The sequence below is a fragment of the Mobula birostris genome, chromosome 14, assembly GCF_030028105.1.
Source record: "Mobula birostris isolate sMobBir1 chromosome 14, sMobBir1.hap1, whole genome shotgun sequence".
Taxonomy (NCBI): Eukaryota; Metazoa; Chordata; class Chondrichthyes; order Myliobatiformes; family Myliobatidae; genus Mobula; species Mobula birostris.
The window spans coordinates 81,183,556-81,471,913 of NC_092383.1; the positions used below are offsets into that span (position 1 = coordinate 81,183,556).

The 288,358-nt window shown below is 43.1% G+C and overlaps 3 protein-coding genes and 1 long non-coding RNA gene across 9 annotated transcripts; 3 read left to right on the plus strand and 1 right to left on the minus strand.

Moving 5' to 3' along the window:
- Positions 1-17,535: 17,535 nt before the first annotated feature.
- LOC140210014 (lamina-associated polypeptide 2, isoforms beta/delta/epsilon/gamma-like) lies at positions 17,536-49,030 on the plus strand. The gene is made up of 7 exons (XM_072278744.1): positions 17,536-17,791; positions 30,034-30,154; positions 31,091-31,216; positions 38,753-38,788; positions 40,372-40,436; positions 44,870-44,928; positions 45,079-49,030. The coding sequence occupies exons 1-7, from the start codon at positions 17,567-17,569 to the stop codon at positions 45,407-45,409; spliced, it is 963 nt and encodes a 320-aa protein (XP_072134845.1). The 5' UTR covers positions 17,536-17,566; the 3' UTR covers positions 45,410-49,030.
- A 24,400-nt stretch (positions 49,031-73,430) lies between these two features.
- klhdc8a (kelch domain containing 8A) lies at positions 73,431-167,019 on the plus strand. 5 transcript variants are annotated; one of them, XM_072278760.1, is made up of 7 exons: positions 73,431-74,125; positions 89,276-89,391; positions 105,625-106,149; positions 109,554-109,718; positions 110,438-110,653; positions 113,062-113,163; positions 166,941-167,019. In XM_072278760.1, exons 3-7 carry the CDS (start codon positions 105,753-105,755, stop codon positions 167,009-167,011), a joined length of 951 nt encoding a protein of 316 aa, XP_072134861.1. In that variant the 5' UTR covers positions 73,431-74,125; positions 89,276-89,391; positions 105,625-105,752; the 3' UTR covers positions 167,012-167,019. The 5 variants fall into 5 exon arrangements, with proteins under 5 accessions (XP_072134861.1, XP_072134860.1, XP_072134858.1 ...); XM_072278759.1 differs by lacking the exon at positions 166,941-167,019 and adding an exon at positions 126,466-130,526; XM_072278757.1 differs by lacking the exon at positions 166,941-167,019 and adding an exon at positions 120,147-122,169 and having other exon boundaries at positions 73,431-74,182.
- On the minus strand, positions 149,201-175,791 carry LOC140210020 (uncharacterized). 2 transcript variants are annotated; one of them, XR_011889130.1, is made up of 4 exons: positions 175,642-175,791; positions 168,782-168,949; positions 162,903-163,217; positions 149,201-150,704 (listed from the first exon to the last, which is right to left on the minus strand). It is a non-coding gene; the product is annotated as an uncharacterized lncRNA (long non-coding RNA). The 2 variants fall into 2 exon arrangements; XR_011889131.1 differs by having other exon boundaries at positions 168,744-168,949.
- Positions 175,324-224,206, plus strand: nuak2 (NUAK family, SNF1-like kinase, 2). The gene is made up of 7 exons (XM_072278755.1): positions 175,324-176,450; positions 198,800-198,920; positions 206,302-206,453; positions 211,783-211,848; positions 215,916-216,035; positions 217,438-217,570; positions 220,201-224,206. Exons 1-7 carry the CDS (start codon positions 176,214-176,216, stop codon positions 221,298-221,300), a joined length of 1,929 nt encoding a protein of 642 aa, XP_072134856.1. The 5' UTR covers positions 175,324-176,213; the 3' UTR covers positions 221,301-224,206.
- The last annotated feature ends 64,152 nt before the right edge of the window (positions 224,207-288,358 follow it).

A 288,358-nucleotide genomic window follows, 5' to 3' on the forward strand; every position in this document is an offset into this window, starting at 1 on the left:
CAAGGATAATTAGGGATGGGCATTAAATTCCGGTCTTGCCATTGATGACAAAATCCTGAAAATGAATAAATATAAAGATTTTATTCTGCCTCAATCTTCAATATGTTTGAATAAGCTTTTATAGATATGTAAAAAGGAAAAGACTGGTAAAGGCAAATATAGGTCCCCTACAGACAGAAACAGGTGAATTGATTATGGGGAGCAAGGACATGGCAGACCAATTGAATGATTACTTTGGTTCTGTCTTCACTAAGGAAGGACATAAATAATCTTCCAGAAATAGTAGGGGACAGAGGGTCCAGTGAGATGGAGGAACTGAGCGAAATACATGTTAGTAGGGAAGTGGTGTTAGGTAAATTGAAGGGATTGAAGACAGATAAATCCCCAAGGCCAGATGGCCTGCATCCTACAGTGCTTAAGGAAGTAGCCCAAGAAATAGTGGATGCATTAGTGATAATTTTTCAAATTCCTGAGGATTGGAGGGTGGTTAATGTAACCCCACTTTTTAAAAAAGGAGGGAGAGAGAAACCGGGGAATTATAGACCGGTTAGCCTAACGTCGGTGGTGGGGAAACTGCTGGAGTCAGTTATCAAAGATGTGATAACAGCACATTTGGAAGGCGGTGAAATCATCGGACAAAGTCAGCATGGATTTGTGAAAGGAATATCATGTCTGACGAATCTCATAGAATTTTTTGGGATGTAACTAGTAGAGTGGATAGGGGAGAACCAGTGGATGTGGTATATTTGGATTTTCAAAAGGCTTTTGACAAGGTCCCACACAGGAGATTAATGTGCAAACTTAAAGCACACGGTATTGGGGGTAAGGTATTGATGTGGATGGAGAATTGGTTAGCAGACAGGAAGCAAAGAGTGGGAATAAACGGGACCTTTTCAGAATGGCAGGCGGTGACTAGTGGGGTACCGCAAGGCTCAGTGCTGGGACCCCAGTTGTTTACAATATATATTAATGACTTGGATGAGGGAATTGAATGCAGCATCTCCAAGTTTGCGGATGACATGAAGCTGGGTGGCAGTGTTAGCTGTGAGGAGGACGCTAAGAGGATGCAGAGTGACTTGGATAGGTTGGGTGAGTGGGCAAATTCATGGCAGATGCAATTTAATGTGGATAAATGTGAAGTTATCCACTTTGCTGGCAAAAATAGGAAAACAGATTATTATCTGAATGGTGGCCGATTAGGAAAAGGGGAGGTGCAACAAGACCTGGGTGTCATTATACACCAGTCATTGAAAGTGGGCATGCAGGTACAGCAGGCGGTGAAAAAGGCAAATGGTATGCTGGCATTTATAGCGAGAGCATTCAAGTACAGGAGCAGGGAGGTACTACTGCAGTTGTACAAGGCCTTGGTGAGACCACACCTGGAGTATTGTGTGCAGTTTTGGTCCCCTAATCTGAGGAAAGACATCCTTGCCATAGAGGGAGTACAAAGAAGGTTCACCAGATTGATTCCTGGGATGGCAGGATTTTCAAATGAAGAAAGACTGGATGAACTGGGCTTGTACTCATTGGAATTTAGAAGATTGAGGGGGGATCTGATTGAAACGTATAAAATCCTAAAGGGATTGGACAGGCTAGATGCAGGAAGATTGTTCCCGATGTTGGGGAAGTCCAGAATGAGGGGTCACAGTTTGAGGATAAAGGGGAAGCCTTTTAGGACCGAGATTAGGAAAAACTTCTTCACACAGAGAGTGGTGAATCTGTGGAATTCTCTGCCACAGGAAACAGTTGAGGCCAGTTCATTGGCTATATTTAAGATGGAGTTAGATATGGCCCTTGTGGCTACAGGGATCAGGGGGTATGGAGGGAAGGCTGGGGCGGGGTTCTGAGTTGGATGATCAGCCATGATCATAATAAATGGCAGTACAGGCTCGAAGGGCCGAATGTCCTACTCCTGCACCTATTTTCTATGTTTCTATGTAACCCATCCATGAAATTCTTTGGATATTTTCTCTGTTGACAGTCAAAAACTGCAGATGCTGTAAACCTGATGATAAAATATTGTAAACACTCAGCAGGTCAGCCAACATTAATGAAAAGAAAAACATCAATGTTTTAAGTTGAATCTACCCTCATGGAGGGAGTAATAGAAGGAAGAGTTTGCAGATATAGATTGAATTAGCAGGGCAGACAAAAAAATACTGTACCTCATTGAATAAAAGATGAGAGAATTATACCAAACCATAAGGCCAAATAAGACCCTGAAGAATGTATTAGAGGCATTATAAATAAATTGCAACCCACTTAAAATGAAACAATTGAATCTTATAATTTCTTTACATGCAGTAGGACTTGGGAGAATTCCTTGATACAATCTTAGCATCTTTAAACAAATAAGGAGATCAAAGATAATTTATAGATCTGAAGGTTTGTTGGAAATTGAAATGTGGTGAAATCCAGGTGTTTAACTGGAGGGGGTTAACTCTCACATGAGGCAGAATCTCGATTACAAAAAAAATTACACAGAAATGCCAAGGTGCAGACATCATAGTCCAGATTAGATGTCGGGTAGCATCCGTGGAAAAGATTGGTCGATGTTTCGGGCCGGAACCCTTCGTCAGGACTGAAGAGGGAAGGGGCAGAAGCCCTATAAAGAAGGTGGAGGGAGGGTGGGAAGGAGAAGGCTGAAAAACCAGTAAGGGGAAAGATAAAGGGGTGGGGGAAGGGAGGCAGGGAGGTGATAGGCAGGAAAGGTGAAGATAGAATAGGGGAAAACACAATGGGTGTTTCTATGGCAGAGTGACATAGAGTAACTTCCAGTAATTCCCTCCCCCTCCCTTCCCCTATCCCTATGTCACTCTGCCCCCTCCCCCAGCTGCCTATCACCTCCCTCATGGTTCCACCTCCTTCTACTACCCATTGTGTTTTCCCCTATTCCTTCTTCACCTTTCCTGCCTATCACCTCCCTGCCTCCCCTCCCCCACCCCTTTATCTTTCCCCTTACTGGTTTTTCACCTGGAACCCTCCAGCCTTCTCCTTCCCACCCTCCCCCCACCTTCCTTATAGGGCCTCTGCCCCTTCCCTCTACAGTCCTGACAAAGGGTTCCGGCCCGGACCGTCAACCGATCTTTTCCATGGATGCTGCCCGACCCGCGTGTTGTGAGTGTTGCTTTGACCCCAGTATCTGCAGATTATTTTGTGTTTACCAGGTTAGATGTGTTGGATGCCAACAGAATGAAGTACAACAAGACAAAAGAGAGTAAGGAGAAAGTACTACCCAAGGTGCTTAGATATTCTACTGTGGACAGTAAACATCAATTGCAGAGGAAAAAATGTGCTACATATAATATGCAATGTGGATTGGAAAATCGTTTTTAAAAATGGTGCACAGAAGGACATTAAAAAATTTATGGCAGATGAGATGAGCCATGCAAGCAGATTTGGGGTAATTGTTTGAAACCAATATGGCTACAGGCAATCCCCAAATAATAAATGGGTTCCATTTTTACAGACGTCTATAAAAGTACCTTTTGTCCACTAGTCAGAAAATACACTAACCACTCGATATAGTAACCATACCTCCTCAGTATTGTATTGAATGGCATCATAAACTATAAGACTGATAAGAAAGAACAACTACTAAAAGTGAAAAAAGAGAAAAAAAACTAGTTCTGAGACTTGTAGGAATAAATGTATATAATTATGGCAGACTTCTTAATTTAATCATATTATGGGAGCTTGTTCGCATGCAGGCATCGATAAGTCAAGTGTTCATAAGCCAGTAACAGCTCATAATGCCAAACAAGGCAAGTTCATGAATGAATACCCATTTAATGTAACCACTGTGCAAAGACAAATTTAACTAATATCTATTGTAGCCCTAAACCATGCTACGAAACTTGAAGCACTGCATCTGAAATTGATGAGTTATATGCCTTTGATGTACATCTAAACCATACTGAAGCCTGCTAGACTTTAATGAAGGTTATGAACACCAAGAAACAAGAGATGTGACGTGTAATGGATCAGAACATGTCATATTGGTATTGGTTTATTATTGTCACGTACAAAGATACAGTCAAAAGCTTGTTTTGTATTCTGTTTATATAGATCAAATCATTATACAGTGCAGTGAGACAGAGTAAGATAAGACAATAACAATGCAGAATAAGGTATAAAATCTACTGAAACGTGCAGTGCAATACTTGGAAATAATACAATTTGACAGACGAGTCAGATATACATATACAATGAGAGGATCATGAAGACTAACGTAAGTAATATTTTCAGCTGCCAAATTGGCAAATAAATATGTAGTTATTTATCATTGTAACTAGAAAGTAAATAACATCAAATCCTAGTTGAGAGGAAGCACACTCAAGCATACCAGCTTCTTAAAAGAATCTTTAAGCTAAGATAGAGAGACTGACTAAAGCTAAGTAGGTTGCTCCTATGGAGACTCTAACCTCTGTACACCATGTCTTTTGGAATCAAAACAGAACAAGAGAAATTTCAGAAAAGATTGTATTCTGTATTGCCAGGTCTCGGTAGAATGTGACAAATTGTTTTTTGGGAAAGTAAAAAGTGGAAAAGGTATAATTAGACCGTGAATGAATGCCAAGAGCCCAGGATGGATCCTTGGAGATGTTGACATTCAAGAACTTAAAGCTGCTCACCCTTTCCACCACTGGTCCTTCAATGAAGACTGGTGCTGTCCCAACTTCCCCTTCTTGAAATCCACAATCAATTCCCTGGTCTTACTTACATTTTATGCATCAGTTAGCAATTAGTCTCTTGTTGTAATAATGCTTATTATGGAAGCTAACCAAATCTGTGAAGACCATAGTAAGATTGGATGTCCTAATAAGCTTTTTATTTTAATAAAGTATCCTTATTAGCTTGAATTAACTTTTCCAATTACATCAAATGAAACAGAAAAACATGATATAACACACTGCCTGAGACGGTGGTGAAAGTGGATACTCTCACAACATTGAAAAAGTATCTAGATGAGCACTTGAATTACCAAACCATAGAAGGCTACGGGCCAAGTGCTGGTAAAAGGATTAATGCAGAAAAGCAATTAATAGTAAAGGGGCATGTTTCTGTACGCTATGACTCTACCCTGGAATCTCAGATATGGCCTGAAGATGTGGAATGGTGCAAGTAGTCAGTATTTGGATGGGAGACCACTTGGAAAATGCAAGTAGATTTGATGCATGGGAAAACAAATGATCCAACCAGTAAAATAAATTTAAGGCTCTCATTCATATTGCATACACCAAACAAGCAGAATAGGAAGAGTAAATTCCCATGGCTGTAAATTATTGCACATGGACCAAAGGGAAGTCAATGAGGTACAGCAGCCATCCTCCATGTTCTGTAGTTACAGTATATGAAGACACAGGAGATTGCAGATGCTGTAAGCTGGAGCAACACACAGGAGGGACTCAGAGAGTCAGGCAACATTTATGGAGGGAAATGGACAAGTGTGTAACAATAGTATATGGCACTTCATGGCAAGTGGGAGGTTGTTGTGTTATGGCATTTAAATAAAATTGTATTTCCAAAGAACTAACAATACATCTATGTATTTCAGGGATGTAGGCTAAACACAGACAAATGGGATTAGTTTGATTAGGCATCTTTGATGTCATGGATGAGTTTAGCCAAATGGCTTGTTTCTATACTGTTTAATTCTATAAATCTAGATACAAACTAATTTTTGACAACACATCATGGAACTCTCCACAAATATATCTCTCTGCATATGCTCTCCAAGTGGCTGAATTTTACAGAAAAGTACTTTCTGCTTTTAGTCACAAAATAAAAGCATTGGTCATTCAGCTGGCTGATGTCAACAAGACATTTCCATGTGCAAATTCACTACCATTTGTGTGTATAAAGTAACAGAGCAGTCCATGTGACAGATTTTGAGCTGATTTATGGACTCCTGGGCCACTTGCCAATTCTACAGTCCAAAAGAATCTATCTTCTATACTCACATGGAACATAACAGACCACAACCCCTGTTTGTGTATATGAAGACGCTGCTCTTCCAAGTTCTGGTTGCACTTCAGTGTCACAATCCTGATTTTTGGGCATTCAATGCAGAAGGAATGGCAGGTTAGAGTGGGTAGGTCAGAGCTCCTCCTTGTTCAAGCCTTGCCAAGTGTTGCCATTCACAAGTCCAGGCAAGCCATCAAGTAGACTATTCATTGCCTATCCCTCTTCCAAGATACATATATTATTGGAGTCTGCAGTAAACGCAGTATAATTGAAGGCCTTCCTGTGGGCATCATAGGGACTAGAGTGCACCCTGAACAAGGATCACGTTATAATCTAAAATTGTTGTAAGCATTGCAAATAGGTAAATAAAGTTGAGACCCAAGAAAATGCAGATGATGGAACAAAAAACAAACTAAAGGAGGAACTCAATAGCACAAACCCGAGGAAATCTGCAGATGCTGGAAATTCAAGCCACACACATCAAAGTTGCTGGTGAACGCAGCAGGCCAGGCAACATCTCTAGGAAGAGGTACAGTCGACGTTTCGGGCTGAGAACCTTCGTCAGGACTAACTGAAGGAAGAGTTAGTAAGAGATTTGAAAGTGGGAGGGGGAGGGGGAGATCCAAAATGATAGAAGACAGGAGGGGGAGGGATGGAGCCAAGAGCTGGACAGGTGATTGGCAAAGGGGATATGAGAGGATCATGGGACAGGAGACCCAGGGAGAAAGAAAAGGGGGAGGGGGGAAACCCAGAGAATGGGCAAGGGGTATAGTCAGAGGGAGAAAAAGGAGAGAGAGAAAGAATGTGTGTATATAAATAACGGATGGGGTACGAGGGAGAGGTGGGGCATTAGCGGAAGTTAGAGAAGTCGATGTTCATGCCATCAGGTTGGAGGCTACCCAGACGGAATATAAGATGTTGTTCCTCCAACCTGAGTGTGGCTTCATCTTTACAGTAGAGGAGGCCATGGATAGACATATCAGAATGGGAATGTGACTCAATAGGTCCGGCAGAATCCATACAGGGAAATGGGGAAATGGACTGCTGGCATTTCAGGTGATGAGCCTTCATCTGGGCTGAAAGAGTTTTTCCAAATTTCCCTTTAGCTCCAAGTAAATAAAGCTCTCCTATCTATAAATCGCAGCAGGCCAGGCAGCATCTGTAGGAAGAGGTGCAGTCGACGTTTCAGGCCGAGACCCTTCGTCAGGACTAACTGAAGGAAGAGTGAGTAAGGGATTTGAAAGTTTCAAATCCCTTACTCACTCCTCCTTCAGTCAGTCCTGACGAAGGGTCTCGGCCTGAAACGTCGACTGCACCTCTTCCTACAGATGCTGCCTGGCCTGCTGCGTTCACCAGCAACTTTGATGTGTGTTGCTTGAATTTCCAGCATCTGCAGAATTCCTGTTGTTTGAATCTATAAATCGGTTGTGTTTAAACTCATAAATTATTTACTTTAACGTTGTAAATGAACGCTAATTGATAATTTGTTAAGTAATATAGTAACATTACTGTGATTTTGACTTGAACACTTGTTTATATCGTTTACATATTTTTAATTAAGTAGTTTTTAAATAATAAAAAGTACAATTCATAAGTAACTAATTGGTTATTTATATAGAACACCAAATAACAAGAGACTCCACGGCCAGAGTGACTCATTCTAAGGTGATGAAAGCGTTCAAATTTACAATTACAAGAAAGGTAAATACACCATATTAGTAACAGTGAGCAAATGAAATTTAATATCCTAACTCGCCCTCTCATAGAAAGCGCAGATTATTTTTTTTTAAAAACCTAGCTTTCAGCAAAAAAATTCAACGTACAATACAACTCGCAACCAGCGACGATTCAACACATTTTTCGAACACAATAGTTAAAATTTCTCAGAAACAGACAAAGCAAAACAACAAGCAATTAAGAGAAGTGAAACCCCACCTACGAACACCAAGCCGACATCAAAATCGCGCTCAAACTGAGCGATGCCACTTGAATTCTGAGGGTGTCTACGAAATTAATCCCTCGCTAGTTTTAAACCCATTTGAACTGGCCCTCTTTAGAATGATTTAAAACTTTAATAAGGACGTAAAGGTCTGCAATAGGAAAGAAATCAGACATAGCGGTGCCAGAATTTGTTCATATGATGGAGTTTATACGGTGGAAGCTCCCCTCTCTTCGGAGTGATAATTGCCGGTTGTCCAGTTTTTGTCGGTTTTAAATGGCAGATGACTAAAGCCTAGGGGAAGTTTATAAAGTTTCGAAGTACTGAGGGAAAGAAAAGTCTTTCAGTGTTCAGGTTAGTCGTTATTTTAAATACTTTCAATTGTAGTTTTTTTTTAATCGTAAGGCCTGTGTTATGTCTTCTGTTATTGGCATTTAAGAAAGTTTTAACTCTTCCTTCGGTTTAGCCAACAATCGGCTGGAAAAATGCGAAGGGTTGAGCAACAGCAGGGCGGGGGAAGGGATTGTTAACTCGGCCTGATGCAGGGTTTCGAATGTCTACAGTTCTTTTCCTCCCCTCAGATGCTGCTCGGCCCGCTGAGTTTCGCTGGCGGATGGTTGCGCCATGTTCAGTCTCTTCATTTCGGTTTAGCACTTCTTAAAAAAAAATAATACAGAACGGTCAAATTGAGTTTTATTTTCATGTACGGTGAGGTATGGGTCTAATGAAAAATTTACAACAGCATTACAGACACGTGGATTCAGGAAACACAGCTAACATAAATTATTGCTGGAGAATGGGGAAAAAAAAGTAGGATTACATTTTTAAAATTTTGCCTTACATTGGATAACAATTAACAGCCACCCTATTTTTTTTACTTAAAGTAAATTGCCCTTAAAATAAATTATCATTTCATCTAATACAGGCGATTACTTTATTTGATGAGGTAAAGTGTTAATATCCAGTTAGCTATAGGTGTATTAAGATTAGTGGATTATTGTAAAGCAATAGAATCATTCGCATTCATCTCCTTCTTACCCAATTCCCCATAAGTTGCTTATCCTTGCATCCTTATCAAATTGCATCTTTGGAAACTCTAACATTACCTTTTAGGAAAGTTTCAGGTCTACATCTAGAGAAAGATTTCTTGCATCTTCTGACCATCACTTTAAATCAGGGTCTCCTGTTTATTTCCTTCTATAAATATGGTTTGATTTGCTGAGTTCCTCCAACTTTTTGTGTGTGTTGTTCTAGGCATTTGTGCAATATTCTGCTCATTTACAAACCACACTATGCATATTAATTTTGAAAAGGAAGTTATTGGAATTTTGTTTTTTAGAAGAAAAAATCTATATATTTGAATTTTGGTTGTTCTGGTGAAATGTTGCCAACCTGAAATGTTAACGCTATCAAAAGAAATTGCCAGAGCTGCTGCATTTTTGCCACACTTTCTGGGTTTTTGGCCTAGCAGTAATTTGTTCAAGTTTATTGTCAACTGACTATAGGTTATATACAACCAAACAGAACAACATTCCTCAGGACCACTGTGTGCTCACAAGACCTATATCACACATAGCACATAAAACAAAATATTAATACAAATTAATAAAATATAATTCAGTGTATGTAATGTGTATCACAGGTAAACAGTAAACAATATAGTAAACAGCTTTGTTTCGAAAGTCTTCCATTTAGTTGCATTGCCTATTACTGGAAAACTATTTACATAAATAGAACTGAAGAAGTGTTTTGAACTCCAGGTTGCAGCCTCCACGCACAAATCTTCCTGGATTTTCCCCCCAGTGTAGTTTTCCCTTTCAGTAATTTTAGTGTTCTTTTGCTGACCTGCAAAGGCTTGTGATTCAGAGCAATTTTCATTTCCCTTGTAATGCAAATTTAAAATGTAATAATTTTAGGTTAAACTATGCTCTGGAATTTATTATACTCGTATATGACATTATATACAATGTGATTGGTATTTTCTAAGCAATACATTGATGCAAATCAAGTCAGGAGTTTCCTTCCAGCCCTGATGGAGGGTCTCAGCCCAGTGTCGATTGTTGAATTTATTTTTATATATGCTGCCTGACATGCTGACTTCCTCCAGCATTTTGTGTGTGTTGCTCTGATTTCCAGCATCTGCAGAATCTCTTGTGTTTAAGGTTTATAAACCAGACAGCATTGCTGAAGGGTTTCAGCACAAAAAATCAACTCCATTTTTTTTTCCCCTAGATGCTGCCTGGCCTGCTGAGTCCCCCAGTATTTTGTGTGTGTTGCTTGGATTTTCAGCATCTGCAGATTTTCTCTTATTTTTAACATTGTTGTGAATTTTAGCTTCCTCTAGCTTTCTTTTAAAATATTAACAAGTTTCTTGATGTAATATATTTCTGAATGTTTTTTCAAGTAGTTGGGGTTTTTCTAGGCTTTCTAGATAAATGCACTTTCCTTGGGACATACTAAATAAAGATCAATGAAAGGGGAAAAAAATCACTGGTTCTAATGTGCAAAATTTAGTTTGCCTGAATCACTTTAGTGGTATTTTTCAACTCATTTTAGAGAGTCTATTTTGTATTTGCAGTGGCTGCAGGAGTGGTACCCGGTGTGGTTTTCTGCTGCTCTAGCTCATCCACTTCATGGTTCGCCGTGTTTTCAGAGATGTTCTTCTACACACCACTGTTGTAATGTGTGGTTATTTGAGTTACTGTCAGCCTGAACCAGTCTGGCCATTCTCCTCTGGCTTATCTCATTAAGAGGGATTTTTCACCCACAGAAATGCTGCTCACTGGATTTTTTTTTATTTGGTTTTTCACACCATTCTCTGTAAGCTGTAGGGACTGTTGCACATGAAAATCCCAGGTGAGCAGCAGTTTCATAAATACTGAAACCTACCCTTCTAGCACCAACATTCATCCCATGGTCATTTGAATCACTTTTCTTCCCAGTTTTAATCTTTGGCCTGAACAATACTGGACCTCTTGACCATGTCTGCATGTGTCTATGCATTAAGTTCCTCTTCATGATTGGCTGATTACTAGATATTTGCATTAATGAGAAGGTGCACCTAAAAAGTGGCCACTAAGTGTATGTCAATGGAGTGTGCAGTAGGATTGGCACATGTTCAAAAGACCTTCCAAAACATTAAATTACCCATTCAAACTATGATCTGGCTTGCTTTTAATGTAGCCCTTTCGTTGTCCTGTTGATGGGCCATTTCAGGAACATGAGCACCTTAGAATTTCCTTTCTGATGTTAACATTAATGATTATGTACTCCTGCCTTGTTAAGTTTTTTTGCATAGGTTTACAACATTGTGCTTTAACAACTATTATGCTGCTTTGTATCATACTGTATTTGGGATAAAACTAGAATTTAGTACATTTACATTGGCTTATATTTTTGGAAATAAAGCACTAAATATTTGAAAACGCAAACACAAGGAAATCTGCAGATGCTGGAATTTCAAGCAACACACATAAAAGTTGCTGGTGAAGGCAGCAGGCCAAGCAGCATCTCTAGGAAGAGGTACAGTTGACGTTTCAGGCCGAGACCCTTCGTCAGGACTAACTGAAGGAAGAGCTCGTAAGAGATTTGAGAGGGGGAGGGGAAGATCCAAAATGATAGGAGAAGACAGGAGGGGGAGGGATGGAGCCAAGAGCTGGCCAGTTGATTGCAAAAGGGATATGAGAGGATCATGGGACAGGAGGCCTAGGGAATATTTGAAGTCTGAAATAAAAACGCAAATGCCAGAAATACTGAAGTCAGAATATGCCTGTTTAAGGATCATTCAGAACTGAAAATGTTTTGGTTGACAGAATCCTGATGATGAAGAAGGGTACTGTTTTGATAGAGCACCTGCAACCTAAAATATTGCCATTGTTTCTGTTCCTATAGATATTGTCTGACCTGGTGGATCTTTTCAGAATTTAATGTTTTTAATTTCACTTTTGGAATATTGCAGAGGAGGACAATAAACCTGTTTATTGGGGGTTTCATTAGAGCTGCAGTTGATAAGAAATTTAATTAACTGAAAGATTCCTTGCCCATTTTGATATTAATCATTAAACAATATTTAAACTAGATTGGATATTTTTTGCAGATTTTATTTTTTTAAATGTGATGTAAAACACCACATGCTGCTGTCTTAAATAGATTTTAGTTTTAGTGTTTTCATTAAGTATTAACTATTTCCCCAAGGAACTTTATTGTATATAATACTGTATATTATAACTGAGGTGAGTGGCAAATGCAAAACCAGTTCTCTTGTATTGCTTTGGTGAATGATTTAACAATAAATTTGGGCTCAACCTCTTAAATGTGCACATGTGTGATCATCATCATACAAGATCATTGTGCAGCCTGATTCCTGAGTTTGGATTGACTTTGGTTTGAGGATGGGAAACAGCTGTTTCCCCAGGGCCATAAGACTACTGAACTCCCTGCCACCAACCAGGCCTCATCACACATGAAATGCCAGTGGCGTTATACTGTTCACTTGTGTTGTAAACACACCTTAGTATGTGTTAATTTATTTGTGGTAATGTTACTTTGTGTTAGTTGCATGGTATGTGCTTGTGATATTAAACTTGATTCTGATTCTGAGTATATGTACTGTTGTGCAATTTGATCCAGAGGAACACTGTTTAGTGGTATGCATGTGTACAGTTGAATGACAATAAACTTGAATATTAGTTCAATAAATTCCCAATTAGATTAGCTCCAATCCAGCAGGAAGCTCATTGGAAGTGAGGCGCAGCATTACGGTGAGAAAAGTTGGAAAGAGTTAAAGATACAGCTTTGCTTGGTGCCAATCTGGGCTGTTGTGGATCCTTTTGTTAGGACCATGACATCACCTCTACTTAGGAGTTTACGAAGATGTCATGCCAAATCTAAGACTTTGACAAACTTCTGTGAATGTGTGATGGCAAGTATATTGATTGGCTGCGTCACAGCTCGGAATGGAAACACCAATGCCCTTCAATGGAAGGTCCTACAAAAATGTAGTGGCTACAGCCCAGTCCATCACAGGTAAAGCCCTCCCCAGCATTGAGCACATCCACACAATGCATTGTCACAGGAAAGCAACATCCATCATTAGGGATGCCCACCAGCCAGGTCACGCTGTCTTCTTGCTGCTGCCATTGGGAAGAAAGTGCAGGAGCCTCAGGACTCAAACCACCTGGTTTAGGAACAGTGACTACACCTCAGCCTTCAGGCTCTTGAACCAGTCGGGATACCTTCGCTCAATTTCATTTGCCCCATCACTGAAATGTTCCCACAACCTATGGACTCTTTCAAGAACTCTTCATCTCATGTTCTTGATATTTATTGCTTATTTATTATTTTTTTTCTTTTTATGTTTGCACAGTTTGTTTTTAGCACACTGCTTGAACAGTCAAATTGGTGCAGTCTTTCATTGATTCTATTATTGTTATTATTCTATTATGGATTTGTTGAGTATGCCATTGCCTGATAATGGAAAATCCTATTTAAAAAGTTGAGAATACAACCTTGTCCATCATAGGTAAAGTCTTCCACACCATTGAGCGCATCAACACGAAAATGTATCTCAAGGTTGTATATGGTGAGATATTCACCATATGGAGTACATTCAGCCAGAGACTCATTCCTCCGAGACGCAGCACAGAGCGTCATAGGAAGTCATTCCTTCCTGTAGCCATCAAACTTTACAACTCCTCCCTTGGAGGGTCAGGCACCCTGAGCCGATAGGCTGGTCCTGAACTTATTTCATAATTTACTGGCATAATTTACATATTACTATTTAACTATTTATGGTTCTATTACTATTTATTATTTATGGTGCAACTGTAACGAAAACCAGGTTCCCCCGGGATCAATAAAGTATGACTATGACGATGACTATATGTACTTCGATAATAAATTTACTTTGAACTTTGAACTATATTCTATCATGAAACTAGTTTAAGATGGCGATGCAGTTGTGTGAGAATGTTCCATATTTTCTCTACTGTGGCATTATCAAAATATAATTGGAAAATACCATGCAGAGTGGTTTGTGTTGCTCTTTCTATTTGAGTCCGGGGAAGGTTATATTCAGTGTCCCTCTAGACAGATGGAAGGAATCCACTTTGTAATTTTAGTAGCAACTTTTTGGTCACCTGGAGAAGGTAGCTGAGGATTTTATGAATTATATACCCCCATGGCAGACAGCGAAGAGATCCGCTTTGTAATTACCACAGTTGGATTTGTTTCCTTTGTTAAAGATGGTGATGATTATAATGTTGCTGAGATCCAGTGGCTTGTCTTCTTCCTCTCTGACATAGGAGATGAGATTGTGAATTTGAAATTGAAATTTCTCAGTGGCAGACTTTATAACATCAGCTGCAATACTGTTTATGCCTGAGGTCATTGTTTTTAGTTCTGATCTGGTCTTGTGGACTTCAAGTTTTCCCTGGCATAGAACATTATTTTCTGATTATAGGGATCATAATGAATCCCTGGAAACTGAGCCACTTCCATAGCACTGAGTTGGTTCCTGAGAAGGAAGATTTTGGTAATGAAATTCACCATTCCCCGCAGTACACTAGTGAACCTTTGACCATCTAAAGATAAATGTTGGAAGATGAACTCTAATCCCAGCATAAACCTCATCAATCTCCTGTACTTTCTGAGAGAAGCTTGAATCAATGAGAAAACATGTTGAACATGAAATCACCAATTTCCAAATCACCCCTCTGACCATCCTGATAAGCACTTAGTGCCTCATTTGCAGAAGGGCCAGGAGTTACCATGTTGGCCTCCTTGGTCACCTAGAATGCAAGTGATCTAAAAAGGGAATCAACACCTTCACATTTTGGTGTTCTCTGGATGTGAAAGTCCTTATCACAGGTAAAAGATGGTAATTTATTGATTCTGAGAATGAAAGGGTTAATGTTTGAGGAGCAATTGATGGCTCTGGGCCTGCACTTGCTGGGGGGGGGGGCGGGGGGGAAGAGAATCTCCATGAAACCTATCAAATACTGAAAGGCATAGGTAAGAGTGGATGTGGAGGGAATGTTTCCTTTAGTGGGGGAGTCTAGCACCAGAGGGGACAGCTTCATTATAGAGGGATGTCCCTTTAGAACAAAGATGAGTAATTTCTTTAGCCAGAAGATAGTGAATCTGTGGAATTCATTGCTACAGGCGGTGGAAGCCAAGTCATTGGGCATATTTAAATTGGAGGTTAATAGGCTGTAGATTAGGGTATCAAGGGTTATATGGAAAAGGCAGGAAAAGGAGTTGAGAGGGATAATAGATCATCCATAATGGAATGGCAGAGCAGATTTGATGGGCCAAATGGCCTGATTCTGCTCCTATGTCTTATAGTCTTAATAGGATATTCCTGACCAATTTATCAGTATCCAGTTACATGTCTGAGGAGATCATGACAAATCTAATAGGTTTCTTCAAAGAATTAACCAAGAAGGAAATGAATGAGAGCAAGTTTGACTTTAGCAAGGCCTTTGACAAGGATCTGAATAGAAGGTTAATCAGGAAGATTAGAATTCCAAGTGATCCAGACAGAGTTGGCTAACTGGAAGCATAACTGGCTTGATGTAAGATAGCAGAGGGTAATAGCAAAAGGTTGTTTTTTGGACTGGAGGCCTGTGCCATAGAGATTGGTGCTGGGACCTTTGTTACTTATTATTTATATTTCAAAAAATTGGATGAGAATGTATAAGGTGTGGTTAGTAGATTTGCAGATGATACTACAATAGATGATTTTGGAGAGACAGTGAAGAAAGTTACCAAAAATTTCAGGGGAATCCTGATAAGTTTGGTCAGTGGACAGGCAAATAATCCATATATAAGTGATGTTATATTTTGGGAAGACAAACCAGGGCAAGGCTTGTACAGTGAGTGGTAGCACCCTGGGAAGTGTGTGGACTGAGGGATGTAGAAGTGCATGTACACAGTTCACTGAAGAAAGTAGCTGGGAGTGAAGGTGTTTCTCACATTGGCCTTCAACAATTAAGGCATTGCCTGTAAGAGGCTGTACCTTGGAGTATTGTCTATATGTTTGATTACCCCGTTTTAGTTGCGTACATATTGCAACACAGTACAGACTTTTCAGCCCTCAGTGTTGTGCCAATCTAACCTATCCAGGATCAATCTAACCCTTCCCTCCACATAGGCACACAGCTGAAAGAAGAATTAAGTACTATCTGAGCCTCTTAAGTGCTCTAATGCAGGGGTCGGCAACCTTTTTGCCTCTGTGGACCGGATCGGGTATTAATGAGCAGACGGTGGGCCAGATAAATGCCATAAAAAAACTTGAAATATAGGAATTATCCATTTAAATACATCTAGTTATGTTTGGACTCAAATTAATGAATAACGTATGCTAGAAAATCATTTGTGCTTAAGGTTGGGTACCCCTACTCTAATGTATTTGTCCCTACCACCACCCATGGTGATGCATACCATTGCTCTACCACTTTCTGCTGAGTTTTTAAAAAAAATCTTATCAACTCTCTTCCCCCCCCCCCCATAATACACTTTCCTCATAACACCTTAAAAGTTATGCCCCCTTGTATTAGCCACTTCCACTCTAGGGAAAAGTCTCAACTCAACTCCAGGTTGAACTCCATCTGCTGTTTCTCAGAACACCTCTGTATCCTGCCAATCCCATTGTAAACTACTACAGCCTTCTACACAATCCACAGCACGTACAAGCTCCATGTCATCTACAAACTTAACCCACCCTTCCACTTCTTTGTCCCAGTCCTTTATAAAAATCACAAACAGCAGAGGTCCCAGGACAGATCCCTGCAGAACACTGGCTCTCCATCCTCCCAGTAGAATACTTTTCTTCTGCTACTATTCTCTGCTTTCTGTGGGCAAGCTCATTCTGAATCCAAAAAGGCATCATGAAGGTGGAAAGAGTGCAGATTTATGAAAATGTTGCCAGAACTCTGGTCCCAGTTGTATGGAGATATTGGTTAGGTTTTTAATTCCCCGGAATGAAGAGACTGGGGCGGGGGGCTTAGACGTGTGTAAAATTGTAGATGGGGTGAAGGCACAGCCCTTTTCCCAGGGAAGGGTAACCCAAAACCGGGAAACCTGAGGGGCAAATTTTTTACAGTGGGTGGTGCACATATGGAACCAGCTGTCAGAGAATATGCTTGAGGCAGGTGCAGTAACGACACTTAAAAGCCATTTGAGGGACATGGATCAAACGCGTGCAAGTGGAACTAGCTGAGGTCGACGCCTTGGTCGGCATCGACCAGTTGGGCCGAAGGGCCCGTTTAAGTGCTGTACTGTATTTCTCTAGGACTATGTTGATATCGTAGCTGCAGCGATTAAATCATCCAAACTGTAATACAGTATCATGTCGATGCTTTCTCGTCGCCTAACCATTTGGTCTCTGAATCCTTGCATACATGTTGGTGAGAAATTTTGGAGAGAATGTAGCTATTTGTATAACACAAGTGCTAAGGTCGTGCGATTTGAGACTTGGCGTCGAACGGGTTAATAAGAGATTGACCAATGAGTTTCTTGTTTTAATCGCGTCCAATCAGTCGAACTTGTTTTCATATCGTTTGTATTTCACACATGCGTGTGTGCCGAGGGATATTTTAATGCTGTTTCTTTGGTTAGTGTCTAACCTTAATTCAATAATAAAAGAACTATTTGGCGCCTATGTTGAATATGTCGGATACTTGGGAAAATCGGGATCCGAATCAGTTAACTAAAGGCAGACTGAAGAGTGAATTAATTGCTCATAACGTACCTTTACCGCGAAGGGAGCAGAAGAAAGAGGTTTACGTTCAGCTCTATTTAAAACACATTACTTCTAAGAATAAGTCAGAATTGAGGGCGGATTTTTCCAGCGACGAGGAGGATTCTTCAGAAGTTAAAAGCACCGTGAGTTTAGGGAAATCGGTGTCTGTATGTTTCCGTATTTGAATGTGGCGATAGTTGACAGTATTTTTCAGTTGGATTATGAGGTTGACTTTTTCTTCTAGATTATGGTTGCATTTGCTAATAGTTGTGTGCATTTTTTGATCCAGTAAAATATTGTTTTTGTATTGGTTCCCGGTATATCTTCTGTTCTTTGTATAGTTCAATACTGGCATAATTTGGTTTCTATTCAGTCACCCGGCTTTTCAAATTCCCCGCACAAATGCGTTCATAAATGTTTATTTCGAAGTAAGATTTTTTATATAAAGCAAGAGAACACTTGTTGGGAAACATTGCAGTATATTTGAAATCATTAATCGAGTGTCCTGAACTGACAAAGCTTCATTGACATTAAAACTACAAAATGGCCGTTACTACGCGAAGCAGATTAGAGAGGGAGATTTTTTTTAACCTGCTGTTGTGATTACATCGGCAGTTTCCCGCAATTAATCGTATTACTTTCTATATATATATTATGCACACACACACCTACCACTGATGACGAATCTGGTGGCTTTTATTTTTGAAGGTATGTGATCTTATTTGATCAAACTTGTGTATTTCGCTATTAACCAACAAACATGATGGTTAATAACAACGAAAAATGCTGGAAACAGGCTAGGCAGCACCTGTGAAAAGATCTGAATTGAGGTTATCTCAGTTTCTTATTTGCCTGATTTGCCGAGTGTATCCAGCGTTTTATGTTTTTGTATCACTTTTCCAAGATTTGGTTTCTTTAATAAACATTTTCATCTAGTGTGTCTCTGTCTCTCTCTCCCCCTCCCCCCTTTGTTCCCGCAAAAAAAAAACCCTTCTCTCCCTACACCCACAATGTGGTATCCCAATAATTAACTTTCAAATGGAAACTGAAAAATAACTTTGGATGCAAGAAGTCAGAACTGAAAATGAAAAAAATGCTCACTGTCAGGCTGCATCTCTGAACAGAGAAATAGAATTAATATTTTGGGTCGGTGACCTGCAATCATAAAATTTTAATGCCATTTGTACTACACTTTGCAATGCCACCACATTCTTGTAGCATGGGAGCCAGAACTGCAAACAAGAACACCCCAAACAATGTTTTGCATAACTGCAACATGACACCCCAATTCCTGCAAGTTCTGTTCCTTAATCACTGATTATGCTTCTTTAAAAAGAACTCTCATGGTTTGCTATATGTCATATCCAGATTTGGTGGGTCTGGATGTGGAGAATAGGCAGAAGGAGGGGTTTTGGAATGGACTCATAGAACATTACAGCATAGAAACAGACCCTATGACCTATCTGGTCCATGCCAGCCTGGTCTTCTGCCTAATCCCATCTACCTGCACCCAGACCGTAGCCTTCATACATCTCTGATTTATTTACCTATACAAACTTTCCTTGAATGTTGCAATTGAACCTGCATCTACCATGTCCTCTGGCAGCTCATTCCACACTCACCACCCTCAGCTTCCCCTTAAATATTTCACCTTTCACCCTAACCTATGACCTTTAGTATTAGTCTCACCCAGCTTGGGGGGGAAAGCCTGCATGCATTCACCCTTCTAATTTTGTATGCTTCTATAAAATCTCCCTCTTTCCCTTACGCTCCAGTAAATAAAGTTCTAGGATAACTCAGGTCCTCACGCCCTGGCAACATCCTTGTAAATTTTGCCTGTACTCTTTCAAGCTTATTGATGTATTTCCTGTAAGGAGCTGCCCAGAAATGCACACCGTACTCCAAATTCAGCCTCACCTGCATTTTATACAGCATCAATATAACATCTCAACTCCTGTATGCAGTGCTCTGATTTATGAAGGGAAATGTGCCAAAAGCTCTCATTACAACCATGTCTACCTGTGATGCCACTTTCAAGGAATTATGGATCTGTATTCCCAGGTCCCTGGTATTCTACTGCGTGCCCTACCATTGACTGTAGCCCTGGCTTGTCCTCAAGTGCAATACCTCACAATTGTCTACATTGAATTCCATCTGCTGTTTTTCAACCCATTTTCCCAGCTTGTCCTAATCACTCTGCATCATTCAATAGCCTTCCTTGCTGTCCACTACGCCCCAATCTTGGTATCATCAGTAGTGATCCATTTTTACCACATTATCTAGATCATTAATATAGATGATAACCGACATTGGACCCATCACCAATCCCTGCGGCCTGACAGACCCACATCTATCTACTGCCACTGTAGCTTCTGTTAAGCTAATGTTGAATCCAGTCGACTACTTCATGCTGAATGGCAAGCAACTTAGCCTTCCGGACCAGCCTCCCATGTGGGACTTTGTCAAAGCCTTGCTGAAGTCCGTGTAGACAACGTCCACTTCCTCTCCTTCATCAGCCTTCTTGGTAACTTCCTTGATAGGCATGACCTGCCATGCACAAAGTCACATCAGAAGTAGCATTGCAGGGATTCTTAAAAATGCAGTGGATTAGATTTTAGCCACGTTTCTTGGAAAATCTAATCACGATAGCAGAAGAATAAGTTAACACTCAGAAGTTTGGTAAATATATATGGTGCAAGATTCATTTAAAATGACTTCAGCCAGTGCTATTAGTTTCGCTTCCTCAACACTGATTTCAGGCCTGGCATTAAAGTTGAAGTGGACTATTTGCTCTTTTCAAAGTTCAAAGTAAATTTATTAAGATACATACTGGTCACCATATACAACCTTGTGATTCATTTTCTTGCAAGCATACACGGTAAATCCAAGAAACACAATAGAATCAATGAAAGACTGCACCCAACAGGATGGACAAACAACCAATATGCAAAGGAGAGCAAACTACAGAAATTCAAAGGAAATAAAAGAAATAATTAACAAATAAGGATAAATATTAAGAATATGAGATGATGAGTCCTTAAAAGTGAAAACATAGGTTGTGGGCACTGTTCACAACCTATGTTACTCCCACTGGTTCATGAGCCTGGTGGTTGAGAGGGAATAACTGTTTTTAAACCTGATGGTGTGGTTCTTAAGGCTCCTGCCCCTTCTTGATGCAGCAGTGAGAAGAGAGTATGGCCCGGCTGGTGGGGGTCTTAGATCGATGTGTGACAGTGCTCTGTGTAGGTGTGTTTATTGGAGAGGACTTTACAAACAACTTGCGTACATTGAACGCTGGGAAAAATAGCACTAGACCAGCCAGTTCACTCATGATGTTAGAGGAACTTAGCAGGTCGGGCAGCATCCGTGGAAACGAACCGTCAACGTTTCGGGCCAGGACCCTTCGTCAGGACAAAACTGTTTATTTCCATGGATGCTGCCCGACCTGTTGAGTTCCTCCAGTGTGTTGCTTTGACCCCAGCATCTGCAGAGTATTTTGTGATTACACTCATAATGTTAGACTGATTTTGAAGCTGATTTATACTAAATGGCCTCCATGTTTATCGCTTGGGTCCACTTTTGCAATCTAGCCCCTCTGGTTTCCATTTGCCTTTTGTCATATTCACCATTATCAAAGTGCCTTAATTGCAGCTGCTGCCCACTTCCTTTTAAGCATTACAGCTGATCAGAATATCGATCTATTCCCGTTTGAGAATGTCCCAATGCTAACCTTTAATTCATTGTTCTTTCTCTCTATTTCAGAATTCAAAACATGTTTCTAGGTTTAGGTACGTTTATTTGCTTGTGTAAGAAATATCTTCCAAAAGAACAATGAGCATGTGAAATACACAACCCCAGAAGGGTATGCTGGGCATGACTTTTTAAAGAAATAATACAGTACTGAAATACAGTTCTTTCATATCTTTCAGGATGGGTGAATTTTGATGAATAGCCTTGTTCCTGTTTGCTGTATTTGTATTTATTTCGAGGGCTAGGTATGGATGGATTAGCTCAATGTTATATTTCAAGTTAGCTTTATAGTAAAGATAAGTTTATGTACAAGTTTTTTAAAAAGATTTGTTTCTTAAATTTTCTCTTATTTCAGTCTCACTTCTGTTTTCACATTTTGGCTTCTTTCGACCTTTTGTAATTATGCTGGAAACACTGGCTAATTGGAATATAGTAAATTGGGAATTCAAACTGTTCCTTACTGTTACAACACACACAAAATACTGGAGGAACTCAGCAGGCCGGGCAGCATCTATGCAAAAGAGTACGTGCAAAGTTTCAGGTCGAGAGCCTGGCCTGCTGAGATCCTCCAGCATTTTGTGTGTGTTTCGTGGATTTACAGCCCTGTAGATTTTCTGTTGTTTGCTACAGGGTGTGATCACCATCTGTACTATCAGGGGAATTCCATTAATCTAATGCACAGTTCACCAGTTCCAAAACAAAAAATCAATAGAAGGGTTGATTATTTTGGCTTTCACTTTTTTTTTTAAATTGTGTTAGAAATGTGAATTAATGATTTTATTTTTCCAAATCTATATTCAAGGAAGATCTTGGGTTCAAACTCTAGTTTGCAATGAATTAGTTGATAGCATCATAATTGTTTACAATTCCTGATTTACTAAATGATTGCTAAAGGGCATGCAAATATGTAGTTTGTAGTTAAGACAGAATTTGATTTGGCTGTGGTTTACTAATTCACAAAAAAAAACCTAAAATTTCCAAGATGAATGCTGATTGCTTGAGAAACCCAGTGCAAGTAACAGTATTTTACCATACAGTAAATGGAGAAGAAAGAATAGGAACTTCTGTTTATAGAAATTATCTGGTTCAGCTGCGTGTTCTGGCTGAATATTCTTGATGGCAATACTCTTAGTAATTGTGCAATTCTGATCCTGCTAGCTCTCTGTTTTGTTTGTAGCATGATGTGATTTAACTTGGTTGTGTAATTGTCACATATTCCAAAGTACAGTGAAAAGCTGCTTGCATGCCATTCACGTAGATCACTTCATTACAACAGTGCATTGAGGTAGTATAAGAGAAAAGAATAACAAAATGCACATTGAGTTGTTACAGTTACAGAAGCTTCATTGGCATCCCAACATATTGCTGAAATAAGCGATTATTTCAATAGTATAAGAACAAGTTATTAGTTAAATTATTAACTTTGCCTTTGGGCTATGGGTTGGGAGGCGGAGCAAAGAAGTCTGTATTTCCAGTCGTTATTATAGTGATCAGTGCTGAAAACAATACAGGCCCACAATCTCTTATCGGAAATCCTTGGGGCCAGTTGCATTTCGGAATGAAGGATTTTCCGGATTTCAGAATCCCTCCTTATTGGTTCCGGGACCCCTTCGGATACCAAAAAACATGTATGCTCAAGTCCCTTATTTAACCTTTGTCAGTGTGGTGGACCTTAGGACCCAGCGGAGCTCTGGACCTATGCACATCCTCCCGTATACTTTAAATCATCTCTAGATTACTTATAATACCATGTAAATAGTTATACTGTATTGTTTAGGGAATAATGACAAGAAAAAAAAACATTCAATGAAACATAAAAATATACAGCTTCAAACGAACCAAATCAAACACATGATAAATTACTTATTGGAATAAATGTAGAATGTCACTGTCACTATAAAACTTGTCTTTGTTTCTGTAAATCATATACAGTGGTAGTTCCGACACCATATTCTTCAGTAAGATGCCGCACAGACACACCAATAGATCCACTTTCTGCGTTATTGATAATGATAGATGCTTCCTTCTCTTTTTTTTCTCATTGTTACCCATAGGGGTATCTGCAGCTCTTTTTGACATTTTCACAGTGAAATTAAACACACAGTCAACAGTGAACACAAAATATCAGCGAATAGCAGATGCACGTGTAACCAGTGCATAACCAGTATGAGCACTGAGCTACAACTGACATCTGGCAGCCTCTGCTAGTGTTGCCACGTCACACCTGAGTGACGCCAGCTGTTGGTGAACAAGACTTCAGTTTTCGGAGCTTTTTGGATTTCAGAATTTTGGGTTAGGGATTGTGAACCTGTACAACTGAATCAAAATCAGAGTCTGGTTTAATATCACTGGCATATCTCATGAAATTTGTTGTTTTGCGGCAGCATTACAATGCAATATATAATGGGGGGAAAAATGAATTACTGTGTGTATGTATGTATATATGTGTGTATATGTGTGTGTGTGTGTGTATATATATATATATATATATATATATATATACACACATACACATTAAAAAAAAGTAGTAAAGTAATGTTCATTGGTTCACTGTCCGTTGCAAAAATCGGAATGACAGAGGGGAAGAAGCTGTTGCTGAATTGTTGAGTGTGTACCTTCAGGCTTCTGTACCTCATTCCTGTAGTAAAAATGAGAACGGCATGTACTGGGTGATGGGATGGGGGGGTCCTGGATACTACGGAGGCTAGTGCCCACAATGGAGCTAAGTTTACAATTCTCTTCAGTTTATTTCAATCCTGTGCAGTAGCCCCTCCCCTCCCATACCAAGCAATGATCTAGCCAGTTAGAATGCTCTCCACTGTACATCTGTAGAAATTGGCAAGTGTTTTAGATGACATACCAAATCTCCTCAAACTCCTAATGAATTACAGCCGTTGTGAATTAACCCTGCTTTTATAACTGGATTGATATGTTGGGACCAGGTTAGATCCTCAGAAATATTGATACACCTATTGAAATTGCTCATTCTTTCCACCTCTAATCCCTCTGAGAACTGGTGTGTGTGTTCTCTTGTCTTGCTCCTTCTGAAATCCGCAGTCATTCCTTTGGTTTTATTAACATTGAGTGCTGCGACACTACTCAACTGACCGGTGTGTCTCGCTCCTGTACACCTTCTCATCACCATCTGAAATTCTGCCAGTGATACTGTGTTGCCAGCAAATTTATAGATGGCATTTAAGCTGTGCGAGGCCACAGTCATAGTTGTAGAGAGAGTAAAGCAGTGGGCTAAGCACACATCCCTCAGGTGCACCAGCGTTGATTGTCGGTGAGGTAGAGATGTTAAAGACCACAATCTGTACGGATTGGAAATCGCTCTTGTGATAGCCCTTCATAAGTCGTTACTGGTTTTCTTGTACACCAGACTTGAATGCCATAGATCTAGCCCTCAGCAGACTACAAACTTCCTAGCTCACCAAAAGCTATTAATTAGAGTATGTACAGTAATTTGTCAGAAACTACAGTTAATCAAGTACAGTTAGCAATGTACTTGGCTGTCAAGCCTCTTATATTTTGTAGCTCTGTGTTCGAGATAAATTATGAATAGTGTGGAGATTAGACCTAGAGTTTCACTGGTAGTTCTTCCAGAATTATGTTTGGCATTAATGAAGTTTTTATGATCTACTAGTTTTTAATCAGCTTTATTGATGCAACAATACTTTGTTTTTGCAGATTTATTTTATTTCTTGAATTCAAATTTCCAGCTTCCTTGTTGGGAGTTAAATAAATCTTTCCAGATTACTGGCCCAGTAAATTAGTACCCATTTCTCTAATTTGTATTATGACATTAGGATACTCCAAACCAATTTCTATCCATTGCAACAAACAAAATTTAGAAGGAGCTGAGCAAGTCGGGTAGTATCTATGGAAATGAATAAACATGATCGCCTTTGCAGTGATTTGCTCTGCTAATATGATGAACTGAACAGTGAGGCTTTGGGCCCACTCTGGGGATTTGGATTTAAGGACTCAATATGATTCAGAATGCTGCTGTTGTTGCTGCTTACTTTGCATGATTTATTTCCCCCCTCCCCTTCTTTGTGCATGTTGGGGGTTGGTCTTTTTTTTTAACTGGGCTCTTTTGAGTTTCTTGCTTTGTGACTGCCTAGAAGCAAACAAATCTCAAGGTTGTATAATTCATACGGTCTTTGATAATAAATGTACTTTGAAAACTTGCATCGCCTGTATCATATGACATGGTACGTATACTACTAAATTATTAGGATTGTCAGAGGTTACAGCACAACATTGATAGAATGCAGAACTGGGCATATGGAGTTCAACCCAGACAAGTGTGAAGTGGTTCATTTCAGTAGGTCAAATTTGAAGACAGAATATAATATTAATGGTAAGACTCTCGGGTGTGTGGAGGATCAGCAAGATCTTGGGCTCCATGTCCATAGGACATTCAAAGATGCTGCTCAGGTTGACAGTGTTGTTAAGAAGGTATATGGTGTGTTGGCCCTCATCAACCGTGGGATGCGTTCAAGAATGTTGCTGCTATGTAAGACTTTAGATAGACCCCACTTGGAGTACTGTATTCCATTCTGGTCACCTGACTACAGGAAGGATGTGGATACTATAGAGAGAGTGCAGAGGAGGTTTACAAGGATGTTGCCTGGATTGGAGAGCATGCCTTGTGAATATAGGTTGAGTGAACTTGGCCTTTTTTCCTTGGAGTGTTGGAGGATGAGGGGTGTCCTGATAGAGGTGTATAAGATGATAGGCATTGATTGTGTGGATAGCCAGAGGCTTTTTCCCAGAGCTGAAAAAGCTAACACAAGGGGGCATAATTTTAAGGTGCTTGGAAATAGGTACAAGGTGGATGTCAGGGGTAAGTTTTTCACACAGTGGTGGATGCGTGGAATGCACTGCCAGTGAAGGTGGTAGAGGCAGATAAAAGAGGGTCTTTTAGCAGGCAGGTGCATGGAGCTTAGAAAAATAGAGGGCTATGCAGTAGAGAAATTCTAGGCAGTTTCTAGAGTAGGTTACATGGTCGGCATAACATTGTGGGCTGAAGGGTCTGTAATGTGCTGTAGATTTCGATGTTTTTATGATGGTGAGGAATGTCTAAATAGTCTCTGCATTAACTCAGTAACAAGTGCATAAATTTTTTCTGATTGTGCTCACCCTGTAAGTAATGGATTTCCCCCTCCTGACATGTTCTGCCTCACCTTTGCTTTCTTCCTTTTTATCCTGTCCAACTCATTGCACAGCTCTTTCCAGTTTTCATTATTCTACTCCTAGTTTAGGATAAGACCATAGCAAATACCACAACTGTACTTGAGAACTAGGGCAATAAGCAAGGTTTAGAATTCTGGGTATCCATTGAATCTTGTCTGTAGCCTTGGAATGAAACTAGACTATATTGTGATCATTGTATTAAAAAAAAAAAAAAAAAATTCTCAATTACAGGCAGTTTTGCCTTTGAGTTTATCTCCTGAACAGCATTTGGTGGTAAGGCTGAATCCAAACCCATTTCACATTCCAATGCAGCAGAATAACTTCAGGCATTTACTTTTGACCTGATTCAAACATTGTGCAATGTGACATGCCATTATTTTCACTTTGAATTAAATAAAGCAGGTTTTTCACTTTTATGCAGTGCTTAGCTTGTATGGTGTTTCAAAATTCATCTTCATTGCAGTTGAATTCTTCAGGAAAGAAACTGGATAAGAAGCTATTAGGACAAAAAAAATGGTTTCTTCCACATTCCAAGGATATCTCCATGATGCGCTTGGCCTGTATACACCATTGCCTACTATGAACAAATGTTTACCCCCTTGCACATGTCAGTGGTATCCTAACACCTATTTCATAAGTTACCCCATAAGCTTTGTGACTGAACACTATATTTAATCTTTTAATCTGTTCATAAAGTGGACATAGCGAGAACATATTAACTCCTTGCAGATGGTGTAGGAGCTTTAGTTGGGCCACATTTGGAATACCATGTGCAGATGTAATTGCCATACTGCTACAAAGATATGAAGGCTTTGAAAATGCTACACTAGAGATCACTGAGATGTTGACTGGATTAGAGAGTAAACCATAAGGAAAAGCTGGACAAACACGGTTTCTCAGGCATGTTTGTGACTGGAGAGCAACCTGATAGAAGTTTATAAAATTGAGAGACATTGATAGGTTAGAAGTTTTTTTTTCACATAGCTATGTCAAGTGCTAAAGGGTGTAGGTTTAAGGTGGCAGGGAGGTCTAATTATAGTGGCAAATGCCTGGGAGGTGTTAGGGTAGTAGAAAAAGATACGATAGCAATGATTAAGAGGCATCTATACATATATACAAACAAGGGGTAGAGGGATACAGATCATGTGTACATAGCAACATTGTCAATGTAGACATGAATGGCTGAAGGACCTGTTTCTGTACAATATCATTCTGTAATAATAGCAATGTTGTACTCTTTTTTTTGATATCAAAATTATATTGAATGATTACTTTTCATCAGTGAAGAAGTTTCCTTGGGTGAAGCAAACTTAACATAACAATATTGAGTAACATAATGACAGTAATGAGTAGCAAGCACGCAGTGCCAGATGGTTTTGGCTCTCTTGTTGGCAGGGGCGTTGTACATGTCCTAAGTTCTCTTAATTTAATCGTTCCTTTTGATAGGGAGTTTGTGCAATTATCCTAATTAAGAGAGGTGAGAGAGGAACATTGGGGAAATCATAGACTAGTTAAGCTAACAGGGAAGTTACTCGTGTGTATAATTAACATACAGTTAAATTTTCCAGTTGATCAGAGAGAATCTGCAATCATTGTAAAAAGGTCACGTCTAAGAAACAATTGTTTTGATTTTTCTTTGAAGGGGTGTTAAATGCAGATTAGTGGGATGTCTGTGGATATTGATTATGGAATTCTTGATGTGATAAAGCCCACTTGAAGAAACTCATTGTGGAATTGAGCATGTTATTGGTCAGGAAATCAGCAAGGAAGTAACAGGTGATGGTGATAATTGACCTGTCAAACTTGTATCATGCCCTGCAAGAATTTTTTTTTTTTTTTTGGGGGGGATTGGATCTCAACTTGTATTTTATAAAATACTTCAGATTGCGACATTTCATTTCCGGTTACTCCCCAGAATTGGAATGGGATCATATTTTACAGAAATGTTGAGTATATTTGACAAACTGATTTTGGTGTGAGTAACTTTGCAATGATTCACCTCGGATCAAGAAAAAAGCACTATCTAAATCTTCATGCTGAGAGTAGTGGAGGCCTAAAGAACCTGAAGATGGGTGTACTTCATGAGAAGAAACTGATATAACAAATGAGGATTTAAAAATGTTCGAGTTTGTCATTCAACCATATACATGTATACCTCCAAATAAGACAAGACAACGTTCCTCTGTACTAAGGTGCTCAGCACAGTACATATAACTCACATAACACATAAAGTAATATTACCACAAATAATAAGGGGCCAAATACAAGTTAAAACATGAAAAGTATACCACTACTGGTGTTTCATACGTGGAGATCTGGGTGGTGGCAGGGAGTTCAATAGTCTTGCGGCCTGGGGGAAGAAGCTGTTTCCCATTCTAACATTTCTTGTCCTCCTGCTACAGTACCTCCTACCTGATGATATGGAGTCAAAAAGGTTGTTGGACAGATGGGAAGGATCACTGAATGCTGAGGGCCTTGTGTATGCAATGTTCCTGAAAAATATCTCTCTAATGGGTGGAAGAGAGAGTCCTATGATCTTCTCAGTACTCCTTGCAGTCTTTTGTAGGGACTTGTGGACAATGCCATTTCAATTGAAATGCCAGCCTTTATCGAGAGGACTGAGTACCTCATGTTCCAGCTAAAGAAATCTTTGGTTAGACTACAGCTGTAAAATTGAATAGTTCTACAGCTCAGGAAGGATTTTTTGGCCCTGGAGAAAGGCTCTGAGGGCTAAATGGTAAACTTCAAGCTATGTGCAATTTTAAAGTTTTGATCCTTTGACAGACTACTGGAGGCAACAGTCCAAAAGAGTTTTTTCTCATTTAAATAAACCTTCCATGTAGAGGTGGGTGACAAGGTAATTGTTCTGGTTTTGCAGCAACAGTTGGTTAGCACTTTAGTTTTTTCCATCCACTTCTTTTCCTAGGTATTAAGCAAAATGGGCATTCTAGTATGATAATCTAAAGCATGAAACTAGATATAAGGTTGCAGATAACAGGTGTGTAAATGAGATATTGTATATACTTAAAGCAGGTCATCTTTTTCATCCCTATAAGTGAGCCTAATCTGATTTCCATCACTCTTATGATTTAATTTCTATCTCCCTGAATCTGTTCCTCATACAAGAATGGTCTAGTGAAAATATTTTTAATGTAATATCTTCATTATTGAGTAGAATGCAAGTAAGTGGAATACTGTGTGTTTTTATTTAATTAATTTTTTGCATCAGCGGTCATTTCATGATAACCAAGATGATTGTGCCACTGATTTATGTAACTTACAAAAAGTTCTTTTGTATGTAAGGTGGCTCTTATTTCAAATCATGATGACAAAAAGGTTTCATTCTGGGTTATTTAAAGACTTTAAATTACATCAGCCTTTGCAAGTAATATTAAACTCTCTATTTGTCCTTTGCGTTTTCCTTTTAACAAAGGAACTTTCCAAATTGACGAAGAGTACAGGTAACTATACGAATATGAATGTCATGCAACTGAGCGATGAAGACTTGAAAGAGCAACTTGTGAAATATGGAGTTACACCTGGTCCAATTGTGGGTAAGCATAAAATTGAAAATCTTTTCTTCTCAACACATCCATCTTCTCCATTTAGATGCAGGGTTAACTCATTGTATAATAAAACTATGATAATTCAGCAAGCTGAGGATTTTGGTGTTACTACAGGCAGATTTTCCAGCTGCTTGAATATTGCTCCTATTAACACACTGACACACCTATGTTTTGCATTGAGTGTTACACAGCATCATAATAAATTTTCTACTGAGCCACACAAGTTTAAAGGGATTGTGGAGAATGGGGCCCTGATGATCTGAAGGGAGCAGGGAATCGGGACCCAGTGAATTTAAAGGCAGTATGAAAAAAAAAATATTAGCTGAATGCCAAAGCATCAAGAATTCTGATTAAATTGGGCAGCAGATTGTTGGAATTTTATTATACTTCTTGCCTGTACCCTGTATGTTCACAATGATTTGTCCTTCAAATGCTTGTTAATTTCTTCTAGTTTTGTCATTTCTAACATCAATCATTCCTTTTGTGTACATCTTAGGCTTTGGTATTTCACCCCCACCCCCACCACGTTACCAACACTTGGACCTTCCATTTCACTACTTATTCAGTGCTCCTGCCTAAAACCCACTTGATTAAGTATTAGTCGCTTACCCAAATTCTTTTTCTTCAAATTTGTAAAATTTGTCTAATTACATCTCTGTAGCTCACCTTTAGAATGTTTTATTATATTGGAAATCTATGTAAATGCAAATTGTTACTGTTTTTTGTGAGTGAATATTTCAATTCAGAAAAAGTAAAATTTAATCCTATACTTCCCAGGTTAATGAAAAGGCAATCAAAATCAACTAGTTTGTTACTTCCTTTCAACTTTCACTTATTTACTACCAGATACTGAACTAGGTATTTTCTTGAACAGTCGTTCTACAGAGTTTATCTGTATTCATTGCCTTTTCTATCTCCATGTAGCATCTACTAGGACAGTTTATGAGAGGAAGCTCGTGAAGTTGATGGGACAGCGTTCAGCTGTGCCCCCACCCAAGCAAAATGGAACTGGTGATATTGACCAATACTCAGATAGTGAAGAGGAAGAAGGTAAATCATCTTTACTTTTACTGGCAATCAATAGTTTCTGCATTTCCTGTTTACAGTACTCAGTGGGTCTTGAAGCATCACTGGAGGGGTATGGTCAGCCTATCTTCATTGTAATTAAACTTAAATGCTTTATGTTCCTTCCTTTCCATGGATGCTTCCCAGATTGCTAGATTGTGTATTTCTGCCACTTTCTGGTTATATTTTAGTTTTGATCTCCTCTGTGAGCTCTCAGTTGGGAAAACCAGACAAAGTTAATAAGTCTGGCAATGTACAGCAGATCAAGCAGCATCTAAGATGGAAAGGTTAGTAAACATTGTTTTCTAATTTGACTCTTCAGTATCGCTGTTAAAAGCAGAATCTGTGCCTTGCTCATTGAATACCTTGTTACCCTTACCTGCTACAGCAGGTAAAATTAATCCAAAGTCAAAATAATTGCTGCCAGCCTGTGACCCCAGACGTAGTTGTTATTCATGCATGATTTGCCCTCAGCTCCAATGAAATGATTGCAACAAAAGTTGAATTCCTCATTTTGATCCCTTATTAGCAATTAGCAAACATACAATCTTGAATTGAAATTAAGTGGTCAGGAAAGATGTGACCTCCACTGGCCCCAAGCTACAGTATAGAAACATAGAAAATAGGTGCAGGAGTAGGCCATTCGGCCCTTCGAGCCTGCACCGCCACTGGGGATGATCATGGCTGATCATCCAACTCAGAACCCTGTACGTGCCCTCTCTTCATACCCCCCGATCCCTTTAGCCACAAGGGCCATATCTAACTCCCTCTTAAATATAGCCAATGAACTGGCCTCAACTGTTTCCTGTGGCAGAGAATTCCACAGATTCACCACTCTCTGTGTGAAGAAGTTTTTCCTCATCTCGGTCCTAAAAGGCTTCCCCTTTATCCTCAAACTGTGACCCCTCGTTCTGGACTTCCCCAACATCGGGAACAATCTTCCTGCATCTAGCCTGTCCAATCCCTTTACAATTTTATACGTTTCAATAAGATCCCCCCTCAATCTTCTAAATTCCAGAGAGTATAAGCCTAGTCGATGCACTCTTTCATCATATGAAAGTCCTGCCATCGCAGGAATCAATCTGGTGAACCTTCTTTGTACTCCCTCTATGGCAAGGATGTCTTTCCTCAGATTAGGGGACCAAAACTGCACACGATACTCCAGGTGTGGTCTCACCAAGGCCTTGTACAACTGCAGTAGTACCTCCCTGCTCCTGTACCCGAATCCTCTTGCTATGAATACCAGCATACCATTTGCCTTTTTCACCGCCTACTGTACCTGCATGCCCACTTTCAATGACTGGTGTATAATGACACCCAGGTCTCGTTGCACCTCCCCTTTTCCTAATCGGCCACCATTCAGATAATAATGTTTTCCTGTTCTTGCCACCAAAGTGGATAACCTCACATTTATCCACATTAAATTGCATCTGCCATGAATTTTCCCACTCACCTAACATATCCAAGTCACCCTGCATCCTCCTCACAGCTAACACTGCTGCCCAGCTTCATGTCATCTGCAAACTTGGAGATGCTGCATTTAATTCCCTCGTCTAAGTCATTACTGTATATTGTAAACAACTGGGGTCCCAGCACTGAGCCTTGCGGTACCCCACTAGTTACTGCCTGCCATTCTGAAAAGGTCCCCGTTTATTCCCACTCTTTGCTTCCTGTCTGCCAACCAATTCTCTATCCACATCAATACCTTACCCTCAATACCGTGTGCTTTAAGTTTGCACACTAATCTCCTGTGTGGGACCTTGTCAAAAGCCTTTAGAAAATCCAAATATACCACATCCACTGGTTGTCCCTCATCCACTCTACTAGTTACACCCTGAAAAAATTCTGAGATTCGCCAGACATGATTTTCCTTTCAGAAATCCATGCTGACTTTGTCCGATGATTTCACCGCTTTCCAAATGTGCTGTTATCACATCTTTGATAACTGACTCCAGCAGTTTCCCCACCACCAATGTCAGGCTTACCAGTCTATAATTCCCCGGTTTCTCTCTCCTTCCTTTTTTAAAAAGTGGGGTTACATTAGCCACCCTCCAATCCTCAGGAACTAATCCAGAATCTAAAGAGTTTTGAAAAATTATCACTAATGCATCCACTATTTCTTGGGCTACTTCCTTGAGCACTCTGGGATGCAGACCATTTGGCCCTAGGGATCTATCTGCCTTTAATCCCATCAATTTACCTAACACCACTTCCCTACTAACATTTATTTCCCTCAGTTTCTCCATATGCCATGACATATGCAAGAATACAAAACTTATTCCCTTTGTTCTTACTACACCCTCACTAATGTGACTGGTTACCACAATACACTTAAGTGCACAGCACAGAATGCATAGCTCCTACACCTGCACTTGGTGGCAAACCTTGTCCTTTAACTCCTGCTGAAGACGCAGATCACCTTTCAAGTATATCAGTAAAATTGATGTTTGTTACACAGTGCAGCGTGGTGGTCTATAATTCAATAACTCGTTCTTAGGGATGTTGTTCCTTTGCGTTACTGCTGTCATGTTGCTCTTAAGTTTTTTAAAGCATTATACACTTGGCCACTTTATTGGGTACAGGAAAGGAACCTAGTTATGGCCTGCTACTGTAGCCCATCCATGTCAAGGTTTCATGTGTTATGCGAACAGAGATGCTTTTCTGCATGCTTGTTGTTTTGAGTTACTGTCAGCTTGAACGCCTTGGCCATTTTCCTCTGACCTCTCTCATCTGCAGTGCATTTTCGTCCACAGTACTGCTGCTCACTGGATGTTTTTTTTTGTTTTTCACACCATTCTCTTCACGTTCCAGAGACTGTTATGCATGAAAGTCACAGGAGATCAGAAGTTTCTGAATTACCCCCTCTGGCACCAACGATCATTCCACAGTCAAAGTCAGTTAGATCATGTTTCTTCCCCATTCTGAACAACTGAACCTCTTGACCATATCTGCATGTTTTGCTGTATTGAGTTTCTACCACATGATTGGCTGATTAGATATTTGCATTAATAAGCAGGCGTATCTAATAAAGTGGTCACTGAGTGTATACTGGGCATTTTCAAGGCAGCTTGTAAATGTTGCTACCATGCTGAATTAGTTGTGTTTTCTTGGAGGCTAAGCCGCAAGTAGCACTCTCCTCTGTAATGCCCTGAGGTGTCAGCTTGGATTCTTTAATGTAGTTGGAACCCATAATATTCAGACTAGGTCAAGAGCTCTCCTAATAAGGGAGAATTGATGTACAGCTACTTTAATGATTGTATACAGGTTTGTGAAACTGCAGTACTGTAACCTTCCTAATAATCTTTAGGAATAGCAATAAATAGTGGAATTGTCAGAAAAACTCAAATTCCATAAAATGAATTGTTTTTATTTCAAAGGGAATTCTTCAGTCCTCTACTGTAGGGGTTGACGAAACACGTATGTGAAAGGCTAGAGTGCCCAGTTTAAATTACAAAGTGATAGAAAGTTAGGCAAGCAAATACTATGTAATATGGTCAACTCCAGTAATTTAAAAAAATTGCTTACATAAGTGATTGATGATAAACTTGAACTCCAGTTTCTGTAACAGGTTTGAATTTGTAACGCATATGATGGCTCACACTAAACATTTTTGATGTTTGTAAATTTGAGTTTAGAGGTAGCCTCTGCCCATTTTGGAATTTGTTCCCCTAATTCAAATTTAAAGTAAAAACACAATAAATCAGTAATGTGTCCATGAGGCATCTCAGTAAACCCATTTTCCATGAAGTTTGTTAATTTAATAGAAATATTTATTTTTTATTGAATTTTCTTCTCACTGTTTCTACATTGTTAAACAACTTAATCCAGTACTGGGAATAAATTTCTTGCTTATCATCTTAAAGTCTGGATCTACTAAAGTTACTGTCATGTACTATCCAGTGATTTTTGGACCCTTGAAACTCTTTGAACTCAACCAGACTTTGCATTACTTTGTCATATTAAATTTAAGTGGGAGCTTTGGATCATAAGTTCATGTAATTGAGCATCATCTGTGATGAAGAAACAAATTGTCAATGTTTTCACGTGAAACTCTGGCTCTAGATTGTTTGTTGCTTCAGATACTATTATTTGCATCTTTGTGTTAAATCTGATTCGCCCAACCCATTTTTTTTAAATAGCATTGACTGCTAGTTACGCAAAATCTCAATTTTAAGGCACTTAATCTTGTTTATGAATATCTCCATGACTATATCCCTCCCTCTCTTTATAATCCCCTTCAGCCCTGCAGCACCTTCAAGGTATATAGACTCTTGATCATTACTGAATATAATTCTCTGCCTTTTTATTATTTGAGGTCCCTAAGGGCCAACCTCTAGCATTCTTTTCTCAAATATTGTTTTTAATTTCACAATATTAGATACTCCTCAGTCTAGTTCTGACTAAGCTGCTGCATCTGTCATGGTATTTCCTTTTGTTTCAGTTAAATGATAATGATCCTATAAAGTGCCTTGGGATGATTTATGTTAAAGGTGCTTTATAAACATAATTTGTATATATTGGTTATATGAAGCGCTGCTTTATTTGGAAATGTATTTTATAGTTGTTTTAATAAGCAAAGTGATGATTAACTGCTGTCCATACCAAAGTCTGTGGATTAAAATTTGGGTTTACCTTCCTTATTTGTATCCCACCTAGAGGGAATCCTGTTGTGCAAATATTCATTGTGGATTGTTGTATAATACGATAAAATTTGTGCAGAGTAACTTTGGTGTTTCAAGGGTATATTTACTGTCAGAAATGTATACAATATACATCCTGAAATGCTTTTTCTTCGCAAACATCCACGAAAACAGAGGAGTGCTCCCGAAGAATGAATTAAATGTTAGAACCCCAAACTCCCCCAGTTAGTCCCCCTCCACGCATAAACAGCAGCAAAGCAACGATTCCCCCTCCCCCACCAGTAGCAAAAAAAAAAGCATTGGCACCCACCCCCGAGCACTCAAGCATGTAGCAAAGCAACAGCAAAAACACAGTCTTGCAGTGCCCCAAAGACTACTGGTTCACCCTGTATTTCACGTACCACAGGTGCTCTCTCTCCCCTATAAGGGAGAAAGAGATGTCTCCGTTTCACATAGTCTAGAGTAATGCAGATGTTTCTATAAGAAGAAAAAAAAGAGAGAATTATCACCCAAGATGAGGAACAATGGATGAATCATAAATGTGAAAAAGGCGAATGGTATGCTGGCATTTATAGCGAGAGGATTTGAGAACAGGAGCAGGGAGGTACTACTGCAGTTGTACAAGGCCTTGGTGAGACCACACCTGGAGTATTGTGTGCAGTTTTGGTCCCCTAATCTGAGGAAAGACATCCTTGCCATAGAGGGAGTACAGAGAAGGTTCACCAGATTGATTCCTGGGATGGCAGGACTTTCATATGAAGAAAGAATGGATGAACTAGGCTTGTACTCATTGGAATTTAGAAGATTGAGGGGGGATCTGATTGAAACGTATAAGATCCTAAAGGGATTGGACAGGCTAGATGCAGGAAGATTGTTCCCGATGTTGGGGAAGTCCAGAATGAGGGGTCACAGTTTGAGGACAGAGGGGAAGCCTTTTAGGACTGAGATTAGGAAAAACTTCTTCACACAGAGAGTGGTGAATCTGTGGAATTCTCTGCCACAGGAAACAGTTGAGGCCAGTTCATTGGCTATATTTAAGAGGGAGTTAGATATGGCCCTTGTGGCTATGGGGGTCAGGGGGTATGGAGGGAAGGCTGGGGCGGTGTTCTGAGTTGGATGATCAGCCATGATCATAATAAATGACGGTGCAGGCTCGAAGGGCCAAATGGCCTACTCCTGCACCTATTTTCTATGTTTCTATGTTTCTATGAATCTGCTCTACCAGGTAATCTCTGCAGCCTAAAGTTTGTAATCTGCCAGTTTCATTGCCGATCAATTGGACTCTGATAACTTACACTTGTTAATTTTTATACGGATATTGATTCAATAGAAACTTTGAGCACTTGTTTGCAAATATTATTTGCATATATAAGTACCAATCATAATATATTTCAGGTGCTAATAACCATAAAAATCTAAGCATTGAAGGCCAATAATACCTGTGAATTGGTAAAACGGATGACGTGAACAAAAGCTGTGTAAAGGGTCACTAGGTTCTCAAGGCCGTGTTCAGCTTGGGTAACTATACAGTGTCTGCACATCTTAATCCTTGCAATACATATACAGTGTGCTGGAGGAGCTTCAGCAGGTCAGGCAGCACCATGTTTTTATTCTTAATTAAGTAGACTATTGTAAAGCTGCTGAGGTTTAATTAAAAGCACAAAAGTAGACTTTGAGCCCAAGAGTAACAGCAAAAGACCTACAGAAATCTCTAGAACTTGCTAAAGTCTGTTCATGTGTCCACTATAAGAAAAACACTGAGCATGAATGGTGTTCCATAGAGGAAACCACTGCTCTCCAAATAAAACATTGCTGTACATCTCAAATTTGCAAAGCCCATCTGGATGCTCCACACTGCTTCTGGGACAGTGTTCTGTGGACGGACAAGACAAAAGTTGAACTTTTTGACAGAAATGCACACTGCTATGTTTGGAGAAAACAGGGCACTGCACACCAACACCAAAACCTCAACCCAACTATGAAGCATGGTGGAAGGAGCATCATGGTTTGGGGCTGTTTTGCTGCCTCAGGGCCTGGACAGCTTGTAACTGTTGATGGAACAATTCAAAATTGTATTAATACATTTACAGGAGAATGTCGGGGTAGTGCAGAGTCACCTGAAGCTTATTAGAAGTCGGATGATGCAACAAGTTAATGATCCAAAATACAAGAGTAAACCAACAACAGAATGGTTTAAAAAGAAGAAAACTTAATGTTTTGGAATGGCCAAGTTAGAGTCCAGACCCTAACACAATTGAGATGCTGGGGCATGACCTGAAGAGGGCTGTTCATGCAAGTTATCCCAGAAATATTGATAAACTAAAACAGTTTTGTAGAAGGGAATGGTCTAAAATTCCTCCTTGTGCAAATCTGATCTGCAGCTACAGGAAACGTTTGGTGGATGTTACTGCTGCTAAAGGACTTTTACTAATTATCAAATACAAGGGTTTACATACTTTTTCCAACCTGGACTGTGAAACAATGTGTTCAATAAAGACATGAAAAGTACAGTTGTTTCTGTGTTATTAGATTAGGCAGATTGGGTTTTTCTATTATTGTGACTTGGATGAAGATCAGACCACATTTTATGAGTAACTAATGCAGAAAACTAGGTAATTACAAAGGGTTCACAAACATTTTCTTGCAACTGTATATTGTAGTAAGAATAAGGGGGTTCCATGCAGCTCTGGAATTGAGAGTCTAACTGGAACAAGGTAATCAGAATTATGAATACATTAATAAAATTAAAGCAGGGGAGAGGTGAATGAATTGATTGAAGGGACAGAATTGAAAAGCAGATGTAAATATTGGTATGATTCAGCCTAGCAACATGTTTGAATAAAATTGTACATTTTACAGAATTATAATATTTCTATTGCAGATTTTCCTCCTGAGAGCTCCACACAGAGCAAAATTGGTAAGTTGTAGCTAGACATTATGCTTGGGCAGGTCAAAGATATTTTGTTGCCTGAATGTTATTGCCAATTTAAAAGCCAGCTATTCTGCTAACTTTGGCAGATTACCCCTTAATTTAAAAAAAAAAAATGTGGAGATGAGCATGAACAATTGAGGTCCGAGGAAAGTATTCTGCACAGTATATTTCAGGTATCAACACCCACGTCCCCAAAAGAGAATTGTGTGGGGGTGGGAGAGAATAAAATTGCACTCTTCTGCTGTTGTATTTAAAAAGCTGTTTTCGTACTCTAGGCTATGCACAGAGTATAAGAAAAGCTTAGTGTATGGAGAGCCCCAGAACAGCAAATAATTGATGTTTATTATACTATTTGATGTAAAAAGCTGGCTAAACTTTTTGTTCTAGGTTTTGAAATTAAGAGATTATGAATTTCTTTGGCTTCTTTTTCTGGAGAATAATGCAAATTTAGACCCTAATTTTGATAAATGCAGTAAATTTTATTTACCTAGGTATTATTTCAAAAATTGGTATTTTACAATGAGATTCATTTTGGCAGTGCTTCAAGTAATTGAGGTGATGTACTATCAAGTTGTACTTAATATCCAATACCACCTAATTGCTGCCAACTTTATATGCAGCTGCTTCATGTCATCATCATAGTGTCAGTATGATCATAATGTATGGCTAAGTATCTTAGCATGCAACTATTCCCTTCTTGAGTCTACTTTTCATTGTTTTTTTGTTTTCAAACTTTTTTTAAAATGTGAGGTAACTTTTTCTCTAGTTACCTAAAAGAAGACACTAAAATTGTTCCCTTAATGTTATGAATTGGTGTATTAGTGTCACATACTGAGATTGTGAAAAGCTTGCCTTATTGTTTGTACAAATCAAATTATTGCACAGTGCATTAAAGTAGAACATGATAAAACAATAACAATGCAAAAAAAAAGTGCAGCAGGTGCAGTGCAGGTAAACAATAAAGTGCAAGATTATAGTGAAGTAGATGGCAGTCAAGACTCCATCTTATTTTTCTAGGGAACCATTTAATAGTCTTGAGTATTCTTTGATCCTAGGCTTCAAAATGCAGCCTTTTGTTTACTTCTGTTTATACTTTCAGAACAGGTGCATTAGAAGTGACTTCATAAGTACAGTGTAAGCGCTTCTTTCATTGAAAAGTAAGATTAAAATTCAGAAATTCAGAGCTTCTTTCCAACTGTGATAAGACTGCTGAACGGATCCTGACCTGGATCTGGGCCGGACCCTCCAAATATCCGGACCTGCATCTCGGGTTTTTTTTTTTTGCACTACCTTACTTTCCCTTTTCTATTTTCTATTTATGATTTATAATTTAAATTTTTAATATTTACTATCAATTTGTAATCCAGGGAGCACAAAGCGCAGAATCAAATATCGCTGTGATGATTGTACGCTCTAGTATCAATTGTTTGGCAACAATAAGTTGAAGTAAATTCAGAATAGTGTAGTTGGTACAGTATGATTTCCCAGTTACGTTCTGCTTTTATTCAAATTTTAAGGTGTGCTTTAGATTTATTAATGTATCTATTTATTAATGTATCTATCTTTAGGTACTTCATATCACATGCACAGTACATCAAAAGTCACTGATACAAGCAAATCAAGACAAATAAAGGTAATTATGTTAGTGGTTCAATAATGTTACTTGTGATCATCTCTTACAATGAATGCTTTCTACTCTGTTGTCTCTTTAAGTTTCTAAAACTGACCATTTACATGAAGGAAGCATGTGAATGGAAAAGTACTTTTTGCAAACTTCTGAAATGTGTGTATTCTTTTCCTCTGTTGCAAATACACCTTGGTTTTGATTGCTTACCTATATTATTTAAAATGTCATATGCTTTTTCACAAACCTTTTTTTAACAATTTGAATTGCAACATGATTATTGTCCAAAGTGAAGGGACAAATTTTAGGATGAAGAGAAAGTAGCAAGTAGAAGTTACCCAGTTGAACCATGGGTAAAGAAGTTGTGTTCAACAAAAGCTTGGGCTGGAATCACTCACTATAATTTACTTAAATGATCTGGATCAAAAATATGATTTGCCTTAAGAGGCAAACAGCAAGTCAATACTGAGAGTTATGTCAAAATACAAAAAATAATACAGAAATTGTGTGTATTTGGCAACTTAAAATTTGAAATGAACAGAAGATGATGTATTTTGGGATTTTTTTTTTTAAAAGAAGCTCCATACAACACTGGAAGTGAATCTAAATGGAGCAAAGGAATTTGCGTTACAAGTGCAACAATAATATTATGGAGGGTTATTAAGAGAATGGAAATAGAAATCATGAGTTAATTGCAGATTTGAAAAATAGAAGTTATGAAAAGTATTGTGATTCAACATTGCACTACCTTTGAACGTTCTAATTTCTGTTCAGATAGGATATAAAGACATGAGTAGGAGGAGATTTGCATGGAAGATGCCAGAGCTGAATGGCTTAACTAGCCAAGGCATTTTATTTCTAGAGAAGAGGAGTTTGAAGCAATACAAGCTCAAGCGAAGATAATGCTAATGATTGTGGGAGGAACCCAGAATAGAGATTATTACTATACAGTAGTCACTAAGTTCAACTGTGTGCTAAAAAGAAATTTAACACTGCTTTGTTAAGAAATATTCTAAATTCAAAATATTGGGATTCGTTAGAGCATTAGACATTTAGAAACAAAATGGATCTTACGATGGATATGTGCTCTATTTATGGCTAGGCATGACCCATTTAGGGCTGTAGTGGCTCAGAAGCTAGCAATACTAAACTCTCTCCATTGCTGTATAGAGGATGGAAGCAAGGGGATCTGAAGGCCATACAAGACTGTTGAGTCACGAAGGAAACTAATCTAAGGATGGAGCTATGAAAACAGGAGAATATCTGCTGGTCCTGCAAAATGCAGTTGGTATTACCAACTATTAGTGAAATATTTTAATGAAAGGAGGAAAATAAGAACTATAAATATTTGCTGCAAACTCACCTTGAGAGAACCTCTGAGTGGCTGAGATCATCTTCCTTATATATCAATACAGTATTTGTTTGCTTTCACATGAGTGGACATTGTGGCAGAATAAGGATTATTTTAAACTGGGACTGTAGGTTGGTGATTAAAGAAAATGTCAGGAGCAAGGTTAGAAAAGGCTTTTCTGCCTAGAAGGGGGCAGAAAATTTTGAGTTTCTTTCCTGTTGGCTTGGTTGCCTCTGGAAATGACCACTAGGTACTAGTATATGTTATGGCTCTTGTGTTGACAAGCAAAGGAAGTTCCTAGCTATATTCAGTATCCACAGGGCAAGTAACTGACAGTTTATAAATAGCCCATTCCCTATTAATCAACATCAGAATGAATGTTAAGCTCTTACCACATTCTCGTTATATTATTCATCTTTGAAAAAATTCACTGCAATTTATGTAATATGCTATCCTTAAAAGTAACAGCATATTTAATATTTTAATTACTAATCTTTAAAGGGCAACATTTAATATGGAGGACTACTTATCAGTTAATATAAGTACTGTAAATTCTGGTGTATAAGCTGGACCCCCCCCCCCATTTTCAAAGTTAAGTGTTACTTTTGTATAAGTCGACCCCTTTTGTAGAGATTTTTAACTTAACCAGAAAAGATCACAAGATCTCACATGCCGGTACTCAGCTTCGCCAGATCCAGAACCTGGAAATTTTGTGAACCGGTACCTGCTAAGAAAATAGGCCTACACATTGTAGAGTGTTATAAGCGTATTCTTATTAAATAAGTCAGGGAGGGAAGTTTTGGATTAGGTTCCCAATGTAAAGAATCCTCTGAAAATGTAATATAATCCCCATGAAACCATTTAGCGCCCATCGTAATCTCATTAAAACATAACACGGGGTGGCGGGATCAGTATGTGTACTCAGTATTGAGTTTGCGACCATCATGTACAAAAGATTAAAACGAATGCGATATGATGCTGGCTTCAAGCTGAAGGTTGTTGATTTTGCTAAAGGACAAATAATTTGCAGCTGCTAAGAAGTTTAGTGTAAATGAGAAACAAGTGAGAGAGTGAAGAAAGGCAGAGGACATGCTGAGGGAAATGCCAAAGATGAAATGTGCAAGGCGCGGGAAAACATGCCAGAGGCCAGAACCGTAAGAAAAAGTTTTAGAGTGAGTGAGTTACCAGCGATCGTCTGGATACATTGTTACCAGAGAAATGATTGGAGTGAGGTCAGCGAAATTTCAAAGCACACGAAGTTGGTGCACCCGATTTATGAATAGACGTAATCTTATGTTGAGACAAAAAACAAAGATTGCTCAGAAGTTGCCGAGTGACCTTGGGAATAAGATTACAGCCTTCCAATCGTTTGTAATCAAGCATCGAAAGGCACATTCTTAAGTGCTCTCACTGATTGGTAACATGGACGAGACACCAATGTCCTTTGATTTTGTTGGCAACTGCACTGTCAATCAGAAGGGGGAGAAAACAGTCCTCGTCAAAACATCTGGACACAAGAAGCAACATTTTACTGTCATGTTAACGTGTATGGCTGATGGGACCAAACTACCACTGATGTTTTTTAAAAGAGAAAAACATTCCCAAAGAAAGAAAAATTCCTGCAGGATGTTGTTGTTGTTTACGTTCAAGAACGTGGCTGGATGGATGAAGCGGGTTGCTTGAGGTGGCTCAAAGAGGTGTGGCGTCGATGTCCCAAAGGTTTCAGGAAGGAAAAGTCTGGAACATGTTCAAAGCGCACTTGTCGGGTGAGACAAAAGCAGCATTGCAAGCTGAAAATACGGACATTGCAGTCATCCCCGGTGGTTTAACGTCCGTGCTCCAGCCACTAGATGTGAGTTTAAACAAACCATTCAAAGAATTCATGCGCTGAAGAATGGGATGCAATTTTCGGAGAGTCAGATAATGAAGAGTGAGAGTTTCAAACTCTGAACATTTGACAACAACGGTGTGTACAAGTAAATTGAGAAACAGAATGTGTTTTGTAGATCTTTTTCTTGTGTAGATTTCATAAGCATTTGTATCTTTTTGTGTATCTGACTCAAAAACAGCCAATAAATACGACCTGTCTTCCATGTATTTGTTTTTCCAAAGTTGACACCCTCTGTATAAGCTGACCCCCTAAACTTAGAACCAAAATATAGAGCCAAATTCTCGGCTTATACACCGTAATTTACGGTAGTTGAAAGTTAATTGAAAGTAGCAAACATTGAATATGCTTGCATTTGTTGCAGATGGCTATCAAATCCTTCTCTTGACAATGGTTAGTGATCTGCAATTTAGTAATTATTAGTTCTCTGGTCTAAATAAATGAACTTGCAAGCACAGGTTTATTTAGCACACAGATGAATCTGTGTTAGTCATCAAATTTGTTGTAAACATGCACTCCTTTTTGTGAACAGCATGATCAGAGTATGCAGAAACAGAATTTGGCTGGAATGCTAATTAGATTCTGCCTTTAGGCTAATAAAGAGCTGAAAATCTTTAGCTTCACTTCCAAATACTAGTTGTCATTCAGTGTCCAGTACTCATAAATGTCAGCTTGATTTATAAAGCTGTTGTATTCCCCTAATAGAATAGGTTATACATACTGAAGATTTGGCATAGATTTGTTTATCATTGGTTTGTGGCACTACAATAGGCTGCACCTTAAGAAGAGAAACTTGTCTAAAGAAGTGTACAGCAGGATAAGCTTGTTCTGAAACTTTACATGTGTATCTGATAAAGTTGAGCCTCTGGAATGTTGTCTTTCTACGTGGAATCATTTTCTTTTGTCCTATGCGAGATGCTGTCAATTTTATTAATAATGAGTGATTTTAACTGAATCATTTGTATGTTTTTATTAAAGCTGTTTCTGCAGTGTTGGCTTAAGTGTACATTTGGAGAAAGTTTTACAAATGGAATTCTTGATTTTGCATTCATTTGGTGTAACGTGGTATTACTGGTTTGTAAATTTCGGAATAGAAGCTTATATTTTTTTTGCAATTTCAGCCAAGGCTGTTGTGTCCACATGTTAAAAAGAAATAAGACTATTAAATTGATACTTAAAAATAATTTATTCTTTCATGCAAAGGAAGCAGATGTGTTGACTCCAATGTTTCCGGATGAAATGAGCACTCCAGCAGGAATCAGGTAAGAGACTCATCAGCCTAATTATCCCAATACCTATTAAATTTAAAATGATGGCTGTTGGGGAACAGATTGGGCATAGGTGGTGAGTGAACAGAGTACTAGAAATAACTCCAGTAATGAAGTTAGGTATTCTCTTGTTTCTATGCACAGTGCAATGCGGCGCCGACCAATCAAAGGAGCAGCAGGTCGACCAATTCAATATAATTTTGATGATCTGGTGACGCGGGCTGCAATGAGAAGCACCTACAAGGAGAAAAGCAACTACTCAGGTGCAAGTGAGAACACCCCAGTGCAGCGCCTTGTGCCAATGTGGCTGCGGATCCTCTTGTTCATCGTTGTGTTGCTAATCCTTTTTCTCGTCTATCAAGCGATGGAAAGTAATCAGGAGAATCCTTTTGCATCTTTCCTGGAGCAAGCTAGCAACCAAGTATCTCAGCCAGATCATGGGGATGCTAAATCAACATCAAACAGTGAAGCATGAAGAATATGGAGCAGATGTACGTGGAGAATGGCATTAGTCTCTGAATTAGGCGGTTTAAAGTAGTGAAGTCTTTTTGAGCTTTGCTGCTTTAAAAGTAACTGAGGGCCCTACCATGTTAACCAGTACATTAAGTGCCCGTACGTTTGTACAAAAAGCCTCAAATACAGGCCCCTGCACTCAGTCACCCCACAGGCCCATTTCCCTTTGTTAAACAATGATGAAGCAATTGAATTTGTAATGGGTGGAAACAGAAGGCTTGACTAATGTGCTCAAACTAAATTTGAGAAAGAAATGACTAGATGAATTTAATGTGTTCTGTAGTGCCTGCCTGGTCATCTAGTTAATGTGACACTAAAGTTATTGAAGTACCCAGGTGATGGGTTAAGTTACAATGTCAGTACTCTCCTCTAAGGTAGAAATATTAGTTTTATGTTTATCAAGTTCATTGTTAAACGATTCCTTTCAAATTATAATATCCAATCTGCCATTTATTTGCATCCACTGACTTCCTGTTTTGGTCATTCTGTGGGGTTTCTTTGGACAGGAAAATCTGAAGTTAGAATGTTTTTATTTTGAATATTGCATGTGTATCATTGCTGGCATGACACAAGAATGGCAATTCTATTTGTAGCTTTGTACCAGCTTGTGTATTCTTAAGGCAAAGTAATTTTTTTTATATAAGTGGGTTAAGTTATCGAAACTTCATGCTCTTTCAGAGATTTATTAAATTTATGTATGTGAATCTCTTAACAGGGATATTAAAGCTGTTTGTTCAGACAGACCTTGACCGCTAATACATTTATAAATATCAAAACCATTGCAATTTTAATTTAACTCTTAACAACTAGTTTATTGCATGGTTTAATTGAAAATTATTAGTCAAGTGTATATATTTTTACATGTCTTTCATTTATTAACCATTTAACATTGTAGAAGCAGTTTGTCCATTTTAGCAGTTCCTTTTTACACACACAATACTAAAATCCCAGTTCAGGATGTGCTTTTATTTTACAAGCTTTCGGCCTCTTTTGCTTGACTTATCAGTTGATGAACAGAATATTCTGTCTATCTCTTGAGCTGTTGATCTCTATTTTTGTAACTTTCTGGAATAAACATAACAAACTACTTTTATCCTTATAGCATCAGGATTAATTAATGTTAATGTAGGTGACTGAAAATAAGAAATAAGCAAAAGATGTTACTAAATACTTTAACTTAAGCACTGTAGCAGGTCAGTGAGAAAATAATTGTCGCCTGTCTATTTGTACCCCTTTCCAAAAATGGCTATATAGTAATAGATACTTGAATATATATAGTAGAAATTCACAGCACAATACAAGACCATTCAACCAGTTCTCACCAATGTTTCCATTAAACTTCCAGTTAAGGTGTGCCAGGACACTGGAAAAAATGAACATTCACCACCTTTATCCTTAGCCGATTTTTAGAAACTCCACTTGTTTTAAAGAGAGAGTTGTTGTTTATTTTGAAAGCATATGATTATATACAAATTCTGTGTTATGGGTTTAATTACAGCACTTTGCTTTCAGTTAAAATCTGAAGCTATATCAAAGTTCAAATCAGATCTCAATTTGGACAGTCTTGTAGAGAAGGTAGTTTCCAGTATGAGACTTCTACCTTTCCTGTAAGAGTTCCCCTTCTGGGAAACTGTGTAAGATCCCAGAATCTTTAAACTCCTATAGTTTAATATCCTAATATTAATGGATAAGGCATTAGTTAGCCTGATGTCTTGAGCTTTTGTTCTTCAGAGAGTTATGCATTGCCAAGTAGCATGAATGTTGAGGGCACTGGGTTTAAGAGGTATTTTTGTTTGGGGTTTCTAGTCATGGTACACAGTCATATGCAGCATAGGGATGTAAGGTTTACCAGAACTGATCTCTCTCTCCAAAGTATTCATGTACATTTTGCCTTGTATAAATTTTCATGATCTCATTAACACATACTGGTTCTTTGCATGTCTGTGCAAAATGTGAAATTAAGAACAATACACTTCCATTTTTGAAGACTGTTTGATATTAGTAAACCAAGATACAGCACTCATTGGGGCTTCCTGCTTTAGTTTTTAAAATTCCTGTTTTTCTGGGTTTCCTTCCCGCCAAATAACTTTTTGCTAATATTGACGAACAACTTTTATCCACAAGTTAAGCTGATATTTTACCAGCTTGAAAATAAATTTAACATTCATGACTGCATGTGCATCTTGTGTAAAGTGGTCGAACTTCATATTTCCAAATTATCATTCCAAGTATTTAAAAATTGATTTAAAAATTAACTAAAACCTGCCCTTTTTAGGAAGTGCTTTTAGAACAACAATTTTGAAAGGTTTCTTTGTTTTTCAAAAAAATATTTAATTTCCCCTCAATGAGACAACTATTATAACTCATGTTAATGATGCATGGTATAAATAATGCACATTGAACTTTGGATACAGCTTTATATGCTAGAGGCATGGCAACTTTATTGTTAATCCTAAAATCTTCTTGTTATCCTTTTGTGATTTGCGTGAATTTGTTTTCTTTACAGTATGTATTGAATACTAAATTTTTAATTATAAAATAGTTTTAACTATGGCTTATTTAGATTTTGTAGCCAATTCAGAAAGAAAGTACTAGTTGACTGCTGGAAACAAGATCCTTTGAAGTTGGCTTTTTTAAGTTGCCCAGATCAATTTTAATTCATGGTGAGCTGTCATAATATTTTACGTTTTATGTGGGAAAATGAGGAAAAAACATTTAGAATCCTCAACAGTATTAAATCTCAGTAAGAATAAGGGTAGTCTATTTTGTGTTTCTAAAGGGGTAATCTACCAATTTCATATACATTCAGTCTTAAAAACACTTCACATCTGTGAGTTTTAATTCATTGAACCATTGGAGCAGAAACTTTACAATCTGCATACAGATTGTTCTCAAATGTAAGGTAGAGACGTTGTACTCTGCTTTCATCTACAATGCTGTGGCATTACTGACCTGCAAAATCTCCAAATTTTTAAGTGCTTACAGAGAATTTGTACCTAAGTTTGCAGGTGTATCCAAGAATGAACTATATCCTGTTGGAGATTAACAATTGATATTTTTCAGGTTTGGAAACTGTTATTTTCACTGACATGGACAGCACTAGTTTGAAAAATGGGGATTTAAGTACTTAACAATGGGTGGGGAATTCCTGTTACATAATGTGCCTTTGGATATTTTGAATTCATCATGTTGATGCGTGCAACGTTCATCCATGTTTGAAATGTTACCAAACACAACTTTTTTCTGATGTTACTTTCTAGAATTGTTGCTAGTTTCAGATTAATTTTGACTGGCTTATGAACAGTACCATGGATAAACTTGTAGAGAGCTGCAAATGTAATCAGGATTGGGTCTGTTTTACTAAACTTCAGACCATAAGTAGGATCTGTAAAATAGCAACTTGTTTCATCTGTTTGGCTAGCAGGTTACATTTCAAATGATTTGCACTGCTTTCATATGATGGTATTTCTTTCTAAAATGCGCTGTTGGAAACTTTTTAAATGTAACACCAGCTCTGTTCTGAATGTGCCTTATTAAAGTTTCTTATCCAAATTTAAATAAAAATTTGTATATTTAAATTGCATCTTCACTCTGTGTGGTTGGGTGTATGATCTCGTGTCTTAGACAGGGGTAGAGCATTCATACATAAATCAACATTTAATTCTTAACTTCACACCAGTATTCATATTCAATAGAATATGCTCTCCCATGCATAACTCCTCAATATACCAAAATAAGATATAATTTCTTGCTCTCCATTTATTTTGATTACAAGCCCTTTGGCCCTCAATGTTTTGCTGAACTAGCTAAATTAGTAATCAAATGCCCAATTAAACTAAGCCTGTATGTGCATTGTTCTCTATCATTTCATTACCTATCTAATTTCATTTGCCTATCTAAGAGCTTCTTGAACATATTTTGCATTTTCCTCCAAAACCACCCAGGCAGTGCATTTTAGACACCCACTGCCGTCTATGTTAATATCTTTTTTTTTTTTAAATTGCCCACAGTTCCTTATGAACTTGCCCTCATCACTGTAAACACATGCCTTCAGGCATTTTGACCCTGTGGAGAGAATACTGGCTGTCTATTTTATCTATGCCTTTCATAATCTTAAACCAACTATCAGATCTCCCCTCAGCCTCTGCTGCTGCAGAAAAAGCAACCTAAGTTTGCCCAACCTTTCCTTATGGCACGTCCCCTGTTACCCAGAAAATGTTCTGCACCCTCTCCAAAGCCTCTTTATAATGGGTCGACCAAAACTGAATTTAATATGCCATATGTGGTCTAACTAGAGTTTTATAAAGCTCCAACATAGCTTCCCAACTCTTGAACTCAATTCCTTGACTAATAAAGGCCAACCCGCCATACGCTGCCTTTATCACCCATCTGTGCAGCCACTTGAGAGCTGAAGAGACTCCCACCACCCCCTGCCATTCTTCATTCTTGAATCACAACCAACATCTGTTCTTTCTAACAGTACTTTACCTGCTGGGGCCCTGAACAATTTGAAAATATTTTTTAATTACAGATTCCTCATATTAACATTTTTTAACTCTTAATACACTTGTAATCTATTAATTCTTGTCAACTTGCCACCAAATTTTGTTGTTACATATTTATGCTTTGTTAACCTTTCCAGCATTCTATCTTCCTAAAAACTTTGCCTTTTTGGATACTTCCTTACTATTTTCACCCAGCTCCTGCACCTGCCCCAGCACCCCACCATCAATGCTCTCTTAACATTCTAGTTCTGGTGAATTATTTTTCCCCTTTCCATTTTGCAGCCTAACCCCTTGACTTTTTTAACATTTCCCTTTTTCCAGATTTCTAGTATCTATAAAATTCTACTGTGTATCATGGACTTACAAAATTGTACATGCTTCTCTACAAAATATTAGTAGTGCAGGCAGCTAATCTGTTCACTGGATCTTTGTGAATTTTTTTTCAACTTTTGTAGATATCCTTTTTCTGAGATGCCTCTCATTTCTCAAGATTGAAATATGGAACAAATGCCAGTGGCATAATGTTATTTTGCCCAAGGAGTCTCTTTTTAAAGGTATGAGCTTGCATTGAATTTGACTGCAGAGCACTGTCCAAATTTGTACTATAGTATTATTTGTACACTGATAATGTTTAGAAAATATGTCAATGAGGTGCACTTGAAAATGCTTTTGACTGAAGTGTAATTATGACCATAATGTTGCTACCTTTTTTCACAACACCCCTCCCCCCTTTGCTGTTGAGACATAGGTATCGTGTTCTCACCTTGACCAATCCACTCCCTGGAATCCAAAGGTAAAATTGGTGAACTTTCTAGTTCTTATGATTCAAGAGCCACACTGACTACCCAGGGAATCAAGGAGCAATGGAGAATAAAACCTGCACACACCTGGTATTCATGATTGCTTTATGATTATGCAATATCTAATATCTGACAAGAAATAGCTCTATATCTAACAATGGCAAGTGTTTACCGTTTCAGAGGCAATATTTTTTCATCCAATAAGAAAAGATGGGGGGAGGGGAGGAGAAGATGGCGGTGCGACGCAGCATGTGCGGCCGCTCCGAAATGATATCGGTATTTGTTAAGTAGGTACCATGCACAATCCTGATTTGATGGAGACAGACGTGAGAAGCACGGAGGAACATCCGGAGAAACTTATGAAATGCCCGCTTTGCTGCCACTGCTACTGTGCGATCGAGGATCTCCGGAGAGGAATGCCCCAAATCCTCGGCTTTGCCTATTGCCTGTTGCTGGGGCTAGAGTCGAAGCGCTCGGCAGATATGGTGCACGGTGTCGGAGGGCTGGTTGGAGGCTCGAAGTTTTTGGACGGACTCGAGTCGGCTGTGGTTGGGTGCTTCCAGGGTGCTGCATCAGCAAGTTTGCGGCACTGGAGGTTCATGGCAGGGAGAGTTTTTCTTCCTTCTACTGTCTGCGTGACATGATGGGACTTTTGAGAGAATTTGAGACTTTTTTTGTCGTGTCCATGGTCTTCTTTGTCAAATTACGGTATTGCTTTGCACTGTTGTAACTACTATGTTATAATTATGTGGTTTTTGTCAGTTTTTCAGTCTTGGTTTGTCTTGTGTTTCTGTGATATCATACTGGAGGAACATTGTATCATTTCTTAATGCATGCGTTACTAAATGACAATAAAAGAGGACCGCATGCCCTCATAATATAATCTAATCCAAATATCATTTGCTCTAGAATTGCCTTGCATGCTGGAACAAGGAAGATGTGGAAGTATTTCTTATGAACAGTGGTTGTTTGGAGACCTGCACATTCAGTGTGTACCATTTTTTTTGGCATGTATATCCTCATTTCAGAATCGTTTGGGTTTCCCTGAGATCAGAACTGTATTTGGTGTAGGGTTAAACAAAGGAATGAAAAATTGCATGCTACAGTGTAGGCGATTGCTAGCATTTAAAATCCTGTTTAAGGTGCTTTAAAATTGTATTTGCTTGCAGCCTAGGAAAGGCTCCATTTTGTACTTAGTACATTAGTTGGCATGTCACTTACAGCTGCAGTGATGCTGCACCTGAAATATTGTGTGCATTTCTGGTGTAAGTAAGCTAGAGAGGGTGCAGAAGAGATTTGCAAGGAAGTTGTTAGGATTGGAAAGCTTGAGTTGTGAGGAAAACTGGATGGGCTGGGACCGTTTTCCCGGGAATAAAGGAGCCTGTGAGGCATGGTGGTTAGTGTAATGCATTACAGTGCTAGCAACCAGAGTTTAGGGGGTTTGTACATTCTCCCCATGACCACATGGGTTTCCTGGCTTCCTCCCACATTACAAAGATGCACAGGTTAGTAGGTAATGGGTCACGTGGCTGTAATTGGACAGCATGGGCTTGGGCTGGAAGGTCCTATAATCGTATTATATCGCTAAATAAAAATGTGACCTTAAGAATGCTTTCATAAAATCATGAAGGGTGTAAACAAGTGGCTATTTGGTCCAATTCTGAAAGAGAACAACCAAAATTTATGAAGTTAAGAGAAACATTTAAGTACATTTCAAGCTTGTGAGCACTTAGGATGTGGAGTGAAGTTTCCAGTGAAGGGACCTAAAAATTTTAAATTAAATTAAACCAATTTTACTATAAGTATTTATAATTTGGTCTATGGGTTAATATATGCAATTAATAACTGTAATTGTACAATGAAGAGCCAGTAATTTTTTGCAAAAAATAATAACTTCTGAGCTGTAACCTCAAGCATTCTGGCTTAGATTAATCAAACTAGTAAGTGGTTTAAGACTACTTTGTCAGCCCGAAGCAAGTTAAATTGGTTCATTCAATGATTACCATAGGGATTTGTCTCGAAGAGAACTCATGCCACTATAAATAGTAAAGCTCACAGTGGTGATGCACTTACTGCAACTTTAATGACCATATTATCCCAGATTTTGCCATCTGTATTAGTTTTAATACTGGCATTTTTGTGGGTGCTGATCAGTAACTTTTAGTGTGGCTTCAGTGGGAACCAAGTTTGTCAGGACTGGGAAGGAAATATTACAGCTTAAAAAGGGCATGTTTAAGTTCAAAAATTTATTTCACTAGGAATCTCTTCACTTAGAATGAAAGAGGGGACTAAATTATCAGGGAAATTATTAAAGCAATATTCAAATTTACTGTATAGATATGTATTCAAAGAAGATAAAATGCAAAGGTAAGTGGGTCTATAAAAATGAGAACTTTTTTGGGACAGGAAAAGACCAGTCATATTTATCCGTAACTAATTTTAAAACACTGTCCTTCACAATTGATACAGAGACTGCACCACATTAGTGATGCTTAATTACTATACTTTCCACATGCACTCAAGTGAAACAGATTCTTCGTCTTATTAAATGAACTGAATAATGTGGTAAAATTGTTTCAATGCACAAGAGCTGTTATTTGCCACATCCCAAATGCAGGTTCCGATCTGGATGACCAGGATATGGTACTTCAGTGCAAGAGATATTGTCAGCATTCAGATATGCTCTCCTTATTTGAGCTGCAAAATGCTGTTTTAACTTTAAAATAGTAGTAAGATCAAGGGTGCAGTGAGATTAGTGGTTGGCCTGTATTTGGAAAAGACATTCAGTGATGGTGTAATGATTTTGATCTCTTTTGGGTATAGAACATAGAACAGTACAGCACAGAACAAGCCCTGTGGCCCACAATGGCTGGGACTGTTTTTTCCTGGAGTGAAGGAGGCGGAGAGGCACGGTAATGTGGTGGTTAATATGACACTCTACAGCCGTAGTGGTCAGAGTTCATCTCCCATCACTGTCTGTGAGGAGTTTGTATGTTCTCCCTGTGGCCACATGGGCTTCCTCTCACATTCCAAAGATGCGTGGGTTAGTAGGTGAATTAGTCACATGGGTGAAATTGGACAGCACAAGCTTGCTGGGCCAGAAGCGTCTGTAACCGTGCTACATCACTAAATAAATAAATTAAACAATGTTGTGCCAACCTTTTAACCTACTCTTAAGAACAATCCAACTCTTACCTCCCACATAGTGTTCCATTTTTTCTATCATCCATGGTTAATTGGTCTTTGTAAATTGTCCCATGATTAGGTTAGGGTTTATGGGGTTGCTGGGGTGGTGTAGCTCCAAGGGCTGGAAGGGCCTATCAAAGTCTCTTAAATGTTGTTGATGTATCTGACTCCACCATCACCCCGGCAGAGCATTCCACACACACCCAACACTCTGTGTAAAATACCTAGCTCTGCATCTCCCTATACTTTCCTCCAATCACCTTAAAATCACCCCCCCCCACATTTTATAATACAAAATATACACTTAGTGACCACTTTATTAGGTTCACATGTCCACCTTATTAATGCAAATATCTAATCAGCCAATCACGCACCAGCAACTCAAAGCATAAAAGCATGCAGACATGATTGAGAGGTTCAGTTGTTGTTTAGACCAAACATCAGAATGAGGAAGAAATGTCACCTAAGTGACTTTGACCACTGAATAATTGCTGGTGCAAGACTGGGTGGTTTGAGTATCTCAGAAACTGCAGTCTCCTGGGATTTTCTCTAAGGTTTATAGAGAGTGGTATGAAAAACAGAAAACATTCAGTGAGAGGCAGTTCTGTGGGTGAAAATGCATTGTTAATGAGACAGAGGAGAATGACCAGACTGGTTCAAGCTGATAGGAAGGCAACAATAACTCAAAACAACCACACATTATAACAGCAGTGTGCAGGAGAGCTTCTCCGAAGCACAATGTATTGAGCCTTGAGGTGGATGGGCTACAGCAGCAGAAGTCCACACTGGGTTGTATTCCTGTGCCTAATAATGTGGCCACTGAATATAGCTCTTCATTATATCCCTCATATATCCGCCTCTATCTGCACCCCTGGCAGGGTATTCTATGCACCTACCTCTCTTGGTGTAAAATACCTCTAGTGTCACCTTATATTTCCCTCCAATCACCTTAAAATTATAGCCCCTGCTTGAAAATGCAAAATATATGTTTTGCATTTTAAAACTAGTATTGCTACACAATGGAAGGAGGCCATTTAGACTGCTTTCTGAAATTGCAACCCATTCACAGTTTCAGTGGTGATGCAATTTGTTTCTTGAAGTATACAATTTCATATCAAAAGCAGTAATTGATTCTGCTTGCATCTTAGACAGGGTGTGTTGCTATACATGCAAATTGCTGGAAGAACTCAGCAAGTCAGGCACCATCTATGGAGGGAAATGAATAGCTGACATTTTGGACTGAGGCATTTCATCAGTACTGGAAAGGAAGATGCCTGATCTGCTCTGCCCTTCATTGCTGCTTGCCCTGCTCAGTTCTTTCAGAATTTCATGTGTGGGTTGCAGTAAGATAACAAGAACTTCAATTGTGAGATAAGACAGGGCAGATGCTAGAAATTTGAAATAAACCACAACACTAAACATTACTCATGGCATCCATGGAGAGACAAAAAAAGAGAATGCTTTGTCTTGTTGATTTTTTTTTGATGGGGATACATAAGAGAAAGATGAGTTGTTGATTGCAACACCTAGGCCAGAAGAGCATAAAATTATTCGTCAAGACAATGATTGTTTCTTGAGTTTATTCTTAGGCCTCAGTTAAACAAATCAAGCAGTAAAGACAGAGATCAGTGTGGGAGGTAGAATCAAAGCTGGAGGCTCAGGATCACCCTTGCATTCCAAACAAAGCTGTTCTGCAGAGTGGCCTGTCTACCTGCATTTAAGTTCTCCAGTAAAGAGGAGACCACATTGTAACTACCAAGTGCAATACAGTGAACTGGAAGACATCATTACTGTTTCATCTTGAGGGAGTTTCTGGATCTGTGGTCCCTAGGAAAGGAAGAAGGCAAAGGGGTAGTTTTTTTCAAATCACCTACCATTGCATTGGTAGCAGTCAAAGGAGCAGTGGATAGTGGTGAAAGTGGAGGAGTTGTAGGGGGAACTTAACCTTTTGAATGTGAAAGCAGAAGATTAGATTATTAGATTGTGAGGACACGCAGTCCTCCTTTATTGTCATTCAGTAATGCATGCATTAAGAAATGATACAATTTGTTCCTCCAGAATGATATCACAGAAACAAGACAAACCAAGACTAAAAAAACTGACAAAAACCGCATAATTATAACGTATAGTTGCAACAGTGCAAAGCAACACTGTAATTTGATAGAAGAACAGATCATGGGCACGGTAAAAAAAAAATCTCGAAGTCTCTCAAAAGTCCCATCATCTCACGCAGACGGTAGAAGGAAGAAAAACTCTCTTCTTGCCATGAGCTTCCAGTGCCGCAAACTTGCCGATGCAGCACACTGGAAGCACCCCGAGCACAGCTGACTCTTGAGTCCTTCCGAAAACTTCGAGCTTCTGACCAGCCCTCCGACACCGAGCACCATCTCTGCTGAGCGCTTCGACCCCGGCCCCGGCAACAGGCAATGGGCAAAGCCGAGGATTTGAGGCCTTCCCGTCCGGAGGTTCTCGATGGCACAGTGGCAGCGAAGCAGGAATTTCAGAAGTTTCTCCAGATGTTCCTCTGTGCTTCTCATGTCTGTATCCATCAAATCAGGATTGTGCACGGCATCCTACTTCACAAATACAATATCACAAACACAGATGAAATTATATCTGATGGTTGTATTGTGTTTGAAAGTGGCAGAAGTTATTAAGCATGGTCTGTTAAACGTGAAGGTTACTGGGGTGATTTTCAGGAAAGGAGACAAAGCAAATTCCAACACCTTAAATCTCTGTTCTATGACTCTTGTCCCTTCTTCCAGCTGAAAATGTTACCTTATTCTCTGTGAAGACTTTATCGAATTAACACCCACCTTTCTCAGCAATTAAGGAGAAGAATCCACAGATTTTCTGACTGATCCATATATCTGAAGTCCCTCATTCTTGGAACATTCCATTAAATCTTTTCTCTGCTCTGTGGGGTACTTGCCAGTTCCCTATATCTTTGAAAAAGCTGTATGCCAACCAGAGAACAGCAAGGCTCCAACAGCAGAGGGCATCCATGCTGACATTATAATCTGGGCAGAGATAAATAACCACCATAGATTCACACCTCGCTTACTGTGCCTGTGAAGGGTAGAATGTGCCAGGTGTCCTCAGAGATGTAATCGTGATTATCTGTGGGTTGGGAGAAATATCCAGCTGGGATACATCAGGGAGGTGTTACTGCCCGTTACGTCGCTGATTAACAACCTTGACTGGTAAAACAAAATTGTTCTGGAAACAGCAATGAAGAATCCTTCAGGGAGATAATCTGATGAATATCACAGGGTTGATCATCATGGGAGTGTTCTTTAACCATTTTCCCTCAATAGCTAAAGAACTTTGTTATTGAGAAACATGTACTAAGATTCAATGAAAAGCTTATGTTCTGTATGCATCTTGGATCATGCCATGCATAATTACATCGAGGTAGTAAAAAAGGAAGCAACATACTTCCTTAGGTACCGGGGGGTAATACATCAATCTGAGACCCTTCATCTGAACAGAGAAGTAGAGACAACTGGATAGTTTTCAGTAGTGGAGAAAGTAGGAAAGGATAAGTAGAACAAAGGGAAAATCTCTGATAGGTTCAAGTTTGAAAGTTCAAAATAAATTTACTATCAAAGTACATGTATGTCACCATATACAATACTGAGCTTTGTTTTCTTGCGGGTACATTAGCCAAATGAGCTGATTGCCTGGATTAAAATTGCTCAGCAGCTTTGATAGCGGCCAAACACCTGTTCAATGGTTCAGGGCAGTGGATTCTCATCCAGGAACTTAATCATTGTACTATGTTATGTTATCGAATTATGCTGTTAGGAGCTGCTGCCTGATTTGAATATTTTGTTTATATAAGTTTGTTCTTTAGCCATTGGCATTTGTTACACTTTTTATTACCTCTCATTTGAATAAAAATACACAAAAGGGAGAAAATAAATGTTCTAAGTACCTTATCTCTTTGCATTCAGAGTCTCTTCCTAATTTTCAATGCAGTTTTCAGTAAAGAAATTGGGGCCCTCATTGGTGTACGGAAAATGTTAAATTATGCATGCTCTGACTCAAAGGTGATTACCCATAAAATCCTTATTTGCAATTTAAATCAGGCAATGCTAGTTAGTGTAACATACTTTTAACTTTATTCTAGTATTTGAAGAAGCTTTTTAGATGGTGATTGTGCAGATCACTGCTATTACAGTAAGTCAGAACCCCTGCTGTGTAATTGGATGGTGCACTTTAAAACAAGAGCAGGTGCTGAACAAACAAAGCTGATGCAGACAGGCTCTGTGACATTACATCTTGAACAATGGGAAGCCCATGATTTTTATTTAACTCACTTTCAGGACACAAAACTTGTTGTTATAAATGTTCTTGAACTTTTAATAAATTCATTCTTGTGTTTCAGCTGTCAATGCCATTAATTGATATTTATTGTGATGCTATATATGAATTAATATTGAAAAATTAAAAGTAGGCAATTTTGTACTCAAGCATGCTTCTCGGCAGATCCTTTGTTCCTATAATATATTTCCATTCTGTGTCCATACCCCTTAATACCTTTTGTGTCCAGAACACTTTCCACTCCCTCCTTAAGTATATATTCATTGACCACTTTATTAGATACCTCCTGTACCTAATAAAGTGGCCACTGGATGTATGCTCGTAGTCTTCTGCTGCTGTAGCCCATCCAATTAAAGGATCTATGTTTTGTATTCAGAGATGCTCTTCTACACACCGCTGTTGTCACACATGGTTATCTGAGTTACTGTCGCCTTCCTGACAGTTTGAACCATTCTGGCCATTCTCATTAATCATACATTTACACCCACAGAGCTGCCGCTCACTGGATTTTTTTTTTGTTTTTTTGCACTAGTCTGTAAATGGTAGAGACTGTTGTACATGAAAATCCAAGGAGATTAGCAGTTTCTGAGATAAATCAAACCACCCCATCTGGCACCAACTATTATTCCACAGTCAAAGTCACTTATATCACATATCTTCACCATTCTGACGTTTGGTCTGAATAACAACTGAACATCTTGACCACAGAACATAGGACACAGAAAACCTACAGCACATTACAGGCCCTTCAGCCCACATTGTTGTGCTGACCTTGTAACCTACTCTAGAAGCTGCCTAGAATTTCCCTGCCACATAGCCCTCTATTTTTCTAAGCTCCATTTACCTATCTAAGAGTCTCTTAAAAGATTCTTAGATAGACTGTCTTCATGCTTTAATGCATTGAGTTACTGCCACATGACTGGCTGATTAGATATTTGCAGTAAAGAGCAGGTGGACAGGAGTACCCAAAAAAATGGGCACTGACTGTAGTAAGGAACTTGGCCTCCACTGCATTCTGTGTGAGAGAAGTTCATAAGTTCATTGCCCTTTCAGTGAAAACTTTTCTCCTCATCCTGCTCTTAAACATTTTACCTGCATCTTGAACTGTGAGCTGTCGATCCAAACACCCCAGCCAAGGAAATCGTCCTCCCTGCATCGAGTCTGTCGACCCCTGTCAGAATTTTGAATGTTTCAATGAGATCTTCACTCATTGTTTTAAGTTCTAGTGAACAAAAATCTAGTCGATTTGTTCTCTGCTAATCGAACAGACCTGCCTCTGTATATATCAGTCTGGTGAACCATCTCTGCATTCCTTCCAAGTCAAATGTGATTGTAATGTTCACAACAAAAAATAATAAATTTTGATTTAATCTAAAATAAATATATTGGAGTATTTTGTTAAAATGGGAATAAAATCACAAACTGATTGTACCTTAGCTATCAGGCACAGCAAGATAATCAGTTGCAATGACTTTTCAACCCACACCATTAACTCTGTAGTCCCACTGGAATCTTTCCATGCCCTCCCAAATTTTCATCTTTGCACAAACCCTTGAGACACCATTGCATTATTGAAGGAAATAAAGTTAGCTTCTACCTATAAATTCATGACCCCAAGCTCCATCTCACCATCTCTCACTCTCTTTGTCTGATGAAAAATCTCTCGAAAATAGTGAGCACAGTAACAACATAAGACATTAAAAGTTTGTATAGTAATCATGAACAAATTTATGACTGGGGTAAATCTCAGTCGCAAGAGATTCTTTAGGTGCTGGAAATCCAGAGTAACACACACACACACACACACACACACACACACACACAAAAAATACTGGAGGAACTCAGCAGACCAGGCAACACCTATGGAAATGAATAAACAGTCGACATTTTGGGCCAAGACCCTTCATCGGGACTGGAAAGGAAGGGGGAGGATGCCAGAATAAGAATGTGGGGGGAGGGGAAGGGAGACAAGCCAGAAGGTGATAGGTGAAGCCAGGTGATAAGGGAAGGAGGATGAAGTAACAATCTGGGAAGTGATAGATGGAAAAGGAAAAGGGCTGGAGAAGAAGGAATCTGATCGGAGAGGAAAGTGAACCATGGGAGAAAGGGAGGAGGTGCATTAGGTGATAAGCGGGAGAGAAGTAAAGGTAAAAGGCTAGAGTGGGGAACAGAAGAGGGAAGGGGGAGAGGAGAAAATAAATTACTGGAATTTGGAGAAATGGATGTTCATGCTTTCAAGTTGGAGGCTTCCCAGATGGAATATGAGCTATTGCTCCTCCAACCTGAGAGTGGCTTCATTGTGCTGGAACAGGAGGCCATGGATCCACAAGTCAGACCAGAAATGGGGATAGGAATTGAAATGATTAGCCACTGGGAAATTCCACAGATAGATCGAAGATGCTTAACAAAGCGGTCTCCCAATTCATGTCATATCTCACCAGTGCAGAGGAGGCTGTATTGGGAGCACCGGATACAGTAGATGACCCCAACAGATTCACAGGTAAAGTGCTTGGAAGGACTGTTTGATGCCCTGAATAGAGGCGGGGGGAGGGTGAATGGGCAGGTGTCGCATTTATGTCACTTGGAAGGAGATTAGTGGGGAGGGATGATTGGACAAGGGAATCATGGAGGAAGTGATCCCTGCAGATGGTGGAGAGTGGGGCGGAGGTAAAGATGTGTTTGGTGGTAGGGTCCCATTGAAGATGGCAGAACCTACAGAGAATAATATGTTGGATAGGGAGGTTCATCCAGTGGCAAGTGAAGACAAGAGGAACTCCATCCCTCTTCAGGCAGCAGGATGAAGGAGTGAGTGCGGGTATCTGGGAGATGGAGGAGATGCAGGTGAGGAAAGCATCAATGATGTTCTCTGAGGAAGGAGGATATCTGATGCCCTGGAAAGGAAAGCCTCATCCTGGGAACAGATTCAGTGGAAACAAAGGAACTGAGGAAAGGAAATAGGATTTTTACAGGAGACAGGATGGGAAGAGGTGGTAGTTGTCATCGGTCTTTCTCAAAGGACAATGGATGATCATCATCATCATCACAAGCCTGGGCAGAAGGTATGGAGATCCTGAGATGCCCAGTTGTCAAGATCCCCCTCTTGGCCTCACCAGTGTAGTCCAAATGAAAGCTTATGAAGCCATATGTTTGGCACCAGCTTGGCTGCAGGAGCTGCAGGAAGGATATTCAATGACGTCCAGCCGCCTTAGGGGCTTCACTCCGGATTTTCTGTCTGAGTTTACTCCCATTGCCTTTGCCTCTCCCGAGGCTGCCCACAAGGCAGTGGGGTTATTTACCCATAGCTGGGCATCTGCCTCATGAACATCAGGGCATATCCACACACCGCTGGTCCTGCGTGCTACATGCGCAGGGGCCAGACCTCCTCCCCATCCTCTATAATTCAGCCTGAGTCCGAGAGGAGTTCAGTTTCTGTGTGTCGCCAGCGAGGAGGCACTACATGAGGCTTGCTGTTGGACAGGCTGTGTACTGGCAGGGAGAGACTTAACACAATCAGCTCTCCTTTTCATAAGACTACTACACAGCGGTGGAAGCTAAAAGTGAGAGCAACAACCATAACCCACTACACTACCACATCAAACATGTCACAACAACCATCTTGACACCATGGGTGTAGTCAAGACAACCGTGGGAATCTGTAATTTTATAAAAGATATTGGAAGACAGTTTGTCTCAAGAGATGGAGAGAGATCAAGAAATAGGAGAAAAGTGTCAGAAAAGAATTAAAGGGCAGAGTGGAAATTGGAGGCAAAGTTGATGAAGTTGACAAGCTCAGCATTGATGCATGAAGCAGCACCAACGTAGTCATTAATGTAGCACAGAAAGAGTTGTAGTGCATGACCAGGGAAGGCTTGGACTATTCCACGTAGCCCACTAAAAGGCAGGCATGGGAGTGCCTCTGGCTACACCTTGAGTTTGGAGAAAATGGGAGGAGCCAAAAGAGAAACAGGGACTGAACATCTATGGAGAAAATGAGGAAATTGAAAGTTGTTGAGATTGTGAGCATGTGAAGTGGTGTAGACAGAGGTGGGAAGGAACTGAACCAAGGGATAAATATTCACCTATTTCTTGTTGGTTTCTGACAAGCGTGGCTCCTAAGTAACAGAGTTGAATATGGTTTTATTTACACTCAGTGGTCACTTTATTAGGTACACCTGCTCATTAATACAAATCCCTAATCAGCTAATCATGTGGCAGCAACTCAATGCATAAAAGCATGCAGACATGGTCAAGAGGTTCAGTTGTTGGTTGGACCAAACATCAGAATGGGGAAGAAAACATGATCTAAGTGACTTTAACCATGGAATGATTGTTGGTGCCAGACAGGATGGGTTGAGTATCTCAGAAACTGCAGATCTCCTGGGATTTTCATGCACAACAGTCTCTGGAATTTACAGAGAACTGGGCAAAAAAAAACATTCAGTGAGTGGCGGTTCTGTGGGTAAAAACGCTTTGCTAATGCGAGAGGTCGGAAGGGAATTGCCAGACTGTTTCAAGCTGACAGGAAGGTGACGTTAACTCAAGTAACCATGCATTACAACAGCGGTGTGCAGAAGGACACCTCCATATGCACAGCACATTGAACCTGAAAGAGGATGAGGTACAGGAGTAGGAGACCTATAGTAGCAGGAGACCACACCAGGTTCCACTCCTGTACCTAATAAAGTGGCCACTGGGTGTATAACCTCATATTTATAGTATATCATTTCACTTTATTCTTGAGAAAAATATAATCATAATGGCTTTCATTCCTTCTCATTGAATAGCATTGACCTAGCAACTAATGGTATAAGAATATGAGAGACTCTTATTCCTGCCAATAAGGTCCTCTTGGGACTAAGTTCAAGGGCATTGATTTGTTATGCCAGACATTCTTTACAATCCTGCGGTGAATGAAGCTCAGATTTTAAATATACAGTGTCTGGCTGTTCTTTCATTTAGCCAGTCATAACCTTTTCACGAATTTGTTATATTTTTAAACAAAAAATTTAATTTTGTTTAAAAACTCATATCTAATAGCTTTTAACTATAACCTTCATTATTAATTCCAATGGAATTTATAATTAAATGCCATTAGATATGATATAAATGATTCGTACTACTATTTTTAAACTTTGTATTTTGAGTTTGTGTAATTAGTGGAAAGGTAACCTTATCTCCAGCCTGAAAGTTATTAGCCCAGTATTTTCTGCAGTAAGAATGTACCATCAGTTAGGTATTTTCCATCTGCCTCTAGTTCAAAGAACATGCTGTGTCCCAGTTTGCAGAGAAAGCTAATAATGCAGGTCCTAAACTAAGAGACAGCTGGGATTTTAGAGAACAATAGCACCAGCAATTCATCACTTTAACTCATGAGATTTAAGGATAAAAAAAGAGTCAAATGAAATGTAGGAATACAAACAGAAGGAAGCGAAGTTCGGATCAAAAGAGGAAGCATAGACTGAAAAGATTGAAAGCAAAATGCAAACTCTTGCAGAAAGTTATTACCTTCAAGTGTAAGACTTTGTATAGTTTCATTTTGATGCTTTGCTTGGTTAGAGACTGAGTGCATTTGCAGGAACACAGAGCAATCATTTAAATGGGACATGTTATTAAGAAGCAGTCTTAATTTCATGCAAATATCTTGATGTTTATGGGGCATATAGGATAATATTTCAATTTTTCAGGATGAAAGAGAGAAAAGCAAAACAGTATGGGAATTTATGAGGATTCGTAGTTAACAGTGAATCTTGTCCCCCCGCCCACCTTAGCTGAGCTATTGGCATGGAACATGGCAGTTAGCAAAACACTATTACAGTGCCAGTGACCCGGGTTCGATTCCCATCGCTGTCCATAAGGAGTTTGTACGTTCTCCTCATCATTGCATAGATTTTCCCCAGTGGCTTCAGTTTCTTCCCAAGTTCCAAAGACATACGGGTTAGTAGTTTAATTGGTCACATGGGTGTAATTGGGTGGCACAGGCTCGAAGGACCTGTTACCATGCTATATCTCTAAATAAGTGAATATTTCCCCAATGAGGAGCAGCTGAACATTCAAGTGAAGTATGGTGAGAGAGAGGAACTTTGAGGTGGTGATGTCCATGTGTACATAACGGCCTTGTTCTCATGGATAGCTGGGTTTGGGAAATGTTATCAGAACATGGAAGTCATTACATTGAACAGCTGATTACTGTAGTATTGACTTCTGGACAATATCTGACGAGCACAATGGTGGTATGAGTAAAATGCATTGCCTTCTATTCAAGACGCTAATTGTTCCCGTTCTCCTTCCTATTCTTCAAAAAATTGCTTCAAAATGGCCAAGATTTGCACATATCCAAATTTTTTTCTCTTCCACTTTCAAATCCACTAATGTTCTTATATTGCAGGATAAAGTTTCAGACAGAGATATTCTTGGCACTATTGCTCCTCAATTATACTGGGCTGCCTGAAGCACTATATTTCACTAAATTATCCCCGTACCACAATTTTCACATTTATTTTTGTTACTAATCTTGATTGCTGAAAGGGAGAAGACAAATGGCAAATTATTACCAGTTTGTCGTATGCTAGGTGCAGCATCATGTGTGTTATCCGTGCTGTTGTATAAAAGGTACAGTAAGCTGGAGAATAAAGTCAAGTCAAGTCAAATTTATTTATAAAGCACATTTAAAAACAACCCATGTTGACCAAAGTGCTGTACAAACCATAACAGGTAGCTAGAATCACAAATACAAGAAACACAGATATAAACAACAAGGCACACAGCTTATAGGCACAAAGTAAACAACACATGAGCCTAGGCACAAGCCAAAAATCAGCCACATTAGGAAGATTCAAATGCTAGTGAATAAAGGTAAGTTTTAAGCCTGAACTTAAAAGAGTCAATGGAGAATAGAAGAAATTTCTCCTCAACACTGTAATAATGCTCAATAAAACAGAAACTGTTCAAAGAATTCAAAAGAGCCAAAAATGAAACATTTCACGAGTTGAAATGGAGATAAAAGGAAGTATATATAACTTGATTTACATTTATGTTTAAAATGGGAATATATAATTTGATTGAACATTTATGGTGGAACTTTTAAACCTGCTGAGTTCCTCTAGAATTTTGTATGTGTTTTTTTATTGTAGAAAAACATATAAAAAATGCTGGAGGAACTCAGCAGGTCAGGCAGCATCTATGAAGGGGAATAAGCTGTTGAAGTTTCATGCCAAGAGCCTTCATCAGAGCTCAAATTCCTGAGCTAGGTCCAAAATTAAGTCAAATAATTTATTAGTTCAATACATATTTTCAATAGATTTTTTATATTCACATTCATTTCTTTACTTGGATGTGATGAACCACTTTTTAGGAAGATTAATAATCTAGCTCATATTTTTGCTTGATATTAACTTTCTTTTCGACACCATCTAAACTTCTACTCAATTTCAACAGAAAAGCCTTGATAATTGATCTTCCTGATTTTGTGTTTAAGCACCAGTCTGCATGAAAGAGTGGAGAGCAGAGTGGCCACTTTATTGGTACACCTGTACACCTGTCCATTAATGTAAATCTCAGGTGGCAACAACTCAATGCATGAAAGCATGCAGACATGGTCTAGAGGTTCAGTTGTTACTCAGACCAAACATCAGAATGGAGAACAAATATGATCTAAGTGACTCTGATGGTGGAATGGTTTTTTGGTGCCAGATGCCAAGGAAACTGCTCTTCTCCTTGGATCTTTAGACCAGCGGTCTCCAAGCACCGGGCTGCGGACTGGTACCGGGTGGCAAAGCATGTGTGACCGGGCCATGAGCCGCGAGGAAACGATATGATTTGGCGATATGAAACGATATGAGTCAGCGCACCTTTCCTCATTCCCTGTCACGCCCACTGTTGAACTCTTTATCGCACGCAAGGTCATCAGTGACCCAAGACGTGCAAAGGAATGGGTCCGTGACCCATTTGTGAATGTTCCTGGTGAATCATCCATGTCTGTAATGTCGGCCCAGATCAGAGGCAATTGCTGATTGCGTCACCTCTGATCTGGGCTGACATTTATATGCCAGGCAGCACCTAATCAATTAACTAGTTTATTTCAGCTTTTTTTCTTAAAGACGTGCTGGGTGTATTCTGGCCACCGCTGTACCGCTGCATTCTTCACGGCCCAGAGGTTTGTGACCACTGTTATAATTGACTTATCACTATATTCATGCGAGGAAAATATGCACTGTGTGCTTAATATTAAATTCATTAGATAAACCCCTTTAGAAATGAAATTGAGTGTATTAGCCACTTATAAGTGACTTATCACCTATATTCCAGATGTGATTAACATCCACCCCGCCCCCCCCCCCTTCAGTCAGCTGGTCCGCAAGAATATTGTCAATATTAAACCGGTCCGCGGTGCAAAAAAGGTTGGGGACCCCTGCTTTAGACACAGCAGTCTCTAGAGTTTACAAAGAATGGTGCAAGAATAAAAAAAAATTCTGTGGATGAAAATGGCTTGTTAATGAGAGACGTCAGAGGAGAATGGTCAGACTAGTTCAAGCTAACAGGAAGACAACAGTAACTCTAATAATAACATGTTACAAAAGTGGTGTGCAGAAGAGCATCTCTGAATGCACAATGTGTTGAACCTTTAAGTGGATGGACTACAGCAGTAAAAGACCATGAACATGCACTTTGTAGCCACTTTATTAAGCACACGAGGTACCAAATAAAGTGGCCACTGAGTGTATTATGATAGTTGTAGGTTAGTAATCCAGAGGGCCCCCTAAAAATTGGGAAATAGTAAGTTCAAATCCAGTTATAGCTAGTGAATATTAATTGATAAACCAGTTCAATATTGTCAAATGACCCAAGGTACAGTGAGAAACTTTGTTTTGCATACCATCCATACAGTTCTTTTCATTATAATAATCCATTGAGTTTGTATGAGGGAAAACAATAACAGAATGTATAATATATACTGTAACAGTTACAGAGATTGTGGATTGCAGGCAGACAATAAGGTGTAAGACCATAACAAGGTAGATTGTGAGGTCAAAGGTCCATCTTTTTGTACTAGGGGAGCATTCAATAGTCTTGAGTAGAAAGTTAGCTTCAGTAAATGTGACTATGAAACCAGCAAGCTAAAGACAAACTCCCTTGTTTCCCACCCATGTCACTGGTGCCTTTTAGGGAACGAAATCCATTGTTATTATGCAAAGTGGTCCGTATGATTGACTGTCATCTTCTTTCCAAAGTAGCCTAGCTATCCTCTTAGTTATATCAAATGATCTAAGAAGGCCCTTCCTAATTCAGAAGTGGCTCAACTTCCTAAGGACAAGAGAGGGACGTTAACTTTATGGAAACTTTATGGGTATTGGTATTGGTTTATTATTGTCAAATAAACCAAGATACAGTGGAAAGCCTGTCTTACATACTGTTCATTCAGACCAATTCATTACACAGTGCTGAGGTAGAACAAAGTAAAAACAATGACTACGTAGAATAAAGTGTTGCAGCTACAGAGAAAGAGCAGTGCAAGTAAACAATAAGGTGCAAGATCATAAAAAGGTAGATTGTGAGATTAAGAGTCCATCTTATTGCACTAGGGAACCATTCAATAATCTTATGACGGCAGGATAGAAGCTATCTTTGAGCCTGGTTCTACATGCTTTCAGGCTTTTGGAGATGGAAAGTCATCTTGAACTGCTGTAATCCTGTTGTACTCCCAATGTTGTCAAGTAGTGAATTCCAGGATTTATATCCAGTAATGATCAAGGAATGGCAATACAATTCCAACTCATGACAGTGAGCTACTCGGAGAGTCATAAGTTTAACAGGTGCTATGGAGTAACCCAAAGGAGTTACCGGCTGTCGCTTTGCAGATGGTCCACTCTCCAGCCGCAATGCACCAATCGTAAAAGTGACAGGGTGTTAACTGAACAGGCTGTTTTGCCCTAATTTACCAGTGATGCTCACTTGCTGTGAACAAAAAGCATTTCTTATTTATAACATCAAGATTCCATTGCTGAGACATAAAGTGTTTTTGTCACTTTACCCTTTCATAAACTCAAAAAGTCCTAAAGTGATTTAGAGTAGTGAGATAATTTTGTACATACAACAATAAGCTGTCTGTCTCAAATATATCATACTCCCGTTCCCAATGTCATGCTTCTGTCCTGATTATTGAAAATAGGGTTAGGAATCAGAATCAGAATCAAAAACAGATTTGTTACCACTGACTTACTGTCATGGTCCGGTCTGTGAAGTCGGCATTCCGGTTTACAGTCTGGTCCATCATTCCTTATTCCAGGTTTTCCGGTTTTCCCTTGTTCTGTTGGATGCTCTAATTGAGGCATCTGATTCTTATTTTGGGCTGGCTACATAAATAGCTCCTGGGTTCATCTTCATTTACTGGGCTGTTCCCTTCCCTTCCTTCTGTAGCCCTTGGCTGAAGCCTCGCCAGTGTCCTCGCTGTCAAGTTCTACCGCCGGAGCAAGACCGGAGCCTTGCTGTGTCTAGATAAGTAACTGTCTTTCATTGTTTGGAACTGTCTCTGTGTCCACGCCTTCGCTAGATAGGTCCGGCTGTTTGCTGCTACCTAGTGTTGGGAACCGTCTCTGTGTCCACGCCTTCGCTAGGTAGATCCAGCCATTTGTCGCTACCTTGTGTTGGGAACTGTCTCGCCGGGTTCAGCATTCTGTGTATGAGTCCCAGCCCTATGTCATGTTCACAAGGACGGGTCCCAGCTCTGTGTTCCATGTTCCTGTCTCTCAAGGCCAAGGCTCTGTGTTCTGCGTTCCTGTCTCCCAAGATTACCAAGGCTCTGTGTTCTGTTTCCCGTTCTCCCAAGACCAAGTCAAGGCTTCGGGTTCTCATCCTGTCCATGTGCCTCAACCTGTGCAAGAGTTCCACGTCCAGTCCTGTAGCCACATCCAGTCCTGGCTGTGTGTTCCATGTTCCTGTCTCTCAAGATCGCCAAGGCTCTGTGTTCTGCGTTCCAGTCTCCCAAGTCCCAGTCTTAGCTTTGTGTCCTCATCCAGTTCTGGTCCCGCGTCCTGCCGCCACATCCAGTCCTGTTGCCTTGCCACATCCTGTCCTCACCTGGATCCAGAGTCCAAGCCCGAGTCAAGACCCAGGTTCCAGGTCCCTGTCCAGTCTCTGGCTCGGAGTCCTTGTCCAGGTTCCAAGTTCCTTGTTCCTCGTCCAGGTCCTGCTTTCCTAGTCTAGTCCTAGACCAGGCCCTGTATCCTAGTTGTGTCCAGGGCCTGTGTCTTGTCCAGCGTCGTTTCTTCCTCACGTCTCTTGCTTTCTTGTCATAACCTAGTCCTGTTCCTAGTACTCAGTGTCTGTGTCTTGCATTTGGGTCTGCCTCCAGCGCCCCCATTATGACACTTATATGACGTAGGATTTGCCATTTTGCAGCAGCAGGACAGTGCAAAGACATAAAATCTCCATAAATTGCAAAAATAAATAAATAATGCACAAAGAAGATGGTGCTCACGGATCATTCAGAAACCTGATGGCGGAGGGGAAGAAGCTGAATTTTTGAGTGTGTGTCTTCAGGCTCCTGTACCTCATCCCTGTTGATAATAATGAGAAGAGGGAACTCCCTGGATGGTGGGGTCCTTGGTGATGGATGTTGCCTTCTTGAGGCATCGCCACTTGAAGATCTCCTCAAAGGTGGGGAGGGCTGTACCCGTATAGAAATGGCTGAGTCTAAGACCCTCTACAGCCTCTTGGACTCCTGTACAGCTATGGAAATTCATAAGGTCCCAGAACGGATTCCCGTCCCTTATTTGGCTGGTCATGTCAGCCACAGTCACCGCAATTAGCGACAGCATCGCTGGGTAAAAAGACGACATGGTTCTTGTTGTTGACATCATCAGAAATTAGAGGGTGCTGATTGAACTATGCTCCACTAAAGCTCTGTGCTGCAAGGAAGCAGAAGGAAATTTCACATAATATTACGAGCTGTCGGAATCCACTGGGTGATAAATTATCAAGGGCAATTTAGTGAATGATCTTAATTGGGCAAGTTAATTACTCTCAGAGGTCATTTTATAATGTACACCTCGCAATGCAAATACTGTATCTAATCAGCCAATCACATAGCAGCAGCTCAATGTATAAAAGCATGAAGACATGGTCAAGAGGTTGAGTTGTTGCTCAGACCAAACATCAGAATGGGGAAGAAATGTGACCTCTGTGGAGTGATAGTTGGTGCCAGACAGGGTGGTTTGAGTATCTCAGGAACTACTGATCTCCTGGGATCTTCACGCACAACAGACTCTAGTGCAGACATCCCACCCCGCAAAAACTCATTTCAGGGAGGTAGCACCACCACCCTGCCCCCTGCAACCCCACATCCCCCCACCCCCCCAGTTGACCTCCAAGGTGTATGTATACAGGACATTTGATTATGAAAGAACACAATAATTTATTTGATCACATATTGAAACTATTTCCACATACATATATATATACAGTGGCATGCAAAAGTTTGGGCACCCTTGGTCAAAATTTCTGTTACTGTGAATAGCTAACTGAGTAAAAGATGAACTGGTTTCCAAAAAGCGTAAAGTTAAAGATGACAAATTTCTTTAATATTTTAAGCAAGAAAATGTTTTTATTTCCATTTTTTACAGTTTCAAAGTAGCAAAAAAGGAAAAGGGCCCAAAGCAAAATTTGGGCACCCTGCATGGCAGTACTTAGTAACACCCCCTGCGGCCAGAAATTTCCATTCAAAAGGTTCAAAGGAACATCTAAACAAGCCTGATGCATTTTGGAAACAAGTCCTGTGGACTGATGAAGTTAAAATAGAACTTTTTGGCCGCAATGAGCAAAAGTATGTTTGGAGAAAAAAGGGTGCAGAATTTCATGAAAAGAACCCCTCTCCAACTGTTAAGCATGGGGGGGTGGATCGATCATGCTCTGGGCTTGTATTGCAGCCAGTGGCACGGGGAACATTAACTGGTAGAGGGAAGAATGAATTCAATTAATACCGGCAAATTCTGGAAGCAAACATCACACCGTCTGTAAAAAAGCCGAAGATGAAAAGGGGATGGCTTCTACAACAGGATAATGATCCTAAGCACACCTCAAAATCCACAATGGACTACCTCGAGAGGCACAAGCTGAAGGTTTTGCCATGGCCCTCACAGTCCCCTGACCTAAACATAATCGAGAATCTGTGATAGGCCTCAAAAGAGCAGTGCATGCAAGACAGCCCAAGAATCTCACAGAACTAGAAGCCTTTTGCAAGGAAGAATGGGCGAAAATCCCCAAACAAGAATGGAAAGACACTTAGCTGGCTACAAAAAGCATTTATAAGCTGTGATACTTGCCAAAGGGGGTGTTACTGAGTACTGCCATGCAGGATGCCCAAATTTTGCTTTGGGCCCTTTTCCTATTTTGTTATTTTGAAACTGTAAAAGATGGAAATAAAAACATTTTCTTGCTTAAAATATTAAAGAAATGTGTCATCTTTAACTTTGTATGCCTTTTGGAAATCAGTTCATCTTTTATTCACTATTCAGCTATTCACAGTAACAGAAATTTTGACCGGGGTGCCCAGACTTTTGCATGCCAATGTATATATTCCTTGTTGAGTATTTTGTTGGCAGTCTCAATGCTAATAGCTAAATGCTAATGCAAATAGCTTTTCTATTTCTTTTGCAAACTTTCCTTGTACTGTGATGTGGCTTGCTTGGCAGATTTGAGCATTTTGCCGGAAGTTTCAATCTCGTAAAATATGTACTTATATTATCATGGAGTCATTTTTTAAAATTCTATTACAACTTTAAGCAAGTCTACAGGGAGTTTGGCCTCATCATGTATGACAGCAATAGAGTAGCTCCTTAGCAGCTAGCCAGCTAGTTTAAATATGTTAGCTATGCTAATGAACAAATAACTCACCTCAACATGTATTTTACAGTCACTTAACTCAGCATGGGCAATAGAAAAGTCACTGTTGCAAACAGTGCAGGGAGCAACACTGTCATTATTTTTGACCCCTATTAGGCAGGGGTACACTTTAGTGTAGTCTGGAGTGAAGTACGTTTTATATTTTCTTTTTTTGGAACACTCTGCCATGGCGCTGCAGGACACTAAACTGAACTGATGGACAATGAAAGAGAGAGAGAGAGGTCGACTGTAAAGCCTGCCCACAGAGAAAACTGATAGGTCTGCTTAGCACAAAGAGATTAGTCAGGATGCTCTCTCTGTCACTCTCTTGCTACATCTGTCACTCGATCTCTCTGTCTGTCTGTCTGCCTGTCCCTCCCCCCACCCCCACTTGCTCGCTCTCAAAAAAATAAATTTCCGGGATATTGTATATAATTTGCTGGCGTCAGGGAGCTGCTATCAATATGCAGGAGACTCCCAGAACTTCCGGGAGAGGTGGGATGTCTGTTAGTGTTTACAGAGAATGATGCAAAAAGCAAATATAAACAGCCAGTGAACAGCAGTTCTGTGGGTGAAAACACCTTGTTAATGAGAAAGGTCAGAGGAGAATGGTCAGACTGGTTCAAGCTGACAGGAAGGTGACAGTAATTCAAATAACCATGCAATACAACATTGGTGTGCAAAAGAGTATCTCTGAACACACATGTTGAACTCTGAATTGAATGGGCCTCTGCTGCAGAAGACCACAAACAGAAGGTACCTAATAAAGTGGCCACTGTGTGTATCATGTGGTCAGTATCATACTTGTGGGAGCTTGCTGAGCACACATTGGCTACTTTACCTCAGTGGCTACATTGCAAACATATCTAACCAAACATGGAAGTGTTCTACAAATAAAAATATTTCTCATCACTGCAAATAAAACCTAAATATATCTTGAAGAAAAGTGTTTGAAAGGAAAACATTTTAAAGAAGGGTCTCGGCTTGAAACACCGCCTGTTTATTCATTTCCATAGATGCTGCCTGACCTGCCGAGTTCCTCCAGCATTCTGTGTGCGTTGCTTTGGATTTCTCGTGCTTAAACATTTTCCTAGTTTGAAACAGCTGTAAAAGGAAAATTTCCGCACTCGAAGCAAACTGACCGACAGATTTAAAACCTTAAACACAAGAGATTCTCCAGATGCTGGAAATCCAGAGCAACACACACAAAATGCTAGAGGAACTCAGCAGGTCAGGCGGCAACATCCACGGAGTCGACGTTTCGGTCGAAGACCTGTATTTCGGCGTCTTGATGAAAGGTCGCGACCCGAAACATCGACTTTATACTGTTCCATGCTGCCTGACCTGATGAAATTCCCCAGCATTTTGTGTGTGATTTAAAATCCTGATTTTTATTGTGGACAAGCTTGCTTTCAACGAGTGTGCCTGTGCAGCACTTGACTGCATTTTTTAAATTCACGATGTCTGTCATCGCAGGGACTCGGCACAACAATATTATCTTGCAGCGATGGTGCAATACTGAGGGAATGCTGCGATGCTGGAGGCGCAGGACCGTTGTAGGCTGAGATACAGATGCTGGTCTTGTGTCTTCTCTCAGGTTGACGAGCGGGAGGGTCTCGCCCAGCGCCCGGGGGCGTACCTGACCCTGGAACAACACGGTTCAACAAGAGCATCCCCTCCACCGCCGTCGAGCTCGTTCCGTTCAAATAAGCTGACGCGGTCCCAACGTCACAGGAGCGGCAACACTTTAAGAAAGTACTTGGAACATCCAAGGCGCTTCAGCAATGCAAACCTTTTTTATTTAAACCAATGAGATTCCCCCTGCGGTCCTCGGCTGTGGTCACCTGGATCTGCATCCACTCCCCGTGTGAATGAGGGTTGGTTCCAGAAGATGGGCAGAAGACACCCCCCCCCCCCCATCACCCTCCCTATGTGGAGTCTAAGGACGGAGAAGGAGCGGTTCCGGCTCTGATGGAACACACACAGGTCAGTGATCAGGAGCTCGACGCACTGACCCTGCAGCGTGGCGACCGAACCGTGCAGGTAGTGCGAACCCTTCGACGTATATATTGTGTTCAAAAGCGCAGATTATGTAAAATGACGAATTGATATCCACTGCAGAGTGACATCCCCGCTTCCCTTTTGCTGGGGGGGGGCTGAGTTGTACTTATTTGGAGGGGTTTTCTGATCATTTCCGTTGTAGGCGTTTGCAGACCAGGGGGGTTATTTGGGCTCGGGGTGGGCGCCCCGCTGTAGGGGGGTGGGAGGAGAGTGGAGATATGCCTGTATTTTCCCCGGCGAACAATGCAAAGGCGAGGCCAGCCCCTCGCAAAGTTGCTGAGAAACGTCGTTGTCCTTGCGGGTGGATCCCGCCGGCCGGAGAGGCGAGGGACCTGTGGCTGGTGGGTGCCTGGGGTGAGTCTGGGGCGAGCAGCCACCGGGGGTTCGGGCACCGATTGAGTGGCGAGCGCCGAGCGCCGCCGTTATCGGCTGAGACACAGACACGCACACAAAGAGACAGAGAAAGGAGAAGGGCGAAAATGTCCCCCTGCCCCTGTCTGAGCTCCGAACCTCAGACAGTCCCACGCAGGCAGGGGTTACAACTTACACTACTGCCTGACTGTTCTTCACTCTGACCACAGTCACCGGCTAATCTGACTTCACTTTACTCCGACGACATATACCCAGGGATCGTCTCTTCTGTCTGTGGTCTGCTTTAGAGGGGCATGGGCCAAATAGGGCGAGCTTGGCTGAGCATCTTGGTCGGACGGGGCCGAAGTGCCGGGTTCCTTGCGTCTAGCTCTACAACAGCCCCGCTGTTGCTGCTCCTTACTTGAACCACAGTCTCCAAAGGGGATTAGTGTGTTTCCCTGGTTACAGTATGAAGTGATACACTTCGGAAGGTTGAACTTTGGAAGGCAGAGTACAAGGATAATGGCAGGATTCTTAGCAGTGGGGAGGAACAGAGAGATCTTTGGTCCATAGAGCCTTGAAAACTGCCAAGGAAGTTGATCGGGTCGTTAAGAAGGCATATGGTGTGTTGGCCCTCATTTGTTGGGGGACTGAGTTCAAGAACCTGCAAGGTAATGTTAGAACACAACATTAACTGGTTAGAACACAGTTGGAGTATTGTGTTCATATCTGGTCACCTCATTGTATGGAAGGAGGTGGAAGCCTTTTAGACAGCACAGAGGAGGTTTACTGGGATACTGCCTGGATTAGAGATCATGTCCTATGGGGGGAGGTTGAGCAAAGTATAGATAATGGACTGCCGCAAAATCTGCGGGGACTGGAGATCCAAAGCAACACGCACAAAATGCTGGAGGAACTCAGCAGGTCAGGCAGCATCTATGGAAAAAAGTACAGTCGACGTTTTGGCCTGAAGGGACGCTAGAAAAAGCGATGAGGAGTCAGAGTTAGAAGGTGGGGGAGGGGGAGGGGAGGAAGATACACAGGGCGATAGTTGAAACCAGGAGCGGGGAGGGGAGGAGTGAAGTGAAGAGCTGGGAAATCGATTGGTGAGAGAGATACAGGCTGGAGAAGGGGGAATCTGATAGGAGAGGACAGTAGGCCATGGAAGAGAGAAAAGGGGGAAGAGCACCAGAGGGAGGTGATGGGCAGGTAAGGAGGGAAGGTGAGAGAGGGATAAGGGAATGGGGAATGGTGAACAGGAGGGCATTACCAGAAGTTTGAGAAATCAGTGTTCATGCCATCAGGTTGGAGACTACCCAGACAGAATATAAGATGTTGCTCCTCCAACCCGACTATGGCCTCATCGCGGCAGTAGAGGGGTCATGGACTGACATATCAGTATGGGAAGAGGAATTAAAATGGGTGTCCATTTTCAGCAAAGTGGTCTCCCAACCTACATCGGGTCTCACCAATATACAGGAGGCCGCATCGGGAGAGAGAAGCTTGCCCAGGTGGATTGGAGGAGGATACTGGTGGGGACGACGGCAGAGCAGAGATGGCTGAAGTTTCTGGGAATAGTTCACAAGGCACAGGGTAGATATGTCCCACAGAAGATGCAGTTCTCAGGTGGCAGGGGTAGGCAACAGTGGCTGACAAGGGAAGTTAGGGACAGCATGAAAGCCCAGGAAAGGGCATATAAGGCAGCCGTAGTGAGTGGGAAGTTGGACGATTGGGAAGCTTTTAAAATCCAACAAAAGGCAACTAAAAAGCTATGAGAAGGGGAAAAATGAAATATGAGGGCAAACTAGCCAATAATATAAGGCAGGATACCAAAAAGTTTTTTCAGTTATATAAAGAGTAAAAGGGAAGTGAGAATTAATATTAGACCACTGGAAAATGATGCTGGTGAGGTACTAATGGGGGTCAAAGAAATGGTAGATGAACTTAATGGGTACTTTGCATCTGCTTTCACTGTAGAAGACACTAGCAAAGTGCCAGAGGTCCGTGAGTGTCAGGGAGCAGGAGTGAGTGCCTTTGCTATTACAAAGGAAAAAGTGTTAGGCAAACTCAAAGGTCTTAAGGTGGGTAAGTCACCTGGATCAGATGGACTACATCCCAGAGTCCTGAGAGAGGTTGCTGAAGAGATAACGGGTGCATTGGTCATGATCTTTCACGAATCACTTGATTGTGGCATGGTCCCAGACAACTGGAAGATTGCAAATGTCACTCCACTCTTAAAAAAGGAGGAAGGCAAAAGAAAGGAAATTATAGGCCAGTTAGCCTAACCTCAGTGTTTGCGAGAGTGTTGCAGTCTGTTATTAAGGATGAGGTTTCAGGGTACTTGGAGACCAATGATAAACTAAGTCAAAGTCAGCATGGTTTCTGTATAGGGAAATCTTGCCTGACGAATCTGTTAGAGTTCTTCGAGGAATTAACAAGCAGGGTGGACAAAGGAGAGGCACTGGATGTCACTTACTTGGATTTTCAGAAGACATTTGATAAGGTGCCATACATGAGGCAGCTTAACAAGATAAAATCCTATGGTGTTACGGGAAGGGTACTGGCATGGATAGAGCAGTAGCCGACAGACAGGAGGCGGTGAGTAGGAATAAAAGGGGCTTTTTTGGCTGGTTGCCAGTGATGTTCCTCAGGGTTCAGTATTGGGACTGATACTTTTCACATGTCAGTGATTTGGATAATGGAATTGATGGCTTTGTGGCAAAGTCTGCAGATGATACAAAGATAGGTAGAGGGGTAGGTAGTGCTGAGGAAGCAATGCGATTGCAGCAAGGCTTAGACAAATTGGAAGAATGGGCAAAAAATTGGCAAATGGAATGCAGCGTTGGAAAATGTATGAGAATGCATTTCAGTAAAAGTAACATTAGCGCAGATTATTATCTAAACAGGGAGAAAGTTCTCATGCAAGACTCCCAGAAGATTAATTTACACGTTGAGTCAGTGATAAAGAAAGCAAATGCAATGTTGGCAGTTATTTCAAGTGGAGTAGAATATAAAAGCAAGGAGATAATGCTGAGCCTTTATAAGACACTAGTCAGGCCGCACTTGGAGAATTGTCAACAGTTTTGGGCCCTATATCTCAGAAAGGATCTGTCATCATTGGAGAGAGTCCAGAGGAGGTTCACGAGGATGATTCTGGAAATGAAAGGGTTAACATATGAGGAGCATTTGGCAGCTTTGGATCTGTACTCACTGGAATTTAGAAGAATGCAGGGGGATCTCATTGAAACCTACCGAATGTTGAAAGAACTAGATAGGGTAGATGTGGAGAGGATGTTTTCTATGGTGGGGGTATCCAGAACTAGAGGGAACAGCCTCAGATTTGAGGGGTGGACATTTAGAACAGAGATAAGGAGGAATTTTTTTTAGGCAGAGAATAGTGAATCTGTGGAACGCTCTGCCAAGGACTGAGGTGGAGGTCAAATCCAGGGGCATATTTAAGGCGGAAGTTAATAGCTTCCTGATTGGTCAGGACATCAAAGGATATGGCAAAAAGGTAGGTATATGGGGTTGAATGGGATCCGGGATCAGCCATGATGAAATGGTGGAGCAGACTTGATGGGCTGAATGGCCTAATTTTGCTCCAACGTCTTCTGGTCTTCTGGTCTTATGACCAGAATACAGTAGATGACCCCAACAGATTCACAGGTGAAATGCCACCTCACCTGGAAGGACTGTTTGAGGCCTTGAGTGGTAGTGAGGGAGAAGGTGTAGGGGCAGATGGAGCACTTGTTTCGCTTGCAAGGATAAGTGCCAGCAGGAGATCAGTGGGGAGGGACGAATGTACAAGGGAGTCGCGTAGGGAACAATCCCTGCGGAAAGCATTTAATCCTGGAATCATTTTCGTGAACCTCCTTTGTACCCTCTCCGGCTTCAGCACTGCCTTTCTAAGTTAAGGGGCACAAACCTGCTCACAATACCCCAAGTGAGTCCTCACCAGTGCTTTATAAAGTCTCAACATTACATCCTTGCTGTTATATTTCAGTCCTCTTGAAATGAATGTTACCATTGCACAGATTCAGCCTGCAAATTAACCTTTAGGGAATCCTGCACAAGGAGTGCCAAGTCCCGTTGCACCTAGATTTTTTGTATTTTCTCTCCATTTAGAAAATAATCAACCCTTTCATTTCTTCTACCTAAGTGCATGACAATACATTTCTCAACACCGTATTTCATCTGCCATTTCTTTGCCCTTTCTCCTAATTTTTCTGTTCTTCTGTAGCCTCTCTACTTCCTCAGAACTACCTGCCCCTCCACCTATTTTCATATCGTCTGCAAACTTTTCAACAAAGCCATCAATTAAATCATCTAAATCATTGACATATAACATAAAAAGGATTGGTCTCAACACAGACCCCTGTGAAACACCACGAGTCACCGGCAGCCAGCCAGAAAAGGCTCCCTTTATTCTAACTCTCTGTCTCCTGCCAATCAGCCACTGTTTTATCCATGCTAGAGTCTTTCCTGTAATGCCAGGGACTCATAGCTTGTTTGACACCTTGCAGCCTCACGTGTGGTGCCTTGTCAAAGCCTTTCTGAAAATCCAAGTACACAACATCAACTGATTTTCCTTTGTCTATCTGGTTATTTCCTCAAAACATTCCAACAGATTTGTCAGGCAAGATTTTCCCTTGAGACCAGGGCCTTTGCTGACTAGGGTCTGTTTTATTATATGCCTCCAAGTATCCTGAGACCTCATCCTTAATAATCGACTCCAAAACATTCCTCATGCCCACCGTCTGTCTGCCTCAACCCCCGTCTGTCTGCCTCTCTCCTCGGTCTGCCTGGCCCCGTCTGTCTGCTTCACACCCCCCTCCCGTCTCTCTGCCTCGACCCCCCCCATCTCTCTGCCTTGCCCCCCTCCCGTCTCTCTGCCTCACACCCCAGCTGTCTGTCTCACACCCCCATGCCTGTTTGCCTCGCAACCCCTTCCCATCTGCCTTGCCCTCCCCACCTGTCTGCCTTCCCCCGCCACAGCTTCACTATGCTCCCATCTGCCATGCCCCCATTCTCTCTGTCTGACTCCCCCCCCGTTCTCACTGTCTGACTCTCCCCATTCTCACTGTCTGGTTCTCCCCTATCTCTCTGATCCCTGTTCTCACTGTTTGACTCTCCCCCTTTCTCTCTATCTGACCCCCATTCTCTCTGATTTCCCCCTTTCTCTCTGAACCCCCCTTTCTCTCTGTCTCTCCCCCCCTTCTCACTGTCTGTCTCTCCTCTCATTCTCTCTGTCTGACTCCCCCCCCCATTCTCTCTTTCTGACTCTCCCCCTTTTCTCTGACTCTCCCCATTCTCACTGTCTGACTCTCCCCTATCTCTCTGTCTGACCCCCCTTTCTCTCTGTCTAACCCGGCCTCCTCTGTCTGACCCCCGTTCTCACTGTTTGACTCTCCTCCATTCTCTCTGTCTGACTCCCCCATTCTCTCTGTCTGACTCCTGCCATTCTCTCTGTCTGACTCTTCTCCCCCTTCCTCTCTGTCTGACTCTTCTCCCCCTTCCTCTCTGTCTGACTCCCCTTTCTCTCTGTCTGTCTCCCCGTCTTTCTCTCTGCTTTCTCCTCCTCTTTCTTTCTGTCTGCCTCTCCATCCCTCTGTGTATCTGCCCCCCATCTGTCTCTCTCTGTCTGTCTGCCCCACTCTGTTTCTCTCAGTCTCTGACCCCTCTGTCTCTCCCCCCCGACCTCTGTCTGTCTGTCTCTTCTCCTCCCGCCTCTGTCTATCTGCCTCACAACCCTCTCTGTCTGTCTCTTCCCCATTCTCTGTCTATCTCTCTGCTCTTGCTCACTCTTGCAAACCTTTTAATTTAAAGAACACGACCCATGGGAGATGGTATGTTCACATTCAATGCTCAGCACTGTACTGACAGATGGCATTGGCTCATCCTGAGCAGTGTAGCCGATTCGATCTGGAGACATGGTGCATAGGTGTGTGACAGCAGTTTATTTATTGATATTTAACCCTCTGTTGGCATGGATGGCGACTCTTGGAATGCAGCCTGGGATCGGGGCACTTGGTTCTCTTTGCCCAAGAGTGTAAATGACGAGTTCCAGCAGGCTGTTTGACCACTGCAAGCATCACATTTCGGGCTAATCCTGCCCATCCAGGGTTGCCAAGCACACACGTGTGGGAGGCAGCACTCTTGTATCTCCACACACACTTTATGGAGGGGGCCATTGGTTAAAGTGTAGGTGTGACCTTAACTCTCTCTGCCCTGTCTACCCACTCAACCCACCAGCAATTTATGACCGTCTAGCTGGGCACAGAGTGCATACTGAAATATCCTTCCTGTCATCATCTCTTTATCCTCCTGATCGTTTAGGTACTGCACAAGGATTGTAAAACATCAAGGTGAATCTGTCTGTTAGCAGCACAGATCTATTTCTCTCTCAGACGTTGACTCCTCCTGCCATGGCCAGCATAAGGTATAAACACAGGGAGTAGTGTGCATGAAAATAAAACCCACAGGCCCGAAGAGATAAGGCTGCTAACTTTTAATGAGATATCACACAGCCTGACAACAGTGGAACTGGGCAGCTTGCCATCCTTTGCAGAGTATGACCTAAATCTGTCAGCCCACCAGCACTTATTATCTCGGTCTGTGTTGGTGGAAGGAAGCTGTCCTTTGCTCACCTTCTGTAAGTGGAACAGGCAGCTGGTGCTGCTGCTTCTCAGCGGCAGTGGCTTGGCTCGAGCCCCGTCTGTGCAGAGTTTGCAAGTTCTCTGTGAGTCCCACATCCCAAAGACATGCTGCTGGTTTAGTTAGCCACTAAGTTATTTCATGTGTGGATGAATGGCAAAATAATTGATAGTGTATAAGTTTACTACCATCACATCACACTGTGGGCACTCAGTATCTCCTGTGCCCAAGAAAGTGGCCACTGAGTGTACGTTTGTGGTCTTCTGCTGCTGTAGCCCGTCTGCTTCAAGGTTCAATGTGCTGTGCATTCAGACGAGCTACCAAAGATCGTGACAAGCTTGGTTTTACCATAAAACTAGTACCAACCAAAAGGGTCAGACCAGTTATGCTTACAGATCTCGATTTTGCAGATGACATAGTCCTGCTCTCTGACCAGATGGAGGAAGCACAGCAGCTACTGACAAAAGTGGAAACGGAGTACAATAAAGTTGGACTTCACCTAAACGCTAAGAAGACACAGAGTACATGGTGCTTAACTGCGATGAAGGTACTCTCAAGACCGTAAAGAATGATACCATTCAGAAAGTCTTTGACTACAAGTACCTCGGGTCAAGAATGATGAGTTCGGAGAAGGACATAAAGATACGGAAGGCGCTGGCATGGACGGCCATGAACGACATGAAGGAAATCTGGAAGTCGAACCTGACCAGAGGGCTTAAAAAGAGGATTTTCATAGCAGTCATAGAGTCCATTCTCACATACGGATGCGAGGTGTGGACACTCACCAAGACGATGCGAAAGTCTCTAGATGGTTGCTATACACGAATGCTCCAGATGGCTCTTGATGTGAGTTGGCAACAGCACATGACGAACGTCGAGCTCTATAACGACCTACCAATGCTCACTACTAAAATCGAGGCGAGAAGACTGCAACTAGCGGGGCACGGTCTACGCCACCCCGAGCTACGTGCTAGCCTAGTCATCATATAGGAGCCCAAGCACGGGAGGATGAACCCTGGACACCCTCCCAAGACTATGGTCAACACGCTCCTAGAAGATAGCGGCGCGGCTAATGTAGATGAACTGAACACACTAATGAGGGAGAGGGAGAAGTGGAGAGTCCGTCATCGTGCCCGACACCGGCCCCCTAGGCCTGAGTCGACGTAGTAGGTAGTAGTAGCATTCAGAGATGCTGTTCTGTACAGCACTATTGTAATGTGTGGTTATTTGAGTTACTGTCACCTTCCTGTCAGCTCGAACCAATCTGACCATTCTCCTCTGACCTTTCTAGGTGTTTTTGCCCACAGAACTGCCGCTCACTGGATGTTTTTTGCACCATTCTCTGTAAACGCTGGAAACTGTTGTGTGTGAAATTCCTAAGCGATCAGCTGTTCCTGAAATACTCAAATCCCCCCACCTGGCACCAACAATCATTCCACAGCCAGAGTCACTCAGATCACATTTCTTCCCCGTTCTGATACTTGGTCTGAACAACAGCTGAACCTCTTGACCAGGTCTGCATGCTTTTTTGCATTGAGTTGCTGCTACATGATTGGCTGATTAGCTATTTGCCTCACTGAGCAGGTGTACAGATGTATCTAACAAAGTGGCCACTGAGTGTACTTCTCCAGTGAAAGGCTTGTTCATACAACTCACATTACACTGCACTGAGGTAGACTAATGCAGATGTCATGCAGAATAAAATGTAAAAGCTACAGAAAATGTGCAGTGCAGGTAAACAATGTGGTGTAAGATCATAACGAGGAAGATTGTGAGGTCAAGAGTCCATTCTATCACACCAGGGAATTATTATTACTTTTATAACAGTGGGGCAGAAGCTGTCATTGAGCCTGATGGTATGTGCTTTCAGGCTGTTTTAACCTTCCGCCTGGTGGAAGAAGGGAGAAGAAAATATGCCTGCGGTGGATGGGGTCTTTGATTATGCTGACTGCTTTACTGAGTCTTTTGAGGACTGCAAAGCTGTCTATGGAGGAGAGGTTGGTTTCCATGATGGATTGAGCTGTGTCCAAGGGGAATTTGGTGGATTTGTAAGAGGGAGTAGGTCAGTGGGAAACAAAAGTTGGGGGAGGGGGTAATGGGATTGATTGGGAGACAATGTGAGCCTCAGGGGCCTAACTGCCTCCTCCTGTGCAGTGTCAGGTAACATTTCCTGAGATCTGATACTCTCTTACTGTGGGGATGCATTTGTGGGCACCCAGTTCGGAAGAGGGTGGGTCGTGAGGAGGCTCTCTTGGTGGGCTTGCTCCTGGACTCATGGATCTAGGCGGTGGAAAGTGGAGGGCTCTGCCCTGGTCGACTGCCTGCCCCTCTTCCAAGGGTATGTTCATGTCTGGCTGTCCTTGGAGAGAGAGCATGCGGTCACAATGGCTACATTGGGGGACTTCCAGAAGCGGTGTGCCCCCTGGGGTATTAACTGTTTAATAGACAGTAGTAATCATATTTTAATCTGAGTGTACTCACTGTCTTGTAAATACTGAATGTCTGTACTTTGTGTGATTGTTATGTAAATAAACTTTTATAGTTTTGTAAAAAAACTACCCAGACTGGTCCTATCAACTGACACTTGTCTGCATTACATTCCATCTGCCATTTTTCAGCACATTTTTCTAGCTGGTTCAGATCCCACTGTAGGTTTTGACAGCATTCCTTGCTGTCCACTATGGCCCTAATCTTGCTGTCATCTGCAAATTTGCTGAATCCAGTTAACCGCATTATCATCCAGATTATCGATAGAGATGACAACCAAAAAAGGACCCAGCTCCAAGTCTTGTGGCACTCCGCTAGTCACGGGCCTCCAGTCAGAGAGGCAACCATCCACTACCACTGGCTTCTCCCAATGTCTAATCCAATTTACGACCTCAGCTTAAATGCCAAGCGACTGAAGCTTCTTGAACAAGGTCAAGTTAGCAGAAAATTCAGAGCAAGATTTATTCTCTCCCATATACTTTGAAGTAGCTGCTACCAGATGTACACTACACATGGTTAACTTTAATGGTGCTGATTGGTTTTGCAATTCAAAAACACGTTACCACTTACCGTACATAATCATACACTTTAAAACAGTAATACATTTTGAAGTGTAATCACTATTATAACATAGAAAGCATTGAATTCAGTTTGCATATGTCAAGATCCCACCAACGGTAATAAGAAAATAGTGTAAGAATCTGTATCTTGGTAGTGTTGAATAAGAAGTACTATTTTAATATTCACTTGTGCAGTAGAGTTAATCGTTTCTAAAATTAGCATCAGGGATCCAATTTTGGCCGGCAAAATCCTGGAATTTAGGCTCCTTGAAAATCATCCATCCACTGGGAGTCTATAAAAGAGAAGAGAGAAGATTAGCTTTATTTGTTACATGTACAGTGAAGTGCGTCATTTGCATCAAGGCGGCATGGTAGCATAGTGGTTAGCGCAACGCTCTACAGTACCAGTGACCCAGGTTCAATTCCCGCTGCTGCCTGTAAGAAGTTTGTACATTCTCCCTGTGGAAACACGTGGGTTTCCTCTGGGTGCTCTGGTTTCCTCCCACATTCCAAAGATGTACCGGCTTGTAGGTTAATTGCTTATTGTAAATTATCCTGTCCCATGAGTAGGCTGGGATTAACTTCCCCGTGTGACATTAATCCCCATCACATGAGGGGGATTGCTGGGTCGAAGGGCCTACTCTGTGCTGTAAATAAAAACTAAGATCAGTAGGGATTGTGCTGAGACTTGCCTCGCAGATTTGCTTTAAGCAAACTGCTCTCCCCCCACACACACACACACACACACATTTTCAACCTGTGCTCTGCTGTAGTGCCAAATCCCAATCATTACGTGACCCAAGGTAACCTGTTTGAATTGTTTCTGATGCCACACAACTCTGTAACCCTAATTGTACACCTTTAAAATGTGGGAGGAAAGCGGAGCTCCTGGAGGAAGCCCACAGGGACAGTGGAAGAATGTACAAACTCCTTGTGGAAGCAGGAACTGGACCCCAGTCTTACAGCTGGTACGATATAGCTTTGCACCAGCCGCTATGATACCGAGCCGCCCTGCTCTATTGATACTAGGATTGACGATGGACAACCATCATCTGCAGGTGAGGCCCAGCACTCACTGGCCAACCAGGAACGCCTGAAGAATTTACCTATGACTGGTCTGACCAAGAAGGGATTACTTACTACAGAATACATATTTTGATTGTTGGCCAAAATACGACAGAGAGAGAACACGTCTGTTCTTCTTTGATACCATACCAAGGGATTCATTACATCCTCTAATGGGGTTTGATGTCTTATGTGAAAAAGAGTGCCTCTTACAACATACAACAATAGTTCAAGTTTAATTGTTATTCCACTGTACATGAATACCCATGAATGCAGCCAAATGAAACAGCGGTAGTCCGGGGCCAAGGTGCAAAACACAATACCTACAGTCATACACAGCACAAGACACACATATATAAGATATCAGTAAAATACGGTCACACCAGAAACGCTAAGTCCATGAACATTGCAGCAGTCTGCAGTCGAGCACATTACAGCTTGTCCTCTGCCAAACGAACACTGGTGACAGCACTGGCCCAGCCTGGATACCGCACCATCCTGCCCCCAGCACTCACTGACTCCAATGGCTCTCTACTGGTCTGCTGTAAACAGGCAACAGCATGGCCCTGAGGCTCACCATGTCCGTGCCGACCCTGATACTAATTTTAACTAATCCCATTTGCTTGTACGAGGTCCCTGTCCTTTCATTCCATTCTCTACCTGTTCATGTGTCTTTCTAAATGCCTCTTAAACATTAATATCGTCGTGTTTTCTCCACTCCCCGGCAGTGTGTTCCAGGAACCTACAGACTGTCTGTGTGGGGGAAGAAACTTCCCTCGCAGATTTGCTTTAAACAAACCGCGCCACCCCTCCCACCACCACACACACACATTTTTAACCCTTGCTCTGTTGTAGTGCAAATCCTTCAGTAACGAATCATTATGTGACCCAAGGTAACCTTTTCAAGAGTTGAAGGTGGGTAATGCATCTAACTTGTGGAAATTCTAGCTTTCAAGTCATAGCTAACACAACTGTTCAACAAAGCGGCCCTCTGTTGTTAACTTGGTAGAACTCACTAATTTTGTTGTCTCCTGGTTACATGGTTCCACATGGTCTCCCTGCACTTGCCACTTACACTCAATGGCCATTTGATTAGGTACACCTGTACACCTCCTCGCTAATGCAAATATCTAATCAGCCAACCATATGGCAGCAACTCAATGCATAAAAGCATGCAGACATGGTCAAGAGGTTCAGTTGTTGTTCAGCCCAAACATCAGAATGGGGAAGAAAAGTGATGTAAGTGACTTTGACCATGGAATGATTGTTGGTGCCAGATGAGGTTGTTTGAGTATCTTAGAAGCTGCTGATTTGGGATTTTCACACACAACAGACTCTAGGGTTTGCAGAGAATCATGCAAAAAAAAATCCAGTGAGCAGCAATTCTGTGGGCGAAAATGCCTTGTTAATGAGAGAGGTCAGAGATGAATAGCCAGACTGATTCAAGCTGACAGGAAGGTGACAGTTCATCAAACATGCTACAACAGTGGTGTGCAGAAGAGCATCTCTGAATGCACAACATGTTGAACCTCGAAGTGGATGGGCTACAACAGCAGAAGACTACGAACGTATAATCAATGGCCACTTTATTCCATACGGGAGGTGTGTAATGAAGGGCTGTTGAGTGTGTTTGGTGGTGGGCATCAATCTGTCTCTTGAATCATCATCATTACAAGCCTGGGCTGAAGGTCTGCAGATCCTGAGATGCCCAGTCATCAAGATGCCCCTCTTGGCGTCACCAGTGTAGGCCAAAGGATTGCTTAGGAAGCAATACGTTTGGCACCAGCTTGGCTGCAGGAGCTGCTGGAAGGATGTTCAGTGACGTCCAACCGCCTTAGGGGCTCTACTCCGGATTTGCTGTCTGGGTTTACTCCCGTAGCCTTCATCTCTCCCATAAGGCAGTGGGGCTATTTACCCATGGCTGGGGACCTGGTTCATGAGCACCAGGGTGTGTCCACCTGCCAGTGGGCCTGCATGTTACGTGTGCAGGGCCAGACCTCCTCCGCGTCCTCTGTAGTTCAGCCTGAGTCCGAAAGGAGTTCAGTTTCCGTGTGTCGCCACTGAGAGTATTTCATAGTAATTGACATAGAGATTATTGCTTAAATGAGGCACCCACCTTCCCCCTCACTGGGCTTCACCAATCACCCGCCAGTTTGTACTCCTTCCCCTCCCCCACCTTCTTATTCTGATTTAGCCCTCCTTCCTATCCAGTCATGAAGGATCTTAGTCGGAAGCATTGGCTCTTTATTCCTCTCCATATGCTGTATGCTGTCCAACCTGCTGAGTTCCTCCACCACTCCGTGTGTTTCTATAGTTCAAAACCAAGGTTTTCAGAATAAGAGCAAGATTTTTAATCATTGTCTTAACTGAAGTGAAATTTGTTGTTTTGAGGTAGCAGTAGAGTGCAAATTGCTTGAATCAATTGCTGAATCAGACCTCCTGTCAAATAGGAAAGCTGGTCAATAGTGTGCGGGGCACCAGCAGTGAGAATGACGGAGTGTTTTAATGCAGCGTTTATACTGTACCAAGGGAGGAGAGAACAAAATGGTCTTTGAACTGCATTAATCTTCAGTGAATTACTGCAGCCCAATTAGTTCAAAGCGATGCTTTTCTTTACAATCCGGTGGCATATTCTGGAAATAAAATTGTCCCCTGCACTCTGTGTTTCCTTGATGCCTCTCACAGAGGCATTTGTTTAGTTTAAATTTCAAAGTAAATTTGTTATCAAAGTGTATATTTATGTCACCATATACAACCCTGAGATTCTTTTTCTTGCAGGCATTCACAGTACCGCAAAGAAAAAGTTGCGAAGAGAAATCATTTCGGGATGTATATTGTATGCATTTCTCTGACATTAAATTGTACCTTCGAACGATCAAAGAAAAACTACGCACAAAGACTGACAACAACTGTACAAAGGAAGACAAACTGGGCAATATAGAAAAGCAATAATGAATAAGTAAATACAGAGAACATGAGTTGTAGAGGCCTTGAAAGTGAGTCCATAGGTTGTGGAATCAGTTCAGTGTTGAGGTGGGTGAAGTTATCCATGCTGGTTCAGGACTGAAGGGTAATAACTGTTTCTGAATCTGGTGGTATGGGACCTAAATCTCCTGTACCTCCTTCCCCGCGGCAGCAATGCGAAGAAGGCATGACCTGGATGGTGGTGATCTCTGATGATGGATGCTGCTTTCTTGTAGCAGTGCCCCTTGTGGATGTGATCAATGGTAGGGAAGGCTTTTCCTGTCCTTATAGAATTCTTTCTTTGGTTCAGTCCTGATGTGAGTCAGTGACTTAATGTCAAACTCAGTGGGAAGCTGTACTAATCAAATAAGAAGATTCAGATTAAGCTTTAAAGATTAGCATTTTCTGTCACATGTACGTCAAAACATACAGTGAAGAGCATTGTCCTGCACCAGACCAAATCAGTGAGGATTGTGCTGGGCAGCCCGCAAGTCTCAACATGGTTCTGGCACCAACATAGTATGCCTACAACCCGCTAACTCTAACCGTACATCTTGGGAATGCGGGAGGCAACTGGAGCAGTTGGAGAAAACCCACTCAGTCATGGGGAGAACGTACAAACTCCTTACAGACAGTGGCAGGAATTGAACCCAAATGGTAATCGCAGGTGCTGTGATGGTGTTACACTAGACCACTATGCTACAGGACTGCACCCATTGATCACCAGCCTTGATTGAGCCAGTAAAACATTATGAGCACCACAATTGGGCATGGTATCCCTTGGCTAGCATCCATATCCCTGAGAACCACTTGGTAGCCGCTCATGCTGGAGAACATGAGGTGCCCGGCACAACAGTATCCTGCCTGAGAAGACATTCCTTACAAATGTGTTGCTAAACTCTTCCACCATGGTGGACATCACAACCAGCATCAACTGGCAACCACCCCACACATTTATTGTCTATCTTTGATTCTTCTTTCTGATTTATTGCAGTCATTCTGGTGAAACTGCTCTCACGTGCCAGGTGACGCATGCCTAACTTCTTGGCCATCCCAATGCACTCATCAACCAGTGAATTACCTCTGAAGTTGATCTCTTCAGAAAAACCAGTAAGTAATTTTCACCTAGCAGTCCTCCACATCTACATGCAGATTAACCAGGTAATCTTCTTTTAGTCATGCCAGCTGTGAGATAAATACCGGACTGACCTGGGAATAACTCCCCACTCATCTTCGATTAGAATCAGATTTAATGTCACTGATATACACTAAGTGGCCATTTTATTTGATATGGGAGTGGAACCCTGTGTGCTCTTCTGCTGCTGTAGCCCATCCTCTTCAAGGTTTGATGTGTTTGTGCATTCAGAGATGCTGTTATGCACACCTCTGTTGTAATGTGAGGATATTCGAGTTCCTGTCAAGTTGAACCAGCCTGGCCATTCTCCTCTGACTTCTCTCATTAACAAGGCGTTTTCACCCACAGAACTGATGATCACTAGATTTTATTTTGTTTGTTCTTTGTATCATTCTCTGCAAACTCTAGAGACTGCTGTGCATGAAGATCCCAGGATATCAGCAGTTTCTGAGATACTCAAACCACCCCATCTGGCACCTACAAGGTCACTTTGATCACATTTCTTGCCCATTCTGATGTTTGGTCGGAACAACAATTGAACCTCTCGCCTGTCTGCATGCTTTTATGCATTGAGCTGCTGCCACATGGTTAGCTGATTAGATATTTACATTAATGAGCGGGTGTATAGGTGTGCCTAATAAAGTGGCCTCTGAGTATATGTCATGAAAGTTATTGTTTTGCAGCAGCAGCACAGTGCAATACATCAAAGATACTATAAATTATAATAGAAATATAATAGGACGGGAGGAGAAGATGGCGGCGTGACGCAGCACGCGCGGCCACTCCAAATTGATATTGTATTTGTTAAGTAGGGGCTGTGCACAATCCTGATTTGATGGAGACGGATGTGAGAAGCACGGAGGAACATCTGGAGAAACTTCTGAAATGCCTGCTTCGCTGCCACTGCTACTGTGTGATCGAGAATCTCCTGAGGGGAAGGGCTCAAATCCTTGGCTTTGCCTATTGCCTGTTGCCGGGGCCGGGGTCGAAGCGCTCGGCAGAGATGGTGCTCGGTGCTCGGTGTCGGAGAGCTGGTCAGAGGCTCGAAGTTTTCGGACGGACTCAGAGTCGGACTGTGGTCGGGTGCTTCCAGGATGCTGCATCGGCAAGTTTGCGGCGCTGGAAGCTCATGGCAGGGAGAGTTTTTCCCTTCAACCGTCTGCGTGAGATGATGGGATTTCCGAGAGACTTTGAGACTTTTTTTTATCGTGCCTATGGTCTGTTCTTCATCAAATTACGGTATTGCTTTGCACTGTTGTAACTATATGTTATAATTATGTGGGTTTTGTTAGTTTTTTTCAGTCTTGGTTTGTCTTGTGTTTCTGTGATATCGTTCTGGAGGAACAAATTGTATCATTTCTTAATGCATGCATTACTAAATGACAATAAAAGAGGACTGCGTGGCCTCATAATCTAAATATATATATATATTTCTATATAAATTATCTCTTTATGAAATTAATAAGTAGTGCAAAAAGAGTAAAAACAGTGAGATAGTGTTCATGGATTCATTGTCCATTCAGAAATCTAATGGTGGATGGGGAAGAAGCTGTTCCTTAAGTGATAAATGTGCTTGGTCAGGCTCCTGTACCTCCTCCCTAACAGTGGCAATCAGAACAGGGCCTGTCCTAGGTGATGGGGGTCCTTAATGATGGATGCTGCCTTTATGAGGTCTCTCTTTTTGACGATGTCCTCAATGCCTGGGAGGCTAGTGCCCATGATGTAGCTGACTGAGTTTAGAGCTCTGCAGGTTTTTCTGATTCTGTGCCATGGCTCCATACCACATGGTGGTGCAACCGGTTGGAACATCTCCACCATACATCTGCCTTGTGCAGCTGGATCCTGGGCTTCCTGTCGGATTGCCGGCAGGTGGTAAGGGTGGGCTCCCTCACCTCTGCCCCTCTGACCCTCAACACAGGAGCCACCCCCCCCAAGGGCTGTGTCGTGAGCACCCTCCCTATACACCCACGACTGCGTTGCCACACACAGCTCCAACCTGCTGTTGAAATTTGCAGATGACATGACATTGTTAGGCCTTATTTCCAACAATGATGAAACAGCCTGCACCCTGACACAGTGGTGCCAAGAGAACAACCTCTCCCTCAATGTCAAAACGAAGGAATTGATCAAGGATTATAGGAGGAATGGAGACAGGTTAGCCCCTATTGACCATCAATGGGACTGTAGTTGAGAGGGTGAGTGGTTTCAAGTTCCTCGGTATACACATTGCCAAGGATTGGAGTGTAGATACCAGCTGTGTGGTGAAAAAAGCACAACAGCGCCTCTTTCACCTCAGACGTTGAAGAAGTTTGGCATGGGTCCCCAGTTCCTCAGGACTTTCTACAGGGACACCATCAAGAGCACCATGACTGGCTGCGTCATCGCCTGCTACAGGAACTGTACTACCTTCAACCGCAGGGCACTGCAGAGAGTGGCGTGGACAGCCCAGCGATCTGTGAATGTGAACTTTCCTCTATTCAGGACATTTATAGCAGCAGGTATGTAAAAAGAGCCCGGAGGATCACCAGGGACTCCAGCCAACCCAACCACAAACCGTTTCAGCTGCTTCCGTCTGGCAAACAGTACCACAGCATTAAAGCCCAGACCAACGGGCTACGGGACAGCTTCTTTCACCAGGCCATCAGATTTATCAATACACATTGATCTGATTGCATATCTGACTGTACATTGATCTGACTATACATACATGTGTACAAAACAATTATGTATACTAGCTTAGCATTTGGGTAATATCCTCCCAGATTTCTCCTTTTATTTTGCTTGTACTTTGCAACGGAGATGCAACATAAAGATTTTTACTCCCTTGGAAGCAAGAAAACAAACAAATAAATAAATCTGTAGTAATTTGCTAGAATCTTAATGTGTTAATTCTAATATGACTACTTAACTCAGAGTTATGTAACATACGTAATCTCCTCAAAATCAGGCCAGGGATGTTTAGGGATATAAGTTAGACACAGAAATGAATGCACTCTGCTCTGGCAGGCCATTGCTTCCGAAAAGGCAAAGCCTAACATTGTGAATGCCATGATGCTTCTCTCCCAGATGAGCGCAACACTTTTTATGTATAATTTGAAAGGGAGAATCAAACTATACCTGTAGCACCTGGTGTCCCTATGGTCTCTGTTTAGGAGGCCGATATCAGCACACCTTTCAAAAGGTTGAACCCTCGCAAGGCCTCAGGCCCTGATGGTGTATCTAGCAGGCCTCTGAAAAGCTGTGCTAGCCAACCGGCGGGAGTGTTCCTGGACATCTTCAATCTCTCACTGCTGAAATCGGAGGTTCCCACCTTCTTCAAAAGGATGACCATCACAGCAGTGCCCGAGAAGACCAGGATGCACAGCCTTAATGACTATTGCCCAGTGGCACTTATAGCTACTGTGATGAAGTGCTTTGAGAGGTTGGTCATGTCCAGAATCAACTCTTACCTAAGCAAGGACCTGGGCCCACTGCAGTATGCTGGTGTTGAAACATAGCTCCTGTCTGAGTGGCCACTTGGATCGTCTCCAATTCGTCTACCGAAGCAACAGGTCCACAGCAGATGCCATTTCATTGGCTCTTCACACAACCCTGGAATATCTGGACAGCAAAGATGCTTACATCAGGATGCTCTTTATCAATTACAGCTCAGCATTTAATATCATCATCCCTCAAAACTAATCAATAAAATCCAAGACCTGGGCCTCAATATCCCCTTGTGCAATTGGACCCTGGATTTTCTCTCAGACCCCAGTCAGTCCAGATTGGCAAAAGCATCTCCTCCACAATCTCCATCAGCACAGGAACACCACAGGACTGTTTGCTTACACTCTTCCCCAACCCCACCCCTCACACCCGCCCCCCCCCCACCGCTGTACTAGCTTTACACCAATGACTGTGTACTTAAGTACAGCTCCAACACCATATATAAATTCACTGATGACACCACTGTTGTGGGCTGTATAAAAGGTGGTGATGAATCAGTATACAGGAGGGAGATTGAAAATTTGGCTGAGTGGTGTCATAACAACAACCTCTCACTCAATGTCAGCAAAACTAGGGAGCTGATTGGAGACTTCAGGAGAGGAAAATCAGAGGTCCATGAGCCAGTACTCATCGGAAGAGCTGAGGTGGAGAGAATCAGTAACTTTAATTTCCTAGGTATCTCTACCTCAGAGGACCTGTCCCGAGCCCATCATATAAATGTAATTGCAAAGAGAGTACAACAGTGCCTCTACATCCTTAGGAGTCTGTGGAGATTTGGCACGTCATCAAAAAGCTTGACAAACTTCCATGGATGTGTGGTGGAAAGAATACTGACTGGCTGCATTACGGGATGGTACAGGAACACCAATGCCTTAGAATGGAAAAACATACAAAAGGTAGTGGACTCGGCCCAGTACATCATGGGTAAAGCCCTTCCAACCATTAAGCACATCTACATGAAACGTTGTCATAGAAGAGCAATATCTATCATCAAATATCCTTACCACGCAGCCCATGCTCTTTTCTCACTGTTGCCATCACGTACCACCAGGTTCAAGAACAGTTATTACCCCTCAACCATCAGGCTCTTGAACCAAAGAGTATAATTACACTCACTCTATTTCTGGTGTTCCCACAATCAGTGATCTCACTTTGAGGGCTCTTTATCTTGTTATTTCATGCTCTTGTTATTTATTGATATTTATTTATATTTGCATTTGCGCAGTTGGTTGTCTCCTATGCTCTACTTGCTCTTTCCTGTTGACAGTTTCTGTTCTATAGATGTACTGAGTATGCTCCCAGGAAAAAGGACCTCAGGGTTGTATGTGGTGACATATATGTACTTTGATAATAAATTTTACTCTGAACTTTGCTTATTGCCACAGTAATTTACAGTGATTGCAGTCGCGCTGGCTTTCCACTTGTCCTTGGATCATCTAGACAATAGCAACACCTACGTCAGGCTGCTGTTCGTTGACTACAGCTCAGTGTTCAACACCTTCACACCATCAGTTCCAATCAACAAGTGCCAAAACCTGGGCCTCTGCACCTCCCCCTACAACTGGATCCTTGACTTCCTCACCAAGAGACCACAGTCTGTGCGGATTGGAGATAACATCCCCTCCTCGCTGACCACCAACAATTGGCACATCTCAACCAACGCTCAGCCCACTGCTCTACTCTGTCTACACCCACGGCTGTGTGGCTAGACGTAGCTCAGACGCCGTCTGCAAATTTGCTGATGGCATGACTACTGTTTGCAGAATTTCAGATGATGACGAGGTGTACAGGAGTGAAGTAGATCCGCTAGTTGAGTGGTAACGCAGCAACAACCTTGCACTCAACATCAATAAGACCAAGGAATTGATTGTGGACGTCAGAGAGGGGGAATCAAGGGAACACACACCAGTCTTCATGGAGGGATCAGCAGTGGAAAGGGTGAACAGTTTCAAATTCCTGGATATCAACATCTTTGAGGATCTAACAGTATTGATGCAACTACAAGAAAGCATGACAGCAGTTATATTTCATTAGGAGTCTGAGAAGATGCAGTATGTCACCAAAGTGTCTCGCAAATTTCTACAGACGTACCGTGGAGAACGTTCTATCTGGTTGCTTCACTGTCACGTGCAGAGGGGCCATGCACAGGATCAGGAAAAAGCTGCAGAAAGTTGTAAACTCAGCTAGCTCCATCATGGGCACTAACCTCCCAAGCATCGAGGACACCTTCAGAAGGTGATGCCTCAAAAAGTTATTTTCCTGTGGGCATACTAATCAAATCCACAGAGAAGTAACTGTAAACAGGATCAATGAACAATAAACAGTGTAAATGCAAATATTAAGGACCCCCATCACCCGGTACCTGCTCTCTTCTCATTGCTACCATCAGGGAGGAGGTGCAGGAGCCTGAAGACTTAGACTCAACGTTTCAGGAACAGACTCTTCCCTCCACCATCGTATTTATGAATAGACAATGAACCAATGTACACTACCTGACTATACTTTGCTCTGTTTTTACACTTAATATATTGCAATGCACTGCAGCCACAAAGTAACAAATTTCAGGACATGTGCCATTGACATTAAACCTAATTCTGATTCTGACAAGACTCATAGATAGCTCAATGTCTCATCTAGTGGCAGCTCATCTGTCAATGCAGCACACCCTCAGTACTGTGCAGAAATGGATGCTCAGATTATATGCCCTCAGTCACTAATTTGTGATGTAAATTTCCAAGCTGCTGAGATCAGTGTGCTTGTGACCATCTCGTAGTTATGGTTCCATTCCCAGCAAGACACTGCTGTTTGTGGTGGAAGGACTTGTGAATCCGTCCTTAATTATTGATTAAAGCTGCGGCCTCTGGAGTTTTATGGCTTAGTAACTCACAAGATGCACTCAACAAGCCAATGTGAAGCTAATCAAGTTTAAGCCATTTAAGGAAGATTTATTCGAAGGTTTTCATTTATTAATTGTGGCTGAAGCAGTTGCTTCATCATGCGTTGTAATTTTTCTCTCTCTGTGACAGCAGCAGAATGATTCATGCTTTATCCCAAATTTACAGCCACTGGAGTTCCAACAATAGCTTCTGCACAAAATGGGTCAGATATAACTGACATTTATAACTCTGATAGCTTGTTAGAGAAATACTTTCAGAAGAATAAGTGTATATCGGGGTTTGAAAAACTAAATTTATGGAATCATTAGCAAATCACTGAAGTCCCATCAGCAACATGCAGAATCCTATGCTGAGAATACCACTGAATTTATAGTATGGAACTAGTCTGGGATAGAACAAAATAATTCACAACATACCTGTTATTTTATTCCAATGGTTTCGCTGTTTTTTTATATAATTGTGTTATAGCTAAAACTAAATGAGAAATTCCGAAGGCATCAGAGTGGGATTTGAACTCCTTTCCTTGCGGTTAACATACCAAAGGATCTGTTCTTAGTTTCAGCACATAAATGTCGTAACCTGTACTTCTTTAAAAGTTTGCGTAGATTCGACATGTCTTCAAAAACTTTGACACATTTCTCTAGGTGCACAGTGGAAGTTATCCTGGTTGGTTACGTCATGGCCTGGTATGGAAATCCCAGTGCCCAGGTATGGAAAAGGCTACAGAAAGTGATGGATATGGCCCAGTCTGTCACAGGCAAAGCCTTCCCCACCACTGAGCACATTTACATGGAATGCTGCCACAAGAAAGCAGTGTTCGTCATCAAAGACCCCGCCATCCAGCCTTGCTCTCTTCTCGCTACTACTATTGGGCAGGAGGTACAGAAGCTTTAAGTCCTGCACCACCAGCTTCAGGAACAGTTATTACCTTACAACCATCAGGCTCCTGAACCATCACCACTATGAACTGATTCTATGACCTACAGTCTCACTTTCAAAGACTATTGACAGTTCATGTTCTTGGCGTTATTTGTATTTCCACAATGGTTGTTTGATGATCTTCGTCTATTTATGTATAGTTTCTTTGCAAAATTGTATTGTACGTTTTTTCATGCAAGGAAAGGAATCTCAAGGTAGTGTACAGTACCCCATATGTGCTTCGATAATAAATTTGCTTTGAATTTTGAGCTCTTGAGGGCTACACCATCGCAACGCCTAATGTGCCTTGGCAAGCAAGTCTGAATAGGCACAAAAAACAAGATGCTGAAGAAGCTCAGTGGGTCAGACAGCATCTTATGGAGGGAAATGAACAGTTGACTGACACCTCACCTAGAGTCCAGATTAAGGGTTTCAGAACTGTCTGTTTCTCTTCATAGCTGCTTCCCTATTCATCTGGGTTCCTCCAGCATTTTGTGTATTGCTCCAGGTTCTAGCATCTGCAGTCTCTTTTGCCTTCAAGTCTGTATGGGAGGCAGGGGAGGGCAAAATTGGACTTGTGATGTGAACCCTCCAGATGTTCTGTACGTAGACTTGCAAGCTATGAATGGTCACTATGGCTGAGAATTGAAGAACAACTTTTAGCTCTCTGTCCATCCTGCACCAAAAGTGGACGGAGTACCTCTTTTTGGCCTTGTACCTAGGACATAAAAGACATGTGGACACGTGGCCAAGTGGTTAAGGCGTTCGTCTGGTGATCTCAAGGTTGCTAGTTCGAGCCTCAGCTGTGGCAGTGTGTTTGTATCCTTGAGTAAGGCACTTAATCACACATTGCTGTAGTGTCTGTGCGAGGAGTGGCACCCCACACAGACTTCCAATCTGCGCCTTGTAAGGCATGAAGATGCCTGACGCAGACCTCTCATGGTCTGAGTCAACGTTCCCTCACTCCCCTCCCCACCTAGGAAGTATATTTGTAAACAATTCTGAACAAAGGTGACTGCAAGGTTCAGAGCATGAACCTGGCTTTGCCATCTCATGGGGCTAGTGAAGATGACCCATTCAAAGTTCAGATATTTCTAAATTCAAAGTCAATTTACAAGTAAATATTATTGGGAACATGAGTTGGATAGGCAGAGGCTTTTTCCCAGGGCTGAAACGGCTAACACGAGGGGGCATAGTTTTATGGTGCTTGGAAGTGGGTACAGAGGTGACGTCTGGGGTAAGTTTTTCACACAGAGAGTGGTGGGTGCACGGAATGGACTGCTGGCGATGGTGGTGGAGGTGGATACGATAGGGTCTTTTAAGAGACTCTTAGATAGGTACATGGAGCTTAGAAAAATAGAGGACTATGTGGTAGAGTAATTCTAGGCAGATTCTGGAGTAGGTTACATGGTCGGCATAACATTGTAGGCCGAAGGGCCTGTAATGTGCTGTAGATTTCTATGTTCTATGAGTTGTAGAATTCTTGAAAGTAAGTTCATAGGTTGTGAAATCAGCTCAGCTTTGAGGTGAGTGAGATTGCCCATGCTGGTTCAGCAAGCATTTCACCGCGTAGGTGAGGTGAAGTCCAACAGAAGTCAGCCTGGCCATACATTATGTGGAGACCTTGTTAAGCACAGCTCTGAAAATCAGCCGACAAATTCAGTTCTTCAGTGAAGATGCAAATTGCAACTCCCTGAATCACAAGAATACAAGAGTTGGTCCCCTGCAGATGAGTTTTACATGTGACAGGATTATTCAGCAGAGAAGTACAGGTTATTAAATCTGATTTTGTTGCCTGGTTACAGAAGCTCATCATGTGAGATGAGCTTTTGCTAAGACTCCTCGTCGTTGCTAGATATAACTACTGAAGAGCGGGAACTTTATGAGGCATAATGCTGCCTTTGTTAATATAATGTGACCTAGTACAGTCTAACTAACGTAGGAACTGAGATATTTCCCTTGGATTCAAACTGAAGCTTTGGAAATCCACAGAGTACCATCTTGCACTGGGAGAATATAGTACGTGAGGCAGTAAATGCATGAGGAAGTAGTAGCAGGTCATTTGGCCTTTTGAACTTGTCCTGCCTTTCAATATAACCATGAATAATCATCCTCCTCAACTGCACTTTCCAAGTCAGAATCAGAATCAGGCTGAGGAGGGGACATAAGGAGCAGCCATGATTAGATGGCAGAACAAACTCGATGGGCCAAATTGCCTAATTCTGCTCCTATGTCTTATGGTCTTCTCACTGGCAATTGTCATGAAATATGCTGTGTTGTGGCAGCAGTACGGTTCAGTTCTGCTGTGTTACAAAAATAATAGTGCAAAAGGGGACTATTACTATTATTGTAATGTTCCCGGACCATTCAGAAACCTGACAGCAGAGTGGAAGAAGCTGTTCCTAAAACATTGACTGTAGGTTTCCAAGTTCCCATACATCCTCCCTGGTGTGTAGTAAAGAGAAAGAGGACATGCCTTGGTTGGTGAGGGTCCTTAATAATGGATGCTGCCTTCACTGAAGCACGGCCTTTTGAAGACCTCCTCAACTGTGGAAAGGGTTGTGCCCATGATGGAGTTGGATGAATTTACAACACTCTACACTCCTTTTTGATCCTGGATGTTGGAGGCTCCACATCAGATGGTGATAGAACCGTTAGAATGCTCTTGTGGTACATCTGTAGACATTTGCTAGTCTTTGACATAACAAATTTCCTCAAGCCTGTAGTGACATAGAGCCACTGTTGAGGCTTCTTCTAGAGTGCATCAATGTTTTGGACCCATGACAAATCTGCTGAGATGTTGGTGTTCAGAACTTGAAGTTGCTCACCCTTATCACTCCTGATTCCTTGATTATGTGTGTTCTTCCGACTTCCACTTCAGAAGTCCGCAATCAAGTCCTTAGTCTTGCTCACATTGAGTGCAAGGTCACTATTGTGACAAATCTCAGCCAGTTGATGTAGCTTGCTCATATAATGGATGATTAGAGCATCCATAAGTCTTTGCATTAAAGACTTAAAAATTCAAAGTTCCCCCACCATTTGACTGAACAAATTTCTACTCGCCTCCATCCTAACTTTGAAGCTTGTGTGTCCCAGTTATGCACCCCAACATTCTCTCAGCATCTTTGCCATCAATTCCCTTGCTTCAGCGAGACCTTTTCTCATTTTTCTGAATTTCATGGAATACAGGGGTATCCTTATCAATTGTTCTTGGATTTACGATCCCTGGAATCAGTCAGCAGAATGAAGCTTTATTCCACACCCAACAAGCAAGTACTTCCTTCCCTAGATAAGAATAAACCTCTATTTACTTACTGCCTGTTACACTGGCTGGCATTTAGAGATGCAGTGAAGGTCCTCCACCTCTGTCCGTCCTTGGCCATCTTCTCTATTGTGCCCCAGGTGTGTTCATGGTCCTCATTTCTGCCTCTACATTACAGTGCCAAGTTGTATTTAGTCGTCCACATTTCCGCCGCCCTTCAGGGATCCAGTAAAGCGCTGTTTTGATAATGAAGTTGGCCTCTCTTCTCATCATGTGCCAAATCCATCTCCAAAGTTTCATGATGATTGTGGCCATGTTCTGTTGATGATACTGAAGGTGTAGAGCATGGTTGGAGATGTTTCTTGGTCAGAAGATACAGAGTGACTTTCGGTGGGCCATGGTGTGAAATGACGATAGCTTAGCAAGGTCGCTCTCTGTCATGCACCAGCATTCTGACCCATACAAGAGAGTGGACAGAGCACGTCTCTGGGACAAGCTTGCCCTTGATGTGGATGCTGTACTTAGTTATCCCCTTATGTTGTTCATTGCTCTGAAAGATTTCTAGTGTTGCTGAGTCTTTGCTGAATGTCGTCCTCCATCGCACTACTTTGCCAAATGATGCTGCCCAGGTAGATGAATCTGCCGGTGCTGGGTGTTGATGCCGAATATCTTGATGGGAGGAGGAGACTCTGCTTTGAGGGTCATGGTCTCACTCTTTCTTGGGCTGAGTCTGAGTTCAACCTGGCCACCAAAGCCATGCAGGTGCTAAGTCTCCTCTTGCATATGCTGGTGTGTATGTGAAATTAATGCAAGGTCACCCACAAAGTCAAGGTCTTCCAAAGTAGTGAACAGAGCGAACCTATTGCCTCTCTGCTTTCCTCCTGTTGTTTGCCTCATAGCCCAGTCAATCACCAGGTTAAATAATATCACCAACATCACACAGCCTTACCTGACTCCTGTCTTGACTACAAAGCTCAAGTTGCTGTACTCAACTGTGCACAGAACCTCCGGATGAACTGAACAATTTTGCAGGGAATCACATATGATCTGAGAATTCTCCAGAGACCCTCCCTGTAGATGCTGTCAAGAGCCTTTTCAAGAGTTGTCTCTGCCGCTGTGCATTGCTCTATATTGCTAAGCATTGTGAACATCTGGTCGACACAGCCTCTGTTCTTCCTGAAGCCAGCTTGCTTCTTCCTCAAGCACACATTAGTAGCATCTGTAATCCATTGGACGATGACTTTGGCAAGAATTTTGCCGGGCACTGATAGAACTGTGGTGCAATGCCAGTTTTTGCTATCACTTAGCTCTCCTTTCTTGGGAATTCTAACAATTACTCCCCTTGTCCAGTCCTTGGGTACTTGTCCCCATTTCCAGATGGTAGTAAACAGTGGTTGCAGGATGGCTGCTACAACTTTTGGTTCAGCTTTAAACAGCTTGGCATTCAAATTGTCATGTCCCAGAGATTTGCTGTCCTTTAGTTGATGTTGAGAACCTCTGCTGCCTCTTGTATGTCTTCATCTCGTGGTTGTCTATTCAGTAATTCTACAAAATTCTTTGTCCATGGTGCTTCTTGCTTTTTCTCATCGTGCTTCTGCCCTCAATGGTGGGGAGGGCTTTAACCATACCGGTCTTCCCAGACAGGAGGTGAAGGTTCCATAAGATTATTTGAAGGAAAGCAGGCGTTATCTTAAGTATATTCTCTCTTCTAGAGAAATTAATCGAAAGAAAAACATGAGAGCCGGGCACAAACATGTCTACTTTGTTTTACTTTAGTGAGGCACGCACGTGTGATGCGGTGGCAAAATGACATATACAATTCACGTAATACTTATATATAACCTGTAATGAATTATGTTAGCAAACAAAGAATGCTTAATCAAGTAATATATTTACAATATTACTCAAATATTACTGATACACTAAATACACAACACCCTTCATCTGGTCTCATCTATTAACATACTAAAGGATCTGTTCTTAGTTTCAGCACGTAAATGTCATCACCTCTACTTCCTTAAAAGTTTGCGTAGATTTGACATGTCATCAAAAACTTTGACACATTTCTCTAGATGCACAGTGGAAGTCATCCTGGCTGGTTGCATCATGGCCTGTTTCAAAGAAAATTTATTAAAGTACACATATGCCACCATCTACAAGTCTGAGATTCATTTTCTTACGGGCATACTCACATCCAATAACCGTAAAAGAATCAGTGAAAGACTGCACTCAACAGGGTAGCCAATCAGAGTGCAAATGACAACAAACTGTGACAATACAAAAAGAAAGAAAAAAGGAAATAATAATAATGATGATGAATAAATAAGCAATAAATCTCGAGAGCATGAGATGAAGATTCCTTGAAAGTGAGTCCATAGGTTGTGGGAACAGTTGAATGAGGCAAGTGAAGTTGAAAGAAGATATCCCCTTTCGTTCAAGAGCCTGATGGTTGAGGGGTAATACTGTTCCTGAACCTGGTGGTGTGAGTCCTGAGGCTCCTGTACTTTCTTCCTGATGGCGGCACTGAGAAGACAGCATGTCCTGGGTGGTGGGGGTCCCTGATGATGGATGCTGTTTTCCTGTGACAACGCTCTGTGTAAATGAGCTCAGTAGTGGAGAGGGTTTTACTCATATTGGTCTTCCATAACGTTATTTGAAAAGGGAAGCAGATGTTATCTCGACTATATTTTCTGTTCTGCAGACATTATTAAAACTGCTCCCTAGATGTTTGCTGTTATGGCAGTTTGCTCTGCACAAATTGACTGCCACATTTTAAACGTTACCACAGTGACCATACTTCAAAACGCTTTGTGATTTCCCGGAGGTCATCAAGGGAGAGATACAGTTGCAAATTATTTCATTCTTTGACTCTTGCAGGGCAGGTCTAAGTTTACATTGTCACACTAAAAGAGATTCTTCAGTCCAACATGTCCATGCTGGTCTTGACTTTCCTGCCACCATAACTTACCCAGTCCTTTCGCTTATTTATCCAGCCTCATGTGGAGGCATGAGGGACTGCAGACTCTGCAACCTTGGGCAACAATTTTCTGAGGAACTGGGAGGGTTGAGCATCATCTGTGGAGTTAAAAAAAGTCAAACTTGAGTTTCTTGTCAAGTGCATGTATGCATGGGTACAAAGCATCAGCAGCACAGGTGAATAGTATCAGCTACACAATATTCACAAGGAAAACATAAGCATACGTCACACAGAAGAATTTTACAAGAAAGAACATAATTAGCAGGAAAAAATCACGAAGTCTAGCTTAGTGTAACGTGATTAAAGTGGTCATGGTGTAACAGAACCACAGTGATTTGAGTTGTGCAAGTTCATTCAAGAAAAATGATTGAAGGGAAATTGCTGTTCTCGCATCTGATGAGACTTCAGGCTTATGTAGCTTCTGCCCAATAAGTCAAAGTTTCCTTACCCCTCCCCCCCCCCACAGATGCTGCTCAACAGGCTGTTCCTCCAGTTGCAAATGCCTCTGTTGCAATTTGCCCGCTCCACTCTCTGTGACGATGAATTCCACATCTTGCCTCTTTGGTTAAAACAATTTCTCCTGAGTTCCACATTAGACATGTTGGTCACGGCCTTAGGCTGAGGAACTCTGATTTGGACTTCTTTTGTCAATGGAAATACCTACCAAATATTTACCTTTTTAATATCCCTTCAATTTTCAGCCTCGATACCAAGTCACTCTGTGGCCTTTGCACTTCCAGTGAAAAAGCACCCCAGCCCGAACAATGCACGCAAACTGTTAGAGAAATTCAGCAAGCCAGGCAGCATCTATGGAAGGGACTAAACAGCTGACATTTCAGGCCGAGACTGTTTATTGCCCTTGATGGATGCTGTCCGACTTACTGAGCTCCTCCAGCATTTTGTGTGTATTGGCCAAGATTTGCCAGCATCTGCAGAATCTCTTGTATTTATGATTTCCAGTCAGATCCGTATCTCATTTGATGGAAATCAGAATCAAGACTTGGCACATTAGAAATATCTGCTCTGCATTTCAATTTTATTCCTTGATTTAGCTTACCTACCTATCACAGGAAGAAGCATCACACAAAAAAATATACTTCTTCAAGAACAGAACATTTGAACTAAGATGCTTATCACCTGCCAGCTCTTATTCTATTTCTTCCATCCACCATTTTTTAATATTGGCTATCTCTCCTCCTTCCAGTCTTGACCTGAAATGTCTCCTCTTCATTTTCCCCAAAACTCCAAAGTTCAAAGTTAATTTATTATCAAAGTACGTACAGTATGTCTTACCATTCACTACCCTGGGATTAGTTTCCTTGCAGGCATTCGCAGTAGAACAAAGAAATACAATAGAATCAATAAAAAAACTAAAAACACTGACAAGCAACCAATGTGCAAAGGAAGACAAAATGCAAAAAAAAAAAACAGCAATAGGTAAATAATACTAAGAACAAGAGTTGCAGAGTCCTGAAAGTGAGTCCATGGGTTGTGTTCAGTGTTCATTCCACCATTTGGGGTGAGTGAAGTTGCCTATGCTGGTTCGAGAGCCTGACAGTTCATAGTCATAGTCATAGTCATACTTTATTGATCCCAGGGGAAAATTAGTTAAATTGGTTGAAGGGAATGACTGGTTCTGAACCTGGTGCAGGACCTAAGGCTCCTGTACCCCCCCCTCCCTGTGGTAGGGCAGCAGCCATCAAGAGAACGTGGCCTGGATGGTGGGGGTCCTTGTTGATGGGCACTGCTTTCTTATGGCAGTACTCCTTCTTGGCGTGCTCAATGGTGGGGAAGGCTTTTCCTGCGATGGACTGTGCAGTGTCCGGTTCCTATCAGGGAGTCCTGCAGGAGATCGTGAGATCCACCATCGATGCTGCCTCAGCCTCTGAGTCCCTCCAGCGATTTTGTGTGTTGCTTCCAGAGTAATGTAAGCAATGAAACTGAAAGAATCTCTCCAAAGCACTGAGGTTTGGTTGTAGTCCCCATTGGTGGCTGAGCCACCTAGCTCGTGGAGTTAACAGTGACACTCCCACTCACCTTTGAGCTTTCTGGGATGCAATAGTTGGGTCTAAATGAGAAAGAAGCAACAGCTTCCCCCCCCCCACCCCCCCAACACTGGTTCCTGCTTTGGACTGTCGCTCAGTGAGCCTTGCTATAAAGTGTATCCAACCACCAGGTGAAAGTATCATCCAGCCCCACAATGGTGGTTAGTGTGACACTATTACAGCTCGGGGTTGGGGGCAGGGTTCAGTCCCAGGGCAGTTCTGTAAGGAGTGTGTATGTCCTCCCCCGTGGAATGTGTGGGTTTCCTCTGGGTGCTCCGATTTCCTCCCACAGTCCAAAGGGAGTTGGTAGGTTAATTGGTCTGTAAATTGTCCCATGATTAGGCTAGGGTTAATTTGGGGGTTGCTGGGCAGTGTAGTTTGAAGGGCCAGAAGGACCTACTCCGCTCTGTATTGCTAAGTATACAGGTAAATAATAAATTAGTTCATAAGTGGGATTCACAGCACAGGCTCATGTCTTAACAGGGATGGTTTGGGTAAAGATAGAGACACCTTCCCCCTCCTAGAACTGTATGTCAGAATGAGTTCAGGCAAGGAAAATGGAGTGAAGGGTCTTGCCCCATTTATAAGTTGCCGGTAACCCCATCTTGGTTTCTTCTTTACAGTTGTGGCATTCTTTGTGTTGTCTGGGAGCATTGCACCAGTTACTGCAGGATGGATTGCTGTAGCTAAAACCAGATTCGTATTGGTCACATGGCCCTTTGGTGGACCACATAGCAGAGAAGCTCCAGGGATGGACAACTGCTTCAATCCCATGTCCGTGCCCAGCACCAGGTCATTCCACTGGCAGTCCCTGGCACCCTTGGCCGTCGGTCGAGTCTACTGCAGCCCTGTGGAGAGTGGGGGACAACTCTACCTCATCGGGGGCTGTGATGAGAGCGGGTCCCCCATGAACATCTGTGAAGTCTACTCTCCAGAAGCTGATCAGTGGACCACCCTGCCACCGATGCCCACAGTAAGAGCAGGCGTGGCTGCGGCTCCCCTGGGGAAGCGGATCCTGGTGATTGGCGGCATGGGAGTTCAGCGGAGTCCCCTCTCTACGGTGGAGATGTACAACGTGGAAGAAGGCAAGTGGGAAAAGAGGAATTCCTTGTGCGAAGCTGCCATGGGTGTCTCCGTGATTGTCAAAGGTAATTGCACAAGAGTGACGAGAGATCTCAGGAATATGTAGAGAAGGCAAGATTACTTAGAGTGGGTAAAATCACGGGAGGCTAATTACTGATACAGTTATGAGGAGGAATTTCTTCAACCAGGGGGTGGAATATGTTGCCGCAGACAGATGTGGGGGCCAGGTCATCAGATACATTAAAGACAGGGATTCAATGGTTCTATTTAATATCAGAGAATGTATAAAACCTGAAACTCTTACTCTTCACAGACATCCGCAAAATGGAAGAGACCCCAAAGAGTGAATGTCAGAAAAATGTAAGAACCCCAAAGTCCCTCTCCCCACCCCCACACGCACAAGCAGCAGCAAAGCATCAACCCTCCCCTTTCCCCCTCCCCCTCTTGCTCCAGCAGGAAGCATCAGCCCCCACCACTACCCACCAAGCAGTAGCAGGTCCCCAAAGACCATGATCTATAGTCCATTAGGAGCTACTGTCCATAAGCCAGCACTGTGACATGCCATAGGCTCCCTCGGTCACTAACAAGGGAGAGAGAGGTGTCGCCCCTTCCACAGCGAGAGGGGAGATCAACAGTTCACTGTTTCGATGCCGCAGTCTGCAATGTGGCTATACTTTGAGTTTCTCTGACTCAAGGGTCAGCAGCAAACTCTCTCTCACCATCGAGAGGAGTAATGGTCATGGGGCGAGGGCAGGAGAGTAGGGGTTGAAATAAATCAGCCAGTTGAAGCAGACCCGACGGGCTGAATGGGCTAATTTTGCTCCTATGTCTGGTCATCTTTTGGTAGATTACTGAGGGAGTGATGGCAACCTGAGGACTTGGATGAAGGAGCAGTGGCACAGAGGGGATGCGGAATTCTCCTTCGCACTGCAGATTGTGATGATCAGACTTTCCCTGCCCGAAAGTGTAGTGGAATTAGACTCAACAGTAACTTCATAAATGCTCCTTCATAGGAAGAGCGTTTGATGGCTTTCAGTGAAATTCAGAAGAATATTGAAACCTATTGAATGGTGAAAGGCCTCAATAGAGTGGATGTGGAGAGGATGTTTCCTATAGTGGGGGAGTCCAAGACCAGAGGACACAGCCCCAGAATAGAGGGACATCCATTTAGAATGGAGATGAGGAGGAATTTCTTTAGCTAAAAAGTGGTGAAACTGTGGAATTTGTAACCAAGGTGGCTGTGGAGGCCAAGCCATGGGATATATTTGAGGCAGAGGTTGATAGGTTCTTGATTAATCAGGGCGTGAAGGGATATGGGGAGAAGGCGGGGGAATGGGACTAAATGGGAGAATGGATCAGCTCGTGATAAAATGGCAGAGCAAACTCGATGGGCCAAATGGCCGACTTGTGCTCCTTTGTCTTATGGTCTTATGGTCTTAAGGCAGGAGCTGGGGCTGAGAGGGACATGGATAATTAAATTTATCGCAGATAATGAAATGGCAGGGAAGACTCGGTGAGCCATTGGCCTAATTCTGGTCCTATATCTTGTGGTTTTGTGGCCTTATGGAATCAGATAAACTTTAAAACAGAAAGCAGTACAGACTATGTGTATGGAACATTGAACTTGGGCCAACTGATAGCTCTTTCGAAGAGGCACAATGGGCTGAATTTGTGCTACGTGTTTCCGGGGTCACTGAAGAAGATGTAATGAGGTTCCTGTTATCATAATCAAGCCTTATTAGCATGGTAGACAACTTGCAGTGAATGATACTAGCTGCCTTCTCACCTCCATCTACACCACCAATGCTAAACACACCTGTTGCACCCCTCCCTGGAAGACACTGATTTCTACTGCCCTTCTTATTAAAGCAAACAGGAGCCACCACCATCACCCATCCCAAAACCCACATGGACTCTCCTTACTAAATTCAGTGGATCACTGTTGCATTGCCACCGATACAATATCCTCACAGGAGGAGACACCTGGCTACTGCACCGTCCCAGCTGTTTGGTAGTTGAATCACTTTCTTGACACAGACATATAATTTCAAAGCCAAAGTAAATTTATTATCAAAGTAAATATATGTCACCATATACTACCCTGAGATTTATTTTCTATCAGGCATTCACAGTAGTACAAAGAAATAATAATGATAAATAAATAAGCAACACATATTGAGAACATGAGACGAAGAGTCCATAGGTTATGGGAACAGTTCGGTGATGGGGTGAGTGAAGTTGTCCTCTTTGGTTCAAGAGCCTGATGGTTGAGCATGAACCTGGTGTTGTGAGTTCTGAAACTTCTGCACCCCTGTACCTCGTCCTGACAGCAGCAGCAAGCAGGGAGCATGGCCTGGACGGTGGGGGTCTTTGATGATGGGTACTGTTTTCCTGTGACAACGCTCCATGTAGACCTGCTTGGTGGTGAGGAGGGCTTTGCCCTTGACGGACTGGGCTGTATCCGCTACTTTTTGTAGATTTTCCGTTCAAGGGCATTGGTGTTTCCATACCAGGCCGTGACGCAACCAATCAGTATACTCTCCACCGCACGTCTATAGAGGTTTGTCAAAGTTTTAGGTGATTGCCAAATCTTTGCAAGCTTGTGAGAAAGTAGAGACATTTCCGTCCTTTCTTGGTAATTGCACGTATGTGCAGGGCCCAGGACAGATCCTTTCAAATGATAACACCAAGGGGACTTAAAGTTGCTGATGCTCCCTGTAAGGTGACAACTGTGACTCACCATGAGGTTTAAGGTTGTGGCTTCCTGGCACATACAAAATGTCATCTATAGCAGTACTGAAGAGTGCGACACTGTCCAATGTGCAGTAATTCAGATGAAATCATAGATATAAAAACCAATGGCACTATTAAGAGCATAAAATAGTACAGCAAAGAAACAAGCCCTTCGGTCCACAATGCTGGTGCTGACCTTGATGCCAATGTAGCTAATCCCATCTGCCAGCCCATGATCCGTATTCCTCTGATCCTTCATGTTATGAAGTCGAGCCTGAAAACGCTCAGCCAAATTTATTCTTCAGCATCTGTCTAGTAAATCAGATTTGTCCCTTATCACAATACTCTCTGTGGGAGCTTGCTATGGCCAAATTGACTGTTGCCTGTCCTATTGATTGCATTTGGATGACACTGAATATACTTCACAAGTTCAGTGGATGTGAAACACTGATGGCGTGGAAGATATTATATAAATATAAGCTTCTTTTTCATGTGTATGCACATCAAACGTGACGGGCTGGGATTAATCCTGCAATCCAATGGACTTGATATCTGGGCTCACCATCGAAATTTAGTTGTAAGGGGAGGTGACAGAGCAGTAGAAAGTGGTTAATACTGAGAAGTGACCACCAGTAGTGTGGAAAGGAGTGAATCATGAGGACAGTTCAGGTTTACACCTGGCTGTGCAACAGTGAATTGAAACTTGCCATGAACCTCGTGACTTGTGTGTTGCCAGACGGCCAGGTGTACGCAGTGGGTGGAATGGGGTCGGACACGCATCCACAAGCCCGCCTGCAGCAGTACGACATCGCGAGTGACATTTGGCACACGCTTCCTCCCATGCCCACGCCCAGGTACGCAGCCAGCAGCTTCCTCCAAGGCGGAAAGATCTACGTGTTTGGTGAGTCTTGACGCTTCAAGAAGGAAAGCTTCATTTTGCCGTGCTGCCTTTTCCCAATCTTTTTCTTTACTTAGAGATACAGCACAGTGACAGGCCCTTCCAGCCCAGCGAGCCTGCAGTGCCCAATTACTATATCCATGTGACCAATTAACCCACTAACCCACACATCTTTGGAAACCACGGCACCCGGTTGAAAGCTCATGCAGTCAGAGGGAGAACATACAAACTCCTTACAGACTGCGGTGGGAATCGAACCTCTAACAACATTGCTCTAACCACCATGCTACTGTTCCGCCCCGTGCTGTACCGTGCATCTTCAGGCTGCACTTCCTGCATTGCCGCTAATGCGCTGTTTGAAGTGAAAACATTGTTCTAAGGTGAGAAATGCCAACCGGTCTGCATACAGCAAACCCTCACAACTCTGACTGTGATGAGGTACTGTAATAGTGTTGATGTGGGTACAGACACCAAGAACAACTAGCCCGCTTTACTAAATTGCTGTGGGATATTTTACACAGCTTCCTCTCGGAGGTGGCACCTGTCACCGTGAAGCACTCCCTCAGTGCTGTTCATGAATTGCTTGGGTGTTTGATAAGCTGCTCTGTACTTTTCCTGCATGGCTTGGCCTTCCTGCCACGTTGGAAGCTGTCAAGACTGTTGAAGCCTAATGTCTCCTTGCAGCATGGAACGAGGATAACAGCTGTTTTCTTTCTGGGTAGGTGGGAGGCAAGCAAAAAATCCAGTCACCGCCTTTGAAGTCTTTGACACCGAGGCAAGGTCGTGGGCCAAGTTTCCCAGCATCCCCTGCCGGCGATCCTTCTCGAGCTACGTGATGACTGAGGAGAGCTTCCTGGCTCTGGGAGGCCTCCAGCAGGCTCGGGGCTACAGGAAGCCCAAGTTCGTCAGGACCGTGGAGGTGTTTGACATTGAGCAGGGTACGTATGGGCTTCACAAGAAACAGAAGCAGATGCAGATGCAGGCCACACGGCTTCTGGTGGCCTAGCGTTCCCTCCATTTCCTACACTTTCACTCTTACCCCTCCACTCCCTCCCCAAATAAAACAAAGTTCCCTTGGTCCTCATGTTTCACCTCATCCTTCACCATCAGCACCAGCAGCAGGTGGTATCACCACTGGCCCAGTCTTCCCCTACTTCACCACCTATCTGCGGGGACCAAGCGCTGAGCCACCCATCTCACACCTCCCCATCTACTGGCACTTCCCCCTGCGACTGTAGAAGGTGCAAAACTTCTATTTACTTAGAGGTACAGCGCAGAACAAGCCCTTCTAGTCCAACAAACCACACTGTCCAGCAACCGATCTTTTTAACCCTGGCCTAATCACAAGACAATTTACAATGACCAATTACCCTACTAATCGGTATGTCTTTGAAATGTGGGAGCAGCCAGAGCAAATCAATGTGTCCACGGGGAGAACAGACTGCGCCAGAATCGAACTGCAATGCTTCGAGCTGTAATAGCATCTGACTAACCTCTACGACACTGTGGTGCCCCATATAGGGACAAAACTCGGTTACCACAATCCTGGGACATCCACAGCCATCTTCCCTACAGAGAAGGGTATGCCTTCTCCTTTTCCAAATTAAAATGTTTAAATTGAATCTGTTGTGTGTTGTACTCTTAAAAATTATTATTTCTTCCAATACATATCCCTCGATGATCTGCAGCTGATTGCTTTGATCCAGGGATGCAACCGATTTGACATGTGGCGTGTGATCCAACACGAGTCTTGGTTCTCAGTTTGGGCTCTTATGGGCTCCGGGAGAGGAAGCAGTCAGACTACTTGGCCTATTGCAGATATCACAATGTCTCAATTTAGATAGGGTGAAATTTGTTGAACAAAGGGAGTTTAGAGAAATTATGTCTTGGCTCCTGCATACTGAATCCCACACAAACAAGGGACTTCTGGCAAGCTTTACACTGTAACAATGTCAGCAATTAGTCAAATGCTAGTATTGTTAAAGTAGTACCGACCTGCAGTCACAAAAATTGTGGGACATACCAACTGTGGTAGGCCTAATGAGAAGATGAATATCTAGCTGGTTTTTAAAAAATGGTTTCCATTTAGAATCAGAATCCAGTTTACTATCAGTGATTTACGTTATGAAATTCGTTTTTTTTTCAGCAGCAATACGTAAGGAGTGTTATATTTAGAAATAGAGACCATTTCTAAATGGAAATTATTGTTATATAAAGCAACTAGTTGGTTGATACTGCAATAATGGAGGTCCAGACTGATTGGATCTAGTGTAGGCGGTTTTGACAGAGGTTAGTGATGACGTGTGGAAATCCTTAGTAGCACAGAGCAGTTTATATGGAGTTCCAAGCAGAGTTACTGATTCGTGCTCAGGAGCTAGAGCCCAGGATGATTCCATCTTCCTAAAATAGCCCAAACCAGTTCAGTGTTTCTAAAATTAACCAACAGTCAGGCCAGGAATTACTTGCAGACTATTAATGGTCTTCAACGTACATTTATTTATTTACTTAGAGATACAGACCTTCCTGCCCCAGTGAGTCCATGCCGCCCCAGTTACACTCCTGTGACCAAATAATCCATACGTCTCCGGACTGTGGGAGGAAACCGGAGCACCTGGAGGAAACCCACGCGGTCATGGGGAGAACATATAAACTCCTCACGGACAGCAGCGGATTTGATTCTGGGTCACTGGCGCTGTAGTAGTGCTACGCTAACCACTACGCTGCAATGCCTCCCCCAGGAAATACCAAAAAAAGGTCCAGTGTATGGAGTTGAACACTATCACCAAATCCCTTGTCTTTTGCTCCTCGGAAAACATTTTTTGTCTCTTGATGTGCTTTGGAGAGGCTGCAAAGAAGAAATTAGATTGATTAATGGAATGAGAGGCTTTCCCTTTGAAGAAAGAAAGAATAGAATGGGCTCTGAGAACTTTTGAAGAATGGGAAATGATTTGAGAATTGACAGGATGGACACGAAGCAGAGTTTAGAACTACTAATCATAATCTCATGGTAAGCAATGGGGAATTTTCTTCTCTTTAGACTGTAAATCTTTGTAAGCTTGAGTAAATAAAATACTTCTTATTTACTTAGGCCACCCACTGAGGGAATTAAGGAAAATAGATGTAGAGTGGGAAAATGGATGTAAGATAGATCAGCAAGAGTTTATCAACTGGTGGTTCATGTGAATTGCCTTCCTCTTTTATGTCCTCTATCCATCTCTCAATTTCCTTTCTTTTCTCTCCCCTTTTCCTTTACTTTCTCTCTCTCTTCCTCTCTCCTTCTCTCCCTCTGCCATTTCTTGCTGGTATGTTCCTTATGCTCTCTGCTCACACCCCACTTACTGTCCAGGAAGCTGGATAAAGACAACACGTCGCTTAAACATGAAGACTAAGAGGGCCGACTTTGTGGCTGCGTATCTCCAGGGAAGGGTCATTGTGGCTGGAGGACTGGGTAAGTCAGTCACTAACATTATTCTAAAGTAATTCCAACCTTTGAACTACATTTAAAGCTCTTCCATATCAAGCACCATTTCTAGTATGCCTTCTTTTCCTTGTAGATGTAGGGAAAGGTAAAATGCTGAAGAAGAAGGAATCTGATAGGAGAGGAGAGTGGACTATGGGGGAAAGGGAAGGAGAATGTGACCCGGGGGAACTGATTACAACAGTCAAAGATGTTGGCAGGAACATATAGCCCAGACTGGGTAAGGATGGCAGTTTACCTTCCTAGTCAAAAAGAAGATGTGAGCAGTTATATATAGTCATTGATCTCAGATTTGGGAGCTTCAGAGATCAGATTAGATTAAGTGTCCAAATCTTCAGAACGGGAGTCAAACTCAACGACCCCAACTCAAGAAACAAATAAGTTATCATTGAACTTTGCAAGATATAAATACCAGATGGAAGTAAAGGAATTCAAAAAATGTGTTAGCCCCCTTCTCCTCTCTCATTAGAAAGCATGTCTTATGAGGAAAGGTTGAGAGAGCTAGGGCTATTCTCTTTGGAGGAAAGAAGGATGAGAGGTGACTGTGATAGAGGTGTGCAAGATGATAAGAGGCATAGTTAGAGTAGACAGCCACAGCCAGAGGCTTTTTCCCAAGGCAGTTATGGCTAATACAAGGAGGCATAATTTTTAGGTAATTGTAGGAAAGTATAGAAGGAATGTTAGAGGTCTGTTTTTCACACAGAGAGTGGAATGTGCATGGAACGCACTGCCAGGGGTGGCGGTAGAAGCAGATACATTAGTAAGATTTAAGAGACTCTTAGATAGGCACATGGACAAAAAAAAAATAGAGCACTCTGGGGGAGGGAAGTGTTAGATTGATCATAGAAAATGGTCAAAAGGTTGGCACAATATCATGGGCCAGAGAACCTGCATTGCACTGTACTGGTTTATGTTCTATTTTATATTGCCTTAAGATGTATGCCTGTCCCCTCATTCACTTTCCCAAAGGGGAGGACTGACTTAGAAGACTCAGAACCAGCAGGATGTGTGCGTATTTCGTGAAAATAAATGGCTGGCCTCAAACCTCAGCCACATGCAATTCCAGGCTGACACCAGCAGAGGATGCTAGAGGCCAAGAGAAACAAATCAATCGGCAGGACATGTTCACTAATATGGGGGATACATGTAGATTGGACTCCAACCAGCTTTCTCATCACGTACTCAAATGGTCTACTGAATCTGTCCTCCTCCTGCTGATGTTGACAGATTGGTCAGGATTGGAGAGAATTGCCTTGATGATATTTGTTTTCACCTGAGATCAGGTCTTTATCTAACATTAACTTTAATAATAAAAAAAAACTTTTCTAATAGTGCAGCTTTCCGACACTGTACCGGGAGTGTCATCTGAGATAATACCATCAAGTTGCAGCAGGTGAGGAGACCTAGGAAAGTGGGAAAGCACAAATTCCCCACTGGGCACAGGCCATTTGTGGAGCTGCCACCTCACAGTTCCAGAGATTTGAGTTCAATCCTGGCCTCTGCTCCTGCCCATGTGAAAATTTCCCCTTCTACTTATGACTGCTCGGTTTTCCTCAGGGTGTTCCAGATTCCTCCCACATCCCAAAGAAGTGTAGTCAAAAGGAGAATGATAGGTTGATTGGAATCTGTAAATTATCCTCTAGTATGTAGGTGGGTGGTAAAACCTGGAGCGATCTGATGGCATTATGGAGAGAGTAATATTGGATCAGAGTAAAAGTATGGTTGACGGTCAGCATAGATTTGATGGACTGAAGGGCCTGTTTCCCTGCTGTATGATTCTGAGCCACACATTATGGGGGGGGGGAGGGGGGGAGATGTGGAGAAACCCTCTGGAGCAGTTTTCATACAACTGAATTGACTCAACCCATTCTCCACACAGAGCTATTGCTTTAGTGTTTAACATAGTTCTCAGTCCTTGACACGAGATTCTGCAGATGCTGGAAATCCAGAGCAACACCCACAATCCTTTTAAACACTTGATGTAGTGTAGTTCAGTGCAAGCCAAACTTATTAGTTTTTCCAACCACTGCCTGCGTTTTGACACTGTTGATAACAGATCACCAAAGAAACAGGTCCTTCCGGCCACAGATCTCCTGATTTCCCACTATGTTGGTTGGTGGGGCGGGGGGGGGTATAATCTGGGAGAATTGAAGTGTGTGTGGGGGACAGAAACAGGCCCTTTGGCCCATAGAATCCATGCCAGCCCACAAGAATTAATCCCATTGTACTTCCTGCACATTCCCTTCAACTCTCCGTAGATTTTACCATTCACCCACACACCAGAGGGAGGTTTTGCGAGCAACCTAGACTTGCTGCACAGGAAATTGAGTTTATGGTCATATGGGCAAATACACGTGTGCACAGGTGTAATTAAAAAAAATTACCTGCAGCAGCATCACAGAGCATTGAGTACTTAACATTGACAAGGAAAATAAACTTAAATCATACAAGAAGGAACACAATTAGAACAGAAAAAGTCAATGGGAGTGCAGAATGGTCTTAGTGTATCTGTACTGAGGTAGTGATCAGGGTTGTGCTGGTTGGTTCAGGGATATTCAATATTCAGGAGGGATAGACATGAAGGAAGGGGAGGTGGGGTGGCGTTGCTGGTTAAAGAAGAGATTAACGCAATAGAAAGGAAGGACATAAGCCGGGAAGATGTGGAATCGATATGGGTAGAGCTGCGTAACACTAAGGGGCAGAAGATGCTGGTGGGAGTTGTGTACAGGCCACCTAACAGTAGTAGTGAGGTCGGAGATGGTATTAAACAGGAAATTAGAAATGTGTGCAATAAAGGAACAGCAGTTATATTGGGTGACTTCAATCTACATGTAGATTGGGTGAACCAAATTGGTAAAGGTGCTGAGGAAGAGGATTTCTTGGAATGTATGCAGGATGGTTTTTTGAACCAACATGTCGAGGAACCAACTAGAGAGCAGGCTATTCTGGACTGGGTTTTGAGCAATGAGGAAGGGTTAATCAGCAATCTTGTCGTGAGAAGTCCCTTGGGTAAGAGTGACCATAATATGGTGGAATTCTTCATTAAGATGGAGAGTGACATAGTTAATTCAGAAACAAAGGTTCTGAACTTAAAGAGGGGTAACTTTGAAGGTATGAGATGTGAATTAACTAAGATAGACTGGCAAATGACACTTAAAGGATTGACGGTGGATATGCAATGGCAAGCATTTAAAAGTTGCATGGATGAACTACAACAATTGTTCATCCCAGTTTGGCAAAAGAATAAATCAAGGAAGGTAGTGCATCCATGGCTGACAAGAGAAATTAGGGATAGTATCAATTCCAAAGAAGAAGCATATGAATTAGCCAGAAAAAGTGGCTCACCTGAGGACTGGGAGAAATTCAGAGTTCAGCAGAGGAGGGCAAAGGGCTTAATTAGGAAGAGGAAAAAAGATTATGAGAGAAAACTGGCAGGGAACATAAAAACTGACTGTAAAAGCTTTTATAGATATGTAAAAAGGAAAAGACTGGTAAAGACAAATGTAGGTCCCCTACAGACAGAAACAGGTGAATTGATTATGGGGAGCAAGGACATGGCAGACCAATTGAATAATTACTTTGGTTCTGTCTTCACTAAGGAGAACATAAATAATCTTCCAGAAATAGTAGGGGACAGAGGGTCCAGTGAGATGGAGGAACTGAGCGAAATGTTAGTAGGGAAGTGGTGTTAGGTAAGTTGAAGGGATTGAAGGCAGATAAATCCCCAGGGCCAGATGGTCTGCATCCTAGAGTGCTTAAGGAAGTAGCCCAAGAAATAGTGGATGCATTAGTGATAATTTTTCAAAACTCGTTAGATTCTGGACTAGTTCCTGAGGATTGGAGGGTGGCTAATGTAACCCCACTTTTTAAAAAAGGAGAGAGAGAGAAACCAGGGAATTATAGACCGGTTAGCCTAACGTCGGTGGTGGGGAAACTGCTGGAGTCAGTTATCAAAGATGTGATAACAGCACATTTGGAAAGCGGTGAAATCATCGGACAAAGTCAGCATGGATTTGTGAAAGGAAAATCATGTCTGACGAATCTCATAGAATTTTTTGAGGATGTAACTAGTAGAGTGGATAGGGGAGAACCAGTGGATGTGGTATATTTGGATTTTCAAAAGGCTTTTGACAAGGTCCCACACAGGAGATTAGTGTGCAAACTTAAAGCACACGGTATTGGGGGTAAGGTATTGGTGTGGATGGAGAATTGGCTAGCAGACAGGAAGCAAAGAGTGGGAATAAACGGGACCTTTTCAGAATGGCAGGCGGTGACTAGTGGGGTACCGCAAGGCTCAATGCTGGGACTCCAGTTGTTTACAATATATATTAATGACTTGGATGAGGGAATTAAATGCAGCATCTCCAAGTTTGCGGATGACACGAAGCTGGGTGGCAGTGTTAGCTGTGAGGAAGATGCTAAGAGGATGCAGAGTGACTTGGATAGGTTGGGTGAGTGGGCAAATTCATGGCAGATGCAATTTAATGTGGATAAATGTGAGGTTATCCACTTTGGTGGCAAAAATAGGAAAACAGATTATTATCTGAATGGTGGCCGATTAGGAAAAGGGGAGGTGCAACGAGACCTGGGTGTCATTATACACCAGTCATTGAAAGTGGGCATGCAGGTACAGCAGGCGGTGAAAAAGGCGAATGGTATGCTGGCATTTATAGCGAGAGGATTCGCGTACAGGAGCAGGGAGGTACTACTGCAGTTGTACAAGGCCTTGGTGAGACCACACCTGGAGTATTGTGTGCAGTTTTGGTCCCCTAATCTGAGGAAAGACATCCTTGCCATAGAGGGAGTACAAAGAAGGTTCACCAGATTGATTTCTGGGATGGCAGGACTTTCATATGAAGAAAGACTGGATGAACTAGGCTTGTACTCGTTGGAATTTAGAAGATTGAGGGGGGATCTGATTGAAACGTATAAAATCCTAAAGGGATTGGACAGGCTAGATGCAGGAAGATTGTTCCCGATGTTGGGGAAGTCCAGAACGAGGGGTCGCAGTTTGAGGATAAAGGGGAAGCCTTTTAGGACCGAGATTAGGAATAACTTCTTCACACAGAGAGTGGTGAATCTGTGGAATTCTCCACCACAGGAAACAGTTGAGGCCAGTTCATTGGCTATATTTAAGATGGAGTTAGATATGGCCCTTGTGGCTACGGGGATCAGGGGGTATGGAGGGAAGGCTGGGGCAGGGTTCTGAGTTGGATGATCAGCCATGATCATGATAAATGGCGGTGCAGGCTCGAAGGGCCGAATGGCCTACTCCTGCACCTATTTTCTATGTTTCTATGTTAACTGAATAGTGGAAGGGAAGTAGCTGTTCTCCAACCTGGTGGGGTTGGGGGGAGACTTCAGGCTTCTGCACCTCTTACCTGATAGTAGCTGCAAATGATGGTGCCGGGCGTTGATGATGGATGTTGCCTCAGAAGTGAAGGTGAGGGACACGGGCCCAAGAAATGCGAAGGACAATGGCCAATGAGACAGGATGGATGGATGGGCATGTTATAAGGGAGTACATGCTGGCGGGAGATAGACAACATGTGTTGGAGAGTGGAACAGCTGTGGACTTGGGACCAGGAGGAAGAAAACATCAGAAGCATGAGAGACAGCAGAGTAACAGGGGGATGATGGACAGATGGGACCAGGAGGGGGTGGCGAGAGGAGAGTTCAGAGACACTGGAAGGAAATGGATAAGGAAGTGGGGAGCAAGAACACAGTGGCCGAAAAAGGCAGAGTATGGAAGCCATTCCAGGTCTTGCGTTGTATTTGTTGCGGAGATAAGTGGCATTAGTGTGCAGCTATCTTAAAGGTTTTTATATAAGCATCCACATGAGTGAAACTGGAATGAGTTACCATGTGGAGCATTACCTAGTGTGAGCCACTGTGTATCTTCATTTTTTAAATCCTTTTCATTAATTATTATTAAAGATCAGCAAAAAAATACATTAAGGTAACCAAGTCAACATGTCAATATGTACAATGAAGAATTAAATTACCAAATAACTGATTAACAAAGCTAAACAATATGTCAATAATAAGAAAAAATAAAGTGTTAAGAACTGTGTATTAAAGGATGAAGGGAATTAAAAATAGATTGGGTGGTGAGGAAGTCAGGTTTGCCTCATGGATACAGAGGTGTTTTCGCCAGAATGTTGGAAACTGAGAGAAGACCTGATAGAAGTTCATAACATTTAATTTTTTTTAATTTTAGAGATACAGCAGAGTAACAGGACCTTCCAGCCCAACGAACCCACAATGCCTAAACACACCCATGTAATCAACTAACCCACTCAACCCTACGTCTTTGGAATGTGGGGGGAAACCAGAAGACTCAGAGGAAGCCCACGCAGTCATAGAGAGAATGTACTAACTCCTTACAGACAGTGAAGGGAATTAAGCCTGGGTCACTGGCACTGCAATAGCACGCGCTAATCAGTAAGCTACTGTGTCAGCCCTAAAATGAGAGACTTAGTAGGGAAGACAGTCAGAATCTTTTCCCAGAGTAGAAATGTCAAATACGAGAGGAAAGTGAGAGGAGGAAAGTTCAAGGGAGAAATGTAGAGCTTTTTTTTTTACGTAGTAATTGTTGCCTGGAACGGTCTACCAGGGGGAATGATGGAAGGAGTTAAGCTAATTGTTTTTAATAGATCTTTAGATAGACACATGATTATGCAGGGAACGGAGGGACTTAGATCATGTACAGGCTGAAGAGAGTTAGTTTATTTTGGATTAGTGCTCAGTACAGACATGGTGGGCCAAAAGGCCTGTTCTTGACTTGTTCGGTTCTATGTTCTTTACCATATAGGCCTCTGGCAAAATATTTTGATTCTTAAACTTCCATTTTAGGTTAACTGCATTCTTGGTAGCAGGTGGCAAATAGCAGTAAAACTGCTTGGGACCTGAGCAGGCGTTAGGATGAGTGACGAGGTGCGTCTGCCTTTCAGGTGACCAGCCAGCTGTCCTGAGCTCAGCCGAAGCCTTGAACCCAGTGAAGAACCGGTGGGAGAAGCTGCCGCCCTTGCCCACCGCCCGCTGCACCTGTTCCAGCATCGTCTTTAAGAACCACCTCTTTGTGATTGGCGGTGTGTCGCAGGGCCCCAGCAACGCCGTCGAAGCTCTCTCCCTCACAGACTCCTAAGCACTTGGTAAATGCAGAGTGGGATGTATAGATATCATCCAAAGGCCAGCTGGAGGTCACTTCATTCAAGATTTTCTGCCATTTGCTTTTGGATAGAGAAGGCTTCAGCCCCTGTTGGATGTCAGAACTCATGAGAAAGGCAAATCCATTTCTTGGCAACACCCAGCACTTCCCCAACACTGAAGAATGAATGTCCAGAACAGGGGCTCCAACCTGGGGTTCATGGACCCCTTGCTTAATGGTATTGGTTCATGGCATAAAATAGGTTGCGAACCCTTGGTTCAAAGGAAACCTTCGATATCTGTGTGCATTGAACTTTGTGTGAAGCAATCTGTATTTTTTTTACAGATGTCAGATGTTTAAGGAGTTAAGAAGTTTTAAAATTTGTAGGTCAATCCTAGTTGAGCTGCATGCCATTCTATCATCACCCTTCATGTAACGTGAGGAATAAGTTTAAAAAATGACTTTTTTTGCACATTCTTCATCTTGCTTTCCTCAACAATCTCCATCCAGAGCTCAGGAAGTTTATCCAGGACTGTTCCAGACATGAAGCATGCTTCGCGTATTTCTCAGTTAAAGAATCTTTGCACAGAGCTCGGATGAAATTGACTTCTTTCGCAGAGGGTGGGGGACTGACTACACAGGAAGAAGAAAATTTTGTAGCATGACTCAGTCAATCAGAAGATGAAAACAGCTTGCTTCTTGGACTCAAGGTGAGAACACAAATGGACCTCAGTTCGACCTCTAACATCAAACAATCCTCTGTGTACCTGAATGCTTGAATTGTACCCAATCTAACATTATCTTTTTTTATGGTGATGCGTGGTCATTTTAATATTGGAGCAGGCAACGACATGGTAGGAAGAGTCTAACCAACTCCTCCTTCACCTTCAATGCTGCACCATCATTTAATCCCCTACTCTCAATGTCCTAGCAGTCTGTATTGATATAGGTGGGCCTCTATAATGAATGGCTCTACTTTTAACCTTTCAACACCTTTCTACCATCTACAATCATACTAGGATTATGATGGAATCCCTGCTGTCTGATAGAATGTTGCTCCAAGAACATCCAAGAATCTTGGCATCATCCAGGGCAGAACACCTCCCGTGAGTGGCACCCCATCAGCCATCTTGATCCTTGACCAAGGGTGCCAGTGTTCTCCATCCACCGGGAGAGCACGGCTGTTCACCAAGTCTTCCAGAGCACACCCCAAACCTGTGATCTCAACTGCTGAAAGAGGAAGGACAATGTGCAGGTGGGAACTTCACAACCCACAGGTTCACCAAATGCTCACCATCCTGACCATCTCCTTCATTGCTAGTCCAAGATCCCGGTATACTTTACTTAATAAGATTAATGAGAGATCATTATGACAGAGACTACTGGTCTGAGAAGACAGCTCAGTGCTACCTTCTTAAGCAGTGGTTCCCAACCGTTTTTATGCCTTGGACCAATACCGTTAGGCAAGAGGTCCATAAACCTCAGGTTGGGAACTGCTGTTCTTAAGTTCTGCATCTTGAATACTGAAACTCTAGACCTACACTAATCTTGACACTGAACTGTAGAATCAAGCCTATGATACATCAGCATTGACCAATAAAGTAAGTCATTGGGTCCCAGCACCTGGAGGTTCCAGTTGATTTTGGGTGGAAGTTCCAATATGCATCTTCTGAGCATGTTCCATGATACTGCAACACTCCAGCCAACAGCAATAGGTGAACTGATCCGGGGTACAAGAAACTAAAGCTTTAAAGGAATGGTGAACAAGTTAGCAAAAGATATTGTGGAAAACAGCTTTCTAATGGATGTTGCTGGGGTTTGCTTGGTTGATGCCCAATACCACACAAGCATTGGTGTGATTGCTGTTAAACATATTGGTATAGGTGTACTATGCTTTATACCATGACAGTATAATCAAATGGTGTAATTCACTTGTATAATTGCCCCCTTTGACTTCCGTGTAAAGTCTGGTTATTGGCATTGTTTTGAAAACAAATTCTGGGAAATTTGATAAGGGTTAATTACCTGGGCTAAATTATGCAGCGGTGTCTGAGCATATGTATATACTCAGTGGCCACTTTAAATTAGCCAATCATGCGCCAGGAACTCAATGCATAAAAGCATGCAGACATGGTCAAGAGGTTCAGTTTTTGTTCAGACCAAACATCAGAATGGATAAGAAATGTGATCTAAGTGACTTTGACCGTGGAATAATTGTTGGTGCCAGACGGGGTGGTCTGAATATCTAAGAAACTGCTCGTCTCCTGGGATTTTCACACACAACGGTCTCCGAGTTTACAGAGAATGGTGCGAGAAACAAAAACCATCCAATGAGTGGCAGTTCTATAGGCGAAAATTCATTGTTAATGAAATAAGTCAGAGGAGAACAGCCATACTGGTTCAAGCTGAAGGAAGGCGACAGTAACTTAAATAATCACACATTACAACCGTGGTGCGCCGAAGAGTATCATTGAATGCCCAACATATCAAACCTTGAAGTGGATAGGCTGTGACAGCTGAAGACCCCACCGGGTTCCACTCCTGTACCTAATAAAGTTGTCAGGAAGTGTAGAGAAGGCTTGACCCAAAAGCAGAACAGTGGAGACGATTTAGCAATAAATTATATTTTATAATAAACTGCAAAATAACAAGCCACGTGGGGCCTCAAAATTAAAGAGAACAGATACTTAATGTGACAAGGCAGCAAGGTAACTGAAGGCTAAGAACAACTGGTTGAGGCAGGCTGGTTCAGATGAGTGAACTAATGTTGTGGATGAGAGGAGGGTTTAAATAGGCTGCAGGTGATGAGGTGGAAATGAGTGGCAGGTAACGCCTGTTACCAGAGAGGAATTGGGACAAGCCTGCCTGTGCAGGCCTGACAAGTCACCCCTTTCTGCAGCCCGCACCCAACGGCCTGGGGCAATTCAAATGGGTCAGGTGGACCTCTTCAGTGAGCGATGGATCTGAGATGAAACTGGATGCCACCCAAGACCTCTCCTCTGGGCCGCACCCTTCCCAGCCAAACAGGTACTGCATATCACATCCACCACGACGCAAATCCGTCAGCCAGCAAACTGTATAGACTGGACAACCTTCCACTGTCTTTGGTTCTGGAGGTGCAGGCTCAGGTGGGGTGAGTGCTCCATGGATGACAGGCTTGAGGCAGGACACGTGGAAAGCAAGTGTGATCCTGAGTAGGGGTGGCGGCCGGAGACAGTAAATGACTCGCTTCTTGCAATGGGTAATCTGCAAGGGACCAATGAACTGGGACAAGAGCTTGCAGGTTTTGGTGCACCGGGACAAATCTCCGGTGGACAGCAAGGCATAGTACCCAGGCCAAGGTAGCCTGGCTGGGTGCTGACAGCGGTTAGCCTGATGTCAGTAGGCAGAGTTAGCAGCAAGGATGTCCCTCCATTGCCTCTTCCAAGCTTCTAGCATTGCCGAACCAGGGAACTGGTGGACAGGACCTCCACCATTGGCTCCTCCGCAGAGAGCAATGGGGGTTGGTAGCCATGAAGCACTTCAAGGGGTGACCTAACTGTGGCGGAGGAAGCGTACAAATTATTGGACAGTTCAGCCCAGAGCAGATACTACTTCCATGTGGAAGAGTTAGAGGCAGCAAAGCATCACAGAAACCTCTCCACTTTTTGATTGGCCCTTTCTGATTAACTGTTGGTCTGCAGATGATAGCCAGAGGACAAACTCACTGGAGTGCAGAAGTGGAAGACAAATTGTGGGCCCCAGTCTGACATAATATTGTGGGGGTAGCCGTGGAGGCAACCTACATGTTGGAGGACAAGTTCTGCCATCTCAGTGGCTGACAGAAGTTTTGGGAGAGCAATGAAATGGATCATCTTGAAGAACCCGTCCACCACTGTCATAATCACCATGGCCCCATCGGAAGGTGTAAACCAGTGATAAAATCCATGGCGACGTAGGGTCATGGTCACTGAGGGAATGGCAGGGAGCAGCTGGAGCCCAGAGGGCTGCTGGTTGAAGGAATTGGACTGGGCATATTGAGGGCAGGCAACCATGAACTGACGTATATCTGTGCTCATGGTGGGCCACCAGAACCGGTGTTGCAGAAAATCCAGGGTCCCTTGTGCACTTTGGTGGCCGGAGAGGGGTGAAGAGTGAGCCCAGTATGTGCATATGGTTGTCAGGTGCATCGGCCAGATCAGGTCTATGCTGTAGGGCCTTGTGGATCTGGTTCTCAAGTCCCAGACAATTGGGGTGAAGATCTGGGAGGATGGAATGCTGAGCTAAGGGTCAATCTCCATTTCAGCTGGGCCGATCTGTCATTGTTGTGACAGGGCATCCACCTTAGTGTTCTTGGAGCCAGGTTGGTAGGAGATGGTGAAGGTGAATTGCTCAAAGAACAAGGCCTAGTCAGCATGACGTGGATTGAGTTGGCAGGTCTGTTGATGGAGATGCGGTTCTGGTTGCCAGTCCAGGTCAGGAAGAACTCAGTGTTACCCATCAGCTAAAGTCTTCATTCCTCCAAGGTCCATTTAATGGTGAGTAGATCCCTGTCTTCTATTCCACAGCAGTGCGATATAGAGTTGAACTTGCGTGTGAAGAAGGACAAAGGTGTGTCTTCTCGATTGGTCTTCGCTGAGAGAGGCTGGCCCCAGCACCCGTATCAGATGCCAGATGCATCCACCTCTTACCACGAAAGGTCCAGATGGCAGAGAATGGGAGCAGTGGTGAGGTGTCAGATGTGCTCCTCGAAAGCGCGATCTGCAGCAGCAGACTAGGTTATCCTTGAGGTGGTGAAGATCTAGGTCCTACAGAGTGCTTTGAATGCGCTATCCATCAAGTGGAGAGGGTAGCAGTTCTTAATAGTAATTTTGTTGAGCTCTCTGTAGTCGATGCAGAGGCGAAGACTCACATCTTTCTTTTCGATGAAGAATCCTGCGCCAGCTGGGGTCTGGGATGGTCGACTGAAGTGGTGCAGTATCGCTTTGGTGATATAGTCATTCGTGACTTGTGTCCCAGGAAGGAAGTGGGGAATAGATAACCTCATGGAGGGCTGGTGCCCAGGATGAGGTCATTGCGTAGTCATGTGGTCTGAGGTGACAGAGTGCTGGCTTCCCTTATGCTGAAGGCAATGGCTAATCTCTGATATTCCTGTGGGAGTTTGGTGAGGTTGAGGATTTCGGCTATCTCCATGGATTTATGGGATGAAGCCAGCTGATCTTGCAGGCAAGTGGTCTGGCAGGTGAGTCCCCGACTCAGCAGTGAACCAGATGACCAGGCACAGTGAGTGTCATGAATGGAGAGCCAGGGGGTCATCCAATATGAGAGAAGAAATTGGATGGACTTGTCGTGCTCATCTGCACAGGCCACCTGCGCGCTCTGACCACCCCAGACCCCAGGGGATGTTAATCAATGGCCGTACTGCGAAAGGTGTGAGAGACAGGCTCGGTGGCGAGTCCAAGATGCACGCACAGAGTCCGGTCCAGAAAGTTGCCTGCTGCGCTGGAATCCACCAGAGCCCCCTGTGTCGTAGAGCCTTCGGGGTGTGGGGGAGGACAGAGGGAGTGGGTCGGGCTGTGGTGCTGGAATAAGAGGCCAGGGGAACCTCACCAGGTTGAAGGCCCCTCATCTCTACCTGGTGGTGCGCTTTACCCGAGCGCAGTGGGCATTTGATGCAGTAAGTGCACAAGTTCTTCCTCCACTGACACTCATGCTCTTGGAGAGTTAGGGGAGATCTAACTGCCTGGGTTCTGGAAGCATTGGTGATGAGGGTCCTGCAGCCTGAAATGGTTCTGGAAGTGGAACTGGGGTTCTGGCTCATGATCTGGAGGGTCTTGCCATAAAATGTTTGTCAATTCAGAGGGCCGGAATGATGAGGTTTTGAGGCCCGGGGGCATCTCCTTCGTAGACAGCTCATCTTTCAAGTGCTCCGAGAGGCAGTGATGGTAAAGAGCCAGCAGCACTTCTGCATCCCAGCCTCATTCCACTGCTGGGGTCCTGAATTTCACGGTGCAATCCAGCACTGACACAGGCTAAGTATCTGTTCTGCTGCTTCCCATCCACTCCCTGGATGGTCGAAAACCTGGCGCATCTCAGCAACAAAATCTTCATATTAATTGCAAATGGTGGTTCTATTTTCCCAGTTGTCGGCGACCCAGCTCAGAGCTCGCCCAGACAAGGAAGAGATGACAAAGGCATTCTCGGCTGGGTCCACGGACTACAGAGACGGTTGGAGCTCAAAGCGTACGATGCACCGTGAGAGGAAGTTGGAGTAACGAGTTGGAGGGTTCAGGCTCCGGAGGAGGAGGTTGACTGACGCGGGGTTGCTGTATCGAGACAGAGTGGCAAGCAGATGTTCAATGGTTTCCTGCTGCTTTTGGATTATGTGCCCCTGTCGACGGATGACTTCCTTTAGGCGAGCAGCTCTGCTGGGTCAATTGTTTGTTCACTCATCCTGTCAGGAAATATAAAGAAGGCTTGGCCCAAACGCAGAGCAGCAGAGACAATTTAGCAGTAAATGATATTTTACTAACAAACTGCAAAATAACAAAGTCTGAGGGGCCACAATATAAGAGCGACCTGATTCTGAACATAACAAAGTAATTGAAGGCTAGGAACAACTGGTTTGAATGAGTGAACAAGCACTGTGGATGAAAGCTGGGTTTAAATGGGCTGCAGGTGATGATTTGGAAATGAGTGGTAGGTGACTCCTGTTAGCTGGGTGGAGACTGGGGGGTGCCTGCCTGTGCAGGCCTGACAAAAGTGGCCACTAAGTATACTTTATTTTGGTTGTATGGGTTTAATTGAGCTTTAAAATGTTTCCTTTCCTCGAGGAAGTCAAAACCTAGAGTTATACATGTAGGACAATCAGTAATCAATACAGTAGGGGACATAATGATAAGAGAGGAATTTGGGAGTCACTTTATCTGGAGAACAGAGTGGCAAAGATGTTAGTAACATGCCAGACGCACAGCTACACAGCGACCTAGACTAACAATGCAAGGAAGTGATTGCCATCTGATCCTTCATTTACATTTATGATCCAAATACTTTCCCTTCCTCCACTGCCATTCCCACTACATCACTTGTGGCTTTTCTTGGCTCGTTTTGGTACAGTAGTTATGACGCAGTGTTCTTTTAAACTTCCTGCTTCATCTCAAGCTTAAATACCACGTCTACATTCTTTGCCAGTTCATTGAAACCTATAAAAAATGGGAGTTGGTACCTTAGTGCGTGATCTAATGTTGTGCAAACGAAGCGAGGAAAGACAGAAGATTGGGTATGTGATCATTTCCTTGCACTGCGGGTCTAGGCCACTGTTGGCTGCTTAGCCCAAGCAAAGATACCAAGGAACTGGTTTCCAATTGCTTCCAACTCCATGTCTCCTGCAGTCCTCCAAAAGATTTTGGCCGGATACCTGTCTTGCAGGGAGCTGCACTGCTCACAATCCAAGTAAAACTTAGTGTTTTTATTTGTCTTCATGGGGGTGATTCTAATTGAAATTATCTTAATCAAATAACCACCTACTTCCCGACACACACTTGAATATCAAGGCGTTTACCAATATCCAGCCCTGAGTTTCTGGACTTCTATGCAAAAAAAAGTGGCCCATTGAAGGAGAAATACTTCAGTGACACTTTAGACAAGAGATGGCAAGATGTTTTGCAGCACAAGAATTGTAGCTTGAGGATTCTTGGGGTCATCTAAGTGTGAGAATTCCCCAGAAAAGAGGTGGTGAACCTTTTAGAAAGCCTATCCCCTCCCTGCTTCCCCTCCCCCACCCCTTTATCTTTCCCCTTACTGGTTTTTCACCTGGAACCTTCCAGCCTTCTCCTTCCCACCCTCCCCCTACCTTTTTTATAGGGCCTCTGTCCCTTCCCTCTTCAGTCCTGACGAAGGGTTCCGGCCTGAAATGTTGACTGATCGTTTCCACGGATACTGCCCGCTCTGCTGAGTTTCTCTAGTGTGTTGTGAGTGTTTTTAGAAAGCATGTTCCCAAACTGGTGATAATTTTCTTTAAAGTCTCTCATATGCCATGGCAATTTTGAGCAGATATTATCATTGATTAATGAATTATTAAGAATAATTATTGACAGCTTTAAGGAAAAGGGATGAGTCTTGCTGCTTATTTATGGGTACTCATTGTTTTACATGTATATCAGAGACAGATTCAACTAAATGAAGTATTTTAGAAAAACTGTTCAAAAATTCTCATCTTTTAAAAAACAGAATTGAAAAAATAACATAATTTCTATATAGTATTGTTATTGTAACCATTTACAAGGAGCTCAGAGACCTCGGCCTTGATCCTGCCTTGTGCAGCTGGATCCTGGACTTCCTGTCAGATCGCCATCAGGTGGTAAGAGTGGGCTCCCTCACCTCTGCCCCTCTGACTCTCAATACAGGAGCCCCTCAGGGCTGTGTACTAAGTCCCTTCCTTTATTCTCTGTATATCCATTACTGTGTCACCACCTACAGCTCTAATCTACAAATTAAATTTGCCATAAACACTACATTGATCGACCTTGTCTCAGAAAATAATGAGGTGGCTTACAGGGAAGAAGTCATCTCTCTGACACAGTGGTGTCAAGAAAACAACCTCTCCCTCAATGTCGCAAAAAAACAAAGGAGCTGGTTGTGGATTACAGGAGGAATGGAGACACGCTAACCCCTATTGATATCAATGGATCTGGATTTGAGAGGGTAATCAGCTTTATGTTCCTCGGCATCCACATCACCAACGACCTCACGTGGTCTGTACACGCCAGCTGTGTGGTGAAACAGCACCTCTTTCACCTCAGACGGTTGAGTAAGTTTGGTGTGAGCCCCAAATCCTAAGAACTTTCTACAGGGGCACAATTGAGAGCATCCTGACCGGCTGCCTCACTGCCTGGCATGGGAACTGTATCTCCCTTAATCGCAGGACTCTGCAGAGAGTCGTGCGGACAGCCCAGCACATCTGTAGATGAGAACTTCCCAAGATTCAGGACGTTTACAAGGACAGGTGTGTAAAAAGGGCCCATAGGGTCATTGGGGACCCGAGCCACCCCAACCACAATCTATTCCAGCTGCTACCATCCAGGAAGCAGTACCGTAGCATAAAAACCAGGACCAAACAGCTCCGGGACAGCTTCTTCCACCAGGCCATCAGACTGATGAACTCACGCTGACTTGAGTGTACTCTGTATTACATCGACTGTTCTATTTATTATAAATTACTATGATTGCACATGGCACAATTAGACAGAGAGGTAACGTAAAGATTTTTACTCCTCATGTATGTGAAGGATGTAAGAAATAAAGTAAATTCAATTACCATTCAAAAACTGTACACCAGATCTGCGAGAATTTCAAAGCATATCATCCAACATTAAGTGTCCTCATAACTGTCCAGCTGGTGCCAAGCTAGCATGCAACACTTCCTGTAAAAACATTTCACTGCCCTCGGGTTCTGAAAAATAATTTGCTGCCTCATTTGGCAGTAAAGATAATCATTACGCTAATTTTTATGGTTGAGTTTTAAAGAATCAAGTGACGACACTGCATGTCACTTGCCGGCAAAAATGTGTGTGCCATCTTGGGCACACATGCCATAGGTTTGCTGCCCCCTGCCCCAGTACAATTAATTATTTGTATTAGTGAGCTTCGCTCTCCAACTATTGTCTACATTAAAACATTATTGAATTCTCCACTGGGTTCATTAGTGACCACGTGGCTTTGAGTTGTGATCTTACCTGTGTGGGAACATCTCTATTATTCTGCTAAATTCTTTATAAACTTTAAGGTCCTTCTGGGTCACCCTCAGTTTTACTTTTCCAAGGGGAAAACACCACAGTTCAATCGGTTCTGAATGGTTTTAACCTCTTACTTCAGATACAAAAGGGTCTTTTAAGAGACTCCTGGATCGGTACATGGAGCTTAGAAAAATAGAGAGCTATGGGTAACCCTAGGTAATTTCTAAGGTAAGGACGTGTTCGGCATAGCTTTGTGGGCCGAAGGGCCTGTATTGTGCTGTGGGTTTTCTATGTTTCTATACAATGCAAGGTGTGTCAAGGCCTATAAACCAGAACAGCTCCCTGGTTTATGTACTTCATTAAACTGCTGGGATTTAATTGTTGATTGGCCTAAATTATTGCAGTCAGGAGTATTTTCAATTAACAAGGCAACTGATTGTTCATTTACACCGTCACTTTATTATTACAATGTCAACAGAGAAAGTTTTGGTTTACTTTGAATTTTGTGTTATAATCCCTATTTTACACTATCTCTTCAAATTTATTTGAAGAGCAAACTCAAGGAGGATAAAGTTGACAGACTATCACTCTGCAGTTCAGTGGTGTCAAAGTAATTTCACACCACAACCCGCAGCTGGCTCCCTTATTTTCACCACCCCACAGAGTGTTACTTTAACTCAAAGCCCTTCTTCCAATGTACGGGGGATTGGAGAGGTATGGCGTGTGGGGGTCCAGAATGAGTATAGCCGTGGGTTTCTATCATTTTCCTCATGGGGGCTCCAGCAATAGCTCAGACAAGTGTTACCGTAAACACAAGAGATTCTGCAGATGTTGTATATCTTGAGCAACACGCACGAAATGCTGGAGGAACCCAGTAGGTTAAACAGCATCTATGGAGGGGACCTGAGACAGTTCTTCAGGACCTGAGGGTCTTGGCCCGAAACATCAACTGTTTATTCCCCTCCAAAATGCTGTTTACGCAAACAGCATCATGTATGGAGGGGAATAAACAGCAAGCATTTACAAACAGCATTTACAGTATATAAGCATATATATTGTTTACATTGTATATTTATAATGCTGTTTATATTGTAAATACATGTACATATATTTATGTATATGTGCACATTTTATTCCATCTTTGTACTTTAATCTCTAACTTTATTCATTATATAATTCTTTATATTTGCTGAATGTTTTTGTCGCATGCCTGACCAACACACCACAGTAAACTCCTCATACATGTCACTGTATATGATGAATAAAGCTTATCCTTGATCTCCTGTGTGCTGCTCAACAACAGCTATCTGCAAGTTTTGGTGGTGAGTATGAATTTACTGGTGGGGGAAGCCTGTCTGTTTCAGCAGAGAGAACAAAACCAACCTGGCTTGGTACAATGCCCCCAAGCCGCTTCACGCCCTCTGACACTGAGCAGCACAAGGGGATGTGGGGACAGGTGATCAGAATCTCAGATAGAGGGTTGCTTTTTCAGTGGGTTGTAGAGTGCAGTTGGGAGGCAGGTTGGAGATAGGTCTCTACCAAAGGAGGTGTAAGGTGCTCCTTCCCTCCGCTAGCCTGCAGGTCACCCTTGGGCAAGGTGTATCATCAGCTTAGCCCCCGCACCCCCACCCCCCACCGAATCAGGGTTAGGTGAAGCCTTGGGAGCTGGTGGTGGATGGTCGTAAAGCAACTGGTGCATATCACAAGTCCTGGTTATGCAACCAGTGACACCAGGTAGACAATCTCCGAAGAGTACTGATAATGGTTGAGGTCACCCATCTTATAAAGACACTGCCCAGAAAAGGGTAAAGACAAACCACTTCTGTGGAAATATTTGCCAAGAATGATCATGGTCAAAGGACCATGACTGCATACATCACACGACACGGCACATAGTAATGATGATAATAGAGAGCAGAGGTTTAACGAGAGCATTCCACAGCCTGACATGGAAGAGGCTAGAGGAACTCTCAATTGCTAATGGCTATAGAACTGGAGGCATTTAAAGAGATAGTAAAGGGAAGAACAAGGAGATAGAGGGCTGTAAATCATATATACAAGAGACTCTGCAGATGCTGAAAATCCAGTGTAGCACACACGAAATGATGGAAGAACTGAGCAGGTCAGGCAGTATCTATGGAAAGGAATAAACAGTCGACGTTTTGAGCCGTGACCCATCATCAGTACTCTTGTATCGTTATTATCCTCTTGCCTGTAGTATTCTAATATCCTAACATCACCAATCTGTTCGCACATCTCAATGCACACGGCAAGAGCAACTTTTGCTAGATCTGCGAGGATTTGGTGGTGGTGTATGATAATCACCTGTGAATTACAGGGGGGCAGGGTTGTGTTAATTCGACAGTTTCACAATGGAAGTTTGGGTGTGAATGAGATTAATTCCAGTTTCAGTATTGGATGAACAGTACCAATAAACGGTTTTGTAAGGAAGAAATTGAAAGAAAACATGAGTCCGAATCAGGTTTATTATCACTGGGATGAAATTTGTTGTTTTGCTGCAGCATACAATGTAATACATAAACAATTACTATAAATTACAATAAGAATATGTAAAAAAATAGTGAAAAAAGAGTTAAATAGTGAGGTAGTGTTCATGGGTTCATTGTTCGGAAATCTTACGGCAGAGGGAAAGAAGCTATTCTGAAAACATTGAGTGTGCGTTTTCAGGCTCCTGTACCTCCTCCTTGATGGTAGCGAGAAGAGGACATGTCCTGAATGGTGAAGGTCAATAATATATCCAGTTTCTTTGTTAGTGTGTAGAGGTTTCATTGGAAGTTGTTGTTTTGTACTCTTTTTTTTCTCCCCAAACTCTCTGATTTCTGTGTCTATCTAAGAGTTTCTTAAATGCCCCTGAATTTTCTGCCCCTACCACCACGACTGGCAGGGCATTCCTTGCACCCACCACTCTCTGTAAAAGAAAATGTACCTCTGACATCCGATACTTTCCTGTACTATACTTAAATAACCCTATTAACCATTTCCACCCTGGGAAAAGTCTCTGGCTATCCACTCACTCTATCTCTCTTATCACCTTTATCAAATTATCTCTCACCCTCCTACGGTGGTGAGGTTGGTAGAAATGAAGCTTCTAGGCTCCAGTCACCTGGATTCAATGCTGACTTCCAGTGCTGTCTGTACGGGGTTCATACATTCTCCCTGTGACCCTGTGAGATACCTATAGGTGCTCTAGTTTCCACCTATGTTCCAATGGTGTCTGGTCACTGTAAGTCTCATCTTGTCTATACTGCACCAACTGCCGCCGCTGGGCTATAAATGTGCCTTGCTCAAGGACACAACACGCTGCCTCGGCTGAGGCTCGAACTCACAACCTTCAGATCACGAGTCCAACGCCTTAACCACTTGGCCACACGCCAACACACTTGCCCCAAGTGTACAGAAAGTGAATGGTAGAATCTGGGGGTACTTGGTGTGAATGGGGTGGCAAGTAGAGTGGGGAGAAAATTAGTGGGAGAATGAGGTTGCCTGGTGACCATCATGGTCTTGATGGACCAAATGATCACCACCTGTGTGGCAAGGAGATATGGTAAATAAAATCCAATTATGTACTTTTTCTCCAGTTTGTTTTTCTTTCCCAAACCGAAACGAACCCTCAGCACTGGAATTAAGAGGCAATGCTCTACTAAATGAGACAGTTGGGTTCCCAATGTAATGTGTCTGAGAGAATGAGCCTGGGGTTTTAATAGTAACAAAGATGGCTGAGGGAGAGGACTCCAGGGAGCCAACGGTAGAATCCACTGTTGATGTTTCTCAGCAGGTCGAGCAGCATCTATGTGGGGAAATCAAACATGCATCAAGGTTTTGACTCAAAACATCCTCCCACGGATGCTGCTCAATCTGTTGACTTCCTCCAGCAGATTGTCTGTTGCTCCTGATTCCGGCATCTGTAGTCTACAGTGTCTCAACTATAGAACCCCAATATGCAACCATCACTGAGTTCCATCATCACTGTGGTTGTTGGCTTGAGTACATGGCTCAGCGGTGTATTAGTTTTAAACTTCTCTTCCTTGATTTTATATATCTTCATATGCGTGTTATCTCCATAACCTTGCCCAGCCCCACAACCCTGCTCTGTTTCAATTCTAGCAACTTGTGAGCACAGGATTCACATCTTCTACAGTACCCTTGCCTGCCAAAACTGGGCTTTGCAATTCCCCAAGTAAACCTCTCCATTTTTTTTCTATCACTCTCTTTAACCCTTTGACAAAACTTTGAAGTTGATGATCTGCCAGCAGCACCGGATGTTGGTTTCTGTGTGCATCCCCGGGAACAGCCCATAGATCAGAGAGTCCTCTGTTACGCAGCTGCTGGGGATGAAACGTGAAACTAGTCCTTTCATCCTCCTCTACACCCTCTCCACAAACTCACAGTGTGCAAAGAGGTGGATCACTGACTCCGCCTCACTGCAGTCATCAGAAGGGTGAGCTAAACAGATGCTACACCTTACTCAAGGGTGACGTGCAGACTATCAGAGAGTAAGTTCACCTGACACCTCCTTTGATAGAGACATAGCTCCAACCCTCCACGCAATTATTAGCTCATTCAAATTCCTCATTAGTTTAGTCAAATTTTATTTTACACCAGACCTGTGAGGCCTTTTTGGTGGACTTACTATCTTAAAGTTTTTTATAACCAAAATGCAAATTGTCGATCTATTTGCATGTCTATTCTTTGTTGTTATGCTTCATGTCATTAGTTTTAGCAAACGCTGAACAAAGAAAGTACTGAAAGTAATGATATTGTTTTCATTACTTATGGTGTTAGCTTGGAAAGATGTTCTGATACACAAAAGATTCTGCAGATGCTATCAATTTTGAGCAACACACACATGACACTAGAGGAAATCAGCAGGTCAGGCAACATCTATGGAGGGAGATAAACAGTCAGCGTTTTGGGCTGAGGTGCTTCTGAATAATAACAGGGATATCGAGGAGCAGATAGTAATAGGGTTGTTGTGATGGGAGATTTTAACTTTCCTAATATTGATTGGCATCTCCTTAGCACAAGGGGTTTAGATGGGGTGGAGTTTGTTAGGTGTGTTCAGGAAGGTTTCCTGACACAATATGCAGATAAGCCAACTAGATATGGTCTGGTATTGGGAAATGAATCTGGTCAGGCGTCAGATCTCTCCGTGGGACAGCATTTTGGAGGTAGTGATTGTCACTCTATCTCCTTCACCATAACGCTGGAGAGGGGTAGGAGCAGACAATTTGGGAAACATTTAATTGGGGTACGGGGAAATATGATGCTATTAGGCAGGAACTTGGGAACATAAATTGGGAGCAGATGTTCTCAGAGAAATGCACAGCAGAAATGTGGCAAATGTTCAGGGAACATTTGCCTGGCGTTCTGCAAAGATATGTTCCATTGATACAGGGAAAGGATGGTAGGGTAAAAGAACCATGGTGTACTAAGGACATAGAAAATCTGGTTAAGATGAAAAGAAAAGTTTACAAAAGGTGATTGGTAGGTGGGAAGCCTTCAAAGCAGAAATTTTGAGAGTGCAGAATTTGTATGTTCCTGTCAGGATTAAAGGCAAGGTGAATAGGAATAAGGAACCTTGGTTCTCAAGGGATATTGCAACTCTGATAAAGAAGAAGAGGGAGTTGTATGACGTGTATAGGAAGCAGGGAGTAAATAAGGTGCTTGAGGAGTATAAGAAGTGCAAGAAAATACTTAAGAAAGAAATCAAGAGGGCTAAAAGAAGACATGAGGTTGCCTTGGCAGTCAAAGTGAAGGATAATCCAAAGAGCTTTTACAGGTATATTAAGAGCAAAAGGATTGTAAGGGGTAAAATTGGTCCTCTTGAAGATCAGAGTGGTCGGCTATGTGCAGAACCAAAGGAAATGGGGGAGATCTTAAATAGGTTTTTTGCGTCTGTGTTTACTAAGGAAACTGGCATGAAGTCTATGGAATTAAGGGAAACAAGTAGTGAGATCATGGAAACTGTACAGATCGAAAAGGAGGAGGTCCTTGCTGCCTTGAGGAAAATTAAAGTGGATAAATCTCCGGGACCTGACAGGGTGTTCCCTCAGACCTTGAAGGAGACTAGTGTTGAAATTGCAGGGGCCCTGGCAGAAATATTTAAAATGTCGCTGTCTACAGGGGAGGTGCCGGAGGATTGGAGAGTGGCTCATGTTGTTCCATTGTTTAAAAAAGGATCGAAAAGTAATCCGGGAAATTATAGGCCAGTAAGTTTAACGTCGGTAGTAGGTAAGTTATTGGAGAGAGTACTAAGAGACAGAATCTACAAGCATTTGGATAGACTGGGACTTATTAGGGAGAGTCAATATGGCTTTGTGCGTGGTAGGTCATGTTTGACCAATCTATTGGAGTTTTTCGAGGAGGTTACCAGGAAAATGGATGAAGGGAAGGCAGTGGATATTGTCTATATGGACTTCAGTAAGGCCTTTGACAAGGTCCTGCATGGGAGGTTAGTTAGGAAAATTCAGTCACTAGGTATACATGGAGAGGTGGTAAATTGGATTAGACATTGGCTCAATGGAAGAAGCCAGAGAGTGGTGGTAGAGAATTGCTTCTCTGAGGGGAGGCCTGTGACTAGTGGTGTGCCACAGGGATCAGTGCTGGGTCCATTGTTATTTGTCATCTATATCAATGATCTGGATGATAATGTGGTAAATTGGATCAGCAAGTTTGCTGATGATACAAAGATTGGAAGTGTAGTAGACAGTGAGGAAGGTTTTCAGAGCCTGCAGAGGGACTTGGACCAGCTGGGAAAATGGGCTGAAAAATGGCAGATGGAGTTTAATACTGACAAGTGTGAGGTATTGCATGTTGGAAGGACAAACCAACGTAGAACGTACAGGGTTAATGGTAAGGCACTGAGGAGTGCAGTGGAACAGAGGGATCTGGGAATACAGATACAAAATTCCCTATAAGTGGCGTCACAGGTAGATAGGGTCGTAAAGAGAGCTTTTGGTACATTGGCCTTTATTAATCAAAGTATTGAGTATAAGAGCTGGAATGTTATGATGAGGTTGTATAAGGCATTGGTGAGGCCGAATCTAGAGTATTGTGTTCAGTTTTGGTCACCAAATTACAGGAAGGATGTAAATAAGGTTGAAAGAGTGCAGAGAAGGTTTACGAGGATGTTGCCGGGACCTGAGAAACTCAGTTACAGAGAAAGGTTGAATAGGTTGGGACTTTATTCCCTGGAGCGTAGAAGAATGAGGGGAGATTTGATAGAGGTATATAAAATTATGATGGGTATAGATAGAGTGAATGCAAGCAGGCTTTTTCCACTGAGGCAAGGGGAGAAAAAAAACCAGAGGACGTGGGTTTAGGGTGAGGGGGGGAAAGTTTTAAGGGAACATTAGGGGGGGCTTCTTCACACAGAGAGTGGTGGGAGTATGGAATGAGCTGCCAGACGAGGTGGAAAATGCGGGTTCTTTTTTAACATTTAAGAATAAATTGGACAGATACATGGATGGGAGGTGTATGGAGGGATATGGTCCGTGTGCAGGTCAGTGGGACTAGGCAGAAAATGGTTCGGCACAGCCAAGAAGAGCCAAAAAGCCTGTTTCTGTGCTGTAATTTTTATGGTTTCTTGAAAATTACAAGGGTGCCAGGAAGGAGCTCTAGAATGAAATTAGGAGATTTAGAAGGGGCCATGAGAAGGCCTTGGAGAGCATGATTAAGGAAAATCCCAAGGCTTTCTACAAGTATGTGAAGACCAAGAGGATGAGCCGTGTGAGAATAGGACCAATCAGGGTCGATAGTGGAATCATGTGCATGGAGCTGGAGGAGAAGGCAGAAGTACTTAATGAATACTTGGTTTCAGTATTCACTAGTGAAAAGGACCTTGCCAATGTGGGGATGACTTACAGCAGACTGAAATGCTCGGGTGTATAGACATTAAGAAAGAGGATGTGCTGGAACTGTTGAAACGTATTAAGTTAGATAAGTCACTGGGACTGAACAAGATATACCCCAGGCTACTGTGGGAAGTGAGGGAAGAGATTGCTGAGCCTCTGGCAATGATCTTTGCATCATCAATAGGGATGGGAAAATTACCAGAGAATTGAAAAGTTGCAAACGTTGTTCTCTTGTTCAAGAGAGGGAGTAGTGGTGGGCAAGTTGTTGGAGAGGATCCTGAGAGGTAGGATTTATGAGCATTTGGAGAGACATAATCTCATTAGGGATAGTCAGCATGGCTTTGTCAAGGGTAGGTTGTTAAGAACTGAATTCTTTGAGGATGTAACAAAACACATTGATGAAGGGAGAGCAGTGGATGTAGTGTATATGGATTTTAGTAAGGCATTTGATAAGGTTCCCTATGTAAGGATCATTCAGAAAGTAATGAGGCAGGGGATCCAAGGAGACCTTGCTTTGTGGATCCAGAATTTGTTAGCCCACTGAAGGCAAAGGGTAGTTGTGGATGGTTTGTATTCTGCATGGAGGACAGTGACCAGTGGTGTTCTGCAGGGATCTGTTCTGAGATCCCTCCTCTTTGCGATTTTTATAAATGACCTGGATAAGGAAGTAGAAGGGTGGGTTAGTAAGTTTGCTGATGACACAAAAGTTGGGGGGTGCTGTGGATAGTAAGGAGGGTTGTCAGAGGTTACAGAGGGACATCAATAAGATGCAGAACTGGGCCAAGAAGTGGCAGATGGAGTTCAACCCAGATAAGTGTGAAGTGGTTCATTTCAGTAGGTCAAATTTGAAGTAAAAATATAATAATAATGGTAAGACTCTTGGCAGTGTGGAGCATCAGAGAGATCTTGGGGTCCATGTCCATAAGACACTCAAAGCTGCTGCGCAGGTTGACAGTGGTGTTAAGAAGGCGTATGGCTTCATCAACCATAGGCTTGAGCTCAAGAGCCGTGAGGTAATGTTACAGCTCTATAAGACCTTGATTAGACCCCACTTGGAGTACTGTGTTCAGTTCTGGTCACCTCATTACAGGAAGGATGTGGATACTATAGACAGAGTGCGGAAGAGATTTACAAGGATGTTGCCTGGATTGGAGAGCATCCCTAATGAGAATAGGTTGAGTGAATTTGGCCTTTTCTCCTTAAAGCGAGAGAGGACGGTAGAGGTGTATAAGATGATGAGAGGCATTGATCATGTGGATAGCCAGAGGCTTTTTCCCAGGGCTGAAATGGCTAACACAAGGGGGCATAATTTTAAGGTGATTGGAAGTCGGTACAAGGGGGTTGTCAGAGATAAGTTTTTCACACAGAGAGTGGTGGGTGTATGGAGTGCACTGCCAGCGAAGGTGGTAGAGTCGGATACAGGAGGGTCGTTTAAGAGTCTCATAGATAGGCACGTGGAGCTTAGAAAAATAGAGGGCTATGCAGTAGGGAAATTCTCAACAGTTTCTGGAGTAGGTTACATGGTCGGCCAACGATGTGGACTGAAGGGCTTGTAATATGCTGTAGATTTCTATGGTCTATGGTCTAAGCACTGAAGAACAAACATTAATTATTCCTTATTTCCTATCTCCAAGTTAAACAGTATTGTGGGGAGTTAAGCACTTATTACTTTTTCTGAAACAGAAGAATTGTTTCAAAATTGTTTCTAAGATTTTGTATTATAGTTAATGACCCATTTAAATTGGTTTTCGTTAAAAGACAACACTTGTGACATAGTTAATTATTGGTCACATCATAATCGTTAATCTACAAAACTGCAGGTGAGCATTTAACAATTTGTTTGTCGATGTCTAATAGTCAGAATGCTCCTCGTCTTATCTCTTGCTGTTTTATTGCACAGATCGCAAAGCTACATTTAGTTTCCATTTCCAATTGCCTTGACCACTTGTTTGGTTTATTAGATCTTCTCAAAGGACACAAAGTGTCAATTGTACGGGACTGGAGTTCCTAAATTATATTAGTGAATTGGTTAATAGTTCCTTGTTAAAAAAATAGTGGCTTTCAAGGCCATTTCTTTCTGGTATTAAAGGACTTATTGAATTCTGTGAGAACAGGTGCTTAAAAGTACATCCCCAAACTGAAATTAGTAGAATCAAGTTTGAAAGGCAGAGTCCTATATGTTGATGATATCTTAACATACACTTTGAATTACTGATTGCGAATGAGTTTCTCTGTTGTGAAGTTTCTTAAGATAGTCTAGACTTCAACTTTCCTTATCATTGCCAGATTATAATGATTTTTGCAAGCTCATCACAATTAATCTACGTGGGATACGCTGCCAGAGGTGGTGGTAGAGGCAGATACATTAAGGACACCTAAAAAACTCTTTTAGTTAGGCACCGTCATGAGACGATGTGGCTTATTTGCTGGTTGAAAAACCACATGTCAGTCATTAGCCCATTTAAAGGTTGCAGCTGCTCTTTCCCATTGGCTGGTTTGTGAGCCACAACACTTATTTCCGGTGCCAGTAGCACGTATGGGAGGTTTGCTCCCTTTCTTTCCTGCCATCCCCGAGGCCCACTCCAGGCTGAAGTCACAATCAGACCATTGAGAAGAGCATTGCAGACAAAGCCGCCCCCACCGCCTATGTTTAGTTAAGTATCCATTCATAACATGCTCTCTTCTTTGGTTTTATAGTTTGGGGAGATTTAACAGAGTACCCGCTAAATTAAAGGGTAACTGAGTGTCCTGTATTGTGGTTTTGGGTAGTTTAGATGAACACTTGTTTAACTAGACACCCAGTTTAGTGTTTCACTGTTCATTTTTAAATAAATAGTTAATGTACCCATTCTAAATCTGTGTTTTCTGTTTCACTCTTTGGATCCTCAAAACTGCCCCCCACATTACAGGGAGGGGTTAGATTGATCTTGACAGTGGGTTAAAAGTATGGCACAACATCCTGGTCTGTACTGTGCCATATTGTTCTATATTCTATGTAATTCTCCCTATAACTCAGGCCCTCAAGCCCTGAAACATTCTTGTAAGTCATTGTGCTCTTTCCAGCTTAACAAGGTCTTTCCTATAATGGGGGCAACCAAAACTGTACACAGTACTCCAGGTGTGGCCTCACCAACACCGTGTATGGCTGCAGCAGAAGTCCCAACTCCTGGCTGCTGAAGGTCAACATGCCAAATGCTCCCTCACCATCCTGTCTACTTGTGACACCATTTTTAGGAGATGTAGAAGAACTTGGTGGTAGTTGGGAAGATGAGTTAGCAGGTACTTGTCCTTGAACTGAAAGCCACCATATACCATGACTATACTTGACCCAAAAGTAGCAACAGCAAGGCATGTCAAAATTGAAGCTGGCTGGGGTAGGTAAACTCAACCAGCTTTCAAATGTATGTCTTTTTTTTTGCATCCAGTTTCTTTGTGCCACTCTTACAGTTATACAAAGTTTCTGAGTAGTTTTATTCTCTAGGGCTCAGAAGAATGTGATGGGATCTTGAGGGTGACTTCCCTAGCTGGAGAGTGTGCAACTGGTAAGTGTAGCGTTGGCATAAGGGGACAACCTTGTAGGGCTAAAATAAGAACTCCTATATTGTGAAGATGGTGACGAATCGGCATATAGGAGGGAGATTGAAAATCTGGCTGAGTGGTGCCACAACAACAACAACATGCAACTCAACGTCAGCAAGACCAAGGAGCTGATTATTGACTTCAGCAGGAGGAAACCAGTGGACCATGAGCCAGTTCTCTTTAGAGGGTCAGAGGTGGAGAGAGTCAGCAACTTTAAGTTCCTCAGTGTTTTCACTTCAGAGGATTTGTGCAATTATGAAGAAAGTATGGGAGTGCCTCTACTACCTTAGGAGTTTTGCAAGATTTGGCATGACATCTAAAATTTTGACAAACTTCTATAGGTGTGTAGTGGAGAGTATATTGATCGGCTGTATCACAGTCTGGTATGGAAAAACCAATGCACTTGAATGGAAAATTCTACAATAGGTAGTGGGTACATCCCAGTCCGTCATGGGTAAAGCCCTCTCCACTTCTGAACACACCTACATGGAGCGCTGTCACAGGAAAACACCGTCCATCATCAGGGACTCCCACCACCTCTCTTCTCACTGCTGCCATCAGGAAGGAGGTACAGGAGCCTCAGGATCCACACCATCAGGGTCAGGAACCACAGCTGTTAACTTCACTTGCCCCATCATTGAATTGTTCCCACAACCTATGGACTGGCTTCGAAGGACTTTTCATTTCATGTTCTCAATATTTAAAGCTTATTTATTATTATTATTCTTATTTTCTTTCTTTTTGTATTTGCACACTTTGTTGTCTCTTGCACATTGGTTTTCCACCTTGTTATGGTCTCTCATTGTTTCTATTACAGTTATTGGATTTATTGGGTATGCCGGAAAGAAGATTAATCTCAGGGTTGTATGTGGTGACGTATATGCACTTTGGTAATAAAATTACTTTGAACTTTGCAATGGCACTGAAAGGGGCTGCAGGTGTTCATACATTAAGCAAAGAAAAAAATGATATTCAGAATAGAAATGGATAGATTTTTAAAATTTACTTATTGAGATGAGATACAGCATGGAACAGGCCTTTCTGGCCCTTTGAGCCATGCTGCCCAGCAGCCCCCTGATTTAATCCTAGCCCAATCGCAGGACAATTTACAATGACCTGTTAACCGACCAAGTGGTATGTCTTTGGACTATGGGAGGAAACCGGAGCATTCAGAGGAAACCTATGCGGTCACAGGAAGAATATACAAACTCCTTACAGGCTGCAGTGGGAACTGAACCCGCATCACCTGTGCTGTAAAGCGTTCTGCTAAGCATTATGCTACTGTGCCATCCCAAACCCTTAGATTTCTTTAATTAACCTGGAGTTCCTCCCATTGAAAACTATTGAAGCCCCAGAGAATGCAATAACAAAAGCATAAATAATTGATGCACGATGTAAATTAAAACAACTTATTTATTGCAAGTGGGAAATAAGAATGAGCTGTACCTTGGATACAAACTTCATTTGATCCCAAGGGCCTTTCTAGATTCCAGCTAGTCTGGTAAATTTATGTTGTTGAAGTAAATGGAACAATAAATGGTTAGCCAAACAATCAATGTTTACAGGAATGTCAGGGTTATCTATTTTCAAGTTCTCGGGACAAGGTTTAAATATTAAAATCCAATTAACAACTGTGTTGCTATACATTTGAGGCCCTTGGCTTATATTTACAAAGTGATTGGTATGCAGTGCATGGTAACGTTTTTTGGCCTCTGTCAATATTGCAAGCAGAAGAGAGAGTTGTCCTTCCAGGCAATTATACTTGTAGTATCCAGGACAATTTCAAGGAATGATGCCTCAAAAAAGGCAGTGTCCATCATTAAGGAGCCCCATCACCCAGGACATGCGCTCTTCTCATTCCCACCATCAGCAAGGAGGTAGAGAAGCTCGAAGGGACTCAGTCAATGTTTCAGGAACAGCTTCTTCCCCTATACAGTACCATCGATTTCTGAATGGACATTGAATCCATGAACAGTACCTCACTTTTTAAAATTTTTTTCCTATTTTACACTACTTACTTAATTTTAACTATTATATATATATATATATGTGTGTGTGTGTGTGTGTGTGTGTGTGTGTGTGTGTGAACAGCGCAGCTAAATGAAAAAGCTTTTTAAAAGCTTTTTAGCTCGGTGTCGGAGAGCTAGTCGGAGGCTAGGAGTTTTCGGATGGACTCAGAGACGGACTGTGGTCGGATGCTTCCAGGATGCTGCATCAGCAAGTTTGCGGCGCTGGAGGTTCACTGTCTGCGTGAGATACTGGAAGATTGTGAAACTGAGAAAGACTTGCATTTATAGAAATACTTTCATGACCTCAGATCATCCCCAAAGAGCTTTACAGCCATTGAAGTACTTGTTAATGTGTAGATTTTGTTGAAATAATATAAATGGAGCAGGCAATATCGGCTTCAATGATCACTGATAAACTATGATGTAGTAATCATGGGATCTGTTTTCATGGTGTAGGATGAGAGTTAAAGGTTGGCCAAGATCCTGGGGAGAAATCCTCAGCTCTTCTTTGAAATAATGATGAAGAATATTTGATGCCCACCTCAGGGGGCAACTCGAACTTAGGTTTATCCTCAGGAGGGAGGAGAAGATGGTGGCGCAACGCAGCGCGTGCGGCCGTTTCGGATGATATCATATGTGTTAACTAGGAGGCCATGCACAATCCTGATTTGATGGAGACAGCCGTGAGAAGCACGGAGGAACACTTGGAGAAACTTCTGAAATGCCCGCTTCGCTGCCGCTGCTCCTGTGCAATCGAGAATCTTCAGAGGGGAAGGCCCCAAATCCTCGGCCTTGCCTATTGCCTGTTGCCGGGGCCGGAGCCGAAGCGCTCGGCAGGGATGGTGCTCAGTGCTCGGTGTCGGAGAGCTAGTCGGAGGCTAGGAGTTTTCGGATGGACTCAGAGACGGACTGTGGTCGGATGCTTCCAGGATGCTGCATCAGCAAGTTTGCGGCGCTGGAGGTTCACCGTCTGCGTGAGATGATGGGACTTTCGAGAGACTTTGAGACTTTTTATCGTGCCATGGTCTGTTCTTTATCAAATTACAGTATTGCTTTGCACTGTTGAAACTATATGTTATAATTATGTGGTTTTTGTCAGTTTTTCAGTCGGTTTGTCAAGTGTTTCTGTGATATCATTCTGGAGAAACATTGTATCATTTCTTAATGCATGCATTACTAAATGACAATAAAAGAGGACTGTGTGTCCTCATAATCCAATCTAATCCTCTCATTTGAAACACAGCACCTTCTACTGCGTGACATTCTTTTGTTTTTTTTGAGATTATCTTTATTTGTCACATATACATCAAAACATACAGTGATTTGCATCATTTGCGTCAAATCAAATCAGTTAGGATGGGGCTGGGCAAGCCGGAAATGTTGCTATGCTTCCGATGCCAACATAAGACATGGGAGCAGAATTAGGCCATTCAGCCCATTGAGTCTGCCTCACACATAGCATGGCCACAACTCACAAACCCTAACTGTAATTCTTTAGATTGTGGGAGGAAACCCACGCAGTCATGGGGAGAATGTTACCAACAGTGGCAGGAACTGAAACCTGATCTTTCCGCTGGCACTGTAAAGCATTGCACTAACGGCTACGTTACTAGACCACCCCACATTGAATGCTGCAGCAACCAGAGCTGCCGCTATTTTAGCTCCAGTGACCTGGATCAGTCCTGACCTCCAGTGCTGTGAACGTGGAGCTTTGCGTTTTCTCCTCGTGACTACGTGGGATTCCTCCAGGTGCTCCAGTTTCTCCCCACATGCAAAAGATATGCAAGTTGGTCAGTTGACTGGCCACTGTAAGCTGCCCCTAATGTTTAGGTCATGGAATCTGGGAAGAGTTGATAGGAAATGCAGAGGGAAAGAAGGAGGATTAGTATAAATAGGTGGTTGATTGTTGGCATAGCCTCAGTGGGCTGGAGGGCCTGTTTCTATGCCATACCTCTCCATGTAGTAGTAGACAGCTGTCAATCCCAGGGGATCATGGGTTTGCACTTCTGGTGGACTGTGTCCTCTCCAGGGTGCAAACCTGGGTGGGAAGATTTGAAGAACCAGCTGTTCCCCATGCAGTGGGATCCCCCCCTCCACGTCACTGATGTACTCCAAGGGAAGGGTAAGTACCAATACAGCTTGGCACCAGTGTCGTCGCAGGGGATGCCGTAGTGAAGTTGTAAACGACATCAAACTGCCTTAGGGACCCCGGCTCCGGATTTCTTCCTCAGGCCTTTCCCATGGGTGGGTATGGCCGCAAGGCAGTGGAGGTTGAAAGTCAGAGTTTTCCTTCTCCTAGATAGGCTGGCGTCCAAGGCTGACGAGCCCCACCTGCCCAAAGCAACTGGTTTTGAGGTGCCAGTGGTCCACCTTTGCCCCTTCTCTTGTCAGTAGAAACAGTTTCGCCGGACCTAGTAGCTAAGCCACACGTGACAGCCAAGAGTTGGACTTGGTTGTCAGAGGCTGTTAGAGACACACACCATTTGGAGCACTTTATAAGTAGTGGCAGCTTATTCCCACTACCACCCTTGGCTATGACAATCTTAGACAGTGGTCGCCAACCACCGGGCCGCAAAGCACGTGCTACTGGGCCACGAAGAAACGATATGATTTGACGATATGAAACAATATGAGTCAGCTGCACCTTTCCTCATTCCCTGTCATGCCAACTGTTGGAACTTGAATGCACACGAGGTCATTACCCACGCGTCATCCATGTCTGCGCGGGAAGAAGATCAACTCCTTGAGCTTGCTAGTGACGGTGGGCTGAAAAGTATGTTTGACATAACATCTCTGCCGGCATTCTGGATTAAAGTCAAGGCTGAATATCCTGAGATAGCCACGAAAGCACTGAAAACGTTGCTTCCATTTCCAACATCTCTGCGAAGCAGGCTTTTCTGCAATGAACGCAACGAAAACTAAATTGCGTAATAGACTGGACATAAGGAACCCCCTTCGAGTATCGCTGTCTCCCATCACCCCTCGTTAGGACCGTGTTGTTGCAGGAAAACAAGCCCAGGGCTCCCACTGATTCAGCGATATTGGTGTGTTGCAATGATTTTATATGTTCATATGGGAAAATATGCGCTGTGTGCTTAATATTAAATTTGTTAGATAAACCCTTTTAGAAACGACATTGAGTGTATTAGCCACTTATAAGTGACTTAGCTGATTTATCACCTATATTCCGGTCGTGATTAACAGTCCCCCCCCCCCCCACCACTGGTCTGCTGGTCCGCAAGAATATTGTCAATATTAAACCGGTCCAAGCTGCAAAACAGGTTGGGGACCCCTGATCTTAGGAACCTTAGTCTCTCCATGACTATAAGACCATTCCACAATTTATGAACTTCTTGCCAGAATGCCTTTGACTCTTTGAGTCACACTCAGTGTGTGAGAAAGGTAAAATTCTCCGTTGGCACTGTTCTAAGTGATGTGGCTCCTAGGGTTCCAGCCCAGAGAATCAGGTTCACGCCTGACATCCAGTACTATCTATGTGAGGTTTGCACGTACGCCCAGTGACCCTATGGATTTCCTCCAAGTACTGTACTTTTCCCCCACATCCTAAAGATGTGAGTGTTGGTAGATTACCTGGCCACTGCACCGTTCCTAGAATGTAGGTGGGTATTAAATCTGCAGGGTGCCGATGGGAATTAAAGATTGCTTAATGTCATCTCAACCAGTACACAAGTGTAAAGGAGAATGAAATCATTGTTACTCCGGATCCAATGCAACACAAATAAAAACGTACAATAAGATAAAGAACACAATAACAATTAAAAAACACAATAAATATAAATATATAAGATAGTTTATATACATAGGTTGATTGTATGTCCATAAAATGATGCTAGGCACAGGAGTGTCTGTACATAAAGTGACTCTGACAGGAAATGATAAAGTAGTGGTGGTTGGGTCAGTGGGTGGAGGTGTTGCTCACCCCTCCTGCTTGGGGAAAGTAACTGTTTTTGAGTCTGGTGGTCCTGGAGTGGATGCTACGTAGCCTCCTCTCTGATGGGAGTGGGACAAACAGTCCATGAGGTGGGTAGGTGGGATCTTTCATGATGTTACTGGCCCTTTTCCGTCACTTTTCTGTATATATTTCCTTGCTAGCAGAAAGGCTGGTGTGATGATGCATTGGACAGTTCTGATTGCCCGTTGTAGAGCCTTCCTGCCCACCTCAGTGCCATTTTCATATCATGCAGTGATGCACCTTGTTAGGATGCTCCCTGCTCCACATCTGTAGAATGACAAGAGTAGATGTGCGTAGTCCAGCTCTTTCCAAACTCCACAGAACGTAGAAGCGGTGGTGAGCTTTCCTAATTGTGTAGAATGTGTCCATGAGAGGTTGTGCGAGAGCAGGGGAGATTCAGTACGGGTACGATTTGGGGGTATGGGGTGCCCTTTGAGCCAGCGTAAGACTGATCAGTACAAATGTCACGAGAAATATCTGAATGAATATTTCCAGGGTGACACGGAAGCAGTTAGCGCAAAAACTTTACAGTACCAGTGACCTAGGTTCATTTCCCTCCACTCTTTGCAAGGCGTTTGTACGTTTACCCAGTGACCACATGCGTTTTCTCCGGGTGCTCTGGTTTCCTCCCACAGTCCAAAGACATAAGCTGATTAGTCACATGGGTGTATTTGGGCTATGCGGACTCATTGGGCCGGAATGTCCTGTTACTGTGCTGTATCTCTAAATAAAAAATAAATAATATTTGGAAATGTATCTTTTTGATAGATGGAATATAATGGATTGTAAATCAAAGAATGGCTGTATTCTAGGACAGAAGGAAGAGACACTTTAAATATAACTGAGAAGTGTCTGCTTATAAAAAGGACTATTTGCTATTTACCTTTAACTTCAGAGCCTAATTAACTAAGCAGCAAACAAAGGGAATTTAATGTACAGAAGAAGGTCTGTATCCCACTTAACAAATTCCCACAGTGACCTGAATCTGTTCAGCCTGCTGTTGTGTATTGGAACTGAAACTCCTCAAACAGATTACATAGGGTCCTGTTAATAGCACACATTTTAAAATTCATGACTGCACTATTTCTGGATGCATTCGTTTCATCCAGCTTTAATTGGGCTCTGAGATAAGAGTGTAGAGTGAGCTGAGGAAGTGTTCCTTATGAAAGGGAGGTGGGCACTGGTAAATCTGAACAGCTATTGTCTCGTTTTCCTTTCCTGATCCACCCTCCATTTCCCTCCTTTGTCTGCACTTGCAGGGGCAACTCAGGTCCTCCAAGACCCCAAACACAAATGCAGATGATCAGCATTAGCAGAATAGTCTGATTACGATTAATGTTATGTGTCACATGTACATCAAAACATTGAAATGTACAATGAAATGCATCGTTTGGCGTCAACGGCCAACACAGTCTAAGGATTGTGCTGGGGCAGCCCGTACCACCATATCATGCCCACATCTCACTAACCCAACCCTAAGTATTAAGCGTGTGGGAGGAAACCCATGCAGTCACCGGGAGAATGTACAAACTCTGTACAGACAGCAGTGGTAATTGATCAGCGGTCAGTGATTGCTAGCAACGTAAAGTATTGCACAAACCGCTACGCTACTGCGCTGTCCTTTTGTCAATTGTCAAAGGAAACAAGACTGTGTTTCAAGACGTTCCCTTTCCAAAGGCCTTGTCTTACTAAGAGTTGCCTGATGCCTCCACATACTATGGAGATATGCCAACAAGAGCTCCTTAAGCCTGCTCGCCACTGAAGAAAATCATGACTGATCTGTGACTTGCAGTCAAGTAATGTTTTAGACTTGTATTATGTAATATCACTGGCCGTCAAAAATCAATCAGTTTCAGTTTTACTATTAATATTTAATCTGGCACTCATCGTTTGCAGAACAAATCTCCAAATCTCTACCTCATAGAAATGTTTCCAAACTTTAATCTTGATAGGCCTGGACAACACCTCCTAATTGTAGGTTATGCAAACAAAAAAAGTTTCTCTATATCTACACTATAAATTGTCCTAAAAGTCTCCCTACCTGTTTTTCTCCATTTGCTAGTGGGAAAGTGAGTGAACTCTTCAATCACCATTTAGTTGATTTCTTGATGTTCAGTCATCACCTTCATTTCCCTGTGTTGTATTCATTCATGACCCATGAAAATGGAGGTCAGAGAAAATTAAACAATTGTCTTGAAAGTTCAGGGAAACCCATAGTGTGTGCTAAGACAGCACAGTGCAGAGAAACCAGAACCATTTTGGTTGTTGCCTCACCTGGAATGGATTCAGCTGGATCATGTCGTCTGCCAGCTGCACTGTGCACTGGAGATGGACAGGGGACAGGTGTTGATGGGATGTCCTGGTATCACTGGCTTCCCAACAATCAGTGGCGTCACTGCAATCCTCCATTCCAGCCACTGGCAGTCAATGTTGGCAGTGTTCTGGCTAGGTGAAGATTAGCAAGCCAGGGCAGTGTGTGGGGAGGGAGCTGATAGAGGAGGGAGGGAGGGGTTATGTGTGGGAGCTATTGGTTGGGAAGAGGGGGGGAAGCTCTTGAGGAGTTCTTGTTGGCATGTCTCCATTGTATGTAGATATGTCAGGTGACGCTTAGTAAGACAAGGCCTTTAGAAAGGGAATGTCTTGTAATGAAAACACAGCCCTGTTTCATTGGACAATTGACAAAAGGGAGAGTGGGAGGGGTGATGGGAGTGGGAGGGGTGGTGGGAATGGGGGGGAATTGCATGGCGATGAGGAAGGGGCAGACAAGGGAAGTGGGTGGGAGCAGGAGCGGTTTCGGGTGGAGGGAGGTTGGGGTGTAGTGCTCTGTTGGGTAAATGGGTGTTGGGGGTGACGTTGAAAGGGTGGCAATGGTGGGGATAGGGAACAATGAGGAGAATGGTTGGGGTAGGGATTGGAGGGGGTCGGCAGTGAGGTAGAAGGAAGGTTGGTGGTGGTTGTGGCTTGGAACTTGGTGAGGGCGGTTGGGATGAAGAACAACAACATGTTCTGGGCAGGGACAACAGAATCAAGACTGGGAATAAGATATTGGGGAGGGGCAATGAGTGGCAGTAAAGAGGAGATTGTAGAATTTGGGGAGGGCAGAATGGGGAGAGTTGGAAGGATCAGACATTTTACCAAGGAATGGGAGGCCAAGAATTCAGCAAGTGTATTCTACTTTTCTCTGGATCTCTCCGTTCACATCTCTTGCTGTCCCTGTGAAGCAGAAAGCAGAAAAGCACAATAAAATTGAGGTAGTGTGTGAATGTGCACTCAGGGGAACCAGATTTCGGCTGAGCCCATATCTATACTTGGCACAGCTTTAGTCAGTTTATTTGTGGAAGGATGCAGTACAGATTGGGTTCGTTATTGGGGTGTAAAGAACAGTATAGATTGGCTCTGGAATTTGGGAGAATGAGAGATGGTTTTATTGAAAAGTACAAAATTCTGAGAGGACATGAGGAATATAGGACATAGAAGAGTACAGCACAGTAGGGCAAATGTAATGAGAGATGCAGGCATGGTGGTGAACCCAAGTGCGATTGCAGAGTCAGGTCTGGAATAAACCCAGAATCAGACTCGAAATAAACCAGACCACACAAATGTAATCCAAATGCAAAACCACAAACTATTATTAGAAACGGAACTGTTAGGTTTGAGCACAAAGCCTTTGAATGCAGACTCTCTGTGAAGGGATGTGGCAGGCAATAATTGGTGGTATGAGTCCGAGCGGCAGCTGACCATTCTCCGGGGAATTGGATGCCTGCCGCCATTCGTTCGGGACCTTGACAGGAAAAGATTCCTCCAGAGCGCCGGAGGCTGAGGAACTCCTGATAGAAGTTTATAACATTATGAAACCCCCTGGGTTGTAATGTCTAATACTGGGCGGCATGTATTTAAGGTGAGGGGAGCTAAGTTTAAGGGAGGTGTGTGGACAAACTTACTTTACAGAAGGAGTGGTGGCTGCCTGGAATATGCAGCTGAGGGTGGTGGTGGTAGCAAATATGATACAGGAATCTGAGAGGCTCTTAGATAGGCAGATGAATGTGCAGAGAATAGAGGGATATTGACATTGTGTAGGCTGAAGGGATTCATTTAATAAAGTGTTCAATTACTAGTTTAATTAGTTTAGTACAGCATTGTGTGCCAAAGGCCCTGTTCCTGTGCTGTACCGTTCGATGTTCTAAAACTGCAGACTGGCGTAATACCAAGGGAGAAGTATGCTGTCACCAGTGGTGCCTTTTAACCAAGTTATTAAAAACAAAGACCCATTCACTCTCTGGGTTGATTTATCCCCTATCAGTATTTCTCGCTGTGCTAGAGAGACTGATGATCTTTATCATTTCGTCTTGTGAGAGCTTGCTGTTTGCAAGTTGACTGCAGTTCTTCCTAGATGCCGTTACTGGCTACACTTCCAAAGTATGTCATGGGGTGTAAAGCACTTCGGTGTTCCAGGGGATCCTGAAAGGAGTGATAGTAATGTAAATGTACAAGAGATGTCGGAAATCTTGAGTGAGCGCTGTAGGACCTCAGCAGGTCAGGCAGCATCTATGGAGAGGAATAACAAGTCAATGTTTCACGAAGAGACCCTTAATCAACACAATGTTAACACAGCTTCCCTCTTTGGATTTGTTACACATGAAGAGTCAGTCTGCATCCAATCTGGGGCACAAAGCCTAGAAACTATGAATAAATGAATGACGTCATTAATTGTGTGTCTATCTCCAATTGTAAACTTTAGGAATTGTGTAGGATCTCAGATAACTATAATTCACCATTAAGATACTTTGTTTAATGGCCAAAATGTAAATGTACACACAATAGAAGAATAGCTTACAATTAGTCATATTTGCTTTTCTTCAGAGACTGATTTTTTAACTTGCCTTGTAGTGCTTCTTTCTCTATCTCACTGACCAAGTCACATGTAGAGTGGATTGCTCCTTGCCAATCAGTACATATATAGAAATAAATATATCACTTCATCTTTGGCTGGGCCTCCCCCCACAGAGCAAGAACCTCACATTATTACCTCTGACATAGCTGCTAATTATGTTATTATCTCAAGATGATGCTACAACATGCTTTGATCCACACCAAAACATCTTGAAAGCAATCAGAAAGTCAGCAACAATCTATAAGGATAAATACTATGAAATGTCATAGAAATTATAAAGCAATTAATCACATCCATGCTTCATTCTCCCTGTAAGAAGGACTTCTCTACTCACAAATTCACATTACTCGGAAGGTGTTGCCCAGAACAAAGCCACTCGAACCAACAGTTAAATGCTTTCAGTGCGCACAAAATGCTGGAGCAACTCAACAGGCTAGGTAGCATCTATGGAAAAGGAGTAAACAGTTGACGTTTCGGGCCAAGACTCTTCATCAGGATTGCTTTTTTTCTGATTTCCAGCATCTGCAGGTCTTCTCTTGTTAGTTACACGATCAACATAGAGGTCCTACCCTACTTACAATGCAATCAGTATTATCTTCTTCAGATCATGAGACAATGCGCTATAGGACCAGAATTAGGCCATCTGGCCCTTTTCTCAGGATTTACCTTGTATCTCTTCACAAATGCCTCAAATGCTCCTCAAAGGAGCAAGTTCCTCGCTTTTTAGACACAGAGTCTTCTTTAAACCCCCTTTTGATTTTTCCTGTTGAGGCACAGAATGCAAGAGAAGGGAAGTCCATTCAAAATAATTGATAAGCCACAGAGAAAGCACTTCGTATAGTCCTGGTCATCATAGTACGGGAGGATGTGCAGCAGTCGAAAGGGTCAAGGGGACATTCGTGAATGTTGGGAGGGTGGGCGAGTCATAATCACAAGGAAAGGATGGCTAGACTGGGATAGGGACTGACAGCACACTTAATTGAAACATGTAACAAGGCTGAATCAGGGTAAACTGGATTGAATTATTTCCCAGAGCAGGGAGGACAGTAACTTTGGGGCAGGGATTTAAATAAATAGAACAGTTAAGGAGGAGTTGAAAAAAAGAAATTATTTCACTCATTGAATAGTGGCAGTCAAGATGATGGTTGCAAAAATTCCCACCACATTTAAAAAGTACTGGGTTAATCACAACCTACAAGGATATGGACAAAGAGCCATAGGGTGGGATTAACTTTATCTTATTCAGAGAAACAGCACAGGCCCTTCCGTCCCAGCGAGCCCAGGTCGCTCAGTTACACCCATGTGATCAATTGACTTACTCATTCATCAGAGCTTGTCACACCAGACAGCCAGCCACTCTAGTGTTTGGTTGATGCTGAGCAGGTCAGTGTCAGCTAAATCAGGTGAGAGTGGGCAGTTGCACAGAACGTGTTCAATGTTCTGCACCCTTTCGCCACACTCACCGGATTCGCTGGTCTTTAAACCCCACTTACTCATTGAAACCTTTTGAATGTTGAAAGGCTGAGATAGAGTAGATGTGGAAAGGATGTTTTCCATAGTGGGAGAGCGTAGGACAAGAGGGCACAGCCTCAGATAGAGGGGCATCCATTTAAAACAGAGATGCGGAGAAATTTCTTTAACCACAGGTGGTGAATTTGGGGAACTTGTTACCACGGGCAGCTGCGGAGGCCAGGTCGTTGGGTGTATTTAAAGCAGAGCTTGATAGGTTTTTGATTGGACATGGCATCAAAGGTTATGGGGAGAACGGCAGGGAGTGGGGCTGAGGAGGACAAAAGAGGATCAGCTATGATTGAGTGGTGGAGCAGACTCGATGGGCCAAATGGCCTAATTCTGCTCCTGTGTCTTATGGTCTAACCCATATGTCTTTGGAATGTGGGAAGAAACTGGAGCACCTGAAGGAAACCCATGCAGTCACAGAGAGAATGTACAAAATCCTCACAGACCACGGGAGAATTGTATGCAGGTTGCTGGCACTGTAATAGCATTATACTGACCTCTGCCTGGATCAACTGTGCTGCCCAAAATCCATTCTTGCCTAGCATAGATGTGATGGGCTGAGTGTCCTCCATAAATTGTAATATTGCAACAATCCTATAGCTGGGCACTAAATATTTCTTGCCCATAGTTTTGCTTTCTCTAAGAATATTATTGTTGACTCCATCAGACCATTCATAACCTATCAGATCATGTCCATATGATTCCATATAGCAGATTGCCAGAGACTAGAGTACATGGAAGTAGGAGTAATTGCAGTGGTAGTTTCCTTAAAGTTAAGAGACAGGCGGATCGGCTGGTGAAAAGAGTGTATTTGGCACTGAGTACAAGAGTTGGGATGTTATATCACAGCTGTACAGAACTTTGATGAAACCATACTTGGGGTATTGTACGCAGTTCTGGTCGTGGAGCTATAGGGAAGGGTACAGGAAAAATTCATGGGTATGTTACTGGAATTGGAGGACTTGAGAGACTGGATAGGTTGGGATTTTTTTTCCCTTGGAGTGTAAGAGGCGAGGTAACTTAACTTAATAAAGGCGTTAGAGAGAGTGAATGGCCAGTCTTTTTATTCCACAGGAGGGGAATATAAACCTAGAGGGCATGGATTTAAAGTGAGTTGGGAAAAGCGTTTAAAAGGGACATGAGAGGCAAGTTTTTCCACACAGGAGTGGTGGGTATGATGAACAAACTGTCAGAGTTTGAGGAGATTTGGTATGTCACCCAAGACACTCTCAAATTTCTACTAATGTACCATGGAGAGCATTCTAACTGGTTGCATCACCATCTGGTATGGAAAATGGTTGGTGGGGTGGGGTGGGGGGACTGCACAGGATCAAAGGAAGCCGTAGAAAGTTGGGAATTCAGTCAGCTCCATCATGAGCACTAGTCTTCACAGTATCCAAGACATCTTCAAGGGGCAAAAAGGCGGCATCTGTCATTAAGGACCCCCCATCACCCAGGGCATGCCCTCTTCTCATTGCTACCATCAGGAACGAGGTGCAAGAGCCTGAAGGCATTCACTCAGTGATTCAGGAACAGCTTCTTCCCCGCTGCCATCCGATTTCCAGATGGACGTTGAACCCATGAGCACTATTGCACTACCTATTTAACTATTTCATATATATACACACACACTAAATATAATTCACAGTTTTTTCTCTCTACTATTATCTATTGCATTGTACTGCTGCTACAAAGACAACAAACTCCATGACATATGCTGGTGATATTAAATCTGATTCTGATTCAAAGTAGGTAATAGAGGCAAGAACAATTGCAATGTTTAAAAGGACGTTAGACAGGGATTTAGATAGGCAGGGTTTAGAATTGAGGTTCCAAACCTTTTTAATGCCATGGACCACTACCACTAGGCAAGGGGTCCATGAACTTCAGGTTGGGACCCTTGGTTCAGAGAAACATGGGCCAAATGTAAACAAATGGGACTGGCTCAGACTAGCCTGGACAAGATGGGCCGATGGGCCTGTTTCTTGGCTGTGTAACTCTATGGATGGGGAACAGGCACCAGTCTACATTGGGGGATCAGTGAAGAAGAGAATCAACAACTTTAAATTCATGACGTGCCCCGCCATTATGCAATCATAAGGAAAGCGCACCAATGTTTTTACTTTCTTAGAAGGTTAAGAGGTTTAGCTTGTCACTGAACACTCTAACCAATTTCTACAGATGTACTATTGAAATTATCCTGATTGGTTGCATCATGGTCTAGTGGTTGGGAAACTGAAATAAGAGCACTTGGCTTTGTATTAGTTCAACATTAAGTGCTATTTCGTAACTGGAAAGACATAATATACAGAATTGTGCAAAAGTCACAAATTCCGATGATTTTAACATACTAGGTCATAGAACAGTACAGCACACCTTTTAACCTACCGTAAGATCAATCTAAGCCTTCTCTCCTGCATAGCCCTCCATCTTTCTTTAATCCGTGTGCTGATCTAAGAGTCTCTTAAATATCCATAACGTATCTGCCTCTACCACCATCCGTACACTTACTGTGACACCACTCTCTGTGTGAGAAAATCTACCTCTGACATCCTCCCCATACTTTCTTCCAGTCACTTTCAAATGATTCCCTCTCGTATAAGCGATTTCTGCCCTAGGAAAAGGCACTGGCTGTCCAATCCATCTGTGCCTCTTGTACACCTCTGTTAAGTTGCTCCTTCGCTCCAAAGAGAAAAGTCCTAGCTCGCTCAACCTTCTTTCATAAGGCATGCTCTCTAATCCATGCAGCATCCTGGTAAATCTCCTCCGCATCCTTTCTAAAGCGTCCACATCCTTCCTATAATGAGGCAACCAGAACTGAACACAGTAGTCCAAGTTCTGATCTTTCAACTCTACAATACTAAAATAAAATTCCTATGCAGTCTCAAATCTCATACCTTTAATCTTAAATCAATACTTATTCTTTTGAAGCCCTGTACTATTTTTATCTACCCTATGCCATCGCTCACAATCTGAAATACCCACACTATATTACCCTGTAACCTCCTTCATTCCAGTTGGTATTGGTTCTTCTTCAGCACCAAATCTGACACCTATTCTACATAAACGGAAGAAAATCTGCAGGTGCTGGGAATCCAAAACAACACATACAAAATGCTGGAGGAACTCAGCAGGTCAGGCAATATCTATGAAAATGAATAAGCAGTCGACGTTTTGGGCCAAGACCTTTCTTCAGGACTGAGAAAGAGGGTGGAAGATGCCAGAATAAAAAGGAGGGGGGAAGGAGTCGGAGGGCAGCAGAGGGGGAGCAGTGAGAGAGGGTTTCACTGAACTCCCATCAAAGAGAAGATTTAAACTTCTTTAGGGTAGGCATCCCTCGAAGAGACTATCTTATTATGTTATCTTGTGTTGCATTTTCATGTCCTGAGGAAGGGTTTTGGTCAGAAATGTCGACCGTTTATTCCTTTCTGTAGTTACTGTCTGGCCTGCTGAGTTCCTCCAGCCTTTTGTGTGTGATGCTTTGGATTTCCAACATCGGCAGGTTTTCTCGCGTCCGCATGTTATTTTCTCCTTGCTGCTCCATGGTTATTCATTACTACATGGTTGTGGAACAAAAGGGAAAATAAGAGGATGATTTTTTAAAAATTCGCTGAAGCAAGTTTCCATAATCTAGAATAAGATGCCCAAAAGCAAGTGCATCAAAATCTTTAAAAGGGAATTAGAAAATTAAAGAGCCATTTATAAGGCAATGTTTTAGATAAGGAGAATATTGAGACTAATTGGATTGCACTTTTAAGGATCTGGCGATCAATCTGCATGTGGCATGTGGCAAGTTCTGCCACTAGTAATGAGATTGAAACAGGATAATTATGTTGCCTTTGAGATAAATGAGAGGAGAGGAGAAGATGGCAGTGCGACGCAGCTCACAGCGGCCACTCCGGTGGTGATGTCTATTATTTGTCAAGTAGGGTGCCGTGCACAATCCTGATTTGATGGAGACGTACGTGAGAGCACGGAGGAGCATCTGGTGAAACTTCTGAAATGCCTGCTTCGCTGCTGCTGCTACTGCTACTGTGTGGTCCGAAATTTCTGGAGGGGAAGGCCCTGAGTCCTCGGCTTTGCTCGTTGTTTGGTGGCCGGGGTGGGGTCGAAGCGCTCGGCAGAGGATGGTGCTCGGTGCTCGGTGTTGAAGGGCTGGTCGGAGGCCCGAAGTTTTTGGGTGGACTCAGAGTCTGCTGCGGTCGGGTGCTTCCAATAGTGCTGCATCAGCAAGTTTGCGGCACTTGGAGGTTCATGGCAGGGAGAGTTCCTTCCTTCTACCATCTGCATGAGATGATGAGGCTATTGGGACTTTGAGACTTTTTTTTACCGTGCCCATGGTCTGCTCTTTATCAAATTACGGTATTGCTTTGCACTGTTGTAACTATATGTTATAATTATGTGGTTTTGTCAGTTTTAGTCTTGGCTTGTCCTGTGTTTCTTGTGATATCATTCTGGAGGATCATTGTCTCATTTTTTAATGCATGCATTTCTAAATGACAATAAATGAGGACTGAGTGTCCTCATAATCTAATCTAATCTAAAATGTTGACCAGGACCCCTAACCCTAACATTCTGTGGTGTTTGTAATTGTCTCTGGGTGTGCAGATTGTCACCAGATTAAAGTCTGCACCTCTGAAGGTGTAGCATCTCCTCTCTGCCATCAATATCTCGTGTGCTCAGGCCTCTTGAGCCCATGACAAATTACTTACTCACTGCCCATTACGCCACTGGCGTTTAGGGCAGCAATGAAGCTCCTCCTTCTCTGCCTGTCCTTAGCCGTCTTCTCTATTGAGCACCCGGTGTAGTTCAGCGTTCACATTTCTGCCTTTGTGGTATGGCACCAAGCTGCCTTGGCTTCCCGGCTTTCCTTCGCTCTTCAGAGGTCCAGTGAAGAGCTGTCTTGATGATGGAGTTGGCCTCTCCTCCAATTTTGGTCATAACCAATAACTGGTACTAAAATTTCATGCAGATCAATATAACAGAGGAAAACCCAACAAATGAGGAAGTGAAAGATCTGAGAGGCTTCCATATTGCGAGCTACACTTGGTACTTTGACTAAGAATTCAAGGTTCCAGTTTATGAATCACATGCACAAAATGCTAGAGGAACTCAGCAGGTCAGGGAGCATCCATGGAAGAAATTGAACCCAACTGAGACTTCACCAGGACTGGAAAGGATGGGGACAGAAGCCAGAATAAGAAGGTGAAGGGAGGGGAAGGAGTACAAACTGGCGGGTGATAGGTGAGGGACGAAGGTAGGTGGGAGGGGGAGGGTGGATGAAGTGAGAAGCTGGGAGGTGACAAGTGGAAGAGGTAAGACCCCTTCGGTCCTGATGAAGGTTCTTGACCTGTGACGTCAACTGTTTATAGATGCTATCTGACCTGTTGAGTTCCTCCAGTATTTTGCGTGTAATTGTTCAAGGTTTACAGCATCTTCAGAATCTCTTGGGTTGAGAGTTTGTGACTGTTCTGCTTTCTGTAGACACTAGATGGCAGTGAGAGAGAGAGAGAGAGAGAGAGAGAGAGAGAGCTCGTAATTTATTTAGCCGTCTCCTTCTACAGGACTAGTATAGGGTATGAGTCATGATAGATACCCCAACATTGAGCCACAATAATCCCTATAAATAACATCCAGCAAATTCCCCCAACTTCTCTCCCTGCAGTAATTGGATTTACAAAAACCACTAGCATGTGTCACAATGGTCTACATGCTTGTACAATGGTGTAATGTGTGGAGGCAGATGGGGCTGTACTTTGCAAAGATGAACATTATTCTTTCTTCTCTTCAATCCCTATCAGCTTCCTCCATATCCTTCCTGTTCAATCTCGATGTGCCACTTTTAAACCAAAATAATCAATCTTTGGTGGGGAGTTGGGGATTTGGAGAATAGTGGAAAGGAAGGAACTGCAGCCTTTGAACATTGAAAGATTCGAATCCTCAGTTTCCCCACCTCTACCCCTCATTCAATCCTGTGCGGAAGACTATAAGAGCAGAATTAGACATTTCAGCCCACTGAGTCTGCACTGCCATTACATCATGGCTGATTTATTATCCCATCAACCTCATTCTCCTGCCTTCTCCCCATAAACTGTGATACCCTTACCATGCAAGAACAATGGCTTGGACTAGTCAGCCATCTATGGCAATGAATTCCATAGATTCGCCACCCTCTGGCTAAAGAAATTCCCCTATATCTCTGTTCTAAAGTGACATCCTTCTATTCTGAGGCTGTGCCCTCTTGTCCTGGACTCCCCCATGATATGAAACATCCTCTACATGTCCATTCTATCTAGGCCTTTCAATATTCAATGTTTGAGATTCCACCCCTCCCCATTCTTCTAAACTCCAGCGAGTAAAGGCTCAGAGCCATCAAACGCTCCTCATACATTAACCCTTTCATTCCCAGGATCATTCTTGTGATCTTCCTCTGGATCCTCTCCAATGCCAGCACAAACTTTCTTAGATAAGGGGCCCACAACTGCTCACAATACCCCATGAAGATGCTGTCTCTTTACCAGAGTACAGTTCAGTAATACAATTATACCATTTACAGACTATATAGATTTACAGTCAACTTGTTCGAGCATTGAAGGAGCTGGAGGGGTGATCTTGTATAGACTTATGAAATTTGGATGGCCCCAGATAGGGTAGAAAGTCATTCCTTTTCTCAGGTGAGGAGAGTCTAAGATGGGCAGGCATAGTTTTAAAGGTGTTTTGAGACATAAAGCACGATAGCACAAAAAATAGGCCCTTTGGCCCATCTAGTCTGTACTGTACCCTTATTCTGCCTGGTCCCATCAACATGCACCTGGACCATAGCCTTCCAACCCCGCCCATCCAAGGGGCAAGGTTTTCCACAAAGACGATAATGGGTTCAAGGAATGATCTGCCAGAGGAAATGGTAGAAGCAGGTGCAATTATAACATTTAAAAAAAAACATTTGGACACGTGCATGGACAGGAAAGGGATATGAGGCAAACACAGCCAAATGGGAATAATAGATATCTTGGTCAGTATGGGTGAGTCGGGCTGTAGGGTCTGTTTCCACGCCGTATAACTCTATCACCATTGCCAACCAGCCTCCCTCTGCTAAATACAGCTATTATCAAGGATCAGAATCAGAATCAAATTTAATATCACTGGCATATAGAACATGGAGCATAGAAATCTACAGCACATTACAGGCCCTTCGGCCCACAATGTTGTGCCGACCATGTAACCTACTCTAGAAACTGCCTAGAATTACCCTACCACATAGTCCTCTATTTTTCTAAGCTCCATGTACCTATCTAAGAGTCTCTTTAAAGACCCCATTGTATCCGCCTCCACCACCATCGTCAGCAATGCACCTACCACTCTCTGTGTGAAAAACTTACCCCTGACATCTCCTCTGTACCTACTTCCAAGCACTTAAAAGTATGCCCCCTTGAAATGTCGCGAAATCTGTTGTTTTGTGGCAGCAGTCCATTGCAATACATGATGATAAAAACTATAAATTACAATATGTATAAACAAACTCAATTACATTAAATAAGTGCAAAAAGAGAGCAACAAATCCCGAGGAAATATTCATAGTTCATTTTCGATTCAGAAATCTGATGGCAGAGGGGAAGAAGCTACTGCTGAAACTTTGGGAGTGGGCCTTCAGGCTCCTGTACCTCCTCCTTGATGGCATAAGTCATGGGAAGAGGGCATGTCAGGAATTGATCACGGAGAAATTCACAGGATGAGCTAGGGCAGGTGAAGGGTGAAGGACACTACAGTCACTCATCAATATGTAATTGTAAAGAAATCAGACCCGTTTCCCAAATCTGATGTCAAATCAGGTAGGATGGAGTTGTGCTGCTTTGTCAGTCAAATAAACGACCAATTTCCTTATCTCGAGTGTTGAACAGTTGTGACCCACTGGGAACTGGCACATTTATTGGACGGAAATAAAGTGCAGTCAAACACATTTCCTGAGCTGAAGGCTTCCTTGATGATCTAATAGCAGCTGCCTCTGCCCCATGGACTCAGGAGCCCGATAATTTTGCTTTTTAGTTTTTTTTGTCCTAACCGTATTCTATTCTGCTTTTTAAAGCAAATTAGCTATTGTTCTGCATTCACTGTAGATACAACAGGCTACATCAGAGTACGAGTACCAGAGGGACAAGCTTCAGTATCCTGGCTGGCTTTCACTATAGCTTTCACTGTTCTTTTGTTCTTAAATGGGAATTTAAAGAGCATTTGATTTCCTGCCTTTAATTGGGCTTGGCATGACATCATCCTAACTCCAGAGACATGAGCCCTAAGCTGATACTCTGTATAGTACTGAGGGCGTGCCGTGTTGTCAGAGACCCCCATCTTTTCTTGACGGTTTTCTCATAAAGATGCAAAACAAAATCTGTGCCATGATTTTTGCTGAGGAGAAGTGGAGCTCTCCCTGGTACATTGAACAAAATATCACTGGAATAGGTGGCCTGGTGCTTGTTTCATGGGAACTGGGTGAAATTTGGCTGCTGCATTTCCCAGTACTTCCAGGAATATAGCACTCCCAAAATTCACCTGCAATATGCCAGTCTAGAATGAGAGCTTATTATTTGATATTTCTAAATCTATGTATGTTCAATAGGTTCAATAGGTACAGAGATATGTATACGATATATATCCTGAAATTCCTTTTCTTCGCAAACATCCATGAAAACAGAGGAGTGCCCCAAAGAATAAATGACAGTTAAAGGTTAGAACCCCAAAGCCCCTCCCCAGCTCCCCCCTCCCACGCATATGCAGCAGCAAGGCAACAATTCCCCCCTCCCCACCAGCAAAAAAAGCATCAGCACCCTCCACCGAGCACTCAAGTGTGCAGCAAAGCATCAATAAAGACACAGACTTGCAGTACCCCAAAGACTACTCGTTCACCCAGTAATTCGACATACCCTAGGCTCTCTCTCTTCCTAGAATACGGGAAAAAGAGGTGTCCCCATTGCACAGCAAGAGGGGAGACATAACAAACAACTCACTGATTTATGATGTTAACAGTCTGTTGCATTGCTTTTTCTGAGCTCTGCACTCAAGTCTCTGGACACACAGCCAGCAGCCAAACCGCTGTTACTGATGTTCCATGTTCTCTCGCAACACCTCAGTCAGGAGCACCAGCCTTGAATCAGCCCGTCTCCAGAGCCACGAAGATCTGGCACCCTGAAGGCGCGCTAGTCTTCCAAACCACGTCCTTGGCATAGCGAAAAGCGCACGGTCGGGAGGCCCTGAGAGCGGGTCCTATTCCCGCAAAGAACCGAAGTCAGAGTGTAACTCCAGGTCAGGGTCTTCAAAAGAACCTTGAAAAGGAAGAAATGGGATATCAAAAATAGAAATAGAGCTGTTTCCAAAGATACAAGCAAAGGAGTTGCCCTCTAGCGCCATCTTAACTTTGCTCCGCCATCCAGCAAATAGTATATATGTATGTATGTATTAATTTATTTATGTATTTACTGCGATACAGCGTAGAAAAGGCCTCTCCGGCCCTTTCAGCTGCACCACCCAGCAACCGCCGATTAGCTTGACCTAATCACAGAACAATTTACAATGATCAATTAACTTAACAACCTGTATGTCTTTGGACTGTGGGGGGAAACCAGAGCACCCGGAGGAAACCCACACAGTCATGGGGAGAACGTACAAACTTCTTACAGGTGCAGAGGGAATTGAACCTGGGTCACTGGTACTGTAAAGCATTGTGCTAACCACTACACTACCATGCAGCCCTATATACAAAGGAATAAACACAGCAAAACTCTTTATGTTTTAGTATCAGGGTGTCACTAGTGTTTCTACTTCCTCAGGAGGATAAAGAAATTTGGCAAATCCCCTTCCACACAGTAATTTTTATTGACACACCATAGAAAGCGCCCTACTTAGATCCATCATGGTTGGTAAGGCAACCACTTTGCCCGTGACCACAAAAATCTGCGGAAAGTCGTGGACCCAGCTCAGCACATCACAGAGAAAAGACTCCCCTCCATGGGTTAAGGAGGAAATGGATCAGCCATGATGAAATGGTGGCACAGATTAGATGGCCCGAATGGCCTAAACCTTCTCCTATATCTTATGCACCTGTAAAGCAGCCAGATTAATTAGAAGACCCCACCCACTCTGGATATTTTTCCTTCTCCTTCCTACAAGTCTGAAAGCAGATACCACCAGCCTCAAGGACTCAATCTCTCTGTTATGAGCCTATTGAACAGTTCTGTATTACAATAGGATGGACTCTTGACACAGCCTACCCCATCATGACCCTGCACCTCCTTGTCTGCCTGCACTACCCTTCCTCTGTGACCGTAACACTTCATTCTGCGTACTGTTACTGTATTCCCCAGTACTACCTCAATGCACTGATGTGATAAAAATATCCCTATCAATGGCCTGCAACCAAAGTTTTTCACTGTATCTCAGTAATTGGTATGTACTTACCAATAAGTACATACCAATTACCAATTTAATTTCATTTGGTCAAAGCATTCACTGGTGTTAGTGCATTTTGTTTGGTAAGCGTGGTACAGTGGCATAGTGGCTAGCACAACGCTTTACAGTGCAGGCGACCGAGGTTCAATTCCTGCCACTGCCTGTAAGGAGTTTGTACGTTCTCCCCTGTGACTGCATGGGTTTCCTCTGGGTGCTCCAATTTCCTCCCACAGTCCAAACCAGTTGGTCATTGTAAATTGTCCTGTGATTCGGCTAGGATTAGATCGGGGGATTGCTGGAAAGGCCTATTCCGCACTGTATCTCAATAAATAAATTTTAAAAGATGGCTGACTCTATCCCTCATAACTTTATAAACATCCAGAAGTTCACCCCTCAGCCTCCATGAACATTGGAGCCGGCAGAATGGATTAATTAGGGGTTATTAGCTTAATTAGTTTGGCACTACGTGTAGGACAAAGGGCCTGTTCCCATGCTGTACTCTTCTGTGTTGACAAAGTACCATTGATACTCATGTGGCGCCCCGGGTTGATACACTATTCTGCTGCTTGGTTTCCCCACCAGACTCAACCCCTCAATGTGGGGGGACCTAAATTGTGACCTTTCCCCTTTGCCACCAAGCCTCACTGTGCTCCTCAGCACGTACCCTTGCCACCCAGAATGTGCGCCTGTATCCTCGCAGTGGAGGCTGAATGTGCTAAGGACGTGCTAAGCAACTCAGGCCGCTGCTCGGATAGATACCTTGGCTGCCACGGAAGAGATGGGCCAAAGGGTCTGTTTCCATGAGGTATAACTCTGTGACTCCACCGAGTCAGAAGTCATGTTTAAAAGTAACCCAGAATCAGAATCAGGTTTATTATCACTGACATATGATGAGAAATTTGTTCCTTTGCGGCAGCAGAACATTGCAATGCATAAAATATACTATAAATTATAATAAGAGACATACACTCAGTGGCAACTTTACCTGTACACCTGCTCATTAGTACAAATATCTCATCAACCAATCATGTGGCTGCAACTCTATGCATTAAGGGATGTAGACATGGTCAAGGGGTACAGTTGTTGTTCAGACTAAATATCAGAATGGGGAAGAAATGCGATCTAAGTGACTTTGACCATGGAATGATTGTTAGTGCCAGATGGGGTAGTTTGAGTAAATCAGAAACTGCTGATCTGGAAGTTTCATGCACAGCAGTCCCTAGGGTTTACAGGGAATGAATGGTGCGGCAAACAAAAAGCGTCCAGGAATGGCAGTTCTGTGGGTGAGGACAGCTTGTTAATGAGAGAGGTCAGAGGAGAATGGCCAGACTGGTCCAAGCTGACAGGAAGGCGACGGTAACACAAATGACAACTCGTTACAACAGTGGTGTGGAGAAGGGCATCTCTGAATGCACACACATTGAACATTATTGAAGTGGGTGGGTTAGGCTACAGCAACAGAAGACCACACTGGGTTCCACTCTTGTCCTGATAAAGTGGCCACCGAGTGTTATTATAAGTTAGATAAGTGGTGCAAATAGAGAGCAAAACTACTAAGGTAGTGTTCATGGGTTCATGGACTGTTCAGAAATTTGACGGTGGAGGGGAAGCCGTTTCTAAAACATTGAGTATGGGTCCTTAGACTCTGGTCCCTTCTCCCTGATTGTAGTAATGAGAAGAGTGCATGTTCATCACCTTCTGAAGGGCAACGGCCATGGTTTAGAGCATCAATGTTGAGAGAGACGATGTTGGGTTTCAAAAGAATTAGCTGAAGGGGAGGGGTTGGTGAGGGAGGGGGACATTGCAGTGGTGTTGGTGTCAGGGACAGAATGAAGCAGAGTTGGGACAAAGCACCGAGTCCAGATTTTATTCAATCAAGTTTTTAAGCGTGGCATGTTTGTCCTACGGTACACTGCTATGGGGCTGTTGGCTTTGTGATGTGGTTACCGAGGAAAGCTTGCCCAAGCCAGCTGAAACACACAGAGCGGCTCATAACAACACGTCCTGGCAGTCCTTTCCCTAAACTGGCTCGCTTGAGGAATGGAAGGAATGCCGGCGTGCTTTGGAAATGCCTTTCCCTCTTACTGTCACGGCAGGGGATGCCGTGGATAGGTTTCACCCACTGTGAAGATCAAGGATAGGAGGGCTGCTGGTGATTGAAATGGAGGCCACACCAGGATTCATGAATCAGTCAAATGGACGGATGAAGGGGGTAAATGACCAGGGCTCAGGATGAACGTGTAATTAGGTCGCACGAACAGCAAATTGGGCCGAATGCAGTGCTTTCAAGTTGCGATTCCTATGTAATTCAATATAACTTAATGCTTCGAGGCTCCAGGCAGATGGTGTGATGTGAAGTGCTCTCAAATCTCTTGTAATATTTAAAAAGAAGAGAGTGAGCCATCGAGTGACCCCAGGACAACCATATCCCAGGAGTCTGAATAGTGAATGGTATTACAGTCAGAGAATATTTCCATTGAGAATTACAAACGAAAAATAAAAGAGAGACATTCAAAAAAGACAGCAGAATGTAACAGGGACATAAAGGAAAAGAGATGAAAGGACTACCAAAAGTGATTCGCGTTTTTTTTGCCTGCTAGGGCAGAATCAGCAGGAGATGGAGTTGGGAATGTTGATTTCAGCACAGCCAAAGATACAAGGAGGAAGATGAATCTTGCAGACAGTGTACTTGAAGTCAAGAGGGGCCTACAGAAAGGAGGCTGGAGGAGCACTAACCTTTGACCCTGAAGGACAATTGATGTCAGATGCCGGATAACCTCCGGCCCTGCGGGATTACATCATCGGGGACTGTGTAGCTAAGGAAGCAGGAGGGAGACAGTTTGTAATGTTGACATCACTGTTTGCTTTAGAAAGATCTATCATCAGTTCCTGAAAGAAAATTACCACGGGGGGGGGGCCGCGGGATGGTGGGATCACTGCAGGACAGCATATAATGAGAGCAATTAAAATAGCTTTATAATAGATGAGCAAGATTTTTTTTATAAGTGGGGAGAAGAAGATTACAGCTTGTTAAAGGGAAAGAAATATGCATTTGTATTGAACTCCGTGAGAGGGTAACTTATATTTGGTGTATGAGCACTTATATAATGTTTGTAGCACCACAGTGCGAAGGAACAGCAATACATTAAAGGAGGAAACTTGGATAAGACAGCTGGGAAAAACCTCAGCCTTCAAGTAGTTTTTAACAAGAATTTTAACAAGCTCATCAAAGTAGTGAGTTTTCCCACAATAATGTTTGGGACCCACAAACATTGCTGGAGGAGGTGAAGTGGGAGGTGGGATGGGTGGGTGATTTGGGAGGTAGCAACGTTCACTGGTTCTGCTTGCTACAGACAAACAAACTCAACGTTACATAGAACATTACAGCGCTGTCCAGGCCCTTCAGCCCATGATGTTGTACTGACCTTCTGACCTACTCTGAGATCAATCTAACCCTTACCTCCTGCACAGCACTCTCTCTCTCCATCATCCATGTGCCCATCAAAGAGTTTCTTCAATACCTCTAATTCATCGGTCCCCGATGGCACACTCCAGGCACTCACCACTCTCTGTGTACAATTTTACCTCTGACATCCTCCCCCTATACTTTCTTCCAATCACCTTAAAATTCCGCCCCCAATTTTACTGCCTCTCCAAACGCTCTACCATTCTGAGTGGTCTTAGGCAAGTGATTCCACTGAGCTGGAAGGGACATTGCAATTTCCCAAAAGAGTTTTGGCAATCATTTCCTCTGTCCATTTGGTAAACCTCTTGCTCTGGTGGAGCTCAGAATACAGTGTATTTCAAGTTTATTCGCATATCCTGAGGCTCTTTTCAGACTGTCCCTCAGGATTGAGGGTGACTTGCTTCAGCTTCAGTTCTGTGGGCTCTGAGGCAGCAGATCTTCACCTCCCCCGTCACCTCCATATACCACCTCCCAGCTTCAGTCACTACTTTCGCTCTCCCCTGCTCCTGCTGCCGGCCAACCCGCTTCACCTGGATCCCCCTATCGCTCGCCAGCTATTAGAGCATGGAACACAGAACAGTACAGCACAGGAACACGTCCTTCGGCCCACAGTGTTGTGCTAAACCAGCTAAAAAGTTAATCAAACCCTCCCCAAACTAATCCCTCCTACCTACACAATGTCCATATCCCCCCGTCTTCCTCACATCCGTGTGCCTATCTAAACATCTCTTAAAAGCCTCTAATGTATTTGTCTTTACCACCATATCAGGCAGTGCATTCCAGGCATCCACAGCTCTCTGAGTAAAAGATTTACCCCTCACATCTCTTTTGAATCTACTCCCTCTCGCCTTCAATGTATGCCCTCTGGTATTCGACATTTCAACTCTTATTATACTTCTGTTTCATCCCTTCCCTCCATCTCCTTATACTTGGCTACCTCCTCTGAGGTTTTCAGTCTGGATGAAGGGTCTTGACCTGAAACAGTGACTGCCCATTTCCTTCCACAGATGCTGTCTGACTTGCTGAGTTCTTCCAGCAGTTTGTTTTCCCGCTCCAAATCCCAGGATCTGCAGCGTCTTGTGTCTCCATGTGACCTGAGTGGTCTGTCCACCTGAGCCAACTGAGGTAATTAAAGACTCAATGCTGGGGATGGGAAAAATACACCAATATTAGTTCACTTATTATGCAATACCTAGTCAGTGCTGTAAATTAAATTTGCTTCTGCACCTTTACGGGATTGAACTTTCTCAAAAGGGTTAAGCTTATCCCATTAATCATCAGGATGCTTTTAGGAGTGACAGAGAATTATTGGAGACCAGCAATTGCATTGTGTTGCACAGGCCCTATTTGCTTATTCAGCTGTAGAATATCGAACACTATGGCACAGTACAGGCCCTACAGCCCACAATGTTTGTGCCTTCCTTTTAACTTACACTAAGATCAACCTAACCCTTCCCTTCCACAGAACCTTCCATTTTTCTATTATCTGCCTATCTAAGAGTTTCTTAAATAACCCTAATGTATCCGCCTCTACCACCAGCCCAGGAAGGGTGTTCTACGCACCCTCTACCTTCCGTGTAAACAAATCTTACTTCTGAAATTCCCCCTTGTAGTTTCTCCCAATCATCTTAAAATTATGATCCCTTGTATTAGCCATTTTTGTCCTGGGAAAAAGTCTCTGGCTATCCACGCGATCTATGTCTCTTGTCATCTTGTACACCTCTCCTCCTCCTTCACTTCAAAGAGAAAAGCCCTAGCTTGCTCAATCTATCCTCATAATACACGCGCTCACAGGAACATTAAATTCCTCGGTGTGATCATTTCACAGGACCTATTCTGGACCCAGCACACAAGTGCAATTATGAAGAAAACACAATATGCCTCTACTTCCTTAGACATCTGCAAATATTTGGCATGACATCTAAAACTTTGACAAACTTCTATAGATGTGTGGTGGAGAGTATATTGACTGGCTGTATCACAGCCTGGCATGGAAACATCAATGCCCTTGAATGGAATATCCTACAAAAAGTCTGGACATGGCCCAGTCCATCAGGGGTAAAGCTCTCCCCAACGCTGAGCACATCTACATGGAGGTTTGTCATAGGAAAGTAGCATCCGTCATCAGGGACCCCCACTGCCCAGGACATCCTCTCTTCTAGCTGCTGCCATCAGGAAGAAGGTACAGGAACCACAAGACTCCCACCACCAGGTTCAGGAAGTTATTATCCCTCAACCATCAGGCTCCTGAACCGGAGGGGATAACTTCACTCAACTTCACTTGCCCCATCATTGAAATGTTCCCAGAACCAGTGGAGTCACTTACAAGGACTCTTCATCTCATGTTCTCAATATTTATTGCTTATTTAATAATTTATTATTATTATTATTTCTGTTTTTGCATTTGCACAATTTGTTGTCCTTTGTACACTGGTTGCCACTGGTGAGGCCTTTCCTTAATTCTATTATGGTTATTGTATTTATTGAGTATGCCCGCTAGAAAATGAAAGTCAGGGTTGTATACGTTAACGTATATGTACTTTGATAATAAACGTACTTTGAACTTTAAACCTCCTCTGCACCTCTCTAAACCTTCGGCATCCTTCCTATAATGGGGCAACCAGAACGGAACACAATATTCTGAGGATTCTATAGATTAAGATGGCTTTGCATTGACGATGCTTGCTGGTACTTGTCTGGGCTTTGAGGTGTCTGCTACAGATGTCCAGGTGCAGGAGGACAGGGATCACTGCTCCGGATTAGAATATGAACTGCGTGTTGGGTTTGATGGTTTGATCTTCAACCTGCCCTTGCCTCAGATGGCCAAAGACTGTGGCTGCATAACAGACAATCATTGATTTCCGCCTTTATTAGAATTGGCCACTAAGATATGAGGCTCTGCATTGGCCAGCAGACTACCATGCATCTTCATAATGGGGGCAGTTGTCTACCCAGGAGGCAGCTTGATAAAAGAGGATCGTGTAAGTCAGGACATGGGCAGCAAGGAACAATCTGCTGAAGCAAAGGAACTCAACGTGTCATAGAACATCAGACAATACCAAGCCACTTGGCCAACAAACTTGTGTCAATCCTGACACTGGTTGACACTAAATGTTCTCCTGGTTATCATCCATATTCCTCCATTCCCTTCAGATTCATGCAAAAGCTTGAGCAGAATTTTTGGAAGGAAAGGAATTGCCTGACATTTTGGGTCACACCCTTGCATTGCCACCAAGGTTTTGACCCAAAATATTGAAAATTTCTTTCTTCCGATAGATGCCGGTTGACCTGCTGAGTTGGGTCAGATCCCAACATCTAAGGTGTTTTGTGTACTGCAAGGATTTGGATCCTGGCAGCTTTAGAGAGGACAGGATATGGGAAATAGACTCCAACACTCATAGCCTTTGTGTTCCTTTTCATCACCCTTCCAACTGCGTCCATCTTCACCTTCCCCTCCCCACCACCATCCTGCTCCATCTCTCTCCTTTTCTTGTCTTCTTCCCCTCATATCCATATGCCCCCGGCCCCAACTTCGCCTCTCCACATCCCCTACCTACCTCAATCTGCTCGTCACCTTATGGATCAAAGCCCTTCATCGCCACCAGTCCCCCAGTCACCCCCGGCCCCTGTCACACTACTCCCCCTTTCCTCTCTATTTTTGCCATTTCCTTTCTCAGCTCTCAGACCCAACGCAGGCATTCAACCTGAAACATCAGCAGTTTCTTCTGAGTTGCTGAGTTCCTCCAGCAGGTTGTTTGTTGCTCCACCAGATTCCAGCACCTGCTGTGTCTTGTGTCTCTTAGATCAGCAGTGTATTCGAGTGGAAAACAAGGGAATGTATGATTCAGCAGCAGTTCAGCTGAGACACACATGCTATTGCAAAGGTGAAAACAGGTAGTCTTAGTCATGCCATTGGTATGTAGATAAAATCATTTTGCTGGGTCAAATATAACAGCAAGTCACAAACAATCAACGACTTTGTTTCAGACTGAATGTTGCTGCATGAGGGTTGAGTGCTGGCCAGCATCCCTAGAACTTCCTTGTTCTTCTCCAAAACACCATAATGTGATCTTTAGTGTTCACCTGAGAGGTCTTGGTTTGACATTTTATGCAAAAAAACTACAGGGATCTGACTGTGCTGACCTCCCTCACTACTGCAGGCAGGGTTAGGGTTAGGTTTAGGGCTTGGATTATGTGCTGAAACCTCCAAGACAGCAGTTCCCAACTCGAGGTCCATGGATCCCTTGCTTAATGGTATAGGTCCATGGCATAAAAAAAGGTTGGAAACCCCTGTTCTAAGAGTCCTTAGCTCCTACTGAAGACCACAGTTTCAAAGTTCAAAGGTTCAAAGTACAGTTATTATCAAAGTACTTCTGTATCACCATATCTAGCTTGAGAATCATTTTCTTACAGGAGAATAAAGAAATAGAATTTATGAAAAACTTTTTCATAAACAAAAACTGACAAACAACCAATGTGCAAAAGCAGTCAAATCATGCAAATAATTTTAGAAGAGTAAATAACTAATGCTGAGAAAATGAGCTGGAGGGTCCTTGAAAGTGAGTCTATAGGTTGTGGAGTTAGTTCAGCATATGAGATGAATGAAGTTATCCACGTCGATGGTTGTAGGGTAATAAGAGTCTCTGAACCTGGCAGTGTGTGACCCAAGGCCCCTGTACGTCTTGCCCGATGGTAGTGGTGAGAGGTTTGGAATGCTGTCGGCCAGAACACGCTGACACAGTGGTACACAGGGGCATCAGCACTGGAGAAGGCAGTGTGAATTGCCCTACAAGTGTATAACATGATGTGTGTATTGTACAGTATAGTAGCACAAAAGACATGCCTTCCTGGTGTAGGAATTCCAGTGGGGGACTTTTCTGGTTTTGATTAGGAACTCATTGTTTTTCCATGGTTATGTCACTGGTGATTAATCGCAGACACCATGTCAGTCAAACAGACTCAGGAAAAATAAAACAATGCTGAGTTCCTGATGTCACTGCAGCCATGGAATTCATACAGACCCTTCCCAGGGTCACCCGATGGAAGCTGCTCTGCCCATATTTAGACTAAACCAGTTTCTTAGGGAAACAAATGCAAGTTGATTTTTCGGTGAGAAAGAAAGTACTAATCTGTCAAACTAAACAACTGCATAAGTGCTGTCTCACTCTTCAGTCCCTCGCCCTCTGCTGATGTGCAAGGACATGGTTCCATGTGCCTTTTGCAATTCAGTGCAGTGCCACAATACAGCTTTTCATCCAGGCTGGGGTGGCACATTGAGTGCCCAGTCCTATCCTTGCTCAAGACCTGGGCATGACTGCTCCAACTGGATAGTGATGGGGAGTGAGTATTCACTACTCTTCACTAACCTTGGGCCACTCTCAGGTTGAAGGAACGATGCTTCTTATCCTGGCTAGGAAGCCTCCAACCTGACAGCATGAACATCGATTCCTCTAGCTTCAGGTAATTTCTCCCCCTTCCCCTTCTCTGCTTTTCCTTTCCCCATTCTGGTTACCCTCTCTCCCCTTCCCTTCTCCTCACTTTCCCCAGGTGCCCTTTCTCCTTCCCTTTCTTCCATGCCCCACTGTCCTCTCCTATCAGATTCCCTCTTCAGCTATTTAACTATTCTACCTACCAAGCTTCTCACTTCATCCACCACCCCCACCCACCCACCTTCCACTTCCCCTGGCTTCGCTTATCACTTGCCAGCTTGCACTACTTCCCCTCCCCTACCTTCTTATTCTGGCTCCCTCCTCCTTCCTTCCCAGCCCTGCTGGGGGGGGGGGGGGGTCTCAGCCCGAAACTGGTACTGCTTATTCTCCCTCACAGATCCTGCCTGACCTGCAGAGTTCCTCCGTGTTGCTCAAGATCTCCAGCATCTGCAAAAACCTCCTGTGTCGAGAAGCAAGTCATCCCCAGTCTCAAGAGAGCATTAATGAGAAGAAGCGGGTGTGTTTGTACGCTCTAAAATGCCAGCAAGTACAGCAAACTCAGAACTTTTAAGATTTTCTAAGTAATACTAACTAATGTTTTCTAAACAGCCAGATGTTGCTCATGATGAATCTTTACTGAGGAAATATGTGTTTTTGTAGCTTGCGAGGCTCATTATTTCTGGGTTGAGTGCCTATATTATTGACGAGTATCAATGGGAGTGCACATGGAATTCTGCTCCCCCTTGTGGGCAGTCTAATATTGCACTGGCACCGTCTGGAATATTAGCACTGCAATTGGCCCCGGTTTTTCTTTTTGTCTGGAGAAGTGGGGCGAAGGAAAATTGTCCCTGTCTCCTGGTTATACTGTTCTCCCAGGTAAAAGATCTACATTAATTTAGATTGTCATTTAGAATGGAATAACCACACATTGCCAAAGATGAAAAATGACGAACTTTATGCCACGGGCATCTGTAGAATATTCTCCCCACATCTTCCTAAGTGGAGAAAGGGTGGGAATAATTTCAACAGTCAATGGTTTTCTCACTGATAACGTTTCTGATTTCAGTGGGGTGAAGACCATATGACCACAAGATATAAGATAAAAGATATTAGGCCATTCAGCCCATCAAGTCTTCTCTGCTATTAGGTCATGGTTGATTTCTTTTTTACCCCAGTTTCCTGTCTTCTCCCCTAACCCTAAACCCATTTTACCAACCAAGAACCTGTCAATCCTAGACTCTCCTACTACTGGAGACATTCTCTCCATGTCCACTCTATCCAAGCCTTTCAGTGTCCGGTAGATAAAATCCTCCTTGACTTTCTGAACTGCATCAGGTCCAGAGATATCAAACTCTCCTCATAAGTTAATCCTTTTATTCCTGGGATCATTCTCTTCAACCTTTTTCTAGACCCTCTCCAGGGCCAGCATACCTTTCTTTTGATACAGGGCCAAAAATTGCAGGCAGTATTCCAATTTTGGTCTGACCAATGCCTTATAAAACCTCAGGGGTGCCTAATTGCTTTAATTTTCTTGTCCTCCGGAAATGAATGCCAACGTTGCGTTTGCCTTCTTTACTACAGTCTCAGCCTGCAAGTGAGGTAATCCTGGTAGTTTGTGTAACAAATGGAATGGGTGAGGAAGATGCTGGATATAGTTGAATCAAGGATTGTTTTGTGGTATTGGAGAACGAAATAATTGTTACTCTGGATCTAATGCAGCACAAATAAAAACAGTAATATAAAGACCGCAATAAACATAGAACACATACATAAAACATGCAAAAGATAAAATAAACATATAAATAAAGCTATTTAAAATACACAAGATCAGGATCTTGGCTCTAAATACCAACTGCTATTCCACAAAAAGAGGCTTCATCTCTGAAGCATGCGTTCGTTCAGCACAGGACTTGCTGCTCTTTCATGCCAGCTGGGTGCTAGTTAGTTCCAGGAATTGCTCATTCATCCTAAAGACTCATAGTTTTGTAAACACATTCTGATGACGTCGGGTTTCACTTTTAGTTTTTTTAATCCTGTACAAATCACCGGTAGAATAATGTCAAACCAGCCGGGCAAGTAATCAGGTGACTTTTTGGAGGGAAAGGTTGATGTCGGTTCTGAGGTAAACTCAACAGTTTATCTCTCGCCTACGAATTCTATTCTTATTTGGGATTTTCAGAATTCTGACCCAACCTCCGAGCACCTTCTGTTCGATAAAGGTCACCGACTGGAAGCCTGGAGCGATTAGCACTATCTGATTATTTTATTCGCCCTACCTCCCGGTGAGCCCGCAGTGCTGGCGCGTACCCCGTTCCGAGTTGCGGTAACGGATTTCACCCGGGATTGCCTGAAAATCTCCTGGCGAAGGGTGTGTGAGAAGATGGAGAGATTTGGGGTGTAAAATACCTGTATTCTCATTACAATTCATTGACCAGCTGCATCATCCCGCACTGCATAGGCTCCCGTGCCTATTATCTGTGACGATGATGCCTCTTGTGGCCGAATAGCAAGAGATTAGAAAGTGCCTCGACACACGGAGTGTCGGGACCCTGCATAACAGCAAAGCAAGCAGCGAGGGAAGGGAAGGGATTAATGGGACGTACGTTATTTTTAATATTGATAATACAGTTTTTTAAAGGAAGACCCGCTGAATGATTGACGACGCACTGAGGCTGGGCTATTGGCCTGGGCCTTGCAAGGGGCGGGGATAGGCTAATTAGGCGTCTGCTGAAGGGTTCACACGCGACCGCGGTCTGGAGTGTTGCAAGTGTGTTGGTGAGAGGATACATTAGTGTCCCTGTTACCTGGATAATGCAGGAACAGTAGCAGCGTTCAAAATATGTATCGTTTCACCGCCAAACTCTGACCGTCTGGACTCAACGCTGCTTCTCTCTCTTCCTCCTTCCCCCACTCAGTGTCTTCGGCACTTTTTATTTCCACCCTGTCTCCCCTTCGGATCTCCTTCCTTCTCCCCCCGCATGGATCCAGCCTCTCCCTGTCTGGGTGCCGCCTGCCCCCCGTCCGTAAGCGGCGGCCGGGATCACCATCAGCCGGCGGGCGCCCGCTCTTCGGCGCAGACGCCCGAGCTGAAGCGGCAGGCGGTGAAGCGGCACCATCACAAGCACAACCTGAAACACCGCTACGAATTCCGCGAAACCTTGGGCAAAGGCACTTACGGCAAAGTGAAGAAAGCAGTTGACAGATCCGGCCGAGTGGTGAGCATTTCTGCAATTCATTCTATATTTTAAATAAAACGAATTATGTTATTTAAATCTGTTTGCATGTTAGCATCAAGTTTTTCCACCCGCTGGGGAAATTTGCAGCACAAAGACTGGGTGGGGAGAGAGATGCTGACGGCATCTCTCCTGAGCGTTCCCGTCAACTTCAATGAAACTGACTCGCTGTTAATTTCCCTGGAGTACGGCGCCTTTAAATTTAATGACTCGCTTCATTTACACCCGGATCCCGGAGATCGGGGCCTCTTCCAACCTGCCTCATCAGCGGTTCTGCTTGCCATCCCAACCCGCGTCTAACAGATTTGGGATCGATGCTCTTTCTAAACGGTTAGACCATAATTCCGAGGCCGAGATGCTGTACCGTGCTGATGATGGGTCTCGGCCCGAGCGTCCACTGTTTATTAATTTCTATAGATGCTGCCTGACCTGAGTTTCTCCAGCATTTTTGAGTGTGTGGTTTTGTTTTTTAAACAGCTTCATACACAATAATCTCCGAATTCCTCCTGTTTGTAAAAGGCTGTGTTTTATTGTAATATGATCATAGATTTTCTAATGCAATTTTCCAAAATATTACAGAATATATTTTCTGCCTGTATATGTTCTATATTATACAATAAAGCATGTTATCGTTTATATTATACTGTGTAATTTTCCTCACCTTGTTATGGTTTGATATATACATTCATATATATTTCCTCAAGTTATGGTTTGAGGATTATATATTATAATACACGTTGAAATGGATTATAACAGATCCAGTTAATAATTAAAACATTTAATATCGGTCAGACGACAGAACTATTCATCTGCCTGAATATATTTTGTTTAAATTTCCAGAGGCAGCAGATATCCGTGGCACTGTTTGTCACCCGGTGCTCTGTTGTCTGCACCAATGAAATATTAATCGGTGATTTCCTGCACGTTTTCCCGAGAGTCTGGCAACCGAATCCCGTTGTCCTGCCGGTTCTGAAGCAGAGCCGGATGGTTACGGTGGCTGCAAGTTGTCGATTTTGTTCCGCGGGACTTGGTTATGAAAACTGTTTTGACTTTCCTTGCCTTGTACAACTCGGTGTCTCGCCGAGTTCCCGTTTCACACAACTAGTTAAAAAGATCGTGCAGGCTGCCAGTAACACCCAGTTTGAATTCTCCAATACAAAACCACAAAATACCGCAGGTGTTGGAAAACTGAAATGAAACAGTGGCAATATTAAGCATCTGTAGAGAGGGAGACGAAATTACCATTTCAGGTCAATGACCTTCTATCAGAACTGCCGCGCTCTACTTCTCAGTAGAGCGCGCCTGACCATTTGGAAATTTTGGGAGTCTTTTCAAAGTTTTCCAAACCATAAAATCTAACAATGTCTCCACCTCTTTTTTCCCCTTCCCCATAGGTTCTGATAATGTTTATAAACCCGTTCAAAACTAATATTTAGAGGCAGGTGTATTGAATGGGCTTGAAAACTGGAATGACCGTCTGCTGTTCCCTTTGCAGTGTGGCTAACTTGACCTGTTTGCTGTCGCCAGGTTATGAACACCCAACAAATGGACATCCCTGAGTACCAACAAACTCCATAACACAGGAGCAGAAGGTCATTTGGCAGATTTATCATCCTTCTCAACCCCATTCTCTTGCCTTCTTCCTGTCGTGTTTAACACTTTAATTCACTTTTTTCCTATTACTATGTATTGCATTGTACTGCTACCACAAAGTTAACAAATTTCATGACATATGCCGGCGATATTGCATCTGATTCTCATGCTGATTAAGTTCAGAAGTTTGATATATTCGTTTCTATGGTCAGTAGAACTAGTTTCCAGTCTCCACTTTTAGTAAATCTTCCTAATCAGTTACCATATTGGGGGGGGGGGGTTTCTCGCTTAACAACTTGTGGCCATCTGTAAAAACAACCTGATCATTCTCATGGACAGCCTGTAAATAGCCTCCCCCCCCCCCACCCCACAGTGTGAAGCCATAGGCAGACTGCGTCTATAGTTCAATTTTCCTTCATTGAAGGGTCCAAGTTGTCAGTCTTTGTGTGCAGGTTTTCATTGTATTTGTATTGTGCTTCTTTGTTTTACCATGAATGCCTGCAAGAGAATGAATATCAGGGTAGCATATGGCGACTTGGGTGTATTTTGATAATAAGTTTACTTTGGACTTTTTTTAATACTACTTGTTGAAATGTAACTATAAGATAGGATGGGGCAAATTAGAATATCTGCTAGACGCTGTGTTTGGCTCAGATAATGGCCAAGTTTAGGATTAATTCAGATAGCTGCAGGGATTTTAATGAAACAGAACGATGCACAGATGGTAAAGCGGCTGGGTTTTCAGTTTGCATTGAACCAGCGTTCTGCAAGTCACTGGCCGGAGATGGACAGGTGGAGATGCCGGTCCGCTGCAGTCACTAGCTGACCACAGCTGCTTGCCTGAGCTACCAATAGAAGGATGGTCTCTGCACTGGTCCCTGCCTCGTGGCTGCTGTTGAACCCAGGATGAAGTGGCAGAGTTCACTGAGATCTGCCTTGGTGATTTGAGCATATCAGGCAGGGGGATTTTGAGGGATTGCACCCGCCACATATAAACAAACTTCAAATTAAATCCATTATCAAAATATGCATAAGTCGCCGTATGCTACTGAGATTCATTCACAGTGGAACAAAGAAATATAATAGAATCAATGAGAAACTGCACGTGGACAAAGACTGACAAACTGTGTAAAGACGAAAATAATAATAATAAATAAAACTGAGAACATGAGGTAGAGTCCTTGAAAATGAGTTTGTGGAATCAGCTCAGTGTTGAGGTGAGTGAAGTTATCTGCTCTGCATCAGGAGTCTGACGGCTGAGGGGTAATAGCTTGTCCTGAGCCTGGTGGTGTGGGACCTCGGGCTCCTGTACCACCTTCCTGATACCAGTAGCAAGAGGAGAGCACAGAGCACAGCCTGGACGGTTGGAGTCCTTGATGATGGATGCCACTTTCTCTGAAACTGGAACTTCTTCCTGTATAAAAGTTTCTGCCTGCAACTTGAGTCAGAATTAGAATCGGGTTTATTATCACTGATGTATGTCGAGAAATTAGTAGTTTTGCGGTAGCGGTACGGGGCAACGTATAAAAATACCTTGGATTATAATAAAAGATTAGAGGTGCAGAGGGACTTGGAAATCCTTGTGCAGGATTCCCTAAAGGTTAACTTGCAGGTTGAGTCAGTGGCAGAGAAGGCAAATGCAAAGATAGCATTCATTTAGAGAGGACTGGAGTATAAATTCATTTAGAGAGGACGGGAGTATAAAAGCCTTCCCGTCCTCCAGCATGCTGGCTCACTCCTGAGACCATATCATGTGACTGGCCACTTGCCCGTGAATCATGTGCTTGGTCATTCTCCCAACTCAGCTGAGCCCGGGATGTATGACTGAGTGAGCTGTTTGACCACAGTGGTGCCAGATTCTTTTCAGGGGCCATGGTAATCTCAGAGGACGTCTTCTCCACGTGCCAGAGAGGCTTGGATCTGGGGAAGCAGCCCAACGAAACTGAAATCAATGAATCCCTGGCTAGTTTGTATCAATTGTGTTGTCACTTTACTGAACTGATTGTAGTGATCAGGGTGTTCAAAATGACAAGAGGCATAAATCGAGTGGCTAGTCAGAGACGTTTTCCCCAAGGCAGAATTAGATTATATGAGGGGCATAATTTTAATGTGATTTGAGGAAAGTGTAGGGGGATGTCAAGGGTAGGTTTTTTTTAACAGAGTGGTGGATGTGTAGAACGTGCAGGTGGGGTGGTTGTAGAGGCACATTAGAGATATTTAAGGGACTCTTGGCTAGGCACATGGATAATAGAAAAATGGAGGGCTATGTGGGAGGAATGGGTTAGATTGATTTTAGAGGTAGTTATAAGCTTGGCACAATATTGTCAGCTGAAGGACCTGTGCTGTAGATGTTATTTGTTCTATGTTTCTTTTTGGGTTGTTCTTTGAAAGTGGAGAAGACTTATTGTTTTGTCGCTCTGAGATGAGTGACACATCCAGTATTTGGGCTCTCAAGCTATGGGAGATGGGGCTGGGAGTGCCTGACGGGTGGGTGTGTAATTTGGAAGATGGTGCTCTATCCACCATTTACACGGGGCTTCTGTGTGTTTCTGATGCATGGTCTTGAAATTCTTAATACAATCCCAAATTCCTTTACTTCTTCACTTTGAGCGATCGTGGGCTGCTTATTCTGTGGGGAGTGTGGCGGGGAAGGGGGTGGAGGGTGGAATCTTGCATTTTATTTTCAGAGGCTTAGCAGTCCTCCTTGAATTGTTTCCTTTGTCCGCCTGGTAATCGCTTCCTATCACCAATTCTCAGAGTAGTGTTTCGAGAATCAGTTTTCAGACAGTGATCTGCCCAACATAGTCGCTTGATTTTTTTATATATATTGGGGGCCTCAGTGCCAAGATGTTGGCCTGAGAAAGAACATTGATATTGATTTGCTTATCTGTCCAGCACCCTGGAGAATGCTGCAAATTAAAACTTCTGCCTGTTGCATCTTGATGTGATTGTATTCCCTGGGAAGGGCAGACCCTGCCCCGTCATTCGTCTAATTGAATGCTTTCAGGGGAGTGGAATGACAGAGTGACGTGTGGATTGGAATCTAGCTATTGTGTCATGTAGCAGTGAACTTGCACCCACTGACCATTGAAAGCATTAGGAAAAATCCTGCAGAATTAGGCCTTTGCTATTTGGTTTTGGGTTATTAGTGTCACACGCACCAAGATGCAGTGACAAGGTTCCCTTGCGTACTGTTCATACTGACCAAAACCTGAAAGGGTGCGTTGTGATAGAGCAAATTAAAGCAATAACAATGCAGAATAAAGTGTAAAGGTGCAGTGCAGGTAAAAGATAAAGTGCACTTAAATGAACCGGATCCTAAAACTGGAGCTGATAACATTTTTTTTCATGAAGTGCCTTTAATGCAATAAAACATCCTGAGACGGAACTGGATAGCAGGCCACATGAATAATTGTAGAGGTGCTCAGCTTTGAAGCTGTAGAATCAGTACGGTGTGATGTTCTCCTAAGGGGTTGTCTATTGGTGGTTCTAGACACTGTACATAGGGTGTGAGAGAGCAAGATCTCAGAGTCTGTTAATGTTGGAGCGGATCAAACCGAGGATCAGCACGATGGCAGAAAAGGAGGCGCAGAAACGGCTTGAAGGACTATAAAGCTGATTACAGAGCAGTGGAGGGAAAAAGCCAGGGATAGATTTGAAATTTGGGCTTTTTGGGAGCCATTGTATATCATCAAACACAAGGTTGCTAGTGCTTTGGTGCCGATTAGTGTGACATCCCGGTTTATGAAGAGTAAACTGTCGATTTGTGGAGGGAACAAAAATAACAATTTCAATCAAGCTTTATCACACAGAAATATTTGGATATTGTGTGTAATGGTAGAGTTTTCTTTTCATTGCCTTATGTTAGCATTGACCCCAATTTGGAAAGACCAAGACAGCTTGTTGTTGCTCCTGCATGAATACTAGGTAAGGTGGATTGTACTAAATAATAAATTGAGTAGAACAGTGCCTAGGGCAACAAAGGTGTAAGGAAACCAACTACTACTATTTTTTTTCAATTATTCTAAATGTGGGTCTTTTTCCAGTGAGCCTAACTTCCATTATCTCTCCTGAATGACCCTTAAGAAAGTGGATAAACTACTGGGTTCATGTAGTCTCACGGTGCTTTCAGACAGGGTGTGCCAGATCTTCAAAGTTCAAAGTAAATTTATTCTCAAAGCATGTGTATGCCACTATATACTACCCCAAGATTCATTTTCTTGCAGGCATTCACGGTAGAGCAAAGAAATACGATAGAATCAATGAAAAACTAAACGCACAGACTGACAAACAGCAAATGTGCAAAAGAAGACAAACTCTGCAAATATTAAAAAAAATGAAGATGATAAAGTTGTTTTGGCAGTTGAAAAGTACGTTTATGAAAGGGAAATTACAGGCTGGAGATTGCAGTGATAGTAGCTCAAAAATATATCTCATAGTTTTGTGAGATGCCCACAAAACATCGCCATACAGTATATTGCCCAGTAACAATGAAATAACGGCGCTGTATACCCAAAAAGGGGGTGGGTTATTGTTTAGGGTTTAAGGATGCCTCTTCCCCTAAATACTGTGGGGAAACTGTTGCAGGAAAGCAGCATTCATCATCGGGGAACCTGCATCACCCAGGACGTGCTCCCTTCTCACTGCTACTATCAGGAACAAGGGTCTCAGGACTCTCTCCACCAGGTTCAGGAACAGTTACTACCCTTCAGCCATCAGGCTCTTAAACCAAAGGGGATAGCTTCACATGTCCCATCAGTGAAACGTTCCTGCAACCAATGGGCTCACTTTCGAGGACACTTCGTCTCATGTTCTCGATATTTATTTTTTTTTATTTATTATTATTATTTCCTCTTTTTCTTTTTGTACAGTTTGTCATCTTTTGCACACCAGTACAATGCTGTAGTTGGGCGGTCCTTCATTGATGCTGTTATACTTATTATTCTATAGATTTACTGAGTATGCCCACAGGAAAATAAATCTCAGGGTTGTATATGATGACATATTTGGACTTCGATAATAAAATTTACTTTGAAGTTGGAAAATATAAATCAACAATTTTTCTACTGCTTATAAATGTCTTGCTATATAGATTATCTATTATCATTTACTTTAATAGTTACATAGTGTTTTAGAAATAATACACTAGATATTTATCTTTACAACTTAATCAAATGCTGGAATTTTTATTACTGCTCAGATAAATGCAGTACCCAGGCAGTGTTCAGCGGCTCTTTTGTACTCGCTGGAGAGACGCTGCCCCCTAGCACTATGTCAGTTGGCCTGTGTGATCACAGGGGTTCTCACAACAGTGCCCTCATTGAGTTGGTGCTTTTCTGGATGGGAGCCCTGGATGAGATTATTCAAACAGGTGCAGCTGTGTGAAAGGCAGACTGTTCGTTAAACATGGGAGAGGGATGGCAAAGAACATGGAGAGCAGGTAAACGTACTGATTAACTCCGCACCCGTTCTGGTTCTGAAGCCTGCTTTCACTTTGGAGAAAGTTCAATTACAGTGTCGTATAATTAAGATACATTTGTAGTGCTGCACATTGACCCGAGGGAGGGATAGTTCACCAACCTTTCTTAGTTCTTCATGTTAAAGATACCTCAGGTCATCAGATTTCTGAGCTCTCTTTTTTTTTATATATTTAGATTTATATGTATATTTTTTGTATTTATATTTAGAGACTCCTGTCTTTTTCTAATGAGAAATCCTAGTTTGGAAACATGGAGTCCGACATGTTTGAAAAGGCGAAGAGAGTGAGAGAGATCTTGGTGGGCTAGTGCTAAATCTGTGCAATGTAAACAGAAAGCAGGTCTGAGTGGGGTTTAGGGGTTTCCAATTACCTATTAACACCCATCTGAAGGTGGCCTGAATCTGCCAAATCCCTTATGGGGAAATTAAGCAGTGCTTGACAAAGAAAGAGGTCTAGACTTATCTGCCTTCTACCATCCTGGGAGCCTCATGGTTAACAAATAACGAGCTGCAGAGTCACTGGAGTAACTGATCTCATTCAGACCCCAGAGCCAGACAAGAGGTGAGGGGGAAATCCTAAGGGCTCTAGGAAACAGCCATAAGTTCATTAATTTCTCCCAGACTAGTTGGATTCGCCATGTGTCAGATCTCTGGTACTGCATCCTTTGCAATCTCCCTGGTATGAGGTGGATTTTGGTGCATCAACTTGTTTAGCTTCGTCAAAGGCTTGATCAGAAATTGGGTTGCTGACTCAGCGGTCCAGTCTGTGGGGGGGCCTTCCTGAATGCCACATGATGCAGAGCTTAACTACGATGCGCTTGGTGTAGCAGATCTCCACAGAGATTCAACCTGGAAGCATCCTCATCTAAACCTCGGCATTACGATGATGGGCACCTTCCTCAGCAGACTCGAGGCTGGAGGCTCACCGTGACTAAAGTTCTGACAAAGGGTTGCTGACTGGTTTCTCCTTCCACTTTTCCTGTTTTCATTGCATATCCCAGCAATCTTTCCATGGCTAAAGTTCGCCTGTAGATTCACAGCAATGTCCTCCTTTATACACATGTCAGCCCCAGAATAATGTAACAGTGGACACAAATTAATCTATCCTGAAAAATATCTATTCACCAGAAGCCCTCCTTGGGGGAGTGAAAATGTGGGTCTGGTTTTCCCACCCTCTCAAAAGAAAACTGTTGAGACCAGGAATTAATTAAAATACTTTATATTTTAAAAAAACTAATACCGATATCATTTCTATAGAAACACGAATTGGGATGTGGAACCACAACTGGTAGGTAGAATTAAGATATGGTCCTTAATGCGGGTAAATGGGTTTTTTTGTGGATGAGAACAAAAGGTTGGCAAGGATGTGGTGGCCAACTGGCCTGTTTCTGTGCTGTACTATTCCATGATGTAAGTGATTGGTAAGCAGGAATGTGAGGCTATAAAGCTCGTGGTTCCTCCGTAAGCTGTCCTTTAGTTCCTATTTTTATTACAGGGCATCTGAAAAATTCATGGCCTTGACCAAGGTAACCAGGAAACAATACCACATTGTTCACTTCTTCTCAATTCTATTTTTGCTCTGGATTGGTATCAAGCACAGGGACATTAAACCTTTGATCTCATTTGCAAATAAAAACTGCCAGAACTGCATCGTAAAAGGCTGTTCTGGTGTAGAATGCATAACTGAAATGTAATATCAGCAAATAAGTAACGAGCAATAAAATGTCCCTCTCGTGCAATTACAGTTAATCAGTTGCCAGGCTGCTCACAGAGTGCCCTGAATTGGATGATGAAGGGGGGAAAACTGACGACTGTCTCCCCAGTTTTACGCTGCTGGGCTAAGATGACATCCCTGAAATTGGTTCAGGGTCCATTCTTGGTTTGAAAAATTGGTTCCAATGTCCATTTTTCAGGTGTGCGCTAGAGTTGGCTAGTTGACCTATAGAAGCGCACAGATAGGGTCAAATAGTCTACTCTAGCATACATCCGAAGACGAGCACTTGAAGCAATTTCGGGGATGCCTTTGGCACACTCGAGCTGATTCTGTTCTTGCATCGTCTGCTCAAAGATTTGTGGAAATACTGTGCATAGTGTTACGGTGTCTGTTGTGTACTTTGGGGAAAGTTTTCCTCCCCATTTACCCAAGAGTAGTTCAAAGCTCCCTCATCACTCTCCACAAAGAGATTAAACCTGGAGGCATCCTTGTGTGGACCTCGGCAGACTCCAGGCTGGAGGCTCACCATGACTAAAGTTCTGATGAAGGGTTGCTGTCTAGTTTCTCCTTCCACAAGTGCTGCTTGACTGACTGAGGTCTTCCACCGTTCCCATTTTCATGGCTAAAGTTCACCTTGTAGATCCACCGCCACATCCTCTGTCGGTCCTGGCTCACTGGGAACCGCACGGATCCATAAGCTAGGAGATTGCATGTTTGCGACTATGAATTGGTGGCCTGTCCACAAAACTCTCAGCTGTTATTCCAGTATTGTGGGAGTGCTGCACTGCCAGAGGTGCTGTTTATTTTTACTCACTCTGAATCGGATAATGAGCTAGAACTCCCTGGTACCATTTCAGAGTAGGTAATGATCAATCACCACCACAGGTTATCTGGTATTTACTGTGGGAGCACACTGTTGTCACGTTCCCTGTGCCACAATGATACTGTACCCCAAAACACCTTCATTCTGCTGAGAAGTGCTTTGTCTAATTCTCATCTCGTGAAAGGCAACATGTAATTGTAAGGCTGTAACTGTAGCCTCCAGGACAGCTGCCAGGTATCATTTGATAACCATTGATAATCCTATAAATGATAGTGTAATCACATGAAAAAACGTCAGTGCCTTGTCCAATTGGGCAATGGGTCCCAATGAAGTTGAACTGTGGTGCGGTTAACTGATAAAAGGTTTGTATCATTGGGTGGATGGAAATGCTTTTGGTAGCATGGGAATAGTTAAGGATAGTGGCAGTGGAGAATGCTGGCTGATCTTTGTTAATATATTCTGTGTCCAGTTAAAGAAAAAATAATCAATTGCGAGCAACAGATTCGGAGGACCACCTTGGGCAGTTTTAACCTTTCAGTTATTTCTTCACTTATTTTTTTTTTCTTTGCTTTGGAGATTCCTCCATAGCCTTGTCGAAGTGGGTGGATCAGCCATCTTGAAGAAGCAGGGACTGGTCTCATTCAGGAATTCTGAGACCTCTTTGAGAAGGGTGAGGTACGTCAATCCCAGGAGCAGCCGAGATTAAGTGATCACTTGTAAACGCAAGAAGCACCAAGTGTCCTTGACTTCGATTAGTCTGGTGGTGAGCCAGCGGAAGATGGCTCATTATTCCCAGGCGTGTCCCAGCAAACCCTGACTCGGCAAGAGTGGCGCTTGGAGTGCTCAGTGCAAGAGGTCGAGTGCAGGGAACGATGCAGGTTAAACTTGGCCATGGCCTTTCCCTGCACTGCTGAAACGCACAGTTGCTTGTCGGAAATTGCACGATTCAAAGTATTTGTGAAGGTGATTATAGATGCAATCATCCGGTTGTCCTACAGAGTGAGAACGAGGTATGAGTACAGGGAATGCAACTAAATGTAGGGATAAAAATAGCTTATTGACTATTATATGTTGAATGTAATAATTTGAATATTATTTTGTATTCGGTAGAGATCCAACAATAATATATAAATTTGTATTTAATTTGACGATTCCACTTGATAATCAGTGAGATTCAAAATGTTACACCAAGACGTTCTCCTACTGTTTGAGGTGAGTTGTTCCATCAGGATTTGGGATGAGGAGCAGGGCGGGTGAGGAAATAATGTAGAAATTGGGCTTATCATGATTGTGATATTCTGCAGATGCTGGCAACCTACAGTAACACGCACAAAATGCTGGTGGAACACAGCAATTCGGGTTCCAAGATGGTCGCAAACTTACAGAGCAGTGAAGCTGTATAGCTTTTTTATAAATGTTCTCATAAATATTTGCACAAGGCAGATACTGGAGTTAAATCCATGACAATTACCCTGCAGCCCTGTTGGTTAGAGCTGGCCAGTGCTTGTTTGCTCAGGGGGAACGTTTAATCTGGCAGGCATACATACGAGAATGCAGGCTGGCAGGGAGGAAAATTAATCGATTCGGGAGTTTGGTTTCCACCTGCTTGCTGACGCCCAATAGAAGATGTTTAATTTTGAAATACTGAAACCAGCAAATCAATGTCCTCTTGCGTAATGGCCTATTTTAAAAGAAAACAAGCCAGTGTGAGTGAACTTTAACCAGAAGTCACTCCTGATTATTGCTGCCCCAGAGTTTCAGCTAAGAGGTTACACGAGGTGGTGAAGCATTCTGGTGAGATTTGAGAAGAGCCACGGTAGTGTAACACGTACACACTGCGTGGCGGTTTGTAGCACAGTGAACCCACGAATGGCAACAGTCCCATTGGTTTTAACAAATGTCACAAAACAGCACTGAAGGCATTGACAATGAATGCAAGAACAGGAAAGCATTGCACAGTTTATCTTTGTAAATATTTTTTAAAATTATCAATAAAGTTTATTTTTATATTAAAAAAAATCTGTTTATATCAGTTCAATATCAAAAAAAGAACCCTGCTTCAGCAACTGTTCAAGGTGATGGCTTACCAACACCTCCTCTAGGTCAGGTAGGGATGGGCAATAAACACTTGCTTGTCAGCTGTGTTGACATCCCAACAATGAATTGGGGCAAGAAAAAAGCGGTTAACATTTGGAATACATTTTAGGGTTTTGTTTGTACTTCAAAGCAGCTGCCTTTTTTTCCTAAAGCACGGAGTCCCTGATGTTGTCAGGCAGCCTTCTGCCTCAGTGTGCCTCTCTTTAAGCACTGTTTATTAAATCCCGTCTGCTTCCCCTTCTATATATTCTGTCTTAGTGACTTTGATGGCATGTGGTCAGACTGTGTTCTTTATCACGGGTAAATATGGAGAATAAACCAGCCGCCTGCTACACCGTTCTTCTTCAGACAGGAGTGTGTCGCAGTTCTCTCTTGTCAGTTTTGTCTCTGAGTGGGAAAAGTGCATCTTCACCAGACTCATGGGTTTGCCGTGAGGGGAGACTTGTCCTCCAAAGTTTAGAAGAATGAGAGGTGGTCTCGTCGTTGCAGGCCGAATACTTTTCCAGGGGTGCCAGTTGCAGAGTCAGGAGTAGACCATTCAGGAATGAAACAAGGAGACATTTCTTCAGCCATAGGATGTAGAACTTTGGAATTCCCTCCCCCAATGGGCTCAGGAGGCTCTGCCGTTGTGTACATTTAAAACAAAGACTGGTAAGTTGCTTTATTACTGTCACATGTGCCAGTGTACAGAGGAAAACGTTGCTCTGCACGTAATCCACATGCAGCATTGCATCACGTCAGTACATTGCTTTTCTCTTTGCCCTATCTCAATAGCAGAATGCGTAGTGTTAACGTTACAGAGAGAGTGCAATGCAGACAGAGAATGCAGTGCAAAACCATGACCACCAGTGTTTTCTCATTATTTCCAATACCCAACATCTGCAGCTTTTTGCTTTTAATCACTTCAGTGACCACGAGAGACTGATTAAATGATAGAACTCGAGGATGTCCTGGCTATCCTGCATTTACTGACTTTTTCAGAACTCGCTGTCTGTAGTCTAGTTTTTCTTCGTATTGCTTACACAGACATTACGGCTTTCCCACTTTGGTGTCCCCCCCCCCCCCTCCTGTACAGACTGTTGCTTTATCTTTTTACAAACCATTTTTTTCCACTCTGTGGTCTTTAATAAGTAACACATCACGCATCAGTGCATAAACGCATCCCCTGTGAAGGCTGATTCCTTGAAATCCACTTAGAGGAGTAACCACGTGGGTCAGCTGCTGTTCAGCCTGAATTCCACAGTGCTGCACCCCCTCACTCCCTCCTGCCTGACCCAATAATGCTCTCCTCCTCCAACTCAGACACAAACGACCTGAATCTGAATTCTCTCTGTGGGATGATTACTGATGATGCATGCCGTCTCCTGCAGTGAACGGTTGAGCACTGACGTTTTTCTCTCTCCCCCCCCCCCCCCCCAAGCTGAATCGGCTTTGGAGACAAAAGATGAATGTTTAGGCCAGACCAAAGAGACTGGGGCAGCCTTTGTGTGCCTGGCCGGCGTCTCTAAAGGAGAAAGGGTGCTGCGAGACCTTATTCATGCCTTGGAAATTCGGGGTGGGGGGTGGGGAACACGGCATGAGGGGGTCGGAAATTATTTTAAGTTTTATGATCATCAAAATGTGATGGGAGAGAACTGGAGCAGGTGCAAGGGAGGATTTAAGGGGTGTAAATCTCTGTAAAGAGTCAGGATGGACTAGGGCTGCTCTCTTTAAATGGAAGAGGGTGATGGGAGATGTACCTCGGGTGTACAAAATTCTGAGGAACCTGGATCAAATTTGGATTCCAAAGTCGGTGGCAGCAACAGGCGCGCGGTCATGTAGAGGTTAGCGCAATGGCTTTGCAATGCCAGCGGTGACCGACCAGGGTTTGATTCCCACCGCCGTCCATAAGCAGTTCGTCCACTCTCCCTGCGACCACGTTGACTCTCTCTGGGTTTCCTCTCGCATTCCAACGACGTACCAGTTGGGATTAGTAAGTTGTGGGTATGCTATGTTGACGCCAGAGGCGTGGCGATACTTGCTGGCTGCTCCCTGCACAATCCTTCGATGCAAAATGATGCATTCCACTGTATGTTTCAATATTTTGATGTACATATGACAAATAAAGCTGATTGCCTTCAAAGAGTTTTGACCTGCAGTGCCAGGGATTTAGGATTATGCTAACATAGACACAATGAGCTGAATGGTGTCTTATGCCGTCAAATATTCTATGCTCCAAACAGCACTGTGGGTGAATCTACACCTCAGGGACTGAAGTGGTTCAAGGAGGCAGCTCATCACCACCTCCTCAAGGGCAACTAGGGTTGGGCAATAAATGCTGGCTTAGCCGACAATGCCCACTTCCTGTAAATGAATTTTTAAAAAAAATTGACAAAACAGGTGGGGTATCATGAGTAATCCTGGAAGTTGCTGGATTTCCATCCCCAAAGGGTCACTAAGTCAAGCTGTTGGGATGTTATAACAACCCAAATGTTTCATAGTCACCCAACCTAGTAATAAATGCTATTTGAAGACTTGAATTTCAAGATTGTTTATTGTCATTCTTCAGTATACAAGTGTAAAGGAGAACAAAATGATTGTTACACTCAAAACGATGCAGCATAAAAAAAGCACAATTTAAACAAACTTATTAAAATGTATTTAAATTTAAGTACATTAAAAAAAACACTTAAGTTTTTAAGTTCCCAGTTGTTGCGGCTGGATTCGAGCTTGTGCCTCTAAATCAGGAGATCAGTCTGTTGTATCAGCTGCTTCTTGATTGCTAAACTGTCTGGTGTTGAATCAAGGGCATGCTGTCAGGCTGGTTAGATGATCCAGGATAAAAACACCCAGAACTAAGGCAGGGCCATTCAGCATTGAAGGCTGTGGGTAGGGGAATTTCCAGGCTCCAGTTCCAGCTCTTGAATTGACCATGCCTCATTTGATTCACACTTTATCAATCAAAACTAGGTTAAGTGACGTTGGCTAAGAATTTCCACTTCACTTCACACTATAGAGGATTTAGAGTTAAAATCCAGGGCATGCCCTCTTCTCATTACTACCATCAGAGAGGAGGTATGTTAGCCTGAAGACACACTCGACATTTCAGGAACAGGTTTTTTCCCTCTACCATCAAATTGCTGAATCGATTATGAACCCACAAACACTACCTCACTATTTTCGTTCTCTATTTAATTAATTTTTTTTTATATATAAAGTGGATTCCAATTGTTAATTGGGCCAGTGGTTAGTTGAGGCAGCTGCTTATATGGGCAAATCTTAAAGAACAAAACAAATCCAGAAAGTAGTGAAATTCCCTTCATTTATTTGGCGCACTATGCTACGTAATTAGAACAGTAAACGTTTTTCTAACTAGTGTCAGTCACATGCACTTTTGTGGTAGTCAGATCCTACACCATGCTTAGAGGGAAGCATTTTTACGTAGCATCGGTTGTGTGTGTTCGGTGAGCAGTGATTTTTGTCACTGGTAGTTGGCGAGAAATAAACAGTAAGACAATTCAGGACAGTTTTGCTCACTGCAGTTTCAACCATGGAGATATCGGAAACGGCCAGGAGTGTAAAATGAAATCACTTTGCTGAACTTGAAATCACTATGAAGAATTTGAAGGTGTCAACAATCATCTTGCATGTTACAACAAAAATGAATGTTTGGAGGATGCGATAGTCAAAGGCATTATCTACAATAGGAGTCTCCACTGATTTTGTTCATTTACAGTCAATCAAAAGAACACGACAGTGTATACTGGATGAATTCCTCCGTCAATAACTATCAGGAACTAATACGCAGTGTTATAGTACAGTAATAGCACTGGTAGTGTTCTAATTTGTTCTGTATTTTATTTAAATGCATTATTTGTTACTCGGTTAAATGGTATTTGTCTTTTTTTATATACCTAATTTTTAACTATTTTCATGAAATATGGGGAAGCCACTTAATTGGGCCAGAATGTACTGGTCCTGATGTGTCCCAATTAACTGGAATCCACTGTATTTTTTATTGCAATTTATAGTACTTTTTATGTATTTCGCTGTACTGCTGTCATAAAACAACATATTTCACGACCTGTCTGTGGTCATAAACCTGATTGATGCTGCTGGGATAATTTAGCCTGTAAAGAAAAGGGCAAACTAATATCAGACTTGGTCTTCACCAATGCCTGGTATTTCCAGCGTTCACCATTCCTTTTTAAATTGTCATTATGCTTTTGCACACTCGTCTGTACTTGGTCTCAATCTGTCAGCGAGTCCTGCTGTGTGAGTCTTGGCAGGTTCCTCTGACCAGTTTCAGTCATTGCCCCGATATTCACTAACCCACGCTGCTCTGGTCTTGTTATACTGATTACAGCCATGTTTACTCTGTGAGCTTCATGTGAACAAAGAAATTCATCACACCCTGGTGTAATCTAATCTATAATTTTTATCAGAAACACAAGAAGTTCTGCAGATGCCGGAAATCCAGAGCAACACGCACACACAATGCTGTAGGAACTCAGCAGGTCAGGTGTCTTCTATTAAAAGGAATAAGCAGTCAACATTTCAGGCCAAGACCCTTGGTCAGATTTTCTCAGCTGTCTTAAATCCCCAGTTTGCTATTCCCTTTGCTACCTTTGTCATTCTCTCCATCCCTGGTCTCCTCCAGTTCTGATGTACTTCTCGTGTTGATCACTCCACCATAGCTAGGCATGAACGTACCAACCTAGGATTTAAGCTCTGGCATGTCTTTCTCAAAACTTTGCATCTCCACCTGCCTCCCTTGCAGATGATCCTTGAAACCTACCTCTTCCTCTGGATTTTTGGTCATCTTGTCCAATGTATGGCAAGGCTTTGTTTAATAACTACACCTGTGAAGTGCTGAGGAATGAAGACCATAAGACATCGGGAGCAGAATTAGACCATTCAGCCTATCAAGTCTACTCTCCCATTCCAACATGACTGATTTATTATCCCTCCCAACCCCATTCTCCTGCCTTCTCCCCATAACCTTGAACTCCTTTACTAATCAAGAATCTATCAACCCCCAACTAAATATACCTGGTGACTTGGTCTCCACAGCTGCCTGTGGCAATGAATTCCACAGATTCACCACTCTCTGGCTAAGGAAATTCCTTCTCATCTTTGTTCTGAAGGGACTTCCTTCTATCCTGAGGCTGTGCCCTCTGATCCTACTGTAGGAAATATAATCTCCACCTCTACGCCACACTATCTAGGCTTTACAATATTCAACAGGTTTCAGAAGATCCATTCCCCCTTATTCTTCTAAACTCGAGTGAGTATACTCTCAGAGCCACAAAATTCTCCTTGTACGTTAACCCTTTCATTCCCAGGATCATTCTCATGAACCTCCTCTAGAACCTCTCCAACACTAACACATCCTTTCTTAGATAAGGGGCCCAAATTCAAAACTGGTCACAATACTCCTCGTGCAGTCTAACCAATGTCTTATAAAGCCTCAGCGTTACATCCTTGCTTTTATATTCTAGGAATACAAAGGTGGAAAATGCAAGCTGTTCTGTCATCACCAGAGACGGACTCTTGGTTGAAAAAGTCACATGTCAGTCATTTGGCTGCACGTAGGCTGACTGACAGACCTGTGTCTATTTACATTGAATCTCTTCAAACGAAAGCAACCCAGCTGATTGGCTTCATGTAAAAGGCCGTCACGGATTTGTGCCAAACTCTAATCGCCATTCCAGATGCCTTCCTCCCTCTGTTGTCAAGGTGACCAGGATCAATGGTGTTGAATTAGGTTTTGTTTAGTGTGTAGTTTCAGGATCACTGCAGTCCCTGGTCCTTTCCCAGGAGACCTGTTTGTTCTGCGGGAATTCCCGCCCTGAGTTTCTACCCTGATAAGCTCCAATAAAAAGGTTTGCATAATAACCTGTGACCTCAGACAGATGCAGAGATGGATTTGCCGGAGATGGCCTGATGGACTGTCAGTTTGGGTCAAATGCACAGAACCTGATTTATTTTCTTTTAAACTTTTAAATTCTGAAACTGAGGGACAAGGGATTCCCCTGGGTTCAGTGTCCTGGGATTTGTGAAGTGTGCCAGTGTGTGAAAGAATAACCAGCAGAGCCCTGCGTTCGATGTGAAAAATGCTAGGTCTCTTTATCAGAAATGTTAGCATTCTAAAGCTCCCAATCTGGAAAGGCTCAATGTGTCCAAAGGCCCCTTGTGTTCATTTAAGTAGCTTTTGATTTTGCAGATGTAGAGAATACAAAACAATTACTTTGCGTGTAGCAAGCTCCCACATTCTCCATTTTGAAAATCTGTTCATGCGATGTGGATTGAAGTGTAAATATTGACCGTGGTAGTGCAGCTGTTAACATGGTGTTTTCCAGCGCTAGTGACTTGGGGGGGGGGGGGGGTTCAATTTTTGCCACTGTCTGTAAGGAGTTTGTATGTTCTCCCCCATGACTGCATGGGTTTCCTCCGGGTGCTCCGGCGTAGCAAAGATGTATGTGCTAGTAAGTTGTGGGCATGCTATGTTGGCCCCAGAAGCATAGCGATTCTTGCGGGCTGCCCCCAGCGTGTCCTCAGACTTCTGTTCGTCGTTGATGCAAATAGGGCATTTCACTGTAGGTTTCGATGTACTTGTGGCAAATAGAGCTAATCTTTATCTGACAGTCGACAGTTCCTCTGACACTGCAACACTCCCTAGGTATTCCTTACCCTCCTGGCTGTTATCTAGCTTGACCACAAGTTTAAAGGTTGGAAAAGGAATGGGGCCGGTGCCCTGTCATAACAAGCCCCACTTAGTTGACTTCTTAAAAGGTCGAAAAATGAAGCACCAAACTTAATTTGATGAATGTGGAAAATATCCCTAGGATATATAGTGACTCCCCACTTAAAACACTTGGCCTCAACAGAGAGGTCATAACTACAGGTTAAAGCAGTTGTGATCGGTTTACCAGGCCTTCAGTTTTGAGTAGATCGTCATTTTTTTTCTTGCGTATTATATAGGCACCTTCACAGTCTTCCTAGCAATCTTCACTGCTCTTCTCCCCATCTATTCTTCCCGGACATCAATAAATCTTTTTTTTTTAAGTTCTTATTCTGTGTTCTCTTAACCAGCCCTTATTAATTATCTCTGTATCTTCATCCAATGCCCTGACCTCTGCGTTTCTATCTCCCGAGGCATCTCTGATTTTTATCGCTCAGCCATTTGTTGCCGTGGCTTCAGCTGCTGAGCCTTGGCTCTGAAATTCCCAGCTGAATCTTTCTGATCTTGAGCACTCCCATGCCAGATTTCACCCACCCCCCCAGCCATGCCTTTGATCACCTGTCCAATGATGGCAGTATCAAATTCTGTTTGGCAATGTCCCCTTGAAGCTTTGTGGTGTGCTACTTCACAGTTGGGGAGATTTGAAAATACAAAAGAGGTTCAGATGCTGGACACTGGAAGTCAAATATTAGCAGGTAGAACAATATCTGTGGAGAGAGAAATGGATCAAAATTTTCATGTGTACGATCTTTGAGTTCTGATGAAGCCTGAAGTGACTCTGTCCTTCTCTGTTGCCTGAACAACAGTGTTACTGCCATTTTCATAATTTATTGGTATTTGGTGTCCTGACTGGTTGAACCGGAATTGGGCCTATTATCACTGACGTATGTTGTGAAATTTGTTTTTGCAATGCAATCATAAAAATTAACATAAGTTATAATAAGAGCATATTTTGAAAAGAAAAGTACATCAATAGTGCGTAAAGAGAGCAGAATAGGTATTGTTTATGAAATCTGATGGCAGAAGGGAAGACTGATCTTGGTCTGATATGGCAACTCCATTGCACAGGAACATAAGCTACAGAGAGTAGTGTACTAGTCCCAACACATCACAGGCACGTTGCTACCTACCATTAGTAGTATCCGCAGGAGGCACTGCCTCAGGAAAGTAATATCTGTCATCAAAGATCCCCACCATTCAGACTCTGCCATCTTCTCACAGCTGGCATCAGACATGAGGTGCAGAAGCTGGAAGTCCCACACCAACAGGTTCAAGACCAGCTACTTCCCTTCAACCATTCAGTTCTTGAACCAACTGGCAAAACCCTAATCGCTGCAGTTTAGCAACGCCATACTGCTTTGATCACCTTGCACTAAAATTGGCTTTTTATTTTGTTCTAATTGTGTTTGGTTAAAATTGTGTGTACGCTTTTCTTGTTGTGATGTTGTGTTCCTGTAATGTAGCTGCAAGTAAGTTGTTGTGTTTTTTTTTGGTTGCGCATGTGTATACTTGTGTATGCATATGGTGGTAAGTTTAGCTTTGACTCGGTCCAGAGACTGGAACCACTTTGACAGGCTGAATCGAATCGCATATCTGCCCTGCTTTTCTGCTGCTGAGAATGAACGTGGAGGAGCACGGACTCAGAAATACAGCTTGGTAAACACCAAGCAGCCTTTCTGTATACGGAGTGATCTTTGACAAGAAGTACCGTACTGGAGTTGAGTCAGGGAGCACCTGTCACGGGAAGGGCAAGAAAAACTCCTCCGGTGTGGGCTGGTTCTGTTGACACTCGAGGACAGTGTTTATATTGCTGCTCCAGGAACTGGTTGTCTTATTTCTCAGATTCCTGTGCCTTGATTCACTTCTTGTGCTGCCTTGACAATTGAGTTGTTGGCTTAGGGACTTTGACCCGAAACGTTAACTGTTTTACTTTCTGCAGATGCTGAGCGGTTCCAGCATTTTCTGTTTTAATTTCAGACGCCAACAGTAAATTGTACTGATAAATTTTAATCTGCGTAATAGCTGCCCACGTCACTTAAGCAGTAGAATGGCAGCTAGCGTAACACTATTATAGCGCCAGCAGTCCAGGTCCAATTCCACTGCAGTCTGTAAGGAGTTTGTGTATTTTTTTTTCCCCCGAAATCACATGGGTTTCCTCTAGGCGCTCCGACTTCCTCCCACATTGCAAAGACGTATGGGTAGCTTACATGGTCACAGGGGTGTAATTAAGTGGCGTGTAGCTGGGCCAGTAGGGCCCATTGCCATGATGCATCTCTTAACTAAATTATGAGGGGTGATTGGTAAGTTCGTGGCCTGGGGTAGAAGGAATCAATTTTAGAAAACCTAGCACATTTATTTTTCAACCTAGTCCCCTCCTACATGTACACACTTAGTCTAGCAGTCGTGGAGCATACGGATCCCTTCTTCGTAGAAGTGGTCCACAGCAGGGGTGATTGATAAGTTTGTGGCCTAAGGCAGAAGGAGATGAGTTACTTAACTTCAAACTTTCTGCATTATCACTGAAACTGCACGTGCATGTAATGAGAGCGTCTTGGACCTCCAGGTGGTCCATAGCAGCGGTGATCGATAAGTTTGTGGCTCAAGGTAGAAGGAGATGAATTATATAACTCTCGTTACATGCACATGCAGTTCAACACTTAGAGTGAAAATGCAGTCAGTTTGAAGTTAATGTTAACTTAAGTTAACCCCCACCATCTCCTACCTTGGGCCACGAGCTTATCAATTACCTCTGCTGTGGACCACTTCTGGAGGTCTAAGACGTTGACTTCTACAAAGAAGGGATCCGTATGCTCCACGACCACTGGACTAAGTGTGTAAATGTAGGAAAAATAAATGTGCTAGTTTTTCTAAAATTGACTCCTTCTACCTGGGGCCACGAACTTCAATCACCCCTCATATATTGGGCAAAAGAAATTGACTCTGACCTACAGAAGGAGACGTTGTCTAGATTGTACTGAGCCTGAGTCACACCTCCACCATTACCACCTCTGGTCTTGTGGCTGCATTTGTTTCTGAAGATGCACAGTGAACTGCAGTTGGTGGAAGTGAAGACCCCGATTACTTGCAACTGACTGAGCTTTTGTTGTCAAAGGCACTCCCCAATGTTTGCAGAAGATTAGTGTCCTGCTCAAGGAGTAGGTGTGACTTCAAGAAGGGCTATTTGGTTTATTATTGTATAATGTACTGAGATACAGTAAAAAGCCTGTCAATATATTTTGGTACATTTGACAAAAGAGTAGGAGGACTTTAATGAGCTTGTCCTGGAGCTTAGATAGCTGATGTATGATTAGTTGTCCATCATATCTGACAGCAACAGAGAAACCTGTGCGGAAAAGTTTTTAAAGTGGAAAAGCCACTGCACTGGTGCAGTTCCGTTCTCTTGACCGTGGAGGTCGGGGGTCCAGTGGTATGAGTAGTTGCCACAACCAGGGTCTTCCTTGGTTGCAGTGTGACCATGACTACTTCTGTGCCTTGTCATACCCTTTGCTCCCCACAAAGCACTGCAGAACTGCCTTCGTGGCTGTCAGATCTCACTGTTGATCCTACCCACCCAGTCTGCCAGAGCTGACTTTGCCTGCTAGGGCAGGGCCCCCGTTGACCCTCATCTGGCTTGACCGTTCTGTCGAAGCAGAGTACCAGGGTGTGACCCTTGGAGCCACGGATAAGAGCTGAGTGACTAAAGGAAGCCGGCTAACCCAGAATGGACGCAACATGCCCCTTCACCAGAGGTGCAGAAAATCAGTCTCAGGGTAGTATTTGGCATTTTGCTAATAAGTGTACTTCAAATCCAAGGAATGATCTAGCCATGGTTTTGAAATAGCAGAAGTTCATTGTTACTCACTCAGTCGGTTTTATAGGACTCTTGTTCATTATTCCTGCAGGTGGCCATTAAGTCAATCCGCAAAGACAAGATCAAGGATGAACAGGACCTGGTTCACATCCGCCGGGAAATTGAGATCATGTCATCACTCAATCACCCACACATCATTAACATCTATGAAGGTAGGCCTGGGTTTGTAGTTTGTGTCTCGTGTCGTCTCATTAATGGAGGCTTCAGGAGTTCCAATAATGGCACTTTCCATCACAACAATACAATTAAATAACTGAGGGTTAAATTGTGCTTGATTTTTTTGGGTAAATTGGTTGCTTAAGATGGTAGTCAGGAAGGATTGTTGGCTAAATTTGATAGGCCATGCCTTAAAGGAATTAATGCACTGACACGTTCTAGTCCCCTCTGTTGGATTGGAAGTAAATTGCTGCTGATCCTGAGGAACTGACTAAGAAGGTGATTGATCAAGGCAACCAAGGGTTGCTTTATCCTGCATCTGCAGAAGTTGTTACCTCTTCAGATATCTTTCAGCTGGGTTGCTAACTGGAAACATGTGCTCTCTATGTTAGATACAAAAGATTGCTGTGGCACTATTTCGAAGATCGGGCAACTTCTCCCCAGTGTCCTGGCCAATATTCATACCTCAATGAGCATCTATAAACAGATTATCTGGTCACGAAAACATTGCTGTATTTGGAATTTTCTTGCGCACAAACTGTCTGCCACATTTCCTACGTCACAGCAGTGACTCCACACAAAGTGCTTAATTGGCTGTAAAGTTCTTTGAGACATACTGAAGTTGTGAAAAGAAAAATTGAAATGCATGTCTCTGACCTTTCACCAACAATGGGCCTAATGTCTGTGCTTCAAATTCCCCCTTCTGGTTCTGTTTTGATGGAGTCCGAGTCCTACATTGAGGTGGGAAGGGTTGGAGGTGGACTCTGAAGCTGACAACCTTCCTAACCATAAAGGGGGATGTTCAGTCTGTCCTGTGTGAATGCCCCTCCAAAATACAGGCCTTTCTTTGTGTGTGATCGCAGATTGTGAGCATCAGTCAGTAGCTGGTGTATTTGGAGGGGTGACACATCTTAACATGAACCCAATGTCCATCCACAGCACATTGCGACCTCTTCTCCGCTCCTCCCTCCCACGGCCCCCCCTCCCCCGACTCCAGGACCCGGAGAACCACCGTGCCTTCAGGAGGTAAGGTGGCGCAAACTGAGAGAAAACAGGCCACTTGTTCCCCCACACCCTCAACTCAATCCCTCCCAAAAACAGCAGCTGCAGCCAAAATGCCTGTTGACTGAGGAGCTCATTGGCTGCTCAAAGTTCACCTGTAATTTTAGACGATCTGCGTGTGCGTGAGCAATAGTCCATGGGGGAGATGGATCTGGTTTGTGTAAAGTGCGCAGCTGTCTCCAATACTTCCAATAACTCCTCTGGCAGCCTTCCCATCCTTGATCTTTGAATAAAAATGTTGTATGGGGTTTTTTTTTTAAGCTTTTAAATGGGTTGTAAAGCGCACAGCATGGCTTGATTTATGAAGTGCCTCTCAAGTCTCTTTAACAAATAGCTCTCATCATGGGACCCATTGGAAGTGCTCGTGGTGACACTTGTACATGTGCGGGGTCAGCTCCCCGCTTGTCCCTGCCTCGTGCTGTAGTGCGGTGTGAGGAGTGTTGTCACCTTCTGTCGCGCAGTTCCCAAGTGAGCCGGCGCAAGCCCCCTGGTCTTTGCTGAATGGTCCATCCCTCTTGCGCCAGTGACCCAGGCAGAGGCGGTGAGCTTGACCATCGCCTTCTATCCGTGAGGTCAATTGTCTGACTGACCCCTTCCCCCAACCTCCCACCATCCTCCCGCTAGCAGGCACGCACGTAGACAAGATCAAGTTTAAAGACCTGGGAGAGAGCGGGGGACCTGCAGTGAGCCCCTACATTCCCCTGTCGAGATGAGGATCCAAGCCTCTGATCAGCCGCAAGTCTCTGCTCTGTTGCTGCATGGCTCAGGGTCAGATATAAAACCATTACCATAAGATATAGCAGCAGAATTAGGCCATTTGGCCCATTCAGTCTACTCCGCCGTTAAATTTTGAATATTTTTTAACCCTCATTCTCCCACCTTCTCTTCATAACTCTTAACTCTTTTATCAGTCAACAATATCAGTATATCAGTTTCTGTCTTCAATGCACCCAATGAGTTGAACTCCACAGACCCCTGTGGCAACACATTCCACAGATTCGCTTCCCTCGGGCTGAAGAAATTCCTCCCTCCTCCCCTCCATTTTAAAGGGAAGTTTTAAAGTTCATATCCTAGACTCCCCCTCTCACGGAGGGATCCTCTCCACACCCACTCTATTAAGACCTTCAAATATCAGTAGGATTCAATGAGGTTTTTTCACCCATCCATACAGGCCCAGAGCTGTCAAACACATTGTACGTTAAGCCTTTCATTTCTGGGAGCACTCATGTAAACCTTGTTTGGACCCTCTCCTTTGCCAGCACACCCATCCTTAGATACAAGGCCCTATCCCAAAATACATCTTGCAGGGAGAGAAAGAAGTGTTTTTTCTAAAAAAAATACCATTGTGCAGATACTGTGGCACTCTTTATAATGCTTACCCACTTGATATGGCCATGAAACAATTAAAAGATGACAGTGATTGATGTGTGTTCTGGCTGTTCCTGAATCAGCTGTATCGTGACAAGCCACTATAAGAAAGTGCCCCCTGATTGCATTTCCTTGTAGTGCTGAGTGCTCTCTGTTGTTGTAATGAGGGAATGGGCCTGGCACAAGATCGAAACTTGAGCCTTTTCCTTCTTTCTCTCTTTCCCTTGCTGCCTGTAAGGGGAAATTCCACAAACCTAATGTTTGTTTGCTGTTTTAACAAAAGCCTGGCCAAAAGGAAATTGCTGACCTTCTCCAAGGTTGGAGTGTTTTGTGAATTTTCACATTCTTTCTCGCTAGTGTGCATTCCATTAACCATTTATCCCTCCAATCACATTGAGATCCCATGATTGCCATGACTTCATTGGATGGAAATGAAGAAAGTTTCCACTTGTTTGGGTAATGTCCTCTTCCGCTGCTGTCTGCTCCTTGTCGTAAACAAGCCCTCGCTCACTTGTGGTTTCTTGGGGATTTTGTTTTTGTTCTCTGACCTGCCTCCTTTCTCCTCGAGGTGACACATGCCAACGGCTGGAGGAACTTGGCAAGTCAGGCATCTACGGAAGTTACACTTGTAGACGCAGGTTTATTCCCCTGCATCTATGGGGGAGAAAAAACAATCCATGTTTATTCCCGTTCCGTAGATGCTGCCTGACTAGCTACATTCCTCCAGCAATTTGTGTGCACTACCCAAGGTTTCCGGTGTCTGCAGTATCTCATGTGTTAAGGTGCTGGTTTGTGGCCTTTTCAATGATAATGGGCCTCCAGCCGCAATGGCTGAATATCCAAAGTGAGATCACGGACTGGGACCTTGCATGGTCACATGGTGACCTCTAGTGAGTTCAAGATGTGCTGGAACACTTTACTGGCTACTGAGTCATTGCGGTTGGCCACCGTGATGTAGGAGGTGCAGATGGTGCTAGGCTTTTGCTACGGGGAAGTTCTGAAGGAGTGCTGCCTCCCTGGAGGTACTGCCCATCACATGAGGTATTAAGCCTCATAATACAAGCGTATTAAGTGCTTTTCTTGGCTGCATGTAAAACATTCCATTGTCTCACTGTTAGGAAGTGGAGCAAGTGAGTTCAACCCACTACTCTTGCCAATACCCTCCTCCCAAAAAACAGCTTTCTTACTTGTTATTGTTCTTTGTAGGAGCCTGCTGCTCACAAACTGGCAGCCGCGTTTCTGACATTACAAGGATGTCAAAGACAAATGTAAAGAAAGGTGCTGGAAAAAAGGCCCGCCATATTATGAAGGATCCTACTCTCACTGCTAGTGGACTGTTTGTCCCACTCCCTTCGGGGAAGGGGCTATGGAGCATCCACACCAGGACCACTAGGTTCAAATAGTTACTTCCCTCAAACCATCCATACCTTCACCCATTAAACCAGCACCCCACCTTACATTACCCAACATCACTTCATCTACAGACAATTAGTCTATATATACAGCAGTTAGTTTCACATTACATGTTATATGATTGCTTTATATATTGTGTTTGTGTTTTTTATGCTGCATTAGATCTAGAGTAACAATCATTTTATTCTCCTTTACACACGAGTTAAAGGATGACAGTAAATAATCTTTGAAAAATAAGGGTATCTCTCGGGCAGAGCTTGCTCTTTTCTGTTCCGAAAAATCACCTCCCATGATTTCCCTGAAAGTGAGGGAGTTGCATTAGCCAATGTGTGGCCAGATAAATAAAGGTTTTGAAGAAGAGGAGTGGCCTTTCAGATCTGTTGACTATAACATCCAGGACAAACCATTGCTGTCTCTTTCCCCTACAGCACTGTTAACTCAGGGAGTTATCTGCATTCTTTTTGCCTTTGTGTAGGCCATTCCTCTCTGCAATTGTCTAAGTCTTTTTGTGCCTGACCAGTTTTGTTTTCAGTAACAGAGAAGCCAAAAAAAAATAGTACAGACACTCAGATCGAGTTCAAAAGCAGAAATTGCCAAAAACACTCAGCAGATCGGGCAGCATCTGTGGAAAGAGAAACAGAGTTAAAGTTTCAGATTTAGTGAACTTGATGACCATTGGAGAACTTTCCTCAGATCCAAAGGCTGGAAAACTTCAATGATTGTATATTCAGGACCCTGCACCCTTCTCGTACTGCCACCCATGAACTGGTATTGTACAATGCAACAAGGAAAATCCTATAACTAGTGAACGTACTTTTAGAGAAGGTAATTCAGTGCTTAAACATGTGCATTAATAATCACTCACAATCTAGTAAATTGACCTTTACTGACTATGAAACTGCTAGAGTTTGTATTATGTCTACTGATAAAGGTTAAGTACTGTATCAGGATTGCCAGCTTTCTTCCACTGGGCAACTTCAGTAGGAAGTGTACTTTTACTTTGACACTGTGAATAGACATTTCCTGCACACTGATCCTACATTAGGAACAGTGCATCTTTACTCTGTCAGCACTTATACAGTTTTTACACCCTCCCAACCCACCCCGCCCCCCCAATATCCCTTCCAGAATTCAGTCATGTAGTGCAAACCATCAACCTGCGTTCATCTGTGCATTTCGCACCCCTCTTTCCTTGACCACTGCCAGCCTCTGCAGGCTAAATTTCTCTGCCTGTCCACTGGGAAGATTTTCCTCAAGCTACCTTCAGCCTTGCCAAAACCTCCTGCTTTGCCTCATTGTCAGATCTGGTTTTGAGAGTGATGCCCAACTGCAAGTTCTAATTAAATAAAGTTCTGAACCAGTGAATTCCAAACGTGTGGTGAATACATTTCATTTACCCCCTAGTGTGAATGCTGAACCTTGCATGTGGATTTTGTTTTTGATGGGTTTTTTTTTAACTGTTGATCTAAAATCAGTGGCTTGCACTTAAATTGCTTGATGTGGCGAGCAATTTCTTCTCTCAACACTCAGTGGCCACTTTATTGGGTACACATGCTCGTTAATGCAAAATCTAATCAGCCAATCATGTGGCAGCAACTCAATGTATAAAAGCATGCAGATGTGATCAAGAGGTTCAGTTTTTTTTTGTTTGGACCAAACATCAGAATGGGGATGAAATGAGACCTAAGCGACTTTGACCATGGAATGGTCGTTGGTGTCAGACAGGGTGGTTTGAGTATTTCAGAAACTGCTGATCTCCTGGGACTTTCACGCACAGCAGTCTCTAGAGTTTACAGAGGATAGTGCGACAAACAAAAAATATCCAGTTAGTGGTAGTTCCATGGCTGAAAGCACATTCTTAATGAGAAAGGTTAGAGGAGAATGGAAGACTGGTTCACCCTGACAGTAACTCAAAATAGTCCTGCATTACAACAATGGTGTGCAGAATAGCATCCCTGGATGCACAACACGTCAAACCTTGAAGTGGATGGGCTCCAGCCGCGGAAGACCACACCAGGTTCCGCTCCTATATAGTGACAACTGAGTATCTTATGGAAAGAGGGAGGTTCTTGGCCCTTTGCTCTGTGTTGCTGAGAAAATTTCGAGTTGCCAACCTTTCATTAGCTTTATCTGATCATCATCTTGTTGTGGAGTGGAATGTTTTTATTTCGGGTTCATGTGAACAACATTGAAACTGCAGGGTGGTGGCTGATTTTTTTTTTCTTTTGTTGGCAGCCATTTGATGTGGCATAGGTGGACGGGCTAATGTGTCATAGGCTGCCGCAACTACAATTTCACACCAAATTTGAGGCACATCTGCAGTGAGCAGGCAAATGGGCATCTATTGGAATTCACTGGAAATCGGGGTCATTTCACTCCCACGTCTTTTGTTTTTAATTCTGTCTTCTCTGGGGACTTGCTTCCCTGGACTTTCCCGTAAGATGGTCAATGGTTGACTTGTCAATGCCAACCCAAGGTGTGATAGCTGCATCTTTATAATTGTCCTCAGTTGACACAGGCCAGCCTGTGATTTAAGTGATTGGGTGACAATGCTGGAGTCTGCTTACATCAGAGGTGGAAGGAGGAAAGGTGATCAGTTGGGTTATTTATAATGTTTATATTTTAAATGAACGTAGGTTCAATAAAATCACTTTTTTCTCATTTCTTTTTCTGAATTTGGAGATATTTAATACCTTTTGTCTTAAGACCGTAAGAGGTAGGAGCAGAATTAGGCCATGTGGCCCATTGAGTCTGCTCTGCCATCTCATCATGGCTGATCAGCCCCAGTCTCCTGCCTTCTCCCCATATCCCTTCATGCCCTGACTAATCAAGAATCTATCAACCTCTGCCTTAAATAAAACTCCTGGCTTACACAGCCCCCTGTGAATCTCAGATTCATCACTCTCTGGCTAAAGAAATGCCTCTTCATCTGCATTCTAAAAGGATGTCCCTCTATTCTGAGGCTGTGTCCTCTGGTCTTAGACTCCCCCACCATAGAAAACATCCTCTCCATATCTACTCTATTGAGACCTTTCACCATTCGATAGGTTTCAATGAGGTCAACCCTCATTCTTCTGAATTCCAGTGAGTAGAGGCCCAGAGCCATCGAATGCTCAAGTCATCTTTGCACTTTGGTTGTTTGTCATACTTGGTTTATGTAGACTAGTTTTATAAATTCTATAGTATTCCTTTAGTTTCCTGTAGTTGTCTGCAAGAAAATAAATTTCAAGGTTGTATATGGACATATGTACTTTGATAATACATTTTATTTTGACTCTGACTTTACCTGCATACAACTGCACTCAAAACAAAAGCCAGTCAGAGGAGTTCTTAACATATTCCAACATCTGTAATTTGCCTTTTTAAATTTCACTTGCGAGATCCTCCAGTAATTTGTTTGAATGAGAATCCCTGAATTCCTAGTTTCATTAGTGTCAGATCATAATGAGAGAGGTATGGACTGAGTCAGCAAACAAGCTGCAAGCAGCTTCAGCTTCCTGTAAACAACGGCTTCTTTAAATTATTTTTTTGCAGTGTTTGAAAACAAGGATAAAATTGTGATCATCATGGAATATGCGAGCAAAGGCGACCTGTATGACTTCATCAATGAGAAGCAGAGCCTGACTGAACAAGAAGCCCGACACTTTTTTCGTCAGATTGTGTCTGCCATTTATTATTGTCACAAGGTATGATATTGGACACCATCTGCTATACAGCTTGTCTGTCTGGGTGGGTGGCGGAAAATCAATTGTCAATGGGCCATGCATGCGTTACCCAGGTTATTAACACTTTTCAGCTCCAGCATCTGAATGTAAACTTTGCACATATGCACACACGCATATGCTGTCTCTCTGTCTCTCTGTCTCTCTGTCCCTTACTGACCCTGTCATCATTAATTTGTAGATTCATCCACTACGTTAAGCTAAATTGTAGAGACGGGGCAGTGTGTGGCTGTGGCTATTACCTAGGATAGAGTGCCTCAGAGAGCAGGACATAACCAAAAATAAAGCCTTGACTGGCGTGCAGTGCATTCTAATGAAAATATAATGGGAGCCAGGTTGTTTTGAAACAGTCATCGAAGGTGTAACCAGATTCTTTGTGGATAAAGTCACAGACTGAATGATAATATTCTGTTTAAAATAGAATGAGGGTTCTAAGCTTGTTAATAGGTGCTGTGCAGGCCTGTATGAATTCCCAGACACCAGCTCTTGCCTCTGGCTGACGTGACTCGATCTTGCTGGCAATGATGCATCCTGCTGTTAGGACTGAAGTGTGGAGTCTGGGGATGGATGAATGGAACAAGGAAAAGAGTCAAGTCCTTGACTGCTCCAGTATCCAAATTCCCTGGAGACCCAGCCCTTTGTGCGAGGTCACGGTGTTGTCAAGGTGACGTGTCTATCCTGAAAGGGAGCAAGCATAGCAAAGTATTCTTCTCTACCCCCCCCCCATCCCCCCTTTTCATGTGTAACCCAAGCCCTATCCTTTTTGGGAGTAATTAGACGGCCAGGAATGCAGCCAAGTTCATTGTCGAGTTGAATATAAAGCTCGAGGAATGCGTGGGAGAGCCGAATTTTTCTTTTTTGTTCCGATTGAAACCTGAGCTGAGAATATCCGAGATCAAGAAATATTTTTACTTATAATTAAAAAACATTACAGTATTTTCTCCCTCCTGTATCAGGTGTGGTCCAGTCTGGATTTCCTCCTTGTGTGCGAGACTCACAGTTTGTGTTGGCAGGATTTTTTGAAAGCTGAAGAACCATCTCGCCTGAGACTCCCACCATCCCCTTTCACCACGCATTTCCCCTGCAAAGGTGACTGTGTCGTGATCAGGAACAGGGCCCTTAGCAGATTTCAGAGGGCAACGCCCTGCTCCCTCCATTCCCCCCCCCACCCCCATAGCCCACCCAGGCTGAATAGGTTGCATAAACTTGACTCGTATTCATGTGGGAGGAGGAGATTGACAGGTGATCTCTTGAAGGTGATTTAAGATGTTAATAGAACTTGGTAGGGTAGATGCAGAGAAACCATTTCCCCTTCTTGGGAATTAGGAACTTGGCAACATATCCAAGGATCAGGTTGTTAAGGAGGGAAGATACTTTTGCACTGGATAGTTTTTTAAAAAAGTAATCAGGAATTCTCCTTCCAGAGTAGGCTATGTTGGGAATTAGCTTTTCACACTGCAACCCATACCCTTCCATTCAGCTTGCGCGTTAGTATATCAGCCAGAGGTACAGATCAGGTCTGGGGTGTAGTGGTTAGCACAATGCTTTACAGTACAGGCGCCGCGGGTTCAATTCCCGCCACTGTCTGTAAGGAGCTTGTACGCTCGCCCTGTGACAGTGTGAGTTACCGCCCACAGTCCAAAGTCATGCTGGTTGGTAAGTTAGTTGGTCATTGTAAATTGCCCCGTGATTGGACCAGGTTTAAACTGGGGGATTGCTGGGCGGCGCGACTTGAAGGGCCTACTCTGCACCGTAAGTAAATAATGTAAGTAAATAGTGAAAGAGGCTTGAGGAGTTGAAAGGCCTCCTTGTTTGCACCTCCTCTCTGGGAGGCTCGGTAATGTAACGGTTAGCATAGTGCTGTTACAGCACCAGCAACCCCGGTGCATTTGTGCCACCATCTTTAAGGAGTTTGTATAATTTCCCCCTTGTGTCTGTGTGGGGTGCCCCCCCCCTACCATTCCAAAATTCCAAAGATGTACAGGTTAGTCAATTAATTGGTCACATGGGTGTAATTGGGCAGAAGGGCTATTACCGTGTTGTATCTCTAAATAATTTTTTTTTAATTCCATGTTGCTCTCTGGTACAGAGAACACAATATTTACCTTGACACCAATATTTGAAATGTTACCATGACCTGGACATAGCCTTGTTCTCCTTGGCTTCAAAAAGATAAAAGGCCAAATGACCTATAACTAATCACAGACACTGTGCATCTGCCCTGTCTGCGAGCACTGTAAGTAAAGGTAACGTGTATTTCTTTTGAGAGAAGTGAAAGACATAAAAACGGTGTTCCGTTCTCCCCCAATAGCCCACTACGTGGAACGCGACAGCACAATGAAGGCCCTTCAGCCTACAATGTCACAGTCCACTACAGCCCACATCAGGTCCTCTCTCGTGTCCTGTAGCATTATTCACACAGAAAGCTTACCCAAGCACCTTAAGATACAAATAACAAATTGCTGCAGATGTCGGGAACCTAACTCATCGAGCTCAAAACAGACAATCATTTCTTATTAGTTGTAGTCCAAACACACAGGAAACCAATGTCCTCCACAGAAGTTACACTGGGGAGACACATGGGGTAGGTAGTTTGTATTGTTTTAAATTTACACTGGCTGAGCCCATTTAAAAACGAGAGAATGGCATGTTGGGGGGGGGGGTGTGTTCCAGAAGGAGATGAGAAAGAAGGGGATGAAGGAGGGAGAAGGTAAGTGGAATTGGATGGGGGGGGTGGATTGAGATGAAAGGGGGGCATGAGACAGATGGAATGGGACAGGAGATGGAGGGGGCCAGAATAGGGTGGAAAGGGAGATGATGAAATGGAAAGTGCAAGGGTCGGGGGGGGGGAAGAGTAGGAGATAAAGAAGAGGGGTAAGAAGGAACATGCTTGGTATGCAGCATCCTGGCATTGTGGCACTTTTTTATTGGGGAAATACAAAAGGCATTGTCACACTGGGATCTTATGAAACCTGTTCCCAACTGAGCCTAGTTCACAGACGCATTGTTGACTACAGGTTGAGAGAAAGCTGGGGAGGGGAGTGTTGAAGAGGAGGAGGAAAGCATGCTGGAGGTGAAAGGTCATTCTCTTGTGCCTCCCATGTGCCCTCCACATAAAAGACATGGTTCCCTTTAGACTAGGCTCAGGGAATGAGACCTTCGGGGTATTGACTAAACATTCCTCCTTTCATTCACTGGGAACTTAGAATCTTAATGGGCAATTGTTTGGGATTTGGGACTTGTGTATGTTTTGAGTCCAAGTCCCAACACTAATTAGGCTGCCTATAAAATACAAGTTGCTGATTCATCGAGGAATGTAATGGCTCAGTACGACTCTTTTAATCCAGTGACTTAAAAATAACACTAGGCAGAACACTAACCTATTTGGAGTGTGAGTTTAATTGTCCGCCTGAGTTGGAGCATTGGCAAAAAGAACTGTAGTTGCTCTCGGCACTTTGGTACTAGGTTAGGGAGACGTCTAATTGAATGAAGTGCAGCACTGTGATGCACCTGGTAGAGTTGCTGATTCTCCACTCCAGTGACCAGAGATCAATCCTGACTCCCGGTCCTGTCTGTGTGGAATCTGCACCTTCTCACCGTGCTGCATCCTAAAGGCCTGTGGGTTGGTCGTCCCTCCTCTGTTGGTGGAGTTGATGGCAACGTGGGGAGAATAAAATGGGATGCGGTGTGTGGAATGGTTAGTTGATTGCTTGCTGGCTGGTATAGATTGGATGGGCTAAAGAGGCTATTTCCAAAGCAACACACACAAAATGCTGGAGATCAGCGGGTCAGGCAGTATCTACGGAAATGAATAAACAGTCGATGTTTTGAGCTGAGACCCTTCGTCAGGACTGTTTCCATGCTGTTTCTGAAATTCTAATACTCTGAACCTATCCTGTATCCCTTCCCACTGTTCTGTTGGATTGAGACCTATTGTGGAATTTATCATTACATGATGACACTGGAAGTGTCAGTCCTGGTTGGGAGTGTTTCCTGAAGGCAGTGACAATCACCCATATGGTCTTTTTGGAGGGTGGGGAACTATGCCCTTGTTATTGCTGCATCAAGATCCCAGAATTTCCAACTAAAAATGGAGAAGTAATGAATGTTAAGCATTTTAAACAAATTGTTAACCATCCGCAAAGGTTTGAAGAAGTAGTGTATTATCTAGGCCATAAATTCCTAGAGGCTCCAGAATGAATTTGAAGCTTTGAAATCGCCAGGGAGACAGGAATTAGGCTTCACTGCTCTTCCCTTCTGGAGTTTTTCCCCTAGTGATTTCTACATCTTGTACTGGGAGGAGACTTTATAATGTAAAACTGTAGTCCAGCATGTCAGTGGTGTCTTCAGGTGTAAGGGGAAGAAAACTGTGGGTGGGAGGGTCACTACAATGTGCTGGAAGGCGAGCCTGCACAGTGCTGAAACTTTTGCACTCGGACTGCAGCTGGGAAGGATGCCAGCTCTGTGGCTGGATCTCCTCCAACAGGGCTACTGAGGCCCTCCCCCGGGTCTGCCCGTAGATATCCTGGACTCTGGGGGAGGTCCAGGCCTTCATGCCTGTCTGCTCCAGTTTAGCTGGCTGCCTCGAGTCGGTGAGCTGAGCACCATGGAGAGTGCACAAGCCAATTAAAATAGTGTGAACAATCGGACAATGAAGTTATTTCTGTCTCTGCAGGGGCTTGGAGCCCGTCTCGAATTAGAACGGCTCCTGGCCCCCAGCAGAGAGAGAGCTGACAATCTATGTTTATACTGAACAGCTACAAGAGATTCTGCAGATGCTGGAAACCCAGAGTAACACAGACAAGATACTGGAGGGATTCAGCAGGTCAGGCAGCATCTATGGGGAGGAATAGGGGTTGGACTGTTTATCCCTCTCCACAGATGCTGCCTGAACTGCTGAGCAGTTAGCACAATCGCTTCACGGCATCAGCGATCAGGGTTCGATTCCACCGCTGTCTGAAAGGAGTTTGTACATTCTCCCCGTGACCACATGGTTTCCTACAGATGCTCAGGTTTCCTCCCACATTCCAAAGATGTGCAGGTTAGGGTCAGTGACTTGTGGGCATGCTACTTTGGGACCGGAAGCATGGCAACACTTGCAGGAAGCCTCCCGAACAATCCTCGGACTGCGTTAGCCCTTGACGCAAAATGATACACTTCACCATATGCTTTGATGTCCGTATGACAAACAAAGCTAATCTTTCTAAAGTCCATATTATTGCAGAGATGTGTCAAGGACTTTTTGGAGTTTAGCTGAGAATTCATGGACTCATCCTGACTTCCTCTCTTTCAGAACGGAATTGTGCATCGGGATCTGAAGTTGGAGAACATCCTGTTAGATGCTACTGGCAACGTCAAGGTGAGAAGCACATACTTCATCACACTTCTGTATGTTACGATGAACATTTACAAGATAAAGGAATTGTATATCCGTGACTTTATACACAGAGGATCAACGATCAACTTTATTCGCCTTGTACATTTACATGTATTAGGAATTTCTGTGATGAGTTCGTGCTACGCGCAACAAACAAATGACAACGTTCAACAATTATGCAGAATAAAGAATTTTATAAAAATAAAGTTAGTTCCGATATGGAATAAAAAGTACATAAATACTAGCATGTATTTACAATGTAAAGAACATCATAAGCAGTGTTTTAAAGTGTTTACAGGGTAGAGCAAAGTAATTTGTATCTGAATATTGTACTTTTAATTGCATTAGTAAGAATTTCAAGAAATCACCCTAGAAGGAGATTGCTAACCATGATGTATAACTTTAGTTTGGGGAGGGAGTGAACAAGGTTTCCATTAGCAGGATACTGATCTATATCACTCTTTTACTCTATCTCTTCAATGATGCAGCACTCTATTGTTCAATAAATTCCATTCACTAGGCTAAAACTGGCTAAAATAGTAACTGCTGCCTCCTCACGTCACTTTCAAACCTATAATGAGATTGTTTTGTGATGGGATCCATAAAAGGTCATTGTAACAGACACAGTGTCGCTTAGCAACTGATACTGACAAAATCGGCCATCATTCCTTTTCTTTTTCTCAAGTCTCTTCAGTGTAGTGGCAATCTCACTTCCTCTGTTCACCACCCCCTCCAAACAACTAAATCATCCTGTGTATAGGTTTTTCGTTAAAGACCACCTACACTCAGCCTCTGCCTAGTAGGAGCTAAAACTGTGGTCGCAACTGCTTGTTATCAGGGGCTACTTATTGTTAAAGACCACCCAAATTCTCTCCCAAAAGCTGAGACCTCCAGGTTTCTTTTATAGCCATTGGCTTGTGGTTTCTATGTGTGAATTTGTTCCCCTCCCTGCCTCCACCTTCTCTCCCAATACCTTTTTTGTTGCTCTCTCTCTCTCTCTCTCTCTCTCTCTCTCTCTCTCTCTCTCTCTCTCTCTCTCTCTCTCTCTTTGTCCCAGTATCAGTTTCCAAGGCCCACCATTGGAATTGTCCAAGAATTAGGGAATTCTGCAAAATTAAGAGTTGGCTAAAATTTATGTGTTGATGTTAAGATCCCAGAATAAAGTCCTTCCTGATAATTATCCTGATCTTAGAACTCTTTCTGGAATGCCTCATTTCTGTTGCCAAGTATTTCCTTAGCCAGAGGGTGGTGAATCTGTGGAATTCATTGCCACAGACAGCTGTGGAGGCCAAGTCATTGGATGTATTTAAAGCGAAGGTTGATCGGTTCTTGACTAGTAAGAGTCAGATTACGGGGAGAAGGAGGGAGAATGAGGCTTAGAGGGATAATAAATCAGCTATGATAGAATGGCGAAGCAGACTCAATGAACCAAACTATATAATTGAAAAAAATTTGAGGTCACAGCATCAGTTTCCAAGGCCCACCACTGGAATTGTCCATGAGAATTACAGGAAATTAAAAGAATTGGCGAATTAGGTTCCTATGTCTTATGGTCTTGTGGTTACTTGTAGTGAAGATTGATGTAAAAATTCATCTCCCATATCCTTATTTTCTATTATGGATTTCCCAGATTTGCGTTTGATCAGACCAATTTGCGGTCTGTCCCTTTCAGTTGTCTGCTGAAACTCTTGTGATCTTCTGGCTAGCTTTATCTTCTACTGCTGAATTTTCATACTTTGTTAATCTTTTAATTGCTTGTTTCTTTTGTCTGTATAGTCTCTTCCGTCTTCTGACATGCTACCTGTCTTTGGACAATTAAATGCCTTTATCTTTTGAGGGTGATGCTACAATTTTTAACAACGAGCACTGGGTCTCTCCTAGAATTTACTTTCCTTTCTTTTTGCAAAGGATCTATTCTGTGTGTTTGGAAATAAATGTCTGTATCTGCAGGTCTCTTAAATGGACGTGGCAGCTTGAATGTTATGTGGGAATATCTTCTTTAGGGAGGAGAAAAGTAGTGAAACAGAATATTCTTTAAATGGTTGGACGTTGAATGGTGTTGGTTTCCAACACCAGGACCTTCCTGTCCTTGTGCACAATGAATGTTACAAGTAACTATAACAAGCATTAAAAGGGAAAACTATGAAGGTTTGTGTCTTGTTGGAGTTGTGTAAACTCCAGTGGGACTACAAATGGAATATGGTGTACAGTCCAGCCTCCTTCCCTATTTAGCAAAGGATATATTTCTAAGAAAACAAAATGAAGATGCACCAAATGGTTTCCAGGTATGGGATATTAAGTAGACTAGACTTTTATTACTAATTCTTCTGGACTCGGGAGAATAATCACACTGAGCCATTACTTTTTACAGGGCTTAACAAGGGTAGATGCTGCTATGTTGTTCTCCCCTGACTGTGGTATTTAGGACAGAGAGACGTGTTCTCAGTTTTTATTTTAAAAATGGGGTTAGCCTTTCAACACTAGTTTGAGAAGAAATTTCTTCACCCAGAGGCCAAGTGAATCTTCCCAAGAGGGCTATGGAGGCTTGGTCACTGGGGTACATTCAAGAAACAGAGTGATATATTTTAGAATGCTAAGGAATTAGTAAAACTGTTATAGTACAGGATCGGTGAATGACGAAGGAGGCACGAGCTGCTGAATGTTTCGTGTGTTCTTATGTACGTTTGCTCTTCCAGTGGAACTCCCCATAACGGAACTAATATTTGTGTTAGCTGTAATTTTTTTTTGCCGCTTTCGACATCTTGACCTACGCACACTCCAAAGTTGTTTGTATTTTGCTTCTCTAATCTCGAGGCCGTGATCTTTGCTCAAAGTCCAATCTACTACTTAATTTACTAGTTAATTTTTAATGTGGCTTGAAATATAAAATAAATTAAATCTGAGGACACTGCAGGAACAGGCAGACTAGCTGGTGTCTATGTTCACGGGGTAATTCCTGTGCCTAAGTCCCTTTATAAGGCACCACCTTAAAGAGGGAATTTCATCTGTTTCAATATGTGATGTTTACCTAACAGATATTGTGCCAAAGTATCATGTGAATCCAATTCAAAGGTCCTTTGGTGATTTGTGATGCTTAAGAATGGTTCTGAGCCCTTAGTGAAGTGTAGGAAGTCCTGGGGGGGGGGTGCGCAGGTGGGCAACATTTTACCGAGAGGATACTCAGTATGTGGAATGAGCTGCCAGAGGAAGTGGTGGAGATGGGTACATTGACAACATTTAAAAGGTACTTTGAGAGGTACGCAGACAGGAAAGGCTCAGAGCAGGGGTTCCTATCCTTTTTTTTTGTTCCATGGACCAATACTATTAAGCAAGAGGTCCGTGGACCACAGGTTGGGAACCTGTGGCCTAGAAGGATATTGCCTAAATGCAAGCAGTTGGGACTATCTCATTGGCATGAGCCAAAGAGCCTCTTTCCGTGCTATGACCAGGGTAGAACCTGGCATGGCTTCTGCTGCCCTCCAACAGGAACGTGACCTTCTGACCTTAGCTTTCTAGAATTCCCAGCAAGGTGTGATCATTAGGGTGGGTATAATTGGTGGTGGAAATGGGTGACGCAATAAGGACCAGCTCTCCCTCTACTCTAGTTCGTCCAATGAAAACAGTCATAGCCCCTTTTTTTTCCAGAAAGTAGGAAAGTGAAACAGAATTGTTCTTGGCTGTGTGCCTGACTGGTGTGTTGGAAACTAGGCCAGAAAGGTCCTTTGGGACCCTGTGGAGTCCAGACCAGGATCTAGCCTCTCCTACTTTCACTTGCACTGATATATAAAACATGCAATTACACACACACCATCTGTCAGTTCCCCTTGGCTTCATCTGATCCAAGCACATAAACCTCCTCCTAAGTAAACATGCTGTAACTGCACTGTTTGATGTCCTTTAGTAACCCTGTATACACCTACATGTTACTTACTATCTACACAGAGTTGTCTTTTGAATTTTCAATTTGATTAAGAATTGAAAGAGGTGAACTAATGGGAACTTAACCATGATGGGATTTCTAACGTTCTAAATTTTTTTTTTCTTTCCAGATTGCTGATTTTGGCCTGTCCAATTTATACCACCACGACCGCTTCTTGCAGACGTTCTGTGGTAGCCCCTTGTACGCATCTCCTGAGATTGTCAATGGGCGTCCCTATCGGGGTCCTGAGGTGAGTGCCCTGCCTCTTGATGATTCCTTGGGATAAATCAAAGAATAGTTGTAGCACAGAAGGGGGCCATTCAGCCCTTTGAATAAAATGTGTGCATGTTGGGAGTCGAAGATAAAAATGGAAAATGAATTTATACAGCAGGGAAACAGTCTTCAGCCCAACTGGTTGATGGCAATGGAAGTGAATTCCTGAGCTAGTACCATTTTCCTGCATTTGACCTGTGTCCCTCCAAATATTTCCTATCCATGAACCTTTCCAAATGTTATTTTAAGTATTGTAATTGTGAAAACAGAAAATGGTGGAAAGGCTCGGTAGGTCAGAAACCAACTGTGGTGAGAGAAACAGTTAACATTTTAACAGGTCTTTCTATTGAAACTTTAACTATCTCATTATCCACATTTGATGCGTGGCTCGAGTATTTCCATCATTTTCTGTTTTTGGTTGTGTTATTAAGTTAAGACTCACAAATAATCTCAATAAGGAAGCCTAGACAAAATTCAGCCCAATGACTGATTGGGATGTAGACTTTACTACCAAAGAGCAAAGGTGAACTTCAAAGGCAAGGTGAATAAGTAACAAAAATGACAAGATACAGTCACAGGCTGAGATGAGATAAAATAGGTGGAGGGCCATGTGGAGGACAGTCATTGGTATGGAGTAACACACACAAAATGTTGGAGGAACGCAGCAGGTCAGGCAGCATCTATGGAGAGGAACACACAGTCAACGTTTCAGGCCAAGACCTATCATCAGGAATCTCGGCCCGAAACATCATAGCAGCTGCCTGACCTGCTGAGTTCCTCCAGCAATTTCTGTGTGTTACTCTAGGTTTGCAGCAGAATCTCTTGTGTTAATCATTGGTAGAGAATTTTGTTGAGACAAATAGCTTGTGTGTATCAGAAATTTTATGTAAGCTTACCTGGGGTTGGAATAAATTCATATTATAAAAAGGGGAAACTTGGTGTATCAATATATTGGATCAAATAATAGATTGTTGGCGCCTAAACCATGGGCCTTTCCATTATCAAATGAAAGTTGACATTTTACACTGTTATTTTTAAGCAACCCCATTCCATTAATCCGGTTTGATACAACAATTATAACACTTGCTGGTACAGGCAAAGTGACACCGACTCCCTGTGCATGGTTTATATTGAAGATTGCTACTGTCTATTGGGCAATAATTTGTTTAGAGGGGCTCACTGGGGCTACAGAGCTGTTCAGTGATTGTGCCAAGCTTTTGAGGGGAATTGTATATAAACCTTTGGGCCCATAATGTTATGTTGACCTTTTAACCTGCACGAAGATCAGTCTAGCTCTTCCCTCCTTGGATTGGTTTCATTCATTGTCCACCAACTTGCACTGGTTTCCATATTGACAATAATTCTGCTGTTCTTGACAGGTTGACAGCTGGTCCTTGGGTGTACTGCTATATACCTTGGTCCATGGTACCATGCCTTTTGATGGACATGATTACAAAAACCTGGTCAAACAGATAACTAATGGCGAATACCGTGAGCCAACCAAACCATCAGGTAAACTAAGTCGCACGTTCTTCTCGTAACTGGCCTAAATTTCGATGTAACTAATGAAGTGCTGCAGTTGCTAAGATGGTATTGGAAACATAATCTAGGCAGGAATTGTTACTCACATTAGAGGCTTATTGAATTCCTTAACTTCTGTTCAAAGTTCAAAATAAGTTCATTATCAAAGTACACATATTTTACATTAAGATTCATTTGCTTGAAGGCGTTCACAATAAATACGAAGAAACACAATAGAATCAATGAAAAACTGCACACAAAGGCGGACAAGCAACCAATGTGAAAGAGACAACAAATCGTGCCAGTACAATATTGAGAACATCAGTTGTGAAATCCTTGAAAATGAGTCCATAGGTTGTGGAATCAATTCAGTGGTGGGGTGAGTGAGGTTATCCCCTCTTGTTCAGGAGCCTGTGGCTGAGGAGGTAATAACTATTTCTGAATCTGGTGGTATGGTACCCAAGGCTCCTGTACTTCCTGATAGTAGAAGGTTAAGGCAGAAGAAAGCCCCATGGGGGTTGCTGCCCATCTAAGATCAGCAACTGTGCCCAAGGCAGGGTTTGAACCTTGCACCATCCTGATGCATGTGACTTGGCATTTTACCAAGGGTTGAAGTTTCCAACTGAATGGTTAGCCGATTATGGTGCATGGTTGAACTATTGTTCACTGGTATGTTATTGTTTTCCCAAGTCCAGATCGCTTTCCACAATTGTGGCTGCTGGCACTCACTGCCCAGTAACCCACCCTACCTCCTGATCACCCAGTGCCCAAGTGTTGTCTTTGTATTCAAATCTCTTGGACATATCATCTTCTCCCCACCTCTGTTATAAAATTAGCATAATTTATCACATGTTCTTGGAAATGTGCAGTGAAATGCACAGTTGCATCAAATTAATTCAGCGAGGAGCACAGTTGCAGCAAATCAAATCAGCAAGGATGTTCTGGGGGAGCCCAGAAGTATTGCCAATCTTCCGGCATCACCTTTGCATGTCCGCGACTTGCTAGTCCTGACCCATGCATCATTGGAATGTGGGAGAAAACTGAAGCGCCCGGAGGAAACCCTCACATTGTTGGGGAGAACATACAAACCCATTACAGAGAGCGCGCGGAATCAAGATTGATTAAGATTCAAGATTCAGTGTCACTTCCTGTACACAAGTGTAACGGAGAACAAAATAATTGTTACTCCAGATGCGATGCAGCAGAAAAGTAGCAGACCAAAGATAAAAAACAGTTTTAAATCTACAATAAGTACTGTAAAGATGCACAAGAAAGCTTGTATATAGGTAGACTGACTGTGTGCCCATACAGTTACACTAGGCTGTACATAAGGTGACTGACAGGAAATAATAAAGTCGTGGTGGAGTTGGTGGGTGAAGGTGTTAATCAGCCTTGCTGCTTGGGGAAAGCAGTTGTTTCTTGTGTCTGTTGCTCCTGGAGTGTATGCTACGTAGCCTCCTCCCTGCTGGGAGTGGGACAAACGTGAGCAGGGTAGGTGAGATCCTTCATGATGTTACTGGCCCTTTTCCGGCACCTTTCTGTTTATGTATCCTTGATGGTTCTGGTGATGCATGGGGCAGTTTTGACCACCTGTTGTCAAAATTTGCAGCGATCAAGCGATGGGGCTAACCACTCTGCTCCCAGGCTTCCTCCTTTTCACCAAATGTTCTTATCTCTTCCAGCCTTGCCACCTCCAGAGAGCCAGTCTGCCTCTCTCATACAGAACCCTTGGCCATCAGCAATGCTACCTCCATCTGTCCTGGGCTGAACCTCCAAAATTCCCCACCAGACCTTCTCTCCCTCAGGAACTATTAGATAGTTCATTAATGCCCGAATTTCTCAGGCATTTGCTGTCCTCTCCTCACTCTCTGACTGTATGATTCAAGTTGATTTTCCTGTAGGGAGAAGTCTTGGGTGTGTTATATATTAAATGAATCTCGAGATAGTAAATGGTAACACCCACTCAGTGGCTGCTTTATTCGGTACTTCCTGTACTTAATCATGTGGCCACTGAGTATATCGTTGCAGTCTTCTGCTGCTGTAGCCCATCCACTTCGAGGCTCAGGATGTGCGTTCAGAGATGGCCTTCTGTACACCACTGTTGCAACATATGCTTTCTTTTTGAATTACTGTTGCCTTCCTATCAGCTTGAACGAGTCTGGCTATTAATCTCCCTCATTAACAAGCCGTTTTCACCCACAGAGCTGCATTTCACTGGTTGTTGTTTCTCTCACTGTTCTCTATAAAATCTAGAGGCGGTTGTGCTTGAAAATCCCAGGAGATCCACAGTTTTTGAGATGCTTAAACCTCCCTCTCTCGATCATTTTATGGTCAAAGTCACCTGGCTGCTGTTTTTTTACCCCCATTCTGATATTTGGTCTGAACAGCAACTGAACCTCTTGACCATGCCTGCATGCTTATGTGCATGGAGTTGCTGCCACACGATTGGCTGATGAAATATTTGCATTAACGAGCTGATGTACAGGTGCACCTAATAAACTGGCCAGTGAGTGTATGTACTTGGATAATAAGTTTGCTTTGAGTTTAAGTACAAGGTTTTGGCGGCGGTTGGTGGAAAATTTGCAAATGGTGTACATTTTGGCTGTTCATTTGTTTTGCAGATGCATGTGGGCTGATCCGATGGCTACTGATGGTCAATCCAGACCGCCGTGCCACCATTGAGGATGTTGCCACTCACTGGTGGGTCAACTGGGGCTACAAGACCCAGGTCTGCGAGCTGGAGTCGGCAAGGGACTACGAGTCGTCCGTGACCATCAGTCTGGACTGGTTGCAGCGGCCGTCTCGCTTCGTCTTTGAGAGCGGCTCCAAAGTGCGCTGCTTCTTCAAGCAGCATGGCTCGCCGCTGGAGCGGCAGAGGTCGCTGAAGAAGTCAAAGAAGGAGAACGACATTTCCAACTCGCTGCAGGAAGGGGGGGCTACCGAAAGCACAGGGAAGTCGCTGCTGAAGAGGCCGAAAGGGATCCTAAAGAAAAGGAACACCCACGAGCATCGATCGCACAGCGCAGGCAATGTCAGCCACTCCACTGAGGAGACCGTATTTGCTCACCTAGACTCGAGCATGTCCACAACAGAACAGGGCAGGCAGCAGGACAGTCCAACTGTCCCTGCACCAAAGAAAGGGATATTGAAGAAACCGGCAAAGAGGGAGTCTGGGTATTATTCCTCACCAGAGCAGAGTGAGTCAGCGGACTTGTTGGACTGTGACAACCCTGTCTTTGAGACGGTGACTTCTGAAACCCACAGCGATTTATGCGACAGTGCCAAAGACCCCTCTGCCCGGCGCAAAGGCATCCTCAAACGGAATGGCAAGTTCTCCTCCAGCAGCACGGACTCTGCGATGGGCAGCGCCACCCTGAAGAGTCTGGGGTCCTTCAACGAACTGGCCTTTTCTGACATCAGACTCTCGTCGAACAGAAGCCACCCGTCGAGTGCGGTGAGCGAAGACAGCATCCTCTCCTCGGAGTCCTTCGACAGGCTCGACCTGCCCGAGAGCCGGCAAGAGCGGAGCCAGATGAGGAGCTGTGTCTCCGCCGATGATCTGCTCCACCTGGACGAAGCAGAGTCAGACTGCAGGCCGCGCCTTTGCAAGATGAAGTGCTTCGCCGACCACTTGGCCGACAGCAACTTCTCCCTCACCGACCTCGATAATGTGACCGAGGTCTATAAAAAAGCTGTGGCGATCTGCAACAAGTTGATATGAATGGGACATCCTCAGTGGCTGCGTAATCAAGGCCCAGACCTAATTATGGTTCTTTGTTTGTTGAGACTGGAAAGATTGCAGGCCAGACACTCAGTTGAAGTTAGAGATGGTTGAGTAAGAGGAAACCAAAACACAAAAGGAATATCATGGCTATAGAATGTGAAGAAAGATTTGGGAAAGTGGGGCAGCCAAGGCATTGTGCAAGGAGATTTTTTTTCTCCTATTTTTCTTCAACGGATACATGGGAGTTCCCTAAATTGGGACCAGACCCAGTAGTAAAGACATGTGAATCCCTTGCACTGTGAAGTCTGAACAGTGAAAGAGAGGCGGGAATGGTGTTATGTAACGATGGGTGAACAGATTGCGAATATAAACTAAAAGGGAAGGTTAGGAATTAACCTGCAGAAACAAAGCGGGGAAGGTTTCCTTCCTCCCTCCCTTACAAAGTATACGGGGAGGACAAGTGTTCGAGAATTTCTGTGGTGATAAAATACGTGGCAAGGAAAGCTCCATCTCTAGCTTACATTTCTACAGTAGACTTGGCTGCTTGTGATCGTTTAGGTCACTGCTCAGCTGTGTACTGTGTAACTGTCTCTGCCAAAAAAAATTAAAGTACAGGAAAATTAAACAGTTGCACCAGAAAGAGGAAGAAGAAACAAGTTTACTATTTATGTGTCAGACATGTATATATTTTGCAAATTAATTTATTTTTATTTTCCCCACCCATCCTCGTCTCAGACTTTTGGTTGAATGCAAATGAATGAAGTTCGAATAAGTTTACTATTATAATGAAGTAGATTTTTTTCTACTAGTTAATTATAATAAAAATGAATATAATCTTCAGATAGCAATGAAAACCAATTGTTTAAAGCGAGGAAACTGTTCGTGTTTCCCTGGGGGAAGAATTAATGCCAAGACGAGCATTATTTGACTGTCTTCTTAACGCTGGACAAGTTTTGGCATTTGAGATACAATCAGAATACTGAAAATTTATTTTTGGTGTTCAGATATACTGTCCTGGATTTGGATGTTGTTTGTTTTTAAGAGGGAAGCTAAGGGGATAGGGTGTCAGGAAAATATGGTATCTCCTCAACATTCCCTTCCAGAAATATGTTAATGTACTGTTAATTCGTATTCACATGCTGTGATGTTGCATGCCATCCTGACTGAATGAATGTTATTATGACTGGTGAATTTTTTTTTGAGTGAGTACTTGAATCCCACTTGGGAGTGTTTATTGGTTAAAATCTATCCTCTCCACTCCCAAACCAACCCCTCCCCATTCCATTCACATCAATGCTGCTTTAAAAGTGCTAGGTGTTCAAAATTCGGCATGAACGATCTCATCTTGAGGGAAGGACCACCTGGAGGCGCGCTGGTTTCCTCTCTGTTCCTTTGTGAATGCTTTATATGTTATTTATGTGAGGCAACCGGTGTTAACTGGACGACATTGCTGTGTCCAATTGCAACAGGCCCAGTTCCTGCTCCCTTGTGCAAATTCAGCAAAAAGAGGGGAGACCTACAGGAGGAGAATGGGGAAAGGAGCAGGCCAAAATTTGACCATGAGCCCCTTGAGTCTGGACAGTTGACTTTTTACCTTGAGGGGGAAGTTTTCATTGAATTTTTTTTTCTCTTGGAAAACCAGTATGGAATTTGTAGAAAAAAAATGTCAAACCCATTTTGATATGTAAATTATGATGTATGCCAATAATTGTCAATTTTATTTTTGAATTGTGCAATGGTGAAATATTGGCCTGGGGTGAAATTGCTTCACAGTGTTTGGAGAGAGCAGTTCTAATATTACCCGTCACTTTGCTATGTGGTGATCCCTCACGGTGGCCAATTCCTTGACCGCACCCTCAAACCTTCCTGAGCAGGTTGGCAGTCTGTTTGTCCCATTGACAGGAGATATGACGTGCTGAGAAGATTAGGGGACGAGGATAAGATAACGATTATAGCGAGAAAGGAAATTTTAAAACCTGAAATAGCAAAGACCAATAAACACAGGGATAGTCTATTCAGCCTCTCATTCTACCTACCATTGTTAGATGGTAGTGATCTACCATTTAACATCTTTGTAACACTAAGAGGTCAATCTTTGTTTAATTTTGCTTGGAGTGGGCGTTTCAGATTTCCATTACCACTTACCTCAGTGGTTGCATCATCACCTTGAGCAATCTACTACTTTCTAGACCATTTTCCCCCTTATTTGGGACTTTGGGGCAACTCGGGGATCTACAGAAATTGTAGTTCCTTTTAATCCTTAAACACCTCAATAAGACTACTGCTACGTGGAACCACCCTCTGGTTTGTTGCTGAGCCAATTTGGCTCTGACTGAAGCAACCTTAACTACTGGTATGATTGTAAAAGGGGGAGAATAATCTATTGGATTGCAACAACCCTCCCAACACCCACTTCAGTTCCTAAAAGATGCAGGTATGGAGTGAGGGCGGGATGTTTCGCTGTGATACTAAAGATCAACATCCAGATGCAAACTTAAGAATGATCTCTTAAGCACGGGTTTGGGTTCCATATTGTCATCCAGCCATTGCTGGGGTATGATCCTACATCTTCAAACAAAGAGTGGGACCAATTTTTAAAAAATACTGGCGGGAGAATAGTGTGATCCTGTTTATACCAATATTTCTCACCTTGCATGATTATGAGACCTATTTTTGCCCCTGTTACAGAAGATGAAACTCTGGGGCGAAGTGATACATTGCCTTGTTGCCTACTTGCTGTGGATTACATGCTTTGTCCATGTGTTCCTTGAATTACTAAGTAATTTGTATCAAACAGAATGTCATTCTGAAGAAATCTGTGATTTGTTTTTGTTCTAAATGGCTAATTTATTTTTTTTAGATGGTTAAAATCCATTTGCCACAATAAAAGAAATTGCCTTAAATCTCATTAGTGTTCGTGCTTTATTCTTTAATTAAACTGTAGGAAATGGCATTTCTCTAATGCAGGTTGTGGAAAGCTGCTGATGTTGTGTTCCATAGAATGAAAGCTTTGCTTGAGCGTGAGTAGCTGAGGCTCCTGCATATCCATCTTCTGAATCCTGAGTTTCCTGTTAAATCCATCTTCAACTTCTTCTTGGTAAATTCCACTCTCTTAAGGAATGAAGTTTTCCCTAACAAGAGAAAATCTGCAGATGCTGGAAATCCAAGCGACACACACAGAGTCCTTAGGCAGCATCTATGGGGGGGGGGGAGTACAGAACGACGTTTCAAGCTGAAAACCATCAGCAGTTTTCCCTAAATCTTTATACCACTGTCTTTTTATGATTCGCATTTTGACTTCTCTGGCAGAAACATACACTAAGTTGATCCAGTAAAATCACTTCATAATTTTTTAGGAGTGCTGTGAACTCACCAATTTCTTTACTTGGGGTGAAATAGACCTGGCCACTTCAGCCATGCCTGATGCGCGTGATTTCTGTCATTTCTGGGGCGTGTACTTGACAACTTTCTCCAGCTGTGTACATACATCTACTGGTGCTTCTGGACACATCTTCAGTGATGTTCCTGGAACCATCGGGTGTTTTGGGTCTTTCACCATCATACAACCTCCTCCAGGTGACCCAGCCGGGGCTGATCAGACCCCAGCTTGTGTCCAGATGGCTAGCTACTTATGACCCCATGGCTCCCCTCTTTTGAGCCACAGCCATCTTGAGGCCCTCTCTGCTGCGTCGGTGGTACTGCGGATGGGTAGCTCTGCTTCATCCTACGGGTCTCATAGCTCAGACAGTTTCATAGCCACCAGCTGATTCTCTTCCCTCCCCCCATTCTCAGCTACAATTGGAGAGAAAACAAACTTAAATTTACTTGTATTTTAAATATTAGGAGATTGATCTACTGCACTTCAGAAAGGAAACAATCAGATTCGGGTTTATTATCACCGGTGGATGTCAGGAAATTTGCTGCCTGCCAGCAGTACAGTGGAAGACAAAGCTACTGTAACTTAAATACGAAATAAAGGAAATAAGACTAAGAGGTAGGAGTAGAAATAGGACATTTGGCCCTTCGAGTGTGCTCTACTGTACTATCATGGCTGCTTTATTATCCCTCTGATCTCCATTCTCCTGCCTTCTCCCCATAACATTTGACACCCTTATGAATCAAGAACCTATCAATCTCTGCTTTAAATATACCCAACACACATCAAAGTTGCTGGTGAATGCAGCAGGCCAGGCAGCATCTCTAGGAAGAGGTACAGTCGACGTTTCGGGCCGAGACCCTTCGTCAGGACTAACTGAAAGAAGAGCTAGTAACAGATTTGAAAGTGGTTGGGGGGGGGGGGGAGATCCAAAACCAATGACTTGGCCTCCAACATCATTCTATTCTAAGGCTGTGTCCTCTGGTCATAGATAATAGATCAACAGAGGACGAGTGAGATAGTGTTCATGAACCGTTCAGAAATTTGATGACTGATGGGAAGAAACTATTCCTGAACAGGCTGCTGTACCTCCTCCATCATAGAAACATAGAAACATAGAAAATAGGTGCAGGAGTAGGCCTTTCGGCCCTTCGAGCCTGCACCGCCAGTTATTATGATCATGGCTGATCATCCAACTCAGAACCCTGCCCCAGCCTTCCCTCCATACCCCCTGATCCCCGTAGCCACAAGGGCCATATCTAACTCCCTCTTAAATATAGCCAATGAACTGGCCTCAACTGTTTCCTGTGGCAGAGAATTCCACAGATTCACCACTCTGTGTGTGAAGAAGTTTTTCCTAATCTCGGTCCTAAAAGGCTTCCCCTTTATCCTCAAACTGTGACCCCTCGTTCTGGACTTCCCCAACATCGGGAACAATCTTCCTGCATCTAGCCTGTCCAATCCCTTTAGGATTTTATACGTTTCAATCAGATCCCCCCTCAATCTTCTAAATTCCAACGAGTACAAGCCCAGTTCATCCAGTCTTTCTTCATATGAAAGTCCTGCCATCCCAGGAATCAATCTGGTGAACCTTCTTTGTACTCCCTCTATGGCAAGGATGTCTTTCTTCAGATTAGGGGACCAAAACTGTACACAATACTCCAGGTGTGGTCTCACCAAGGCCTTGTACAACTGCAGTAGTACCTCCCTGCTCCTGTACTCGAATCCTCTCGCTATAAATGCCAGCATACCATTTGCCTTTTTCACCACCTGCTGTACCTGCATGCCCACTTTCAATGACTGGTGTATAATGACACCCAGGTCTCGTTGCACCTCCCCTTTTCCTAATCGGCCACCAATCAGATAATAATCTGTTTTCCTATTTTTGCCACCAAAGTGGATAACTTCACATTTATCCACATTAAATTGCATCTGCCATGAATTTGCCCACTCACCCAACCTATCCGAGTCACTCTGCATCCTCTTAGCATCCTCCTCACAGCTAACACTGCCACCCAGCTTCGTGTCATCCGCAAACTTGGAGATGCTGCATTTAATTCCCTCATCCAAGTCATTAATATATATTGTAAACAACTGGGGTCCCAGCACTGAGCCTTGCGGTACCCCACTAGTCACCGCCTGCCATTCTGAAAAGGTCCCGTTTCTTCCCACTCTTTGCTTCCTGTCTGCTAACCAATTCTCCATCCACATCAATACCTTACCCCCAATACCGTGTGCTTTAAGTTTGCACACTAATCTCCCGTGTGGGACCTTGTCAAAAGCCTTTTGAAAATCCAAATATACCACATCCACTGGTTCTCCCCTATCCACTCTACTAGTTACATCCTCAAAAAATTCTATGAGATTCGTCAGACATGATTTTCCTTTCACAAATCCATGCTGACTTTGTCCGATGATTTCACCGCTTTCCAAATGTGCTGTTATCACATCTTTGATAACTGACTCCAGCAGTTTCCCCACCACCAATGTTAGGCTAACCGGTCTATAATTCCCCGGTTTCTCTCTCCCTCCTTTTTTAAAAAGTGGGGTTACATTAGCCACCCTCCAATCCTCAGGATCTAGTCCAGAATCTAACGAGTTTTGAAAAATTATCACTAATGCATCCACTTTTTCTTGGGCTACTTCCTTAAGCACTCTGGGATGCAGACCATCTGGCCCTGGGGATTTATCTGCCTTCAATCCCTTCAATTTACCTAACACCACTTCCCTACTAACATGTATTTCGCTCAGTTCCTCCATCTCACTGGACCCTCTGTCCCCTACTATTTCTGGAAGATTATTTATGTCCTCCTTAGTGAAGACAGAACCAAAGTAATTATTCAATTGGTCTGCCATGTCCTTGCTCCCCATAATCAATTCACCTGTTTCTGTCTGTAGGGGACCTACATTTGTCTTTACCAGTCTTTTCCTTTTTACATATCATAGTAGTAATGACAAGAGCACATTCCTGGATAATGAGGGTCCTTCGTGATCCAAGCACCCCCACCTTCTTGACACACTGCCTTTTTGAAGATATCGTCAACGGTGAGGAGGCTTGTACCGTAAGTGGAGCTAGCTGAGTCTCCAACCCTGCCCCTCTTTCCGATCCTGTGCATTCGGCAGTTAAGGTACCAGTCAGAATGCTCTCCACTGTACACCAGATACAGTCATTGATGACATGTCTAAATGGTGGCGCAAACATTCACCAAATCAACACCAAACCCAAAATAGTTAACTGTGAGGACTGAGTACATAGATTTATCTTGAAGCCCCTTGTTTAAAACATTCTTTTGTTCATTATGTACTGCACAGATTGACATGGGTGATCATAGTCTCATGACCAGGCTTGTTCTTGGCAAATTTTTCTATCGAAGTGGTTTTCCATTGCCTTCTTCTGAGCAGTGACCTTACATGACGTGTGATCCCAGCCGTTATCAATACTCCTCAGAGATTGTCTGCCTCGTGTCAGTGGCCACATAACCAGGGCTTGTGATGTGCACCAGTTGCTCATATGACCATCCACCACCTGTCGCATGGCTTCACTTGACCCTGTTTGTGAGGCTAAGCAGGTGCTACACCTTGCCCAAGGGTGACCTGCAGGCCAGTGGAGGGAAGGAGCACCTCACACCCAATTTGGTAGAGGCATATCTCCACCCCACCACCCATTCAGGATGATATAATCAGAGAGTTTGTGATGATTAAAGCATTTAACAAAGTGAATAAATGAGAACTATGTCTTTTAATAGAAGGATCTCAAAATATAGGGATGGTGGTGATGAGGGGGCATGAAAATCAGAAACCCAGAAAATCAAACTTGATGTATTTGTAGGTGATGTAAGGAAACAGTTCTTCGTGTAAATAGTGGAAATCTGGAGCACATTTACATTTAATTTCCCCACCCAAAAGAAAAGACTGGCTATAAACATTTTGAAACTAATTACACATTGCAAATATTTCACATGCATGAACACATAGGATTATAAGCTGAAGCAGGTAAATAAAAGTTTGGATATGAATTGAATGAAGGATCAGTTCAGGGGACTAATTAGCAGGCCACTGGCTTTCTTTTTGATGTATACATAAATTCAAAATTCAATTAACTTCTAAAGCAGTTCCTAATGAATTGGTTTAAAGCCTAGATTGTTTCTAAAATTACATTGCTATTACAATGCAATTACTTCATTCATTTCTGTAGTCTAACTTATTACCCCAAAATACTCTCAAAATATTGGCTGGGGTGTGGATTGGAATTGTATGTAAATAAACCATCATGCCCAAGGGTTATGTGCCTGCCAATACAAACGAAAGTTATCCATAAAATATTTCTGTCCTAGTTTCAGTGTCTCATTAAATATTTAATAGCTCCATCAATGCATGCAATTACAGTGGGTTGCCAAATCTGAGTACTGACCTAGAATTACAAATTAAACTCAAACATCACAGTACCCAAGTCCAAGATTACACTAAGTATTTTTTTTTGTTGTTTACATTTTACTTCCCGTTCAAAAATAAAGACAGATTGACTGATAGTCAACAGTTGTCCATTCAGGCTGCTAAGAGGATTTGGTTCCTGGTGTGCTCTGGGAAAGCTTTTCACTGTGACCTGTTGACTGACAGATGCATGGGTGAGTTAGAGAGGATTAAAATGAAACCTCCAAATATACTTTTCCTCATAACAGATGTCAAAAAGGAGAGAGTATTGTGGAACATACACAAACACACAAAATGCCGGAGGAGCTGAGCGGGTCAGGCAGCATCTATGGAGAGGAATAAGCATTTGATGTTTTGGGCCGAGATTCATCAGGACTGGAAAGGAAGGGGGCAGACGCCAAAGAAGGGAGGAAGGGCAGGAAAGCAGCATCTATAATCAAGAATTGCCACCATTCAGACTATGCTCTCACTGCTGCCATCAGGAAGGAGGTGCAGGATTCTCAGGACCCACGTCGCCAGGTACAGGAACAGTATTACCCCTCAACCACCAAGCTCTTGAACCAAAAGAGATAACTTTATTCAACTTCACTCACCCCAACACTGAACTGTTCTCATAACCTGTGGACTTCACTTTCATGGCAGACTCATCATCTCATGTTCTCAATATTTATTGCTTATTTATATATTAATATTTTGTTGTTTTCCTGCACTTACTGTGAATGCCTGCAAGAAAATGAACCTCATGTCTGTATATGATGACATGAAATAAACTTACTTTGAAGATGGCAGGTGATATGTGAGACCAGTTGAGGAGAGAAGTGGGGGAGGGTGATGAAGTAAGAAGCTGGGAGGTGTTGGGTGGAAGAAGTAAAGGGCTTCAGTAGTAACAGAGGGGAGTGGACCATGGGGGGAGGAGGAAGGGCACAAGAAGGAGGTGAGGAGAAGATTGTTTATTCCGGTATATTGATAGTCAAGAATTGTCTATTCAGGCAAATTGATAATCAAGAATTGTCTCTTCAGGCCACCAAGATTGAAGAGAAGTCATTGAATGTTTATTCCTCTCCATTGATGCTGCCTGACCTACTGAGATCCTCCAGCACTTTACCTGTGTCCCTCAATATTTCCAGCCTCTGCTGAATCTCTAGTGTTTAGGAGAGAACAAAATGTTTAGGGCAATAAAAAGAGGCTTAGAGGCATTCATGCAGGAATTTTCTACACTCAGAGGCCGGTTGGAAGCTGGAACACACTGCCTGAGTGGGGTTGGAAGGAGGAACTCCCCCAGCATTCAAACATCTAGACAAGAACTTGAATTGTCAAAACCTGGAATAAGTAGTTGGGGCCAAGTGTCAGTAAATAGGGTTATACAGCAGCACAGGAAAAACCCCATTTGTCTACCATGGAACCATATCCCACTTCCCACTTCCGTTTTTTTCCTAATCAGAAACTTATTCAAATACCTTTTAAATATTGTAAACATGTCTGCCACTACCACCTCCTCCAGCAGCTTGTTCCATAGAACCACCTCCCTCTACCTGAAAAGCTTGCCCCTCTTTCATTTAATCTCCATTAAATTTCTCCTCTCTTCAACCTCTGCCCCCTAATCTTGAACCCCCCCAGAAGATAGCCCCTTTTCCCCTCCCCCTTCTCCCTTGTTTTCTCTCTCTCTCACTCACATGTGTCTATGCCTTGTAATTTTATAAATATACAACTTAGAACAGTAAAGCACAGTACAGGCCTTTAGGCCCATAATCTTATGCCAACCTTTTAAACTGCTCTAAGATTAATTTAAGCCTTCTCTTCCACGTAGCCTTCCATTTATCTTTCATCCATGCGCCTATCTAAGAGTCTGTTAAATGCCCCCAGTGACTTGTCTCTCTACCACCCCGGCAACACATTCCACGCACTCACCACTCACTGCGCAAAAAAAAATTCCCCCTACAATCACCTTAAAATTATCCCTCCTCTAGGTTCACCAGTTCAGCCTCCCATATTCTAGTGAGAATGACCCCAGCCTATTCAATCTCCCTTTACAAGTAAAATCCACCTCTATATCCCAGACATCCCACCCTGCAAAAACTCATTTCAGGGAGGTAAGCACCATCAATTTGAGGGAGACTTCCGGGAGAGGTGGGATGTCTGCAATGGAGTAGCTCCTTAGCAGCTGGCCAGCTAGTTTAAATAACGTTAGCTATGCTAATGAACGAGTGACACCTGTTAAACTCACCTCAACATGTCTTGTGCAGTCTTAACCCACCACGGGCAATAGAAAAGTCACTGTTGTAAACAGTGCAGGGAGCAACACTGTCATTATTTTGACCCCTATTAGGCAGGGGTACACTTTAGTGTAGTCTGGGGTGACGTACGTTTTTTTTTGGAACACTCTGCCACTCTGACTTTTTTTGGAACTCTCTCGCTCTCTCTCTCTCACGCGCGCGCTCTCTCGCTGGTGGTCGCTCTCACTCGCTCTTGCTTTCTTGCTCTTGCGCTTGCTCTTTCACTCTTTCTTGTGCGTTCTCTCACGCTCGCTCTCAAAAAAAATCAATTTCCGGGACATTGTATATAATTTGCGGGTATCAGGGAGCCACTACTAATATGCGGGAGACTCCCGGAACTTCCGGGAGAGGTGGGATGTCTGATATCCTGATAAGCATCTTCTGCCACTTATGAAATGCTACCATATCCTTCCGGAACAGTACACCAAACACCCAAGTACTGCCTGATCAATCTTTGCCAAAGCTGCAACCTGATATCCCAAGATGTGTAATTGATGGTTAGTATGAACTTGATGGGCCAAGCAGCCTGCTTTGGAGCTATAAGATTCCATGAGTTTAATACAGCCAACTAGATTAAATGATCTTAGCCATTGCCTAGTTGCAAGCTGAACAATGGACTGCCTATTTTCTGGATGTAAATTATTACCTTGCACTGACCATACTTTCTCTGCAGCTGTTACACTTCATTCTGCATTCTGTTATAGTTTTACCTTGTTCTACCTCAGGGCACTGGGTAATGATTTGATTTGTCTTGGAAGGTTCAGAATAGAAGGAAAAGGATAAATTTATTTAGCCAGAGGGTGGTGGATATGACACGTAATGAATGACTAAAGGGGCTGGTGAATTTGTGGAATTCATTGCCAAAGACAGTTGTGGAGGCCAACTTATTGGGCATATTTGAAGCAGAGTTTGATAGGTTCTTGGTTAGTAAGGACATCAAAGATAACCAAGAAATAGGCAGGAGAAGGGAGTTGAAAGGAAATATAAGTCAGCCATGATGGAATGGCAGAACAGACTCGATGGGCCAAATGGCCTAATAATCAGTTCCTATGTCTTCTGGTCTTATGATCTGAATGAACAGTATGTGAGATAAGCATATACATTATGTGACAATAATGAACATTGTACCTTGATGTATGTGCTGATAATATCTCAATTTTAATCTTCCTCCGGATACCTCTACCAAAAACTTTCTGAGATGACTTCCCTTGAAGATGGCATTCCTTTGTCTTTTGTGTTCCCACACGAAGTTCATATCAAACTCATGAGCAAATTAATACAAGTTCAGACCCATAAATTCATCCCTTTTACCCCTCGCACAGAGCAGCAGTTATGTGGAACATGTCAAGCACATTAAGAGTCCAGAGAGTGGCTTGGATAAATATTTAGTTGGAAGTTGGCGTACAGAATTGTAAATTATTAAATTATTGTGATGCCCACATTCTCATCTGAGTCAGAGTTAGTAATTCATGGGGCTTCTTGAAACTGCCATTCAAAATAAGTTGGCATCAACTCAGTGTTCCAGTCCATTCTCTCTAACACTTGCTTCCCCCAAAGATTGAAACCTCTTGGCAATTTGAGCCTGCCATTCAAAATAAGTTGACATCAACTCAACTTTCCAGTCCATTCCCTAAAACACTTTCTCCCCCATGACCTTGATCTTGAACTTACTCAAGAACTTACTCAAGGACTCACTCCTCACGGCTTCCTGAAGATACCTGAAAGTTGGGAAGGCAAAAGCTTTTAAAGAAGTTCCCCCTCACCCTTGTCCTTAATGAGCCATCCATTATTCTGTAATTCTGCTCCCTAGTTAATCTTGAAAAATTGTAGATTTTGCCTTAGTGTCTTGGCCAATATTACATGACCAGCATGTAGGTAAATATTACCTTCATAATCAGCCCTCTCCGTGTATCATCGGTTTGCTGTGGCAGAGAGGTTTATGAGCTTCTCAGCTTGGCTGGCTGGTGGCGCAGTGGCATCAGCACCGGACTCCGGAGCGAAGGCTCTCCAGTTCGAATCCAAGTCCGGTCACTCCCGAGCACGCTTCCCATCCGTTCTGGGTTGAGTGTCGAGCTAGTCACTCGGCCTTGTAAAAAAAAGGGTCGAGTCAGGAACACTCATGTCATGACCTGGTTAATCCAAAAGGAGACCAATCCTAACACCACGCGTCAGGCAAGAATGTCTGACTGTCTGGTGCGACACGCTAAAAAAAAAGCTTCTCAGCTCCTGGTCGGGTAAGATGAAGGGGTGAAGGGAGAGGTTCCAGGCACAGGGAAGTCCAACCAAGACCTCAACAATGGAGCTGGCAGAAGATGATGACACATCAAAACAACAGTGAAGGCAGCAGCAGTGAAGGGTCTCCAGTTATCTTGCACTCCATGCCATGGACCCTGACCCCGATCTGTCTAGGACCGTGTGATGGATGCCTGTGCATCAGCTTCCCCATGTTAAACAAGGTCATATACAGCCGTTCTCCATTAATGTTACAACCCCTTGGGAGAACATCATACTCAACTCAAGTGATCGCAATACTATCTTCATAATATGCAATAAAACATTTGAAATAAAACATCACCTCGAGGCCACTCAGTCCTTGTATACAATCATTCTTAGTAGGTTGCTTATTGTAACCATTCTCTGCATGAGAAAGATTTCCTCACCCCAGCACCCGCCCCCCCCCCCCATGCTTTGCCTATCATTTTATTCTTTTGCTCTTGGATCACGGTATTGGGAAAAGGTTCCTTCTGCTTCCACATCTAAACCTACCATGGACCTGTACAACCCCATCAAACTACTCCCAAATGTTTTGTACCCCAGGCTTTGAACCTTGAGAATGGACGTGGAGAAGTCTAGGACCAGAGGACACAGCCTCAGAATAGAGCTGAGGAGGAATTTCTTCAGTCAAGCATTGGCAAATCTGTGGAATTTATTGCCATATATGGTTTTGGAGGGCAAGTCATTGGGTATATTTAAAGTGCACGTTGATAGGTTCTGGTTAGTCAGGGTAAAGGCAGGAGAATGGGGTTGAGAGAGATGTACTGATGAATACCTGATGGGCCAAATGGCCTAATTATGTTCTTATGTCTTACGGTCTACACTGGGTGTAGAGGATATTGTGGTGTAAGAAAACACATCAAAATCTTTCCTAGGTTCATTTAAAAAACTACAAAGTATGCAAGTACTTTCTTAGGCCTAACTAAAAACAATGATTATTTGGACATGGCAAAGCATTGGAAGAACCATCATTAAATAAAAGCAGGTGCCCTACTAGAGCAAATTTCTCTACATCAGTAAATATGGTGTATGGAAAATTACCTTCTGCACTTCCTTCCATTGGAGGTCTATCAGTAATGAATCCTTTTTCCTTTCCACATTGATAGATTTCTAAGGAAGCGTATATATAAGACCTCAAGTGGACCACAACCATGTCGTAGGCTTGGGAGGCATGTGTGCCTTAATGACCCAGCAAGCTATGCTGGCTGCAGTCAGGGCCCCGTGCTTTGGCTCTCGGTAGGGTCGCCCATGCCAATCAGGTCAAAGGGTAGAGGCCACACTAAGAGTGGTCCACCGGTGCTCCAGGGTCGGTGGTTCAGCAACTCTGACTGGTCAAAATATAAATTGTTATGAAAAAAGCAATGAAGAATTCCTCTACAACTGTGTCTGACTGCATGGACAGACAGAAATGGAGTCTCTTCATTGCTGCCATAAACGCCAGCGATGTCATGGGCAGTAAGTGTATATGTAAGACATAGGACCAGAATTAGGCCATTCAGCCCATTAAGTCTGCTTCAGTTTAATCATGGCTGATTTTTTATCCCTCTCAACCCAATTCTCCTGCCTATACATTTCTAATGATGTCCATTGGTAATATTTCACTAGACAAATTACCTTTACATTCACAACAGGCTGGAGGAACCCAGCAGGTCGGGCAGCATCTGTGGAAAAGATCGGTCAACGTTTTGGGCCAGAACCCTTCGTCAGGACTGTAGGGGGAAGGGGCAGATGCCCTATAAAGAAAGTGGGAGGGTGGGAAGGAGGAGGCTGGTAGGTTCCAGGAGAAAAACCAGTAAGGGGAAAGATAGAGAGGCAAGGAGGTGATAGGCAGGAAAGGTGAAGAAAGAATAGGGGAAAACACAATGGGTAGTAGAAGGAGGCGAAAACAAGAGGGAGATGGTAGGCAGCTGGGGGAGGGGGCAGAGTGACATAGGGATAGGGGAAGGGAGGGGGAAGGAATTACCGGAAGTTGGAGAATTCTATGTTCATACCAAGGGGCTGGAGACTACCTAGGCGGTATATGAGGTGTTGCTCCTCCAACCTGAGTTTAGCCTCATCGTGGCAGTAGAGGAGGCCATGTATGGACATATCTGAATGGGAGTGGGAAGCAGAGTTGAAGTGGGTGGCTACTGGGAGATCCTGCCTGTTTTGGCGGACGCAGTGGAGGTGCTCAACGAAGCGGTCCCCCAATCTGCGTCGGGTTTCACCGATGTAGAGGAGGCCGCTCTGGGAGCACTGGATGCAGAATGACCCCAACAGACTCACAAGTGAAGTGTTGCCTCACTTGGAAGGACTGTTTGGGGCCCTGAATGGTGGCAAGGGAGGAGGTGTAGGGACAGGTGTAGCACTTGTGCTTACAGGGATAAGTGTCAGGTGGGAGATCCGTGGGGAGGGACGTGTGGACCAGGGAGTCGCGGAGGGACCGATCCCTGCGGAAGGCAGAGAAGGGTGGAGAGGGAAAGATGTGCTTAGTGGTGGGGTCCTGTTGAAGGTGGCAGAAGTTGCGGAGGATAATGTGTTGGATCCGGAGGCTAGTGGGGTGGTAGGTGAGGACAAGGGGAACTCTGTCCCTGTTGTGGTGGCGGGTGGATGGGATGAGAGCCGAAGTGTGGGAAATGGAGGAGATGTGGGTGATGGCATCATTGATGACAGCAGAAGGGAAACCACGGTCCTTAAAGAAAAAGGACATTTGAGATGTCCTGGAACGGAAAACCTCATCCTCGGAGCAGATGCGGCGGAGACGGAGGATCTGGGAATAGGGAATGGCATTTTTGCATGTGGCGGGGTGGGAAGTGGTATAGTTGAGGTAGTTATGAGAGTCAGTGGGCTTGTAGAAGATGTCAGTGGACAGTCTGTCTCCAGAGATGGAGACCGAGAGATCGAGAAAGGGGAGAGAAGTGTCCGAGATAGACCAAGTGAATTTGAGGGCTGGGTGGAAGTTAGAAGTAAAGTCGATGAAATTGACGAGCTCAGCATGGGTGCAGGAAGCAGCACCAATGTAGTCGTCAATGTACCGAAGGAAAAGTTGGGGAGCAGTACCAGAATCAGTTTGGAGCACAGACTGTTCCACATAACCAACGAAGAGGCAGGCATAGCTAGGGCCCATGCGAGTTCCCATAGCTACACCCTTGGTCTGAAGAAAGTGGGAAGAGCCAAAAGAGAAGTTATTGAGTGTGAGTACCAGTTCCGCTAACCGGAGGAGGGTAGTGGTGGTGGGGAACTGGTGAGGTCTATTATCCAGAAAGTAGCAGAGGGCCTTGAGGCATTCTTCATGGGGAATGGAGGTGTATAGGGATTGGACATCCATTGTGAAAATGAAGCGGTTGGGTCCGGGGAACAGGAAGTTATTGAAGAGATGGAGAGCATGGGATGTATCCCAAATGTAGGTGGGGAGAGACTGAACTATGGGTGACAAAATGGAGTCCAGGCAGGCAGATACAAGTTTGAGATCTGCATCTCCTCCATTTCCTGCACTTCGGCTCTCACCCCATCCATCCGCCACCACAACAGGGACAGAGTTCCCCTTGTCCTCATCTACCACCCCACTAGCCTCCGGATCCAACACATTATCCTCCGCAACTTCTGCCACCTTCAACAGGACCCCACCACTAAGCACATCTTTCCCTCTCCACCCCTCTCTGCTTTCCGCAGGGATCGGTCCCCCCGCCACTCCCTGGTCCACACGTCCCTCCCCACGGATCTCCCACCTGGCACTTATCCCTGTAAGCGCAAGTGCTACACCTGTCCCTACACCTCCTCTCTTGCCACCATTCAGGGCCCCAAACAGTCCTTCCAGGTGAGGCAACACTTCACTTGTGAATCTGTTGGGGTCATTTTGCATCCGGTGCTCCCGGTGCGGCCTCCTCTACATCGGTGACACCCGACGCAGATTGGGGGACCACTTCGTCGAACACCTCCACTCCGTCCGCCATGACAGACAGGATCTCCCAGTAGCCACCCACTTCAACTCTGCTTCCCACTCCCATTCAGATATGTCCATACATGGCCTCCTCTACTGCCATGATGAGGCTAAACTCAGGTTGGAGGAGCAACACCTCATATACCGTCTAGGTAGTCTCCAGCCCTATGGTATGAACATAGAATTCTCCAACTTCTGGTAATTCCCTCCCCCTCCCTTCCCCTATCCCTATGTCACTCTGACCCTCCCCCAGCTGCCTACCACCTCCCTCTTGGTTCCGCCTCCTTCTACTACCCATTGTGTTTTCCCCTATTCTTTCTTCACCTTTCCTGCCTATCCCCTCCCTGCCTCCCCTCCCCCACCCCTTTATCCTTTCCCCTTACTGGTTTTTCACCTGGAACCTACCAGCCTTCTCCTTCCCACCCTCCCCCCACCTTCTTTATAGGGCCTCTGCCCCTTCCCCCAACAGTCCTGACGAAGGGTTCCAGCCCGAAACGTCGACCGATCTTTTCCGCGGATGCTGCCCGACCTGCTGAGTTCCTCCAGCGTGTTGTGAGTGTCGCTTTGACCCCAGCATCTGCAGATTATTTTGTGTTTACCTTTACATTCACTTGCATTATATAAGATTCCTGATGGAGAGCAAATATTGTCTTGGGTATCTGATTGTTAACATCTGGTGCATAAAGTGCATCTGATTCATCTATCACCCTCAGAGCGACTATTTAAAAAAGTTGATCACTGAAATGTATGTTTTTGTTTATATTGAGATGCTGAATGAGTGATAAATGGGCTGCGAAGTGACAATTTATCAGTTAGCTATTTTTAAATGGAGTTAGTAGAAATCCCTGTCCAACAATAACAGCTCTTGGCAAGCATGTCCCATGTTTATCGGGATTTGCTCCTACAGGAGTCGCAATCCAGAACTTAAATAGCCACGGGAGAAACTCCAGCCAAAAAAGTAAGGGCCAGAGGTGGACAGAGGATATGAAATCCTGAAAACACATACCACACCACCAGGTTCAAGAGCAGTTATAAGCATCAGGTTCCGGAACCAACATTGATAACTTCACTCACCTCAACACTGAACTGATTCCACAACCTATGGACTCACTTTCAAAGACCTTACAACTCATGTTCTTGGCATTATTTATTTTTTGCATAATTTGTCTTCTTTTGCACTTTGCTTGTTTGTCGTCTTTGTTTATGTATAGGTTTTCATAAATTCGATTGTATTTTCCTGTAAATTGCTACAAAAAAAAGTGAATCTCAAGGTAGCATATGGTGACGTATACATACTTCGATAACAAGTTTGCTCTGATTTTGGCCGGGCTCAAGGACAGCTTCTATTCCACTGTTTAAGACTATTGAACAGTCCCCTTGTACTATAAGATGCACACTTGACCTTACATTCTACCTTATTGTCTGTATACACTGCACTGTCTCTGTATCGGTAACACTTGATTCTACATTCTGTAATTGCTTTCTCCTTGTACCTTCTCAAAGCATTAATGCACTTTTGTAAGGAAATGATCTGCATAGTTTCGAAGATTCAATGATCCAAAGTATATTTATTATCAAGAAATATATAAATTATACAACTTGAGATTTGTCTGCTTACAGGCAGCCACAAAGCAAGAAACCAGAGGAACCAAATTAAAAAATAAATAAAGACCAAAATCACTGTGCAGAGAAAGAGAAAAAAAAACACAACATCATGCAAACAATAGAAGCAAGCAAGAGCATTCTGAATTTAGATCTGTTCCCCAGAGCAGCCAGAGAGGCCCAAGCCTCAGTCTCAGTTCATCATATTAGAAACATAGACAACCTACAGCACAATACAGGCCCTTCGGCCCACAAAGCTGTGCCGAACATGTCCTTACCTTAGAAATTACCTAGGGTTACCCATAGTCTTCTATTTTTTTGAGCTCCATGTACCTGTCCAGGAGTCTCTTAAAAGACCCTATTGTATCCGCCTCCACCACCATCGCTGGCAGCCCAACTCCATGCACTCAACACTCTGCATAAAAAACCTACCCCTGACATCTCCTATGTACCTGCTTCCAAGCACCTTAAAACTGTGCCCTCTCATGCTAGCCATTTCAGCCCTGGGAAAAAGCCTCTGACTATCCACACGATCAATGCCTCTCATCTTATACACCTCTACCAGGTTACCTCTCATCCTCCGTTGCTTCGAGGAGAAAAGGCCGAGTTCACTCAACCTATTCTCATAAGGCATGCTCCCCAATCCAGGCAACATCCTTGTAAATCTCCTCTGCACCCTTTCTATGGTTTCCACATATTAGTGGGACTAAACGCCACAAAAACTCACAGAGATGAAGCACAGCCTTGGTGCCACGGATAGAGGAAATAACATTGTGGGAGAGTGAGTGAAATCAGCCTGACCCTTACCTCCAGTCCTGACACTTGGGCTTTCCAGTCTATCTGTAACAAAAAATATATTGAGAAAGTAAATGTGAAGGCAAGGACCCAGCAGGGAATAACACAATCACTTAGCTTCCTAGTGACTTTGTGTGAAATTTGAAGAAACTGATGGAGTTATGATGAATTTAGATCGGATCTGACTGTGGCCATACTAAATGTTTTTCCTAACTTACCCTGGTGGAAATTTTGATTCATTCAAAGATGGTTACGCAATACATTTCACAAACTGAGATGCCTCAAAACATTTTGCGCTCAATTTTGGCAGACAGTTTGTGCAAAACAAACTCCCACAAACAGCAAGTAATAATGGTCAATGGATTTGTTATAACTGAAGGCTAAATAATGCCAAAGCTAATTCTGTTCTTCAAACTACTGTATTACCATAGGATAATGTAACATCAATTTGTGAGAACAGTGAGGATCTTGATATAACACTTTGTCCTTTGCACAGGAATTTGGAAAACTTGGCAATTTTAAAGATGCCTGATGAATTGAGTTCGCAAAGAAATTTCCCCCTATACTATATAAACTGGGACTTGAACCCCTGACTGGAAGACATAGAAGTGGCCTGTCACTGACCCATGCTGTCTAGAATGATTGTAAGTTGTAGGAGCTGTTTAACAGATGTACAATACTTTTAGTATTTTTACTGTAGAGTGGAGTGTTAAACCTTTGCTTCAATGTACCTTGGCATTCTCTATAAGCACATAATAACAATGATGTGGCACTGCACATCCGAATTACTAGTTTAGTAGGATCCAAGAGGTTATGTTTCCATTTATGATTAGCTTTTAGTAGAATGCTAAGTAAATTTACCCAAAGCTGAATCAGGATGCAATTTCCTATTCTATGATAGGTCATAAATCTTCTCACGTGTCATTGCAGAATGTGTTATATCAGTGTAACAAAATACAATTTACAGTATAATAGAGAGAGACCTGACCTTTAGATAATTTTGTGCATAAGTGTATGCACTCATAGAAATATTCTTGAGCATTATTGAGTGAACTTTCAACAACTTGCATCGTTGTAATGCTTGAGAGTTTGAATACCAATGCAACTTTTTGTGTCAAAGAAATAGATCACACCCCTCTTCCACATCCTAATCCCTATTTTCTCTTACTTCTCCTTTGTTCACCTCTCGGGACATTCCAACTAATGTCACTGCTTCGCTTGAAATTGACATTGGAATTGATTGATTTATCATTGTCACATGCATCAAGATGCGGTGAAAAACTTGTGTAAAATTCATACAGATCAAATCATTACACAGTGCCTGAGGCAGAACAGGGTAAAATAATAACAGAACGCAGACTAGGGCAACAGCTACAGAGAAAGTGCAGTGCAGGTGAACAATAAAGTGCAAGGCCATAATGAGGTAGATTGTAATTTCAAGAGTCCATCTTATTCTTCTCGGGAATGCTTCATAGCCTTATAACAGCTGTCCTTGAGCCTAATGGGTCATGCTTTCAGGCTTTTGTATCTTTTGCCCAGTGGAAGAGGGGAGAAGAGAGAATGCCCAAGGTGAGTGAAATGTGTCATTTGCATTAACAACCAACACAACCGAGGATGTACAGGGGGTGGGGGTAACCCGCAAGTGTCGCCACACAATCCGGCCCCAACGTAGCATACGCACAGTGCTCGACAGAACAGCGCAGAAAGCAGCAATCTGGCCCCAACATCACATACCCACAGTGCTCGACAGGACAATGCAGAAAGCAACAAAGCAGAACACTACAAGCAACAAAACAATAGCAAAACAAGCCCCTTTCCTCCCTTTCACCTATCACTTACACCCACACACGTTCTTACTTCTCCAATCGCTTAGTGAGTTCGCAATTCCTGCAGACGATATTTGGAAATAGTGGAAGACACATCATACTTGGAGCAAGGTTGAGCCAACTTTTGGGAAGAAGGAGTAGATAGATAGATAGATAGATAGATAGATATACTTTATTAATCCCGAGGGAAATTTGGTTTCGTTACTGCCGCACCAACCAAGAATAGAGCGTAAATATAGCAATACAAAAAACCACAAACAATCAAACAACAAAATACAAACTATGCCAGATGGAAAATAAGTCCAGGACCAGTCTATTGGCTCAGGGTGTCTGACCCTCCACGGGAGGAGCTGCACGTTCGATGGCCACAGACAGGAACGACCTCCCGTGCTGCCAAGTATTGTATCACGGTGGAATGTGGCCGAAGTCCAACAGTAAAAAGTTCAATATCCACCCTGCCAACACGTTCCTCGATCGTAATATACCCCGGATTGCACCATCTGTTGTTAGCCAGAACAGTAAGCACCCAACTCCTTTACGCTTACCACTCTCAGTGCACTTCCGGTCACTGAGAATTCGGTTTTGTCCAGGTTTTCTTAAAGATTTGACCAGGTCACTCAACTGTACTGTTAGCTATAGGATGATAAGTTGGCAGCAAAATATGTAAACTCCATTTTGTTTCAAGTTTTTGTGCAATAAATCAGGGACATTGGTCTAACACAAATTCCTTCTTGATCATCATCATCATTACGTGCCATGTCATATGACATGGGCGATCATGGTCTTTATAACTATAACTGTTCATGGCAAGTTTTTCTACAGAAGAGGCTTGCCTTTGCCTTCTTCTGGACAGAATCTTTACAAGATGGGTGACCCCAGCCATTATCAATACACTTCAGAGATGGTCTGCCTGGCATCAGTGATCGCATAACCAGGACTTGTGATGTGCACCAGCTGCTCATACAACCATCCACCACCTGCTCCCGTGGCTTCACATGACCCTGGTCGGGGGGCTAACCAGGTGCTACACCTTGCCCAAGGGTAACTTGCGGGCTAGCGGAGGGAAGGAGCAGCTTATACCTCCTGTGGTAGAGACGTATCTCCACCTCGCCATCCTCCTGAGTAAATCCACAAAATGCAAAGAGATAGTTCTGAGGAAGCACAGTCCTTCCGGTGGTGGTCAGTTGTATGAGAAGCTCTCCCAACCAAGTGGAATTGCGTCAATCACAACCAGAAAATCCTGTCCGCCTGCTTCTGCGGTGAATGTAGTCCATGATGGAGTGTTTATGGTCCCCAGATGCAGCCATACAGACTCACAAATGACATCACGAATACCAGCGTCCTCACCATGGACTCTATCTACACTTCTCACTGCATTGAAAAGTCACAATTATGACCCAAGACCCCGGCCACCTCAGGCTTTCTCTCTTCCCCCGCCCTTCCATCAGGCAGAAGGTGTAAAATCCAGAAGGCACATAGCGCCACGTTCAAAGACAGCCTGTATCTCACTGTCATATAACTCTTGAGTGGATCTTAAGATAGACCCTTGACCTCACTCATCTACTTTGTCATGGTCTTGCACCTTAGTGTTTGCCTGAACTACACTTTCTGTGTGACTGGAACACTTCATTCTCCAATCTGTTATTGCTTTTACCTTGTACCACCTCAATACACTGTTGTAATCTGTATGGCTGGCATGCAAAATAAAATTTTTCATAGTACCTCGGAACATGTGACAACAATAAACCAGTTACCAAATTTCACCTATCATCTTCTAGCTATCCCCCTTTCCCTCACCCCACCTTTTTATTCTAGCGTCCTCCCCCTTCCTTTCCAATCCCGAAGAAGGGCCTCGGCCTGAAGTGTCAACCGTTTATTCATTTCCACAGATGCTGTCTGACCTGCTGAGTTCCACCAGCAATAAGTGTGCATTGCACCAAATTTCAGTAATACCTTGCCTGCTCTTGGTCAGCTAAAGTAATCACCATCCCAAGGCCTCCATTGCCACGTTCCAGGATGACACCTTGTGTAGGCCAGTCAGTAACCGTCTCCTGGAATTTGGAGGTATGACTTCATAGCCCACAGAGTCCAGCCTTGAACGTTGAATAGCTGGTCTATCTTTAATCAAAGAAAGAATGCTGTCTCAGGAATGTAGTCCAGTGTGTCTTTTAAATTAAAAACCTTTGAAATGGCAGGATCCTGTGTTCTTTTGTAGCAGAATAGCTTTAGATATGGACAACTCCCCAATATATTGTTGTAAGTTGTTACTTCTGGCCTGTGTACATGTTGTGGAACACTTGCTGTGCTTTGTAGGTTGGAGATATACAAATTCCAGTATCAAAGGAATTGTAATCTCTCCCACAACCAGGGATTCTGTCTCCTCTATAAGCAAGAGGTGAACATATCAAGGCTGCGAGGATTACGAAATAAACTTCTCCTTGAGTATACACTGTGAAACAAATGACATAGGTGTCCCGTATCTAGCTATACTCTCATTGATCTTCCTGCCAATTGGAAGTAAATTCTGTCCCTTGTTGCATAAACAGTTAAGAACCCAAATTGTTCTTGCAATGTGCAAAGGGTTTTGGGAGTCCTCGTGCAGGATTCCCTAAAGGCTAACTTGCAGGTTGAGTCCATGGTAAGGAAAGAAAATGCAATGTTAGCATTCATTTCGAGATGACTAGGATATAAAAACAAAGATGTAATGCTGAGGGTTTATAAGGCATTGGTCAGACCGCATTTAGAGTATTGTGAGTAGTTTTAGGCACCTTTTTTTAAGAGAGGATGTGCTGGCAATGGAGAAAGTCCAGAGGAGGTGCACGAGAATGATCCTGGGAATGAAGGATTAGCATATGAAGAGCATTTGATGGCTCTGGGCCCGTATTCGCTGGAACTTAGAAGAAAGAGGGAGGGGAACCAGACTCAACGGGCCGGTGGGCCTAATTCTGCACCAATGTTTATGGTCTAACAGTTCAGTGACCTCTCTGGTGCCAATCTTATCCTGTGTCCAAGCAGAGGATTTTGCAGTTTTGCATATTCTCTCTAACTGCACACTTTTTCACAATTGTGTCATCTTTTCCTAGAAAATGTACAGGAAGTTTGCTCATGTAGGAGGTTTGTTGAACATCTAGAAAGGTACCAACATCACATGAGCTTGTCAAATGCTTCAGTGCAATGGTGTCACCAGTAAGACCTTTTCCTTTCACCTGAACTGGTGAAGAGTCTAGGAACCAAAAGGTTAATTCATTTTCCCTTTTCACTGATGCTGCCTGACCTGCCAAGTATTTACAGCATTTCCGATTTTTACAACAACAGGAAGCCTCTAATCCAATTTCCCAATTTATGCAACATGAACCAGAAATGCTTTCCATTTCATATTGTTGAAGGAAACAGCATGAAGATATTGAACTTCCAGGCAATAATATTCCACCTATGAGCTGCTGTAGTAAATCAGCTAGATTTATGCGTCAATCTGGCAAGCTTGAGAGCATTAAGAAGCCCACTAGGACCTCAATACAGTATAGGGCAAACTTTACACATGTTGCGAAGTGCATTACATTTAAGAGCTTAAAAGTGGAGGAGGAATAATCAAAAATGCTGTGGGAGAAGTGGATTATATCTGAGAATAGTCCAAGTAATATCTTAATACTGTTCCAGTATCTTCAATCAGTATATTCAAAGCTATGATATACTAAGAGGAGGAATTTGGGTACAGATGCAAGGGAAAACTACACTAAATGGCCACTTCATTAGGTGCATCTGCTCAATAATGGAAATAACTAATCAGAATATTATGTGGCAGCAATTCAATGCATAAAAGCATGCAGACACAGTCAAGACATTCAGTTGTTGTTCAGACCAAACATCAGAATGGGAAGGAAACGAGATTTAAGTGACTTTGACTGTTGGATAATTGTTGGTGCTAGATGGGGTGGTTTGAGTATCTCAGAAACTGCTGATCATGCACAACAGTCTCTAGGGCTTACAGAGAGTGGTGCAAAGAACAAATAAAAACATGCAGTGAGTTGAAGTTCTGTGGGTAAAAGTACCTTGTTGATGAGAGAGGTCAGATGAGAAAGGCCAAACTGGTTCAAGCTGACAGGAAAGCAACAGTAACTCAAATGACCACATGTGACATGAGATCTTCTCTGAATGCACAACACATTGATCCTTGAACAGGATGGACTACAGCAGTAGAAGACCGTGAACACACACTCAGTGGCCACTCTATCAGGTACATGAGCTACCTAATAAAGTGGCCACTGAGTGTACTTAAGAGCTTAAATGTGGAGGAGATAAGATCAGAAATGCTGTAGGAGAAGTGGACTATATCCGAGAATGTTTTGAGCAATATCTAAATACTATTCCAATATCTTCAAGTGATATATCCAAAGGTTTGATATACTGTATTGAGAGGAGGAATCTGCATACGGATGCAATGAGCAACTATGAAGCGTGATTTGGAAAAAGGCTGCTTGTACGGCTGGAGATAAGCTCTGGAAATAAATCTATTGACAGCAAAAACCAGACTTTTGCTTGAAGGAAGTATTTTCTCCTCTCTTCTTTTTATGCGTTCAGACAATAAAATGGACTGCACACGCCCAAATGTCTGGAAGAAATCCTAATAGCATTTTTGAAGAAAGCTAATTTTATTTCCCAACAATGCGGGGCCTTGTTTTAGACTCAAGGTCCAAGGCAGGTGTTGATGTTAAAGAGACTTGAAAACCCTTGCTATCAATAGCTAAAGAAAAAAAAATTTGCTTTAATATGGTGTAACCACAGACTTCCTTCTTTGACAGAGCCTTTGAGCTGTGAAATTCCATTGATGATATGAATGTTTTCCCTATTACGTGAGAGCCCTTTGATACTTATTTCATGGTCATTAAAGTGAGTAGGAGAATGACAGAGGTATGGTGACACAGCAGTTAGTGGATAGTTAATTTAGGTTAGCCTCAGAATGCACAAGAACAGAAGAAAAATGAGCCAGTAATAATATCATAGGTATAATTAAAAGTCATACATGAACATCTCGCGTCTATAAAATTTGCAAATACACTATAAACTATATCTTGGGAGCAAATAATGAGAAACAGAAGCAGAAAGAGAAAACTTTGCTCTTTGAACATGCTCTGCTGTTTAATTAGACTATGCCTCATTTGATCCAAGTCTCAGTTCCACATTCCTGCCAGTTCCCTGTAATTCTTAATTCCCTGAAAGAACAGAAAGTGGTTTCTCAGAATTCATAGATTCAGTCTGTGAGACTTCTGCAGGTAGAACATTAGACTATAAGACATAGGAGCAGAATTAGGCGTTCAGCCTTGTCTGTTCATCATGGCTGATTTATCTACCCTCTCGACCACATTCTCTTGTGTTCCCCCCTTAACCTTGACACGCGTACTAATCAAGATACCTCTGCTTTAGATGCACCCAATGATTTGGCCTCCGCAGCAGTCTGTGGCAATGAATTCCACAAATTCACCACCTTCTGGTTTAAGAAGTTCCTCCTCATCTCTGTTCTAAAGGGACATCCTTCTATTCTGAGGCTGCGCCCTCTGGTCCTGGACTCCTCCACTACTGGAACTGTACCCTCCACATCAACTCTATCTAGACTTCTTAATGTTTGGTAGGTTTCAATGAGATTTCCTTTTCATTCTTCTTTGCTCCAGCAAGTACAGCCCCAAAGCCACCAAGCATTCCACAAGTGGTAACCCTTTCATTCCCAGGATCATTTCTTTAAACTTCCACCTTACTCTCTGTAATGTCAACACATCTTTTCTTAGATATGGAGCGCAAAACTGCTCACAGCACTCCAAATGTGGTCTGACTAATAAAGCCTCAGCACTACATCCTTCCTTTTACATTCTAGAAATGAATGCTAACATTACACTTGCCTCTCGTACTACTGACTCAGCCTACAAATTAAACTTCAGGGAATCTGCACAAGGATTCGCAAGTCCCTTTGCACCTTTTCTACCCATTTAGAAAAGAGTCTACTCCTTTATTCCTTCTCGCAAAATGCCTGACCATACAATTCCACCTGATCCCCCTTTGCCCACTCTGCTAAACTGTCCAAGTCCTTCTGCAGATCCCCTGCTCCCTCAACACCACCTACCCCATCACACATCTTTGTGTCATCCACAAATCAATTCCATCATCCAGATCATTAGCTTGTGGCTAGGGGGATCAGGGGGTATGGAGGGAAGGCTGGTGCAGGGTTCTGAGTTGGATGATCAGCCATGATCATAATAAATGGCGATGCAGGCTCGAAGGGCCGGATGGCCTACTCCTGCACCTATTTTCTATGTTTCTATGAAAAGAAGCGGTCCCAACACGGACCCCTGCAGAACACCACTTGTCACCAGCCGTGAATCAGAAAAGGCCCCTTTCTTCCCACTCTTTGCCTTCTGCCAGTCAGCCAATCTTCTGTCTATACCACTACCTTTCCAGCTATACCCTAAGCTCTTATCTTGTTTAGCAGCCTCATGTGCAGCACCATATCAAAGGCTTTCTTAAATCAAAATGAACAGCATCCACTGACTCTCCTTTGTCTATGCTACCTGTTATTTCCTCAAAGAATTCCAACAGATTTTCCAGGGAAGATTTCCCCTTAAGGGAACCATGCTGACTATGCCCAAAATGTCGAACGGTACTCTTTTCCATTGATGCTGCCTGGCCTGCTGAGTTCCTCCAGCATTTTGTGTGTGTTGTTTGGATTTCCAGCATCTGCACATTTCCCCTTGCTTATAATTTCATATTTTTGCCTCCTTTCTTTTTACAATGTTCCATTCCCCTGGAACCAGTCCCGAAACTAGTGATTTTTGAAAGATCTTACTCATGCCTCCACTACCTCTTTCAGAACCCTGGAGTGCAGTCCATTTTCTCCTGGTGACTATCTACCTTCAGACCTTACAGCTTCCCAAGCACCTTCTCTTTAGTAATAGCAACTCCTCTCAATTCTGCCCCCTGTTGGACATGCTGCTGATGTCTTCCACAGTGAGGACATCAAGAAAGAAGATGTGCTGGAGCTTTTGGAAAGCATCAAGTTGGATAAGTCTCCGGGACAAGATGAGTTATACCCCAGGCTGCTGTGGGAGACGAGGGAGGAGTTTGCTGAGCCTCTGGCAATGATCTTTGCATCATCAGTGGAGACGGGAGAGGTTCTGGAGGATTGGAGGGCTGTAAGTGTTGTTCCCTTATTCAAGAAAGGGAGTAGGGATAGCCCAGGAAATTATAGACCAGTGAGTCTTACTTCAGTGGTTGGCAAGCTGATGGAAAAGATCCTGAGAGGCAGGATATATGAACATTTGGAGAGACATAATAGGATTAGGAATAGTCAGTATGGCTTTGTCAAAGGCAGATTGTGCCTTACGAGCCTGATTGAATTTTTTGAGAATGTGACTAAACATATTGATGAAAGTAGAGCAGTAGATGTAGTGTATATGGATTTCATCAAGGCATTTGATAAGGTACCCCATACAAGGCTTATGGAGAAAGTAAGAAGGCATGGGATTCAAGGGTACCTTGCTTTGTGGATCCAGAATTGGCTTGCTCACAGAAGGCAAAGAGTGGTTGTAGATGGGTCATATTCTGCACTGCGGTTGGTGACCAGTGGTGTGCTTCAGGGATCTGTTCTGGGACCCCTTCTCTTCATGATTTTTATAAATGACCTGGATGAGGAAGTGGGGGGATGGGTTAGTAAATTTGCTGATGACACAAAGGTTGTGGGTGTTGTGGATAGTGTGGAGGGTTGTCAGAGGTTATAGTGGGACATCGATATGATGCAAAACTGGGCTGAGAAGTGGCAGATGGAGCTCAACCCAGATAAGTATGAGATGGTTCATTTTGGTAGGTCAAATATGATGGCAGAATATAGTAGTAATGGTAAGACTCTTGGCAGTGTGGAGGATCAGAGTGATCTTGGGGTCCGAGTCCATAGGACACTCAAAGCTGTTGCGCAGGTTAACACTGTGGTTAAGAAGGCATATGGTGCATTGGCCTTCATCAACCATGGAATTGAATTTAAGAGCTGAGAGGTAATGTTAAGCTATATAGGACCCTGGTCAGATCCCACTTGGAGTACTGTGCTCAGTTCTGGTCACCTCACTATAGGAAGGATGTGAAAACTGTAGAAAGGGTGCAGAGGAGATTTACAAGGATGTTGCCTGGATTGGGGAGCACGCCTTATGAGAATAGGTTGAGTGAACTTGACCTTTTCTCCTTGAGCAGCGGAGGATGAGAGGTAACCTGATAGAGGTGCCTAAGATGATGGGAGTCATTGATCGTGTGGATAGTCAGAGGCTTTTTCCCAGGGCTGAAATGACTAACACGAGAGGGCACAGTTTTAAGGTGCTTGGCAGTAGGTACAGAGGAGATGTCAGGGGTAAGTTTTTTACGCAGAAAGTGGTGAGTGTGTGGAATGGGCTGCCGGCGATGGTGGTGGAGGTGGATACGACAGGGTCTTTTAAGAGACTCCTGGATAGGTAAATGGAGTTTAGAAAAATAGAGGGCTATGGGTAACCCGAGGTAATTTCTAAAGTACATGTTCGGCACAGTATCGTGGGCTGAAGGGACTGTATTGTGCTGGAGATTTTCTATGTTCTATGTTCTATGTTCTAAGACTGATACAACATTAGTCCACCATTTCTTTGTTCTGTATTACTGCTTCTTAAGCGTGATCTTTTAGTGGTCTGTTGTCCACTCTTGTTTCTCTTTTACACTTCATATATCTGAGAAAAACTTTTGGTATTCACTTTTATGTTACTGGCTAGCATATTTCATCTTTTCTCTCCTTATTGCTTTTTTATTGCCTTTTGTTGACTTTTTAAAGTTTCCCAGTCTTGTGACTTCCCACTCATTGTTGCTATATATATGTCCTCTCTTTGGTTTTCCACTATCACTGACTTCCCTTGTCAGCCACAGTTGCCTCAGTCTCCCTTTAGAATGCCTCTTCTCCTTTGAGACAGACGAATCCTTTGTCTCTCAGATTACTCCCAGAGACTCCAGCCATTGCTGCTCTACAGTCATTCTCTTTGGTGTCCCCTTCTAGTTTCGCCAGTTCCTCTCTCATGTCTACACTACCTTTACTCAACAGTGATACCGATACATCCAGGTTTACTTTCTCTACCCCTGCTCCCCCAAACTGCAGGGTGAATTTTATTATATTGTGACCACTGTCTCCTCAGGGTTCCTTTATCTTAAGCTCAATGTATGTAGTTACCTACAGCTAAGGACGTACTACTTCCCCAAGGATTATGAAGCTTCATGTTCCTCAGGGAAGAATTTCATCCTATTTCAGCTCTATTTAAATTATGACTCTTCAGTCTGAAACTAAGCACTGCCCCCTCCACACTCCCTCCACCCCCAGTCTCTTAGGCTGCTGACTGCACTATTGAACTTTGAGTTCAAACTATGCATTCCAGTTGAAGAGCTAAATCAGCCCAGTCCTGCTTCTCATCCATCTCCTCTTGTCGTGGTCAAGGGCAGCATTAGAAACTATCTGAGAACAAGCAAAGTATCCACCCACTCTCCCAGCATCTGGAAAACACCAGAGTGAAACAGAAAGGAAAAACATCAAGCTCAGACTAAAATATCTGATCTTTAAAAAAAAATCACAGGGCAGCACAGCAGCATAGAGGAAAGTACCAGTGACGCAGGTTCAATTCCCGTCACTGTCTGGAAGCAGTTTGTATGTTCTGCTCATGACCATGTAGGTTTCCTCCAGGTGCTCTGGTTTCCTCTCACACGTAATTGGTCATATGCATTTGATTGGGTGGCACAGGCCTGTTATCCTGCTGTATCTCTAAATAAAATAAATAAGTTAAAATCTTTTGGGAAGAAACTAACTAGGTCCACACATTCTGCTGTCTCAGCAGGAGAACATCAGTGTGCGTTTCCATTCAATTTTCATCCGTCACATTCTCCAGGAAGAATGCAGCCTTGCAATGCTTCTCCCTCCATCTCACCTACTCCAGCCTTGCCACCAAGTGCACCTTGAAATCCTACTTTCTTCATTGCAACAACCCCCTCCCCCATAATAGACCACATAAAATGGTTGTAACCCCTTGAGCAAAGCCTTTCTTCCCCTTCCATCACTCCTGCTCCACAACATTTTTCAATAGTCAGCAGTTTACTTGGTTAGGAATTCAGAGGAATCTTGAAAACCATAATGAATTTTAATAAGGGATGGATAGCTCGCAACAGAGCAATGTGAGTTCAGAAACATTGCTGAAAACTGAGAGAGAGAGAGAAAGACAGACAACTTTGACACAGTAACTTTCTGCAAACAAACATGTCCAACCAGCCGATCCCATTTTCATTGAAGTTGAGGCTGTCTGAGGGGTTAAATACTGGGGGAGATAAAGGCAGCATTCCCTTCCCACTATGTTACAGTTGCATGGTTGGGTGAAAAGTCAGCACAACATGGTGGGCTGAAGGGCCTGTACTGTGCTCTAATTTTCTATGCTCTATCTACTTTATTCAGGGGGCAGGATATTTCTTATCTGAAACATGGTGACTCTGATTCATACCCGTGAATAACTCAACTAAGACACAATGGACAAATGGCCAATACACACAATAGTATTGTGTTCAGTTCTGGTCACCTTATTAGAGGAATGATGTGGAAGTTTTAGAGAGGGTGCAGTGGATTAGAAATCATGTCCCTTGAGAGTTGGTTGAGCAAGCAATGGCTTTTCTCTTTGGAGAGAACCAGGGTGAGAGGTGACTTGGCAAAGATGTACAAGATGATAAGAGATATAGATTGTGCAGTCAGCCAGAAAACTTTTTTTTCCCACTGAGGGAATGGCTAATGCAAGGGAACATAACTTTAAGGTGTTTGGAGGGAAATACAGGGGTGTATCAGAAGTCGTTTATTTACACGGAGAGTGGTGGGTGTGTGGAATGCACTACCAAGGGTGGTGATAGAGACAGATACATTGGGGACATTTAAGAAACTCTTAGATAGCACATGGATCCAAGAAAAAAGGAGGGTTATGTGGAAGGGAGGTGGTAGGTTGATCTTAGAGTAGGTTAAGGGGTCAGCACAACATCATGGGCTGAAGGGCCAGTACAGTGCTATACTGTGTGTTCTGAAAACAAAGCCATCAGGTTATAATAGCAACAAATGTGAGCACATAACTTTTGATGAATCACCTTAAATTTAAACTAAATGACCTCACTGAGTTCGATCCCGTAGTCTGGTGTGATGCGGAACCATTCTCTCTCCCTGACCTTTGGCTCCCTGACTGTCTGCAGAGCCCTGTGTCTAAAAGCCAGACAGGGTTTTTTTTTTAAGTGTCTGCGTCTCCTTTTCTTCGAAGCCGGACTGCACTGTCGACACTCAGTCCAAACTATTTACTTCTAGTCTCAGGAGCAGAGGCAGGCAATTTGACCTGGTGATGAACCCCCCGCTGAGTTCAAGCGGATAGGATTTTGGAGCTGGCTGGAATGTCAGGTTATCTTTCGTTGTACGTGGTGTGAGAGGGTTTGGATGCACTGTCTGAATATGTGGTAAATACCGGCCTGACTTGTTATCCAACAGATTAAACGGTTCTAACATCCTACATCTTTAAAACAGGACAATGTCCTGGGACGCTTCACAGGCACCTAACAAGCAGAAACAGTGATAACTAGCCAAAGAAGCTAGAATTTAAGGAACTTCTTGGAGAAGGGGAAGTAATAAAGCAATAGGTAGAAAAGGTTTGGGAAGGCAATTCTGGAATTCTGGAATCCAAGACCATGGGCTGCTGAAGGCACAGGCAGGAGATCAAAGAACCCAGAATGCACAGTGACAGGGAAATGAAGGAATGCAGAAACCTTGGAGACTTGCAGCGCTGGAGGGAATTACAAAGATGGGAATTTGTAATGTCAAGCAAGGATTTTGCCCCAAGAATGAGAACTTAATACACTTATGTTGATCTATTAGATTGGTCACAGTAAATGAGACCATCTGCCCTTTCGGAAGGTGTTTGCCTCTATCCCTGCTTGCAGCACTGAATGTGTTTTAAAATTGCAGACGCACTTCCAAAGTCCAGTTTCACTTGCAGCCCCTGCAGCTGGAGTTTTAACACCACCATCCAGGAATAATTTCTAAGTACTTTTGTAACTCTATGCTGTGCATCGTGAAAAATTTCTGCGATAGATGTGATCCTTTAAAGCCCCAAGGACTAATTGTAGTTACAGGCCAATCAGAGTTTAATTGTCCAATTAAAGAACTATGTGCTCTGTAACAGAGTTTACGCTTCTAGGTGTTCATCAGAGGCAGCTATAAAGTGAGCCTAACATCTGGGTTCACATAAGGAGCGGGACTGCTGTGTCATCACACCTATAGTCTAATGACTGCGGCAAGAAAGCTGTGCAACCTGGATCAGTAACATCTGCAATGTGGCCTGTGGCATCTCTTTTGTGATATGGATTGCTATATCCAGCGAATCTTCTGCAGTGCCACATCTGGCCCAGGAAATTTGGAACGCAGTCTGTTTATGTGATATGAACACAGAACATAGAACATTACAGCCCACAATATTGTGCCGACACTTTAACCTACTGTAACATCAATCTAACCCTACTCCTACATTGCCCTCAATTGTTCTGTTATCCATGTGCCCATCTAAAAGTTTCTTAAGTCTCCCTAACGTATCTACAACCACCGCTGGCAAGGCGATTCATGTATTCACCACCCTCTATGTAAAGAACTTATCTCTGATATCTCCCCTATACTTTCCTGCAATCTCTTTAAAATTATGCCCCCTGGTATGAAGGGGACCAACATCTGATATCTGGAGAATATCATCTGCAGCCAGGAATCTGGGGGTGAATGTCTAGTGCATGATTTTTTGATTTGTCACCTGCATTGTAAAGCTTGGAGAACCTTATCAGGGGTACAAAGTTTGCAGAGAATTATCTGTGGTGTGATATCTGGAGGACGCATGAACACACAACATTGCACCTTCTTTCCAACTAAGCACGCCAGTGACTTTTTATGATCAAACAACGAATTCTGAGGTGAACGACTATTTGATGTGCGAATGAGACGATGGTGATTGCAAACATGCAGGAGGTGTAGCTGGAGACAGCTATGGAGGCCAAACAACTTAAAGCGGAGGTTGATAGGTTCTTGATTAGCGTGAGAATCTAGGACCCAAGGCCACAGCCTCAGAATAGAAGGGGGTCCCTTCAGAACAGAGATAAGGAGGAATTTCTTTAGCCAGAGGGTGATGAATCTGTGGAATTCACTGCCACAGGCTGGTGTGGAGGTCAAGTCATTGGGTCTATTTAAACAGGAGGTTGATTGGTTCTGGATTTGTAAGGGTGTCAAAGGTTAAGGGGGAAGACAAGGGGTTGGGGTTGAGAAGGAAAATAAATGAGCCCTGATCGAATGGCAGAGCAAACTCAATAAGCTGAATGGGCTGATTCTGTTCCCAACTCTTATAGCCTTATGATCTTTATGGTCAGTGTGCCCAACTCATTCTAATACAGAAATGTCTTACATTAACTTGTCACAGATTTACAAACCATCCCCCTTGGGACGTACTGGCATCAATTGAAATGTTGTTACATTCTTCAATGGCATTATCCAAGGATTCAAACTATAAATAAGAGTGTTAGATATCAGGCATTTCAAACTGAGACAAAACCATACTTTAAAGAGTCTAAACGACATGACCCCATAAGGAAGTCATTACGAGTGATAATCAAGGCCAAGAATTCCCTTCAGGTTAACTAACTTGTAAATCAAAGCACACAATTTTAAATCGCTTGCATCATACTGAGAAAATGAATAACACTGAAACAAGAGAGAGCTTGGTGTTGACACGGGAGGATACTGAAAGACCTGGGTGGTGTGGACACGGAGAGAATGTTTCGTTCGTAGGTGAGTTCTGGATTTGAGGGCCTGGCTTCAGAATTAAGGGATGTCCCTTCTTGAAAACAGAGGTGAGCAGGAGTTTCTTCAGCCAGAAGGGTGAATCTGTGGAATTCGTTGCAACACTCGCAAATTTCTACAGATGTACAGGGGAGAGCTGCATCACCATGGGGGTGGGGGGTGTGGCTTCTGCACAGGGTCGAAATAAGCTGCAGAGTGTTATAAACTTAGCCAGCTCCATCATGGGCACTAGCCTCTGTAGTATCCGGAACAACTTCAAGGAGCAGTTCCTCAAAAAGGTGGCATCCATCAATAAGGACCCTCACTACCCAGGTCATGCCATGTTCTCATTGCTACCATTAGGAGGACGTACAGAAGCCTGAAGGCACACACTCAGCAATTCAAGAACAGCTTCTTCCCCTCTAGCATTTCAATTTCTAAATGGGTATTGAACTCATGAACACTACCTCACTACTTTTTTATTTCTATTTTGCACTATTTAATTTAACTACTTAATATATATAATTACTGTAATTTGTGTATTCTCTATTATTATCTATTTCATTGTACTGCTGCTACAAAAACAACAAATTTCACAACATATGCCGATGATATTAAACCTGATTCTGATTCTGAACAGTGGGCTGTGGAGACCAAGTCATTGGCCATACTCGAGGCAGAGATTGATAGGCTCTTGGTTGGTAAGGGGAGGGGGATGGTATAGAAGGAGGCCATTTGGCCCATTGAGTCTATTCCAGCACAGACTAAAAGTTTCAATCCCATATCCCCACTTATTTTTCTGTAACATATTCCTTGGCATAGGGTGATTTACGCCCCCCCCCCCCCAGTTCTCCTACTATCTAACTCAATTACAGGCAATTTATAGAAGACAATTAATCAAACAACCAGCATTGCTTTGGGATGTAGTAGGTAGCCAGAGCACTTAAAATGAAACCAACAAGGTCACAAGGACGTTATGAAAACTCCACCATCAACACCTGAGGTCAGAATCGAACCCAGGTCCCTAGAACTGTGAGGTAGCAGCTACACTATGCTATTCATCAAAAGTCCAACACTCTTGAGAGAATTCTGAGAGATATATAGGCTCATTGCTAGGACACCTATATATTTTACACAATATAACATCTGTTGCTGAAAGTACTGTGGTCCAAGCAATCAAGCTTGGCCACTCTTTTTTATCAACCCCACACTGCGCTGTGGGAACAGGCAAACAAGCTGTGCCAACTACATATATATTTTAAGAAATTCCTGATGAGCAAATATAACAATTTGTCAGAAAGATTATTTTCCTAGTCAAAGATCCAGCAATTAAAACAGAGCTATATATTTTTATACCCTATTGTTCTTTGGTGTGGGAAGCTGAGATGCCAATCTTGTGTCCTGTATTTGTACTAATACAAAGCAAACCCCATCAGTTTTGTCTGACAGCCTTGCAGAAATCTGTGGAATTCTGTCTGCTTCGTTTCGATGCCTCAGTTTCCTGAGCTCCCTCTCCTGTGAGCCGCATTCCTGCCATTCTTGGTCTCCATTAACACTGCTCAGGAGCAGGAAAGGAATGTTTATCGCGTTCAATTTGTTACAGCCACTTACTGCTCTGGGACTAAGTAGCATGTGATCCATTTCTGTGATGATTGAAAGGCAGATTAGGAAAGGAAATGGCTACCTCATGTGAAGGGCTGAAGTATTTAACCCTTTACTATTCCCCAGTCACCAAGGACAGCAGTTCCCACTTTATTGGGTATTTTTAAATAGTATAAAATTAAACTATAACCATAATAGCATGCGTTTTAAAGGAATAACATAGAAAACGTTTAATAAACACAGGAGATACTTGAAATCCAGAGTAACACACACAAAATGCTGGAGGAACTCAGCAGGTGAGGCAGCATCTATGGAGAAGAGCGAACAGTTGACATTTTGGGCCCAGATGTCCTGCGAAAGGGTCTCAGACTGAAATGTCCCCGGTTTACTCCTCTCCATGGATGCTGCCTCACCTGCTGAGTTCCTCCAGCATTTTGGGTGCGTTACTTTAAATTTCCAGTATCTGCAGAATCTCGTGTGTTCAGTTATGGAGAGATACGTTTAGCACATCTCATGTTACCTACTTGCCAAACATTTGCAAGAGGACACTATTTACAATGAAATGTCTCACTAACAGGACTTTGTGTTTGTCCCTAGGGAATGACCAGGAAAGGGTCCGGGTTTTGTTCTGGACAATGAATGACTCATGGCTTCAGTACTTCAGTTAACCTGAATTACTCAGTGATAAAATTTGCTGCGTTCTAACCTAACACTGAGATTACAGCAATATTATCCTGGTGCAATCCTTTACGAGATCATATTCAATAACCGACAGTCTCTGCGAGCTCTACCAGTTACTGAACCCTTGATGCTGTAGCTCAAGATCGTCATCTTCTCAAGTAAAGATTCTTGACAAAGATTAGCATTATTTGTCATGTATACATCAAAACATACAGAAGAATGCGCTGGCTTACATCAACAGCCAACATAGAGGATTGTGCTGGGTGCAACCCACAAATATTGCTGACATAGCATGCCCACAAACCACTAACCCTAACCCTAGCCATACATTTCTGGAACGTGGGTGGAAGCTGGGGTAGCTGGAGGAAACCCACGTGGTCATGGGGAGAACTTACAAACTCCTTACAGGCAGCAGTGGGAATCAATCGCTGGCGCTGTAAAGCGATTGAACTAGCCGCTTTGCTACTGTGTTGTCCGTCATTTACAAAGGTTAACTCCAACCTAAACTGAAACAGCCTGACTGGAAGGTAATGAAGCAACAACCTGCGGGAAGAAACCAATGTTTATTGCTGCAGATTGCAGCATCTGCTGTCTCTTATGTCTCATGAAAGATAATGAAAGTAGACTTAATAGCAGTTGCAGAAAAGAATTGGATATGTCCGACGTGACATTCAACTGATTTCATATTTTTATCCTTGAGAGATAAAATGGGGGGATGGGAGTTCAAACCTCTCACTTGGTATCAGCTCAAAAATCTAAGCTCAGGTTGAACGAGCCAAGGGTTTTCTCCTTGGAGCGAAGGAGGATGAGGAGTGACTTGATAGAGGTGATAAGAGACATAGATTGAGTGGAAAGCCAGAGAAAGACTTTTTCCTAAACTGAAAAAGGTTAATACGAGACGGCATAATTTTAGACCATTAGAGGTAAGTATGGGGGGGGGGATATCAGAAGTAAGTTTTTTTTTCAACACAGGGAGTGATGGATGTGTGGAACACGCTGCTAGATGTGGTTATAGAGGCAGGGACACTAAGAAACTCTTAGATAGGCATATAGCTGATAGAAAAATGGAGGACTATGTGGGAGGGAAGACTTAGATCTTAAGAGTAGGTTAAGGGATGAGCACAACATTTTGGGCAGAAGGGCCTGTACCGTGCTGTAATGTTCTATGCTTGCAGTAGAAGCAAATATATTCAAAGAATGAAAAAATAGTGCTGCAATGCTAGGAAAGTTGGAAGTATATTTATTATCTAAGTATATATACAGAATACAGCTCTGAGGTTCACCTTCCTGCAGGTGTCATGAAACAAAGTAACACATGGAACCCGTTCAAAGAAAACATCAAACAGCCAATGCGCAAGAAAAGAACAAATTGCGTAAATAGCAAAAAGCGTACGAACGACACAGAGAGAATCAAACATCAAACCAGGAGACCAGGAGTCTTCAGTTTAGTGCAGTTCAGTGCTGCAGGGCAGGCCGCAGGGCCAGTCTTTGCTGGAGCGCCCCAGCCTGTATTGAAGCACTCCAATCCAACTGCTCAAAACAGCGGGAAAGAAAAGATCCAGAAACACATGCAACAATGACCTCAAAGTCCCCCAGAGCGAGTCCACAGCCACGAACCTCGACAAATCAATCCTTGCAATATGGAGCTCAAAACTCCTGCACTTTAACAGCTAGCGAGAGGGAGAACAGGACTGGTCAAACACATGCAGACAGCGCCAAACGCCCACCTACCCTCCGCTCTCATCCTCGGCAATTTCAACCTCGCTCGGCCCTTCAATCGGCGAGAAGCATTGGAGCCGATGAGGAACCTCCAGGCCTCACACTCCGCTCCCAACCTCAGCCAACTCCCTTGGAGACAGGAAAGCACTGGATCGCTCAAATGGCCCAAAAGCACAACCTCAGGACGTAAATCACAGACTCCAATTGCACGCAGCTTACGAGTAGAAACCTATTTGAAAGAAGAAGTAAAAGAAGTAGTTTCATGAACTGCTTGCAGGTCAAGGTGCTTTGTGAGAAGATCAGAATGTAGATGCTGGAAAATGCTGTGGAGGAACAATGGCTGGGATCAGTATACCACCAAACTTCTATGCCTGATCTTCTCGTCCTATCCCTGCTCTGAGGGAGCCAGTTGTGGGAGCTCAAAATGAAATTGAATCTGCTTTTCAATGATTCTGTTAATTATTTTAATGCACTTCTGTTGATTTTAAATGCTTCTGATCTTCAGGAACATTTACAGACTAGGAAACGTAATCTGTGTACAAAGATTGTTGAGCTGATCGTACGGTTAGCACTCCCTGAGATTTCTTCATTGTTCATGGAACAGTCATGCCGGCAAAGCCTTGGAGTTGAGAGGTCACATGGGTGTGAAGTCCAGAGGGATCAAGCAGAAGGTAAGTGCAAAGGTCAGGATGGGTCAAGGATGATCTGAATCAAAGTCACCAATATTACCAAAAGGAGTTTCAGAAAAATCCTTTTAATTCAGCGAGCAGAAGCAAGTTATAATCTACTTCAGTGGTAAGCAGCATTGACAAAATCATGTTGAGAAGAAAAGGGACAGAAGGTCACCCCATTAGGATCAGATTCAGAATCAGGTTTAATATCACCAGCATACGTCATGAAATTTGTTGTCTTGGCAGCGGCAGTGCTATGAAATACATAATAATAGAGAAAAAACTGTGCATTACAGTAAGTATTTATATTAAATAGTTAAACAAGTAGTGCAAAAATAGAAATAAAATGTAGTGAGGTAGTGTTCATGAATTCAATATCCATTCAGAAATTGGATGGGAGAGGGGAAGAGGCTGTTCCTGATTGTTGAGTGTGTGCCTTCAGGCTTCTGTACCTCCTTCCTAATGGTAACAATGAGAACAAGGCATGACCTGGGTGATGGACGTCCTTAATGATGGATGCTGCCTTTTTGAAGCATCCCTCCTTGAAGCCGTCCTGGGTACTACAGATGCTAGTGCCCATGATGGAGTTGACTAAGTTTACAACTCTCTGCAGCATATTTTGCTCCTGTGTGGTACCATCCCCCACCCCATACCAGACAGTGATGCAGCCAGTAAGAATGCTTTCCACAAACATCCGTAAAAATTTGAGTGTGTCTTAGGTGATAAACCGAATCTCCTGAAGCTCTTGACGAAATATAGCCACTGTCATGCCTTTTTGGAGCTGCATCGATATGTTGGGTCCAGGTTAGATCCTTAGAGATACTGATTCCCAGGAACTTGAAATTGCTCACTCTTTCTTTTTCTGATCCCTCGATGAGGACTGGTATGTGTTCCCTCATCTTGCCCTTTCTGATGTCCACAATCAGTTCTTTGATTGTGATCAAAGAGTGAATGGGATTGGTTTTAAAAAACACAAGTGAAACAATGTTCACTGGTTCCGGCTGTAAATTCCCCAGCACTGCTCAGGCAAAGGCATCAAAACAAAGCAATAAAGAAAGATCAACATTGTCCTCAACTGTCCTCTTCTCTAGTACTGTCTAATCAAAAACTTTCAGTTCCTACTGCACCTTATTGGTCTTCATCCGGCAACATTCTTCCAGGTAGTTGCTTGTTAAGATATTCAAAATAACAAGGCAATGTTTAATGCAAATACTGAATTGTTTTATTCATGGACTCTTATCTCCGGGAACTGCTGGCAGGTTTGAGCAGATGACTGTTTCATGGCAGTAACCATCTCTTTTAAGGTCATTGTTCTGAGCAGGGTCATCCTTGAGCAGGAAATTCTGAGACTCTGATCAAAGGGACTCGGTTCAATGTCACTTTTATCTTCTAAAATCAAAATAGGTCACATTTTAAAATATAATGAGTCAGAGTGGTGCTGCTCCCTTTATTTAATTACTGTTTGCCTCATGGGTGTTAGTGCTGGGAATTGAAACAATCTCATTTCAAGCGTCCTGTCAGCATTGACAAAGCCTGGAGCCAATGTAGAGGAAAAACCTGCATATCTGCAGTGCTTTCAAGCTCTCAGATCGTACGGGAGCACTCTGTAGACAATGACTTCTCTTTGAAATGTAGCCACTGATACAAAGCAACACAGCAAGCTCCCAGGAATGTCATAATAACCAGAAAGTCATTGAACCAGGTAATTGTTATTGCACTTGACTTGGCCATTCAGCCTGTTAAAATACCGCTGCTGGCTTCTGGATAAATATTGGCTGAAATACCATAGAGTCTTAGAACATGGGAGCAGGGCCTTTGGCCCAGCTGGTCCCAATTGACCAAGGTGTCCATCCAAGTTAATCTTTTTTGCCAGCATTTTGAGGTCTCCATTAGCCAGGGTCAACTATGGATGTTGTGTCCCAGCTGTCTACGTATGCAAGCCAGGGCACTATGATTTGCAGAGCAAGATGTTACCCGTGAAGCAACCTTCCCCTCTCCATGCATCTGATGAACCCAAAGGAACAGCAGCATTGGAGGAGGTACCAGATGCATTGAACTCAATGTAGGACTGCCTTAGGGGCCCCAGCTCCGGATTTTCCTCTCCGGGTTTACTCCCGATGCCTTCCCCATGAGAGGGTATAGCCGCAAGGCAGCGGAGGTTGGAGATCAGAGTTTTCCTTCTCCTAGAAGAGCTGTCAACCACGGCTGACGAGCCCCATCTGCCCGAAGCGACTTGTTTTAAGGCACCAGTAACCCGCCTTTGCTCCTTCTCCTGTCAGTCGAAACAGTTCCACCGGGCTTAGTAGCTAAGTCACAGGTGAAGGCCAGGAGCTGGACTAGGTTGTCAGAGGCTATTTGAGTTGCACACCACTGGGAGCGTTTAATAGGTAGTGGGAGCTTATCCCCACTAACACCTTTGGCTATAACAACCTTAAGAACTGAAAATTTGCCAGAGTTCGGCCCATAACTTTTTAAAGCTTTCCGTCTTTGAAAAGTTGTTATTGTGCCTGCCGCAAGCTCTTCCTCCAGCTGCTCATTCCACGTATATACCACCCTCCATGTAAAAGTGTTGTCGCTCAGGTTCCTATTAAACCTCTCCCCTCTAACTTTAAATCAATGCCCTCTTCTTGATCCCCCAGCCCTGGGAAATAGACCGAGTGCATTCACCCTATCTATGTCCCTCATGATGTTACACACCTCCCTGTAAGATCACCTCTCAGTCTCCCAAGCTCCAAGGAATAAAGTCCTAACCTGCCCAGACTCTCTGTAGAACTCAGTCCCTCAAGACCTGACAACATCCTTGGAAATGCTTTCTGCCCCATTTCCATTTAATAGCACCTTTCCTACAGCAAGGTGAATAAAACCAAACAGATTGCTCCAAGAGTGGTCTCACCTGTATCCTGTATAACTGCATCATGACTTCCCATCATCATTTCTCAGTACTATGACCGGTGAAGGCCAACACACCAAAATCCTTCTTCACCATCCTGACCAGGTGAAACCCCATTTTCGGGGAAGCATGTACCTGAACTCCAAAGTCCCTCCCCTCCACCAGAGTGAATTCTCCTCCAAGATAATGCCATGCAATATTTTACATCTAGCTGAGAGGAGAAATGGATCTCTCCCTCAGTACTTCACAGCGTAGTTAGCTTAAGTTATCATGCAATGCGATTATGCTTCAGCAGGCTACAAGCTTCAGGTCCAAGCTCAGAAGAGAATCCAAAAGGCTACTTTTCTACTTCCCACAAGAGCTCTTCTGAATGAGGCTGCCAAATTAGTGGAATACTTAAGGCTGTCATAAGGTTGTGAGTTCACAGCTCTACACCAAGACTCGAGCACATAATCCTCCCCACATCAGCACTAAGTATGCTTCACTGTCGAGATGCCTATCTGATGAGACATTAGGCTCTCTCAAGTGGATCCAATGCAGCAATTTCAAAGAAGAACAAGGGGTTTCTCACTGATGTCTTGGCTAAGTTTTATCTCTTCACAAGCCACTAAAAATCAGATTACCTGGTCATTATCTCATTGCTCCTTCTGGGCCCTGACAGGGCATAAATAGAAGAGTGACCACACTTCAAAAGCAGTTAATTGGCCAGAATGCATTTTTTGCTGATCTATGGCGAAGAAAGGTGTTAAACAAAAGCAGTTCTTTCTTCTCCCGTCTTTTTAGGCTCTGGTGACATGGCTGGGTTTGAACCTGTGTTCCAGAGATGAAAGGGGAAACGTTTAAATTGACACCCTGTTCAGTCCCCCTTTAACCCTCTGATTGCAGTTACGTTCCCTCAACACCAAAAAAAAAGAACTTTTGGGAGGAATGGTAACATAGCGGTTCATGTTTCGCCAATACAGCAACAGTGACCCGGACTCAATTTTGCCTCAGTCTGTAAGGAGTTTTTACGTTCTTCCTGTGACTGTGTGAGCTCCTTCCCATTGACCTGGTTTCCTCCTTCTTACAGTTAAGTAGGTTAATTGATCATGAGCAGAAGAGATTCCGCAGATGCCTGCAAATCCTGAGCAACAAACACAAAGCGCTGGTGGGACTCAGCAGCTCAGGCAGCATCTATGGAAAGAAATAAACAGTCAACGTTTCAGGCCGAGACCCTTCATCGGGACTGCCAGACATAATTGCACAGCACGGAGTCATTGGGCCGAAAGAGCCTGTTACCAAATAAATCCAACCTAGCAAAAGGCAGGTCCGTCAGATTTCAATGGAGAAGTCAGAATTTCAGGTGTAAAGTGTTGCTCAAACCCCACACAATAACCTACACAGATCAGTCGTTACATTGCAAATGTTATTTGAAGCATGCGTGAAGTGAAGTGCATTGGGAAATTCTTGTGGGATACATTAAGGTGACATTTCCATAATAATTTATCACGTCTCTCTCAATCATTCCACATTTACTGACAATTATATGGTCACTGTTATTCAAATAAAGGTTCAAAACCCAAAATGGTTTAAGATGACACTGATGAATATCAGCAACTTCTGGCTGGTAGCCAACAAAACAACGAAAACAACTAAATACTTGGTTAATGACTCTTTTTCTGGTAAATGATCACCACAAACAATAGCCTGTAACTTTATACTTCATACTTTATACTTTATTGTCACCAAACAATTGATACTAGAGCGTACAATCATCACAGTGATATTTGATTCTGCGCTTCCCGCTTCCTGGATTACAAGTCAGTAGTAAATATTAAAAATTTTAATTGTAAATCATAAATAGAAAATAGAAAAATAGAAAGTAATTTAGTGCAAAAAAACCGAGATGCGGGTCCGGATATTTGGAGGGTACAGCCCAGATCCGGGTCAGGATCCGTTCAGCAGTCTTATCACAGTTAGAAAGAAGCTGTTCCCAAATCTGGCCGTACGAGTCTTCAAGCTCCTGAGCCTTCTCCCGGAGAAGGTGTGTTGGCTGGTTGGGTCGTGTCCTTGATTATCCTGGCAGCACTGCTCCGACAGCGTGCGGTGTGAAGTGAGTCCAAGGACGGAAGATTGGTTTGTGTGATGTGCTGCACCATGTTCACAATCTTCTGCAGCTTCTTCCGGTCTTGGACAGGACAACTTCCATACCAGGTTGTGATGCACCCTAGAAGAATGCTTTCTACAGTGCATCTATAAAAATTAGTGAGGGTTTTTGGGGACAGGACAAATTTCTTTAGTTTTCTCAGGAAGTAAAGGCGCTGGTGGGCCTTCTTGGCAGTGGACTCTGCTTGGTTGGACCAAGTCAGGTCATTTGTGATATTGACCCAGAGGAACTTAAAGCTTTTGACCTGATCCACTTGTGCACCACTGATGTAAATTGGGTCGTGCGGTCCGCTACTCCTTCTGAAGTCAACAACCAATTCCTTCATCTTGCTGATGTTGAGGGATAGGTTATTGTCTTCACACCATGCCACCAGGTTCTTAATTTCCTCTTTGTACACAAACTCATCATTACCCGAGATACGGCCTACAATTGTTGTGTCATCAGCAAACTTATATATTGAGTTTGATGGAAACTTGGCTACACAATCATGGGTGTACAGTGAGTACAGCAGGGTGCTGAGTACACAGCCTTGTGGGGCACCGGTGCTCAGAGTGAATGTAGAGGAGAGCTTGTCCCCTATTTTTACAGCCTGGGTCCTGTCTGTGAGGAAGTTGAAGATCCAGCTGCAGATCTGAGTGCTAAGGCCCAGGTTCCGGAGCTTAGGAATCAGTTTATTTGGAATGATGGTATTAGAGACAGAGCTGTAGTCAATGAAAAGGAGCCTTACATATGCATCTTTATTCTCCAGGTGTTCTAAGGAGGAATGTAGGGCCAGAGAGATGGCATCTGCCATTGACCTGTTGTTCCAGTAGGCGAATTGCAAAGCATTGAGGTTGACCGGTAGGCTGTGGCTGATGTGTGCCATAACCAATCGCTTGAAGCACTTCATAGCAATTGATGTCAGAGCTACAGGTCGATAGTCATTCAGGCATGCCACCTTGCTCTTCTTCGGCACTGGGATTATCGTTGCCTTCTTAAAACATGAGGGGATCTTAGACTGAATCAAGGAGCAGTTGAAGATGTCAGCAAACACTCCAGCTAGCTCGCTTGCACAGGCCCAGAGAACCCATCCGGGGACGCCATCTGGGCCCGTCGCCTTCCTTGGATTTATCTTCAGGAAGGCCCTTCTAACGTCCTCCTATGTGACGATGAATCTCGATGCCACCAGGTCCGGTTCATCCGGAGGGAGCGGGACACTCCTATTCTGTTCGAATCTTGCATAGAATACGTTAAGTTTGTCAAGAAGAGAAGTGCCACAGTTATTGATATTCCCAGCCTTTTCTTTGTGCCCAGTGATCTCATTTAGATCCTGCCATAGTCTACTGACATCCCTCTGGTTAGCCTGGGCTTCCAACTTGGCTCGGTATTGCCTATTGGCGCCCTTAATGGCTTTCCGGAGTTCACGCCTGGATTCCGTGTAGCGACTGGTATCCCCGGACCTAAAAGCCGCAGCTCTAGCCTTCAAAAGGGACTTGACCTCATAATTCATCCAAGGTTTCCGGTTAGGGAATACCCGGATCGTCTTGCGAGACATACAGTCCTCTGTGCATTTTCAAATAAAGTCCATGACAGCTGAGGCAACTTCCCTTTGGTCCTGGAGGCAATCTGATGCGGCAGAACTGAGATGAGGTGAGGCAGCGGGCCTGTCACTGAGAGTGAGGAAGACCTGAGGTTCAATCAATTTAAGCGCTGTGCTGAATTGGAAAGGTCAAGTACAGGCTGAATAGAAGTGTCAGAGTCCAGGCCACAGAGTGTATCAAAGCAACTGAACCTGATGTTCGGACATGACTTTAGCTCCGGACCAGATTGTAAAGGTTAGAGTGCTGGGGCCCGAAGCGAAGGACAGGCCAGTTCAGCTCGCTGCTCCATGACGTTGTGCTGAACGATGGATTTGTGGACAGGACTCTCTTTGTGGATTTCAATTGAGAACATGATTTGCTTGCATTTATTGTTTGCTGATTTGTTTTTTTTCCTCTCTCTGCCGATTCAGTGTTCAATGGTCTATTTAAAAATCAGTTCTTTTGGGTTTCTTTGTTTTGTGGCTGCCTGTTAGAAGACCAGTCTCAAGGCTGCATATTGTATACATACTTTGATAATAAATGTACACATTGAACCTTGTGGGCATGTGGTCAGGTGGTTAAGGCATTCGACTAGTGACCTGAAGGTCGTGAGTTCAAGCCCCAGCTGAGGCAGCGTGTTGTGTCCTTGAACAAGGCAGTTAACCACACAGTGCTCTGCGACAACACTGGTGCCAAGCTGTATCGGCCCTTGCCCTTCCCTTGGACAACATCAGTGTTATGGAGAGGGGAGACTTGCAGCATGGGCAACTGCTGGTCTTCCATACAACCTTGCCCAGGCCTGCGCCCTGGAGAGTGAAGACTTTCCAGGCGCAGATCCATGGTCTCGCAAGACTAACCAAGACTTTTATACTTTGAACTTTGTTTCTCTTTCAACAGATGCTGTCTCACCTGCTGGATGTTTCCAGCATTTGCTGATTTTATTTCAGATTTTCAACGCCTGCAGTTTTGTTTTTTTGATTTTTATTTACATGGTCACTAATGCTACCTAAGCAATAATATGGTTGAAATCAAAAACAAACATTAGAGCAGCATATCCGGGTATTTAATGATACTGCTGATGAAATATACTCTGATAAAGGAACTTCTCCAAGGTTCGTCACCTCGTGAGTTCCTGAAATCCAGAAAGCGATGCCATTTGGAGATCAGCCATTTGGCGCTGAACTCCTGGTAAGGTCACCCTTGGCAGTCAGGTCAAGGGGAAGGTTCTAAGCAAAGAGCAATCCCACCAAGACCACAGAGCTGGAGATGGCAGAAGATGATGACGCATCACAGTGGTAGTGAAGGTGGAGGAGGGCTGCAGCACTGAAGGTCCCTAACTGTCTTGTGTTCCAGGCCACTGGACCCTGACCCTAATCTGTCAAGGACTGTGTGGTGGCTGCCCGTGCATCAGCCTTCCCACATTAAACAACGTCACACACAATTGTTCTCCATTGAGGGACTCTACCCTAACATCCCAGAATATGTGGATCCTGAAGCGATGTGATCCTACAGCTACCTGAGGACTTTTCAATACTCACCCCTTTTGGAGAGCATCCTACTCAACTCGAGTGATTGTGTTTCTGTTTCTACTGCATATGATATATAGGAACAGTCATTCTGCTCTTCGAGCCTCTCAGTCTTTCCGTGAGGTTGGACTGACTGTTCGTAACATCATCCACTTAGCCACTTGTACATTCACGTGTCTTGCTTCCATACATTTTTATGCATGTATCAAATCTATTAATTTTTGGTTTATTGATTGAGCCAGAATCAGATTCCTCTCATAGGAAACAGACGTTCAAATCTGCCAACCTGTGCTGCAAGAACTGCTTCCTAATTTCTTCCTCATAAAGCCTGGTTTAGATTTCAATCCCTTTTGCTCTGGACCCTCCTGAAGTCAAAAAGCTTTTTCTCCCAAGTCAATTCCTTTCATTGCCTTAAAATTCTCAATCAAATCATACCTTAATCTTCAGTAAATCCAGGGAATGCCACACAAATATTTGTAATGATCTAACTATTGATTTCTGATAGAGACAATCAATGTCAAGATTAGAGTCTTGAAAGGTAGGAGTATTGAATGAAAATCATTGTTTTGAAGGTAGATTGTCTGCGCTGTTGCAGGAAATTCATCATAGCACAATGATCAATGATATAACTGATGAGGAAGCAATAATCTAGTAGGATTGCTAAACTCTTAAACATCACTTTGTGGTTTCTCTTTTCATATGATAACCTTTTACATTAACCATAAATCACCATTATTGCACGCACAGTTTTACAAGGCCTAACAATTCCTCCTTCATCCCGATCGCTGTACCTCCCTTCGCGTTTGAGTACATGACAGAAACCCATCAAAAGTGCATTATCGATATGTATTTTTAATAGCTTGGATTCTTCCTCAGGCTTTTGTTTCCTTATGGTTTTCTGCCAGTCAAGTCTGAGTGAGATATTGCTGGGTGTACCTGCTGCTTGAATTACTAAGCTAGCTACTTGTTTTCATAACTCTTATAAGCTTATAATTAGAATCAAATTTGAATTGTTAGCTCTTTGGGACTTTGACACTCCATTTAAACTTTTAACTACTGACTAGCTTTGCTAGTACTGTATCAACTTATTTTTATTGTTTATTACTGGATTGCATGCAATAATGGCAACTCTTTATACACTCAGGTGGCCTCTCTTTTAGGTACATTAGTGGAAATATCTAAGCAGCCAATCATGTGGCAGCAACTCAAAGCATAAAAGCACACAGACATGGTTAAGAGGTTCAGTTGCTGTTCAGACTAAACATTTGAATGGGAAAGAAGATTGATCTAAGTAATTTAGATTGTGCAATGATGGTGCCAGACTGGGTGGTTTGAGTATCTCAGAAACTGCTGATCTCCTAGGATTTTCATATATAGCAGTCTTTAGCATTCAGAGAATAGTGTGAAAAACAAACAAAAAAAAAATATCCATTCTGTGGGCAAAAATGCCTTGTTAATGAGAGAGGTCAGAGGAGAATGGCCGGACTGGTTCAAGCAGACAGGAAGGCAACAGTAACCCAAATAACCACGCGTTACAACAGTGGTGGCAGAAGAGCATCTCTGAATGCACAACATGTTGATCCTTGAAGTGGATTGGGCTACAACAGCAGATGTCCACATACATTTGGTAGCCACTTTATTAGGTACAGGAGATCCTAACGAAGTGTCTTGGTTGGCCCAAAACGTCGACCGCTTATTCCTTTCCATAGATGCTGCCTGGCCTACTGACTTCCTCCAGCATTTTGTGTGTGTTGCCACAATTAAGTAATAAAGAATGATTCAGATGAATAAAGTTGAAGCAGGTGGTGATGTTGTGTACAGTCTAGCTCAGCCATGAGCAATACGCCCACATTATCCTGTTGCCTCCAAACAGACGGCAGAGGAACACAGGCAAATAATCTCTCCTTTACACGCAACACACACACAAACTGCTGGAGGAACTCAGCAGGCCAGGCAGCATCTATGAAAAAAGTAGTCGACATACAGAAGGGTCTTGGCCCGAAATGTCAATTGTACTTTTACCCAAAGATGCTGCCTGCCCTGCTGAGTTCCTCCAGCATTTTGTGTGAGCTGCTTGGATTTCCAGCATCTGCAGATTTTCTCTTCCTTCTGATTTCTCACCTTAACATGTCTCAGGCTACGTCCACACTAGACTGGATAATTTTGAAAACGCCAGTTTCACGTAAAAATAATAGGCGTCCACACCAGGCGTTCTTGAAAATGTCTCTGTCCACATTAAAACGGATATTTGGGCGAATCTCATCCCACTGGGCATGCGCAGGACACATCAACAGAAAACAAGCGAAGAGGAAACGGTATACTTGGTACGCAATTGTCCAGTTATAGGCTAGAAAAACTTAAAAGAAAATTCCCAATTGAAAGACTTGGTGCACGTTTGTCCAGAAACATTTCCTACAGCCATAGTCTCCTCACCGATGAAAGGGACGACAGCTACAACTAAATGCAATAAGGCTTGTTACTGGGCAAAAGTGAAATTTGCTGTTACCTCATTTGTTTGCCTTCACTTTACCATGTCTTTGTGTATTATTTTGCTGTATTTAACATGTGCAATAAAATGAGTTACTGGGCAAAAATGACAATTGCATCTATTGAATGTTTGCACAAGCAACACATTAATAAAGCACCTTGTTAAATGTATAAAACATGTCTGCATCAGTGTTATCTTGTATTTCAATACAATGTTACATTAGGCTGTTACACATCTATTGTCAGCTATTGTTGTGGTGTTGGAGGTTACGTTCAAGAAAACAATGAAATGCCGCACTGCCACCACCATTTGTTCCAGCATGTCATGACAGCGGTTTTAAAAATAGCCGGTTACCCCGTACACACTACGCCGGATATTAGGCATTTTCAGATTTATTTGCTCTGGAGAGCATTTCTGAAAAGCTTCGTTTTTGGGGGAGGAAAACGCCGTTTCAGTGTGGACGGAGGGTCAAAATGAAGAGAAAAAGCTTCGGTTACGGATTTATCCGGTCTAGTGTGGACGTAGGCTCAGTGAGTGTATTTGTATCTCTGAATCTCGAACCTTTAAATGGATGAGTTAGAGCAGCAGAAGACCACAAATGTAAACACAGTGGCCACTTTATTAGGTACAGAGCGTAACCAATAATGTGGACACTGAGTGTCTATTGTCTATCCATGCTCCATGAATCCTGGTGGTGGTGGGATGCAAAAGGAATTCCAGGATATGGATGAAGAAGTAATGCAATAAATAACCTAGTCAGTATGGTACTCCACTTAGAGGTGGTTTCCACTGTATTGCTCTTTGGTCTGTCTTATAGGCTCAGGATCAGAGACTCCTGACATGACCATGACATCCTGCAAGTCGGTATTGATGAAGCATGCTAACACTGAAGTCAACTGCAGTTTGAATATATACACCCAGTGGCCACTTTATTAGATGCATTCTGTACCTAATAAAATGGCCACAGAGTGTGTTTGTCTCACTGGCCTCAACTTGGCCTTTGCTCTGAATTTGAAATGAGCCCAGAGACTTCTGTTCATGAAATTAAGTTTTAACATTTCAAAGTTCAAAGTAAATTTATTATCAAAGAACATATATGTCACTATGTACATTTTCTTGCAGGCATTCACAGTAGAACAAAGAAATCCAATGGAATCAATGAGAAACTACACACAAAGACTGACAAACAACCAACGTGCAAATAGAAATTAATAATAAATAATACTGAGAACATGAGTTGTAGAGTCTTTGGAAGTGAGTCCATAGGTTGGACACAGTCCACGTCCCACAAGTATTGCAAATGAACACCACAAATATTTCAAGTAATATTTCAGAAATAATTTATTTTATGTCAAGATGCCATGCAGAAAAGGCCCTTCTGGCCCGATGAGTCACACCACTGGAAGCCCATCTATTTAACTCTAGCCTCATCACAGGACAATTTATGATGACCAAATAACCTAGTAACCAGTGCTTCTTTGGGCTGTGGGAGGAAGCCAGAGCACGTAGAGCAAACAGATGCGGTCAGAGAGAGAACGTACAAACTCCCTACAGACGGTGGTGGAACTGAACTCTGAACCATCCTGAGCTGTAACAGCGCCGCGCTAAATGCTACACTACCATGGCGCCACATGCCGTGAGATCATTTTCAGCACAGAGATAGTTAACCTGCTCCACCAGGTGTACAAAATACTTCATTTTAACTCGTTATCAAAACAACTTTCATTGAAGTGCATCTAATCCACGCTGGAACATGTCTCTCAGTGCTTTTATCAGTTGATTCATCCCTGGTGACGCGTGCATGTGATGCCACTGACTGACAGGCTAAGGAGGTATGCCTCATCGCCCTGAACTTCAAGACGTACAATCGTTGACCAAATCTTAAGTGAAGAATGCGCAGCTGTGAGCCTTCCTTTGCCCTGCCTCACACGGCTGGGTGACCACTCTTAAAGATCTCAAAGCATCTCCTTTGAACTTAAGCTGCAACCTCCAAACTTAGACAGTGTCTGACTCACAAAGGCCAGGTGGGAGCGTGTTTTACACTCTGCAATGAGTCAACAACTATTGCGTTAGAAAGGAAGAATCTTTGCAAAGTTGCACCTTTTAAAACAATGAAGGAAATCAGACAGAATTAGTGATAAACAGCTACACGTCTTGATACTTATCTAGATGTTGTACAAATTGGTTACCACCTGTCTGATTTTTCTTTTACAGAATACTCTGGTTGCTAAGGTGCAGTGTTTGGAGTGTACTGGCACTAACTTTAAATTCCAAGTGCTCCCCCCTCCCACCTCTGCCCGGCATACTGATTGATGGCTCTGGGCCTGTACTCGCTGGAGTTGAGAAGAATGAGGGGGATCTCATTGAAACCTATCAAATATTGGAAGGTCTGGATAGAGTGGACGTGTCTCCTGCTGTGGGTGATTCTCAGACCAGAAGGCACAGCTTCAGAATAGAAGGAAGTCCTTTTAGAACAGAGGTGAGCCAGAATTTCTTTAGTCAGAGGGTGGTGGTTCTGTGGAATTCATTGCCGCAGATGACTGCGGAGGCCAAGTCATTAAGTATACTTAAAGTGGATTCTTAGAAGGGATGTCAAAGGTTATGGGGAGAAGGCAGGTGAATAGGATTGAGAGGGATAATAAGGCAGCCATGATGAAATAGTGGAACAGATTCAATGGACCAATGCCTTATGGTAAAATCTAGCTGGGATCATTTACCCTTTAGAGCAGAGGTTTCCCAACCTGGAGCCCACGAACCTCTTGGTTAATTGCAAGACTCCATGGCATAAAAAAGGCTGCAAACCCCTGCATTAGAGACTAGTCAGCATACTGTACCCCATGACACTTGGCATCTTTGTTGCTTGCAATGTGTAGCAGTACATTTATTTACAGAACTAACAGGAGCCTTCACCAGAACAAACTTAGATTTAAGTTTGGTGAGTTGGATTCTGAGTAGAAGATGATGCCTGGGTTTAGGATTAAATTTCCAGAATGATACTCTTCCTTTACTCAAACGGTACCTCTCTTAGCCCAAGGATTTGTTCTACAATTGACTTTTTGAAGTAGATTGAGGTCCATTCACACTTCCCTGTATTTTGCACTTTCTGATCCTGTCCACAGTGAAATCTTTCTGCTTTCTCATCTTAACTTTCTACTGCATACCAACCAAAGTGACGGAGGCTATGTAGAACAGTCCTTGGTCGAAGTCTTCCCCAGTTATACTCCCCAACTCTTCCTCCACCACACTGTTAATGACAATGGCGCTGCTTCATGCACCCATGCTGAGCTCGTCAGTTTTATCAGCATTGCCTCTAACTTCTACCCTGACCTTAAATTCACCTGGGCCATCTCTGGCACCACCCTATCCTTTCTCGATCTTTTTGTCTCCATCTCTGGAGACAAACTGTCAACCAACTTTTATAAAACTATAGATTCCCACAGCAAGCTTCATTATACCTCTTCCCACCCCATCTCCTGGAAAAATGCTATTCCCTTTTCTCAATTTCCTTGCCGGTATGTGGCCTTCCATTGCAGGACATAGTCATAGTCATAGTCATAGTCACACTTTATTGATCCTGGGGGAAATTGGTTTTTGTTACAGTTGCACCATAAATAATAAATAGTAATAGAACCATAAATAGATAAATAGTAGTATGTAAATTATGCCAGTAAATTATGAAATAAGTCCAGGACCAGCCTATTGGCTCAGGGTGTCTGACCCTCCAAGGGAGGAGTTGTAAAGTTTGATGGCCACAGGCAGGAATGACTTCCTATGACGCTCTGTGTTGCATCTCGGTGGAATGAGTCTCTGGCTGAATGTACTCCTGTGCCCACCCAGTACATTATGTAGTGGATGGGAGACATTGACCAAGATGGCATGCAACCTAGACAGCATCCTCTTTTCAGACACCGCCGTGAGAGAGTCCAGTTCCGTCCCCACAACATCACTGGCCTTTCGAATAAGTTTGTTGATTCTGTTGGTGTCTGCCACCCTCAGCCTGCTGTCCCAGCACACAACAGCAAACATGATAGCACTGGCCACCACAGACTCGTAGAACATCCTCAGCATCGTCCGGCAGATGTTAAAGGACCTCAGTCTCCTCAGGAAACAGAGACGGCTCTGACCCTTCTTGTAGACAGCTTCAGTGTTCTTTGACCAGTCCAGTTTATTGTCAATACGTATCCACAGGTATTTGTAATCCTCCACCATGTCCACACTGACCCCCTGGATGAAAACAGGAGTCACCAGTACCTTAGCTCTCCTCAGGTCTACCACCAGCTCCTTAGTCTTTTTCACATTAAGCTGCAGATAATTCTACTCACACCATGTGACAAAGTTTCCTGTACTCAACCTCATCTCCCTTGCTGATGCATCCAACTATGGCAGAGTCATCCGAAAACTTCTGAAGATGACAAGACTCTGTGCAGTAGTTAAAGTCCGAGGTGTAAATGGTGAAGAGAAAGGGAGACAAGACAGTCCCCTGTGGAGCCCCAGTGCTGCTGATCACTCTGTCGGACACACAGTGTTGCAAGCACATGTGCTGTGGTCTGCCAGTCAGGTAATCAAGAATCCATGACACCAGGGAAGCATCCACCTGCATCGCTGTCAGCTTCTCCCCCAGCAGAGCAAGGCGGATGGTGTTGAACGCACTGGAGAAGTCAAAAAACATGACCCTCACAGTGCTCGCTGGCTTGTCCAGGTGGGTGTAGACACGGTTCAGCAGGTAGATGATGGCATCCTCAACTCCTAGTCGGTGCTGGTAGGCGAACTGGAGGAGATCTAAGTGTGGCCTGACCATAGGCCGGAGCAGCTCCAGAACAAGTCTTTCTATGGTCTTCATGATGTCTTCCTTCTTCAGAGAACAGGGTTTCCCTCCTTCCACTATTGATTCTGCCTTCACCCACATCTCCTCCATTTCCCATACACCCACACTTACTCCATCTTCCCAACACCTTAAGAATGACAGTTCCGGGCCGGCTGGTGGCGCAATGACATCAGCGCCGGACTCTGGAATGGAGGTTCCCAGGTTCGAATCCAGTCGGGTCCGCTCCCGAGTATGCTTTCCATCCGTGCCGGGTTGAGTGTCGAGATCGCAACTCGACCTTGTAAAATAAAGGGGAAAAATACTGTGAAATGTCTGTGTGAGGAGTGGCGCGCCACACAGTCTCTCTCTCGCTCCACGCCTCGTAAAGGCATGAAAAAGACATCATCCCGCCAACACCGCACACACACAGACACACACGCATACGCTAAAAAAAAGAATGACAGTTCCACTCATCCTTACCTGCCACCCCATCAGCCTCCACATTCAACACATTATCCTCCCCAACCTCCACCATCTCCAAAGTGATCCTACCACTAAACATATCTTTACCTCCCCCCACCCCTCTGCGCTTTCCTCAGGGATCACCCTCTCTGCGTTTCCCCTGTCCATTCGTTCCTCCCCACTGAACACCCTCCCACCACTTATCACTGCAAGCAGCCCAAGTGCCAAACTTATCCACACACCTCCCCCCTCACCTCCATTCATGGAACCAGACAGTCCTTCCAGGTGAGGCAACACTCTGCCTGTGAATCTGTGGGGTCGTCTATCACGAAAGGTGCTCCCGGTGCAGCCTCCTCTACATTGGTGAGACCCATGGTAAATTGGTGGATCGCTTTGTGATGCATCCCCGCACCATCCGCCACAATTGAGACTTTCCAGTGGCCAAGCATTTTAATTCCCATTCCCATTCATGTTCTAACGTGTCAATTCATGGCCTCTTCTTGTACCAAGGTGGAGGAGGAACACATTATATTCCTTCTGGGTAGCCTGCAACCTGATGGTATGAATATTGATTTCACCTGCCGGTAAGCAAACTTCCTCCCCCCACCCCATCTATTCCCCACTCTGACCTTTTACCTCATCTCACCTGTCTATTATTTTTCCCCGGATTCCCTTTCTCCCGTACTCCCTCCTATGGTCCAGCCTCCTCTTCTATCAGATTCCTTCTTATCCAGCGCTTGACCTGTCCCACCCATCTGGCTTCACCTATCACCTTCCAGCTAGCCTCCTTCCCCTCCCCCCACCACCTTTTTATTCTGGCACCTTTCCCCTTCCTCCTCAGTGCTGAAGAAGGGTCCCAGCCCCAAACCTGACTATCTATTCAGTTCCATAGATCCCACCAGATCTGCTGAGGTCCTCCTGCATTTTGTCGTGTTGCTCAGGGGTTGTTAATCTTTGTGGAAACGGTGAATAAAGCTGCAAAAGTAACCAATCACAAAATAACAAAAAGACTACCCACTTTTTGTTTTATTTTTATCCAGTCTGAGTTGTATGCATTATTTATGATGTCACAGTGTTGCTAAGTCACTCAAACTCACATCTTTCAACAATTTCATTTTGGTCTGACATATAAATACCAGATCCAGTTTTTAGTCCCACTCTGCACCATCTATCACTCACGTACCCAACAACAGGGTCGAGGAACTCACCTCGTTGAGAATGAAGCCAATCATTTAGCACCTCTTCCTCCGGTTTCTTCCCTACTTTGCTGTCAATCATTATAAATCCTGATCCCAAGAATGAAAGAGTTAACGTAGGATAAGTGTTTGAAGGCCCTGGGCCTGTATTCGCCGGCCAGAGTTTAGAAGAATGAGAGGGAATCTACGACCAGACTGCACAGATTCATAATAGAAGGACATCTCTTTAGAACAGAGATGAGGAGGAATTTCTTTAGGCAGGGGGTAGTAAATCATTGAAATTCATTGCCAAAGATGACTGTGGAGGCCAAGCCATTGGGTATATTTAAAGCAGAGGTTGATATGTTCTTGATTAGTCAAGGCATCAAAGGTGACAGGGAGAAAGCAGAATAGGGTCGAGAGGGATAATAAATCAGCCATGATGGAATTGCGGAACAGACTTGATGGGCAGAATGGCCTAATTCTGCTCCTAAGTCTTATGGTCTCATCATGGCTGATTGATTTTCTGTCTCAACCGCATTATCCTGCCTTTTCCCAGTAATGTCGCCATCCTTAGTAACCTCACCTCCCTCTGATGGAAACATCAAAGTCGTATCCAGCACTGTCCTTATAGAATGTCGACGCACTGATTACCAATCAGAAGTGTAAAATTAAGGGTGCTGAACACCATTACAGTAGATCTCACAGGTCTTCTCGCCACAGTGGATAAAAGAAACGAGTTCTAAAACTAAACCAGGCTGCTGGCCAAATCTTTTAAACCCACACCGCAACGTGATTTCTTAAGTACTTTCAGTGAGGATTAACGTGACATAAACTTGCCGCACTTTGTGTTCAGTAGTGCATTAGGTCTTGCGGACATATGCAGCCACAAAGCATCTTTAGTATCAGAGCTGAAAGTTGCTGCTAGTTCAGCTGTTGAGGGACTTCCTCTCTCCTCTCCATTAAATAGATTTCCCAGGACCTTTGTGTCCATTTCAAGCACACCCTAGGATGAAAGCAGTCTTGGAAGTGAGGAACACATGGAACAGAAACTGCCCAATAAAATACATGAACCGATTCTTTCTTTTACATCTGCTCTCCAAAATAAACAAAAGCTAATAAATGGAACATTCCTTTCATAATGTGGCAACATAAAAGGTACTTGTGTGGCACGGTTCATGGTCTCAGAATACTCCCAAAGTATTTCATGGACAATGAAGTACTTCAGGAATGTGACCGTTCTTTTGAAACACTATAATTATTAAATAATGTGCTGGTTGGAAGATGAACATGGGCCAGAACAGCAAGGAGAACTTCCGTGCTGTCATTTCATTAGTGTTACAGGATAATTTACAATCCACTCAAGAGGTTAGGCATCATCTTGATTTAACCTTAATCCAAAAGAATGATACCTCCAGTGGGTTCCTGACAGAAATGGAGCAGATCCTTCGGGACAGAGGTTGCGCTCACATCCCTTGAGCGTGACTTCAACCTACAAGCTTCTTCCTTGGATTCAACTGCAATGTGACTAACATACCTCATTGTAACCTACTGAGTCATTCAAAATTCAAAGAGGAAGTGACAGGGTTAATCTCAAGAGATTGTTCCATCCAAGACTTCATCCCCAACCTAACCTAGAGATAATGGACATGGTCACAGGTATACATAGAGTCATGAAATTGTAAAATGCAGGAGCAGATTATTTGGCCCACAACGGACCTCTGCATTAATCTATATAATCTATTTATCCGCTGTGGGTCCAAGTCTTCTGTGCCTTGGCAATCCAAGTCCGTGTCTAGCAACTTCTTAAATGTAAAGGCATACTTATTGCTGCCTCAGTAAAGCAGCCAGCGTAATCAAAGCAGACCTCACCCACATGAACATTTCCTCTTCTCTCCTGTCCCATTGGGCAGAAGATACAAAAGCCTGAAAGCACATACCAAGGGCAGCTTCTACTGCACAGCTAGTAAATTGATTAGTAAATAGTTTCCTAGTACAATAGCTAGAGTCTTTTTATTAGATTGTTTAATATATAATTTTAAATATATACATACTTGTATTTATTTCAACTTAACTTTTGTATATAATTTTTAAGACCATTTTATATTTTAATTTTTAAGTTTTTAATTTAGCTTCTAATTAATAAAATATGTAGTTTGTTTTGTTTTTTAAATTAAAAAAATATGTATTTCTTATTGTGATTTATTATTTATTATGTATTCACTGTGCTGCTCCATAAAATAACAAATTTCACATCGTAAGTACTGAGATTCTGCAGATGCTGGAAATCCAAAGCAACACGTGCAAAATGGTGGAGGAATTCAGCAGGTCAGGCAGCTGACTTTGATTCTCATAATCGAACTCAATAGGATCTCGTGCCTTATTCTTTACCTGCACTGCACTTTCTCTGTAGCTGTTACACTTTATTCTGCGCTGTTATTAGCATCCCTCTCTGCCAAGGATCTATACTGTCAAAGTAATGCACACAAAATGCTGAACGAACTCACGAGTCAGACAGCATCTATGGAAATAAAGAGATTGCCAACGTTTTGGTCTGAGACCTTTCTTCAGGACTGAAAAAGACCATAAGACCATAAGACAAAGGAGCAGAAGTCAGCCATTCAGCCCATCGAGTCTGCTCTGCCATTTTATCATGAGCTGATCCATTCTCCCATTTAGTCCCACTCCTCCGCCTTCTCACCATAACCTTTGATGCCCTGGCTACTCAGATACCTATCAATCTCTGCCTTAAATACAGCCTCCACTGCCACCTGTGGCAACAAATTCCATGGATTCTGAATGAGCGCCCTTCAATCCTTAAGTCATGCCCTCTCGTACTAGACTCCCCCACCATGGGAGACAACTTTGCCACATCCACCCTGTCCGTGCCTTTCAACATTCGAAATGTTTCTGTGAGGTCTCCCCTCATTCTTCTAAACTCCAAGGGATACAGTCCAAGAGCGGACAAATGTTGCTCATATGTTAAAAGAAAAGCAAAGATGCCAGAACCCTTTTCCGATCCTACATGTCCTTCCTCTCACTAAGTATTTACTTTGTTCAACAGTTTTAGTGAACTGCCAATCAAAATCACCAGGCCTCTTGTCTTATTACTTCAAACACCAAAGTGTGATTGATGTCCTCACCTAATTTCTTGACATCACACATTGAACTCCATCTGCCGCTTGCCTCGCTTTCAACTTTGCCCCTTAGATTATGAGTTACTCAATAATATATAATGTTTCAGCATTGCACTGAGTCCTTTAATGACCTACTGGGGTTCTTGAACTGTCAAAACACAAGAAGTTTTGTTTTTTTTAAAGTCATACCTTGTGCCCAATGCAATAAATCTCTTTTTCTTCTGTCTTTTATGACAAGCATTTTCAAACTGGAATGATAGAAATGCAAGGTAGCACTGCCAAGATTTGCAGAATCCATTTAACAGGCAGACTACAGTTCTAGTTTCATTAGTCCAAGTGTCAGAGGAGATAAACAGTGGGTGGATCTGAGGCGTAGATTTACAGCTCTGAAGTCCATTCTGTTTTGTTGCTGTGTCTTATGAGAAATATGACTTTCTCAAAAGGCTCAGTGAATGGTGACTATGATGCAATCAGGAACTGTTTGAACTATAGAAGTTTCACGTTGAAAATCAATTCAATGCTTAATGAAGGACTTCACCTACATGACTATGTGAGTTTTAGAGCAAATTAAATCCTCCAGCAATATCTTATTGTACTGCAGGAAACAGGCTTGCAGATATGTGAGGAGCAAGCTCTCACAATTAGAATTAATATCAACACGAGTCGAGTATGATGTTTTTCTAAGGCAGGGGTTCCCAAACTTTTTTATCCCATGGAGCCTTACCATTAACTGAGGGGTCTGTGGACCCCAGGTTGGGAATCCCTCTTAAGACAGGAGCAGAATTAGTCCACTCAGCCCATCGAGTCTGCTCTGCCATTCCATCATGGCTGATCCCGGATCCCACTCAACCCTATACACCCGCCTTCTCGCCATATCCTTTGATATCTCCTCTAAGAGGTTGTCTATTGGTGGGTCCTCGAGTGGCTGTAGAGGCCATTCAGAGATCCACATATTCTGGTGTAGTGTGGACAAAAGTAAATGGTGGCTGTGGTCAGGTCTTTTGATTGTTCAGTCTCTCCTTTTACAGCTGCCACTTGTCCTCTGTGGCAAGCGAAGGTTGTTCTCATGTAGCTCAGCTCCCTCCTCCTCCAGGGTGAATCCACTGAGTGCAATCTCTTCCCAGTTTTCGGATGTAATGTTGAATTTCTTCACGCTGATTTTGATTGTTACCTTTGAAGTGTTTCCTTTGCCCACCAGGAGCTTGCTGACCTTCCTTCAACTGGGAGAGAAGAGCCTGTTTGGGGAGACAATGAACGGGTCATCGTTACTTTGAAATGCCAACTGAGGGACAAATATCATCTGGGATCCGGGATCAATTCCCCTGCCCTTCAGCAGAATCATTACAAAGAAAAGGTGGTTTCGCATCTCATCCAGAAAGCAGCGCATCCAGCAGAGCAGCATTCCCATAGTCCTGACCAAGGAAGTTCATGGGAATTGCATAGGGCTCCTGATGCACCGTCCACTACCACATGTGCCACGTTGAACTTTGAACTTCTTCACCTAGAGAGTAGTAAGTACCTGCAATGCACTGAGCGAGAGAGTGGTTGAAGTTGGGTGGCTGACATCATTGAAGAAGTTTCCAGATGAGCAGGTGAGTCACCTGAGCATAAAGGGCTGTGGGCCAGTATCTGAGTGATGGGTCAATACAGAAGAGTGCCCAAAAGTCAGTGTGGATGAGTTAGGCCAACTGGCCTGTTTCCTTGCTGTAACATATCTCATCCAAAACAAGGCACATCCAGCAGTACAGCATTCCCACAGTACTGCCCACGGAGTTCAAAGGAATTGCACTGGGTTTTTGATTTGGCACCCTCCAAGCACCCTGCACCCAACATTACAAATTAACTATGCAAATATCAAGAAGGAATGAGGAACCAAATTTTATTATTTCTCTTCCCTAACCCAGGGTGCTAAAACTAGGTGACAGATGTCTTCTGACCAAATAATCAAAATAAGGAACCTTCCTGGAATGCACACCATAGAGCTGATGTTAACTGACGTATTGTTCCATTGTTTGAGGAATTTCCGAAAAGAGCATCAAATATCACCAGTCACTGTGTAAATATTACCATGGCTCCAACCCTCCGCTTCTCCCTACTTTGCTTCAGTTTGTTCTGCTCTTGATCCTTCATCAATTAACAAGCCTCAGAAATGGAGAACAAGATTTTTCTCTGGTAATAAGTCTGCCCAAGGGTTAAATATCTGTTACGTAATAGTTTTTAGTTGCTGTTTGAACTAGAAAAACAAATCTAGATTGGTTTACAAAGAATACAATCACGTGTAGATTCCTGAGGCACAATCTGCCTCTGCTTTCTCTGTGGAGTACCAAATCTGCTGGAGGTGAACTGTCTAAATTTCACTAATTAAACACCTGAGGGTTTCTGACTCCATAGAAATGCACATTGTCTGTCTAAGATGATGTTCCTACACTGAAGTGAAATTACATCTTAATAAAGTTGTCAGCGCTGATTGGTCAAGTTCTAATAAATTTATTTCTCAGCTCCAATGCAATAACCCCAGATTCATGCCATTGGTCATTTATCTCAGTGATGCCCAACCTGCACTGCCTCATGGGAAAGTAGTCAGGCTTCTCATTGCCAGTACAATGGTTTTATTTGTGAGAGATCATCAACTATCATTTTAGGGCCTTTTGGTATTAACACAAAAGGGAAGCAAAAATGTTGCCTTTCTCCAGACGTCCATTATTAGAACATAGAAACAGTACCACTCAGGAACAGACACCTCCACCCATGATATGTGTTGAACATAACGCCAAATGAAATCTCTTCTGCCTGCAGAATTTTCAGTCCTTTCATTCCATGCATTCCCTGCAAACTAGTCAGCTCCATCATGGGTACTAGTCTCCGTAGAGTCCAAGACATCTTCGGGGAGAGGTGCCTCTAGTAGGCAGTGTCCATTACTAAGGACCCCCAGCATCCAGGACATGACCTCTTCTCAGGCAGGAGGTACAGAATCCTGAAGGGACACACTCAGCGATTCAGGAACAGCTTCTACCCCTCGGCCATCCGATTCCTAAATGGACATCGAACCCGTGAACACTACCTCAATTTACTTATTTTAAATTTGTTTTTGCGCTATTTATTTTTAACTTAACTATACGATATACGTATATATATATATAGTTACTGTAATTCAGTTTTTTTTCTATATTTATCATGTATTGCATTGTACTGCGGCTGCAAAGTTAACAAATTTGATGACATATGCCAATGATATTAAACCTGATTCTGATTCTGTTCCATGTGTCTACCCGACCCCTTTCATCACTACTATTGTAATTCAGAATTCAGAATCGGGTTTATTATCACCAGCATGTGTAATGAAATTTGTTAACGTAGCAGCAGCAGTTCAATGCAATACATAATATAGAAGAAAAAAATAAAATAATAATAATAATAAATAAGTAACCCAATTACAGTATATGTATATTGAATAGATTAAAAATTGTGCAAAAAAAATAGAAATAATATATAATTGGATGCTGTGGTTGACTCTGTGGTTAAGAAGGCATACGGTGCATTGGCCTTCATCAACCGTGGGATTGAGTTTAGGAGCCGAGAGGTAATGTTGCAGCTATATAGGACCCTGGTCAGACCCCACTTGGAGTACTGTACTCAGTTCTGGTCACCTCACTACAGGAAGAATGTGGAAACCATTGAAAGGGTGCAGAGCAGATTTACAAGGATGTTGCCTGGATTGGGGAGCATGCCTTATGAGAATACATTGAGTGAACTCGGCCTTTTCTCCTTGGAGTGACGGGGGATGAGGTGACCTGATAGAGGTGTATAAGGTGATGAGAGGCATTGATCGTGTGGATAGTCAGAGGCTTTTGCCAAGGGCTGAAATGGCTAGCACGAGAGGGCATAGTTTTAAGGTGCTTGGAAGTTGGTACAGAGGAAATGTCATGGGTAAGTTTTTTACGCAGAGAGTGGTGAGTGCGTGGAATGGGCTGCCGGCAATGGTCGTGGAGGCGGATACAATAGGGTTTTTTAAGAGACTCCTGGATAGGTACATGGAGCTCAGAAAAATAGAGGGTTATGGGTAACCCTAGGTAATTTCTGAGGTAAGTATATGTTTGGCACAGCATTGTGGGCCGAAGGGCCTGTACTGTGCTGTACATTTTCTATGTTTCTATGTTTCTAATATATACTTAAAAAAATGAGGTAGTGCTCAAGGGTTCAATGTCCACTTAGGAATCGGATGGCAGAGGGGAAGAACCTGTTTCTGTATCGCTGAATGTGTGCCTTCACAGTGAGAAAAGGGCATGCCCTGGGTGCTGAAGGTCCTTAATAATGGACGCTGCCTTTCTGAGACACCGCTCCCTGAAGATGTCCTGAGTACTTTGTAGGCTAGTACCCAAGACGGAGCCGACTAAATTTACAACCCTCTGCAGCTTCTTCCAGTCCTGTACAATAGCACCCCCTCCCTCCCCCTCCCATACCAGACAGTGATGCAATCTGTCAGAATGCTCTCCATGGTACATCTATAGAAGTTTTTGAGTGTTTTTGTTGACATACCAAATCTCTTCAAACTCCTAATGAAGTATAGTCACTGTCTTGCCTTCTTTATAACTGCATCAATATGTTGGGACCAGGTTAGATCCTCAGAGATCTTGACACCAAGGAAATTAAAACTGCTCACTCTCTCCACTTCTGATCGCTCTATGAGGATTGGTATGTGTTCCTTCATCTTACCCTTCCTGAAGTCCACAATCAGCTCTTTCATCTTACTGACATTGAGTGCCAGGTTGTTGCTGCGACACCATTCCACTAGCTGGCATATCTCACTCCTGTACGCCCTCTCATCACCACCTGAGATTCTACCAACCATGGTTGTATTATCTGCAAATTTATAGGCACTTCTGGCACCCTGTTCCAACTCATTTCCTTTAAAATTTACCCCCCTCACATTGAATGCATGTCCTTCAATATTTGATGTTTCTACCCTGGGGGAGAAAAGACTCTGACTGTCCAATCTATCTTAACTTCAAAACCCAATTATATCCATCCTTACAGGGTACCATGATAAAAGTGGGAGTGCAGTTGGCATGTGGAAGGAACTTTATGATTGGCAGGTGTAGTGTAGGGGTTGCCCCAGTGGGAATGGAATCAGGGATAGGAGGGAGTAGGCTCTGAGGGTTTAAGCTGCTGCATTGCCCAATAACACCTGTGGTGCCGACAAATGAAATTCAATTCAAACTCTCCGGCAGCAGAAGTAATGGAGAAGCAACAGTTTAGTGCTCTAATTGACCATGCAAGAATTTCCGCAAACTCAAATGCAAACAGTAATCCCATCAGGGAGGGGGCTACGTAGCATCCGCGCCAGGACCACAGGACTCAAGACTATTTACTTTCCGCAAACAGTAAGGCTGATCAACACCTCCACTGACTAACACCCCCCCTCCCACACACACAAATCCCCCCATACCCCACCGCCACTACTGTATCATTTCCTGACAGTCATCTTATGTACAGACACTCCTGTGCCTAGCATCAACTTTTGGACATACAGATAATCTATCTATTTTAGCTATGTTATGTACTTATATTTATTGTGTTTTTAGTATTATTGTGTTCTTTATTTTATTGTGTTTTTTTGTGCTGCATCAGATCTGGAGTAACAATTATTTTGTTCTCCTTTACACTTGTGTACTGGAAATGACACTAAACTGTCTTAATTTTTTGAGCGATTTTACCTTCTATTTCCTTAAGCCTAAACAACCTTTGTGTTTTTTTTATTATTAAATCAATATCACAAGGAGATTTTTACAAAGCCAGGATTTATTGCTCATTCCACAATGCTGTTTAAAGATTAACGATTAGCTTCATTAACCACACGTACATTGAAACATCGCAGCATGCAGTGTTTGTGCCGATCACCAACATAGCCTGAGGATTGTGCTGGGCATCCCACAAGTGTCCCCCTGCTGCTGGTGCCAACATAGCGTGCCTACAACTCACTGACCCCTATCTTGGATGCCGTTGGAATGTTGGAGAAAACCGGACCTCTTGGAGGAAATTATTTCTGGGAAAATGTACAAACTCTTTTCACGGAGCGGCGGGAATTGATTCCCAATCACTGGCATCACAACACTAATTACTACACTGTCATGCCACCCAGTGAGGCTTTTGACCTGAAGACAGTGAGAAAATGGTGATATAATAGGAGGGGAGGAAAAGATGGCGGCATGTTGCAGCGCTTGCGGCCTCTCTGGTGAAATGATATCGTATTTGATAAATAGGGGCCGTGCACAATCCTGATTTGATGGAGGCAAACGTGAGAAGCACGGAGGAACATCTGGAGAAACTTCTGAAATGCCTGGCTCGCTGCCGCTGCTACTGTGCAATCGAGAATCTCCGGAGGGGAAGGCCCCAAATCCTCGGCTTTGCCTATTGCCTGTTGCCAGGGCCGGGGTCGAAGCGCTCGGCAGAGATGGGGCTTGGTGCTCGGTGTCGGAGGGCTGGTCAGAGGCACGAAGTTTTTGGACGGACTGAGAGTCAGACTGTGGTCGGGTGCTTCCAGGATGCTGCATCGGCAAGTTTGTGGCGCTGGAAGCTCATGGCAGGGAGAGTTTTCTTCCTTCTACCGTCTATGTGAGATGTTGGGACTTTCGAGAGACTTTGAGACTTTTTACCGTGCCCATGGTCTGTTCTTCTATCAAATTACGGTATTGCTTTTGCACTGTTGCAACTATATGTTATAATTATGCGGTTTTTGTCAGTTTTTTCAGTCTTGGTCTGTTTTGTGTTTCTGTGATATCACACTGGAGGAACATTGTATCATTTTTCAAATGCATGCATTACTAAACAACAATAAAGGAAGACTGCGTGTCCTCATAATCTAATCTAATCGAATTTATTTCAAAATCAGGAGTGAAGGAGAACCTACAGGTGTTGGTGTTCCCCTACGCCTGCTGCCCTTGTCCTTCTTGGGAACAATGATTGGGCAGTGCTGTCTGAGCAGCCTGGGCAAGTATCTGGAGTTCATTTTGCAGATGGAACACACTGTAGCCATAGCAGGGGAAAGGAATGTGTGGAATAATGGATGAGTTACCAATCAAGCAGGCTGCTTTGTCCTAGATGATGTCAAGATTCTTGAGTATTATTGTAATTGTTCTCATTCAGGCAAGTGAAGAGTACTCCATCATATGTCTGACCTATATCTAGTCAATTGTGGAAAAGCTTGGAGGGGGTCAGGCAGTGCGTCACACACCACAGGAGTCCTGCCTTTGACCTGCTCTTGTTGCCACAGAGTTTATGACTTCCCAGAATGTTGATTGTGGGGTTCTCACTCGTGGTAGTAAGTTAAATGTCATGGGGCAAGACTAGACTCTCTCTTGTCGAATATACCCACTCTCTAAAACATCTGTGTGGCAAAAAGTTGCCTCAAAGGAAAGGCAACAATGAAGTGGTTTTCACAATGTCCAGAAAACAATCTACAAGCAATTACTTTGTGAAGCCTAGTCTCCGTTGTATTGCAGGAAAGAGCAGCTCTGACAGAATCTTAAGAATTGAAAGGCCTAGAAAGAGTGGATGTGAAGAGAATGTTTCCATTAGTGGGAGAGTCTAGGACCAGAGGGCACAGCCTTAGAATACAAGGACATCATTTTAGAACAGAGTTGAGGAAAAATTTCATTAGCCAGAAGGTGGTGACTCTGTAGAATTTATTGCCACAGAAGGCAAAGCTATTGGGTATACTTAAAGTGAGGTTGGTAGGTACTTAATTAGTAAGGTCACTAAAAGTTATAAGGAGAGGGTTGTAATTGTGAGGGAAAATAAGTCAGCCATGATCAAATGGTGGAGCAGACTTGATGTGCCGA

Coding starts and splice junctions, on each gene's coding strand:
- klhdc8a (XM_072278757.1), top strand. CDS start 105,753: ATGGACAACTGCTTCAATCCCATGTCCGTGCCCAGCACCAGGTCATTC. Junction 106,150..109,553: donor TGTCTCCGTGATTGTCAAAG/GTAATTGCACAA, acceptor GTGTGTTGCCAG/ACGGCCAGGTGTACGCAGTG. Junction 110,654..113,061: donor GGTGTTTGACATTGAGCAGG/GTACGTATGGGC, acceptor CTTACTGTCCAG/GAAGCTGGATAAAGACAACA.
- LOC140210014 (XM_072278744.1), top strand. CDS start 17,567: ATGTTGAATATGTCGGATACTTGGGAAAATCGGGATCCGAATCAGTTA. Junction 17,792..30,033: donor CTTCAGAAGTTAAAAGCACC/GTGAGTTTAGGG, acceptor CTTTTAACAAAG/GAACTTTCCAAATTGACGAA. Junction 40,437..44,869: donor GCAAATCAAGACAAATAAAG/GTAATTATGTTA, acceptor TTTCATGCAAAG/GAAGCAGATGTGTTGACTCC.
- nuak2 (XM_072278755.1), top strand. CDS start 176,214: ATGGATCCAGCCTCTCCCTGTCTGGGTGCCGCCTGCCCCCCGTCCGTA. Junction 211,849..215,915: donor ATGCTACTGGCAACGTCAAG/GTGAGAAGCACA, acceptor TTTTCTTTCCAG/ATTGCTGATTTTGGCCTGTC. Junction 216,036..217,437: donor GTCCCTATCGGGGTCCTGAG/GTGAGTGCCCTG, acceptor TGTTCTTGACAG/GTTGACAGCTGGTCCTTGGG.